We start from the raw sequence: 288,358 nt of genomic DNA on the forward strand, positions 1-288,358 counted from the left end.
ACTGTTCTAAGTATGAGTGCCATCATAAATTAATTCTCATGATCTATTTTAAGTAGCCTACTAATGTAAAAATGTTTATGGTTATATTATTTCCTTAGTTCATCGATGAGCGTCAGTGTTGCAGTGGACAACTGTGAGGGTGATCACAGCCACATGCCCCAGACCTGTGATGCAGAAACACAATGGGAGGATCCATCTGTCTCTGACCACAACTACGCTTCAAAATCTCAACTCAACCTGATGTCACCTACATTTGAAATGGGAACACAATGCATTGAGCCAGTGCCATAGTACATAACTCTGCTGAGAAACAACCACCTTTGTCAGCTCTACACAGGGTCGACATTGGATGCATTCCATTCAGTTGCCAAGCACCTTACCAATTCATACACCAACAGCTTTCAGCTACCCACTTGGGATCAGCTCCTGATTACTCTGTTGAATCTGCATCTTAATTTATTGCAGGGTGATCTTGCTGAAAGGTTTGGTGTTTCTCAGTCCATTGTAAGCAAGGTGATTTCACGTTGGCTTGACATCATGGAGGAGAAGTGTTTCAGAGAGCAATTTCCAAACACAACATGTAGGGCTGCACAATATATCAAAATATCTCAAATGTATATATCGCAATATGCATAACTTTTTTAGCTTTAATAAGAATCAGTATATATATATTTAATTCATACAGTGAAAACTATGCAGTGTTTTATTTTTACATTTGATTATTCAGTTTCTGTTGTTAAATAGACCTGATAACCTGAACCCCTTAACCCTGTGTTTACACTGATGTTAAAATAACACTTCTTATGCTACAGTAAAACACTGCTGTTCACTTTCACAAGTTGAAGGGATGTTTTCTTGTCACAAAAAGAATGTGAAACAAGTATGTAGGTTATATAATTTTAAATCTAATTTAAGTTAATTTTATACACTTTAAGCATTATCGTATCGCATATCGAATATCGCATTGTTTAATGAGTTATCGCATATCGCATTTTTCTTCAATATCGTGCACTTAATAACTTTGTCCAGGCGATGAAGTAATGGCAGACAGAGGCTTCACCATTACCGATCTCCTCTATGAAAGGAAGGTGAAACTTGTCCTTCCTGTAAACCTTTACAATGTGACCAGATTTTACCTGTTATGAATAGTTATTTTTATAAACCTTTACAATGTGACCAGATTTTACCTGTTATGAAGATATTTTTATAAACCTTTACAGTGTGAGCAGATGTTACCTGTCAGTCATTTATTATTAAACCATATAATGTGAGCTCTGTAGATTCCCCTTAAAACTTAAATGAATTAAGTCTTCTAGTTAGAAGGAATAAGTCACGTCAAGTTTGCAAATGAATACCATCTTGGTTTATTACTTGTGAAATTTAAATGGTGAAATGTATCTACATGAAGGTCAGTAGAAGGTGTCTCTAGCTTCCTGAAAACATCAAACACTTCTTACAACTGATTTTATACAACTTATTTAATCATTTATATTTAACCAATTACCTAATCTCCTATCCTTAACCCTAAATGTTCTCATTCCTTCTTATTTACAAATAATTTTTCATTGCTGCTCCATCAACTCCTTCTGACAGGACGAAGTAGTTAAATATGTCCCCATAGGTTACCTCTGGCCACGTTAACAATGACGATGGATGAGACAATGTGAGACCAACTGATCATCGTATAAAGTTTTCTCTGTGCTCCCAATTTAAAATATTTACGGTATTAACGTTATTTGTCATTTTGCTAAAGTTTTGGCTAACTATAAACAATCTTCTAACTACTGAACTAGCTACCGGATGTGCCGTGCCAGTTTAGCGGAAGTCGGATGACAAAATGCGGAAGCGCGAAGTGGGTCATTCTACAGAAACGTCCACTTTTGGTATGGCAAGATGTCTTAAAATTGATTTCTTTTTCTAACATTTAAACTTAAACCACATTATTAGACTACCCTTTGACTTTATGAATACGCATAAATTACAGCTTAATGATTTTTTTATATTTTTTGTACATTTATTTAAAGACCGCATGTACCATTTTTTTGTCACTGGTGTTACTTCTTTGGCAATATTAAAGGTTTTTATGAAATATTATTTCAAATTTTTTTTCAGCACATGTAGACAGAGTTAGCGAAAAATAATAATAACGCAACAAATAAGGAGATTATGTTTTATTTATTTTAATCAGGTTTGTTAAAAGTGTGCTTGAATGAGGTTAGTTCATCTGCCCTACCATCTATTTGCTATAACAATGAAAATATTTGAAAACCAGTTAAAATCAAGTTAAAATCAAGTAATGATGCAATCCTTTAAATCTTAACTTTTGAGTGTAGCAGAATAAAATGGATGTAACATTATTACTATGTCACATGTGACATTGCATTTAATGTGACAGAAAAAAAGACAGTAACACCAGTGACACAATAAAGTTTATCTATAAATGGAAGTCACTGGTGTTACTGGTGTTACCCATAAGAAAGGTGACACCAGTGACAGTAACACCAGTGACAATTTTCATGAAAAATTAATTTTACAAAATGGCTGCTGCAAGGTAACAAACCACATGTTGTCAATCATGGTATACTAACTAAATTAAGTAGTTTAATCCATTTGTATTCTAGTTTTTTTTACAATTACCTAACAGTAAAGTAGGTCATACCAGTGACTTCAACTAAAAGCTTCATATGAAATCATGAGATAAATGAGAAGATTTCTGCTAACTGAAAAGAGACAGTGGATCTACCGTGGGCTTTTCTTCATAGATATACAGGAATTGGAAGAAGGAAGTCAAGTGATGTCTCATCAGTGTGATTTCTATTTCAAAATAAGAGATTTTTGTTTAACGGTAACACCAGTGACACAACTCCAGGGGACCACTACTTTCATTATAAATTTTATAATATTTATTCTGCATTTTTTTTATATATATCATTTACATAATATATTTGATAGTTATGTATACATTATTGTATTTTAAATGGTGTAAAAATCTGTTATTGACCTCAAAATAAAGCATTTTCCCTCTGTACATGACTGTGGGGACGAGCACTTCTGTGGTGCTTGAAATTCTATATAATTAATAAAAATCAAATATTGCCACATTGATGGCTCAAGAGGGTGTAATTGTTCAAATAACATATTGTTTTATTTTAAAATGTAAAGAAATTGTAACCCGAAAGTGTTTTTTAAGTGTAATATTTCTGTAAAGGCTAGGGACAGAAAAATTTCATAGAATGACCCAAGTATTAAAAGTGGGCGGGGCGGAATAAGGTGAATATAGCTCAACATAATGAAATGTTAGAATATTATCAGCAGTATGTTATTCTAATGTTGATCTAGCTTACTGCTAGTCACATACAGACAAACTGACACATAGAATAACATTATAACACTCTCAAATGCAGTTTAGTGTGATAGTGTGAAAAATGTGTATTTTTTTAGTGTGAAAAAATTACACATTGTAGCTTTAATTAAGATTTTTTCCTGATGTACATTAAACTCACCTGTATGGAAGCCCTAAGGGGATATGGTGATTGAAAAATATGAGATGGGAGAGGGAAAAAAAAAATTATATATATATATATATATTTTTTTAATGCTTTCTCATTCACTTGCGAAACATTCGCACCCCTCTGGCAAATTTTGATTGTATTGCATTCCCCTGAGAGACTTCACTCACAAAAGGATTAAAATAGTTTCCCCTCTCATTTCATATTATTCCCATCCCATGCAATTTTATAACTCTCTTCTAGTCGAGACTTGAGTGCTTTTACATAAAAGATAACTTTTTCTCACTAATGGGTAAGTTAAATGCAACCTCAACATTTAACATCAGTTTACAGGAGCTACAAACATTCTTTGTGCAATTATAGGACTTCACAAAGTCTCTTCTTCTTGATGGCATACACCACAGGCATATACAATTTTTTTTTATTTTAATTTTTATTTACAGAGTAAAAAGGTACTACATTACAGGAATAAACCAGCTCCTAGTTGGAAATTGTAATAGTGTGGAATTTCAATGAAATGATGTTCAAGAACAACAGTGAGAAATGGAGAGAAACAGCTGAAGTGAGTGTCTTTGGATCTGACTGCAGTTGGAAAGGTTGAATCTGTGAAATGAAACTCGGAGGCTCTGCAGAGTGTGCAAATGTTTAATGCGTGTCAGTGCATAAAGCAATAAGAACACAGATCTGAGCAGCAGACTCATAGGATCATATGAATGCAGAATAAATGGCATGATTAAGAGCGGATAAGTGCTGAGATCTTCTGTGTGTGTTTGAGGTAAAAAAAATTCTCGTTGCATTTTATGTTGCATATATCACAGCCCTCTCTGTCCTACAAAAAGAGTGTTTCCTACAGACACGTCAAACAATCAATCCTAACCACAGGTACATGTACCCTTAAAGGACAAAACTGATTTTGATAATTGCTTGTACAAACCGGTAACACTTTACAATAAGGTTCCATTTGGAAACGTTAGTTAACTACATTAGTTAACATGAACTCACAATGAGAAATACTTCTAAAGAATTTATTAATCTCAGTTCATGTTGATTTGGTAACACTTTATAATAAGTATAGTGTAATAAAGTTCATTTGTAAAATCATTTCAGTAATCAGATCAGTAATTTATATTTATAGTTAATCAATAGTTTATAAACTTTAGTTAAAAGTTCAAAACATTAATAGACTATATAGAAATAGTGAGTTCTTCATTCATTGTTCCTGTAATTAATGCTTTGTTAACAACTTCTCACTTCAGATTAGATCAGGGAAAATTACATTAAGTGCTTTAAACCAACCTTATTAACCTTTATAAAGTTAACCTTTATTAATTGCATTCATATTCAGTGTTTCTTAAAATGTTTCCAAATACATAAAGCACACACACACACACACACACACACACACACACACACACACACACACACACACACACACACACACACACACACACACACACACACACACACACACACACACACACACACACACACACACACACACACCGGGTTTCCATGTTTTATAGGGACTTTCCATATAAATGTTTTATACTGTATATTCTTCCCCCTAAACCGACTCCTAATCCACATTGTTAGTTACAGTGACAATGAATGAAGAACTCAATATTTGTATATAGTCTATTAATGTATTCACTACAGTTTATTAACTATTAATTAACTATTTTCAAATGATTTGTAAATACTTTATTACACTATACTTAATATAAAGTGTTACCGTTAATTTAAACATTTACTAATACATTATTAAAATCAAAAGTTGTATCTGTTAATATTATTTAATGGACCAGCTAGCATGAACTAACAATGAACAGTTGTATTGTATTATTTTTAAACTAATGTTAAGATAACTAACACTTAAGATTGGGGTCCAATTATCACTATTAACTATGATTTTTGCCTCAATAAGCTCCAAATTACTAATTATACATTTTAGTGAGGTAGTTGTTAAGTTTAGGTATTGGGTAGGATTAAGATATGTAGAATATGGTCATGAAGAATAAGACATTAATATGTGCTTTATAAGTACTAATAAACAGCCAATATCCTAGTAATATCATGCTAATAAGCAATAGTTAAAATTGAGAATTGAACCCCTAAACTAAAGTGTTACCAGAAATACTTAAGCAAATGTGCTGCTTAATGCGTTAACTAATGGGACCTTATTGTAAAGTGTTACCTACAAATCTATAAAACAGAAAATATGACTCACAGTATAAAATAAATATACTTGAGCCTTATTGACGTGGTAGTATGGGTACATAAGACTGAAAAGGTTGGGAAATGCTGCTCTAAAGTGCATGACATTTTATCCTGAGATACAAAAGAAAAAATCAATGCATATGGTCTTTCAATAAGTACAACTGACAACTAGAAAATAAATTGACAATAAAGCTGAAATTTCTCTCTGCTCTTCCTCTAATAAACCCCAAAATCACCAAAAAACCCCCAAAACAAACAAAAAAACAGTGTGAATTATTAGTTCTTTAGTATATTGCAACAGTACACAATGCAATTTTACATATATAATCTCGTAGCATATGACAAAAATATAATTTCTGTGGAAATAAGTCATTCAATCTTATCAGTAAAAATATGGAGTATTTAATGTTACGTAGTGCAAATTAAGCAGATATTTCATCATAAATTCTTTGGATAAAAATATTGTATAAAAACGAACCCTGAGTTCTTCTGAAGGTTTTGTCTCTATTTTTGGTTGGATGTTTTAAACTAAATCATCAAATCTTGATGGCCTACACGATGTAAAATAAAATAAAAATAACTGTGATAAAGTGCCTGCAACTGCTGATTTCTGCTGATTGATGTTTGATTCATGTTGCTGATGTTTGCATTTCATCACTCAGATCCACAACGTTCTCAAACACACCGTCCTCTTCATCACGCTGCTGCCGTGCAAAATTCACAAAAACCTTAGAGAAACAGAGAGAAACGTATCAAATGAGTTGGAAAAAATGTATGGCTGCTTAGATTCAATATTTAAATGTCATGATCTCAGTGTCCTTATGGTAGGGTTATTATCGTAAACTAAAACAAACTATTAATACATTAAAACAACATTTCTGTAAATTGAAATAAAGCTGAAATAAAATAAAATATAAATATTATTGGAAAAATGAAAATTTGAAATGTTGCCAAGTTTAAGTTTAATCACCCAAATTATTAACTGGAAATAAATAAAAACTATAACTAAACTAAAATGGAAATAAAATAAAATTAGACCTTTCAGTCTTTTTCTGCTGTGACATTTCTACCCAATACAAATAGTGGCTTGATCTATCTGACATCATAGCATCATTTCTTTCAAATGCATTGCTTTTAATGTACTACAACGGAATCAGTTCTGTGCAGTGAAAGTCAATGAGAATTTTGTTTTTGTTTCATTTTATTTTTCATTTTATTTAGCAGCCATACTGGCTGGTGAGAGAAAAAGTTCATTTCAAACCCTGCTAGTAACCCATCAAGGGTCGTACTGCCATCGTCCTCAGCGTCAGTTCATTATGTCTCACAGTTGCCAGCAATATTGGCATGTGATTCATTCTCAAAAGACGTCGGATGGCAGTAAGGGACCTGCTGCATATGAAAACCACAGAAGAAATGCACTCGGATAGATGAGGAAGTGTTAGGGATCAGAGTTATAAAGATTGTGCTAATTTTATGAGTATGGCGTTAATGGATAGTCTGGACTTCCAGTGTCTAGAGTGTGTTTTCTGGATATACTAGCCGTTACTACCAGAAACAAACAGTATGAGCAGAAACTGCAGATAATATCTAAGATAAAGTGAAGCATTTCACACTGACAGGACGGCCAAATGATGATTTACTGGAGTCGACGAGCGTTTACTGTAAAGTGTGTGGTGAGTCTGAGGACGGCAGATCAAGGAGTTGAAGAGAAGCTGGAGGCCCGGGAAAAGAGATGTCAAGTGTGTCAGTCAAATACACACTTGCTTAGTACTTTCCCAAAAAAAAAAAAAAAAAAAAACCCCTGCAATTTCATATATATTTTTGATAACCAAACAGTTTTAATGATCAATGACTTCTATTGTGTGTTTTCAACAGAATAAATAAAGTTATACAGGACAGGTTTGGAATGACATAAGGCAGACCATCCAGTTTTTCCAAAATCCACAAAATTATAATAATTCGCAGTATACCACAAAAGAGAACTCAATTCGGTACTGACATACTGACTGATGTCAGACTGGCTGCAGATTTAGGCTTATTGCACTTGAACGGTCAAATACACGCATGATTATGTAAAGATGTCTATCTTGGCAGTTATATTTTGAGTGAACAAATGAAAAAAAAAAAACCTTTATAATTGCTGAATCTAAAGTAGAATCATTATGATATGATTCCCATCCTTACTTGCAGCTACTTTATATTATTAAAGAAGAATGTTTAATGACACGTGCATGCCTGTATTATTATTATTATTATTATTTTCATGTTTAAATCAGAGATCTAATCCTCATACGTCAGGTGTGTGTTTTACCTGGTCCAGTGTGGTCTGTGACACAGAGTAATCCTCCACCAGCAGCATCTGCTGGTGTTTGTTGAGCTGGCTGAAGATGTGCGCGAGGGTTCCCTCTCCCTGCGGTATCTGGTACTGCAGTGTGTTGTGATGTTTCTCTTTCAAAGTGCTGCCAGGAAACGTGTCCCGCACAAATGACTCCACCACGCACATGTCAGCCTGATCGGCACACACACGAACGATCAGTGTGTAACCTTCCCCGAACCTGCAACACACACGAGCATGGAGTCAAAGCATTAACTTTATTCACAACATGGAATCAAATAACAGTATCCATCACAAATCATTTCATGCAGGTTCAACAAAATTGCCACAAACTTCAAAGAAAAAAAAGTTCCTGGGATGTGCCTGCACAAGGTCTGATAAAACAGGACTATTTTTTTACACTTTTACTTTCTGTATGGATGCAATGTGTTCAGCGCTGAACTCCCAATGTATCTCCCAATTTTGTGTTAATATTTGTGGTAATAACAATTTTGTTACTGCAAGTTTATATCTCACAATTATGACTTTCATTCTTGGAATTCTAAGTTAACATCTCGCAGTTCCGACTATTATTTTCTGAATTCTGAGTTGGCATCTCACACTTCTGACTTTTGTTCTCGAAATTCTAAGTTACAATTATGACATTTATTCACAAAATTCAAAGTTTACATTTTGCAATTATGACTTTTTTCCTCTGAACTGCTAGTTGATACTTTAATCCATAAAACTAGGCTTCCTTTAAAAGAAAAATAAGTCAGAATTGTGAGATATCATCAGAATTGCAAGCTGATGGCTCAATATTGTGAGAAATAAATAATTGTAATAAACTCACAATTTTGCGACAATCAGTGAACATCTTCGCAAAAACAATTTTGCGAGATGTTAACTCAAAATGACAAAAAATAAAAATAATTGTGAGATAAGAAGTTTCAACTCTGAGAAAAAAATTCAGAATTACAAAATGCTAATTCAGAATTGTGAGAAATAGTCGCAATTACTCTTTTTTTTTCTTTTTTTTGTGGCCTAAACTGACTTCCATTTATGGCTTCAGAAGACATGTAGACAGCATCATTTGAGAATAATTTAAGAATATAACAAACTACAGTAGTTATACAGAAGTTGTAGTTCTTTAGTTCACATTTACTCAAAAAATGGCATCTTTTTTCAACATCCCTCCTTTTCCATTGCATAAAAGAAATAGTCATATGGGTTTGCACGCGTTACACATGCTCCTCTAACGCAGCAGAGAGAAACAGCGTCTACATTTTCATCCTTCAAAACAGTGAATCTGTGAAAAGTAGATGCAGATTTATAGTCTGTGTAAAGTGTGCAGCAGTAGATTGTTGCAAATTGTCGCTGGCCTTATAAAAACTTCCTCCACTCACTGATGTACATTAGAAGCACTCTAGTGCTTTCATCCTTCTTGTTAAAGAACAGACACACAAATGTGTAAGATCAATACACACAGACAGACTGTGAATTGTATGAAAAACTCACTCACTAAGCACGGTGACTCTAGTAATGGAGCGATTTGATTGGTGACTGACAGGCTTACAGGTGCTTTTATTGGACAGCTGTTTAATTGTGTTTGTTTTGGAGCTGATGAAGGTGTAGAGATGTGTTTGTGTGTGTGTGGGTTTACTCTAGGGTTTGCATTTATGAACACACTCAGCATCAATATGATTTTATCGGAGTAACCATTCGCTCCCAAAATAATAAAATAAAAGCACACCATGATAATGGCCAGTGTGTGTGTGTGTATGTGTGTGTTTGTGGGGAGCGTTTTTAGTGAGATTCCTTAATGCTCATTTGGCCGATTACAGGAATTGAACATCATATATCACCCCAAAAGAAGACATTTAGCCATCAGTCATTGCGCACATCAGTACTACATAACATCACGTAGGGAAAGACCTTTTTAGGACGAATACATATTGTATATTACGCTAATTTGTTTTAATAATAAACAAACAGTCATTTATCATTAAATATACCACTGAGTATGACAATCTGCATTACTAAAATATATAAGTTTAAAAAAAATCTAATTAATGTAATATATAGTTATTCTTCAATTATGGGCTCTTTCTAAATATATGAAATCTTGATATGAAATATATTAAATTTCTTAAAACAATGTTTAAAATATTTACCAGTATTGATGAATAAATATATAATTCATTGTCTCTGTCTCTGCCTTGATCAACATTCAAGTGAATTTTGATGAAATGTTCGATGTGTTTTGGTAATAAAATTAACTTTTTTTGGACAATTTAAAAAAAAAATCAAAATATTCTCAAAATCAGCTCTCAAAATCTTATCTTTAAACTATATTTACACATCCGTTCAAAGGTCTGGGGACAGTAAGATTTGAATATTCTTATTTTAAGCAAAGACACATTAAATTGATAAAAAGTGACAGTAAAGACATTTATAATGTTGCAAAAGACATTTATAATGTCCAGTTTGAAATAAATTCTGTTGTTTTAAACCTTTTATTCATCAAATAATCCTGAAATTTCAAAAAATCCAAAATCATGATTTCCACAAAAATATGAAGCAGCACTGTTTTCAACATTGATAATAAAGGAATGTTTCTTGAGCAGCAAATCAGCATATTAGAATGATTTATGGATCATGTGTCACTGAAGACTGGAGTAATGATGCTGAAAATTAAGCTTTACATCACAGGGAAAAATTACATTTTAAAATCTATTCAGGGTTATGTTTTTTTTTTTTCTGTTTGAGTTTTACTATGAATTTTGCTCTGTTCTCTGTTTTCTTTGGTTCCTTCCTGCTTCTGGTTAGTCTCCTTGGTTACTCATTGTAACCATTGGTTAGTTATGTCAGCTATGTCTCATTATGTTAATTAGTTTGATCTGTATATAAACCCAGTGTTTAATTCTTGGTCTGTTCTCATCTTATTATGTTTGGTTGTTCTGTTCCCATGGTTCAAACCAGTGATTATTTTGTTTTGATTAATAAAGAGAAGACTGCTGCAATTAAATCGTGCACTTTTATTTCATTTTGCTGCAACCAGATGTGACAGCAATAATATTTCACAATATTACTGGTTTTACTGCATTTTTGATCTCACAAATGGAGCCTTGGCGAGAACAAGAGACTTTACAAAAAGATATTACCGACCCCAAATTTTGAACTTTACACTATACCTGTGTGTAGTAGAATAACATTCACTTTTTCGACAAACTAATAGATACAATTTTGACTTGCTAACAAAACAAGTTTGTATTTTTTTCTTAATAAAATGAAACATTCTTGAAATCACCTCTGTCATCTCATCTTCAAACTGTCCCTGTATTTTTTTTTCTTTTTTTTTTTTAATGATGGTGGGAAGAGCAAGACGAGCATAACTCATCCACTTACAACACCTACAGCACACTCACTATAAAGAGGAATCAACATTAAAATGTCAGTGGAGACAAAGACAAAGTTGCCCTCACTTTGCTGTATCAATCATGTGAAGAGTGGAGACAATAAAGATCAGCACTTAAAGCAGCACTGACACCAACAACACGGATTGCTTTAGGAAAATACACGTAGCAAATATTCTAGTGGTCGAGTGATATGATTTTTTTATGGTTGATGTTTTAAGACTGATGCCGAACTGTCTGGACCAAGAGAGGACTACTCTCTGAGAAAACAATGGAAATTAACATTTGAACTCTCTCTTGCAAAATTAGCATCCCCATCCAAGACACAATCACATTGGGCACTATCTTGCATCCAGCGCAATTGACTTTGTACACCGACGCATGTATCATTCCTATTTTGCACCCGCGCACAGCGGACTTTTCCCTCCACAGACGCACGTCGGTAAATTAGGAAATTAACTTGTGCTCCCGGGGGCGGTTCAGCGCAAAGAGGAGGCGTGTTCCGGCGCAAATGTTCCCTGGTGCTATTTTGCAGGTTTAGAAAACGTCTCGGTTACGCATGTAACCCTCGTTCCCTTTCGTCCTGGGAACTCCTGACGTGTCGTCGGGGGAGTTCCCAGACGAATTGGGATCCCTAATAAAACGCCATAGTGCTGGCCCATTCCAGCGCCCGGCTAAGCTACCCTGCAGCAGTTTCTTGTAATAAGTTGCGGGAGCTAGCTAGGGAATCACACTGCTGTTCCGCAAGACCCGCTCAGTGGATATTGGATAACACTGGGAAAGCGTGCCCTAACCCATTAAAAAAGGGGGGGGGGGACGCTGTGGAAGCCCCAGCCTGCCTGAGGAAGGCCTGGAATACACATATGTACTAGCCCAGTGGGATAGTGAAACATATGGCAGTCCCTGAGGTGGTCCCAATCCGAGGGAAGTGGGAGCGTACTCAACAGGGATGACAGAACGAGTCTGTCAAGGGGAAGACACGGCTGAACTGCACGTGGCATCATGGGTAACCATGGGTCTACAGATGTCTGTCAGCGAGGCGCCTTGAGCCAAAGTCCAGGAAGCGGCAACACCTCTAGTAGAGTGAGCCCGCAACCTGGGAGGACAAGGCTCACCCAGAGACTCATACGCTCGGGTGATAGCATCCACTAGCCAGTGGGCTAACCTCTGCTTGGAGACAGCCTTCCCCTTCTGCTGGCCTCCGTAACAGACAAAGAGCTGATCTGAGGTCCTGAAGCTTTGCGTTCTGTCAGTATAAACCTGCACAGCGAAGGGAGTGGTAGGAACCATGGGCACATATCCGAGCTGGGGTCTCAATACAACATGAGAAAGGCCCGGCCCGAACTCCAGGCACGATTCGTCGACCGAAAATGCTTGCAGATCCCCGACCCTCTTGAAAGAGGCCAATGCTAACAGGAGCGCTGTCTTAATGTACAGGATATTAAGCTCTACTGTCGACAAAGGCTCAAAGGTAGGACTTTGAAGAGCTCTAAGTACCAGAGCTAGGTCCCAAGAGGGTACAGAGTGCAAAACACGAGGTGGGTTTAACCTCCTAGCACCCTTAAGGAATCTGATGACCAGGTCGTGCTTTCCCAAAGACTTACCTTCTACTGCATCGTGATGTGCGGCTATTGCAGCGACATACACTTTGAGGGTGGAGGGAGACAGCCTTCGCTCCAACCCATCTTGCAGGAAGGAAAGCACGACTCTGATCGGGCAAGTTCGGGGGTCCTCCTGACGGGAGGAACACCATTCGACGAACAGGTTCCACTTCAACGTGTAGAGGCGCCTCGTAGAGGGGGCTCTAGCGGAAGAGATGGTGTCTACCACTGCCGAGGCTGCGTCACTGCTATCCGCGAGCTGGGGAGAGGGGAGCGGGAGTGGCACCGTTCGGGGGCGGCGCACACTGCCATTCTGACCCTCTCAGACGGAGGAGACTGGTCTTATTTTACTGCCAGTCTTGACCGTGAGGGGAAACGAGGAGCGAGGCCCGGGGGCATCGAGTCCTGGTTTCCGCCTCCTCGCCCAGTGAGAGACGAGAGTGACAAGGCTGTAGCCCTCACTGTCATCTGAGCGCTGGGGCCCGTGAGTGACTCAGAGGAAGTGGACTGCTCAAACTTTGGGTACCGCTGACTGGATGACCAGCGGCGGAACAGAAACGAAATTCTCCACCCGGCCCTCCTCCGGGGGAAGGAGTGGTGATGACACACCCTCCCGAAGAGCAGACGTCACATACTCTGGGTTGCTCCTCTCAGGGTCATTTCCCTTCCTTTTGCTGGGGGGAAACGAACTCCGAGCGGGCTGGTTTTGAGGCGCTTCTGGACCACCAGTGTGGACATCATCTGACCGAGGGCCAGCGCTGTGACTAATCACGGTCAGTCACTAAGAGCAGCTCCACCTTGAGTCAGAACTACCCACGTGCACTGAATGTGCAGGGGTAGTGAGAGAGGAAAAAACTTCTGCAGATTTAGGTATGTTTGGCTTGCCATATTGGCACCAAAATGCTTCCATGCTGCCAAAATTTTTCACACCCATCCAGGCACTTTAGAATAGCCCAGGAAAGTGTGGCTGTCAAGTCTGAATCTTCAGCATGAGAGCACACCATTATAGTAGGAACTCAGCATCATTTTCAGAGTATAACAGCCCCCTCTCCGATGTAGCGATCGACATCTGTCCTCCCCTGGAGCCCCGAATGAAATGCTTGGTCCCTCATGAGAAGGACCAGAATCCCATCCGAAAGCCTCGACGGCACACGGCATGCTGAGCGGCTCAAGCCTTTACGAGAAAGGGGAGACGAACAACGTGCCGACGTGGTCATGCACTCATGAGAGAACATGAACCACCCACAAACGCAGTCTCAACACACTGATTAGGCATGTGAAACAGTGATCGTGGCCGTCAACCAGGCATGCAAGACAGTGAACGTGGCCGTCGCCTCTATGACACACGGCACGCTGGGCGCTCAAGCCTTTAGGCAAGGCGAACAACGTGCCAACGTGGTCATGCTCTCATAAGAAAGCATAAACCACCCACGAACACAGTCTCAGCATGTTTGCGATGCGCTAGAGGAGTGGGAAGCTCGTGAGGGTCTTTCAACTGGCGAGACGTTCCGCACTGTAACCCCCAGATCACCAAATGCTCATTAGCCAAAGTAGTCCTCCCCTTTTTAGAAAAGGAACTAGATTGGGGAATAAGCAAAGGGACTCAACCTCGTAGAGGTACACGAGTCTCGACCGCGCATCTAGAGCGCCGAATGACACATGCTGGGTTGCTGTGTCAACCCGCGCTGTCAGCCGGCGCTCGACGGCACACGGCACGCTGAGCGGCTCGAGCCTTTAAAAAGGGGAGACGAACAACGTGCCAACGTGGTCATGCACTCCTGAGAGAACATGAACCACCCACGAACGTAGTCTCACACACTGATTAGGCATGTGAAACAATGAACGTGGCCGTCAAATGAGGACAGGAAACGATCGCATCCAGAAACACACGAGTGAAACGTCATCCTGAAAAGGACGTGATCTTCACTCGTGTTGCTCTTTCAGGAAGAAAGTACTCTCTCTATTGTGCTGAAGCACACAGGGACCCAACGCGGCAACACAGCGGGGAAACTGCAAGCCCGCTGTGCGCACTCAACCTTTTACCAGCTGTGAAAACAGCTTTTGAATTAACAGCGTTGTAGACGCAGCCGGCAGACAGGAAATCGCGCGGTCGCTGAAACGCCGTCTCACCAACACAGAGAGATCCCCTCCCGAAACAGCAGACTCGTAGAGCGTAAGATAGATTCAATCTTAAAGCTCATTCACTCAGAGAGGACACAACCGGTCGGCTCCGAAGCTAAAAGCACTATGCATGCATTGCTTCCGTCGTTTTATACCCGCGCTGGTAGGCGGGCTGCGGAATGCAAATCCTGCATGCCAATTTTCATTGGCTCGTTTTAATTCACTCGTAGGCAATTGGTCTCCCTAGCGTGATCCCAATTCGTCAGGGAACTCCCCCGACGACATGTCGGTGTCCCAGGACGAAAGGGAACAATTCCGCCACTGACCAGGAAAAACCTAGTCTAAAGTCAGTGGCGCGTTGCGCATGTTATTCATATGCTATTTTAAGGGCGCATGCTTGGCCATAATCAATATAACGTGTGCACAATTATACTATTTAGAAAGCATGCACTTTGCTTATCTCATCTATGCAGCAGTTCTCATTTTTAGAAAACCATACATTATTACAAGGAAAAAAATTAACACACAAGGGAAATCATTGTTGTGTCCATGAAGATGTGAAAAAATAGGCATAAATCTAGCTTACACATTTACCCAAATTATCATACGCCTGTTTAACTGAAGCTAATTTGGGTGGGTTTCTCCCATCCCCATACAATGTCACTTCTCTGTGTTTTATGGCCCTGACGAGAACGTCGGTCTCCTCGGCTGTGAACCGCTCCTGGCGTGCGCCTGGCAAATCCGCTGTTATAATAGTAATCCGCCATGGAACAAGCGCGCCTGCTTTTAAAGGGAATGTGAGATGTCGCTCTGATTGGTTTATTTCACGTTACGCCCAAACCACACCTATGAGTAATGAAGCTACTTCAGACCAACCCATTTTAGATTTGGGTCGGGCGCAAGAGTAATTTATCCCGCCGGTATAATAGCAACAGTGCCTGAGATCCGCCCACAAAGTTACTTGCGTTTCGCGCTTGATACTTGCGTTTCAGATCGTTAAAATAGGGCCCATTGTGTCAATCACATCAGTATTGTCTTACATTCTACATCTACTTTCCTTCCCTTCGCCCCCTCTTCCCCCATCTCTTCTCTCCACATGCTGAGATCACCTGAAATTCACCCACAAATCTATATCTCAGTGCGACTGGTACAATGGTCTCATCCCCACAGAAGTAAAGCAAAAAGAGTAAGAGGTTAAGAGATTCTAAAAGTTTAGAGATATCTTGCTTACAGAGGAGGGTGGATTCTCTGCCAAGGTTTTCATGCAAATTACCTTTTGTCCCCAAAAGGTGTAAACTACCCAGCAATTAATGGAAATTGTAAGTTCCCGTCTCACTTGGATGTTTTGTCTTGGTCTTGAAGTATTTAAAGAAATGTTGCAAGAGGCTCAAGGTGATTTGTCGGCAGATCCGCCCATAATGCTGAGTGTCCTTCAGACACTGGTTTCGCCACTGGTTCAAGTGTACTTAGACTATAAAGTCTAATAAAGGGAATTCCCATTCAGGACAACAGAATGTTACTCGACTAACCTAACTAAGTGTACATGGGAAACCATGGCATGACCAAAGCTAAATTCAGAGAAAGAAATGTTTGTCGGCTTACATCTGTAGTAGTGGCCATGACCTCTGACTAGAGAGAGTGTTACTTTCATTCAAGTGTATACAGGTCTATGGGAACTAAACAAAATACTTTTAGAGAGAGCAAGCATGAGTGCGCTTCTCTAAATAGTATAGTCAATTACCCCTGCCTAGTGACCAAGACTGGTGAATTTGTGATCGTGGGATCTGTGGTAAATGGCCGGCGCGAGAAGCAACATTGGTTTCCAAAATAACAAGTTTAATTTCAACCAAGTTAAATAGAATAATGAAGTGTCTAGATAAATTATCATCTAAATTACCAATTACCAATAACTAAGGTTGCAATAAAATGGAGTCAGATAGAAGTAAATTGGAATTAAACTACTTTGCCACACTGAAAAGAAAGAACAGTACTCCTTTACCTGCTTATCGGAAACTGTTGTTGGCCTTACAACCAATATCTTGGCTAATATAAAATTACACTTACATGAACTAACAATAGAAAATACTTCTAAGGCATTTATTGATCTTAGTTAGTGTTAATTTCAACATTTACTAATACATCATTAAAACCAAAAGTATTTAATGAACCTGAGCTAACATAAACTAAAAATGTAAAGTAGCAGTTGCTTTTTTTATTAACTAATGTTAACAAAGATTAACAAACACTGTAACAAATGTATTGTCCATTGTTAGTTAATGAGTTAACTAACGTTTACTAATGGGACCTTATTGTAAATGTAAGTGTAAGTTGTAAGTTTATGATTAATTAGAAGTTAATATATTGTAGTCTATACATTGTCAGTATAAACACCATTACGCCTGTGGAAAGTCATATGTTGCACAACATATGGCAACATATAATGTGTGTGTTTATTGTATTTGTAAACATTTTAAGGAACACTGAATATGAATTCAATTAATGTCTAATAAAGGTTGGTTTAAAGCACTTAATTAATGACATTTTCCCATTTTCAAGTGAGAACTATTTACTCATAATAACCAATTAAAATTTCATTTTCTATGAGCTAATTAAACAATATCAATTGTGTTAATTACAGTGACAAATAATAAAGAACTCACTATTTGTATATAGCCTATTAATGTATTAATGTAGAGAATACATTAACTTTGAATTAACTATAAACTAATACATTGTTAATGATTTGTAAGTAATTTATAACTGTATACTTGTCATAAAGTTGTTACCAATTTAAAAAAATAAAAAAAATAAAAAAATAATAATAATTTGAACTTAGATTTAAAAAATATCAGTCAATGCATAATATAAAAATGCCAAATATCATGATATTATCGCCCATGGCAATAATATATTCAGAGAAATTTATTCCTAAATGCTGTTCATGTCAAATTCATCCAGTTTTATTTATTTACTAAAGCACATAATGCACTGAAAACCTTCAATGTGTGCAACTCAAGCGTTGTCTGTGTTTGACAACATGAAGTGAAGTGTGTTTCCTGCTGAGTGTGTAGAGAGAAGTGAACACTGTGACCCGTGAACGCAGCGTGAGTGACAGCGTCCTACAGATGGCAGCAGAAACACGCCACAGGAGGAAGAACACGATGAAGAAAGGGGAAGCGACAGAACAGGGGAAGGACTAAATAAAGAATGGCTGCAGACAGAGTGAGAATCGTTGGCTGATGGAGAGGTGTAGATCTTGTCCCACTGCTTTGCTCCATTAGACGGCACGGAAAGAAAAGATAAAGGAGAGAGAGGGAGGAGGTCGATCAAGGGAGCAGCTCTTAATTGCCTTTTCACTCATTAATGCCCACACCTCCACAATCATTAATTACAACAAAGAGAGTGAGAGAACAGCTAAATTCAGACACATAATAAATGTAAGGCCTGAATTATGTTGGTATTTTAACTTTTGAATGATTAATTTAATAAGTATGAAAATGTATTATGAATATTAATATTATCAGGACAGTTTGTGCTGCATACTCTGCCATTCGAATGTTTGTGGTCAGTAAGATTTGCAATGTTTTTGAAAGAAGTCTCTTCTGTTTACCAAGGCTGCATTTATTTCAGTGGTTCTCAAACTTTTCCAGCGTAAGGCCCCCTTTGTGTAGGGTGCCTCGCTTTGGGGACCCCAAATACATGACACAGAACAGCCTCAAACTTACAATTTTAATTAAAGTAAAAGCATATTAAATTATAAAATGCTGAAACATCAATTATGTTAGTTGGTAGCCTTATTTCTCTAATGTTTGATTACACAATTCATGATAAATGGAATAAAATGGAATAAATGGTCATGAAACTGTTTTGACAGTTAGAAATGGTATTGCATTGAAACTGACAGTGACAGTGAAGGTGGTATTTTTTTATTTTTTTTACCACCGCTGTGGTAAAGGGCCAACCACCGACGGTTATGCATAAAAGTGCATTAAAAAAGAACAATAGGCAAAGTCCTTGAACATGGAAAGAAATAGAAGTAACATGAAATTTTGGAAATTTCCCCACAAAGATAAATGTTTCGTCATATCCTGCTCTGCGCTTTGAGAAGACTTTTTACTGTGTAAAAATGTAATTTGACGTGAGATAAAGATCGAAACTAACGAGATATTGTTTTTCTCTTTTGCCATAGTAAAGGATGCAAATACAGGTATTAAAAGTAAACAAAAGAAAGTAACGTTTATAATCCCTTCCAAAAGGAGACGTGATTTAGGATTTGGGAAAAGAAACAAGAGATTCCATGTCCAGAGGAACAGAATAGGTTATTGTTAGTTTGTGGAATATCGCAAAACAGAATACTGAATACCTGTCACAGTGTCTGGTTTGTGTTCCCTGGGTCACCACTAGATGTCCTCCTTCCCCACGGTGTCTGTCACATTCTGAACTACATTCCCCACGATCCTTGTTTCTTCATTGCACTCAGCTGTCCCTTGTCACTATCATTGCACTCAGCCAATTCCCCATTAGCATTGTCATTTCCCTGTGTATATAACCCTGTCTGTTTTAGTATGTGTCACGGAGTCCTTGTAATTATCACACCACTTCCGAGTTCTGTTCTTGCCTGTTTGTCTTGTGCCTGTTTGTCTTGTGCCTGTTTGTCTTGTGCCTGTTTATCTTGTGCCTGTTTATCTTGTGCCTGTTTATGTTGTGCCTGTTTATGTTGGATTGCTACTTTGGTTTTGACCCCTGCCTGGACTGGATTTGAGTAACGGATTTCCCTTAATAAATATACATACTGCACTTGGATCTTCTCTCTATTTCCTACGTGTGGATTGTGACAGAAGGACTCCGTCACACACAGATCCAGCGGTATGTATTCAAACCTCTCTTCCCCAGCCACCGAACAGGCGAGGAGAGAATTATTTGAGGGAACCCGACTGGTCATTTTTCGTGGGACCCGGGGAGGTCGCAGAGGAGGAGATGGTCGAGTGGAAGTCCAACACCACTCTTCACCCTGGCCCCCCTTCGATCCTGAGCGGGTGAGAGACAGATCTGAGCCACCATCTCGCCGTCACGGACGGAGAAGGGGGAAGAAACACACGTCTGCCAATCCAGAGACTGACCACACCCCGGAGGTCGTGCCCGAGCAGCCCGCTGTTTTCCAAGAGGCCGTCCCCGTGCAGCACGCTGTCATCCCAGAGGTCGTGCCCGTGAAGCACGCTGTTGTCCCAGAGGCAGGGACCGAGCAGCCCGCTGTCGTCCCGGAGGCAGTACCCGAGCAGCTCGCTGTTTTCCCGGAGGCCGTGCCCGAGCAGCCCGCTGTTGCCATAGCAGCTGAAACCCTGTTGAATTATTTTTCGACGCTATTCAAGATCCTGGAAATTCCAAGGAGTGTTCATGTCACATCTGCCCAGCCAGAGACTGTTCCTGAGCTGGTGTCTTCGGACAGGATGGCCGCCGCCGAGCCTGTGTCTTCGGACAAGATGGCCGCCGCCGAGAGTGTTCACGTCACGTCTGCCGAGTCTGTGTCTTCGGACAAGATGGCCGCCGCCGAGCCTGTTCACGTCACGCCTGCCGAGCCTGGGTCTTCGGACAAGATGGCTGCCGCTGATAGTGTTCACGTCACGTCTGCCGAGCCTGTGTCTTCCGAATAGATGGCCGCCACCGAGCCTGTTCACTTCACGCCTGCCGAGCCTGTGTCTTCGGACAAGATGGCCGCCGCCGAGACTGTTCACGTCACGTCTGCCGAGCCTGTGTCTTCGGACAAGATGGCCGCCGCCGAGCCTGTTCACGTCACGTCTGCCGAGCCTGTGTCTTCGGAGAAGATGACCGCCGCCGAACCTGTGTCTTCAGACAAGATGGCTGCTGCCGAGCCGGTGGTGTCTGTTCCTGAGCCGGTGGTGCCGGTTCCAGTTCCTGAGCCGGTGTCTGTTCCAGTTCCTGAGCTGGTGGTGCCGGTTCCAGTTCCTGAGCCGGTGTCTGTTCCAGTTCCTGAGCCGGTGGTGCCGGTTCCAGTTCCTGAGCCGGTGTCTGTTCCAGTTCCTGAGCCAGTTCCTGAGCCGGTGTCTGTTCCAGTTCCTGAGCCGGTGTCTGTTCCTGTGCCATGGCCACCCGAAAGGTCGTCTCCGCCGTGGCCGCCCGAGGGGTCGTCTCCGCCCTGGCCGCCCGAGGGGTCGTCTCCGCCCTGGCCGCCCGAGGGAGAGTCTCCGCCCTGGCCGCCCGATGGACTGTCGTTTCAGCCCTGGCCACCTGCACGACCTGCTCCGCCCTGGCCACTCGAGGGAAAGTCTGCTTCGCCCTGGCCACCCGATGAGTCGTCTGCTTCACCCTGGGCGCCCGATGGACTGTTGTCTCCGCCCTGGCCGCCAGATGAACTGTCACTCCCTGTCCCCGTTTCCCTCCATGGACCTGGCCCCCCATCCCTCCCCCTGATCCTCCACCAGTCCACCTCCCGCCTGGACTCTTGTTTTGTCTGTCACGTCTTGGAGCGTCTGGTAGCCGCTCCGTAGAGGGGGGGTTATGTCACAGTGTCTGGTTTGTGTTCCCTGGGTCACCACTAGATGTCCTCCTTCCCCACGGTGTCTGTCACATTCTGAACTACATTCCCCACGATCCTTGTTTCTTCATTGCACTCAGCTGTCCCTTGTCACTATCATTGCACTCCCCACTCCCCAAATTGCCAATTCTCCATTAGCATTGTCATTTCCCTGTGTATATAACCCTGTCTGTTTTAGTATGTGTCACGGAGTCCTTGTAATTATCACACCACTTCCGAGTTCTGTTCTTGCCCGTTTGTCTTGTGCCTGTTTATGTTGGATTGCTACTTTGGTTTTGACCCCTGCCTGGACTGGATTTGAGTAACGGATTTCCCTTAATAAATATACATACTGCACTTGGATCTCTCTATTTCCTACGTGTGGATCGTGACAATACCAATCCACAAATGTTTCCTTGGTCGAGACGTAACATTTGGTTACTAACCTAACATTTTCAAAGCTTTGAACTTCACTTGTGTCCTGAAATCAACGTAAAGCAACATTCACGTGCACAAAATGTGTTTTGGCTTACTGCTGTGGGCCAGTTATCACGCTGACTGACACAAAAGTAATTAATATTTAACATTAATTTACTATTCACAGTAAATGCAGATGAACATTTAATTTACTTTTAATTAAATTCTTAATTTTTTTTTCTATAACTTTGTCTAGAACTCCCTTCCCCTCTCTCTCTCTCTCTCTCTCTCTCTCTCTCTCTCTCACACACACATTTTGTAAGTCCAGATGTATTTACCTTAAATTATTTTTCATTTTTTTATTAACCTAAATATTAAACTAATTATTTAAAACTATGTTTTAAGTGCACTATAAATGAACTGGTTCTACGCCATTATTTTGTCATTCAAAAAGAGAAACAGACTAAGAGATATCTTATCCTGTAATGCAGACAAAACTACACAGCAATGAAAGGGTCAAACTACAAACCATCAAGAGTGTAAAACAGACTCTCACAAACACACAGAGGCAGAGTGAGATCTAAGGATCCACTGTAAACTGTTTACCAGTCAGTTAAGCCAGAAAATTTGACATTTTAAATAAATTCTAAATTGTGAAAAAGTTGTTTTGGATCATTTCTAAATATATAAATGCAATACATAATAAAAGGATTATGTTTATACAATTTTATTATCAGTCTCAACATTATGTTTTCAGCAATAAGAGTTTGCTCAACCCTGTTTAAAAATAGGCCAATGCTATAATCTAGTGGTTATATTACATAATAAATGTAATTTCTTTCAACCATATAGCACTTATCTGCTTTTAACGTACACATACTGCTTTAATTGAAAAAATTAAATAAAATGTTTATTTCTAATATTTGTATTATAGAAATAAATTGTGTATAATATATTGTTTAGAAGATATGAGACTCTTCCTGTTTTCCTTTTTGTCATTACTTTAATCACTCGCCATGGCAACACCGTTTGAGATATCCAATATCCGTTTATCCAATTTAGCATCTTCAACATATTGGCATCATGTTGAGAAAGTTTGGTGTGAATCGTATGACAGCCTTTGGAGCAGTAGTTAAAAATTCAGAGGTTGATTAAAAAAAATCCACATTCAAACAAAAATAGCTGACTTCCTGTTGGCCGGAGCTAATGACTGTAAATTAGAAGATTGTCCGGCTCGATGAGAACAATATACGTACTGAGTTTGATGACTGTAGGTAAAACTAACCCCCAACTTTTTTTTTGTCAAAAAAAGGGAAACAGGAAGTGTGTTATAACTTCTACATACATTGACTGATTTTGATGAAACTTCTGCTGTGTTCGTTGTAGGAGGCTGATCACATGGATATGACTATTGTGAGTCACAGTGAAGTGTCACTTTCAAAATGCTTTAAAATCGCCCTCTTGTTTTCATCCGATTTGATTTAACTTCATCAGAATAATGTCAAGGCTACAGAGCCCCTCAAATACAACCATATAAAAGGGTGTGCCACAGAGCCCCCCACGACCCCCCAGAAAATTGTACTTGAGAAGGAAAACTGCAAAATAATAAGAATTGTGTTTATTTGTTAATATGTGTTTAAAAGTTTATTTTTGCAGGAATAAAAATACTATGACTTATTTGAATTCAATTTAGTAAATTTTATCAATCCATTTCTGATTCAACATGTTTGTCAATTCAATTCAAATTCGCACTCATGAATAGAAAAATCAAAGGGGAGCCATAATTTCTCAAATTCAGAATTTTGGCCAACCTGACACGCGCACACACAAACACACAAACACACAAACACACACACACACACACACACACACACACACACACACACACACACACACACACACACACACACACACACACTGGGTTTCCATGTTTTATGGGGACATTCCATAGGCATAATGATTTTGTATAATCTATCCCCCTACACTACCCCATACCCATAAACCTATCACAAATTATTTTAGATTTTCAAAAAAGATAATTCTGTATGATTTATAAACTGTTTTCTCATGGGGACCAAAAAAATTTGCCCACAAGGTCAACATTTACTGGTATTAGTATTACTATACTTGTTGGTCCCCATAACGCAGGGAATACCAGGACCACACACAGACACACACACCATCCCCCTCACCTGCTCTTAAGGTGCTGGATGCTGCCCAGGCATTTGAACTGTCCGTTCACCATGATGGCCATACGCGTGCAGAGTGCTTCACACTCCTCCATACTGAAAGCAGACAGACACACACATATTTCAACACATGGCAGCATTAGGAAAGGTTTCCACTGACTGTTTTCATCTAAATCTGGCCATTCCTCAGCATGAATCTCTGGAGAAACACCATCAAAGCATCAGAAACCCCAGAGCTCAGGATCCGCTTCCAACCAGATTCAAATGAGACTCATTATGAAGCACATGAAAGCCTTTCACCTGCACAGCCAGCCAATGAGACCGAGTCAGAAAAACAAACTGATTTGCTGCCAAATCGTGGGACAAACGTACATTAGCTCAATCTCTAAACTGTCATATTGCCAGGGAGCGACACATTGCATCAATTAGCGAAAGATGTGACCTTCCCTTTACATACAAACATATCAGTAACTAACATAATAAAGGTTCACATATGAGACGGAAGTCATACATGCTCTGTACATTAGACATGAAGATCTGAACTTTATGAAATACACTCATAAGTCATGTTTATTAAAAAGTTAGACCAGGAACAAGCTAGAGCAGAGGTGAAATGCACAGAAGAGGATTTTAATTAGTTTTGTGTTATAAAATATTGTGTGTGATTTACATGTATGTATTAATATGTATATGTAATTTACAATAACGTTTGATTATATGATTTATCTGTTTTTAATTCATGTTGGCTAACTGAGAACTAAATTGAGATTTAATGTCATATCCAAATAACTAGGTAAGAGATTTGACATATTTAAAAAAGGGAATTAATATTACATAATAATGAAAATATACAGTGTTTTGTTATCCCATAGCAAACCGTTGGTAGTAGTAAACTCTTTTTATATAATAAATATGACACAAGTAGGAGTGTGATATGGCTCAGCCGTAGGTAATCACAGCCGTGCTGATATAGAGCCATATTGCACGACTACAAGAGTGATATTGCATTTATACAACAGTTTGAAAGTGAAGTGTGGAAGTGTGGAAATAAATAAGAAACAACAGGATGTATTAAAAACCACTCGTGTGTGGAGCTACTTCCTTTTGCTACTGTCTCCAGTTGACAGTTTAACAGTTGAGCCCAAGACTCCGTAACTAATTCGAAAATGTCACTTTAGAACTTGGAACAAAGGAACACTGAGTTGCTTTATTGAAGTTATTATATTATTTCTTATTCCATGGTTTATCTGAATACTTGATTCTGATTGGCTGGAAGTTGTGCAATAAAACAGACGCCTGCATTGACGGGCACTTGTGTGAGGGGGTTATGAGACATTAGTTTAAAAGAATACAAAGACATTTTATCAGTCATAACTTCAGGAGACACTAGACACATTTGAAACTTTCCAGAGCACATGTATCTACCACATGGGGTTCGTGCAAGCTATCAAATGAAGTATACTTTGATAGGCTACACTGTAGGCATACACTAGCACACATATATATATATATAAAAAAGTATACTTTGGGCTTAAAGGTGTGTTCTGTACCTACTTAACCACATTCCGACAATTGTATACCTAGTAAGCTTAAAAAAAAAAAAAAAAAAAAACTTTTGGGGACATCCTCATTTGTACAAAATTGCTAAAAATATAAAGTTTTTCAAACTATAAAAATGTAGGAAGATTTCATGTTATAGTTGCTGCATTTAAAACCAACAGAAGTCTATGGAACAGCCCATTTAGACAGCTGAGTAAAGGTGTATGCTAGTTACCTGTGTGAGGTGAGAATTACAGATCTCCCCTCCTTGATCACACTGAGGATACAGTCCCACAAAAAACGGCGAGCCTTGGGGTCCATACCTGTGGTGGGTTCATCCTGCACACACACACACATGACAATGTAGTCTGTGAAACAGTATGCATTATGCAGTGAGAAAGATTTCAAACAGCAGTTTACTACAGTGCTGTCACATGACCTTATTATGTTGCATATTTAAAGTCAAGTCACATTGATGGGTAACACTTTACAATAAGGTTTCATTTGTTAACATTAGTTAACTACATTAGTTAACATGAACTAACAATGAACAATACTATACAGCAGTTATTACTCTTAGTTAATGCAAATTTTTAATTGCAATAACAACATGTACTTACTATATAATCCAGGGTTAGGGTTTGGTTTTGGGTTAGTTTCATGTAATTATGCACAATTTATGGTTATTACTACAGTAAGTACATATAACGTGTAACAAAGACACTGTAAAATAAAGTGTTACCAAAATGTGCATATTATACACAGAACATGTGCTATATATTGCACTAATAATAAGATAAGCGTGTTAGTATGCAATTCCAAACAAGATGTACATTGGATGTAGAAATGGATAACGTGATCTTAGACCCTGAATCAGAGAATCATTACATGACGACATCCCTCCGTCCTTTGCAGTGATTCAGAGCGGGACGGACACGCTGCGAGCACCTGCCTCGTAATTCCGCCTTTAATTAGCATCCGCAGAGAGTGAATCAGGAGTTATTCTGCAGGTTATGAACGTGGATTACTTCATATGAGCCTCCGTCAGGCAGAATGAGATCTTAATGCCAGCAAACAGAGGCGCGAGTGCGGAATGTAAAATCTCGCTGGGAAATACATTAAAAATGTCCCATGAGTGACCTGGAGTGCTGTGTTCTTTTCTTCTTTAATCTTTTCTATCGTTATTCCGCTCTTCATTTTATCTTTAATCCTCAAGGACATTCTCTCCCGTCTGTGTGTGTGTGAGTATTTATTTTGTGGATAAAACGGTCCCTAGAAGTGAGCTATATTTGAAAGAAAGAAAAATGTCCTTTCAGAGACAAGGTAAAAATGAATAATAACGAAATTCATACAGCTCAAATCATAGTTTCATTAATGTTTTTGGTCACAATTTACAATAGGTTCCATTTGTTAACATTAGGTAACGCATTAGAAAAACATGAACGAACAATGAAAATACTTCTAAAGCATGTATTAATCTTGAAATTTTAGCAGACTTGATATTATTTAAGGTCAAGGTCAAAAGTTTATTTATATAGCACCTTTAGACAACACGAATGTTGACCAAAGTGCTTCACAAGTAGAGCAAAATACACACATAGTAAAACAGAACATATCAAAATTCCAACCAAAAACCAAATTTTTTTTAATTTATAATAAGCAAAAGATAGTACATCACAAACACTGCAACCCCATATGTTGCAGTTTAATGTTAATTTTAACATGTACCAGTTAATATTAATATTGCTGAGCTAGCATGAACAGTCGTATTTGTATTAACTGATGTTAACAAAGATTAATAAACACTGTAACAAATGTATTTCTCATTGTACATTTTAGTTACAGTAATACATCAACTAATATTAACTAATGGGACCTTATTGAAAAGTGTTACAAAGTTTTCTTCTAGGTGTAGGGTTATGGGTGAGAATAGTTTCAAATCCACAAAAAATGTATGATGCCTCAAGATCTCTGAATATATATGAATATATATGCCTCAAGCATATAATGAGGTTTACTTTTGTGGAACCACATGCACTTATTATTATTTATAGACCTTATGTACTGTAGCCCCGCTCCTTTTCAGCACCGCACTCATTGTGTTCTGTCTTCCAGTTAGTATTTCCACAGCATGAAGAAAAGATCTTACAGATTTATGAATAAACAGCTTGTTTTAAAATCTCCCCGGTCTACTGGCATTTGTTATGACATCCGCTTCAAACATTGCAATGTTTTCATTAATTCGTTAACTCTGCAATAAGTAAATCCACCAGTTAATTTATCTTCGACAGTGAAGCCATAGAAATATACAGAGAATATATAGAGGCACATAAGGTCTATAGATTCTGAAATGTTCCTGCACATTCATTCATAAACGGAAAAACTCCACTCACTTTCTCCTCCAGCCAATCAGAACAGAGCTTTGCGCTGATACCCACATGACTCTGACAATATAAAGCGACAGGAGAGTTTGGAACTTCAAATCAGACTGAATATCAAGGTTTGTTTTGTTAACAGTCTGCTGTTAGATGTGTTTGCACTGTTAGCACTTCCACAAGCCAGAATCTGTAAATTCTCTGGAGTCATATAATCATTTCTGTGGGTGTGAATAAACATTGATCAGTGTCAACAAACAAACTAGAGAACCTGAATAGGTATCATATCTTGATAATGGCTGAAGCTTTTATTATTGTACTATGTAGCATTAAAACAGGCTCAAAGATTTTTGTTTGGTTTTTAGTTTGTATTCTTTTTATATGTTAACAAGATGTCAGCGAAATTACATTTCTCAGGATGTTGGAAAAAGTCTATCGTAAATACACTGCAAACGGTTTTATTCTTTCTGTATGATTTCTGCTCTACTGTGCATCACATCACTAGAATATATAATCAGCCCATTAGAGAGAATGATCATTGTGCTGCTATATGTCATCTGTGTCTTTAATTCCTGTCTAATAATAGCTAAAGGTGAAAACTGAAATAGAAAGACATTTATGTCCTTTGTTGAAGACAGAACATATAATTATTTTAGAGTGGGAAAAATAAAAAGACTGACACTGGGTGTTAAACAGACCACTTGTGTAGTATCACTGTGCCATTTATTATGCTTTTATGCATTCATAGCATAAAATCCTGTATGACATACAGCCGTACTGAAAGCACAATGAGCTGCACATTAGCTGAAGCCCAGGCTATGTCTGAAATCGCCCCCTTAAATAGGACACTTTAGATCTAATATTGTCACATGGAATCAATGCTGATGCTGTTGAAATTCTGCAGCAGAGCGATGACGTCTCAGGTCATTATCTAGTTTTGTGTATACTCCATTTAGCCAAGGCAGCAAAGCCAACTATCTGTTACAAATATGGTAGAACTATCACTTCTACCACTAAAAATTGCTTTATAAATAATCTTCCTGATCGGTTTAATCTCCTCAGCATCCCAGATAGCTTAGAACTCAATTTTGCAACAGAAACTATTTACTCCAGCGCATTAGACACAGTTGCTCCTTTGCGCTTACATAAGATTAAATAAAATAGGCCAATGCCGTGGTAAAACGAGCACACTCTGGCCCTTAAGAATGCAGCCCCAAAAACTGAGTGCAATTGGAAGTAAACAAAAGGTTTTTCGCTTTTCGTGGAAAGAAAGCATTATTGCATACAGAAAGGCCTTAAAAACTGCAAGTTCTGCTTATTTTTTGACTTTCTTAGAAGAAAACAAACACAACCCTAGGTATTTATTTGATACAGTGGCTAAATTAACAAGAAATAAAGCTTCAACTTATGACGCTTCCAAACAGCACAGCAGTAATTACTTTATGAACTTCTTTACTTGCAAGATTGATAATATTAAAAATAAAATTATAACCATGCAACCGTCTACTACAGTATCACATCAGACAGTGCATTGTAGTGTCCATGAGGAAAAATTCCATTCATTCATTGCTATAGGAGAGGAATAATTATCTTAACTCATTGAATCATCTAAATCAACAACATGTACATGTATGTTAGACCCTATACTGACTAAGCTACTGAAAGAGATGCTTTTAGAGGTCATAGATCCTCTTCTTAAACTCATTAATTCATCTGTCATTAGGATATGTACCTAAAACTTTTAAGCTGGCTAGTATTAAACCTCTTATTAAAAAACGCAACTTGATCCTTGAGAATTAGTCAATTAAAGGCCTATCTCGAATCTACCCTTTCTGTCAAAAATACTAAAAAAGGTAGTATCCTCACAACTATGTTTTATTTTAGAAAAAATAAATGATATCAGTGAGAATTTCTAGTCAAGATTTAGACCATATAATTCTACTGAGACTGCTCTTATTAGAGTTACAAATTATTTGCTCTTATCATCCGATCTTGGTTGTTTCTCTCTATTAGTGTTATTGGATCTTAGTGCTGCATTTGAGTTCAGTATGGAGTACCTCAAGGCTCAGTACTAGGAGTGTTGCTTTTCACCCGGTACATGCTACAATAGGATATATCATTAGAAAGCATGATGTTAGTATTCACTGTTATGCTGATGAAACTCAGCTCTATATTTCTACACGCCCCAACGAAACATACCAATTCACAAAATTAACGGAATGCATAGCTGATATAAAAAAAATGGATGACTAGTATTTTCATATTACTTAATTGATGGCTGCTCTTTTTTGTCTTTTTTTGTCAGTTAGGAACTTGGGAATGCTCTTTGATACCAATCTTTCATTTGAAAGCCACATTTCTAGCATCTGTAAAACCGCATTCTTCCATCTTAAAAATATATCTAAACTACGACATATGCTCTCAATGACAAATGCGGAACAGTTAGTCCATGTGTTCATGACATCAAGGCTATTATAATGTAATGCTCTACTGGGTGGTTGCCCTGCACGCTTAATAAACAAACTCCAGCTGGTCCAAAATGCAGCAGTTAGAGTTCTTACTAGAACCAAGAAGTATAACCATATTAGCCCGGTTCTGTCAACACTGCATTGGCTCCCTTTTAAACATTGTATACATTTTTAAATCTAGCTAATTACTTACAAAGCACTAAATGGTTTAGCTCCGCAGTACTTGAGCGAGCTCTTAACACATTATAGTCCTTCACGTCTATTGCGATCTCAAAATTCTGGCCAGTGGATAATACCTAGAATATCAAATTCAACTGCAGGTGATAGATCCTTTTCCTATTTAGCACCTAAACTTTGGAACAGTCTTCCTAGCATTGTTCGAGAAGCAGACACACTCTGTCAGCTTAAATCTATACTAAAAAGACATCTCTTTAACCTGGAATACACATAGCACATTATCAATTTCTATTATTCAAATCAGTTACAGTAAGTGATTGTTAGGCTGCATAAACAGGTCAGCTGGAACCGGGAACACTTCCTATAACACCTGATATACTTGTTACATCATACGAAGAATGGCATCTTTGCTCTCTGTTTATTCCAAGGTAGTGTTGTCAAAAGTACCGACTTCGGTACCAAGTCGGTACTGAAATTTAAAAAATGTGATGCTTTGAGCGCTGTTGAGCGGAATCGTAAACACCTCTGATTGCCCATTGTACTCATGCGCTCATCGAATATGTCTGTGATTGGCTACAATGATCAGCGCTTCAAATACATGTTGTAAATATACATCAATGACGCTCTTCACCAAGCGCTTACACAGATACAGACGGGCACATTTGAAAACAGGCGTCTATCAGCGGACCAGTTCGCTGATAGACGTCTGCTTGTGCTTTCAAACGCTCCCGCTCCCATTTTTTATAACACTTTCAAACACTTCTGTGTGCTCTCAAATGCTCCCGTGCGTTGATCATTTGTAGCCAATCACAGACATATCCGATGAGCGCATTAACACATTGGCCAATCAGAGGTGTTTACAACAGCGCTCAAAGTGTCACATTTTAAAAATTTCAGTACCAAGTTGGTACAGAAGTCTGTTCTTTTGACAACACTATTCCAAGGTTTACTGTAGTCAGCCGGATCTGGGCCGTATCCAGATCAGATGGAGGACCTGCGCTTAGACACGACCACAACGCATCCCTGAAGTGTAGTGGTGTAATGTAACGAAGTAATAATACTTTGTTACAGTACTTAATTATTTTTTTTGGAGAATCTGTACTTTACTTGAGTTTTTATATTACTTTCAACTTTCACTTTTACTCCACTACAATTCCCCACATCATATTCGTTACTTACTGGAAGCAAGCATGTTCTGTGTGTGCGACTGCTTTCAAACGCCTGTGGCGTGCAAGGGTTTCTATTTCCAACATGTTTTTGTAGCGTTGAGGATTGTAGCCAATCACAGGCATCTCTGTTGAAAGCAATGGCCAATCAGAGGTGATTACTGTAGGTAAGTCAGAATCCACTCTGAACAAGTTTTTTTTTTAACGCAAGTTCACTGGCTGCTTTCTACACAATCTTAAATCCTCTCATTATAACTCCAAAGCGTAGGCACGATGTAAATAAGAGATTCGTTGTGCAGTGTGTAGCTAGATTCATTGATTATAACAAGGAATTTTCGCATGATTGAGTAAGCTCAGTCAGTCGCGCTAAAAAGGGAGGGCTCTTTGCTCGCTTTCTGTATATAAATAGGCTAATCATAATCCATTCACAATTTGAAGAAAAGTTTTGGTTGTCATGCTTTCAAGAGGACCAACATCCACGTATACTGAAAAGTCTCAGGAGTGAGTGACAAACACATTTAATTATGCGAGTGAATCCGCTAAATTGTTCCACGAGTTCCGCTCAACGGTTAGAAAATACCCAAAATGCACTGTGAGGGTCGTGTCGAATGAATTCCCACGTCTCGCCAGAAGATGGCGCCTGCAGCTGAATCATCCATCCACCCATTTTCCAAACCTCTGGTCCAATGTGAGTACAGCACAATATCATACATGTATAAATTCCTTTTTACTTGATCATTAAATTGTGTGATCAAGGTGTCTGTACTGTACATGCAAATTTCCATGACAGAGTTCAAGATAAATATTTTCATCTTACTGCTGGAGCTGCTGATTTGCTAAGTTTCAAATGATTATTAAACAGCAAGTACAAACTATAACTTTATACAAAGTAAATATTTTCCAAAAAATATCTTGATAAATTGCTTTGGCTTTAAAACTATTATTATTTTAGCAGTCTTTTTGCACACAGTATCATAAATCAGTCTTCATAAATCAAAAAAATATATATATATAAGTAGCTGCCACTTTGGTTAACCAGCCTCACTTGTTCATCAAAAGTTTTGTCTGTTTCCCTTGTATCTATACACAATCATTCAAAAGTTTGGGGTCAGCAAAAATATATTTTATTTAATTTTTTTATAAAGAAATGAATACTTTTATTAAGCAAGGATGAAAATCTTACCGACCCCAAATTTTTTGAATGGCAGCGTATCTACTTTGTTATACTCACATGCTAGTCTGTAAGTTCTGAGTCAGCCTGTTTTCTGACTGCGAGTCAGATTCTGATTCTGAAACTCTTACCTGCTTTATTGATTTGTGTTGGAAGCTTTACTCCTTTGAACCGATCTGTCTGAATACTTCTGTTTGATTTCAGTCTCTGCGGCTCAGACTGAGTTTTCTTTTTGAGATTTTCACTTTCAAATAAATTTCATCTCACTGTCTTCCCATATTTTTCTAGTCATACCAAGCTCCTAAATATATTTTTGGGTAGAAATTGTAAAAAAAATAAAATAAATCCTAAAATCATTTGAATATTATTGTAATAATAAGGGGACTTGGAGTCAAAAAGGATGAGAAGCAGAGTATTAAAGCCATATCCCCTAGTGGCCCAAGGCTGGTTGAGCCTGGTCAGTACCGGGATGGGAGACTTCCTGGAAAAACTAGGTTGCTGCTGGAAGAGTTCTTAGTGAGGTCAGCAGGGGTGCTCACCCTGTGGTCTGTGTGGGTCCTAATGCCCCAGTAAAGTGACGGGGACACTATACTGTAACAACCACTGTCCTTCAAATGAGACGTTAAACAGAGGTCTTGACTCTCTGTGGTCACTTCTCGTAAAGAGTAGTGGTGTAACCCTGGTGTCTTGGGTCAAATTCCTTGCATTTGCCCAGACCAATCATGGTCTCCAAATAAACCCCATCCACTGAATTGGCTTGATCACTCTCTCTCCTCTCCACCTAGCTGGTGTGTGGAGAGCGCACTGGTGCAATTGTGGCTGCCATCATCCAAGTGGATGTTACACACTGGTGGTGGTTTAGGAGTAGGGTACTAATGATATTCAAACCGAACCGTAAAACCGCCCAGCCCTAGGCCCAATGTTGAGGTTGACCTCACTTTACCTTATGTCCCAAAACAAATTTTTCTTCCCTGACATTTGATTAAATAGTAATTGGGGTGTAACAGTACACGTATTCGTCCAGCAAATTTTCATGTGTCTTTCAGTGTCCACAGCTTGGTAGTCAGCTAAATATATGCACTATATTAGCCTATATATTCATTTTATTTTACTTAACCTGTTAGTGATGTTTTGATTATTTAATGCATGTTTAAAATATCTGTCATGAAAATGACAGCCAGTGTGTAAATTATTTTATTTCAACAACGAATTGGAGAAAAAAACATATAATTAAATTTATAAGTTAGTTAATGCAAAAACTGCCTTATGTGTACTTAATTTAGGATAACAGTTTGGGCTCCCTATATATTTTACAGCATTGGCAGAGATAATATTTTTTATCATTAAGAAACTTTCAATTATAACTGAATTAATTTAAAGAAAGAGACACACTTTTTTCATTAAACCACTGTTTAATAAAAAAAAAAAAAAAAATTTTATGTTTAGTTTTCTCTCCCCCGCTGTACCAATCCATACTGAACCGTGACGTCAAAACCGAACCGGCAGTTTTGTATACCATTACCAGAGGTGGAAAGAGTACTGAAAATTTGTACTCAAGTACAAGTACCGTTACATTGCTGAAATAATACTCAATTACAAGTAAAAGTACTGGTGTCAAAAAAGTACTTAAGTAAAAGTACAAATTACTCTTCTCAAAAACTACTCAGAGTAGTTACTAGTTACTTTTTAGCTGGCGATAGTTAATGTATTACCAATAAATATTCAACCAAATCATAGATTTATGTAGAAAATAGCTACTTTTAATACGTTTTTACCTTATTGTCGAAGGACATTAATTAGTGGTCATGATACTGGAACTTCAATATAGAAATATGTCAGTATTCAGTAGGCCTAGCCTATCATTTTTAATACCATTCGGGAAAACTACCACATACTAAATATTTTAATATCTACATTTTTGTCCATCCATTTTGTCAAGGCAATCATTATTTTCAAGCATCGAAAAACACAACACTCATTGTAACAGTGATCTATTTGAATGGAAAAGTTTAATTCAAGTCTTCTGAAGAGACACGTCCACTTTATACAGTGATATTTTAATTTAGGCTTTTGTTTACATATTTAAACATTGATCAATAACCTTTACAATAATCTAACTTAAATATTTACTCACTGAGTGTATTTGTCTTTACAATAGGGTAATGTTAACTGTTGCAATAGCTCACACACAGCACAAGGAAGCTTGATTTCAAACTGAATTTAATTTGCAAAAAAGACTAGATTTTTCATAACTTTTGACAACGTTTAATTCAAGAGCAGACTTAAATCATTTGAGTCTGCAGTGAGAACCACTTGGAGAGATTCGCGAATATTGACAGATATTTCAGTATTGATATGTATCAAAATATAGATATTTTGACAATACTACTATGTAGATTGTTGTTTCTCCAAACTTTCAGTCCAGCCATTAATCACTCTGACCTCCTCGCCTCCTTCACTTATGATCAGCTCTTCAAAAAACCCTGCGACTGCGACTGCGGCGGCTTTAATTCAGTCCAAATATCAGGGGTTTTATTGGTCCGTTTACGATCTAATATTTTTATTGGCTACCGAAATGCCGGTCAAAGACTTGAATATCAATTCGAATTGTACTCAGTAACGAAATGTGATTTTACAAGTAGCGAAGTAGATTACTTAGTTTAATATGTACTTGAGTACAAGTAAAATTACAGATTTAAAAATATACTCAAAAAAGTACAAGTACCCCAAAAAACTACTTAATTACAGTAACGTGAGTAGTTGTAATTCGTTACTTCCACCTCTGACCATTACACCCCTATTAAGGAGAGACCCCCGATTTGATTGTGAAGCACTTTGGATGTACAGTAGTACATAAGAAAAGCGTTATATAAATGTATAAAAAATATAAAAAAGTATTGTGTATCCGTTGGCACTACGATACTCAATTCTGTAGATACTGTACATTTACACAGATTCACAATAAAAAAAAAATAGAAAGATTGAACACAAGAACACATCCCAGCTTCTATTGAGCTTCTATTGTAGCTTGTGCTGGATGTGTGTATTTGAGCGCAGACAGAAATAAAGACACGTTTATCGACTTGCTCAGATGAATCGGTGCTGATTGTCTGAATGTTGATGGGACGGTGAAGTGATCTGGAGTGCCAGGTGTGTGTGATGAGCGTGTCTTACCAGGAAGACCAGAGGAGGGCAGCCAATCAGAGCCATGGCAGTGGAGAGTTTGCGCTTGTTGCCGCCGCTGTACGTTCCTGCAGATTTCTCGGAGTATTTCACAAGGCCGAGCTTCTGAACACCCCACTCAGCCACCTTGAAAGACAGAAAGAGAGAGAATATCACTGCATATACATCCATTCAAATAAACATCCACCCATTCAACACAAAAACTAAGATGAAACTATTGATTTAAACCCAAAATAACATAAAATAAAATAAAACCAACATATGGCAATATGACATGTGACACGATACTGATACAATGTTAACGATGTACGAAACGAAAGAACCAATTGCTGAAACCAACTAAAACTATAATGAAATTAAAGGATAATTTTTTTGATATTATATATTTTTTCTCGCAACTGTGACTTGTGAGAATTGCAAGAAAAAGGTCAGAATTGCAAGCTATAAACTCTTAATTGTGAGATATAAACTTGCAATTCTTACTTTTTTTTTCTCGCATTTGCTACTCAATTTCTCTGTAACACTTTATAATAAGTATACAGTAATAAAGTACTTACAAATCATTTGGAAACTATTAGTTTATAGTTAATTCATGGTTTACATATTGTAGTTTCTACATATTAAAGGTGGGATCAGTAGTTTTTGAAAAACACTTTTGAAAACTGTGTTTGGACCAACTACCAAAACACACTTGTAACCAATCAGCAGTAAGGGGCGTGTCTACTAATGATGGGGAGGAGAGAGCGCTCAGTGCACACAGCACAGCCGAACGACTACAGAAAGAGAGATGGCCGATAAAAAATGTCTGCGGAACTTAAAATTAAAAAGAAGGCCTACAATCAGGCAAGAGGTAGAACTCGTGTTAATATTCGAGAAGCTTACCAGCGCTGGAGAGAACTCAAGGAGTGGAAAGGCCTAACATCGGACACCGAGTTTACTTTATTTCTTCTTGATAGGCGAGTAAGTTAACGTTGTTTAGTTTTGTTTCACAGAACTAATACATGCTGGCCATTGCTTGAATATGCTCGTTTTTTTTTCATTTGTGATATAATTGTTGTTCGATTCAGCTATGAAAAAGACACATATAAGCCTGCAGGGTCTAAACCACGTCCACTGTCTGTTTCAAGCGTCGGCTCCCAAAGTGTGTCTGAAAAGTAAGATAATATACTCCTGATGTTTATTTCCTTTGGTTCCTCACTTAGTGATCGATATGATATAACCCCATAATCTTGTTATAGTTGTAATATATTTGTTACTATGACTGTCGTACTCGTGCTATCGAGTTGATCATGATAACTTTGTTGAGCGTCGTCTTCCATGTGAAACGGAGCTGAACCATTGACGCGTTAAAACACACATTACTTCTAAAACACATAAGACATGGATTACACCAGAGTAACACATTGCTTTCACTTACCCTTGGCCTGATCCCACCTTTAATAGGCTATATACAAATAGTGAGTTTATCGTCACTGTAATTAATACAATTATTATTGTTTAATTAGCTCATATGTAAAGATTTAGAGTTAGATCATGTTTTTTTATGCTTTATTAACAATTTAAGGATAAATAGTTCTCCTGTTAGACTAGGAAAAATCTGAAAATATAATTAAGTGCTTTAAACCAATCTTTATTGGACTTTAATTGCATTAGTATTAAGTGTTCCTTAAGTATTTAGCCTGGTCTAAAACAGTTTCTGGCCAATTCAAATAATGAATGAATAGTCAAACTCTTCTCCCATTATTGTTTCAATTGCAACCGTTAATTCTTCGCCAAAAAGGTATTTTTCAGGCAGGCCCTAAAAACATGAAAATAATTAGCCATTGAGGTTCATTGCCTCCAAACAAAAGACTCTGTGTGCCTGTGTTAGGGTGCTGTTAATTTAGGAGTTATATAGAATCATACAAAATTCTTCCAGTTTGTATTATTTGTCTGTGTCACACATAAATATGTCCAATCTTCCTCTGTTATTTGAGATTCAGACTCCTTCCCCCATTTTTGTTTAATGTATTTTGACGGATGGTTCTTAGGCCTCGTTTACACTGCAGGTCTTGATGCCCAATTCTGATTTGTTGCCTATATCAGATTTTTTAGACCGTCCGTTTACACGTTCTTTACACAAGTGTTTACACTTGCCATACTATCTGAAACATCATGTATGCTTAAAGGGGGTTCTTGCACAGATGGACAAACGCGAAATATGCTTGATGCTAGCTTTGCGATATAGCCTATGCATAGTTCGCCAAACATCACCATGATTTTGAGGCGGAGGAGGACGAAAAGGGCCATCATCATTGCATCATTGTGCATATAGGCTACTTCAGTTAATGTGTGCGAGAGAGTTCTCAGGACTGGTGGGAGCATATTGTGGCGGGCTTTAACGAGGAGCAGCGGGTCCGAAATTTTAGGATGAGCAAGCCAACCTTTGATATGTTGTGTCAACGTTTGTCCACATCCCTCTCCTATGACGACACGACGTTTCGTTGGGCCATCCATCCCTTTGCAAATGCGCGTCGAGATTGCTCTCGTCATTAAACCGCAGAGATAGCCTAATGCCTCAGAAAATCCGATCTGCCTGTTTACATGACAGTTGCATTGGCACATATCTGATTTATTTCCACATATGAATGAGGCCTGAAACCGATCTCGAAATATCCGAATGCATGCGTTTTTTTCCTGTTTACACTGTCATAGAACACATCCGATCTGTGTCACATATGAGCAAAAAATCAGAATTGGGTCACATTTCACTGACAGTGTAAACAAGGCCTTAGTGGCTTGTATACATCCTTATAAACTTGAAACCAGCTTTGTGTTATCTTCTAATATATATACATTTGAAAATAATGCAACCAAATTATAATCTTCTGTCAATATACTTTTAACTTTTTTTTTGTTAAAATAATCTAATTTGCAGGAATCTATAGAAATCCTGCTTTTCTTGTCCACATGTCTCTAAAAAATTACCTGATGACTCTAGTTTTCCATTGGAGATGAATGAACAGTAAAATGTAATGCCTCTCCAAACCTACTGTTTAAATCTGTAGTCTAGCATAGCAGGTTCAAAACCTGGGTCAAAATCTATCCAACATAATACTCAAGTTTGGTATACACCAGTATACTAAATGTTTCAACTGTGCGGTATAATAATAATCCTAAAGACATGGTAGAGCTCTATCTTTCTTCTCTTTCACCAATGGCAATGTCTTAAACCGTATCCTAAGTCTTCTACTATTCCAGACAAACTTGATATATATAATTAAAGCTGCATATTTGTTTTTTAGGGTCTAAATATTTTGTATCATTTAGACGTATAATCTTCTGCACCCAGTGCCTTATTTGCTTTCAACTTTGATATAGCACTATTTAATTCTTCTATCATTATTTCAGCCACCAGTGCTTTATTCTGTTGTTCCCCTATTGATGGCAATAGCAATGAGAATAAGGTATATCCCTGGGTGGTCATTACAGTTTTTGATTCTATGCCTATCTGAATTATAATTCTTGATAGAATGGCATGCTGAATAAAAAGTAAATTGTTTTTCCCCTGGGGTGAAATTCTCTCCATATATCAATATACCCAATTATTTAAATGGTTCTTTGAACCATTTTGGCATTTGAATCCTTCTTTTTGGAAAGATTAGACTTATCCAGTCTTAAAGGTGCAATTGGTGATCTGGGAAATGTGAACTTTAGCCTGCTAGCATTGAAAGCATACGATCCCACCCTCCCTGCAAATCGCCGTCCAAAGCCATGCCTCCTCCAAAACACATGAACGTGCACAGAATCAGAAGCGAGACGACTAGAGACAACGCTATTGGATTACATCATGTGTTATTCACATGATGTTATACAGTGAGGGGAGAAACAGAAGCACTTGCTTGCATACACAAGTATGTGATTGTGAAATGACTACAGTTCAGAAGTTGACCTGTTGACATAAAGGACAGAATGTACTTCTTCTTCAGGTCTTTAGCATCATCTGCCACATTCTCGTAGATTTGGGTACCATTTTCGAAAAACATTCAATTCAATTTAGCTGGATTTGGTGTTTGTAACCGAATCACCTTGATTTTGAGCTCCTTACGTGATATTAAAGAAGAGAAAGACATACGTGGGGATTCTGGAGGATAGTCCAGATCAAAATAAATCCTCTTCTCTTCAAATCAAACTTATTTCTTTTTTCCATGCTGTGTGCAGCACCTGTGATCTGGGTGGTGCATCGTGGGGAGGCTTTTGAGCAAGTGTTTTATGGCAACGCTGTATTCCAAGCTCGGTGTCCTTAAGAGCCAAGCTCCGATTTTATAATCCTCGTCACAAAGTCCAGTAGGTTGCTTCTTTTGGATCCCTCCGGGACGTCCAGGTTGTTCCATCTTGAGCGAGCTTCTAGGTCAGTTGACTGTTTGCAAAGCCTTCAAGGAGTGCATCACTTGCCACTACGTTTCATTCCTCGATATAGGCTATGCGCTGTTCTGCTTTCATCATTTGGGCGTTAGTAGTTTGCATGTCGCTTGAAAAGTCTTTAAATTTCTGGTTGATTTCTTCTTTAAACTCATTCACTTCTGCTACTTCCGCTTATCATCATGAAGAGAGAGACAAAATTCACCCATATCACTTTTAAAATCCACTCTGAGCACTCGGATCTCGTCTCAAATGACCCGTATACCAGAGTTAGCATTGCTTGTGAATATGTTGTAGTCTTTGACAAAAAATATGATTTTCTCAGTGTTTTGTTCAAAATGTTAATTTTTTTTATGAGACTTACCCAAATTTAAGTATTGATAAAAAAGAATGCATGAAGCTAGAATTTATTTATTTATTTTATTTTTTTTGTGTCTTTGTTTTGTTTTGTTTTGTGTCTTTCAGAGGCTTTGTTCTTTCTTTTGATATATTGCACGTTCAGATATTCATACAATAATATGGGGGCCATGAAACTTTTGAAAAAACGATCAAAAATGCTGGTGGTGGCTGGCAACTTAAAAATAAATAAATAAATAAAGGGGAAAGAGTTAAATACGTTGCATACATACTATTTAAGTACTATTTGCAATAACACGAACATGAAGGAAATAATATTAGGCAATTTTAAATCTTTTTACAATTTATTATTATTTAATATTAGGCTTCTTTTCTTTCTTTTTTTAAGTTGGTAGACAGAGCCAGCTTTTTTGATTATTTTCACAAAATGTTCACGGCCCCAAGACTATTTTGTTGTATGAATATCTGAACATGCAATATATAAAACGTACGAACAGTCTCAGCATAAAAAAAAAAAAAAAAACTTCCTTCATGCATTCTTTTTTTTTATCAACACTTGTATGTGGGTGTTTCATAAAAAAAGCAACATTTTGAACAAAAAACTGCAGATCGGATTCAGTGATGATGATCAATGATGATCAAAACATAGATGGAACAAATTGCTTATCAACACCCCCAAAGCTTGTACAGTCCTATACCTCTTCATGGGTTCAACAGTTCATTCAGTTACGTTAGGTTGATTTATATGCTCTTTAATGTTTGATGATCATGTTATTTTACATGTGCAGAAGTAATGCTTGTTTCTGTTTCTTCTGAAGTTTGCGCAGAGATAACTTTTTTTTTCTCAAAATCTTTCAAGGCTTTTTACCTCGGAACCTATTTCATGGTTTGTGTTCTCGAGCCACCAGGCACTGTTTTGTGCAAATGAGCGGCCGGAGCGCATTAAGGGTTTTCTGTTAGAACAGTGTCGTGTAAGCGGCCCCTAAGTTAATAACTAATGATCATTGTGACAGAAGTGAATCAATCAAAACTAACCTTAGCTGGACAATAACTTTATTATAGAGCTGCTGTAAAGCCAAAACTATCTATGTTACTTTAATTTCCTATTATCACTGTAAAGTTGTTTTGAAACGATCTTGTTAACAGCGCTATATAAATGAAGGTGACTTGACTTGACTGAATGAGCTACACCAGCCACTTCCATCCTGTGTCTGCTGCTTCTGTTCTGAAACTTCTGGCGCTGTGATTCTGCAGCTGTTTACTGCCTGTCTAGAATGCGCAGAAACAAGTGGAATGATATAAACACTGATACGGGTGTAATATCGCACTCCTGGAAGGCCCCAATCAGATTCGATGACCAGAACTAACTTTTAGTTTTAGAAATATGTATAATCTAATAAAAATAGTATTGTATATTAATATTTTAATATTATGTTATATATATATCATCTAAAAATATATATTAATATAATTCAATATAATATATTGAAAATGAAAAACACAATAACCTTGGTGTGTGTGATGTTGCACAAGCTAACCAGTAATGGATCAAAGACCACAGACACACACACTTTGATGGTTTTGTTGCTGAAAGGTCTACAGAATGAACCAAACACACACACACAGAAGAGAGAGAGAGAGAGAGAGAGAGAGAGAGAGAGAGATTCCATGGACAGAGAGTGAATTTTAGATACAAGGATTAAGGGTCTACAAAACAAAGACTGCAGGCTCTGTTACCATGGAAACCTCCTTTTCCGGCACCCCTCGGAGTCGAGCGTAGAACTCCAGGTGTTCTCTTCCCGTCAAAAGGTCATCTATCGCATCAAACTGCGGACAGTAACCCATATTCTGCTGCACCAACTGCATTTCAGTGCGGATGCTGAAAAGTTAAACAAGAAATCACTCTTAACTCCTTAGCAACTGCATAACACCACTTTTTAGCAGGAACAAGCAGTGTTATTTTAGTATCATTGAGATACTATTACACTTTTTTTTTTTTGTATTTTCCATTTTAATTTTAGTTTTTGCAAATTGTGTTATTGTCATTTAATTTGTTTTTCTTTAAATGTATATAGTTTTTATACATTTTTATTTATGGTTATTTTAGTACATCAAGTTAAACTAAATAAGAAATGTCACTTTGGAAACTAACTAAAATAAGTTTTGAAATTTTATTTCAGTTAACATTGATTTTGTAAAAGAGGTCCTATTATGCTTTTTTACATGTTCAACTTTCTTTAGTCTGCAATGTTGCTGTTTGAGCATGATAAAGGTCTGCAAAGAGCACAAAGTCACTCCAAAGGTGTTATTCTCTATATCAGTAAGCACTGTTTCTGAACTCCCTTAAACGCCTCGATAGTAGTCTTGAGTTTTCTTCCAGGAACGCACACATCACAATATTCATCATTTAAATAATTCCCACCCAAGGTAGACGCAAAATAAAGGGGTGAGACCTGGTTGAATTGCGTTAATAGTGTGTTGAAACTTGCGGTCATGGTAAGGGACGTGGGGGTAGTTGGGGGGTAACGAATTACAAGTAACAATTACTTTTTTTTAAAGTAACGAGTAAAGTAACACATTATTTTTACGTTTTTAAAGTTTTTCTTTCTCCTATGTATTTACCTCTACTGTACAGGGGTTAATTTGCATTTCCTAATTCATCACTTCACTTTTGGCGTGAAAGGACCTTTGTCCTATGTATATACCTATGTATATAACCTTTACATTTGCCAAAATTAGACCCTTTTTATTTGTTACGCATTACTTTCCATCAAAAAAATAAGGCTTTTACTTTTTTAGGGAGTAACACAATATTTTAACATTTCCCAAACACGCTCGAAGCGGTTGAGCAATCACAACACACTGGTCCAGCCGATCAATTAGAACACATTGTGCTTTTCAGAAAGAGACATGAACTAAATAGAGTGGTGCAGGTATGACATCACTTTGTAGGCCAACCAGCAGTTAGCATCACGCTGGTTCCCTCGACAAAAATCCAATAGGATTTTCCCATAGGCTTTTGGATTATCGCTAAAAACAAGCTCTATGATCAACAAAAGTTTATGATACTTGCACGTTTTGTCCATCAAGATAATTATCACAGATGAACACAACTTTTATGAATTTTGAAGCCTAAATGCAGTCGCCAGAAGTAAAAAGCTAAAGGTAGGCTATAAATGAACATACTAATTTATGGGAAATATAATTGATCAAAACCAACATTTGGCAAACTAGATAGACTCAACTGAGTGAACTCAATTTGGGCTATATTTGCAACCCTGCTACCCATTCTGATGTATTTCCCATTCCCACCCATTCTGGTGGAGGGGTATTTACGACAGTGCAAGTATTCCACAGCGACTCTAGGGGTCGCTGTTTGACAAAAACACAATTTATCCACAGTGTGCCTTTAAGTACAGCTTTATACATAATTTCATAATTACAGCGGGGGAAATAAGTATTGAACACGTCATCATTTTTCTCAGTAAATATATTTCCAAAGGTGCTATTGACATGAAATTTTCACCAGATGTTGGTAACAACACAAGTAAGTCATACATACAAAGAAACAAACAAAAATAATTTCAGAAATTAAGTTATGTGTAATAATGTGTAATGACACAGGGAAAAAGTATTGAACACATGAAGAAAGGGACGCGCAAAAAGGCATGGAAAGCCAAGACAACTGCTGAAAACTTACAGTAATTAAAAAGCAATCCAGCCCCCTGTCAGTGGAAATTAATAACAGCTGGTTCAGTCCCAAATGATGGCCTACAAAAAGGTCTCATTGCCAAGGTGTCACACAAGACACATCTCATGATGGGTAAAAGCAAAGAGCTGTCTCAAGACCTTCGCAACCTAATTGTTGCAAAACATAATGATGGCATTGGTTATAGGCGCCATTCTAAGCTTCTGAATGGTCCAGTGAGCACTTTTGGGGCCATAATACGGAAGTGGAAAGACAATAATTTCACCATAAATTTGCCTCGACCAGTGCTCCTCGCAAGATTTCTGATAGAGGAGTGAAAAGAATAATCAGAAGAGTTGAAATTATTGGTGAAATTATTGTCTTTCCACTTCCGTATTATGGCCCCAAAAGTGCTCACTGGACCATTTGGGACTGAACCAGCTGTTATTAATTTCCACTGACAGGGGGCTGGATTGCTTTTTAATTACTGTAAGTTTTCAGCAGTTGTCTTGGCTTTCCATGCCTTTTTGCGCGTCCCTTTCTTCATGTGTTCAATACTTTTTCCCTGTGTCATTTCACATTATTACACATAACTTAATTTCTGAACTTATTTTTGTTTGTTTCTTTGTATGTATGGCTTACTTGTGTTGTTACCAACATCTGGTGAAAATTTCATGTCAATAGCACCTTTGGAAATATATTTACTGAGAAAAATGATGACGTGTTCAATACTTATTTCCCCCGCTGTACTTCTATTGCTTTTATACAGTGTACCTGTATCCGTTTACGAAGGCATCTCCTGCTGTCGGGCTGATGTCTCCAGTCAGCATTTTAAAAGTTGTAGTTTTACCTGCACCATTTATCCCCAACAAACCAAAACACTGCAAACCAAACACACACAATGATTTAGTGACAAATGCATTAACAGAAAAAAACAATACCTCAACGAACCAATGAGAAACACAATTTTCAAGCCAGTGTTGACATATTTAACAACAGCTAGTAGCTTTCAAAGAGTATCTCAGCAATGAGTCAATATTTGTTTCTTGCTAATAATAGAGGGTGGCAGGTGGTATCAGGGGAAAAAGACAGTTAAAAAATATTAAAAAATGTCATTATTTATTTTTTATTGCTGCCAAAAATTAAATGCATATCTCCAAAAAGTAATTCCATGGGGTCTTTAGAGGCTGAAGTTATTTAAAGACCTTTGGCATTATACTCTTATTAAAAAATAATTTACCTGTGCAGCAGGAACACCCACACAGATTTTATCCACGGCTGGAGTGAGCTTCACACGGTACATCTGAAGAAAATAATAATAATAGTAATAAATAGAAAAAAATTACCTGTTTAGAGCTTCTTCTTTTTTTTTTGTTAACACTTTATTTTGTTGTTCCACTTTAGACATTCTACTAACTAGAAGTAACTTTGCATCTACATGTCAACTTATTCTACTAACCCAAACCCAGACATCTAACCCTAACCTAACAGTCTACTAATATTCCAATGAGAGTTAGTTGACATATATTTGCAAAGTTGCATAGTTAGTACAATGTCTAAAGTGGACCGTCAAAATAAAGTGTAACACATTTTTCGTTTGTTTTGTAAATATATAACTGTTTTCTGTGTGGAAAAAACTAGTGCTGGGCAACGATTAATCACATTCAAAATAAAAGTTTGTTTTTACATAATATATGTGTGTGTACTGTGTATAATAAGTTTGTATATATAAATACATACACATGCATGTATATTTAAGAAATATTTGCATATATACTCTGTATATATTTATACATCATTTATATTATATATAAATATACATATTTTATATATATATATATATATATATATAAAAAAAAAAAATCTTAAATATATACATGCATGTGTGTGTATTTATATATACAAAATAATTATACACAGTACACACACATATATTATGTAAACACAAACTTTTATTTTGGATGTGATTAATCGTTGCCCAGCACTAATAACAACATATTAACCCTGTAAAGTCTGACATATGAAATAATAGATTAGTAGTAGATTATTATAGATTATCAAAGCTCTGTAGCTTTAAAACATATAATGCAATGCAATACAAAGATGATTGAGAGATTAACAAATAAACATTCCTCAAAAGCCTGATGGATCATATTTGACAAACATTTGAACATGATTTTTCTAAAAAATGATATATGGATAATCAAGTAAACCTAAACAGCTTCCAGTAAATGTTCATCTTGAAATATTACTAACAATATAAAAGTTATTCTGTGAATAGCATCTGTCCATCATCACAGAAAAGAATTTCAACTTAAAGTGCAGCAATGCAGACCATAAAAAGTCCATAAAAAGTGTTGTTTGAGCTGTAATTGAGCTGTGTGAATGTTGAGAACTGTACGTTCTCCTAGAATATTCTTTCAGTAATATTCAATATGAGGACTCAGTCGGTCTGAGATGTCTGGGAAAGAAGTGGTGAGGATCTCCTACATTAACACCTGTCCACACTCAGCCGCAGACTCATGAAGAACGGCGCGTGATTCATGTCACACAAACGGTGTTTCTTGAGTAGAGACAGCTGCTCTCTGCCAGTTTAGCTCAGCGCTGAGAGACATCTGATTACAGAACAGGACCAATCAAACTCTCACTCTTAATCACTGGACACTCCTGTGCACATCTGTACACTCGCACACCTGGAACCACGAGCCTCTGCCCTGAATATTCAAAGTCTATCCTTGTGAAACAAGTAGCATTACTTATTCCAGAAATAATATACTTTAAAAGAATATACTTAAGAGTAAACTGAATGTAATGTTTTCAGACACCTAACTGCATGTTAATTGTAATTAAACGAAAATATGCTATAGTTTAATTTGATATCAAATGCAATAATCAGAACTTTAGAGTGTTTTGACCCACTTAATTAGGACTAAAGTACATCTTTATATGTAATTTCATAATTGCTTCTATTTACAGGCTTTGAATTATGGTTAAAGTGTACTGCCGAATATGCTGACAAGCATTTATGGTAAACTAAACTTTACTTTAATGTCATTTCTAATGAAACTCATTTTTAAAAGAGTAAGCACAAAAAAAAATCTGGTGTTTCTTCTGAGCCTTTGTGATTATTAAATAATCAAGTGGGGAAAAAACGGTATTGATCAGAATAACCCTGCTGTGAAAAAAAAAAAAGCTGGTTTGCTGGTCTTAAATTGTTCAAAACTGTTTTAGCTCATTTAGCTGGTATCAACTGTTCACCCGACTTTTCACAACTGTCCACAACTATGGCACTTTTCAAGATTATGAAGCTGGTAATTCATCATCCCTGAATGAATGTAATGAAACACTGCACCTCACTGATGTCACAGGAACAGGAAATACCTTAGTAAGGTCACATATTTGGAGCAGGTCATTCTGAGCTCCACCCTGGTGCACACGTTCACGCTCCTGAGCCACATCTTCATCCTCTCCTCCTGATGATGTAGGCAGTGACTTTATCGACCTGTGTGTAAAGATTTCACCGCAGATCAGACAACATGATGATGTGTGTGTATATTTTAGAGCTACACAAATACTCGTTAAAAGGCCGCGATCTCGATTCAAACACCCACTCGATCTTAATCCTAAATGACAGCTATTCGCCTGTGTCTATTAAACCTTTGACAAAATTACTCCGGAACATTCAAATCTGTGTTCGCACTGCCGCTGACCTAGAGAGAGAGCAGTTGTCATGTATAGGTATAGGCTTCACAAACAGTCACAACCCACACAGAATCATTATTTCTGTGTTACAAATATTCAAATAATCACAGCAGTACTGGGATAAAAGCTTATAGTTCGTAAATAAACATTGATGTCTACGGTAGTGACCAAAGTACAGAAAAGCACCTTTTGAAAGTAACTTGGCGCTCCTAATAACAATTGTATCAATTACATCATCACGCCACTAGGTGGGTGAGTTACTGAATCATTCATTCAAACGTTTTTTTAATTTATTTTTTTATAACGAATTCAAATTAATGAAACATTTAAGACTGCAGTAATTAACAATTTGTCAGAACCTTTTGTCAGAACTGTTATTTTGTTTAGTTGTATGTACATATACATATATACACACACACATATACATACATATATATGTATATATATATATATATATATATATATATATATATATATATATATATATATATATGAAGAGTTCAGATGCAAAAGCCTGAAAGTGCCATCTGAAATTTTCTTCTAGAATGATCATTTTTATCAAGCTTGTATATTTAAGTTCAGTAATTTCACTTAAATGGCAATTCAAATTACCTATTAATTGTCATTTAAGAGAAATTACTTAACTTAAATATACAAGCTTTATAAAAATGATCATTCTAGAAGAAAATTTCATATATATATATATATATATATATATATATAGACATACATATTAATATATGTATATGTATATATATATATATATATATATATATATATATATATATATACGCATACATATTAATATATATATATATATATATATATATATATATATATATATATATATATATATATATATATATATATATATATATATATATATATATATATATATATATATATATATATACATAAATATATTACATATTGTAATATAATATATGTAATTTATTCCTTTGATGCAAATCAGCATCATTACTCCAGTCTTCAGTGTCAAATTATCATCCAGAAATCATTTGAATATATTGATTGGTTGCTCAAGTAACATTTCTTATAATTATCAATGTTGAAAACAGTTGTGCTGCTTCATATTTTTTATGGAAACTTCGGTAACTTTATTTTACAGTGTTCCTTTTACACATCTTACATTTACATACTGTAGTAATAAAAGTAAATTATTTTTTATTAGAAGCAACTAACCCTAAACCAAACACTAACACTAATTAGGCTATATAGTAAGTACATGCTGTTAATATATTTGTATAATGACACTGTAACAAGGGCAACATAAAAGGAGGTGTAATTGAGAAAATGTTCATTATTCCAAACTTTTGACTGGTACTGTAGGTGCCAACCGATTTTTCTTTAGGTGTGAGATTTTTAAACGTGTAAAGAAGTGTGTTTTTCTTACCTTGGTTTGCAGAAGAACTTGTACTGTATGAGAAGGGTCAGGCCGAACATAACTGCCCCCTGAATGGACATGGCAAACAGATTCTTGCCCACTAAGTTCCAGTTGAGAGGATTTTCAAAGCGGTCTTCACCTGAAAACAGAGAACTCACTTACTTTACCACAAATATCAGCTTTCAACACTGAACTACAAGCTTTCGCATGCGTCAATGTCTTACCCAGGTTTTTGTAGAGGGTGGCCATTGCCTGGTTTTTGGCCATGTCCATCAGGCCTCTTCCCAAACAGAAATGAGGAAACACCAGCAGAGCCTGTTTCACTATGTCATTGATGCGAGTTATATTCTGGACATAAAGACAGATGAGACAGAGAACGGCAATGTTAGATTGGAAACACATGATTCTTCAAAATGAGTGAATTTACATGCACATTGTTTCACTGATTGTGTCATATGGATGTTTATATAGTTATTTTCTGATCTTTTAATTGATGTGTCCTTTTAAGTGTTATTTTAGTATTTTTTTATATATATTTTAGAATATTTATTAACATTTTGAATTATCTTTTATTTTAGTATTAAGTTATTTTGTGCTTAGTCATTTTTAATATTTGTTTTTAGTTTTATATTTTATTTTATGGTTTAGTTTTTAGTCATTTTAGTACTTCAACCCAAACTTCAGCTCTAACTTTTTTAAGTCTAAGTTTTTCATGTAATATTTATATTTAATTTTATTTAAATTATTACTTTTTTTTTTTAAAGCCTTAGTGTTAGTTAACAATAACACTTTGTTAGGAAAAGAGCAACATGCGTGTTCTGTTGAACTTCTTTTGTTTTTCACATAAGAGCATACGGGTTTAGAAGTGATTAAATTATGACAGAATATTTATTTTGGGGAAACTATATTCCATTAAATGTTTTTTTTTTCTTTTTTTGTATAAGGTCATAACTATTTGAAGCAAACCCCGACACACCTAGATTTTGCTTTGCATTTTATATAATAAGTCTAAATGTGAAAAATATGTCAAAAGAACATTCATTTTATCATTCTATGTGGAGTCTATCATTATATATTATATACATTCGAACCGAATACAAATGTCTACCCACAATTTTTAAAACAAAACAAAAAATTACCCAATACCAACGAATAAGAAAATGATCAATACTTCCGGCTCGCACCTCTGAAATGTAATTTGTTTTGTATGATTTTGAAATCCATAATGTCAACAAGTAATGACAACATTGTTTTGTGGTGACAAAACGAGTGATTAGAAAAAGACCCAAAAAGTTTTGCTTTGTTTCAAAGTGAAGACATGGCTCAAAATAAAGTGTTTTGAGTGGCTCCGTCCACAGAAAACACTTTCCAGGTGCTCTGAGTTTGGATCACTTATAAAACTAACCACCTTCCTTTTATTTTCACATTTTAATCCACTTAGTGGATGGAAAGTTGTAGCATTTGACCAGCTATGTAATGATAAGCGTATTAAAACCTGTCTACTGGGCAGTTGGGTCCTTCTGTTTTCAGCAAAAATGAAAGCTTGCGGGTTTATAGGCGATCTATGCCACATACAATATTACTGCATTAAATAATTTAAATATTGTTCAAATATACATATATCCTTGTGTGAATGAAGTGAAACTGTATCCTCAATCTCAAGCTAAAATCTAAAGTTGATGAAACATCGTTCTGATGATAGTCAAGCCGTCTTCAGCAGCGAGCAATTCATCAAACACACTCTCACATAGTTGAAGAAATCATGCAACAGTTTTCTTGCCAACTACTGTACGAGCCTCATGCTCATTCATCATCACAAACACCAGAGATGGTGAAATCACACAGGATTTACACTGACCCATATTCTCCAAGACACATGTCCGCCATCATACACACACAAACGTGTTTAAAGTTCAGCTTTAAAAATATCTGAGTGCCTTAATTCTGCTCCATTCAACAACCTAACTGGGGCATCTAGTCAATGGATTCACCAATTTATGGCATAAAATCTTTGAAATACAGCAGTTTAGAGCAGCTAACAGGACTAAACAGCAAATCTTATTGTCGTCTTTACAAGGTTTCATGAAGATGGCTGCACTATTATTTTAACTAATTATTAGCACACTTATTTATTATTTAGTACAATTTAAAAGTTACATTTTAATTGGACTAAAACAGTACATCGACCTAAGCATTAGTCTGACTAAAATATTTGCTTATTTTGTTTTTGCAAACTCAGACTAACAGCCCTGGATAATTTGATTAATTCAATTCAATTTACATTTATGATTACAGCTTGAATTCATCCAGCATTTACCCAAGCAAACAAAGAACATTTTCACAATGTTATATTTTGGTTGAAATTAGGTTATGTTGCAGTTCAACATCTTAAAAATGTTTTAGAAACCACATCTAAAACGTTATAACCAAAATAATGTTTTAGAAACATTGTAAAAAACAAACAAAAAAACACACCTTTATGGTATGCTATTAAATAGTCCAAAAAAAAAAGTGTAAATATCAAGTGTGTTTATTACGAAACCAAAACCAGACCAAACGGTAACTTTTGTGAAATGTTAAAATACCGTAATCTGTACATTGGATAAACTGGTATAACAATATTAGCGTCCACACCAACAAATGTTATGTTTATTGTAATCACACGCTGCCGTTACTTTAAAGTCGAAAAGACATTAACACTGTTGTCTCACATCAAGAAAGTGATCCGTGACTCAATCTATAATAGGATCTGAACCAAAATTTGTGATCCGTTGCACCCCTAGTTATCAGTATAGTTATTGTTCTTGGTGTGAACAGATCCTAAGCATCAGGAAGGGCTGAAAGAAAGCTTTGTGCTTTGTAAGTCACAGATGATATGAATGACACACTCTTCAGAAGAAATAATATATACCTGAGTAAAGAAACTGTCAAATTGTCAGTAAATAAAATAAATAAATCAAAATAACAGACACAATGTCTGTTTTTCACTGCAGGCTTTAAGTAAATTGTGTGTGTGTGCTGGAGTCTCACCGGGTCGTCGAAGAGCTCCATGACGAATGTGGCTACGCTGCCGTTGATGCCGATGAAGAGGTTGATGCAGGTCAGAACCACATACGCTGTGCTGGGAACGCTGAACAGGAAGGAGGCGGGATACATCATCGGAGTGATGGACCACCTGTGAGACAAAAACACACAATGCAAACACTTACAAACACATTTAAACTCCAGGCGAAGATAAAACAAACAACCACCACACACACTCACCCGTAAAGCAACAGCAGCAGTATGAGTGCAGGCAGGTTGGGTGGAGAGACGTAAGATTTTTGTTGGAAACACAGGAAGATGACGATGACGATGATACACGGGACGACATAATTACACTGAAACACAACAGAATCAAACGTAATACTTAAAGACACCCGAGAACAATAACAACAAAAGAAATACAATAGATTAAATGTAATGTGAATAAATTAAGTAATATGAATTAATCTATTATCACAACACAATTTTGTTTGCTTAACAATTGATTTGAACAATTGTGCACTGCACATTTCAGAGTAAGCGCTACACCGTGTTCATTTACACACGAGCAGATCATGATTTGCAGTAAATGCTGCTTCACATGAACTCCATATCTACAAGTGCTGTGAGTTCATCACTTATAACGTGCATTTGAAAACGCAACATGCTAAATATTACACCAGATTTCAATGAGACAAGTTCATAAACCTGCTGCCACCAAAGGAGAAGTGTTAAACTTAAACTTTAATTTTTAATTTAGAAAAATTAAGAAATTAGGAAATATAAGTAATACAAATATAAGTATTGTAATTTTACATATGTACTGTAAAATAAAACTATTATAATTATTTTCCAAAATAATTTTTTGTATTCCATAGTGAAATACTCTTGTAGTAATATTTATTTTGTTTGATATTTTATTTTATAACAATAAAGATAATTATTATTTTATAGTGATATCAAAATACAATCTCAAAACTTAGGGTCAAATTGTGCATTCTTTCAAATAAGCACAGCAAACCTGGATTCTATTTTTTTTTTTTTTTTGTTATCTTTAAATTGTAATTTCAATATTTTCAGAAAATTTCAATTATTACCCCCCCCCCCCCCCAAAAAAAAAAAAAAAAAAATCATGTAGTCCTAATAGTCCCTTTTGTGTGCGTTATTTCAAAAACTTGCATCCTATTTACTAACCAGATATTATCAGTTTTTAGATACAGCTATTTCATATGATATCATGCAGCTAGATTATGCATGCAAATAAACAGTGTTGTCCACAGGTGCAACTAGTCATTCATGGGTTTAGTTTGCAACACAAATTTGGGGCAAAAAAAAATATGGCACATCATTATGTAGAATTTCTTTATTCATGTAGCAGTTTTTAAAATGGTATAGGGTAAGACATTTTTTTTTTTTTTTTGCTGCATAGGTTGCAAACCCTTTTTTATCTCCCTTGACACTAATTAATTTATTAGCAATTTATTAGTGAAGGTGAATTTATCTCTCTCCACTGAGAATGTAACATATGACATAGAACAATGGAGGCTGTGAACCGTATTCAGCGGTAAATTGATAGAGTTTTAATAGAGTTTTAATTAGCTATCTCAGCTCCTCTTTTTAGTTCTCGTGCACCCTTCCACTTTTCATCCATCTTTTAGAGCAGAAGGAACATTATAGGCACAGCAACGACAAAATGTGAAGTGTTTCAGATGTACCATGTCCCAGGCGAAGTTGGCCAGCCAGTAGATGGTAGGATTCACGCCGCTCACAAACTGCAGGTGTTTGGATTTACTGACACGCTCCTGGATGAGGAAGAGGACGAAGCTGGCGGGGATGAAGGACATGGCAAAGATCACACAAATCGACACCACCACATCCGTAGAGGTCGTGGCCCTGTAAGAAAGGAAAACATGATGTGAGATTATGACTATGGTTAATTTACACATGCACGTTTACAGCATATATATATATATATATATATATATATATATATATATATATATATATATATATATAAAATGGCCGATATTTGGCTTTTTTTTAAATCATCTGCATCGGCCAATAGATGAAGTGTCATAAGTAGGACTTTCATTTTGACAGAATCCGTCTTTGTTTAACAGTTCTGTCTAATAACAGAAAGGTAAATACTTTTTTCGTTGGCATTCATTTCAAGATATTTTTTTTTTCTCATTTCCTTGATACATTTTCAAATAATTTATTTCCAATTATTTTAGTAAATATGTAAATATAATAAATAAATATAATGCAGTAACTGTCATGCTTGTGTTATTTACTACTGTTAAATTAAACAGTGTGATGTCATATATAACAGCTTTACATTGGCCAAAACTGCTTGGTAACATGTTACAGTTCTGGGAAAATAACCAACAAATCCCAAACCAACACAATATTCAGAGAAACATGTTTAAAAACAGATGGTCTTGTAACATCGGATTAATAGGTAGTTATGTAGTTTTAAATCGAGATGCCATGTGGGTCTCTGAGAAAGATCACTTTCTTGGTCTTTTTCAAAAATTGGTCTTTAAGGTGTCAAAATTTACTTGGGAATAAACCTTTAACAAACTCTGACTTCACAACATCCACCTCACGCAGGGCATTCTGGGAAATCGTTTCATGTTTCCTCATTTTTTTTGACACCCTGCTGTTTATGCCTAATAGATTCAATCTCTTACTTTCTCTTCACTGACGTTCAGGTGAGACCTGATGCTGAACACACAATCTCTCACACGGTGAAGGTGATTGAGTTTCAGGAATGTATTATTCATGATTAGAGGGAACTGACGACCTCATTACAGACAAGAAGATGGTCATTTAACCTGCGCACGCGCACACGCACACGCGCACACGCACACACACACACACACACACACACACACACACACACACACACACACACACACACACACACACACACACACACAAATTGTGTGTCAGTGATCAGTATGATGCTTCAATGCTCTTACTGTGGTCCATTTTTGACCCCTTGTTTCAAACCAGTCATCTTCATACAAATGTTTTGCGATCATCATGCCTTCACAAGCTGAGTTTAATTATGCATGATGAACACACAAAAAACCCTACATACACACACAAACACAGGTGTGTGCACACACACAAACACGTTCAGACAGGGAATGCATCCCAGTTTTGCAAGGGAACTGCATTCATCATATTGAGCTGTAAGTGTTTTTGAATGTTTTTGAAATAAGTCTCTTCTGCTCACCAAGGATGCATCTATTTGATAAAAAAATACAGTAAGAACAGTGAAATATTAGTATAATTTAAAATACTGTTTTCTATTGTAATATATTGTAAAATGTAATTTATTCCTGTGATGCAAAGTTGAATTTGAATCTACATCAATGCTCCAGTCTGCAGTGTCACATGATCCTTCAGAAATCCTTCTAATCTGCAGATTTGCTGCTCAAGAAACATTTCTTATTATGATCAATGTTGAAAACAGTTGTGCTGCTTCACATTTTTCTGGAAACGGATACACTTTTTTTTTCAGGATTATTTGATGAAAAGAAAGTACAAAAGAACAGCATTTATTTCAAATAGAAATCTTCTGTAACGTCTTAACTGTCATTTTTAATGAACGCATCCTTGCTGAATAAAAAGGTTTATTTTTAATAACATTTATTACTAATAATAATAACAGTAATGTGATTTATTAATACAAAATACACTATATGGGCAACAATATTGGTACACCTAACCATTACACCAACAGGGACTGTTATGACATCGCAATATAAATACATAAACATTAATATTTGATCCCCCCTTTGCAAAACTGTCCCTACAAAGTTGGAAGCATTGTCCAAAAATGTCTTGGTATGCTGAAGCATTAAGATTTACCTTCACTGGAAGTAAGGGGTCAAGAACAACCCCTGAAAAAACAGCCCCAGCATACCATTATTCCTCCACCAAACTTTACAGTAGGCACAATCATGCAGGTAATGTTCTATTGGCATCCGCAAAACCCACACTTGCCAATCAAACTGCCAAACAGAGAAGCATGATTCATCACTCCAGACTAGAGAACATGTTTCCACTGATCCAGAGTCCAGAGGCGGTGTGCTTTACACCACTCCATCCGGTGCTTGGCACTGTACTTGTGGACGTGAGGCTTGCATGGAGCTGCTTGGCCATGGAAACCCAATCTATGAAGCTCCCGCCGCACAGTTTTTGTGCTGATATTAATGCCAATGGACGTTTGGAACTCTTCAGCCATAGAATTAGCAGAGAGTTGACAACTTTTACACACCATGCCCCTCAGCACTTGGTGACCCCGCTCTGTTTACGTGGTCTTCCACTTCCAGTTGCTGCTGTTCCAAAATGACCCCACTTTCCAATAATACCACTTACAGTTGACTGTTAAATATCTAGCAGGGATGGAATTTCACAAACTGACTTGTTGCAAAGGTGGCATCTTATCACAGTCCTATGCAGTAATTCATTAAGCTCTTCAGAAGTGTAGAATGCATGGTCAAGAAATCAAGAATGCTTGATTTTATACACCTGTGGCAATAGGTCTGATTGAAAAATCTGAATTCAATAATGTCCAATTCTTTTGTCCATATAGTTTACATGTGTTTTATTATTTAAATGCTCTAATTGTGTGTTGCAGTCATTGTGTATGTGTGTGTTGTGTGATACTTACAGTGATGCAAACGAGAGCTGTTCTTTAGTGAGATTAAGCGGGTGGTTGAATGTTGTGATGCCGTATTCATTTGCTCTGCGTCCCGCTGGCAGGTTTCCTCTCAGAATGCCATTACTGGCCACGTTCAGGAACGATACGAGTGAATGCCAACCCTGATTATAGAACCACACCTACACACACCACACATACACACACACACACACACACACACACTTGTTCAAATACATGTCCATCATGTTCCCATGTTCCCAGGCTGAAGTTGAAGTACTAACATTACTAAAACTAAAATAAAACAAAACAGAATTTATAAAAAAGAATTCAAAAAATAATAAATATACTATATAAATAATACTAAAACAATACTAGTTCTTCCAACTAACAATAAACTGTAATATCACACTAACAATAACAATAAACTGTAATATCCTCCTATATACAATGATTTACTCATTGTACAATGCGGATGCCTTTGTGTTTCACTCAATATGTGAATAACTTAATAAATAGTTAATGTCAAATGTTATGTGTTATTACAAGCATTTTTATACAAATAAATACAAACCTAGCAACTTATATTTTTAATTTACATATTCGTAAATAAGTATTTATTTGTATTTATAGTTTTTCTTTTTGTCCATATTACATTTTTGTTCTAGTAAAAACACATTTTTATTAAAAACATGCAAGTGTGTTTAGATGTTTATTTATTTTTTTAATTTTTAAAATTTATTTATAAATGTTACGCCTCAGGTTACGCTTCAACCCTGTTACCATCATAATGCCCCATTATCAAAATGACATCACTCTTTAAGGAAGCAAACTTTGAATGAATGAATAAATGTCTCTACATGATAAATTGATTAAAAAAGAAGATCATTAGACATAAGACAAAATACATTATTGTTAAAAGCAAATCAGTGATGAGACATCAAGACCTTTTGAAATCAATATTTATTTTGTTTTATTTCTATCTCATTGAGTCTATCACTGGCCTGCAGTGAACACAATCACAATTGCCAATCTGAGACCTTCATACGGTAGACGTTCTCACATTCCATCTGTGCTCTTTTTAAAGTGGCCATATTATGCCCTGTTACAAAGTCTTGATTTTATTTTTAGGGTCTACTAGAATAGGTTTTCATGCTTTAATGTTCAAAAAGCACCTTTGTTTCATATTTTACATTGTTGCAGCACCTCTCTTCCCTGTCTGTCAGTAACGCTCTGTTTAACTCTATGAAGCCCATCCTTCTGAAAAGGACAATGCGCTCTGTTTCAGAAATGTCACACCCCTTACCATAACTGCGAGTTTCAACACATTACTAACACAACTCTAACAGGCTTCACCCCTTTATTTTGTATATACAGTATGTCTTGGACGGGAATTATTTAAATGAGGAATATGTGATGTGTATGTTCCTGGAAGAAAACTCAAGACTACAATCGAGGCATTTCAGAGAGTTCAGAAACTTTAAAAATCTCCCTTTCAAAATGGTAAAGTCTGGTTCAAATGATGTACTTCTGATCTGTACTCTGATCTCTTCTGATATTGGATGCTGTAGATATTGTCTAAATACGGCCACTTCCCGCTGCTTACCTTCACATTGTCTCTGGTGCCCATCTCCAATAGAACCAACCGAATGGCCTGGAAGATTTGTTCGGTCTGGTTATTCTGCACACAGAGAGAGAGAGAGAGAGAGAGAGAGAGAGAGAGAGAGAGAGAGAGAGAGAGAGATTGTTCCATTGTTGTATATAGAAAGAAACATACTGTTCGAAAGTTTGGCGTCAGTAGTTTTTTTAAGGAAATTAATAGTTTTATTAAGCTAGGACATATTAAATTGATCAAAAGTGACAGTAAAGACATTTATAATGTTACAACGATTTATATTTCAAATAAATGCTTTTCTATTGAGCTTTCTATTAATCAAAGAATCCTGATATAAATGTATCATGTTTTTCACAAAATGATGAAGCAGCACAACTGTTTTCTTTTTTTGTGCAGCAAATCAGCTGCAAGGATCATGCGACACTGAAGACTGGAGCAATGATGCTGAAAACTCAGCTTTGAATCACAGGAATAAATTCAATTTTAAAATATATCCACATAGCAAACACTTTTTGAAATTGTAATAATATTTATAATATTTTATTTAATATTATATTTAATATTTTTACTGTATTTTTGATCAAATAAATGCAGCCCTGGTGAGCATAATGTAAACAATCTCACATACCCCAAACTTTGGAACGGTAGTGTATTTTACATATTTTTCACCGTTTCACTTCCCTTTTACATAATAAAACACCCAGTTTTTGAATCATAATTACTTGTTACTTCAGCATACAAATTAACTAATATAATGTCAATGTTACTCCCTCCAAACCATTACACCAACAAAGGGCCATAACAACTGGAAAGCACTTTCTCACTGTACTATATTCTAATTTGATTGACTGGATTTTACACAACTTCTGAAAATACGGCCATATAAGTGCTTTTATCAGTCCACCTAAAAGCAGTCATATTTATGAGGTATACAAATCAGGTAAATTCCACTTCAGACAAAACAATAGAGACTGACAGATATCAGACACAAATGATAATGTCCGCTGCTCCCCAGGCGACACTGTAAATACACGATGAACACTAATAACTCAAAGTGAAGGTGCCAAAAACTCTCCAGTGCCTGTAAGGGAGTCCTAACGTCCTTCTATTAGCATTACATCCGTCCATCACAGAGCTAAGCAGCATTAAAATCCCATTAGATGACACAGACACTGGCACGATGCCAGAGAGACTCGCTCGCGCTCTTAAGTACAAACTCTGCTCATCCTCAAGGATTCAACAGCATTACATTTTGTGTAATAATTAGGGTTGCTAGTCCTAATGCTAAATATAAATAATAATAAAACACAACTGCCCATAAAATTATGCATTGTTAGGAGAGCAAAAAAAAAAACATTCTGTGTGAGATGGCTTCCTCCCTAGCAGGAGTTATTCTACTGAGGCCACCACTCTGTCAGCTCCAGATAGAACTAGAGTGTCAAGCATTTGGCCCATGTCGGGCTACCTTGATTGCCACCTTATACGAGAGAAGCAGGTCCCCTCTCACTTTGAGAGTAGTTGTGAGATTATAGCTCTGAACTTCAGTCATATGCTATTCGTGTGTCGGCCGCCTCAATATCTGTATTAGGCTTAGTAACTAGGAAAATGGTGGCGGTCTGCTGAGCATTCTCGCCTTGAGCCTCTCAGTATCTGAGTGTAGGTTCCTTAGAGCTAGATCCCATCAGGAGATTTTTTTTCCTGTAAATCTAGTTTTACCTAGTACTGGCCTCCTCTTACTACAAGAGTTGTCTAGCCAAGGCCCGCCTTTTGCACTAGATGTAAAAATGCTAGTGGTGCTACAAGGTAGATAGTAGCATGGGTAGCAGGCTATCTTCAAAAAAGCCTCCCATGCAGATATCTCATGGGCGTTGTTAGGCCTTTCTCTCTAGAAAGTAAGAAGCAGTATGCTCAGGCATCCGTGCAGTAGAGTAGTTTATCCAGCTAGGCCTTAAAACTGAAAAATTATTTATTTCCGCTGAGCCCCTTGAATAAAATAATTCAAGTCATAAGGTTGAATGTGGCCTCCATTTCCTTGGGTTTAGTAGAGAATGTAAAATCTGTCTTGTAAAAAATACAAGATAATAGGCCTCGACTCTGTTACATTCCTCAGGGTCATACTGATAGTACTCCCCTTGTTAGGGTCATTATTTAGAGTACTTTGCTACCCATAGCTCGCATGTTATCACCCTTCACCACCCAGGCTCAGGTAGAGACAGATTAGTTACTCCCTCCCATTTGGGATGCTTGAGTATGCTCCCTTAGAGCCAAAGCACTGCCCGGACTGATACCCGTGACATTCGGAGCTGTAGGCCTTATAGTAGGCCTCCTCTATAGTCCGGTAGCGTAAGACTGTACTCCTCTTGCATTAAAGGGTCGATAGACCTTCTGCTGAGTACACTGCATGTTGGCAATGTAAACCTTAGATCTGGAGGTGCTGCCCTTATCAGGGTCCCTTCCAGAGTGCCCAGCCTCCACAGGGCCCTGAAGCACTGTGTAGATCCAGGATTGAGTAGAGTCAGAGGGTTAGAATGCGCTATGCTGAGTTCTACTCTCCAGGATGCCCGTCTCTATGATCCGGTCTGTGAGTGATTACTGCCACTATCTGCAGTCCTGCCTATCGGATGCCTCCACAAGTGAGGCAAGTAATGTTAGAGACTCTGTTTAGAAAGCCAAAGCACTGTCCAGGGTGACGTCCGTGAAAGTCGAAGCTGTAGGCCTTACAGTAGGCCTCCTCGATAATCCGGTAGCGCAAGATTGTACTCCCCTTGCTTTAAAGGGTCGGTTGCACTAGTAGTGATGTCATAGGCTGTCGCCGGCCAATAGGATTGCTGTGATTAGATAAGCGTTTCAGACACCAGTTCACGCAGAGGTGTTCCCCATAGCGTCATTGACACAGTGTGAGTTCCCTCTTCTCAGGGAACAGAGGTTACAGTCATAACCTACACGTTTTACAGGCCGTTTTGTAGTCAATTACAGGCCGATCTCGAATCTAACTTTTCTGTCAAAGATACTAGAAAAGGCGGTATCCTCACAACTATGTTCCTTTTTAGAAAGAAATGATATCTGCGAGGATTTTCAGTCAGAATTTAGGCCGTACCATAGTACTGAGACTGCTCTCATTAGGATTACAAATGATTTGCTCTTATCATCCGATCGTGTTTGTATCTTGCTATTAGTGTTACTCGATCTTAGTGCTGCATTTGATACTATTGACCACAACATTCTTTTAAATAGACTCGAAAATTATGTTGACATTAGTGGAATTGCATTAGCATGGTTTAAATCATACTTATCTGACCATTATCAGTTTGTAGCAGTAAATGAAGAGATGTCTCATCGATCACAAGTTCAGTATGGCGTACCAAAAGGCTCAGTACTAGGACCGTTACTGTTCACTCCATACATGCTACCCTTGGGAGATATCATTAGGAAGCATGGAATTCATTTTCACTGTTATGCTGATGATACTCAGCTCTATATTTCTTCACGCCCTGACGAAACTTACCAATTCACAAAATTAACGGAATGCATAGCTGATATAAAAAATTGGATGACTAGTATTTTCCTACTACTTAATTCTGAAAAAAACATATATTCTAATTATTGGACAAAAAACTTCCTCACGTAATAACCTAGAATACTGTCTAACACTTGTGTAGGATTTGAGGGTGAACCAAACACAAATGAATCTTCCAGGTGATTTGTTCAAACATAATTCCACACAGAACTCAACATTCCAGACCCCAAATCACCAATCCAGAGCCATAAAATCCAGGCTCCAGCCAGTCTACTACGCTAAGAACTTTATGGCCAACTAAAGCAACTCAAGGAAGAACGTTGTCAATGATTAGATGGTTTTGAAAAGACTGATTGGTTCAGAGATGGCACCGTTTAGAGCTCGATCAAGATAACAGCAGAAGTTGCTGGATCCCACGACAGATATACAAAACAGACCACCATCTCCTTAAGGAACTCTCAATGACCCCAAGGTTGAAATCTCTTAAAACCAAAGAGTTTTAGAGACTACTTTATTTTTGTAGACTTTAACTACAAAAATACATAAAATCATCCCAAAACAATTATTGATGGACTTATAATCAAACATCGTTCAACTACATAATTCTATATTGTGTCTACAACCTATATGTGTGTCTAATATGCTTAGATCCCATATATAAGTCATGATTTGTTATAACTATTAGATGTTTGAATGAAAGTGTGTCTTGTTTCCTATCAGTACGATCGTATGTTCTTAATTCAAAAGATGGCTTGATTGAAATCTGTGTAAAATGTTTTGTATTCTTATAATAGTAATGATGTCTAAACTGTGGCCTCTGTACTCTCTGCTAGAGCTTGGAGAGTAAGGGGATCACAGATAACGCATAATTTATGATGAGAAGTGAAGAAAATGCCACCTCTCAAATAAAGACAGTGTCTAATTGGTCAGAACTCATACAGGAGGCTGGACAAATATTTGAGTTTAAAATCTTAGGACCCGAACAAAGCTTTGGGCAGAAGAGAAAATGAAAAAGTAGATTCGAAAACCATCATGGAGAAGCCATGACGAAGTGACTAGACAGACTCAAAAGAACATGGGTTAAACAGCTTCATTCAAGCCATCCATCTACTCTCGTCTCAATTTTCTTTCTTTTCTTAGTTTTCTTTCCTTTTCCGTCGTGAGTTTCGGTTCTAAGTTAAGTTTTGCGGCAAAGTTTCGGTCCACGATTCGACTGCAAAGCCTGCTTTCCAGCAACAAAGACTTTCCATCCATCCGCCAGCACACCACGTGATTGGCCGCCCCAGACATCTCAGGCACGAGGAGACGCCAGCCAACGGACCGGGGAAACCCCTTTCATGCTGACGAAGGGAATCCCCAAAAGCAAAGACAAGAAAGTAGCCTCCAGACTCTTAAGCTGAACTGGTGCATTGATATAGATTTAATAACCCGCCTAAGAAACGATAGAAGGGTTAAATTAATGATTGATGGTTTGTTTAGGTCAGGTCTTATAAGTGCATAGAAACTTGGGATTTCATCATTTCACTCTTAAAACTCATTCTTTCCTCACTCTCTTTCTTTCTGCAACTCGTATGAATGTGTGTGCGTGTGTTTGTGTTAGATATTAGTTTTATGTGTTAGAATAATCAATAAAGTCTTGTTTGTATTTTAAAGAGAAGTGTTACTTGTGTTATGTGCTTACAAATTTAATGTCTTAAACTGCTGATCTAAGTTACCTTGTTAATAAATAGTGTTTCACTATAGTTTGGATATTTATATCCGCTGCAGAGCTGATAGTTACGGCCGGTTCAAATGAACCCTGGACGAGTCATTTGCTTGGCCGTAATAAGTGATTATTTCGAATTCCCTATAAATTAATTAATAATTCCTTTTGAGCTAAATTGACCTGTCAGAATCACTACATTATCTTACACTTGTTGGCTGCTCTGTCAAGTCTTCGTCGTCGGTTAGGAACCAGGATGTGCTCTTTGATACCAATCTTTCATTTGAAAGTCACGTGTCTAGTATCTGTAAAACCGCATTTTTCCATCTTAAAAATATATCTAAATTACGTCATATGCTCTCATTGACAAATGCGGAACAATTAGTTCATGCGTTCATGACATCAAGGCTAGATTATTGTAATGCTCTTATGGGTGGTTGCCCTGCACGCTTAATAAACAAATTACAGCTGGTCCAAAACGCAGCAGCTCGAGTTCTAACCAGAACCAGGAAGTATGATCATATTAGCCCCGTTCTGTCAACACTGCATTGGCTCCCTATTAAACATTGTATACATTTTTAAATATTGCTGATCACTTACAAAGCACTAAATGGTTTAGCTCCGCAGTACTTGAGCGAGCTCTTAACGCATTATAGTCCTTCACGTCTATTGCGATCTCAAAATTCTGGCCAGTTGATAATACCTAGAACGTCAAAATCGACTGCTGGCGGTAGATCCTTTTCCTATTTAGCACCAAAACTTTGGAACAGTCTTCCTAACATTGTCCGGGAAGCAGACACACTCAATGTTAGGCTGCAAAGATTAGGTAAGCCGGAACCGGGAACACTTCCCATAAATCCTGATGTACTCGTTACATCATAAGAAGAATGGAGTCTACGCTAATATTAGTCTCTCTGTTTATCCCGAGGTTTACCGCAGTCCGCCATATCCAGGCCATATCCAGATCTGATGAGGGACCTGCGTCTGGACGTGACGACAGCGCAGTCCTGAAGTGTCAACTAGTCTCTCCCCTGTGAAGGCCTCCCTCCCCTCCCTTTACCTCTCTACAGATAAAGCATTGTAGGGATAATTCCGGTTTGCGTGGCTACGCAGAAGCGATAAAATTCTATATTATAAATTTTAAGGCCAGACAAGTAGTTTGTTGAGGGTTGGTTTGTAGGGAAGGACTACACGCCTGCACACTACACGCCTGCACACATATATTCAAACGCGCATACCTATAGACTGAACTCATAATACGCATGTGCACGCCATCAGCATTCTCACAGGTTCGCGTTCTTAAAGTTTGCACAGAGAGAACTTAAGAGTTTTCTGTTAAAACGGTGTTGTGTTAGCGCCCCCTAAGTTAATAACTAATGATCGTTGCGACGGAAGTGAATCAATCAAAACTAACTTTAGCTGGACAATAACTTTATTTTAGAGCTGCTATAAAGCCAAAACAATCTCTGTTACTTTAATTTCTTATTATCACTGTAAAGCCGCTTTGGAACAATCTACATCGCTATATAAATGAAGATGACTTGACTTGACTTGACGTTTTCATTGCTAGTTCATGTTAACTAATGCAGTTAACTAATGTTAACAAATGGAAACTTATTGTAAAGTGTTACCAAAAAATCACAGACTGAGATAAATATTGCACATAGACAAACAAAATGCTACACAGTCTTAGTCTATGCATGCAGATATGCATGTTAATAAAAAGGATATTCACATTAAATGCTTAAAAGCATTTGAGGTGTAATCACTTTGATTCTGACATCTAAATATTTAAAAAAAAAAAAAAAAAATCCATACTAGGGTGGCATAGATCATTACACACATAATTTTAGCTTCTACCTGGGTAAATTATGATATGAGGGAATTGTGGAGATGAACAGACTAACTGTTTATTGTATTTTAGATATTTTAATTAACACCAAACCCATGGGAAGATGCGCACCAAATTATAATTTATTTTCTTTCAGCTTGTAAATTAATAATTATTTTGAAGTTATTGAACTTCAAGTTATTGATTATTATTATTTTCAGTATTGAACCAGTTTACAAACTGCAATGAGCAACTTGTATTCGATTGCAACAACTCACTTAATGAGTCAATACAATTATGAAACGCATGCACCGGAGATGTGACGACTTTTAGTATATTTTTATATAAACTAAAATCATATTTTAGTTACAATGACTATAAAATGTTAATTAACGAGCTGGTTATATAGTAAGATCAAAAACATTTTATACAGAATGCAATTCTCTATTATACAGGACGGTTGGCAGCCTTATTCAAACCAGTTTTTACTCACTATTTAAAAAGGACAAGAGTATATGAAGGAATATATTCATGGGAATAAACAGTTATCTGAATTTAAGGAGAACAACAGATTTCCTTTTCTAAGTATTAAAAAATTCAACACAATTGCACCGAGAGAAAAACATTATCTCCATATTTAATAAGCAAATGCTAAGTGAAGACCTGGTGGGAATTTTCACTTCATTTAAATAGTTTCAAAGGCCTGAAAAGCTTTGCATGCCATTTAAAAACAGAAAATAAAGCATACTTCATCACTGACACGTGCTCAAGCTTCTCATGCATTTAAATGGAGATTTTGATAAACATACTGTATATGCAAATGGAACAAATTATTTGATGCAGCAAATGTAAAAATGATAGCTGCAACTTGTTAATGAAAATTAATATGATGTTACCAACACCAGGATAAAATATAGCTGCAAGCAGTCATGATATTATGGCTGGGAGCGTCAGACCAACTGCTACAATGAGCAGTTAAATACATTTTATGATTATTTTAGGCACAGTAAATGAAAAATCATAAATACAGTCACAAGTAATATGATTTAATGGTTTATCAATTTTGACCAATAGGTCATGTGGTGTAGTCAGAGTATGGTGACAATGACACTTACAATGTTTGGTGTCAGTGGGCCCTATTTTAACGATCTGAAACGCAAGTATCAAACGCGAAATGCAAGTAACTTTGTGGGTGGATCTCGGGCGCTGTTGCTATTATAATAGCAGGATGGCGGGATAAATGACTCTTGCGGCCAACGCAAATCTAAAATGGGTTGGTCTGAGTTAGAGACTCCAAAATTGCTATGGTGACTATGGGCTGCCACAGACTCAAGAGAAGAAGAAGTCCCTAGTAAAGCTGTCTGCAATGAAACAAATACACACTGTTACGATAACTGCAATAAAGATTGATAATTTGATCATTTGATTTGATAATCTGCATTTGATAATTTGGCTTTAATCACCACTGTTATCAAAAACAAATTAAACTAATATTCTGAAGTATATTTAACTGATTCTGATCACTTATGTATGTAGTATGTAAGTGGTACACCTTTGTATTTTCAAACTACATAGACCAATGTTTTTGCTTTTTTTTATGAAAGCAACATACTTTAACTTCATTAATTCACCCTTACATTCTCAAACAAAACCAAAAAAAGCTAATTGTTCAGAGGTTGCTACCTAACTAACCTCAACTGCCGAATCATCAGAAATGTACTGTGACTTATATAATGATATTATTGTCAAGCACGCAAAATAGAATATGGATGGAAAAAACACACAAATACACAAAAAACTAATCAGTTCTAGCATTGTTAATCTGACATCCCAGCCTCCTCCTCATAACACTAAAATGCAGTCAACGGAAAACAGAAAAATTTGAAAATAGTTTAGAATTGACTAAATTATGCAAAAGAAAACTGCAATTGTGCCATTGTTTTGTAAATCTGTTTAGGTTTGGCATTTAATAAATATTGTTTGAATGAACGCCACTATAAATTATATTACGCACTGCTATTTTACATTATTTATGAAATAAATTAAATTTTATTAAATAAAATTTGACTTATCTGTTTTTTGTTTTGTCATTTACTGTTTGTTTGTTTTGTGATTGTTTTTCTTAACAATGCAAATTTGCTAAGGTGCAACTTATTTTCTGGAAAATATAGTAAATACAGCATGATTCAACATTACAACAAAGGGATTTTGCAATTTCTCTGTAAATAACACTGAAATCAGGCAACATGTAAGTGGTGCAACAGTGAATATAGTTAGGGCACCTAAAATACCAAACCATCATAATTGGAAAAAAAGTAAACATCTTGCCAGAAGCCAGATCCCTGTGGTTTGTAGAATGCAATGAGTTGTAAGGTGTTGGAATCACATCAATCAGAAACGTATCTCTTCAGACGGATGAAAAAACTAAGACTGTGATCAGTCAGAAATGCCCATAATGCCACTCTTGACCAGTCATTTCTGGAGGGCAGGATGTCAGTAATGTCCTAATGCGGCAGCGCTCTCACCTGTGAGATGTTGAAGAATGATTTGAGATTGCTGATCACTGCTGTAATGTCAGACTCATTCAGATTGACCTGCGAGTTCACACCACCTACAGAGATTCCTCCATACCTGCATGCATACACAAACACACCAAATTATGCTTGTTTGATCATATTTCATTCGGCACATGCTGTGAAATGAGTGTGTGCCATTACCGTATTTTGCCTGATTTCTGGTAGTTCTTGAGCAGGAAGTCGGTCATGTTTCGGGCCGTGACGTTCTGAAGGGTGTCTGTGGTGTTCTGAGTTCTCTACAAAAAACACACCAAATAAAACAATTATGAACCCACATACACTGTAAAATGTCTGGTTTCACTTTATTTCGATGGTCCCTTTAACTCATTCTGTTGACTATAAGTAATGTTGCACCTGCATGTCTACTAACTCTCATTAGAGTGTTAGTAGAGTATTAATAGACTGGTAGGGTTGTAGTTGCAAAGTTACTTATAGTCAGTATAATATCTGTTGGAGGACCATCACAATAAAGTGTTAGCAGATATTAAGCAGACAGTCTACTTATACTCTAATGAGAGTTAGTTGACATGTAGTTGCAAAGTTACTTATATTCAACAGAAAGTTCAAAAGGGACCATCAAAATAAAGTGTTACCAAATGTCTTGTCAGGTAACATAAAATGTGGATCATCTGTTGATCATCTTTTAATAGGCTGAAGCAAGCAGATCCCAGGTATGCAGGAAGTATGGCAACAGCATCTCGTTCCCCTCTCAGGGAACCATGGTTACATGCATAACCTGAGACGTTCCCTTTCGAAGGTACTCGCGCCGCATCCCAGCTGACACTTTGGAGAACGAAATGCCCACTTTGCCATGCAGACAGATGCCTGTCCTGGTGTGGAGTTGTCCCGGCACAACTCAGGACGAAAGAACTTGGGACCCCGGGGTGACCGGAAGGTCCAGGCTATAAAACTTTATAAATGTTTTCAATTGTTTTTCTACTTTTTTCTACTTGTTTTAGTTTAACTAGTAATATAGTAAAAATACAGCTATGTGGACCTTTATAGTACTTTTTGTCATTTTAGAGCTTGACAGTCCTAATTCATTTGGTATTTTCTCCAAAATGTCCACTTCCATGTTCATTTCATGTGTGGCTTTGGGATGAATAGTCTGATTTTAGATGAACTATCCCTTTAAATGCAACAACTGCACAATTTCATTCCTAACAGTGCATGAGACTGATACATGTACACACACACACAGATTCTTCCAGAATGACAAATCAAAACAATAAAACCACCCACATGCTGTGTTTCTTTGATTCACTATCAGTGTGACGCTAATGACGCTGACTCAGATCCACACAGAAACTGGCCTAAATGAAAGAGCTCTGACACACACACACACAGGCACAGGGTTACACTGTTGAAGCCTTGTGATATTGAACATCTATTATACGCTGATTCACAGAGAGGGAACAGAACAATTCTAATATTGCTTTTTCCTTGAAATCAAAACTGTGGTTTTGTGGCTTTTAGTCCATGTTTATCAAATCAAAAATTGTCCCCTTTTCCATGAACAAAAATAGTTGCAATAGAAGATGTTGAATGTGTATATATTTTATGTTTATTGCAAAATATGCTTTTATATACAAATATTTAAGTAGTTTGAGAGTGTAGAGAGACTATATTGCATCATTCGCATTGCTTCATGGTAGTGGAGCAGTGGAGCTAAATAATTATTCTGGCAGGATTTGCTTATTGCAATTCTCTGATTGGAGGAGATTTATTTGCAGAATCGTGGGTGTAGTTGATGAATGTAGTTTTCATCAGGAATTTGTTGAAATAAGCTGAAATAATGCATACTAATAGCTTTAACGAAATCATATACCATCAATTAATAACCTTGGGGCTCAGGGTAGTGCTGTCTTTAAAGGTTTTATAAGTTAAAGTTAAAAATCAATTCCCCTATGGAGGAAATGAAAGGGATGTTTGAGCTCTATTATCAGACTAGCATCAAGCAGTATATAGTAACATAAAAGCTACTGAATATTTAAAATAAAAGGACAATACATTTGATATGTCCTGAATCACATCTCAATAGGAAAAAGAGTGTCAACAAAGGGACAAAAATTACCATCAAATCATTTAATGGAGTCTTTGTTCTCACCAATTTGCGCTATTTCTCAGCCCTTGCAAATGACTGCAGCCTGCTAGATATCACATCAAATCTTCATCATCTGTCATTTACTACTGCTCTCCTCTCCGCAAAATTAAACTGGAGCTTTGCCAACAAATCTCCCAGCCAAATATTAGACAGAAGCTGGAATACCATAGCAATGTGGATGTTAATAAATGCAAATACATGCATGATATTGTCAGAAATTAACAAATTACATGTACATTATCCACAGTATGTAAAAGAATAATACAAAGTGGAGGGTTTGTTTATTTAGCTTACTGCACATCATCCTGCTTATTACATGGCAAAGTGCTGTATGTACGTATGACAAAAAAATACTAGCTAATTCTTCGTAGCACATGCATCATTTTTGCTCTGAAATCTTTACTGAATTTTAAGAATAACTTTTATATTGTTAGTAATATTTCAAGATGAACACTTACTAGACTGAATCCACTTAGGGTTACTTTATTATCCATTACTTAAACCATATTACTTCTATTTCACTGTTTTGGCAAATCTCCACTTGTTTTCTATGGGACGATGTGTAAAGCTGTGATAACTGAAACCAGTCTATATTCAAATTATTCAGGGGTTTGCTTTTGTGTTGGATCACAAACGCAGTTGTGTATACGAGTCAAGTTATATGGGTAAAAAAAAGCCTTTTTTGTGGGTTTCATACAAAAAAATCAAGTTAACTACACCAATGACCTGTCATTGCCATGGAAACCAGTGTTTCATTAAGAAACCAATGCAAAGCGTCAGCCTCCTCTCTTTCACTTATCAAGGACACAAATATAAAGAGATTAAACTGAAGAATCCTTCACTTTCCTGACTGTGGCTGAAAGCCGATCATAGAAACTGTTTGTGCTCGTGTCCTGTTAGAAACTGCTTGTGCTACAGCTGACGTCTCCAAGACCAGACGGTACATAATAATCAATCAAAATGCTTTAATGGTGGCCGTTTGCAGTGAAATACAGTTTACAACAACATCGTGTTTGAAAAGGTCAGTGGGCTAATTTGATGCCATTTAGCATTTTACTGTAGTGTAGGTACAGACGAACAAACAGACATAATTCACGGGCACAAACTGGACATTAATTACTGAAAGAAAAAGATTTCAGTAAAAAAAAAAAATTGCTTACATTTTTGTTCCACACAAAGCTATGGCTCCCGAAGACTTGCAATATAGTACACATCGACTAATTTTTGGGGAATTTCATGGGAGCTTCCATGAAGTAACAGATTGTCCTTGAATAGTATCTTAAAGTGCCCCTATTATGCTATTTTAAAGATTCCCAATTTTGTTTTAGATGTCTCCTACAATAGGTTTACATGCATCCAAGATAAAAATAAAATAAAAATAAAATAAAAACACTTACATTTTCGCATAATATACATTGCAGTTCAATCAAGGTTCGATCAGGGACTTGGTCTTTCTAAACCCCTCCTTTACAAGAGCTGACTCTGCTCTGATTGGTGAGATGGCCCAGTCCATTGTGATTAGTCTAGTGTGTTTCAGCTCCAGATCTTCCTCAGCCCTTGAAACAGCGATACAAACAGTAAAGATGGCATCGGTTTTACCGTATCAATTCCAAGCTGAGTCCTCATTCTATGGAATCCTTTGGTCTTGCTTTGACAGCGCAGAAAGCAGTCTCGACATGTCGACATCACATAACAAACTCTACAGTCATCAGCCACAACTTCAATGTTAAAGGGCAGGTCAAAGTAATGTTGTCCGTGGGCAGCCAGTGAAGACTATAGGCTAGCACTATGCAACTTTGTTACAAACATACAGTGCGTAGGTTCGTGGAGGAAGAACTTTAAGCAACTTTTAGGGTACCATCTAAAAGTTAATTACTGAAAGAAAAAGATTTTCACTAAACTTAAATGTCTGTTCCACATAAAGCAATAGTATGGCTTCAGAAGACTTGCAATATAGTGCACAAGTCACATGGACTATTTTTTGGGAATCTAATGGGAGCTTCCATGAAGTGCCACATTTTCATTTAATAATTACTTGAATTTCAGTCTTTTCCTCACTCAAAGCATCATATGACCCAAGAAGACAAACTGTATAAATCTTTCAATGACGTAACATTTATCCTTTTAAATTCCTCAAAAAGCACCATATGATCGTGGAACTACAAAAGTGAGTTAATAGTTCACACTTTTACAAACCAGTGTTGTGAAAAATGTTGGAGGAACTGTATGATTACTATCAACAACCAAGAATGAAACCTAAAAAAGCATGTCTAAAAATTTGATTTTGGGGTAAAGTTTGGAATGCATTCAGTCCAGGCCCTATGAAACTTGCAGACGCAGTTTAATGAATATTTATCACTGTGATGAATAGTTGATACAACAACAACATCTATTTATAGATGGTCCTTCTTGTCTAACAGAAGATTCTCTGTAAATATAGGGAAGCATTCTTCTACTGTAGCACATGTTTTATATGGTGTCCCTCAGGGTTCAACTTTAGCACCGTTGCTGTTTTCTTTGTACATGTTACCCATAGGTTCTATATTTAGAAGATTTGGAGTTTCTTATCATTGCTATGCCGACGACACACAGCTTTATATACCATTTAAGTGCAATGACAAGTCTGCCATAAATCAATTGATGGAATGCCTTCAAGAATTGAAAGCATGGCTCAATAATAACTTTCTCCATTTGAATGATGACAAAACTCAAATAGTCCTGTTCGGGCCAACCGAGAACAGTGATTTGAGCAATGTTGACTTGGGTTCTCTCACTTCATATCGTTCGTTTGCTGCAAAGAATCTGGGTTTTATATTGGATAGTGGACTAAAATTGAACAAACAAATTAATACAGTTGTCAGTTCCAGTTTTTACCACCTCCGGAGACTAGCGAAAGTTAAACCATTCCTAAGCAGGAACAGTTTTGAGATTGTAATTCATGCTTTTATTTCATCACGGCTTGATTACTGTAATTCGCTATATCAAGGGCTACCTGCTTCCTCTATCCATCGGCTTCAACTGGTCCAAAATGCAGCTGCCCGTCTGCTTACAGGCATTCGCAAACGGGATCACATCACGCCTACACTACGTTCACTGCACTGGCTACCTGTTCAGTATCGTATTGAATTTAGTCTTGTTGTTTGTGTATAAAGCATTAAACAATCTCGCTCCTCAATACCTTACTGAGTTGGTTATTGAACACAAACCAGTCAGATTGCTCAGATCACAGACCAATTATCTGTTACGAGTACCCAGATCCAGATTGAAATGCAGGGGTGACGGAGCCTTTGCGATAGCTGGTCCCAGGTTATGGAACAAATTGCCATTACACATCAAAACAGCGTCCACAGTGTTTGAGTTTAGAAGTCTTTTAAAAACCTATTTGTACTCTTGTGCGTTTAATGTCTTGTGAAAGTGATTTTAGTGATATCTTGTGATTTTAATTTTTTGGGATGGATCTAGATATAATTTGTACAGCTGTCAGGGTTCTGCCCTGGCAGCTTTGTCTGTGTCTTTGTTTCATGTATCTATGTTTGTGTTGTACTTCAACATAATATGGCTCTGTCTTTGTTTGTGTTGGCCATGGCCATGTGCTCCTCTGTTCCTGCCTCCTTGTTTCCCTGTATAATGCCCTCTTGTCTAGCTGAGTCCTCGTTTGTCTGAGTGTTGTCACCTGTTCCTCATGTTCTCTGCTCCCTTGTTTGAGTCCTCGTTTACCTGAGTATGTTCACCTGTTCCTCTTGTTCTTAGCTCCCTTTATATGTGTACTCTTTCCCTCTTGTGTTGTCAGTTTGTTTGTTTGTTTCTTGTTACTAAGTTCCTGTCCTGCTAGCAGAGCGTCCCTGGCTGCTTACACTCTTTGCTTTGGAGCAAGCCTGGTGCTAAGCCTGAGATCCCTGAGTTCTTTGCCTGGTGTACTTGAAGTTCCTGTCTGGCTATTGCTGGTATTCTCAGGTGTCATTCTGCTCTGCCATTATTACTCTCCAGCCTACAGTCCTCTTGTGCTAGTTACAACTGCTGCTCGGCTAGTTACAACGGCTGTCATTGTGTCTCATCCCTGCCTATGGTCTGGACTGTTCACCTCTCCCACCACATCTTGTCATCTGTCTACTGTTTGTCAATAAACCACTCATTCTGCATTTGAGTCCTCCTTCATAGACCCGTGACAACAGCACTTTGGTCAACCAAGGTTGTTTTAAATGTGCTTTATAAATAAAGTAAACTTGAAACTTGAAATTATAATAAATAAATACATTTATGTTGTTGTTGATAGAGCAGCATTCATCTGGATCTCTACATATGTTTCTGTTTTCGTTCAGATCATATGAAAAGTGCCTATGAAAGTCTGGCATGTTTTTTTTTTATTTTTATTTTTTTGTCTTGTCTATTTTTTTTTTCATAAAAGTCTATTTGTTTATAATTTCCCTGCTTTATCAAAATAGAACATCATATTGCTTTGACCAAATATTTATATTATTTTATATGTATTAAATCTACTGTAAAGCTACCGTATCTTACCTTATGTAATACATTTTGTAAGGTCTCTAAATTGAGAACATTATCAAAACTTTGCTTAACAACCTGTTGCACACAATCTACTACATCATCCGATTGATAGTTTATGGCAGTGGTCGGGAACCCATGGCTCTTCTTTGGCAAAAATCTTTGACCATGGTTCGCCAGGTCTCTCACCCTTTACCAACTAATGATCAATACAATTTAGACACATCACTAGATATCAGCTTTCTGCAGAAAAAAGCAGCCAATTAAAAATACTTTTTTTGTACAGCATACCGAATTTTATGAGAAGTGTATAATAATAATATATTTCAAGTTGTACCGGCCAAAGTGCGTGTTCAGTGCTGTTCGCAAGTGTCACAACAGCAATCAACGGCAAACCACTTATGTTTCTAAGGTAACCTAGAGCTCCTACACTCCGATTCAAGCAGATATATAGCTTGCATGTGGTAACGGCAAAAATATGTTTAGAACAGCAGCAAAAATGTAAAAGTATATAAAAAAGCGACTAGACTGAAACTGGTGCAACTACCTAAATACAACAACAACAACAACAACAAATAAATAAATAAATAAATAAATAAATCAACTGCATTTTCTACTAAACATAAAATGTAAATTATAAGAACATAATTTGTTATTTTTTTCCACACCTATTTAAAATATTTAATGACAAAAGTTGTTCCCTTTCGAAGGGAACCTCGACAATACGTCATCGACGTTATGGGGAATCGCCTCAGCATGACCATTGACTGAAGTACCTGTGGAAACCCGCCAATCGCATTGGCCCGCGTCAGCCATGACGTGACGCTCTGGGGTGCCCAGGAAGTATAAATAGAGCGCCCAGAGAACATGTCATCCTCTTTTCGTCTTCAGGGACTGATTTACTGAGTGCTGTAAGTTGGTATGGAGAAATCTGCGAAGAAAACATTTAGGAAGTGTGTTTACCCGTGCGAGAGGTGTCTCGCACCTGGTGATTCACACGACCTGTGTGTTTGGTGTCTGGGTGAAGAGCACGCGCGCTCTGCTCTCGAGGGGGCGGAGTGCGTTCACTGCGAGCATCTTCCCTTGAGGACGCTTCGTTCTCGTCTGTCCCTCTTCTCGAGGGGAGAGGGACAGTCTTCTTTGCCCCGCGGATCGGGTCCCTCTCGCGCCGAGGCCGAGAGAAGACTCAGATCGTGGGGATCACAAAGAGACCTCGCTGACGAGTTTGAGAGAGATTCACCCCTCTCTCAAACTCAGCGCGGGACGAGGACGAGCTGCTGGCCGATGATGATGCATCTTCGGCATCTTCTAGGCCAGCAGGCAGTGCTCTTCTGGCGTCAAGCCGGGGCGAGCAGGAGGAGCGAGAGGCAGGCGAGGATGCTGAGATGCTTGAGCCTGCCCAGCCCTCCTGCCCTGCGTATGAGGAATTGATGGAGGTGATGGAGCGTGCCACTGCCAGGCTCGAGTTGCCCTGGCAGCGCGTAAGAGAGGAAGCTGCTCGTGGGAGGCTCGACGAGCGCTTCCTCTCTGGCCACACCCCATCGATTCCTGGGAGCCTTCCATTCCTTCCCGACCTCCATTCTCAGGTCGTGAAGGCATGGAAGAAACCATACTCCTCGCGCATTCATCGCTTCCAGCGTTTGAGTTATGCAAACGTGGAGGCGATGCAGGAGCATGGTTACGCGTCGATGCCTCCCATTGAAGATTCCTTCGCCAACTATTTGGCGGGGGAGGGGGCATCGACGCTGAGGACTCCCACCCTGCCATCCAAACCCCTTCAGACCACATCTCGGTTGAATGGCAGGGCGTACGCGGCGGCAGGTCAGGCTTGTGGTGCACTGCACACGATGGCTGTGTTGCAGGCGTACCAGGCTGACCTGCTGAAGGACCTGGACCAGGGTCAGGGCTTATCCCCTGATGCGGTGGCCGAGCTGCGCCGCACCACAGACCTGGCTCTCCGGGCCACTAAGCAGACAGCGGCGGCCATCGGTCGTTCGATGGCTGCCATGGTGGTCACAGAGAGGCACCTGTGGGTGAACCTGGCTGGCATTGGGGAGAAAGAGAGGACTTTTCTCCTCTATGCCCCGGTTTCGACCTCTGAACTTTTTGGAACCTCCGTCGAGGCGGTGATCGGAAAGTTTAGAGAGGCGAAGGCGCGCTCAGCAGCATACAGGTCCTGTATACCGCTCCGGTCCAGGTCCGCACCCAGACGGCCCTGGGGTCCTGGTCCGCCTCGCTTCGAGGAGCGTAGGCAGGACCAGCGGGACTCGGTCGCCGCTCGTGCCCCTCCTCTTGTACGGAGCAAGGCCATGAGACGGCACGAGTCCAGGAGGAGAAGGCGGGGGGTAAGGAGAGAGGACTTCCAGACTAGGCGTGAGGAGGATCGCCCTGGAAGGAGCAGATAGGCTTTTTTCCTCCTCTTTTAAGCCCGCCTTCCCTCTTTCCCCATTTTAAAGTAACATCAGGCCCAGCGGACCTATGATGATGGAGAAAGATTAATTTGACGGTCTGCATCGGGCTTGGTGTATAGCTGAACAGAGTAGATATGTTTCTTTATCTAATAAGCTAGCATGTAAACAGTATATGTAGTAGTTTTCCTCTCAATATAGGAGTCACTTCCATATACTTATTGTGTGTTTCAGGCTTCCTCTACTCTTAGAGTCATCCTGCAGAGGCCTTTTATGCAAATAGAAAGCTAGTTTTGTGTCGGTATATGTAGTAGGCTTCCTCTCCATTTGAGGGTCGTATTGTTGAGGCCTTCATATACCTATAGAGCCTAGGCGGACTAGTTATTGTCGGTATATGTGTTAGGCTTCCCGTCCATATGAGGGTCGTACTGCTGAGGCCTCCATATACTTATTGCATGTCTCAGGCTTCCTCTACTTTAGAGTCATCCTGCTGAGGCCTTCATGCAAATAGCAAGCTAGTTTTTCTGTTAGTATATGTAGTAGGCTTCCTCTCCATATGAGGGTCGTATTGCTGAGGCCTCCATATATACTTTTTTGTATTGCTGATATGTGTGCTAGGCTTCCTCTCTATATGAGAGTCGTACTGTTGAGGCCTCCATTCATATTGCATGTTTCAGGCTTCCTCTACTTTCAGAGTCATCCTGCAGAAGCCTTCATGCAAATAGCGGGCTAGTTTCGTGTCAGTATACATAGTAGGCTTCCTCTCCATATAAGGGTTGTATTGTTGAGGCCTCCATGTACTTATAGAGCCTAGGCGGGCTAGTTATTGCTGGTTTATATGTTAGGCTTCCTCTCCATATGAGAGTCGTACTGCTGAGGCCTCCATATACATATTGCAGGTTTCAGGCTCTCTCTGTTTTTTAGTCATCCTGCTGAGACCTTCATGGAAATAGCTAGCTAGCTTTTGTCTGTATATGTAGTAGGCTTCCTCTCCATATAAGGGTTGTATTGTTGAGGCCTCCATATTTTTTATTGAGCGGGATAGTTATTGCTGATATATGTGTTAGGCTTCCTCTCCATAGGAGACTCGTACTGCTGAGGCCTCCATATATATATTGCATGTTTCAGGCTTCCTCTACTTTTAGAGTCATTCTGCTGAGGCCTTCATGCAAATAGCAAGCTAGTTTGGTGTCAAGCATATGTTGTAGGCTTCCTCTCCATATGAGAGTCGTACTGCTGAGGCCTCCATATACTTATTGTATTGCTGATATATGTGCTAGGCTTCCTCGCCATATGAGAGTCGTACTGCTGAGGCCTCCATATACATATTGCATGTTTCAGGCTTCCTCTACTTTTAGAGTCATTCTGCTGAGGCCTTCATGCAAATAGCAAGCTAGTTTGGTGTCAAGTATTTGTTGTAGGCTTCCTCTCCATATGAGAGTCGTACTGCTGAGGCCTCCATATACTTATTGTATTGCTGATATATGTGCTAGGCTTCTGCTCTTTATGAGAGTTATACCGCTGAGGCCTCCATATACATGTTGCATGTTCAGGCTTCCTCTACTTTTAGAGTTATCCTGCTGAGGCCTTCATGCAAATAGCAAGCTTAGTATCCAGACCTTGAGCTAAGCTCGGTGTTGGCCCTAGGGAAGTGCTACTGTTAGTCTGACGTGTAAGCAGTAGGGGCTGTTACCTGGGTTATTGTGGTGGCCAGGCATCCCCTTAGCATGGCGGCGTGGGTACAGCGTTCCCCATAACGTCGATGACGTATTGTCGAGGTTCCCTTCGAAAGGGAACGTCTCAGGTTACAAATGTAACCTTTGTTCCCTGAGAACAGGGAACGAGACAATACGTCTCCCTGCCATGCTCTCCGTTCTGCTTGCTCAGTCCCTTCAGACGAAGAGGATGACATGTTCTCTGGGCGCTCTATTTATACTTCCTGGGCACCCCAGAGCGTCACGTCACGGCTGATGCGGGCCAATGCGATTGGCGGGTTTCCACAGGTACTTCAGTCATTGGTCATGCTGAGGCGATTCCCCATAACGTCGATGACGTATTGTCTCGTTCCCTGTTCTCAGGGAACAAAGGTTACATTTGTAACCTGAGACGGTTTTTTTTCATACTGTTTTTTCATTGATCTTCGAAACACTTTGATTACATGAAATGAAAACAATAAGCATATATATATATATATATATATATATATATATCAGGGTATTCTTGTGTGTGTGTGTGTGTGTGTGTGTGTGTGTGTGTGTGTTTGCTGCTGGTCTAATTAAGCAGCATTTAATGCACAGTATCTGAAACCCTGAGGCAGTATATAAGATTCATCCAGCCTCCATTATCTGAACACATCCATGATTATGTTTCAAGACAAAAAATCTCCTGTGTGTATAGGACTTTTCTTATGAAGCTTAAAAATCAAGAGTTCAGTAAAATGTAAATGTTTGCAAACTGGGTCAGCTCAGTGTGTGTGTGTTTGTGTGTTTTCAGCAGTATACTCCGAGAAAACGTGTTTACCGAGAGAGAGAGAACCAGAATAAATTCTAAGTTTAAACTCAGCGTTGTGGAGGAGTGATTTGCATATCTGCTGATATGACACAGTCGCACAGAGAACTGTGTAGTCTGTGAGATGTTACAAACTAAATGTATACATATGATAATGAATGCATGTGTCATGAGATCACCAGGATGTTTAATGCTGTAAAACTGTTGGAAATGATCATGTACTTTTGGGTCATTATCTTCTGTTTGGAGTGGTTGGACAAACCATTTCTCTATGACAATCCACACCTAATAAATGTACAGCTAACACCATATAATACGGTTGTATATGTCAATATTAGAAAAAAATGCACTTCCATTTGATTGGTTAGAATGATAGTGAAAATAAAAATAAAAGATCTAAAAAATGAAAATTCAAAACAACATTAGACCCCATTCCAGTAAATGTTTATCTTGAAATATTACTATCAATATAATGTTATTCTTACATAGACAACAGAAGGCATGTAGTAGATTGCGTGCAACTGTTTTTTTTTTTCAGCAAAGTTTTGATCATGTTGATAATTTTGAGGTCTTGTACACATAATGTATACACATTGCCATTGCCTCTCGCATTCGAGCAAGGGTCCCCGTGGGACCTCCTCACCCGAATGTGAGCTCTCTGGGTCTTCACGTTGCCAAGATACGAGCGATTTTCTTCTGAGATCGTGACGTCACCGGCGGCCCGCTGGCGGCCGCCATTTTTAAGCGCGCCCGGTGGTTTTCGGCTAATATCTCCGCTAAAACACCACCAAAAATTCAGAAATTCTGGTGCCTCCTTTGGAGGGTGTGGTTGTCAGGTAGGGGAGGGGGGCCCATGAGCTTCAGTGCCCAGGGGCCCCTGGGGGTACTAATCCAGCCTTGTTTAGCAGACGCCTTTATCCAAAGTTTTAGAGACCGAATCCTTGATCCAATCGTTTCAGACACTGTGAGAAAAAAGCTGATACTGCAGTGTATATGATGAGAAAATTAAAGTGCTTTTTGATCTTGGATGCATGTTAAACTATTGTAAAAGTTGCAAAACAAATTCAAAAACTTTAAATCCAGGCCGATACGTTTAATAATGTGTGGCTGACCTGTGGTGGTGGTAAACCCCCGGCTCCGAGCGGGCAGTCTGGCAGCATGATGCTCCGTTGCGGTGTGCTGCACTGGCATTCAGGCGACGGGTTCTCTAAGCTCCAGTTACCCTTCTCAAATATCTCACTGACGGATGGATCCACCGCAGGAGTGAACCAATCAGTGCCTCCCGCAGGGTTACAGGGTAATTTACTGAAGGAGGAACAGAAAGCACATGGTCAGCTGCTACACCACACCACCCGTGTGTCTAATAACCGTGTGTGTGTGTTGCTCACGGTATGGGGTTGGAGCTCATGCAGCGCGTTCCAAATCCTGGTGAACTGAGCAGAGCTTTCGTCACTTTCTCCACCTGATCTACACCAGGACCATCAAAACTACAACATACAGACACAAGATTTGTTATCGACCAAGAAAAAATTAGTGTGTCGAATGTAGTCACTATAATTAGCTCTAAAAGTTTGTGGCCGGTAAGATTAGGTTTCTTATGTTCACCAAGGCTGCATATTTTTTATCAAAAATAGAGTAAAAACAGTACTATTGGGTCAATGTCATTACAATTTAAAATAACAGAATTTATTTGAAAATGTAATTTATTCCTGTGATCAAAGCTGAATATGCATAATTACTCTAGTCTTCAGTCACAAGATTCTTCAGAAATCTAATATGCTGATTTGCTGCTTAAGAAACATTTATTATTAACGTTAAAAACAGTATTTGCTGCTTTATATTTTTGTGGAAACAGTGATTTTTTTTTTTCAAGACTCTGATGAACAGAAACTTTAGAAGAACTACAGTACATTTATTTAAAATAGAAATTGTTTGTAACATTATAAATGTCTTTACTGTCACTTGAGATTAAGCCAAGTTAACATGTGCACACCTGTAGAAGGTATTCTGTGGAGCTCCATACATCCAGGGCTGAAGCTCCAGATTGGGATATTCCACAAACGGAGGAACAATCAGAGAGAAGATGAGAGCCAGACACACAAAGAATGCCGGCATCACGACCTGATACACACACACACATATGCACTTAAAGGTGAAGTATATACAATTTTTTTATGTTAAAACTTGAGTTTGGGTACTCGAGCTCGGACTTGAGTCTGGACTCAAGCCCAACATTTAACTGACTTGCACTTGTCACAAACTCTTGACTCGGACTCAAGCCTTTAGGAAATGTTTCCGAGTGTAAAAGAGTCCAGCACTGTCTGTGAGATTCGCTCGGCACAGTTGATGGGAATGTCAACTGCACTGTGACAAAAATCTATCATTTGCATGTGTTTTGAATCTTGGCGGTTTAAACGCACAAGCGATTTGTAATTGTCTGAGCACAATGAGATGCAAAAGAGAATTAAATTCGGTACTTGCATGTTGTCTGGGATGGCGCATACACCCAAAGTGTGCGCTCCTTTCTTGTCTAAAAATGAATAGTTCGCCCAAAAAAGAAAATGATCCCATAATTTACTCACCCTCAAGCCATGTATATGGCGTTCTTCTTTCATCCAAACACAATCATTATATGAAATAGTACCGTGGCTCTTCCCAGCTTTGTAATGGCATTGAATAGAGAAAAATATCCATATTTAAAACTTTATAAACTATAATCACTGGCTTCAGACAACAGCCGTAATCACGTTCACGAGAGTACAGTAGTAGTATTTATTTGGACTCGGACTCAGCTCAGACTCTACCATTTTGGACTCTGACTCCGACTCTGCCCCTTTTGGACTTAAATAAGGTGGTCTCTAACCCAACACTAGTTAAAATACATTATTTTAGCCCAGTTTATTGTTCATTGAAAACTATCACCAAAAAAACCCTCTCAAAACATTGAGAGTAGTCCACTCAGATCTCTCAATAACTTTCCAGCTCAACCAATAGAGTGAGTTTGGGGTAGGGATGTCCCGATCCAATCACGTGATCGGAAATCGGGCCCGATCACGTGGTTTCAGACTCGATCGGAATCGGACGTTACCTCCCGATCAGGACTCGGATATATATATATATTCTCATTATTATTTAACACATCTATAGTTATGCGGTGGCACAGAGTTACGCCGGTTTCACACTGCATGCGTTAGCAGAGCGTAAGCAGCGCAGGAGCAGTGCGTGGTGAGCAGGAGCAGGACGCGCGTTTTGCTTTCACACTGGCAGCGTTTGTCACGCGCGGCTGAACCGCGGGTTGTGTACAGACAGAGTAGCCTACTCTATAATGGATAAGTTGGCATTGCTTTATTTCATTTTCAAATACATTTAAGAGAAAATACTTGTCAAGAAGCTTATTTTATTAATAATTTCATAAATATAACTTTTGGTTCATCTTTGTTTTTATTGTTCTGGCAACAAGTTTGTTTTTGGACATTTGTTTTCTTTTTAAATTGATGTTGGTCATTTGATCGACTGTTTAAAACACAATAGATATCATCAATGCACTTTTTGGATAAAACTGCGGTGTATTTTGGCCATGATCAATGCATATCACTTTAATTCAGCATAAGCGGCGCAGCAAAAATAGACTCTGCGCCGAAACGATCGCGGCACTGCTGCTTCTGCTCCTGCTACGCGCTGCCGCGCCGCCTCTGCGTGCGTTGTGAATGCTCTAATCTGTTAACATGGGCGCCGAAAAAAATACGCGCTGCACGCTCTGCTAACGCATGCAGTGTGAAACCGGCGAGTGCAGTTCCTAAAAGCACATTACTGGCTTTGCAAACACTGTGGCACTTTATTTTTTTATTTGTTTACATGCCTGCTGGGTATTTTAAGTTGAGGTGCTATATTTATATTTACTGTTGCACAAGTCCAAAAGTGAAGAATTTATGTTATTTATTACTTGATTGTTCAAGCTACCTCACAGAAGTGCTCTGTTTGTTAACAGAGTTGTTGAATGTTAAAATAAGGTGAATTAAATAAAAAATAAGGAACATCCTGGATCTGTTTTTTGCTCTTCTTTATTCTTTTTTTATGTATTATAGAAGTATCGGATCGGGACTCGGTATCGGTAGATGCTCTAAATCAAATGACTCGGACTCGGACTCGAGGGCAAAAAAACCTGATCGGGACATCCCTATCTCTAACCCAACACTAGTTAAAATACATTATTTTAGCCCAGTTTATTGTTCATTGAAAACTATCACCAAAAAAACCCTCTCAAAACATTGAGAGTAGTCCACTCAGATCTCTCAATAACTTTCCAGCTCAACCAATAGAGTGAGTTTGGGGCGTGGCTACTTTAGCAGGTAGAGCCAGACTGGTGTTTAGTTGGTGTGAGACCATCGCTGAAGTGTTACATGAGAAAAGACATTCTATGGAAGCTTAAGCACGCAATTCTAAGAAAAAAGGTCAGAATTGCGAGATGTAAACTCACAATTGCAAGAAAAAAAGTCAAAATTGTGAGATAAAAAGTCGCAATTACCTTTTTTTTATTCAGTGGCGGAAACAAGCTTCCATAACATTCAACTTCGTGTACAGGAATGCAAGCCAAATTTCACTGCTTAGACCTTTAAAGATTAACATGTCATGAACACGTCAAAGTGATTGGTACAATATAATATCATCATGCGCCCGTTTATAAAGACAAACGTACCAGTTTATAATGTCTACTTTGATGTGTCCAGTGTTAAAAACCTTGAGGCATGTCATTTCAAAAACTGCGGCCAGTGCAGATACGCCGGATGGGTTTATTGTAAGCGAGACGCTTGTGTTTGCAGACAAAGTGTTAGCCTACTCAATTGCTTTCATGACACATAGCAACACAGTTAAAGGAACTCCTAATATGTTGGACCTTTTATTTACCTGTTGAGACATGCCTTCACAACCCGTAAGAGCTGTGTTTGTGATGTTTGAGTTGTGGGAGGCACGCAAGGTGTGAAAGGCGCGTTTCAAGGTTGTTTGAAAGTATACTTTTAATTTGAAAGTATACATTTTTTTATTCCACTAGGTGCCACTAGTGCCGCAGAAAGCTGCAGGTTTGCGTGCGGAAGTGGCGCAAGTTTTTAGTGAATTGTCCCTCTCCCCGATCTCTCTTTGTCAGACGAGTGTCATGTGCTTGTGTTGGCTTAGTTAAATGTGTAAAAGGGTTCAATTAAACACTTTCAAAAACTGGCACTGTCACCCTTCATTCCCAGCATAATTAATTTCTCTCTATTCTTCCACTCTGCTATCTCTCCAAATGTTCTCCTTTCATTCCATTTCTCCGCTGACAGACGGAGCGTAACCAGTGCACACAAAATCTCAGCGAGAGAGAGAGAGAGAGACAGGCTGCATAGGAGTCGACGACACAGCTTCACTCCAGCTGATTAATTACAATCCATGATTGTCAAATTAATTCAAACACCCAATTCAAACACTCTCTGTTTACACTGAGGAGAATGTAAATGTGCCGGAGACGGAGAACGCACCGGGAATAATGAAGGAGAAAACAATGGAACATCTTTCCCCTGAGAGAACCAGGGTGACGAGCATCAGCCAATACAGAAAAATGGAAAATGTGCACAATGGTAGTTACTTGACCAAGAGCTGAGAACATGGCCTGTATTTACATACTGTACAGCCTTCATAAAATCCTGTGGTAACAGATATAAATTTGTAATTTTTGTCTTAGTCATGGAAAGTATTTAGTTGTGTCCATTTAATGCATGCAATTAATTGCATATACCTCTTTACTCTCTAACCAAAAATGACAGTCTCATGCTAAAGAACATATTCATGAGCGCAGAGACATATTTTCAACTATATTTTTTTGTATTTTGATTTTCAATGCATTTGGTGCTAAACAATTTAGCTTGGATTCACGCTGCAGCTCAGAACTTCCTAAACCTATAAAACCTATTAAATTCACACACCTGCAGAATGTAAAATATAGTGAGATTGACTTGGAAGAGGGTATTTACAGTGTATTTGTTTTGACGTGTCTGTTGGCATTACCTGAGCGATGATTCCTCTCCTGCTTCTACGGGCATGGTGAAATCGTTTGATAAAAAGAGCTAAAAACTGCTGTTTGATCAGTGACCAACCCATGATGACGTATGACCCTTTGCCATTCGCACACATGGGGCGCTGGATGTCTGTAACGTAAACAATAAATTCACATGGGTTACTACAACTATTACAACTACTTCACTGTTACAATTGTGTCAACTATTATAGCTACCTCAGTGATACACCTTCCTTATTGTAACAACTGCCTCATTGGTGCTTTACCTAATAGTTACAGCTGCCTCACTGTTTCAGTCACTTCACTATTACATCCACCTCACTGTTACATCCTTCTCACTGTTACAGCTACCTTAACTATTAGATCCACCTCACTGTTACAGCCTTCTCACTGTTACAGCTACCTTAACTATTAGATCCACCTCACTGTTACAGCCTTCTCACTATTACAGCAGCTTTACTGTTACAGCTACCCTAACTATTACTGCTGCCTCACAATAGGGGCTTTCGCACCTGAGGAACCTTTTCATAGTTTCTAGAACTATTGGAGGAAGTAAACCGGATTTTGGCGTGTTTGCACTGCAGGAACTAGGAATGATTTTAGTTATAGGAACTCCTTTTGGAGGAACTAATTTAGCTCCTACTTAAGAGTAGGGTCTAAACCAGCACTATAGGAACTATCCGTGACGTTAGTGTATGCTGATTGCCCGAACGCACGCAAAACACCAGCTCCCGCCATTTTTAAAAAGCTGTGTAAACACAGATTATAGCCTATATATTTACTCCATAAACTAACTCTACGAACATGGAAAACAGTGATAGATGAGCCTCTTAACCTTCTTCGCGAAGGAGAAAATCCAACGCAACTTTGAGGGGACCAAGCCAAACATGATTATGTATTTCTGCTCAGCTAGCGACACTGGATATCAACCACACGGCATACGTGAGCACTCCAAATGAACCCAGGCCCCACTAAAATCCACTGAACCATCACAGCATGCGCTCGTGTGCCCATTAAGGGGCAGTTTGCTTCTTATATTCCATATGTGTTATTTTGTTATTATTGGTCTTATGTACACATGCATCAGACAAACATTATGGCCGCTGTCACATCTTATTGTTTTTACAATGTATAGCACCATGCAGTTTACATTTTAAGATGCAGCCAAGCTAGAAAGAGTTCATCTTTAGAAAAGTTGTCTCAACATTTACATGTTCTGTTCCATTCCATTGTGCTCTATCTAGTGTCCTATGATAATGGCTCCAGATTCAGCACTGGCCTCAAAAAAATATGCCAATGCCGCAAAAAAACATTAGTTTGAAGCTAGAGTACCATGATATTACCGTAGCACCACTAAACTGCGCAGTTACAGTTAACTCACTTTTAAGCCCACCTCACTATTACAGCTTACAGCAACCTTAATTATTAAAGCTGCCTCACTACTACAGCTAGCTCACTACTACAGCTGCCAGACGCCGATCATGTTTACAGATGGAAAAATGGAAGAACTTTTACTTACCCTCTACACGACTAGTGTGTCTAACTTTCACCTCTGTTTCAAAACAAGGGGAAAACAATAGAGCAGAGATATTAAAAAAAGTCATTATTTTCTTAGTATCACTTACATTTTTCAAAAGATTGGTTTGTAAATGAATGGGTCGGTATGTTTTTTTTTTTTGTTTTTTTTTTTTGAACACATACAGTATAAGTGTTTATGTTTTAGCGTACCATTTTTCACAGTGTTTTCATCTTTGGATTCCAATACTGAGCTGATAGTCTGTATTGCTGATATCCTTGAGCTGCTTCTGGGCTTTTGTTCAAAATTTCCTTTCTTATCTGTGAGACATTAACAGACACACACAGCAAAGGTTATTCTGGAGGAGTGGGGGTGCGATACTTCCAGTTTATTCATCTGGCCTGTTCTTATCTGAGGGAGCATTAACACACGTTTACACACAATCACACACACTCCAAGGTGAGACAGGAGAGTACAATTGCAACACTTCATCCCAGCTCTTATTCGAGTGGACCGTTCTTATCTGAGAAGAACCGTAAGGCTCTTAAATAGAAAGAATATCACTCTGAAGGATCCCACTGTCAGAAACGAGAGGTTTACAATTATTTTTAACGAGATCCCAGATAATTTCAGTCTGATCTTATCAGTTTGAGTGGCACATTTTGTTTGATGTGCAGTTGTTTGATGTAACTGCCACCATGTTGTACAGTTTTGCAAAGAGGCTGTTTTAGAAGGATAAGACAGCTAAAAACTATATCGAACTGAACAGCAAACTTATAGATTGTGTGTGAGCGCAGCTAAGAGGGAAGAGGGTATGCACTCAAAATTATTTAGTCCTAAATTTAAGAAAATTAAAGCAATTGATTTGAATTACATAAAAAAAATTCAATTCATTTGGATTACACAGTTTTAACAAACTAATACAATTAATGTGGGCATATTTTGTCAGTCATACATCTAAGAAAGGAAAAAGAATACATCTAAAAATTTTGCATGCAAAAAAAAACAAAAACAAAAAACACTATTTTAAATGTCTATATAAATGAGAGTTTATTATTAACTATTTGCATCTATTTATTTTTATATAAATAATCATTTTCAAAAAGCATTACTCAAATTCAATAAAGCATGAACATGGTTAAAATATGTCTGGTTGAGGAACAAGATATATTAATTTAGTTAAAATACATGTGATTGAAACAAATTTGACTTATTGATGATACAAATATAAACCTGGAAATTGTGTATTTAAAACAAATCAGTTATTAGTATGATCAGAAATCGTACCCGTTTCCTATGCATGACTGACAAATATGCATAACAATAAGTTTATTAGATTGTTTATGTTTAAACTGTGTAATCCAAATTGATGGAAATTTTTATATGAATTTTTATTTTTATATTACAATTCAAATACAAAAATCTTAAATTAGGCCTAAATATCAGACATGTTGGTTATGTCTGGACACGCACTTCTTATTTGATCACTTGCAATTAGTAGAGCGAACAGTCTGCCTGAAAATATCTGATTTGAGAAAAAATCCAATTTGTCTGCAGTCTGAACATAGCCAAAGAAAGGCTGGAAAATGGTCTACGCCTCGTTCAGACTATCATTCCAAATCCGATTTTTGTACATATCCGATTGGAATCCGATCGTATTTAGCAAGTGTAAACTGCAAAAAATCATTACATTCATAAGTGGTTTGAAATCCTATTAAAATCGAATTCCTGGAAATCTGTTTCAGTCTGACCGCTCTAATCGGATTTTGCGTGATTTGTGTCATTTTCTCAGGCCACGTAAACCGTAAACATGTCAGACAGTGTTATAGGAAACGTGCTGAAAATTGCTGCAGAAACTTGCTGCAAAGTGCCGGTCGAGCAAAAAATTACAATATAAATGGAGACATGTTGAATTATGAGACCGGTGGAGAGGCGACAGCACAGAATAAAACCACGCATGCGTTTCTGCCGCTGCCTCATAAGACACAGTAGTTCAGCGCGCCGGCTACACATTGTCATGTTGTAAATAAGACAACATCTGTATTGTATACCTCTCCATGTTGCGTTTGTTGTTGTTTTTTGCATATTCCTACCCATGCAACATCATTGCCATCGAAACAAATGCAGATATTCCGGAAAACGAAAGAGAACCACGGGACACACAAATCAGATCTGAACAGTTGCAATACACAGTGTGGACAGTCAATAATTTAGATCAGATTCCAATCGGGGACACAAATAATCGGATTTGGACTGACAGTGTGAACAATCAACATAGCCTAAAATATGTCTTAGATAAACTTACTGGAGATGGTGAAACTGTATGTTAAAGTATAAAATGGAGTGAATATTCAGAAAGGATGTTACCATTAGATTCCACGTCAACACCTGTGTCTTTAGCCACCTTCAGAAAGATCTGTCAAATTAAACACGTTTCGTTATTTCACAGTTTCATCTGGACAATTTCACAACTGTTTACAAGTTGTCAGTAATATTTTTTAATTAATTTTAAGAAATTAGTCATTTTATTAAAACAAGAATGCAATAAATTGATCAAAAGAGACAGTAAAGACATTTATGATGCTACAAAAGATATCTATTTATATATATATATATATATATATATATATATATATATTTTTTTTTTTTTTTTTTTTTTTTAACTTTCTATTCATCAAAGAATCCTAAAAATTAGAGAAAATAATAATAATAATAATAATAATATATATATATATATATATATATATTAGGGATGTCCCGATCAGGTTTTTTTGCCCTGGAGTCCGAGTCCGAGTCATTTGATTTAGAGTATCTACCGATACCGAGTCCCGATCCGATACTTCTATAATACATAAAAAAAGAATAAAGAAGAGCAAAAAACAGATCCAGGATGTTCCTTATTTTTTATTTAATTCACCTTATTTTAACATTCAACAACTCTGTTAACAAACAGAGCACTTCTGTGAGGTAGCTTGAACAATCAAGTAATAAATAACATAAATTCTTCACTTTTGGACTTGTGCAACAGTAAATATAAATATAGCACCTCAACTTAAAATACCCAGCAGGCATGTAAACAAATAAAAAAATAAAGTGCCACAGTGTTTGCAAAGCCAGTAATGTGCTTTTAGGAACTGCACTCGCCGGTTTCACACTGCATGCGTTAGCAGAGCGTGCAGCGCGTATTTTTTTCGGCGCCCATGTTAACAGATTAGAGCATTCACAACGCACGCAGAGGCGGCGCGGCAGCGCGTAGCAGGAGCAGAAGCAGCAGTGCCGCGATCGTTTCGGCGCAGAGTCTATTTTTGCTGCGCCGCTTATGCTGAATTAAAGTGATATGCATTGATCATGGCCAAAATACACCGCAGTTTTATCCAAAAAGTGCATTGATGATATCTATTGTGTTTTAAACAGTCGATCAAATGACCAACATCAATTTAAAAAGAAAACAAATGTCCAAAAACAAACTTGTTGCCAGAACAATAAAAACAAAGATGAACCAAAAGTTATATTTATGAAATTATTAATAAAATAAGCTTCTTGACAAGTATTTTCTCTTAAATGTATTTGAAAATGAAATAAAGCAATGCCAACTTATCCATTATAGAGTAGGCTACTCTGTCTGTACACAACCCGCGGTTCAGCCGCGCGTGACAAACGCTGCCAGTGTGAAAGCAAAACGCGCGTCCTGCTCCTGCTCACCACGCACTGCTCCTGCGCTGCTTACGCTCTGCTAACGCATGCAGTGTGAAACCGGCGTAACTCTGTGCCACCGCATAACTATAGATGTGTTAAATAATAATGAGAATATATATATATATCCGAGTCCTGATCGGGAGGTAACGTCCGATTCCGATCGAGTCTGAAACCACGTGATCGGGCCCGATTTCCGATCACGTGATTGGATCGGGACATCCCTAATATATATATATATATATATATATATATATATATATATATATATATATATATATATGTATATATATATATATATGTATATATATATATATATGTATATATATATGTATATATATATATATATGTATATATATGTATATATGTATATATATGTATATATATATGTATATATGTATATATATATATATATATATATATATATATATATATATATATATATATATATATATATGTATATGTATATATATATATATATATATATATATATATATATATATATATATATATATATATATATAAGTTTAGACACCCATGCTTAAAGTCTTTTGGAAATTGAACTTAATGCCTTAATTAAAAAAAAATGGTGGTTTTATTTCAGTTAGCCTAATAGCTGGTTTGATTTGCATTGAGAGATGATCTTATGGAAAGTACTCCATGCCAATCTCTAGGTTTGGTGAAGGCTATGTGATGATGTGGGGCTATTTTAATTCCAAAGGCCAAGGGAACTTTATCAGGATGCATAGTATCCTGGATCCATGAAGTAACGGGCCTTTAAAAATAAAATCTGCCTGCCTCTATGGGAATTTAACATAGTATTTTAAGGAAGAACATTTATTTATTTACGATACATTATTCATTCACAAAGAAAATTGGTGTCCTTAAAGGTTGGATTTTTCCTAATTTTTTTAATTAAGGCATTAAGTTCAATTTCCAAAAGATGATTTTTTATTCCTCTTTTTAGTCAACTTTAGCATGGGTGTCTAAACTTATGCATAGCACTGTATATATATATCACATAAAGATCTGTTATTTTACATTTTAATAATATTTCCCAATATTACTGTTTTTACCAGCGCTATGATTTTTGAAATCATAATAACAATCACAATAAATCTGGGATATTTCTTTAAATATCCTAAATAAGTGCAACTTAACAGACTGGTTTGCTGGTCTCTTGTTAAAAACCCTTTTGATAAAGTGAACTGAAAATATCACATAACTTATGTGTTTACAGTAACACAAAACAGAGGGACAGAAGAGAGGAATGGGAAACTGAAGGCATGAATTGGGTAATGATCTTTGATATATATCATAATAAAATAGTCTGTGATACATTGATCCGGAGCCAAGTATCTGTAGCTAAAGTAAGCATTTGCTCATCAAAGTCAAATGTGAAATTTAAACAGAAACATATCAGATGCATTGGTTAAACTTCCTCTGTATTAGATGTATCCCTATTGCATAAAGTGTTGGCCACAAGAGTAAATGTGACCCCTATATGTACCTCCTCCAGGCTTGTGTCTGATATCCCATAGCTGGTGACGCCCAGAGTGCTTTTCTCCAGGTCCAGCTCTTTAAACAGGGAAGCAAAGCTCCCGTCTCTGGCGCCCGTGTAGGGCAGCACATACACCAGCTCTTGACCTACGACCTCCAGAAACTCAGCCTCCGGCACGTGCCGTCGCACCAGTCGACTCAGATCCGCCACATCTGATCAGGAGCAACATAAAAATACATTTATACAGAAACATAATGACACTGTGTGTGTGTTTATTAGAGTGTATGTGTGTGAGCTGTGAACCTGGTGGGTCCAGACTGCTGATGCTGTCACTGCAAATTCCCTCATCCACACTGAATTTATCACACTACAAAATATGAAATGCAAAATTAAAAACTTACATTTTTGACCAAGCAAAACTCTACTCTACTAAAATGCTAGAGTCGTGTGGTTGGTTGCTAGTAGGGATGGGATATGACCCGTCAACTAGTTCATCTAGATTTTATTTAATTTTTTTGTTATTTTTATGTTATTTCACGGGGAAACCTACCATTGAAGCATATCTTCATTTCTACTTAATCTTTTTGTTTTAATGTTTTTTGTTGTTGTTTCCACATTGAAATACAGAGAAAATAAGTGATTTTTTCAACCATTTTAATACAATATAGTTTGATATAATGTGAAACGTTTGCCCAAATCGCTCAATAAAGTTTGATTTGAGTTGAATACAACTGAAATAAAATCAAATATAACATTAACATTTCTAGTTTCTAACATTTAAAATATTACAATTACTAAAACTGAAATGAAATAAACCTAAACAGAAAAGCACATAAAATATGTTGAGTTTTAATACATAAAATATATTTATGTATTACATGATGTATTGTTATTTTAATAAATAAACTAACAAATACTAAATAATACTGATTGTTTTCTTTTTCTTGTTGGACCGTATGGAGTTCTTCGTACATAGAAACTCAGTGTTCAGACAAAACAAAACCTAAGAAAAGAATGCACCTAAGGAATTTTATACTTTAAATTAAATGTGTGAAATAGCACTAATAAGGAATATGTAGGCGTGTCCAAACATTTGACTGGTGGTGTGAATTGTGAGTGTTGCCTTGGCCAGTTTACCTCTTTAATTGATGGGAACCGTGGCGTGGTGACTTGATCCTGATTGGCCCGTGCGAGCGTGAGGTAATAACCTCTACCGTATTTTTTCTTGAGGAAGAGTGAAGAACCACAGCAGCAGACGTGCCCATGCGAGATGATGGCAATACGATCGCCCAGAATATCCGCTTCATCCATGTGATGGGTAGACAGAATTATAGTACGACCTAGAAGACGGAAACACACATTCAGTGCGAAAACCATCAAAGTTCAGCTGCAAACGTGGATTTCTGAAGGGCTCTTTCACATTTGAATGGGATAGGATGTGTTTGAAGTGCAGGTGCACTGGAAAACAGGGTGCTCTATATATAGGCGCTTTTATATGTGTGTGCCACTCAGATCTCACTCTTTCGCTCCCTGTATAGAAAAGTTTCCTCTCTTTTGTATTTGCTGGAGCTCGCAGTGAAGCTAGACACCCGTGGGGTTCTGCACCGGCATTATTTTTGCTCTGTCTGTATGACGAGAAAGTGGGAGTTCAAGGCATCTGTCCTTTGACTTGCCGAGAGCAGAAATATCATGAAATATCATGCGTCTGTGCTTCTCAAAGGCAGGGAAGGCAAGAATCTGGCAAATAAACTTGTATTTATATTGAGAGATGCTGATGTTGGACCTTGTAAAGCAACGATCTGGACACTATGAGTGACTTGACTATAAAACCTGACTGGTTTGAAATGTAAAACATGTTTTACTCTTTTTTAGAGAGTTGTATTTACAGTAGTGGCCAAAAGTGATGTCTGGCCTAGGAAAATTGACATCTTCACCCTTATTAAAGATTTGGTAAGCATTTTACATCGTTGTGCTTTAAATCAATAGTTTTATTTGTAATAATGCAATGAAACATGCCAAATTGATTATACGGTAGTCAATGTATTCTTTTTCCTGTGAGATTTTTGTTTTTCTATGCATTTGTTTTTGATAGTAATATCAAAAATATTGCTGTAGTCTGCCTTTTTTGCCAAATAATTTGATCAGATTAATACTTTGACCAAGTTTAGTGTTTTGTTCTTCCCTCATATTTAAAATATTGAAAAAATATATCATATTTTCCTCATATTTTGATGGTTTAATTGAACTTTTAGAGTTAAATATAAAACAAAAATCCCCTCCGGACATCACTTTTGGCGACTACTGTGTGTGAAGAATCTGAAAGGCTCAAAGAAATGCACACCTTTTTGGTTTTACAGGCACAAATACACACAAATCACACTGTATAGTCAGATGGATCTGTGTCAGCGCACCCATTCAGTGTGACATTCAGCTCCAGATAATAAACAGCACTAGAGAGCGATAGATATAGATACATAGATAGAAAGAGAGAAGTAGAAATATAAAGATAAATGACTGGTTTGATTTGTGTTGCTTTGTATTAGGGAACAGTGATCCATCAAAGAAGGCAAAATGGCTCAACAAACTATGAAACAGAAAATAACAAAGTTCTGTGGAACTAAAGCAATAACTAGCCTTTTTAAAATGTCACGTAAATTCTTTTGCTCTCTGTACCAAACTATTACACCCACTGTAAACGTTTCTATTTGTTAGCTTTGGTTATAGGTGGCTGAAATGCAACTTTACGCACAACTGCCAGCCTGCATGGAGAGGTCCTTGAGACTCCAGTGACACCAGCAGCTTCAAATACATGTTTGCTGTTCAACAGTGGCTTTTAATGCATTTTCCTGAAGGGGAGACACGGCAGGCAAAAACATTTACATTTAACTCTAAAAGTGAAATCTCATTGGCTGATGTCAATTTCCAATTACTGTACATGGGACCGTTTGTGTGTGTTTTTGACTGTTTTTTACTTGGGGTCTGTTCAGTTGAAGGCCATAAATGCTGTGTTATAAGTTTTGATGTGGTTTGTATTGTTGTTGCTAATGATTTGATACGATATTGTGTCAGTAAATAAATAAAGTATAAAACTAAAAAAGTATGAATTTTTACAATACACATCTTTAAAGGCAGTTTTCTCAAAATGTTTTTTTTTCTCATATACTCTGAGCCAGAAATCTCCACTTCAGCAGCACTTACATACACCAAACTTTGCAGTTGTATTCCTATCTATATTCTTAAGGTTTTTAAAGAGGGGTTTGTTCATATATCATTCAGATTCTGAATTATACAACATTTTATACCTAAAAATGGGGCGAAAATGATAAAAAGAAATATCCCAAATCCCCTCTGTAAAAACCTTTGACTCTAATATGTCAACAAAATGAAACAAGAATTTTGAATCTGGCTTTATCCAATGTTCAGATTTCGCTTCAGGAAATATATGCAAATGAATGCATTATTTTATGAGATAATACCTAATTTGCATATTTAAACATAAATATTCTAAAAACTTGTAATACAAAAGATATTTGTCTTAATGTCAGTAATCAACTGGGGAAGTTTCATGCTGATATCTATTATCATCGTTTTTTTCCTATTCACCTGGAGTATCTCCCCTTAATAAGCCTTTATCTGACCAAGTTCTCTTGTGCTGCAAATTACTCACAAATCTTATGATAGTTTGATGATCTCCATTCAATTTTAGCAAAATATTAGTTGTTTTCATGCCTTTTGCATAAAATTGCACCATTTGTATTGAAATCCTACTGATATGTCACTAGCATAATAATTTGGAACACAATGTTATCGGTACAACTCATATACAACAAATATCCGTATTATTTCAGTTAGATTACACTGTATTCCAAATGATTATGTACTCTAATGGACTGTATTGTACACTCGCTTCCCAAAGAGAAATGTATTTGATTACACTAAAACGTTTAGGGTCCCTAAAGAAATTAATACTTTTATTCAGCAAGGATGTATTCAATTGATCAAAAATGACAGTAAAGATATTTATAATGTAAAAAAAAAAAAAAAAAAAATCCATTTCAAATAAATGCTGTTCTTTTGAACTTTCTATTCATCAAAGAATCCTGAAAAACAAAAAAAAACAAAAAAAAACACATCACGGTTTCCACAAAAAATAAAAACGTTAAAAAATGTTTTCAACATTGATAAGAAATGTTTCTTGAGCAGCAAATCAGCATATTAGAATGATTTTAGAAGGATCACGTGACACTGAATAATGATGAAAATTCAGCTTTGCATCACAGGATTAAAGTATATTTTAAAATATATTACAATAGCAGCTATTTCACAATTTTACTATTTTTACACTATTTTTGTCACAGTTATGTTCTAGTTTCACTTTAATGGATTTTTAGTTTGTTTCTCTTCAGTTACCCATTTCCTTTGTTCTAGTTTCCCGCCAGTCATTGGTTGTCATGGACATTCATTGACGACCACAGCTGTCTGTAGTTAGTTAATCACCTTGTCTATTTAAGTTCAACATTTCCTTTCTTTCCTTGTTTGGTATTGTGTGCCCCATGCACTCTGTCTTGTGTTGTTTGCTCTTGTTAAATAAACTTTGTTGTTATTTTGAACTGCTTAATCTGCCTTCCTCATCATCATTGGACTTGATTTGTGACAGAATACCAGAACCTAAAATAATATGGATATTGCATCCATCAACGTTGTGCCAAGGAAGGGTAGCAAGGAATGTAAGGGAGGAAAGATTGTTTTTATTTTCCAGGCTGGCCATAGTTTAGAGGACTTTGTGGAGGAATATCTAAACATCTGCCACCATGTGACATGCGATGACGTCACCCTCATGAATGGTTTTTGGAGTGGGCCTGATGACAACATCTGCTTCCTGATGCCCAAGGGGGACACCTGCTGGAGTTTAGAGGATTACATCAACTTCGCTCTGTGACGGATCCTCCTTCACTGTAGGCAAAGCAGAAGAAAAGAACATCGGCATCATCCAGCCCCACCCAATATCCATCGTCATGTTGCTTAATCCAGAGCCCAGCCAGCCATTACCCCTTTGTATGGAGACCAAGTCAGAGCCCACCTAGACAGGGAGCCTACACCTGCCGCGATGGATGAGCCAGAGCCTGAGAGGAGGACAGCGTCGACCATCGCCCCGAAGCCTGAGCCCCAAAGTGAGTCTGACCTGGTGTGTGAGCCGGCAACAACTGTGACAGGGGGCATTAGTTGAGCTGGAAACTGACGAGTGCTCGATTGACTGGGAAATGGCTTCCAACTCTGCCCTGCCCTGTATCTTCTGTACCTTCACCATCGCCGCTGGACCTTCCCAACATAATGCCCATTTCGTCGTCCTGTACAGAGGTTGTGTTGTCACTGACCCCATCCAGCCTCCCTCTCCCGCCTCCTCTTCCTCATTCAGCTAGTCTGTCAGCTCTGCCTTCGCTGGATCCCATCAGCCCCTTGCCTTCTCCCCCATCGCAATGCTATGTTGATGAGCATCAGGTCTTGCGGTCTTCAGCTTTGCCCAAATGAGTGGATTCCCTGGCTCCGCCTCCAGAGGCTGATCCCGTCATTCAATCTTGGCTCGTCACCCTGACTCCTCCAACTTGGCTCCTCCCTCCCTCAGCTCCACTAGAGATCTTCTGCCTTACGGCTCCACCAGGCACCCTCATTCCACCGGCTCTACCTTGGTCAGAGGTTGCCCCTCCTATGCCATGGACTTACAATCCGTCCGCTGTGATCGGTCTCTCCACCCCTGCGTCTTCATCTTCCGGCCCTCCTTTCAACTTCACTTCGGCCCTCAGTCTGTGCTTTAGCCCTCCGGTACCATGGTTCCACCTCGGGGGGTTGTCGCTGCGGCTCCATCACAGCCTTCGAGGCCATTGGTCTCGCTAGGTCCCATCTGCTATCCATCTACGCCTAGGGCTCCACTGTCAGTGGCTTCTTCTCCTTCGGTCATCCCCGGATGTCGTCAGCCAAAACTTCACCATGACTCCTCCCTCCGTCGACTCCATCATGGGCTTTCACCCTGGCTGTGCTCTGGATCACCACCTGACTCCTCCTTCTGTCCTCACCTCCCTGGCTCCTCCCACCATCATCGCCACCCTGGTTCCTTCCACAGGAGCCTCCTCCTTCACCATCCTCTCGTCCGCCTCCAGAACCACCTCCTCAGTCACTTTACAGAACGAGCACGTGCCTTGCCGGAGGCGGGCATTATGTTATGTTTTGTTCTGTTTAGTTTCACTTTCATGGATTTTTAGTTAGTTTCTCTTCAGTTTCCGGTTTCCTTTGTTCTAGTTTCCCGCCAGTTATTTGTTGGCATGGACGTTCATTAACAAGCACACCTGTCTGTATTTAGTTCATCACCTTGTCTATTTAAGTTCCATATTTCCTTTTTTTTTCCTTGTCCGTTACTCTCGTGTTGTTTGCTCTTGTTAAATAAACCTTGTTGTTATTTTGAACTGCTTAATCTACCTGACTCATCATCATTGGCCTTGATTTGTGACAATTTTTACATAAGCAAATGTAAAAGACTTTTCAAAAAATATCCACCACCTGTGAATGTGGTCAGTACAGCAGCAACCAGCTGAACTCAAACACTACAGCACTGTACAATCCACATGTCAACACTACACTCTTTACATTACACAGCAAAAGCCAAAAACTCCTTTTTCGATTTGTGTGTGTGTGTGAGACAAAGGGCCACTCTCAGCCCAATTAACTGCACTAGTACACATCATTTAATTTGACTAAATTATTAATCAGACAATAATCGCCTTCACTAATCAAATAATCATCAGCTGCTCTAATTACACATGCAATCCAGCTGAAATGGTCTGAATATGCTATTTCAGTCCCCTGAGGACTGCAGGACTTATTAGTATTGACAATAATTATAAATTGAATGTTTCACATTTTTATCACTGATTAAACAAGCTTCTGCTATGCAGAATTTTTTTACAATGACTTATGATCTATAACCACCTAAATAAGGGAAATACGACACTATCTGAAAACAATAGGACAAATGAACAACAGAACAATGACACAAATTAAATAAACTGTAATTTAAACTATCTAACAAAAGTAAGTCGTCCACACTAGCGTTTTAAAATAAAATTCAAAAGTCTCTCATCTACACTGAAACATCATACATAGCAGGCACATGTTAGTAAAAACATATATACAGTATGTACTATAGGTGCAATATGTGTCACATGATTAATGTGCATTATTCTTTTTGAATACCTTCGTTTTCACACTACAATGCGAAAACTGCTTTTTAAAAATGTTCCACTTTGGAGAGTGTCTGCAAAAAGCTCTGGTGAAAAATGCTGTCTCGGTGTGGGTGGAAGGCCAAAACACAGAGAAAAATAAAAATATCTGTTTTTAAATGTATCCATATTAATGTAGATGGAGACCCAGGTGAGTTTGTTGGAGCAAAACTCTGCAGGACATTTGCACTCCAGCAGCAGGATTGGACTCCAATTTAAGAACAAAAAGACATTTTCATAGCCTCACCAGTAAAGTATGTGGGGACCAAATCATTCCTCAAACTGGAACGAACACTGTCACAATTTATAAGAGAAAGTGTTACAGGCCAAAACAGCTGTGGCATCTCAGACAAGGTACTGACGAAAGTCATGATGTTCTGCTCCGGTGGTCTAACCCCATATATCCTGAAAGCATCTTCAGAATAGATTGTTCTACCTCTGACAGACGCAGGGAATGAATGTAGACCGGCTCATTGCTTTTATTGACCTAGCAAAACCTTTGACACCATTGATCACCATGTTCTCTGGACTGTGATGGAAAGTGTTGCCAAAGTTCTTCACATCCTGCAGCAGATCCATGATTGCATTCAAGCTTGTACAGTTGAAAGTGAGATTCAACATCTCTCTTTCACATGTGTAACAGCTCCCACGGTCTTTGATCTCTTTCTGACAGCTGTAACAATGTTAATCACCTCTTAATACCTCTTAAGGCTGGAATACACACAACATTTGTACAGATTTTTGCCTGATTTGCAGTCTGGACTACGTCTGAAAGTCAGAGCAAGTGTGCAGATTTCAGTTGACAGATTTCAATTTGTAAAAAAAGAAAAGAAAAAAGTTGTGTATAAAAAAAAGTGTATTTTTGTGTTTGGAATGACGTGAAAGTGACGGCATTAAAAAAATAGGGGCATAATGAAAATGTTTTAAATAATGTGTTTTTCCTTAATAAAGGGGTAAAAGAAGACATTTACAAGCAAAATTATTTAAATTAATTATAATAAAAAAAGTACACCAAATCAACATTTCTGCTTCAAACTGTATTTGATACAGTAATAATTGATGATATTATTCATAGGCCTAATTTTAACTGTATAAACTATACACTCATGAGCCACTACTATTGGATACATCTACTGATGCTATCTAACTCAGTCACCGACTGTAGTGCATGACTGTAGCTTTCAGCCAGGAGAAGATGTCGTCAGGTGGCGTCCAACTTTCACGGGGTGTTTGACCCTGAACTACAACACCCTCCAGTTGGCGGGTCGGCAGTGGTGGCCAGTCACTGCCCACCTCCTCCGGGCCCCCAGCTCAACTCCTCCCTCCTACTCCAGAGCCAACAAGACGCTCTTTCTGCTGCCTCACCCAACCTACGGACAGCTGCCTTCCTCTCCCTTCCTGCCATCCCCAGAGCTGTGAGTGTCTTCCACACAGACTGCGCCGGGAAACCCCTACACCCGACCTCAACCGGGAATAGCCAGGTCTGCCACCCTTTGGCCCTGCACTGCTCAACGAGGTCCTGATACTTGGTGGCTTTCCGCTCATAGGCCTCCTCGCACCCGTCTTCCCACGGGACCGTCAGTTCAATCAAGATTATCTTCCTTGCCTCCTCAGACCACAAGACCATGTCCGGCCTCAGCGGTGTTTGCACAACCTGGGGGAAGACTAGTTTCCTTCCCAGGTCCACCCTCATCTCCCAGGATTGTGCTGCTTGCAAGAGGCTCTTTTTTTTTCTTCTTGGGGGCTGGTGGTTTCTCCCCTTCTCTGATGAACTGAATGGATATCGCCTGCCTTCTACTGGTCTGGCGCTTTTTCTGCCTCTCCCGCTCCAAGATGTCAGCCAGTGCACTGAGAACCTTGTCATGGCGCCACCTGTATCTTCCTTGGCTAAGAGCTGTTTTGCATCCTGCCAGTATGTGCGCCATTGTTCCCCTCCCTCCGCATAGCCTACACAAAGGGTCCTCCCTCATTCCCCATCTGTGGAGGTTTGTTGGTGATGGAAGGGTGTCGTACACTGAACGGAGCAGGAAGGAGATGCGAAAGGGCTCCAGTCTCCAGATCTCAGGCCACGTGATCTTCCGCTTTGGCAGGTCCCACTTTGTCCAGGCACCTTGTGCTCCAAGTTCGACGGCCCTAGACCTGCGCCTTTCTTCCTCCAGGTGTCGGACCTCGGCTTGAATCATGTCCCTCCTCTGCCTTGGGTCTGCTTTTCCCCACTGCTGGAAGTGGGTGGATCCGAGTCCTTGCCTCCCTACGCATGGGTTCCCGATGATGTCCTTCAGCTTCAATGCGCTTTCAGCTTGCGCCACTGATGTGTCAGCCGCCCATTTGCGTCCTGATCTCGTAGTGACACCTGCTCTTCTGACTTTTTCATCAGTGGAGTCTTGGTACATCATCACAACCCAGCACTTTGCCACCTTGAACTCTTCCACCACTGATGATAGGGGTAGTTGTACCTGGCCAGACCTGGTATATAGCCCTACTGACGTGAAGCTTGGTGGGATTCCGAGCCACTTGCGAAGGTGTTTGTTCACTCGCCTCTCGACTCCTTCCACTGCTGTCATAGATACTTCATAGATTGTCAGTAGCCACATGAGTCGTGGTAGCAGACCGTGCTGGAAGAGCCAGGCCTTGAACTTTCCTGGCAGTCCTGACCCCTCGATCTTACTCAGCCATGCATCTGCCTGTTTCTCTGTCCTGGAAACGTTGCATCTGTCGGTCAGGGATGCGTCGTACCATTTCCCTAGGCACTTAATTGGGTTTTCCTCAATTGATGGTATCGTCTCCCCCTGTACTCGCAACTGGAACTTGCTGGTCACTTTCCCACTTCTGATCACCATACTTCTTGATTTCCTTGATTTGAACTTCATCCGAGCCCATGTTGCCACGTCATCAAGCGCCTTCAGGATCCATCTTGCTTGCACATGGGTTGAAGTTGTTATGGTAAGGTCATCCATAAAGCCTCTTATTGGAGGTTGGCGGGTGCCAGACTCCATTGATGGCCCTCTGGATTCCTTTCCTGCAGCTGTTATGAGCAGGTTCATTCCCATGACAAACAGGATGGGGGAGATGGTGCAGCCTGTCACAATTCCCTTTTCAAGGTCCTGCCACTGGGTTGTGAAGTGGGCAGTTTTGAACCGTAGTTTGAATCCTCCGAAGTAGCTGGTAATTATACCCCTGGTGTGATGGGGGACATGGTAGTGTTCCATAGCCATGTTGATGAGGCCATGCGGGATTGAACCGTATGCGTTAGCCAAGTCGAGCCAGACAACTGTTAGGTTTCCTTTGCTTTCCTTGGCCTCCCGGATCAGCTGGTTGAGGATGCCCGTATGTTCCAAGCACCCGGAAAAACCTGGAATGCCACCCTTCTGGACTGATGTGTCGACATATTTGTTCTTCATGTAGGTGGTCATCCTTTTTGCCAGGACAGAAAAGAATACCTTGCATTCGACACTTACTGTAGGAGAGAAATGGTTCGGAACTGACTGATGTTAGAGGAGTCCATTTCTTTGGGTACAAAACACCCCTCTGCTCTTTTCCAGAATGCTGGAATGATACCTTTTGTCCATATCCTTCGCAACAGTTTCCATAACCTGCGGAGGAGCATCGGGCATCTCTTGTATACTTTATAAGGTATACCACTTGGTCCTGGGGCAGACGCTGAACGGGCTTTTTGTACAATGTCCTGGACTTCTCTCCATGTTGGTTCACTGGTATCAAGCTCTTCCTCAGGAGTTTCAGCAGTTATGCTGATCTTTGGATGTGCACCACAGGCTTGGTTCCTGAGGGCGTCACTGTGGCTTTCCTTAAGGAACTCCTCTACAACTTCCTTAGGGCTGGTCAATCTTCCAGATCTTGCTTCCCCCAGCAAGGTTTTGGTAAACCTGTATGGGTCCTTAACCCTCTGGGGACCACAAACGCGCCCGCGCGTTTTGCTCGTTTTTTTTTTTAAGCAATGAAAATAAACACTAAATGCTCTGTTAATTTTGATCTTTCATTTTCGTGTAATACATCAATCGATCCTGTTCAGTTTCTATTTTTTTTCTGTATACTCACAATAAAAATAAAGTGTTTTGCTTTTTGACAAATAAAGAAAAATTAACATGATGCGATTTCTGCCTTCTCTCTGTCAGTAAACTCCCATTTGAAACGCGTTCGAAAATGATCTATAACTCCGCGAAAATTCAGTCAAACAGGCAAACAGACCCACGGGCATAAAGCTTGAGATCGCATCTTTTAAATGAAGTCATTTATATAAAAAACAAATATTCTCAGCTTCTGTAATCTGTATAAAAAGAGAGCGACTCCTGTCGAGCTCATTACGAGCTAATTCACAGTAATGTGACCACTCCCCGGAGAGCGCGTGCTATTCAAACGCAAATTCTGAGAACTATTTCAGAGCTGTGAAACGCCCACATCAGCTGTAAACAAAGCGCGTCGCGACTCCTCGCGAGTGAGACATTATAGCCTACCTTATGGAGAAAAGATTCCTCAGAACAGTGCTGATGAGGAGCAATATCTCCTGAAATGAGGAGCAGATTCCACTGAGGAGTGAGGTAGGGTGTTTTCTTTTCTCACGTGTGGAATAACGTTATGGAATAACGTTAGTGTAGGCCTATGTAAACCGCAAAAAGATGAATCGCATTTCTATAATATGACTCGCCTTTCTGTGAGATGAATGAAGGGGACATATTTGTAAAGACTGTTTAGCCTAAATATGAATCGCGCGTCTGTGTGTGAAAGAATAAACTGCTTTGCTATAGCCTACTGAGATGAGTAAAAATCGACTGGAATATGTTGAAATAAAATGTATTTGTATAAGCAACGTATTAAACTGCAAAAAAAATACTATTTTTGTCAAAAATAAATTCATAGACTAAGATGTTAGATGTTCCAATGTTGGCTATATTCAAACTAATGAATACATATGATAAAATGTAGGCCTATAATCTTTTTTTTTTTTTTTTTTTTACAAAGAAAGAGTACACTTGAAATATTGTTGAAATTGTAATTATTGTTGTAATTGTAACATTTTTAATAAAATAGCAAAACATATTTACAAGAGAGATGTAAGCGAAATCTTAAATGGTCAATATAAGTCTTCTTCTAAATACATCTTTTGTCCTTGCATTGTGGCTCAGTCAGTTTCACACCTGAGTGAATGGCTCATTATGCAGAGTGGGTGGGACATTCATAATCTAAGGTGTAAACTACTCCTCCCCCTCGCATATTGGCTTTCCAAGCAAAACCTGTTTTACACCATTTAAATCAATGTATTTTTTTTTGTGAACGATAAAGCAAGACTATTTTTACATCATTTTGAAGCTAGAACTCAAAGGGACAACATCCATTAGTCAAAAGTCTTGTGGACACATTTTTAATATGTGTTTTGTGGTCTTAATTCAGCAACTTTCATTTTAATTTTTTTCAATAACCACGCATAAACATTATTCTCTTAAAAATACAAACATCTACATACACGTTGCTCGCATATTATGGTAGCCCTGTTTGTGCTATATAGAGTGAATTTACACCTTTGCCATTAACATGTTTATAAATAACTGAAAAAAGCACAAATGTCAAGGCATGTCAGAACATCTCAAGGACCCCAAAAACAGCTTGGTCCCCAGAGGGTTAATGAACTGAGCCCGCTTGGCCTCCTTCTCCTTCCTCAGTTTCAGAGACCTTTCTGCCCTTCTCAGTCTGGAGAGTTGCCCTCGAAGTCCACTGGTTAGATCTTTTATGCCCTTCCTTTCTTCAGCACTTGCTGTTCTGAACTGCTTGTTGAGGGTCTTGATCTCCCTCCTCAATTGCACGATCTCTCTTGCCCTCCTGTTGGGCTGATTTACCTGAGTTCCGCTGCTACCCTTTCTCTCTTCTGTCAGCCAAAACATTATGACCACCTGCCTACCAAAACAGCGCTGACCTAAAATAATAAAATAAAATAAAAATACCCCTGAAGGTGTCCTGTGGTCTCTGGCACCAATACATTAGCAGCAGATCCTTTAAGTCCTGTAGGTTGCGGTGTGGAGCCACCATGGACTGAACTTGCTGGTCCAGCACATCCCACAGACACTCAGTTGGATTGAGATTTGGAGAATTTGGAGGCCAGGGCAACACTTTGAACTCTTCATCATGTTCCTCAAACCATTTCTGTGTGTGCAGTGTGGCAGTGTGCATTATCCTGCTGAAAGAGGTCACTTTCACTAGGGTACACTATTGTCACTGAGGAGTGTACCTGGTCTGCAACAATGTTTAGGTAGGTGGCACGTGTCAAATGTATGTCCACATGAATGGCCGGACTCAGGGTTTTCTCAGCAGAACATTGCCCAGAGCAAAACACTCCCTCCACTGACTTGTCATTGTCCCACAGCGCATCCTGGTACCATCACTTCCCCAGGTAAACGGTACACATACACGGCCATCCACATGATGTAAAAGAAAATGGGACTCATTGGACCAGATGACCTTCTTCCACTACACCAAAGGTCCATTTCCAACACATTGTAGCTGCTTTCAACAGTGGACAGGGTTCATCATAGGCACTCTGATTGGTCTGCGGCAACGCAGCCCCATATGCAGCATAGTGTGATGCACTGTGTCTTATGACACATTCCTCCCTTAACCATCATTAAAATTTTGTGTGAGTGACACACTGTTGGCTCAGACCAGCATCAGGTTGCATAAACCTCAAAGACTAGTCTTACAAGTTAGACATTAATTTATTTTCTTTAAGACTGTTCATAGCTTTTTTGAATCAGTTACATAAAAACGAAGATTTGCCTAATTTGATACCGAAAACTAAGACTGACTGCCCCTGACTAACTGCGAGTGGGTCATACTTGAACTTAAGACACTGTCTTAACATAATGGCTATGTTTATGCAAGTAAAGTATAGTATAATAAATATTAGTAGCCTATTATACATAAAATGCAAGTAAAATATCATTAGAATAAATAAGTATAATACAAATATAGTTATTATTTGAACAAATAAGTTGAAATAGCTAATGCAAATTGATGACTTTAACAAACGCATAGACTATGATTAACAGCCTCGGATAGTTACAGGTTTTTAGGTCTGTCTTTAACAGTTTATACATTTTCGTTAAAATTAAATGTCCCTATGGAGAAAATAAAATATTATAAAAATTATTTCAGTTATGACTTTTTTTTCACTTGATTTAGTGCAGTTAGTCTTGTATCAGACTATGCAGCCCAGACATAAGCTACAAACATTTAAGTTGAATTAAATGACGGACACAGTTTATTATGTAACCAAAATACCAATTATAACAATATAGTTATTCATATTCATAACTGCAGTTTTCATTATAAACAAGCCTGAAATACACCAGTCCTTTTAATTTGGACATTTCTATGCTTTACTACTGCTGCTCATCCAAAAGGATGAGGGAGATCAAATATGCACTCTTTAAGGAGCTACGGGGCCTTTTTCTCCTACTGTACATGCACACTGCTAAATACATTTAACAGTTAGCACAAATCTATTTTTTAGTTGCAAATGTGAGTGAAATACTTGCACTGTTGAGCCCTGTGTTTACATTTGTTCATTTCTGTTACCTTTCTTGTATTTGAGCAGCAACTCCCAGATGCCTCTGCGTGCATAGGGATCAACTCCTGCTGTTGGCTCATCCAAAATCACAACATTCGACCCGCCCACAAATGCGATAGCAACAGACAGCTTCCTCTGCATCCCACCTGAATGCACACAACAGAAATTTGCCAAATATCCAGTGTCTGTAAGCATTATAAGCGTAGTATGAATGCTGCTGATGCACACACACACACACACACCTGAGAGGTTCTTGGCGAGGTCTTTGCGTTTGTGAGGCAGACCCACGTCGTTAATCATTTGATCAATTTCCTTCTTCACCTCTTTAGAGCTCCGTCCCTTCAGACGGGCATAGAAATAAATGTGTTCTTCCACTGTCATGCTGAAGCAAACAAACAGAACATGAATATACACATTCAAGCATAACACACATGACAAATACTCACTTATATAAACACAGACAAGCACGCGAACATACACAAGAGACAAATATCACACATACAAAGTTATAAACGAGTATAAATAAGCTTAGAATTTCTGTAATTATTTATATATTATTATAGCATTTATTAATATTTTGAATAAGCCATTATTTTAATATTTTAAGTTTAATTTTAGTACTTCAAATAATTTAGGTTAGTTGTCAAGACAACATTTCTAATTTCCATTTCAGTTTTACATGTAATATTTATATTTTATTTTAGCTTTATTTAAATTAAAACAAATAACTACTGTTAATTTTTAGTTAACAATAACAACAGGTTAATGTATCACTATTTGGGTAATAATGAAGCTGTTGGGTTAATAACTACAAATATTCAAATTCACAGGTTATTCACATGAAGAAAGCCTTTGTCATGCATGATGTATATCTTTTGTTTCCTATGCATGTGCATGCTGCATCATGCCAGATCAATGTCACAGTTTTAGAATAAAAACTCAACTGAATCTGTGATCATTTCATCATTGAAATACAAATGCAGAGAAAAGAAAGGAGCTCTAAAATCAAGGGCAACGCCATTGGCGGTTCAAGTGAGTCCTAATTTCAGTAGCATGACAGTGTTGAAAAAGAGCTTGAATTTCACTCTTAAAAGCCTGTACGTACCTGTCTTCTATCAGAATGAAATGAATTGGACTGTGATTGCCTGCAGCTTTGAAATCTTTTGTATGTCAAACATTTTTTAATTGAACTGTGATTACCTCTAGTTTTTGAATATTTGTTTTGATGTGTTTGAGTTGAACTCAGCTGTTTTCCTGTTTTTTATTTATTTATTTATTTATTTTTATTCTTGATTGAGAACTGAACAGCTCTCATCAGCTGTTTTTGTAGAATTGTTACTTATCTTGTTAGACTTTCATTAGTTGTCAAACCTTTTTGTTAAGGGTATAGGCCGCTGTCGGTAGCCTAAAAGAGGCCTAGAAAAAGGGTTTCGTTCTGATAGCGGCGATCAAGCTCGATTAACACCCGTAAAGTGTATTCTTCATGTCGGAAAAGATGGTGGGAAAGGTCCGCAGCCCTTTACTGAAGTCTGATGGAAAAAAAAAAAATCAAGCAATGTGCGTAGGAATGGCTCAAAACGTCGGACACTACGGAGCTAACGTTAGCTATTGCTAATAAACATGTTGCCCTCCTGGACAAACTGGTCTCTGATGTCCCAACAACTACGGGTTTCACCCGGCCAGTTTTATATGTCTCAATCTATTTTTTACAGTCTATGGTCTCAATACGCAGTAAATATAGTGCGCCAATAAATACACTTTTCTCATTAACTGCAGGATAATGCGTGGATAACTTTTTGCTTGGATATCTTTTATTAACGTTGAACATATTGAGCAAAAGAAAAATTAGTGCCCCGTTTGTCGGAACGAAACTGAACGATACAGCTCACGTACAGCGGCCTAGTACTCAGATCAGGATTTTGAGGGGATCACAGGAAGCAGTATTGGCAAATACCGATAACCGACATCGATCATGGGGTCTATTTAAAGCGTTAATTTTATGTAGCATTATTTATAGGGATGCTCTGATCAGGATTTTACAGGCATTACTTCAGTGCTTGAATTTTGTTTTGGAAAATGGTGGAAATTTCCACCTTATGTGACCCTTTTGTAACTTGTCATATATATATATATATATATATATATATATATATATATGTATATATAACATTTTTCAGAAGAAATAATACTGAAATTGAATAAGGAATGAAATGTAAAATAACACTGGATAGTCTTCCCTGAAATCAAATAGAAATTAATCCTTACATTTAAAGTTACAAAAGTTATTCAGTCAAGAGCAGTGAGTGCTTTTCTCTTTGTCTTTTGTTGTTCCATTGTCTAATGACACAGACAGCAACAGATATTTAGAGGCTGCTGTCACTTTAAGAGCTGATGCACGGATCCAATACACTTTCATATGCGTTTGCGTTCAGTTAGGTCACAAATGCCTGTGTTTACGTGAACATTCGCCAAAACGATAGTTTTGTACATATACTGATTTATGTGCATTTGACCATTTAAGAGCAATTAGCCGTGAAAAGAACTATTTTTGGTACTCGCGAGCTGTTTGTGAGGTGGCTTTATGTGTACGATCTTTGAGTGTGCATGAGCGCACCGTCTCTCAGAGAATGCACCAGTGCTGAATGGTTTAAAAACGCTTGAATGTTTAAACTGGCAAGACTTAAAGGGTTAGTTCACCCAAAAATGAAAATTCTGTCAGTAATTACTCACCCTCATGTTGTTCCAACCGCGTAAGACCTTCGTTCATCTTCGGAACACAAATTAAGATATTTTTGATGAAATCTGAGTGCTGGATCACTTCTCCATAGGCTGCTAGGTGACCGAAACTTGCTGGCCCAGAAAAGTTATTAAAGAGATCGTTAATATAGTCCAAGTGACTACAGTGGCTCAATCTTAAGTATATCAAGCGCCGAAAATACTTTTTGTGCGCAAAAACAAACAAAAATAACGACTTTATTCCACTATTCATTTCCTTCTCTCTGGGCCTCTAGTTGGTTCACGTAGTGTTTTTGCGCTGCGCGTTTGTGTTGCACGTCACCACGTAGGCTCACAATTGGCCAACGCTGGTCATGTGTGTGATGCGTGTTGACGTGCAACACAGACGCGCAGCGCAAAAACACTACGAGGCCCAGAGAGAAGGAAATGAATAGTGGAATAAAGTCGTTATTTTTGTTTGTTTTTGCGCACAAAAAGTATTCTCGTCACTTGATATACTTAAGAATGAGCCACTGTAGTCACTTGGACTATATTAACGATCTCTTTAATAACTTTTCTGGGCCAGCAAGTTTCGGTCACCTAGCAGCCTATGGAGAAGTGATCCAGCACTCAGATTTCATCAAAAATATCTTAATTTATGTTCCGAAGATGAACGAAGGGCTTACGCGGTTGGAACAACATGAGGGTGAGTAATTACTGACAGAATTTTCATTTTTGGGTGAACTAACCCTTTAAAAAGATGTGTAAATTATAAACTTTAGCGATGATACAACAACACTGTCCCGCAAGTGACAATTCCCTCATCTGTGCAGTGCGCAGCTCGCTTATAGTGCAGACGCGATGTGGTGATGTGAAGCCAGAGAGAGTGCGCGCTGATTCACTCATGCTCTTTGTGGAATCACTTCTCATAGAAAGTTTTCAAATTACTGATTTCTAAATAGATGTATGAAGTGTAGGCCTACTTCACCTCCAGCATTATCATTTTTTTCCCTGTGCCGGACAGAGATTGAGACGCTGCCGCTGCAAGCATGTCATGCAATATCTCTCAAGGCAGGCGTGAGACCGGCAAATTGAGAGATCGCCGATCGAGTAGTGATTATCGGCCAATAGTGATCGATAGCCAATCAATCGGAGCACCCCTACTTTTTGTCTGATGTTTCAGAGTTCAGATGTGCCAGTATTCAGGGATAGTGAACAAATACACTAAATTTGATCTGTGTTTGTGGACCCTGTGAAAGATAGAAAGGAGATGAAATGAGGTTTTACTCATTGAAGAGGACGTTGTGTTGTGGACACATTCCCAGGTGTGTCCTGATGGTGTCCATGTCAGTGCGGATGTCGTAGCCATTAATATAAGCGGTACCAGAGGTGGGAGCAAAAAGACCCGTCAGTATTGACCTGATGAAACAACAAGAAAAACATTAGAAAAATACTTGAAAATAAACCACCTCATGAACTCAATAGTGTCATACATGTCTCTTTTTACTCTGCATTATTTAGATATGAACTGTAGAATGATTGTGTATTATAGAGTATAGAGTATACAGTGGCCCTAATAACATATTTGCACACTTGAGCTACAATTTGCATTGCACAATTAAGCATGTCTTTGCATTGTAAATATAACAATACAAAAACAAACAGGATTTAAAGGGGACATAGCACACACAGTTTCTGCCAATCTCATGTTAATCTTGAGTAACAATAGAGTAGTATTGCATCCTTCATATCTCCGAAGAGTCTTTAGTTTGATTTATAAAAAACAGATACAGCTGTACCGCTTCTTTCCAAAAACGTTAGAGCTCCTGGAGGCGTGCCGTGCAGCGCTGCCGACGACTTCCGCATCCGAACGAAGCACGTTGATGGGCGTGCTCTTGCTTTTGCTCTGGCAGAAGTGCCCATACAAGGAATTCCGCCCTTTATGACATCATACATAGCAATACTCAAAACTTATGGCGCTTTTCCATTACCAGTACCAGCTCAACTCGACTCGACTCGACTCGGCTCGGCTCAGCTCACTTTTCGCTCCGTTTTCCATTGCAGATAGTACCTCCACAATAGTACCTGGTCGTCATAGCGACGCCGCAGGAAACTGCCGTGACTTAATCTTTTACGCGAGACGCGCGAGACACACCCGCTACCCACACACACAGGACAATGGAGGAAATCGAGTGTATGCTGGTTTTGGATGTTTTTATTTTTGTTCTTGCTGTTTTTTTATTCAGGATACTCCGTCTGGCGCGTGCAATGATGACGCAGTGAATAGTGACGATTCTCTCTGACCAATCAGGAATCTGTCGTGTTTTCACGTCACATTTTAGTATCGCCTCAGCTCGTCTCAGCCCGCTTAGAACCTCGCCGGAGGTGGTACGAAAAAAAGTACCTGGAAGCAGGTACAGGTACAACTTTTACACAGTGGAAAACCAAACAGAGCCGAGTCGAGTCGAGCCGAGGCGAGCTGGTACTGTGTAGTGGAAAAGCGCCATTATAAAACCCTGAAGGGGTGTATTTGGCACAGAAATACTCTGTCATACGTCCAACTCGTTTTTGAAACTTTGGCCATGTTTAGCATGAGAATCCAACTCTTTAACAGTGTAAATGGGTCAGAATGCATGAAATAGCATTAGACATCCCCTTTAAGTTTTAAGAAATAAAGCACAAGCATATTTTCAATGAAAACATTTCAAACAATGAAGTTTGTTAGATTTCAAAATGTGTAAAAATAAATATATTATTCAAAATGAAAATGAGTCTTGGACATTGTTTTTAAACAATTCCATAGGTTAAAAAGTTTTTTTTTTTAGTTTTTTTTTTTTAATGTTTGATTTTAGATTTATTTATTTTTTACATTGAAAATGGATATTTGTTAAATTCTTGTTTTAAGAAGGATCTTGTACTTCCCTTCTGAGGGAACTTGTGCTGCATCATCGCTGCAGTCCAGTGGCATAATGGAACGTCACAGGCTGGGTGACGTCAGGACCAGGAAGCTATAAAGCGCACCCAGACCAAACATTGTCAGCTTCCGTGCCTCAGCAAGCACTCTGTGTGAACTGTCCGTCTTATTTAGTGTTGTTTGTCCAAGTCACAAAATCACAAGACAATAATGGCAAGCAAACAAGCATTAAATTGTGTGTTCCTTCCTGTCTTCGCTACATCACGGACAAGGATACACACGATTTGTGTGGGGTTTGTTTGTTTTGCATGGTCAGCTCTCGAGGGGGCTGGCTGTGTTCATTCATAAAAGTTCAAGTTCACTTCAAGTTGAAGTTCAAGTTCACTTTATTTGTATAGCACATTTACAACAGCCACTATAGGCTGACCAAAGTGCTTTACAGAACCACCAGATTAAAATATAGTAAGACCTGCATAACAACACATAAAACACAATAAGAGCAGCAAAGCTAAGCGAAACCTTAAAACCGGAGTGACAAAACAGTATCAGTCTCAAATATAAAATAGTAAAACAGGAGTAGCAAAGCAGTGTCAGACTCAAAAAAAGAAAAGAAAAAAAAAAAGCAGTAGCAAAGCAGTATCAGACTCAAATATAGAATGTAAAAACAGGGGTGGCAAACCAGTATAAGATTCAAATATAAAGTAGTTAAACAGGAGTAGCAAAGTAGTATCAGACTCAAATATAGAATGGAAATACAGGAGTGGCAAAACAGTATCAAACTCAAATATAAAATAAAAGAACCAACCATTAGAGAAGAGATCTATCGCTAAAGAAAACAGGTAGGTTTTTAACAGAGACTTGAAGACAGACAGAGTAGGGGCCGTTCTAATCTCTAGAGGCAGGGTTTTCCAGAGTCGCAGCCCTGCCACCGCAAATGCACGATCACCTCTACGCTTGAGTCTAACGCGAGGGACTACCAGCAGAGCCTGGTCATAGGATCTTAGGCTTCTGGATGGAGTGTAAGGATGAACAAGTTCAGATAGATGCAGGAGCTAGGTTATGAAGGTTTAGGTTTAAACCTAGGTTTAAAATCTATTCTCTGTCGAACTGGCAGCCAGTGTAGAGATTTGAGAATTGGAGAGATGTGGTCATATTTGCGACACTTATGCATAAGTCTGGCCGCAGCATTTTGGACTAACTGAAGACGAGCATTTTGAAAACGTGATGTACTGCAATATAAGGAATTGCAGTAATTTAGCCGACACGTAATAAATGCATGAACAGCCATTTCCAGAGTTTTCGGGGTGAGAAAGCCTTTGATATTAGCCAACAGATGAAGTTGGTAGAAACTGGAAATAAAAACTTCCCGAAGTGTACAAGAATGCACTATCGGGAGTTTTAGCTCCACCTCTGTTGACATTTGTTCTCGAGGGAAGAAAGTTTTATGCAATAAAGAATCTAGTGGCTCAGATCTCGCGCTTGCCGAGGCAACACATAGATAAAGAGAATAGAGAATATAATGGAGGGAACTGAGCAGACGGGAGACTCCTTTCTTTTGTTCCTATTTTAGCATGCTAATGAATTATGTGAATGTCTATGAAATTATGATTTTTTTTTATTGTATATTAAAACTATTCAGCCTTTCATTAAGTCTGTGTTTATTTGTCTGGTTAATTTTGAGGAATTAAGTGATAAATACTTATCTGACTTTTGGAAGTTGGATCTATGTATTAGTTCAGCTTTTCATCCAGACGGTGTTAACTTGTCTGGTTGATTTTTGGCTGCTTTTAATTTTGAGGAATTAAATTATAAATACTTATCTGACTTTGAGGAGTTAGATTCATGTATTAGTTCAGCCTTTCATCCAGACCATGTTATCTTGTCTGGTTGTTCTTTGGCTGCATTTAATTTTGAGGAATTAAATGGTATAATACGGTGCTGCAGCTGTCCAGCTCCATGGAGGTGGATGTGCTGAGCATCGAGTGGGGGGAATTTTAAGATTCGCCATCTCAATCCCCTACGTATGAGGAGCATGTGGAGGTTTTAACCTGTGCTGTTAAACATCGATTGGCCGAGAGACAGGGCGCTCTGTGTCCCTGTGATCGACTTGCTTCAGCCAATTAAAAGCTGACAATGTTTGGTTCTCACGTCACCCCGCCTATGATGTTCCGTCATGCCACTGGACTGATTTCACACACATGCCTCAGACGCAATCACACAGAGGCGTTCCAAAAGAGTCAATGACGATGACGCAGCGACCCGTTCTCTTCTCAGGGAACAAGGGTTACAGTCGTAACCAAAGACGTTTCACAATCTCAAGGCTTGTAATGTCTGTAAACTGTAACTGTAAAACTTGAAACCCTATATTATTATTGCAAGTGATGTGAAAAATGCTTGCCACTGCTGAGTAGAAAAGAAATAAGAAATGCATAATGCTATAATATGCAAATTATACATTATAGTATCTAACTTCAAGTTTAGTCATGCTGCATTCAAAGCAACTGTGATTGCATTTCAAGAAAACAGTTTGCACAGTGAACTTTCAACCAAATAAACTGAACTTTGATTATGTCCACACCAAAAGAATTTTGTTGCTAAAGATGTATGAATTATGTATGTGCATGTTAATATGTTAAGAGTATATGAATTCATAGATGAGAATTATACACATGCATACACTTGTGAAAACTCACATGGTGGTGGTTTTTCCGGCTCCGTTATGTCCTAAAAACGAGGTGATGTGATCTTGATAGAAGTCCAGGCTGAGTCCGTCCACAGCCAGTTTATTTCCCGTCTTATAGATCTTTACCAGGTTGCGGATACACACACCAGCCTTCATTCCAGACGGAGACTTTTCCAAGTAACCTGCAGCACACACATTCGTTTAGAAGTTTTGATAAAGAATCATTATACATATCTGTATGTGGTGTGTGTGTATTTGTACCGTTCTGGTCCTCGATCTCATTAAGCAGGTCGGGTTCAGCATCAGATCCCACCAGAGTTCCACACCAGTACGAGGAAGTAAAGGGGAAATACCAGGGCTTTGGGATACCATACTGACCTAAAGAAAGACGCAAACAACTGTTCACACGCTGATAAATCAAAGTAAAAGCAGGCTACATTCTGGATATATAAATATGTCTAATTTTATCAGCATACATACAGTAAGTTTGGAATAATTAAGATTTTTTTAATGTTTTTGAAGGAAGTCTCTTATGCTCACCAAGGTTGCATTTATTTGATCAAAAATACAGTAAAAAAAAAGGAATATTGTGAAATATTATAAAAAAAAATGCTGTTTTCTATTGTAATATATTGTAAAATGTAATTTATTCCTGATGCAAAGCTGAATTTTTGAAGCAGCACAACTCGTTTCAACATTGATAATAATAAGAAATGTTTCTTGAGCAGCAAATCAGCATATTATAATGATTTCAGAAGGATCATGTGACATTGAAGATTGGTGCAATGATGCTGAAAATTCAGCTTTGCATCACGGAAATAAATGACATTTTACAACATATTCAAATATAAAAGTTTTATTTAACTGTTTTTACTGTATTTTTGACTAAACAAATGCAGCCTCAGTCAGCAGAAGAGACTTGTTTCAGAAACATTAAAGAATCTTACCGACCTCAAACTTTTGATCAGAACTGTATGTCACATAATATATTAAACTTTTTTTTAAATCTCAAAACAGCAATAACTTTTTTCTTTCTTTTTTTATCTCAAAACAGCAAGAAAAACAAAATGATGAAAACGCGTAATATTTTCTAGGTGTATCTATGCTGTCAGACTGTCGTACCTGGAAAAACGTTCTCGATGTACCAGGTCATTATCCAGTAAATGAGAGCGTCAAACAGCATCATGAAGATGGAAACGATGAAGGAGTAGCGGTCGTTCTCCTGTGGACTGACCCGGATGTTGCTCCACTGAATCCCGATGCCTTGCTCTTCATAACGGGCAAAATTCTCACAGCCGTATCCAAACGCCACACATGATAGCAGGCTCTATTGGGACAGAGACGGAGAGGTCAGAGACTGGCTGGGCCCTCCTGCCTGCTCCATGCCATTAATGCAAATGCTTCCCTCCTGTGTGCATTTTTACTCAGGTATGAATATGAGATCAAAACAGCAGCAATGCCACGATCCACAATTTCAAAGTAAACAGTACTGCTCACATTAATGGGCCTGTAGGCTCATTCATCTAGCCTAGACAGCGGCGCCTGAATGTCAAGACGCTCACACACACACATACACACACACACACACACACACACACACACACACACACACACACACACACACTTCAGATAAGAGGAAGACATCCACACACTGCTGAATAGAGCGAATATCTTTGCGTGAGATAAAGGTCACTCTGATTGGTCACAATGACGGAAATGCAGCTGTAAGTCATTAAGTTGGTCTTTCTCTTTCTCAAAGGGCAAAAGTGCTCTCTCATTGCTCTTCTCTTCAGGTGTGGGGTCACTGCTATAACTCTCTCACTAATGCACATCCTCACTGGAGATGAATGGAGCTCCAGGATGAGCTTCTCCAGAGATCGGAATCTGCTTCTGTGGATTTGTACCTTAAGAGGACTTGAGTGTTTCATTCACTGTGTGAATTAAATGAATGTACAGTTCAAATTACATATCATTTCTCATTCTTTTCTTTCCTCTCGTCATGTTTATAACTGTCTCATCCTCTCCTTCTGCTTGTTCTTATGAAAAAGAGGCACACTTTGACATACTTTTAAAAAAGTACTAATAATGCAAATAATATACTTCAAAATAATATACTTAAGTGGGAACTGAATGTAAAGTTTTTGGACTCGTAGCTTAACAACAATTAAATGAAAATGTATTTTAATCTGAATATATCTTTATATGTAATTCCATTAATACTACTGTCTTTGAAATAGGTTAATGTGTGCTTAATGTACTGACAAGCATTTATGGTAAACAAAAAAAATAATTTCATGTCATTTTTGTTGAAACTAGAACTGTATGTCATGCACTTAAATATATTTGTAATTACGCATTTGTAATGATGAAGCTGCTTTTTTTTTCCTCTTGTTTTTTGGCATATAAAAAAAAATGTATAATAAAAAAGTAGTACAGCATAATTAAAAAAACTTATTACAGAAATAATATAGGCTACTTTAAAGGAGTATACTTAAGTGTAAACTGAAAGTAATGTTTCAAGACACTTAATTGCATGTGAAATGCAATTAATTGAAAATGTATTATATTTATTAAATTATTATTAATTGTAATTAGCTGAAATTTAGTGTTTTTTTATTCCCTTATTTAACACTTAAAGGGTTAGTTTATCATTTCATCATTTACCCCCCCCCCCTCAAGCCGCAACAAACTAGTAAGGCTCATCTTCAGAACACAAATTAAGAATTTAAATTTAACTTCAATCCCTCCATTGACAGTCTACCACTTCAATGCTTCAAAAAGTTAAAAAAGTCAAAAATATGGTTAAAGTGTACTTATAAAATACTTTTTCAATAAAACATTTGCAAAGAAGTAACACACTGCAGGTACAATTATAATCAAGTACATGTGCCTTAGTATGTTAGTCAACATCAAAACAAGTGTACTTCTTTAGAGCATGACAAAATATTACTAAAACACAGATTTAAAAAATGCACTTTTCCTTTGAAATTGACATTGTACTTGAGTGTGTTAAGAATAAAAGTGTACTCTCTTCAAGTGCACTTAAGTGACCTTTTATTTAATTGATATTACATTATCTGCAAGTAGTTATTTTTAAAATATCCTTTTAAGATTTGAAGTACACTACAACAAAAGTACACTACTTTTTTGACAAGTCTAAACTCTACTGTGGATCTACGTTCAGCATTTGATGATGTGATGTATTAAGACATTCTCCAGGCTGGTGTAGAGGTGTGTTGAATGTCTCACCGTGGCAATCTTGGCGCCAAAGCCCAGGACGTCCCTCCAGGCATAGCAAAGCACATGAGGGAGGTAGAGCAGGAAGTAGATGAGACCCCCACAGGCGGCTGCCAGATTCGCCCGAGAGAAAAACACACTGATGAAAAAGCACTGCATGACAGTTGCCACGCAGAAGACCAGGAGGAAGACAAAGATCACAGAGGGGTCACTGTATCGCAGAATCTTTCCATACTAAAAGAAAGAAAGAGAGATAGAAGAGAAAAGAAAAGAAATATGATGGAGCCACATTCTCGTAGTTATGTCTTGTCACACAGTTGTTGAGACACATTCAGCCATAACCGTGTGAAAGCTTTACGGAGCCTTTAATGAATGCTGTGTTTGAGCTTCCATGGGTGCGTCAATAATGCAACCTGATAATTACAAAGCAGAACAACACACATTGAAAACCCACTCGTCTAAAAGAAGGGATTAGATCTGTCAAGAGCAGAGATAGAGAGAGAGAGAGAGAGAGAGAGAGAGAGAGAGAGAGAGAGAGAGAGAGAGCTGATTAAAAGGCAGGTCTGTGATTGAATAAGCGATAAGCTTCATGGCTCTGGTGGGTTGAGGTAAACAAATCATGTATGATTTTGAATATACAACAAAGAGACATAACAGAAGCTCATCTGCCATGTGCTCAAACCTGCTGAACCCACACAGAGTCACGCTGCCCACTGCAAAACCGTCCATTCGCAAACACTGCACCATCTGATCCTACACCAGCTTTTACTCTGAGAGCAGTGGTTCTCCGCAAGTTGATTGGATAATTAATGAATAAAATGATCGTTGTTATTAATTTCATGGTAAGTGCTTCAGTTGTCTCACTTTTTTTCACAGTAATATTTTATAACTGCTGTGAATTATCCTAAACTGAAAAAATTTCACATCTAAATGAACTGGTTTTATTCAAGTTAAATAGATTATTTAGTATCACTGAATCAACCTAAATACAATAATTTATACAAACAAAACTAATTTTTATTAAGTTTATGAACCACTAATAGAGCAAAGCTGATCAAGCTCACTGATCCAGTTTATTTCAGATCAGATCTTGGATCCAGTGTTCCGCAGTGTTTGTAAATGGCAGTTAATCAGCATTAATCACCTTGAGAATGATAGTGAGGAGCGCAGCGCTGACAGCCAGAGGCAATGTGCTGCTGATGGCCCAGCTCAGCCAGTAGGTTGAACTCTTCAATCCCATCATCATCACAGTCTCCTTCAGACGTGCCTCCTTCTCTTGAACCACACCCTTTACTATCAACGCAACCGAGAAGATCCACGCTAATGTCATATATAGAGGCAGGGAGCGCGTCAAAGATCGCAGAAACCTACATATACACACACAAAACAAGCATTAAAACTTAATCCCACACTTCATTAAAAGAGTTATACAACAAGAGTAATACACACACACAAACAACTTCCCAAAACGAAAGCATTGTGTTCTCGAAGGCATTTAAACATGTTTTCTTAAAAGCATTTAACATGGACACTACATAGAATGTGCTATCTGTCACTCAAGCCCTGCGGCAGGCAAGAGTTACCCCCAGATCATCTGTCCTCATTTGACTAGGTCTATCTGCAGTCTAAACCACTAGGACATTTTGTCCATAGGGCATCACAGGAACTTCACCCCACTAGCTTGAGATCTACTTCACTGCTAGATCCTTCAGGGTATTTTGTAAAGAAAGGGAGTCTCAGTCGCATCAGCCGATAACTGATGTACCCCAGGGTTCGGTCCTTGGCCTGCTTCTCTTCACGATTTGCACAACATTGCTGGAAACAATCATCCTTTCTCATGGATTTCTTACCACTGCTATTTCTTGTATCGGCCTGACAACCAGTCAGCAGGTGTACAGAACAAAAAGAGTACAAACACAAAGAGGCACAAGAACTTTCCTGAACCTTCAAAATGATGTGAAAATCATCCTGCCTAATCATTCACATAAAACGATACATTGATTTAAGTTTTGTGAAACACTTTTAGTTTGGAAAGCCAATATGCGGATGGGGCGTAAACGCTCCAACAGCATCATGCATATTTAGTAGTTCACACCTGAGACAATGCCCCAGCATACTTAATGAGCCATTCATTCAGGTGTGTCACCTATAGCCACAAGAAAGAATACAAGAGCAATATATATATATATATATAAATTATTGAACTTAAAAATATACTCAGTATAGCAATAGAGTTTGCTAAAAGCTGTTCATTCAATACAGCAGTATTTGAAAATCGATAATATTTTGTAAAATTACATTTATATTTGCATTTATGTCAAAACCTAGACATAAAACATTTGATGTTTTAAACATCAAAATGACATTTATTAATATGTATTCATGTCAAAATGACATATAAACAGATTTTCCTATTCAATTCAATTCCTATTCAATGCAAAGACGCGCGTCTCACGTAGGCAGTGTGCAAACTCTAAACTGTTAACATGGGAGCCGAAATAAAAACGGACACGCCACGCAGCTGAGACGCTTACGCCACGCATCCAGTGTGTCACCGGCCTTATCCAGCTGATGTGGGCGTTTCACAGGTTTGTATGGATCGCCTCACATTTGCGTTTGTATAGCGCGCTCTCCGTGGGCGGAGTCACATTAAAAATAATTAGCTGATATGAGAACGACTGACATCTCTCTCTTTACATACATATTACATAAACTGTGAATATTTGTTTTTTATAAAAAATTACTTAATTTAAAAGAAGAGAATTCAAGCTTCATGCCTGTGTGTCTGTATGCCTGTTTGACTGAGTATTCACTGAGTTACAGTTCATTTTCGGACGCGTTTCAGAATTGACTTCACTGACGGAGAGAAAGCAGAACTCGCTTCGTGTTTATTTTTCTTTATTTGGCAAAAAGCACAACACTTTGTTTTTATTGTGAGTATACACAAAAATAATACACACTTAACAGGAAAGCCTGTTATCGATTGATGTACAACACAAGCATGTAATATCAAAATCAATAGAGTATTTTGAATCTCTTTCGCACTGATAAGGAAAAAAAACGAGCAGATCACGCCGGCGTGATTGCCGACCTCAGAGGGTTAAACACACAAGCCATCTTACAAATTTAATTTGGTGTTATCTTTCTAGATGCATGATGCCTGCTAGAGTTTGGGTCCCCCCCAACAGGGCTTTCGAAATTTCACTAGTTTTATTTTCATTTTGTTTTGTAGTTTGATTTAAAAATTAAGTTAAGTTAAAGTTACATATAAAATGTAAAAAAAAAGAAAAAATGATGTGGAACAGTGCTGCATGATGTAATACAGGGGTGCAAAACTGGAGGGCCACAATCCTGCAGAGATTAGTTCTAACCCTGCTTCAACACACATACAGTGTATGCAGTTTTCAAATACTATAAGTCCTTGATGTAGTACTTACAACGCGTGATTTCCCCCCCCCAAACCAGTTCAGCAGAAATCCCGCCCTGCAGCCAATTTTAAAGATTTTATTGGTCATGTCAATCACTGTACTGACTGCCTATACACCAAACACTGATCCCTAATCCTACCCGTCACTGTAACCTTAACCAATGAAATTAGCTGCAGGGCGGTATTTCCGCTGAACTGGTTTGCGGGGGGAAATCAAGTACTTGCGACATATAGTAAATATCCTATTTCTGTTACATTACATTAAATTTATATGTAAATTGGAACTACCTTTACTTTGACCATGTATGATTCAGCAGTATGGACTGAATCAGATCAGGATTTTTAGCCCTTACAACTTTTCAATGATGGACAAAGCATAACTCCATCAGCTTATCTATTCGTGGTAAAAATGTCAGTTTTTTTCAAAGGTCATTTCAATTTTGTCAATTTGGGGAAGCACTAAGTAATGCATTTAGACAACGTGTTTAATTAACACATTACTGCAATTAACAAAGTCTCAAATCACTTTACACCATGCAGCTAAATTGTAAATTCCACACTATTCTGCTGATTCCCTGCACATTATATTCGTTTTTACCATGGAAACGAAGGAACAATGAAATAGGTTTAGAGTGTAAAAGGCTGAGAAAGTTGAATAATCACACCACTGATTATAAAGACGACTCTTATAATGGGTCTATAACAGGCCAGCTGTCACTCTTCTCTTCTTGTGCTCAGAGAGGCACAGAATTGATCCGTTTCACAGGAATCAGAAATGCACTACTGCAGGGTAAAGTGGCTTCATTATATAATGCACATAAAAATGAATTTACATTGGTAAATTCACATTTACAAACATTTACAAATTCGATGTTTTTTTATTGAAGACAAAAAAGTGCAATGTTCTGTACTGTGTGTACTAAATCATTTAAGGTTATATATTTACAGATTTTAAGATGATGATGATGATGAGTTTTATAATGCTGTTAAGAGCATGTAAATGAAAGTGTGAAAATGCAGAGCGAACCGAACAGACAGAGAATAAATTAAATGAACTGACAAAGAGAACGACATGACTGAGCAGTTTAGTTTTATCATGAGACCAAAATCGCCTGTGGCAGTCTGAAGCTTCCTTATAGCAAAAGTGCTGTTGTGTGAGTGTGATGTTGCTTTTAAAAAAGTTCAAATATTCACACACAATTTATTTCATAAAGAGAAAAAGATTTCAGATCTTGGCCTCTATTGGAACTCATTGGAAATAAGTTTACCCTGTGACAACCAATGTGGAAGCGAAAAACATACAAGTGTAAAACAGGCTAATCCTCAAAGAAGAGAATAATCACTATATCACTGCAGATGAACACAAAATGCTCTGGAAACAGAAAAAACCTCTTTAAAAAGACGATGGAGGGAGGCAGCGAGCGATACGTAGGAGGCCGGCTCTAAATCATCAACAATTTGATACTGTGCATAACAAATTAGCATAATAACCCAATTTAGAGGAATCAAAGTTCAATCCGTTTCTGCTTGATTTGCTTCAATTTTGGAATAATCATTTCCCTGTAATTATTTCCACTGTAATCATGAGCATTAAAACCACAAAGCACTTTGACTTTATGAATGTGCAACCTCTCAACACAAGCACCTTAATTCCTTCTATGTTAAATAGATCATTGTGCCTTTTAACATTACATTTGAGCTTTTCTAACAATTTTTCTTAATGACTTTAAATCTATTGTAGCTTAGCTTGGTTTGCATTCTAAAGGGGTTATGAAACATATAGCAAATCTGTTGAATTTAAAGCTCAAACTTAAGTAATCTGTCAATAAACATATTTGTATGGTTAGGCGACTATACAGTTCACACTCTTTCCCATGAGCTGACGGCTTACAGGACATAAATATTGATTTCATGTTGACTTTAAAGAGAATGCGACTTGTGTGTTCTCAAAATGCTTTGTGATGATGTTGAGTGATTTCTGTTTAGTATAATCTTTCAGTCTGATTGTGGTTTTGATTATTCGGTTTGATTTCTCAAGGATGCATACTTATCTGTGCGAAAAAGTTGCAAAGGTAAAAATGTAACAAATTAATAAAGAAGTATATCATTTTAGTAATAATAATACTGTACTGTAAAATAATGTTTATTTTACAGAAAAACAGTAAAATTACAATACTAATATTTATGGCTCTCTTATTTTCTTTGCTTTTAAATGTTAAACTGCAGGAAAACCTTAAAGTTTCTTTTTTATTGACAGAATATTTAATATACGAAATACACATTAATATGCAACACAAACTCACATCACATGCAGAGATGGAGTTTGTGTGGAGCTGCAGCAGCATTTATTGTGAACCGAGACACTCTGAGACACTGAAAACACAGGATCATGAGCTTTTTGTGTGTAAATTAACACAGTGCTGTGCTTTATTTCCTGTGACTCCTTGCAGAACCATGAAAATGGTGGTTTTCACCAAAAGGTGACAAGTTTGCATCCTTGACTTTTTTTGTCTGTTCATTCGGTCAGATTTCGGTTTCTGATTTTTCAGTGTTTCGGCGACACTAACCTTCACCATCAAAGAGATCAAAGCACAGGGAATGGTCATCAGAACCATGTTCTCTATAAACCAGCAGAACCATATTGAACCGTTCCGAACACCGACAACCCGCAGAACCTCTTTCAGACGGAGCTCCTTCTCGAGAACCAGGCCTTTGATGGTCTGGCAGGCCGTGTAGATGAACGCTAGCACCAGGAACATGGGCAACATGGTGCCAATGGATGAAACAAAGCTGTAGGAATGACCAGAACTGATCTCAGAACACCCAAAAATCAACATGACTTCATTCACTCACATATGTTTACAGAAAAAAAGAAAGAAGAAGAAAACAAAATCCAGGTTTGGATTGAATAGCTGAATAAATGAAAGAATGTACATGTGTGCGTGCCGTGAACTAGTGTTATGAACATATTTTATGTTTTCATTTTAATTTTAGTTATTTTGTTGTGTTTATTTCAAAGCAGCTTTACTGAAAATCATGATGTCGATGTTTATAATACCATAATTTATTCATGCTTAATAGCCACATTTATCAGATTGGAGCAGTGCAATAATATAGTTTACACTTCGGGACAATACAAGCAGTTGAGTTTTGATATATAGTATTTATCGCCCTACACAAGGATACTGTATGTATGCAAATAAAGTCGGACATACGTACTCATATATCCAAATTTATATAAACAGTTAAGTGGGAATATAATAAAGTTATATTTTGGAACAAAATAAAAGTTAGGCAGCTGAGATTTGCTATATGATATATATACATACATATCAATTTATGTGAGTGTATTGTATGTGTGTGGATAAAGTTGGATGTATATTATTATAATATACATCCAAGTATATTATTATAATATACATCCAACTTTATAACTTTGCTATTTTTATTAGTTTCTTTTTGGTAACACTTTATTTAAATCCTTTATGTATAATGCATTATAGCTTTTCATAAATAGATGTTAGCAAGGTTAACATGCATTATAATATTTGCAGATTCATTGTTACATCTGAAATTGGTTGTTTGTCATGTTTTAATGCATTGTACTTTCTAAAGGTGCAACAATGAATAGATCAGTGTGTATTAAGGCATTACATTTTTATAATGCATTATATAAGCCTTTAAGTAAATTGTTACTTTTTTTCAATATGTCAATATAGTAACTTAGCTTGTTTAGTTTTAGTTATTTTTGAACTTAAACTAAACCAAAGCGAGAAATGTTGCCTTGGCAACTGGTTTCAGTTAAAGCTTATTTCATGGTTTTAGTGTTAGTTAACTATAATAACCCGGGGTGAACTAACAAGATTGGTACTGTAATAATGACCTCTGCTCATCAAGGTGCTGCTGATATGGTTCTGAATGAATCCTGCTGTGCTGGATGATCTTTACACCACACACAGAGCTCAGCATCAGTATGATTCATCATTCGGTGACGGTTTGATAATACAGTAAGCCTGTATTAAAGTACTCTCATAAGGCCAGTAAAATGTCATGTCAATATCGGAGCAGAAGGTTCCGGAAACAAAGTGCTGTCTGTGCTCAATTAGCAAGCAGCTCAAATATATCATGTGCTCTCAAAATATGACAAGCTATAGATTTCTCATATCAGTTCTGCTTACCTTTCATAAATACAGTCAAGGAGAGGCGCCGCAATACAATTAGAGCTGACACCAGAAACAGTCAGGGGACGGCGATAACACACTCTTTAAAACGAATTAATTTACCATCACATCTCACTCAACTCTCTTTGGTTTCATTCACACAGCAGCACAAACGGTTGCCCGTCCTGATGTAAACGGCTAAGTATGGTAACATTAACAAACGCTGGTTATAAATAAGAATGACGAGCGCATTCTTTAGCCATTAAGATTGATTAGCACCTGATGAAATTTGTTCAGACATTGTGTCTGTGTTGTTTTAGCATCCGATTCATTGATGGAATAAAATAAAATAAAATAAAATAACTATATAGCACTGAACATAACTTTAATTGCACAATTATTTTTACTAGCAACTTACCCTAGTTCCAATGTAAATTCGCACTTAAGTTACAACTTGAAAATGTAATTGTTATTAGTTTAGGTTTTTTTTTTTTTTTTTTACATTTTATGTCTATATATTTTTTATTACATTTTAGTATGTAGTTTTAGTTTATTTCGTTTTTAGTACTTCAATAATAATGTTATGTTTTTTGCATCAGTATTTATTTATTGCTCCTTATTAATTTCAAATACAGTTTCTAAATGTTACTTACATATCTTAAGCTTTTATTGTTTTTACGTAAAATTTGAAGGCTGCTATTGGATCATTAAAGGATTGATATTATAAATCCTTGAGATACAGAGATTCCATTCAAGAACATGCGGCTTTTCTTATGCATCTTTTAGATATAAAAGGTAAATTGTATGAATTTATGGCTTTAGATAAGCTGTTTTTATCCAGTCAGGCCAGAATGTTCTGGAAGACTTACCTAGGCATTTACAATGTGAAACTCTTTTGCCTCTCATATTTAAAATTCAGATTTAGGCTTTTGGTGTAGTGAAAAACAGCTCAACACAGACACATAGACTGGAAAGCAAATTAGCATTATCTCCATTCTCTGTCCCTCTAATGCTGAATAGAATTGGAGTTTTGGGAGTTTTCAAATAAAATAAATGACGATTTGAATGATTTTCTACCCACTTAGAAAAGCGCCACGTTTTATTTTGTGTCACCATACTTGGTCGTGTAACTCGTGTAACTGTATTTAAATAGGGAAAACGTGGAGGTGTTTGGTCGCTTCTAACTTCATCTCTGTTTGGATCCTAATGAATGAACTGGGCTAAGCTAAGTGCTATCAAAGTGTCGCCGCGCGCCAGAGCGATTGAGTGCACGCACTGAGACGAGAGAGGTATGTATCAACTCTCTCAAGTTAAGGGAATAACATAGTTTAATATGAAAAAACGGTGGAGTGTTCCTTTAAGAGATTTATGACCTTAGAACACACACACACACACACACAAAACGCCTAACACAAAAACACATTATTTGTTGCATGCATAAACAATTAGAAGCAATACAAAAAAATAGGATGTACAATTTCAACTGTTTCAAAAGTTTTGGATCGGTCAAATTATTTCATGTTCATGTTCAAGTCTCTTGTGCTAACAAAGTACAAAAGTACAATACAGTAAAAGCAGCGAAATATTATTATAATTTAAAATTATAATTATAATTTTTCAATTTGAATATATTTTCAAATGTAATTTATTCCTGTGATGCAAAGCTGAATTTTCAGCATCATTACTCTAGTCTTCAGTGTCACGTGATCCTTCAGAAATCATTCTAATATGCTGATTTGCTCCTCAAGAAACATTTCTTACTATTACTAATGTTGAAAACAGTTTTGCTGTTTCATATTTTTTTTGGAAACCATTATACATTTTAGTTTTCAGTGTTCTTTGAATCGAAAGTTCAAAAGATAAGCATTTATTTAAAATAGAAATATTTTGTAACATTATAAAAGTCTTTACTGTCACTTTTGATCAATTTAATGGATCCTTGCTGAATAAAAGTAATTTCTCTCTCAAAAAAAAAAAGCTGTTTTGTTCCTCCTGACCGCCAGAGATGTTGTTATAATAATGGATAATTGCAGCGCAAGTCAGATCACTGCAATGTTGACTAGTTTTTTTAGCATGTTTTGTGTTTTTTCCCCCGCTTTTTGCATTGTATTATCCGTTGTATTGCAAGCTTTGTCCTACTGAACTTCTTCCTGACAATGGGCATGATTTATTTATTTTAGACTTTTATTCACATATAAACATTCATCAATGCACACATGCTTGATGTGCGTGAACCAATGAGGTTTTTTTTTTCCTCATGTGTTACCCAGCACGTTTAAGCTTCTGTAAGAACCAATGAGGTTTGTTCTCGTGTGTCAAGCAGGTTCGGTTGAGCTTCTGCTTACGTTCGCTGACCAATGTTTATATGTGAATAAACGCCTAAATTAAATCTGTTCATCATATAAACCTATTGTATCTCTTCAGAAAATTTGGACTAAACCGCTCAATTCATATGGATTAGTTTTACAATGTCTTTGTGAACTTTTTAAAGCGTCAAAGTGGTAGACGCGTAGACTGTCAATGGAGAGACATAAATCTCTCAGATTTCATAAAATATGTCTTCATTTGTATTCCGAAGATGAACAAAAGTCTTATGGGTTTGGAATGACATAAAGGTGAGAGTAAATTACAGAATTTTCATTTTTGGGTGAACTAACCCAAACCCTCGTGAGTGCACAGGACAAAGTTTGAGTAAATACAGGCGATTTCTAAGATTCGCAGAAAGTCGTGTCTGAAAGCTATGGAAGAGGATTAGGGCCAGGCAATAATAAAAAAATAAAACCATCTCGAGATTAAAGTCATTATAATGCGAGATTAAACTCGTTAAATTTCGAGAAAAAAAGTCGAAATACAATCTTGAGAATAAACTCATTAAATATCGAGAATAAAGTCGTTGTGTTTCGAGAAAAAACTTGTTAAATTGCGAGAAAAAAGTCGAAATACAATCTTGAGAATAAACTCATTACATTTCGAGAATAAAGTCGTTGTGTTTTGAGAAAAAAAGTTGAAATGAAATGTAGAGAATAACGCATTTGATCAGTGTTCATTGCATAGCCTACTGATAGAGGACATGGCACAGTTGGATCACTTAGTCAAGCTATATTTTAGACTTTCTTTCAGTAACAAAGAATAGAGCATTCTTAGGTCTAGGTCGGCTAGGTCTTTTTTAGAAGAAAAAATCAGTCCAATTTGCGTGATGTACTCGCTTTTGTCCAACATGAAATTCATCGAGGTTTCGTGGTTTCCCAGGATACCATAAGACGCATTATTAAACTTGTTGATCCTCAAGGTGTGGAATTTCGACGAAGGAGACGCTTGAGAAGATGCCACTTGCGCTGGCCCAAATGCACTCTGGCATATGGACAGCTATGATAAATTAAAACCGTACGGCATTGCCATTAATGGCTGCATAGATGGTTACAGTCGTTACATTCTGTGGATGGAGGCGTACACAACCAACAACGATTAATAATGCGTCTTATGGTATCCAGGGAAACCACGAAACCTCGAAGAGGTTGATATCAGTAGGCTATGCAATGAACACTGATCGAATGCGTTATTCTCTACATTTCATTTCGACTTTTTTTCTCGAAACACAATGGGCCCTATCTTGCACCCAGCGCAATTGACTTTGTACACCGACGCATGTTTCATTCCTATTTTGCACCCGCGCTTTTCCCTCCACAGAAGCACGTCGCTAAACTAGGGAATGAACTTGCGCTCCCTGGGCGGTTCAGCGCAAAAAAGGAGGCGTGTTCCGGCGCAAACAATCCCTGGTGCTATTTTACTGTTCCATAAAACAATTGCGCCACTGGCCAGAAAAAACATAGTCTAAAGTCAGTGGCGCGTTGCGCGTTGTTCATTATGCTATTTTAAGGGCGCATGCTTGACCATAATGTATTGCGTGCACAACGCGCATACACTTTGATTCTCTAATCTACACAGAAGCAGCAGTTTTCATTTTTGCAAATCATATTATTACGATAGATAGATAGATAGATAGATAGATAGATAGATAGATAGATAGATAGATAGATAGATAGATAGATAGATAGATAGATAGATAGATAGATAGATAGATAGATAGATAGATAGATAGATAGATCTCCTCGGCTGTGAACCGCTCCTGGCGCGCGCCTGGCAAATCCGCCGTTATAATAGCAATACGCCAAGGAAAAAGCGCGTCTGCTCTTAAAGGGAATGTGAGATGATGCTCTGATTGGTTTATTTCACGTTACGCCCAAACCACACCTATGAATAATGAAGCTACTTCAGACCAACCCCTTTTAGATTTGCGCCAGGCGCAAGAGCCATTTATCCCGCCGGGAAAATAGCAACAGCGCCGAGACCCGCCCACAAAGTTACTTGCACTTTGCGCTTTGACACTTGCGTTTCAGATCGTTAAAATAGGGCCCAATGACTTTATTTTCGAAATTTAATGAGTTTATTCTGACGATTACTTCGACTTTTTTTCTCGAAATTTAACAAGTTTTTTCTCGAAACACAACGACTTTATTCTCGAAATTTAATGAGTTTATTCTCAAGATTGTATTTCGAGTTTTTTTTTTTTCTCGAAATTTAACTTGTTTTTTCTCGAAACACAACGACTTTATTCTCGAAATGTAATGAGTTTATTCTCAAGATTGTATTTCGACTTTTTTCTCGAAATTTAACGAGTTTAATCTCGCATTATAATGACTTTAATCTCGAGATGGTTTTATTTTTTTATTATTGCTTGGCCCTAATCCTCTTCCGTTGAAAGCTGTGTGCGATGATCTATAGTTGTTTTTTTTGGGGGGGGGGGGGGGGGGGGGGTTGGTTATTATTTTTTTTATCATTGTTTATGTGAATCTCTATTGCTTCCTTCTATCTGATCTTTCACAGTCCACTAATTTTGTTAAAGAAAGGATCTGCAATTATCATTGTATCTCTACTAACTAGAATAACTAACTAATTACGACCAATTAACTAATTATTGTGAAAGAAGCATCACTTAAATTTATACAATATGTAACAGGGGACATAAAAATGAAGTCCCCCCATCTTAATGCATATTCTATTATTATTATTATTATTAATATTATTATTATTTCCCCCCACAATGACTACTATTCACAATGTAGCCCAGTTACGACAACAAACAAGCCTGTATGCGCACATCCATCAAAAAAGTTTGGGTGTGCGCATGCTGTCTCAGGGTTCTGCCCTGGCAGCCTTGTCTGTGTTGTCGTGGTTTCATGTTTCAATGTTTGTCTTGTGTTTGAGCACATGGCTCTGTCTTGATCTGTGTTTGCCATGTGCTCCTTATGTCCCGCCTCCTTGTTTCCTGTTACCACGGCCCCTTGTTTAGTCCATGTCTTGTCCTCGTTTCACTAATTGTGCTCACCTGCTCTGGTCCCTTTATATTGTGCCCCTTTCCCTCATGTCTTTGCTGGTTCGTTTTGCGTATGTACTTTGTGGTGTTTTTCTGGTTTGTGCTCTTGAAATTATCCTAGTATCAGATTATCCTTGTTGCTATTTTGTTTTGCTTAGCTTTAGCTCTCTTTTGTTTTAGAATTTTCTTCTAAAACAGTTCTTATTTTCCCTGTCAAGTGGAAGTCTTGCTTCTCTTTATCAACTTTTTTATCTTAGATCTTAGTTTTTTACTTTTTTTTTATTAGTTTACTTTTTTTTTTATTTCTCTACCTTTTTGTTTCTCTAGTCTTTGATCTTATCAGTTTAGTTTTGATTCTTTGTTGCTTTTATCTTGTCTGTTTTGTCTTGAGTCTCGTCTTGTATGTTCTTCTGTGTGTTTCTGCCCTGTATCCCGAGTTCCCTGGACACTGACTCTTAACTTCCTGGCAGCCTGACTGGTGCAGCTATCTAATTCCTGTTTCAAGCCTCTGGTTCTGTGAGCCTCTACCTGGCGGCAAGACTGGTGCAACATCGGAGACCTACATTGAGCTACGAGTTCCTTGTGTTCCTGTCTGGTCTTTGGAGCTGCCTCTATTGCATTAAAGTCATTACCATCTGGCATCTCAGTGGTCACCCATTCTGCCTGTCATTGTGTCGTCTGCCCTGCCCTACTGTTTGAACTGTGGTTCACGCTTCACTCTCCCTGTTGTCTCAAGTCTTCAGCCTTGTTAAAGTCCCTGTAAAGGCAATTCTAAAAAAAAATTCTAAACACATTATAAATGTTAGAAATGTATTGCTAAATCATATTACAAAGACTGTGAACTGTGAAGTACTGAATTGTGGAGTTAGACCGTTAAACAGTTTTTCACCATTGCTGTGTTCCGGATTTTTTTGGCGGGGCTAAAACGGGGGCTCGATGACGCACTGAAGCCCCTGAGCTCCTGGACACGCCCCTACTTGATGACGCACTGGAGCCCCTGACGCTGGGCCCTCCCCTAACAATATAGCACATTCACATCAGTTTGCCGATCGCGAGTTACTGTCAGTACTATTAGTTACTACATCCTACAGTTTGCTAGCTAGCTATGCCTTCGTCACGGAAATGCGTATTACCTGGATGCGATCACGTACAAAACAGATCGGTGTCCTTATTTAAATTTCCGAAAAACTATCATATCAACAAGAGGTGGATTAATTTTGTGAAGAGCCACCTTGATGGAGAGTTGAGGATCACCGCCAAAACACGCCTCTGTAGTGAGAATTTTACACGGGATAGTTTTATAAACTTTCGTCGGAGACAACTGGGATTCACTGATAATCCGCTGTTACTGGTGAATGGGGCCGAACTGACTATCTCCCGCCTCGGCGATCATCCTCCCGTCGCGCCGACAACTGGTGCCATCATCGTCGGCAGTGCGTGCCCACCAATGAGTGTAAGTTGCCTTCTGTGCTTATGTTATAATTATAGTAGGTAGTCCAGGCTCGAACATGTATGGCTTTGTAAAACAAATTAAGCTGCTAGGAGCATCCATTCCGGCTGTAGCGGTGACAGACAGTTGAGTGTGGCGACGGTAGCTTTCCCGCGAGTGGGCGTGGTTTCAGCGCCGCCAGCGGACACGCCCCCAGCGTTTGAGAGCAGAGACTACTGCTCATTTTTTCAAGATTTTGATAGCTTATTTTATGTACTTGCCGGCTTTTTTTATCATTCAAATTTGGCTGGGTGGCTAATAACACATTTTTCTGTGGTGTGACAAACTCAGAACACATACTTAATTTTGACTTTACAGGGACTTTAATAAAAACCCTGGTCTGCTCATTTGCATCTGGGTCCTATCTCTTGCAGAACTTGACATGTTGTACATGGTACCAAATTAAGATACATGGTAGCAAAAACACTTATATTTGAGACTTATATTATATCACCTGGCTAGAGTTTGAGACCCCAGGCATGATGTCTGTTTCATGAAAGCAGCCTCATTCAAATCTATAAAACACAGCTTTTCACACGAATCAATAAACACATTAAAACAACACAGTGGCGCTCAGCAGTGGCTCTGACGTTCACGTCACCACGAATAAACAAATGCACACAATCCCCCGCTGATGGATTTTTCAGGCCGATGGAGAGAGAGAGAAAACCGATCAAGGCCAATATTAATTTGACATTTACTTCAACCATGAATCACAGCCGTTGATTATGCGGTAAGATCGACTGAAAAACATCCCTTTCCTCTCTGCATGGTCTACCATCCCACTCTCAACATCAAAATATCATTTAAATATGAAAACACCGACCATCAGTGTCTATATAATTTCTCATATTTAACAGTAACGGACAAAACGCCCGAACAAGGGCAGTTTTGCTGAAGTGATCACTCACACACACACACACACACACAGTTTTGCTTACACGTCGTCCATGTAACATGGGTACGGCATCTGTTGTGCGAATACTCCGAGCGGCTGACTGACTCCGGTCTGGACCTTAGTGATTCCTCGATCCACCATGTCCTGCAGGTACACAAACCCTCCTCTCACGTACCGCAGGTCATTAAATGGGTTGTCGCGGGCCGTTGGGGACCAGGACCTATAACACACATGAACACAAAACCACAAATCTCCAGTAAACCCGGTGCAGTAGCAGCACATGCTTACTGATCAGTTTTTATAGTATGTGTGGTATGGTACAACTGCACTGTAATGGGAAAATTACTTTTTATTTTAGTTTAAAGGTCCACTGAAGTGCCTTGGAACGCACAGCTTTGTATGATGCGTTGACGTCATTTCCACTGAATTGGCATATTAAAACATATTGAATGGCTCCTCCCCCTTTTCAAATAGCCAATAGTGTTTAGTTTACCTCACAGACTGCAAGTCCTACTTGACAGCACCATGGAAGTGAATCGGAGCGCTGGTGATACGTTGGATTCAATAGTAGAGGCGTGAATAAATTCTAGTCATTTCATTCCTAACCAATGTACAGTTGGGAATAAAAAAACGGAATAAAACTCGAGCAACCGAAATCCGAACACACATCTCCAACCAGTAGCGTAATTTTTTATTTAAAAAGTGGTGTGTGGGGGGAGGTTGCTATAGAATGCTAAGACATATGTACAATATATGTGTACAATAACAATTTTCAGAAAAAAATAACATTACGATGTCAAGAAATCAATTTCAATAGTATATTGGGTTTAATTTGCCATTTAATGAGATCTACTGTACTGATATATGTTAGTGCCGAGAATTTTCATGTGAATAAATCCATAGATCCGCCACTGTAACTTGTGTGCTTTTATGGGCAAGGGTTAATACTTTTGACAAGCCTGTCAGAGGTTCTAGGTTCTAATCTGCACTCATATATTTTTTTTTTTTTAGTTTTTTTTAGTTTTTTTATCAAAACCAAATATGTTTATCAGTGTTTGTATATCAAGCAGGGGCATGTTTGTGTGCATTTTGTTTTGTGATTTCACCGGAGTGAACAGAGAGTCTCACCAACGGCGATAGATTGAAGCGCGCGTCCGAGTGAAGACTGTGCGCGAGCCACAAAAGACAGTATCCATGCAACTGATAGCAGTGGCAACGAGCTCAGCAGCTTGATTAAAAAAAAAAAAAACAGACATTTCAGTGCTAGAACGACTCTTATTTGACAAACGAACGAAATGAAGAATATCATCGCTGATAGATAGGGAGAATATCGACCCTGGCAAAATCACATATTGCTCCACAACGTGTCAACGAACAGTCGCTTTGGTCAGGTGTTATTTATAGCATAAGGGGCGGGACACTTTATATTCTAGAGAGCATTTGATTGGACAGAAGATGTGATGAGAAGCTGAAGTCCGTGGTGACATCATAAAAATCCGTAATCCATTTTAGCGGAAGTGAGGGACTGTAAGTTTTGAATGTTTATATCTCCTAAATGTGAATTTTGTCATTGGTTTGGCTTTTGCACAAGCCCCTCCCACGACTATTGACTGACACTGCAGTTTTAGCGTAGGCCTGCCCTGAATGAGCTGGATACAGTCCGCCGTTGTTTCGACGCCGGAGCAGCTGTAGACAAGAATGTCTTCTAAAGCGATTGAGGTGTTTTGTTGTCGGGTGTACGAATGAACAGCAGTCTTCATTTACTCTCGTTGTTACTCGAGGATAGATCAGTACAACTGTTCGTGATCCAGCTTACATTCTCTGGATCGATAAGCCTAACGTTACTGATCGCGGCAGAAATTAAAGTTAGAGCGCGCACTTTATGAGTTAGAGCGCGCACATCGAGTCGTTTTACAGATATAAAGTTTACTAGTTTATTAAGCACCCACTGAAAAGGTGTCATATATTTGTTTACTTTTAGTTGTAACAAGTGTTTTGTGTTCTTCACTGTGTATGTTGATGACAATGAAAGGGAGAGAGAGAGTTTATGGATATGACTTTAATGCACACTTATACTGTGTTTATTCAGCTCTTACAGTGATTCTCTGGAGTAAAACTAACACTTCATCTTTTGTGTGATGTACAACATATTTTTGGCCATCATTCGGACACGGTCTGCTACAACAGGCTTGTACTAATAGTGGGTAAAAGCAAGATGAAAAATAAGTTATAACCGTAATTAAACTAGACTATACCTGTACAATTTCCGCATATATTCTCTGTCTCTGTGGGCATTATTGTCCGACTCCGGGTCGAAATAAAAACCGCTACTGAGAGTTTCTGTTCTGATATTATCATTCTGTGAGATGAAATTGTCCTGACAGAGCATGAGCTTGTGAAGCTCCGCCCTCTGTGCCGGCAGCAACAGCTCATTTGCATTTGTATTTTAAAGGGATACACACTAAAACAATGCGGTTATAATTATAAAAGTATAATTCAAGTTCATTTTATTAAGTATACTAAAGTAATGTTCAAGCATATTTTAAGTATACTTTATGCAGTAAGTATACTAATATCAATGTACTAGAAGTACTGTATACTTGTATTATTTCAATACTGCTTGGGACTAAATTGGCCCACTTTTTAGTTTATAAAAGTATACGTTTAAGGGCCCTTTCACACCTACATTGTTTGGTCTGGATTTTCAGACTTTTCAGTTTGATTCGCATCAAAATTACAGGTGTGAAACATAGATGAAGACGACAGGACGCAAGTATGTCATGTAAAGTTCTTTAGTGCGCTCGCATAATTGCAATGTGAAACCAAACCAAAACTTACCGAAAGTATAAAATGTATCAAAACATGAACTTTGCTTCGGACCTTGGTGCGGACTTTAAGGTGTGAAAACGCCCTTAGTATAAGTGTAACAGTAGTTCACAACTATGTTTCTCATTTGTACTGCATTTGTACTACAAGTGAACTTAAAAGTATACTAGTAGTTTACAATTTTAATACTTGAAGCATGTTTTTTTTGGTTTATGAAAGTAAGATCGTATCAGAATTTTATTTTCTGAGTTGTGTTGCGTTAAAAATAGCAACAGGTAGCGCCAGTAGCTCACCGAGTGCAACCATTTGACGTCATCAACGCAGAATGCACTGCGCACCTAAAATGTGCACCCCATTGTCCAAAATATGTATAAAACTAATCTTTCATGGGTTTTCTACTACATATAAAACTAATCTTTCATGGGTTTTCTACTACATATAAAACTAATCTTTCATGGGTTTTCTACTACATATTTCAGCAAGTCTTATGAACCCGGGGTTCCCTTTAAAGGGGTCATAGACTGGATTATTTTAATATTTTATAATGTTTAAAATAAACATTATTAAAGTTACAGTAATCTTATACAGTGATGGGGTGCCCTTATAATGTTGGTATGATTTTAACATAAAAAAAAATCATAATTTATAAATAAAAGGCATTTTTCCAAGCCTAATTTTAGCCTCTGATTTGAACGCTCTGTTTGAAGGGGCGTGTCTGCTATGAGACTTCAGTGTAAACGCCCACTGCTGTGATTGGCTGACATGTTTGCATATGAAATAGCTAGTATTACATGTGGAACTCTCTCTAAAACTTTTACTACGTTTTTACTATAACAGCTATCGAGATTAAGGAATCATGAAAAGTATTGATCATAATGATCTATTCCCATCACATGAAAGGTTGCAGTGATGAACATTGAGCAGATGACAGACAGGGCCCTATCTTGCACACAGCGCAATTGACTTTATACACCGACGCATGTATCATTCCTATTTTGCACCCGCGTACAGCGGACTTTTCCCTCCACAGACGCACGTCGGTTAACTAAGAAATACACTTGCGCTCCTGGGGGCGGTTCAGCGCAAAGAGGAGGCGTGTTCCGGCGCAAACGTTCCCTCATGCTATTTTGCAGGTTTAGAAAACAATTCCGCCACTGACCGAAAAAACCTAGTTTAAACTCAGTGGCGCGTTGCGCATGTTATTCATATGCTATTTTAAGGGTGCATGCTTGGTATAATAGCAACAGCGCCCAAGACCCGCCCATAAAGTTACTTGCGTTTCGCACTTGATACTTGCGTTTCAGACCATTAAAATAGGGCCCACAGTCTGTTGATCGCCTATGAAATTACACCTCTGGCTTTCACCAAATAACAATGCAAACACGATGTAAATACAGTAAAAGCTTCGTTGTACTGTACATTGTAACAGCGTCATGATTTTGTGATGACTGATTTCAACGAGTTTTGGCAAGTGTCCAGATAAACTCACGCTGTTTGATTGACAGCTTGGGCAATTGGAAAGGGAGCATTCTTTGGTCGCTTTCTTTATAATTTAATCACAGTTTAAATAAGATTATTTTCATCCTACTAAGAGAAACGACGTGAAGTTGATTGTTTAGTCACTGGCTTGATTTACTGATGCATAAAGAGTATTGAATGATATTTTGAGGGATAATCTGTCTGAACTTGAATAATTACATCAGAAATCACTGATCACAGATCAGGCATTCAAATAAACATGACTACTTACATGTTTGTGGCGTTGCTGGCAGATCCATATCGTAAAAGTCTGTTTGCAAAGCCTCTGCCGAAATTTAGCAAATAATCCAGTGAAATACACTGAATACAAACAAATAATGCACTGTTGAGACATTCACATTGTTGGGGGAAAAACCCACTATCCTAGCATTAGGATCGTTTGGAAGGGAATGGTATTATTGATCCTATATTGATCTTTTCTCGTTCTCATGTCACTGTTCACTAACGCTCCAGTGGGCGGGGCCAAAGCTGAAGTGTGACGTCACAAGTCTCCACTTTTTAGATCCTGTCGTTTGCTGGCCTTGGTTTCAATAAAAGCAGTTTTTGGAATAACAAGAAAGTTTTGAGTTTTGAAACTTACGGGGTAAACTTATTGTATAAGGAACTCTTAACTGTCAAAGGATCAAGGAACATTTGAATTCTCATTCTATGACCCCTTTAAACAATATTCTGTCACTTGTGTTGTTTCTTCTTCTTCGTCTGTGTTTTGATCCGAGGATTCTGTAATCTTTCAGAAGATAAGTAATAGCGTATATCTACTGTATATCAGTGAAAACATAGATAGACGGAAAATTTAGTCAGTGGTAGGGAAGGAGTAGAGTCAATTGCTATGTATGCTACCAGTGGACAAGCCTACATAAAAATTCAGATACTCAGAATTAAGAACATATCTGTTTACTTTATAAATCAATATTTTTTTCCGCATTATTTTGATGCGATAAAATACAGCAATTATGGACCATGAATGGAACGGATAGAACCAAGCTGGGGTCCGCCATCTGAATACCACTGCTATAAAGAAAGCATCAATGATCTTAAATGTCCTTTGCATCCATGAATTTGAAAAACTGCCATCAGGAAGGCGCTACATGGTACCGAGAGCAACTAAAAATGTTTTTAAGAGACATTTTGTCCCTTTGTCGATTGTTTTTTTTAAATAATTGTTTAGTTTTTCGACTGAATATATGTGAATATGTGTATAAGTTGTATTGTGTAAGTTATTCCACCAGTTTGGGCAAATTTCCATGCAAATGAACAATAAAAATTTCATTTCATATAAAATGTCTTCACTGCCCCTCAGCTTTTTTTTTTTTCATGGTTTTTCAGCTGCCGTATGGTGATAGTGTTATCGTATAGTTTTTTTTTTGTTCTAACCTCTCCTTGATTTTGTCTGTTCTTTCGGTCTCCTCGATCTCCATGCGGATCTTGTATCTGATGTGGGGTGGAGGCTGGAGGTCACTGGTGTCATAGAGATCCGTGAAGACCAGTCCGGCCCAGAACTTGTCCTGATTCAGGAGCTTAAAAGACTGCTCAACCAGCACAGTCTCACTGCTGACACCTTCAAACTTATCCAGATCAAAACACTGAAACACACACACACACACACACACACACACACACACACACACACACACACACACACACACAGTTTTTAGCACCTCTATTGCATGAATCTGACAGTGAAGAACGGGATTCATGTGGTGTACGATGAACAGAAGCAGCAGGCAGAACAGAGAAGCGCCTTCAAAGGAGAGTTTGGGATTGAGCTCAGCCGTGGAGAGATCAAATAAGAGTAAACGGAGTACAGAATAAATGAAAGAGAACAGAGGAAACATCAGCATCCAATCAAGCTGAACAATAAAGAACCATAAAACATGTCAAGACTGGACAACGTCAACTGACAAAATGCCATGACTTTGAATGGTAAAAGAGCCAAACATCTTATTAGAAAACACATCATCTGCTCTTCACAACAGTCTTTAATCTTGTGCACATGCATTCAGTGGAACAACCCAAATAATACATCATATGAGCTCAAAAAGAGCTTAAAACTACAAGATTTAATTTGTTAGCATTAGTTAATGAATTGGGTACAATGAACTAATATAAAACCGTATTTTTTTTAATCTACTTTTAACATTTTGGTTCATTCTAATTTATAAATGTAATTCATATTTTTTTTATAATTTATAATAGTTCATATATATAGTTCATATTTCACATTTTCATGTTGAAAACCATACTTTAGTAATTAAAATGTAAAATAGAAACTAAATAAGATTTTTTTTACATTTAAAGCTGTTTACAGATCGTTTCTGGTGAAATAGAGTCGGTTTCTGTAGTAGCACCAAAAGGATGCTACTACAGAAACCTTTTGCTTTCCAAAAGGTTTTATCGTAGTTTTTGTCCAACTCCATTGACTTTTATTGGATGTGCTGTGAGGTACGGTATTACTCCGCCACCGGAAACGGAAATGGGGTTGTTTGTGGGCTGGAGTGTCTATTATTCAAGCTCTCAACGGAAGAATGTATGGGTGTGAGGCGTTTGGAAAAATAGGTCCACAGTTTTACAACGAATGGTAAAACACCTGTTGGAAAGCATCTTTTGCAGCGATTTTTGTGTGAGCATATCAGTGAACACCCCTGACCACTCTGTGAGTTTCACGTCTTTGTAAATGAAAGTTTAATGCGTTTTAGGAAGGATTGTTCCAGTGCACCTATGCAGCCATTGTGGAGGTGTGGAGGTGTGGAGGTGTGGGGAGGGGGTGCTACTACAGAAACCGGGACAGCAGCATGTGTCCAAATTTCAATCTTAACCGTTCTATTTCATCAGAAACGATCTGTAAACAGGGCTTTAAGTGTAAAATACCGAACCTGTCCTTTAAGACACAAAAATTCTAACTAAACTAAATTTGGAGTAACTTGATCAAAAGCCTTTTTAAGGGTATAAACAGAATAAAACTATTTTCTCAGAGGAGTAGAAATATTACAAAACCAAAAAAATTATGTAATGATGGGTGGGTTTTCTACATTAAGATTAATAAATACTGTTAAAAGATGATATACACTGTAATGTTTAATCACTTTATGATATTGTTTACAGATTTACTGGTGATTTGATATTATTGATATAGTAGCCTACTAAAATGTGTTATTGAAACAATCGCTTTCGGTCATCCTAAAATTTACAAGAATACAAACTTCAAAAACAAGAAAACTTGCATGGTTTGTAGTGCTGCAGAAAACAGGAATAGATTTTATATTTTAATATTCTATATATTAATCTCCCGGTTTCACAGACCAGGCTTAGGCCTAGTCCTAGATTAAAATGCATGTTTGAGCTGTTTTTACTGAAAGCAACTTGCACTGGCATGTCTTCAAATATATGAGTGTCATTGTTTTGTCTCAAGATGCACATCAGTAATGTTTTTTTTTTTTTTTTTTAAGGCATGTTTATAAAAGCTACTTAAATGCCCTAATTGAACTTAAAGCCTAATCCTGGTTTATTTGAAGCCCTGTCTGTAAAAACCAGACCAATATAGTATATTTTAATATTCTAAATGTTTTGTTCTACCATGTTTATTGTTGGTGTAGCCAATTTAAATTTCTTAAAATCCAGTGTACCTATAGTCATTTATCAGATGATTTAAACAGACTTAAAGCAATTGTACCACATATTTAAGGCTCCATTGCTTGTATCAACACAAATGTAATGTGCTGCTTTGATTTCCACCACACAGTATGTATCTCTGAATGTCATGACAAGGATTCAGCGTTTTGTTGTACAACTCAATGCATCTAGATACGCACAGGATCAGTCTCTCTTCTTTTGTGCTTTGATTGGTTTTGATCACAAAATGATACATCATGCAAATTAATCACTGTGATCATTGGCTGCACTTTCAGTGTTACAATGCTTGACTAGTGTGCAACAATACAGCTTGACTCTTTGCTCTATAGAGTTGGATCATATGAAAGGGCCTTTAGAGCGCACCCATTACAGTTTCAGTGTGCTTGAATCAATCAGAGGTTCAGTGCCTTCATACTGGCTCACTGATCAACCTTTGTGAGACTCAAACCTGTAACTTTTTAGTTGCCAGCCCAGATTGTTCACGCCCTAGGCTACACCATCCTGATCCTGCCTGAATTTCAGACAAATTGAGAATAAAAGAGGGAAGACAATGGTGAAGAGAGTAAAAAGAGATCAGAACAAAGGAAGGCTGAAAAAAGCTAAGAGAAAAGCAGCGATTCTGAATGAAACAAAGTTAATTGTTGTGAGAAAATCAAAAGAGACATGCAAAACAGATGGATGGACGAACCAGCAATTCACTTGACTCGTTTTCGATTCATGAGATTGGCAACATGCTTCACAGGATGTTGAATTGGAATTTGAATTGTAAGAGGAATAAAGGTAATGGCATGCAGGGACATAAGGCCTATATAACATTCAAACTTAAATTTGTTTTTTTTTTTTTTTTAAGCCAACATTTAAAGTTTGTCTTTAAGAACTTAAGAAAGCCTAATAAGAAATTACACTTTTGGCCATTTCTTTAAATTTCAATTCATTCTTTTTCCTTAAATTCAAATTTGAATGACAAATTCTGCATCCTGTTTGCTACCTCAGTTCAAATTCAATTCAAATTCAGGAATTGAAAGGCAAAGAAATGACATTCTCCATCCAGATCTGGGAAATTTAAAAGCCTACATTACAGTACTTTTTTAAACAAACATTCAAAGTTTGTCCTGATTAACGTAAACTTTTAGTGGAAAAGTACATGTTTTGCCATTTCTTTGAATTTCAATTTGCAAATTTGAATTACAGTTCTGCATCCTGTTTGCTATACTTCAGTACAAAATCAACAGAAATTCAGGAAATGAATGGAAATGCATTCTCCATTCAATTCTGAACAGCCCTGCAACAAACTACAGTGTAGAAAACAGACCCGTAGAATCTGAGTGAGTTGTTGTGCTATCTGGCTGATGGCGATGAAGATGTTACGCCAGTCGAAGGCTGGCATTCCTGCTGGGCGCTTGGACTCGGGACCGTTAAACAGGAAGTTGCTGATAAGCGCTGTGGACAGACTAGTATCCTCCAACCTCTGGTCCAGAACTACTGCAAGAACAGGGTTCTTCAGAAGACCCTGTAAAACACAGAACACATTCACAGGGTTACACAACACAACCGATGTATGCTGCTCACTTCACACAACATGTAAAACTACGGTTGTGACAAACCAAGATTTCAGTAGTCGACACTTGATAACAATTACACAAGAGCAGTGAATGTTTCTCTTGTTCTTGCTATTATAGTTAATAATGTACATCAGATATCGGACAGATCTGTTAGGCTTTATACTTCAGGGTCTTATCCAGAAATCCTGTATTTATTTTTTTATCCCACCTTTATTCAACTGTGTTTACTTTAATATGTCGATATGTCTTTTTATGCATTTTGGCTGTTGGTTTACACGACAACGGCTCTTTGGGTGCCTGGAAACGCAAACTTTTGAAAACGGGTTTCAAAGTGCAAGTTTTTGAAAACGGTTTATGTGTAAACAACAAAAACGGGAATCTTTGAAGATGACGTCATGCACATGCATGTTACGTGTTCAATCTATAGTGTTTCATCGTCATCTAATGGCCTGGCAGAAGAATACAGCATTTTTAGTCTTTTTCGCGGATCCGTGTGAATGGGGATCGTTTAGACAATGGTGTCGTCTGTACGCGGAAAACTCAAAGTAAAAACTTCTCCGTTTTAAACATATCGTTGTCGTGTAAACGTACCCTAAAACTATTACCACTATATACTGGAGGATCTGGAGAAGGTCTGTATGGAGGAGTGGGCCAAAATCCCTGCTGCAGTGTGTGCAAACCTGGTCAAGAACTACAGGAAACGGTAACACTTTAGAATAATGTAAGATTTTGAATATCAATTCCTTCCAATGGATTTGGTAACACTTTAGTCATTACTAGTGTGTTCCCATGATCTTCACTTTAGAATGCTGATCCAAAGAATTAGTAGTTATAAAGATGTAGTAACACTTGATTCATTACTATCGAAAACCTTACAAAAGTGGTAGTTCACTATTAGCTAATCAATAACTACTATTTTTCATATCTCACTGAAGACTTTAAGAACTACTATATACAGGTTAATAAATATTTATAATGCACAATGTTTAATATAAGGTAATGGTAGCCCATTAGTAATGAATCAAGTGTTACATCCTTCTAAAGGAACTAATAATAATTTGGATCAGTATTCTAAAGTGAAAAACATGATAACAACCTAATATTGACTGAAGTCATCGTAAGCTTTTAAGGCTTTTGTAAGGTTTTGGATAGTAATGAATCAAGTGTTACTACATCTTTATAAAGGAACTACTAATTATTTGGATCAGTATTATAAAGTGAAGATCATGGGAACACACTAGTAATGACTAAAGTGTTACCAAATCCATTGGAAGGAATTGATATTCAAAATCTTACAAAAATCTCAAAAGCTTACAATGACTTCAGTCAATATTAGGTTGTTATCATGTTTTTCACTTTAGAATACTGATCCAAATAATTAGTAGTTCCTTTAAAATTATGTAGTAATACTTGAGTCATTACTAGTGGATTGCCATTTGTTTTACGTATTGGTTGAAGCAGAGCAGGGCCGTGCACAGGGGGGTGGCCCGGTGGCTAGAGCCACTGCCCCTCTGCCCTCATCGACTGAGGTGCCCCTCTTCCCCACCCCCACCGCTCCGCTCAAAGCATTCCGCTGATTCCGCTAATCCGTTACAGGTTTTCCCGCTCGCTCCGCAGCATCACTCACAGTATACGACAGTTCATTAACAGGTAGGCTATGCAAGACAGTGGTTGAATCTGCGAAATTAGTCATTTGTTTTTGTTGTATTTATGTCGGTAATGTTTTGCTCTTGGTCTTCTGGCTTCTGGCTCTTTCTACTAGTGCTAACAACTTGTAGGCCTACAACCAGGGCTGGACTGGCCATCGGGCATACCGCGCACTTTCCCGGTGGGCCGACGTGCTTTTTGGGCAGATACATCTCATATACTCATACATTATTTTTATTATTAGGCCTATTATTTTTATTATTAGGCCTATTATTTTTTCTTTTTCTTTTTAACGGCCCATAAAATTTGTACATCGGCGGCCCATTCGTTTTGTTTTGTTTTGCTTAATTGGCGGTGCTGGGTTTGTGCCGGTGTAATGCACTGGTCAGAAAAAGTCAGCGTTAGGGTTTTTTTTTTCTTCTTCTGACAGACCAGTCCATGAAACACGTAGATCAGCGGCCCATTGGTTCTTTTCTTGATTGACACTGGGCTGGGCCAATCACAACTTTAAACGAGTGAGTGAGCGAGCGTGCAGCAGTGTCAGTGTGTATCTGTCAAAATAGTCAGCAAGATGGAGAAGAAACGCAAGGAATGTGCAGAAAAACAGTGTGAAAAAATAGAAACAGGCCCTTGAAGCAGACACTGTAAAATGTGTCTAAATATACACTACCGTTCAAAAGTTTGGGGTCAGTAAGATTTTTTAATGTTTTTAAAAGAAGTAGCCTATCTTCTGCTCACCAAGGCTGCATTATTTGATAAAAAACCAAACAGTAATATTGTGAAATATTATGACAATTTAAAATGACTGTTTTCTATTTTAATATATTTTAAATTGTAATTTATTCCTGTGATCAAGGCTGAATGTTCAGCATCATTACTCCAGTCTTCAGTGTCACATGATCCTTCAGAAATCATTCTAATATGATGATTTGATGCTCAAGAAACAGTCATTATTATTATCAATGTTGAAAACAGTTGTGTAATTTTTTTTTTTCAAAATTCTTTGATGAATAGAAAGTTAAAAAGAACAGCATTACTCTATATTCACATAGAAAACAGCTGTTTTAAATTGGAATAATATTTCAGAATATTACTGTTTTTGTTTGCATTTTTAATCAAATAAATGCAGCCTTGGTGAGCAGAAGATTCTTCTTTTAAAAACATTAAAAATCTTACTGACCCCAAACTTTTGAACGGTAGTGTATGTTTTCTGACCTTCATCAGCTCCTGTGGCAGATGATGATAGTGAGGAGGATCAGGAGAAAGATGAGAAAGCGTAGAGCCTGCGGTAAGCAGAACTAACAGTTACTTTCAAAACAGTTAGGCTATGTCATGAGTGTAGGAACCCATAACCGAGTTACAGATCATTTCCACATTGGCATAGTTGACGATTACCGCAATTCACTAGAAATTTAATGAGAGGCGTTTGTAAACCATGTTTTCCGCCAAAATAAAAGCTTGATGCAGTTTCCGTCAAAATAAAATAAGATCATGTGCTTATCTCTTTCAAGTACAGAAATTGGTACAAAACTAATTATGAAAGTTTCCTTTATTGTTTTACAAAATATGGCTATTACTGTCATTTGATTAATATTATAACTATTATTATGTAGTAGGTGTAATGTAAATAGACACTGTAACTAAAAGGTTTGAATATTTCTTTGTTTAATTTGCACACTGAATATGGGTTGGAGCTTTTAATTTTGAACTCTCAAAGTGCACCAGATTGATGAATTTAACATTAAAATGCACAACATTTTCTGGAGGCATGCCCCCAATGATTGTTGACCAATGATATTATGATCATATAGTGGGCCAGTCTGGACCAAAATGCCAGGGCCGATTTTTTTTTTTGTTGCCCCAGTCCAGCCCTGTGTACAACATATCCACGTTCTTAGAATTAGCTGCTTGTCTAATCAAATTATTGTACTCTCGATCAGATCTAATACAAATAACTACATTTTCTGTTGTTGGCACACTTTATAGTGCCCCTTTTTTGGTTTAGGCCACTGCCCCTTAAAATGTCTGTGCACGGCCCTGAAGCAGAGGAGGAAGCAGGATCCACGTGCAGTAGTCTTTTATTAAATAAACTCAAAACTTCACATATACAAGCACAAACTCAGGACTGAGACTCAGGGAACAGAACAACCAACATGGTGCAACCATATACAAGAACTGACAAAGACTGAACTAACACAGGGCTTAAATACACAGACAGACAAGCTAAACAAGATAACAAGGGGGCGTGGCTAAACAGAAACACCTGGGAAGACTAATCAACATAACGGGAGACAGCTAAACATGAAAAGACAGGGGAACACATGACAGACAATAACAAAACACAAAACCCACACCGTGACACCATTACCTTTTATTATAAATTATGCATTATTCATGTTAATTATGAACCTGTAGATAGTAGTTCTCTGGGAGGTATGAAAAAAATAGTAGTTATTGATTAGCTAATAATGAACAACTACATTCATCTGAGCGCGATTACTTACTAATTCGTTAATCAGAGTTTCTTGTTAGTTAATAGTAGTTACTAGAATGTTAATAATACGTTACTCGTTTGTTCCTGTGTAATTATTCATTAATGAAGGAACAGTATTCTAAAGTGTTACCCAGGAAACGTATGATCTCTGTAATTGCAAACAAAGGTTTCTGTACCAAATATTAAGTTCTGCTTTTCTGATGTATCAACTTATGTCATGCAATAAAATGCAAATTAATTATTTAAAAATCATACAATGTGATTTTCTGGATTTTTGTTTTAGATTCCGTCACTCACAGTTGAAGTGTACCTATGATACAAATTACAGACTTCTACATGCTTTGTAAGTGGGAAAACCTGCAAAATCGGCAGTGTATCAAATACTTGTTCTCCTCACTGTAACTATTAGGTTATTGAACTAAAGCTGAAATAAAATCTAATATAAATAATAGATAAATATATATATATATATTTATAGAAAATATTTAGAAATAAAATGAGAGAGTAACTAACTGAAATTTAAAAAAAAGTTATATGTAAACTAAAATGCAATAGAATAGAATTTAAAGGGTCATGAAACCCTAAACCAAAATTTCTGAGATTTTAACAGAGGTATGTGTGTTGAACACCATTGAAGACAATGTTAGCATCTGTTAGATTTAATAGTAGGGGGAAAATGGTTAAATTTTAGTTTTTATATGCTATTTTCGTCTTCCGGGTTTAAAATCTTCATTGTGTCCACGTCACAGGCTGTGACGTGGCAGAGCACTATAGTACTTTGATGACTCATCGGTGTCTCATAATTATTAATGAGACTGAGTTTTTTATTCAATGAGAAGACACTTTCTCTTAATTATTCATGACACCACGTGGAACTTTCCAATGACAGACATGTCAAACTATGATATCGCGTAGTAGATGAGAGAGGTAATGATGGGACGCGCGTTTGTTTTCGTGGTGCAAAAGTTCCAGTGCATCTTTCCCCGCGATGCTGCCCGGGATGGACTCTGACTGCGGGCGGCTGGTTGGCCATCAACCACGGACACATCTAAACTATGTGTGTGTGTAGCAACCATTCAACGGGAGAATGGTGGACTTCGGCCTTGTACACCAATGCAGGTTTCGTCTTGCAAGTGATGCGGTCCCGAGGACTTTTCTATCGCTTCAGAGCTGTGTGTGTGTGTGTGTGTCTAAAATGTAACCCTGACCGTTTTACTTGCCTTCTGTTAAATCACTCGTTATTAAAATTTAGATATTTCGATAATACCTCAATTGTATGGAACGTATGCTTAATTTGTGCAAATTTCTATGTCACTGTACATCTTTATTATGTGGGTTTAGGGGGCGCGTAGATCTAGGATATGGCTACTGAACGTTTTTTTTTTAAAGCGATTTTTTTATTTATTTTCAAATATATGCATTTATAGTGTGTATATAAACAAATATATATTTTATAATGACATAATTATACATATACATGTGCATTTATATGTTTTAAATACAATTATAAGGTGTCAGTGTATTTCATTAGACTATAACTTTGCCAGCTATAAAAAAATCTAGCATTTCCTCACGTTTTACCACTGATTTTTAGTGACAGTCGATGACAGTTTCCCCCCTCTCCCCTGCCGTGCCATACCACACCCTCTCCCCTCCCTTCTTCTCACAGCCACCACGCCCAATTAAGTTGCATTTTTCAAAACGATTGTGAGCTAGACTTGAGCTAGTCTCGCGTAGCCAGACCTTCAGACTGACGGCTGAAGGTCTGGAATTCATAGCAGCTTTCTTTGGCCAAGGCCCGCCCATAAGGCCGTTTGACCGACATGTCAAACAACCAATTACAGTTCGTTTCGTTCAGCGTCACGTTTCGGGGCGTGGAAATGTCCCCACAACAACAGACCGGCGTGCAACAAGTCAGTCAGCATAGAAAATCAAAGAAGGAGAAGAAAACACTAAGTGCCTCAAAAAAAACTCCTGGACATCTCTTAAAGAGTCTATGCCGTGAACCTCGCATACTTTTGAGAATCCTACGTTTAGCTGATCTTGATAAATGCTCATTGTCACTCATGTAAACACAACAGTTTTTCTTCCGCAATCACACGTCTGCGCTTTGTTTCCCGGCGGACCGAAAATAAACGCGACACTCGCGCCCCCCGGAAATCCGATAAAATTCAACCAATCAGATGACGACTTCGACATTCCTGAAGTGTTTCCAGTTAAGTGTACCATATGCATCAGACGTTTAGCCAACGTTCCGTGGGCGTGACGTCTGAGGCTGAGACTAGACTTGAGCTGAAAGAGGGGGGTGTCGTGACCCTTTAAGTCAAATAGAAATATTTAAAACTTAAAGACAAAATCACTTAAATTTAAACAAATTAAAATAAAAAACATATATAACAAAACATGAATAAATACTATAATAGTATATAATTCACTGTTATTATCGTTAACTAAAACTTTTTAAAAATGAAACAATTAAAAACACTTCTGTTACTGTAATTGAAATAAAGCTGAAATAAAATCTATATAGTTGAAAAACTAAACAAAAATGAGAAATGTTGCCTTTGCAATAAACTAAAATGAGTTTAAGTTGAAGCGCTAAAATTATTAACTGGAAATAAATTAAAAATGAAATAAATCAAACCTAAATGGCAGTATAAAAATAATACAATAAATGACAAAAGTACATTCTGATATGACTAAAAATTAAACTAAAATTAAGATGACAACTAAAAGTATAAAAATAAAAGCTATTCAAAATATTAATAAAACTACAATAAAACCTAAAATAACACTGATATAAATCATTCTAAAATAACACTACACCAAGACAGCCATTTTGACAAGGAAGTGCATTCGAACATTCTTGCGCACAACCGCATTATCACACATGCCATGAGAAGCAAATAGCCTACGCATTCAAGTCTTCCAAAGCAGCTGCCTGTCAGTCAGACAGCCATCGGTACTGAACTGACTAACTGCTCAGCACTAACAGGAACACCCATACTGTTGCAGTTTTTGTACAGAAAAGTATTTCTCACATCCCTGTGCTAAACGTATGACAATTGCATCCTCCAGACTTTCAGAGAGCATGTCATTCTCTGTACAGCCAGGCAATTAGTGTGTGCACTATCCTCTCTCGCTCTCTCTCTTCAAGCTAGGTGGCACTGTTGCTCTTCAGAGTTGTCTGGAATCAAGCTTAGCACTGCAAAAGCCTCTTTGTCTCTCTGCGTTTCTCTCACACGCAGACACACTCACACGTTTTTGTCATAAATTGCAGTTCCACCCCTCTCCTTTATCATTCCTTGTCCTAACCTGCAAGGATAAAATCGTGTCACTCTACACAGGGGTGCACAACAAACACATACACAAATATACAAACACACAAACAGCATACATGTGCATGGACATGCGAATTTTCATTTTTATTCAATTTCACATGTATATTTAAACATCCATACACACACACACACACACACACATCTAACATGCTAACATAAACATACTAGCGCGCTGCGCACATAAATACACATGAATGCATCACGCGCGCACACACACACACACCTATAAACGCACATATGACGTATTCAAACAAACACATACAAACACACACATTTGTTGAAAGTCACAATTCATATGTAAATCATTATGTTGCCTTGAGTGTGGTTGTGGATTCTTTTGAAAGTGAGTGTGTGTGTGTGTGTGTGTGTGTGTGTGTGTGTGTGTGTGTGTGTGTGTGTGTGTGTGTGTGTGTGTGTGTGTGTGTGTGTGTGTGTGTGTGTGTGTCCATAGTAACATTCACACCAGCATCTCAATTGGCTGAAACTCCTAATAAAAGAAGGACATCATTATTATTAAAGTCTTATTATAAATCATTCTAAAAGTGCCCAAATCTGTTTAGCACATCACTGCAAAAAGGCTGGAGGAACCACTGCAGAAAATGAAGAAATTGGTTCTCGTTCTTTTCTGGAGTCAAATGTGTAGACAAATGTATGATAGATAGATAGATAGATATAAAAGAAAGACAGGCAGACAGACAAACATATAATGTAGACATGCCATGTGAGTGCCACATTAATACACTCTTCTTTGGATCAATATTTCAAAACCATTGGCACCCTATTTTCCAATAAAACACAAAGCTCTGCTAGTTAAAATGTTAAAATGTTTTCAAATTAAGCAGTATTATATGAACACATTATGGCACTGCAGCTAATGGAGGCCACCATTAAATATTTTAGCCATTAAACATAAATCATTGTGCCAAAACACCTGACTATAAAAATGTAATTTACTCAGATATCAGACAAGAGACTCTGACAGCCAACCAAACAGTTTAAATGGAAACAGACAGAGACACTGGCTCTGTTTAATAACCCTAGTGGACTGCTGCACCATCTTCTCAGGAATCATTGTAACTGAAATTTAGGATGCATGACTGATTTGGAACCCCTTTACATTGAGTGAAGTCATCTTCATGTGAAGTACATATGCGACTCGACTCAAAACTGATTAAGGAGTGATTATAAAGGATCTTTACAATCGAACTGAATCAACTGACTGTTCACTTGCCTTTAATGATGTAACTTTATCAGTTAGGCTAGTAGTTTTTGCTGTGGTATCAAAGTACTTAAAGTGTGCTTGGAAAGCAAAGTAACATTTGTTTTCTTGCTGATACGAAAAATGATCCGAACTGTGACTCAAAACTGTAATATGATCCAAAGTGTGAGCTTTGTGATCTGTTGAACCACTATAGTTTACATAATATATAATAGTTTTGCATCCAAATAATGCGAATTTGGAAACATTTGGATTTGTGCCATATGAGAGAGGTATGCTATATACGTGAGACCAACGCCGGTTTCTGTTTCAGTTTCACTTTAATTAATTTTGGCTTGACGTTTATAAAGCTACTCTAATTTTTCATTCTTGTTCTGTTCTGAATACAGTTAAAAGTGTAGTATGGTTTTTCTTAAAGTCATTGCTGAAGATTGTTGATATTTGAAATCAACCCAAACAAACACACCCCTCTCTTCATTGCTCCGTCTCCAAAGCTCACCCTCCAATCCTGACAGCGCTGCTCCGAGTCGGCTTCGAACCCCGATCGATGCACTAACAGGGAAGCTAAACAGTAAACAGTGCATTCTCTAGCAGCCATCAGCCTGCACAACTCTCACTAGCTGAACTCCGTTACACACGCAATGCAAGAGTGAAATGTCTATTTATCGTAGCAGAAGCGCAACAAAATAATGTTTCACGAAAAATAAAGCGAAGATGATGAACGAACTACAAGGAAGCACAAAAAATGAACCAATTTACAAGAGTAAATACAAACAAGAGTTTTTTGTTACTTGCCAACAGACAAACAATGACACTCAAAACCAGTGTTACTCGCGTATGGAGCGGAATCAAAGCAACATCCGCGTCTGTTTTCAGGCCTTCCCGCTTAGCTCTCTCCAGCACTGGAAAGCTTTTCCAATATTAACGCGGGTCCTAAAGCTCTTTCCTGATCATAACCCTTCGTTTTCCAGTGACAGTCTTATGAGCTTTTCTCTTTTGTAATGTCTCTCAGCCATCTCTCTTTCTACAGTATTTCTTCAAATCTCTCTCTTGCTCTTACGCTCTCCTCCACCGTCATACGCCCCCTAATGCTGATTGGCTACACGTTTGTTGTTGTGTCTGGCTGTGTCGGTCCAACCAACTTTCAAACAGCGTTTTTCAAATATCGCTTACCCCACCTTTAAATTGACAGGATTGGTTGTGGAGTGAGGGGAACTAAAAAGCATATAGCTAAGTTTATAGTGTTTATGTTGATAGTGTTTATAGTGTATATTTCCACTGTCGGTTGATGGTTAAGCAGTTAATTATGAGCATCCCTACAACATAATTGTTTATTCAGCATCACACTATAAGTACTTTTAGATGCAGTGAAATGTTAGAATTCAACATATGGGGGCAAAAAAAGTCCCTGTATGAGCTACTGTATGTTTTATATATATCATATGATATAGTTATGGAATATCACACAAGAACGAGTGGCATTTTTTATCAAATATCACCACAATTGCAAATGTGATACTGATTTTATACAACATTTCAAAAACAAGAAGTTAATTTAGTGAGTTCTATTTTATACACAAAGTATTGACTGTTTTTGCTCTATTTCGCCAATGGAAATAGTTCCAAACAAAACCATCGCAGAACTGCTGCACATCTTAGAGCAACACACAGCAGTGTTTCATTACGGAATAAATCTGCATTTTTGAACAAATCGGTTGAGTAAATAATAAAATGACCCATTCATTAAAGATGATCACTTTCTTGAATCGGTTGAATGGATTCAATGACTTAGTCATTATGAGACTGACTTGCTTCCACCTACTGGCTGCTTTAGTTTCATATTTAAAGTATAATTTATTTTATTTATATTTTTTATTCATATTTCAACAACAATTAAAAACAATTTCATATGCAATTATGCAATTGTAACTGCAGTGCAAATGCATTCATGTCACCTCAGATCTGCATTATAGAGTCAGATTAAATGCACTAAATGTAACTTCAGATGCAACTTTTTATTGTTTTGTTAATGTCACACAACCCTAGTTGTGAGTGAATCTATGCTGCCTACATAGGTAGCTTGCAATATATTGGACAGACATAATGGCCTGTGCATCTGTGTAAAGGTCCTGCACAAGGTTATGAGAGAGTAAAAACAAAGTTCACCATTCCTCAATCCACAATCATCTTCTCATCCTCCTCTACTCAATAACCTCATTCAAAGTGACACTGATGCAATGCGGGAATGGGGGAAATGGAGTGATAGTGGGTTTGTCTGAAGGTGTGCCGTTGGTTAATCCCTTTCCTGCTGCTGGTGAAAATGATCCTGCACTTATCCATAATTACCTTCTCCTTTTATGCACCCTATCACAGAGGAGGGGCAATAAACTCTCTCTCTAAAATCTCTCTCTCTCTCTCTCTCTCTCTCTCTCTCTCTCTCTCTCTCTCTCTCTCACACACACACACACAAACACACACACACACACACACACACACTGCAAGTGAGATGGAAGGTTTAAGAGCTTTCGTCTCTGTCTTCATTCGTGAGGGGTGTGTGTGACTCTCTTTCATTTTCTCAGCTGAGGTGAGTCATCCATAACAATAATGGACACTGAACTACATTCAAAATAGAAGATAAGTCCTCTGTATCTGTCAACTCACTAATAAAGCACTTCCTGATAAAATACTTCATATTAACTAGGGCTAAACGCTTAATTGCATTTGCAATAATATCGCAGTATGATAAAACAAGATTTGGCTGTGATTACACTCTGGTCACGTGACACGCGAGAGCGTGTTGTAAAGTAGTCTGCAGAGGAAGCATCAACTTGGCATGCTACGCATAGCCCTGGCCTACAGGAAATAACATTTTATGTTTAATAAATCTAATATTGTGTTGGTCACACTATTCAATAGGAGTGGGAGAAAAGATTTTCTCTCCAACGATTCTGAGCTTAGTTTTTAACCACAGATGCGCGATCACACTGTGTATGTTTTAGAAACACCCTATTCTGCTTGCTTCCAATTCCTCACACACACACACACCACTCAAACATTCAGCAAAATAATCTTTCATGAAGTTCGGAAAGGTTGAAGCGAATTGCAATGACATTTGCGCGTGTTGCTCAATGTTACGCTTGCAGTGCACAGTCTCGCCCGCCGGTATTTTCCTTACAAATGCTCTACGAAGGCATAATTTATGTCGTTTGGAATGCTGTGGGCTTATTTGTATTAAAAATATGAAACTCACTGACAGAAGGCTGCTTTCAATTTCAAATACTGACACGCGCTTTGAGTGCTCGTGCATGCGGCCATGCTGGACTCGCACGATGTAGCCTACTTGCATCTCAAAATAGTTTTACGTGAAATTAATGTAGACACAGTCTGTGTTCCCATACACAAAAGAAATATATTTGAAATATATTTTCAGAATATATTTTGGAATATATGCAAATATTTGAAATTGGCCCAATAAATATATTTCATACTTATATTTCATATATTTTTGTTATATTTCAGAATATATTTCAATGTATTTGGAATATATGCCACATATATTTTTGACACTTTTGGGGACCCATACAGAAAAAAATACATTGAAATATATTCTGAAATATAACAAAAATATATGAAATATAAGTATGAAATATATTTATTGGGCCAATTTCAAATATTTGCATATATTCCAAAATATATCCTGAAAATATATTTCAAATATATTTATTTTGTGTATGGGTTGTCTTAAGGGATTAAACAGCAGGACAAACCACATCTTATTTCAAAAGAGATCTGTGCATTAGTGTAAATTAAGCTTATTAGATCTCTCGCTGTCTATGATGTCATCATTAATAATCAAACGACATAAAGCTGAGACAGAGAAAAATCAAGGTGCAGCCATTTTATTTTTTTGTTAAATGTTATAAGCATGCATTTGTTAGAAGTCACAAGATATAGATGATTTATCCACAGGTGTGATTTACTTTTGAAGACCCTCCAGAGTGTCCAGAATGGTGTAAGAAATTGTAGTCTGCCTCGACCCAGATTCCACTCCTAAATATATTTTAGAATGAGCTCATCCCCAAAATGGCTTAATTATCATAGAGATTAAGGCAGTCAAGTTATATTGTTTCTTGACCATTTGGGTTGATCACATCCTGAGCAAATGGTAGTCAATTGTAGAATGGGACTGGGTGTGGGACACAGAGAACCTTCTCAGACAATGGGGTGTCTCAACTTCATTAACATACAGACCACAGCTGTTACAACAAGGGCAACTTAATTTACATTTGTAAACTGTAACAGGATAAAAGGTTTAAGATTTGAATATTCTGGGTTCATTCTGACACCGGTGAACCCAAGGTGCTTTGTGTACCTTGCCACTGCTAAGCTGTAATAAACATCATTTTTCTTACAATGGTAAGGATAAGGATAAATATGGTCTCATATTGGCAAAGTTTGAGCAAGTACTTCATATCAAGCACAACCAGATACATGATATGTATGTTTCCTTGTTTTGTGAACTGCTAATTGTGAACTTGGTGACAAGACAGACAAGCACATTCACCACCATTTAGAGGTCAGAATAAGAGCCACAAGACTTTCAAACGAGGGCTTTAATATTGCCTGGGACACATTTAGAGGAAACAAGAAATGCATGCTAGTTTGCAAACTCTGGAAATGCCAAGTGAGCTCATCCAGCAAGTCACGAATAGAACTCCCAAAAGACATGCACACATAAGAAGGGGCAATGCAGTCAGCAATGCAAACTCAAGAATCACTAAAAACCAGCAATATAAATGTGATAAAAGAGGACACTGACAGCACTGAAAGTGGGAGAAATCACAGGACAAGTTCTTATGTGCAGTTAACAAGGAAACAAGGCAAGTGCACTGGACTGACTGCACAATTGAAAATAGGTCAGACACCACTTTCAGAGTGATACAGGAGCTGAAGCATGTGTGACAAGTGAGGAGACATTCAAACAGATGTCACCAAAGAAAGAACAGCTCCAGCTGAGGCTTCATATTCAGAGGCCTGAGGTTGTGAAAGTACTTTTGTTGTAGTTGAGATCAGCTCATTCGAGTCCGAGTCCAGGCCAAGAGACGGCGTTCTGACTTTTATTCTCATAATTGCATGATATAAAGTCACGATTGCAAGTTATAAAGTCAGAATTGCTGGATATAAATTATGACTTTATAACAAGCAATTGGGAGATATAAAGTTAGAATTGCATGATATAAAGCCGCAATTGCGTGTTATAAAGTCAGAGGAGAAAAGTCCATCTTGTTTACCTTAGAATTGGACTTTATAACTCGCAATTGCGAGTTTATATCTCACAATTCTGAGAAAAGATGTCTTTAAAAAAAAGGCAGAATTGCGAGTTTATTTTTCTAAATTGTGCTTATATCTCGCAATTCTGACTTTATAACACGCAATTGCATCTTTATATCTCGCAGTTCTGAGAAATAAAGTCAGAATTGTGAGATGTAAAGTCCTAATTGTGAGATAAAAAGTCGCAATTATCTTTCAAAATGTTTTATTCTGTGGCGGAAACAAGCTTCCAATACTGAGCAGATCATATGAGTCGATATATACCACAAAACATGTTTGTGTCTCACTGTCATATTCAAATGCTCCAGAGTGCATGAAAATATGGTCTTGGTCTCAGACTGTAGACGGACTTGAGACAGAGACAGGTTTAGAGAACTACAACACAAGAATGTACTTTCAGGGAACGGAGCCTTCCGAGTCAGGCAGCAGCTACAGAGATGGCACTAGTTGAAATGAATTAAACGATGCGTATCAGCAGGGTGGAAAGATGATAGCGGTTAAAAGAGGAGGTGAGCTCTATGCTCTAATGCAGCACATCAAGTAGCCCTCTTTCTGCTACCCAAAGTGAAAGCTGAACTAAACGGTATGGAGCAAGAATACCCCCTTGATGAAGTAACAAGTCATGGTGGTGTGCAGCCATGGTGTCGGTAATCAAGTCCCGCAGAGATGCCCCCATCCGTGTCAATTTAGGCAGCAAAGAGGGTGAAATTCATTCTTCCTACTGCAGAGGATTTAATCGTTAAACTCTCCAGCGCTTGTGTATTTAGCTCCTTACACAATCAAGTGGGTTTCATCAGATTCCTCTCGATGAAGTAACAAGCTGACCACTTAATGATCACTTCTAATGTTTCCCATTTTGAATTATCACCAGTCCAGAAAATTGTCAAAGAAAAACAACAGAGCTGGCATGTGATCAGCTAAGGACAAAAAAAAAAAAAAAAGGAAAACCTGACCCACCCATTTAATATCATTACATAATAATAATAATTATTATTATTATTACGTACTCATTTTTATTTTACAAATAAAAAAAGAAAATATTTTGAATAATGTTCAATATTGATTCTTAAATCCCAAGAATCCCATCTCTTCCGATTTACAACTATTACAGCACAAAATAAACATGAAGATAAGTTGAAAAATGCAGCAGAACTTACCGAAATCGGTATCATGTCACAATGTAATTGCTCAGTGTTTTAACCATGGAAAGTAATTCAAAATGTATTATTATAACTTTATTGTTAAAATTCCCGTAGGTGTAATTTAAATATAAGTAGCCTACAAATCAGTAAATTTTAACCTTTAATATTGTAGTAATATACAAACATGGCTTCCTGTATAGTTTACAGCATTAGTTATTTATAGTTATATTGTTTCCTTGAGGAAATTTGCCATGTACTGTACCTGATAGGCCCCAATTAATCAATATTGAATAAAACTGAATCGGAAACTAATCGCAAGCTTGTGAATCGATATCAAATTGAATCGTGAAATTTGTGTCAATGCCCATCCCTACTTTACAAGGATAAAGTTATTGTCTTTACTGAAAGAGAGAAAGACCTCCTGAATAATAAAGACCTTGATAACACGCTCCTGATCAAGTTCATGCAGTTCAGTTGCAATGCAGGGCTGAGTTTCCCGATAACGCTGTCTCTTAGCGAGCTACGAAGACTCTTAAGGTATAACTTAACTGAAGGTATACCATTTATAGGTGTGTTCCCCGAACCATACCTTAGGAAGCCGCTTAAGATATACCTTCTTACGTGCGACGTTACCCGGCGCTGTCCGTGGCGATGGTGCTGAATTGGTTGATATCGATGGCTCGAGAATCAAGTATTCTCTCGTGCAGGGGCTGTTTATGTGAGAAAGCGGTGTTCTTTATAAAAAAAGCACTTAAGAAATAGTTGAAATTGCATTTACTAGGACTCATGGGATATTATAAAAAATGATCCAAACTATAATAGCCTATAATAGCATTGCCTACATATTTTAAAATTGTATCACATATTGCTGCCATAATAACCATTTAAATTTTTTATGTGCTTTCTTCTCTTTCCCATTTTTGTTCGCTGAGGTGGAGCTGCTATGAAATATTGTTCTTGTAAATACTTTCAAGCATTTCAGTAATAAAAGTGTACGTCACGTACGGTGCTCGACAGTGATCAAAAAGGATTTAAACAGTGAATTTTGAATCTCTTCTTGAAAACGCAGAGATGTGGATTCAGACGGCAGTTAAATCACCACACGACCTGTTTGTCAAAAAAAAGTAGGTACTAATTTGGCCAGGGATTTTTACGTGGGTTGGGTGAGAAAAAACACTGATATGGATTCGGACGGCACTAAAATAACCGACTTACCCCTGTAAATGTTTTAAATACTGTACAAGCCCATGATAAACAATATAGCGTCCAAATAGGACTTAACTGACAGTAGCCTATTTCACTGGCCTTTAAAAGCGCTCTTTAATTAAAATAAATTTATAAAATTGTATTATATATAGTAATATAATTAAAATTCTAACAACAATCAGTGTAATGACAATTTTATTCTTTGCATGAAAACACTTGAATTAGCCTAACTGAACACTGTCTGGGTGTATTAAAACTTCAGAATTATATTAATATAGACCTGCAACAGTGATAAGGTAAAGCTAAGAGTGGTCCAGACCAACCTTCCGAAAGTATGACTTACAGAAGGTATACTTAACTAAGAACGTTTCGGGAAACACGTATTAATGATAAGGTACAGCTTAAGGTGTAACTTAAGAACGACGTAGCGTTAAGAAGGTTTCGGGAAACCCAGCCCAGAGCTTGATCCTGAGAAGAGACTGGCTGTAGCTGAGGAACTCTCATGGGGCCCAGATCACAGCGCAAAGCACTGCAAGCCACAGTGAGATAACTACACAGGCTGCTTCTGTGGTCAATAAGTCCTCCGAAAATGAAGCTCACCAGGGTGAACAGTCAATTAGATGCCACGCTGCAGCCAGGATTCAGATTCATCAGAAACGGGTGGCCAGAATATACATTCAAGGTCGGGAACATTGTCAGAACTTTGGCAAACGTTCTGACAAGGTTCTCTTAAAGTTATAAACAAACACCTTTGCCGTAACATTAATTGAATGTGTTCAAAGTTATCTGGTCTTTAATTACTTTAGCACAAAAACATTATTATTATTTTTTTTTTAATGCTACTATTACAGAGAACAGTCGAAAGGAATGTTCCCATAATGTTTGCAGAATGATAAAATATAATGTTTCCTTAACATCTGCATAACAAGAACATATTTAAACATTTTTAAAACATTAAAAATACTGGCTGTTCTGAACGTTCAGGGAACATTCAGAAATACAATTTTCTTAACGTAATGGGAATGTTAGCAAAAAGTTCTTAGAACATATTTTTGTTAGCTGGGGTAGTCCTTGACAAAATTCACTATAGACATCAAGGCTTACGCAGGTGTCATGAAAGAGCTCGGTGGCCGTTATTTCACAGGACATTAAATTTTGTGTGCAGACGCGTTCATGCTGCAGTGAGACAAGGGCAGCACCACTGATCTCAAGAGAATTACCCTGTGGAACGGGGGAGAAAATAGTGATAGATCTGTGTGAACTAGTAAGATTAGATTACAATTCCAGATACACTGATATCCTGACACTCACTACTCTCTCCAGAATCCAGGTCACTGAAAACACATTTGCTCTTTTGGCATTGTATGCACGTTTTCTACTTACCCCACAGAACCCACATGCACTATAAAACATTACTTTTCGAAGCTGTAAATAAAACAAAGGTTAATGGAGAATGTTTTAGAAGAAAATACTTTTTCAGTCTTCTATTTCAAAATTTCACATTTAATTTAATGTTAAAATATTTGTGAAATGTACTAGCAATTTCTAAATAAAAATGTTTCAAAGAAAATACAACACAGATCCAGATCACACTATACACGTTAGAAACATTTGAAACCAGTCTGGCCAGAAGAGCAATAGTCATAATTAAAAAAAAAAAAAACAATTCAGCCGTTTTGGCCTGCAAAAACTCAGAAAAAAAATATATATATCATGGGAATAATAAGTGAATATTGTGCTTTATTAGCCTGTGTTATAAAACTTAATTCATGTTGACTCATGTTAAAGAGCCCCTGTGGTGAAAATCAAGTTTTTAATGTTGTTTATATGTCTATGTGGTGTTTTAAATATGCTTCCAGGCAAACCATGTGCAAATTCATAAGTCAACACAATTGCTGAGTATTTTCTCCTTAAAACTGCAGTGAAAAAAAGACAGTCTCTCTCAAAAATGCAGTTTGAAATCACCGGTGTTGACCAATCCCGTCAACGTGCGGGCAGTCTTTAACATATCATTCACTGCTGCGAAGCAGTGGAATCTCAAGTAAAGTCAGGTTATCCAAGTATATTTTTTTCTGTTGATATGAAAAATTGTTTACACTTAGCTATATAGCGGATGAATTGTGTATATATATTACGATGTTATGATGAAATATATGCCTTTCTCCACTGACGTTCTGAGTTGTTCAAAAGCGTCTAAGGATGCTGAATTTTTAGAAGGCAGCTGTCTGACTCTGAGATGGCAAGTCCCATCCAGACCTGGCTTCCTTGTTAGATAAATAATATTCATTCATATACTTCAGTAGCTGTCTAACATTTCATAAAAAAGTTAACATCACTTTTGTTCACGGGGTCAAGAGCCGTGAGAGGGCGTGATTACTGATGAGCGCCACCTGCGCGACGCACCGGTCTCGTATTTCTCACGGAGGAGCTACGGAAGCATAAAAGGAGGAGCAACGACAGTGAAGGACGAGAGAGGACCAGGCCTGGACTATTTATGTTATGTTTTGTGTTTGTTTTATTTTTGGATTATTAAAGTCTTTAAATGTTCGCCAGTTCCCGCCTCCTTCCCATAACAACTAACCTCATTACAACGTTAAAGGGATAGTTCGCCCAAAAATGAAAATCCTGTCATCATTTACTAAATAATTTTTAGGTGAACTATCCCTTTGAGCCACAGTGCCACAGGCAAACAGGTGAACAGGTGACACAGGCAAATTGCATAATTTGTCTGCCCGGTTCACCCCTCTTCTGCCTGATGCATTTGCCCTCTTTACAGTTCAGACTGTGAATAAAAAGGCCAAAAAGAGAAATGTTCTCACCCGTAGTGTGTTGATCTGTGTGCTGCTGTTGAAAAAATTCCAGATCAAATCTTTATTCTGCAGCCATGCCTCTGCCAGTTCGCCAACTTTAGCCACAGCGTCAAAGGTGCGGTTGGCCTGGTGACAAACAGATTGCATTGTGGAACACTGTTCAGAACACTTAGTTTAGGCACTTCATCTCATTGAAATACTTGGATTTGGTTGGCCAATTACTGCATTGAATGGTCAAATATGTTATATACCATTATATACCGTTATACCACTGTATATATTTTAGCATTGCTCATGGCAAAATACAGGTGCTATTTTAATATCTCTTGTATCAGTATCCAGTCACGCATCAAAAAAGAAAACAAAACAAAAAACACTAGATTACATCATCACAGGGTTATAGTCTCTTCAGGTGTGTAGTTCTCTTTAAAGGTCTCCTTCCATGGGCCAGATTCATGAAACATTCTTAAAAAGTAAGTTCTCCTTAACAGCTATAAACTAATTTCTATCTTAGGAATAATAATGTTAAAAATAATTTGTATTCACAAAAACATTTCTTAAAGTGGCACTATGCAGAACTTTCAGTTAATGCTTGTAAACACAACATTCAAATTTGGCCCCTCCTTGCCGGCGGATCTGTAATAACCTTCTGTCGATCTGACTGTCCGTGGGCAGGTTTACAAAAATGCAGAAGTATAATCTGTAGTTTTCACGAAAGCCCTTGCTGACAAATAAATTGAATTTAAAGTGAATTTCTCAATCCAGGTAACACATAGAATGAGTAAACATTGTAACATATACTACTGACATCGTAACAAAGCAGCATGAAAATCGGCGAAGTTACACTTTCATGAATCCAGCAGCAGCTCATCCCTGTACGCGTTAGGGATGGGACGATTACAGGTTTCACTATAAACCACGATAAAATGTACTGACGGTTAGTATTATCGTTTAAAATTTAATTATCATTAAAACCGTGGTTGATTATCACGATTTTAATAACTCACTGTAAATCCTGTCCAGCCAGCAACAGGCTGACGCAGGCGCAGCGCGCAATGTTGTTGTTTTTTTATTCGAGAAGGAATGGCGGAATGCAGATTAATGTTTTAAATCTTACATGATCACAAAAATATTATCAAACTCAGTAAACAATAAATCAACTCTGGTTTAATTTTCAATACAATCGAAAACGGAGACGCAAGACGGCAAGTTGTATTTGAATGAAATGAGAGAGCGTGTGCGCGTCCGTTGTGATACATGTGCGCTGTGTTATAATGCGTTGTTATTGACGACGGTCATTATAAGGAAGGAAATTCCACAGAATATAATCTTGCTTAAAAAAGTGCATAGAGCTGCTTGTTTTATTTGTTGTTTGTTGATTTTCAAATATAAAACTTGTTGAAGTGTTTTCAGTGTGAGCATCAGTTATTTTTGAACACTTTCATCTCGTTTTAACAAAACTGTGATAATATTGATAATCACGATAATTTTGGTCACTATTAGCGTGATATGAAATTGTTATACCGTCCCATCCCTTGAAAGCGTGCTAAAACATGACCCGGGCCCAATGATAAGTTAGGTACTCCGTTTCAATCATACATAATCCAATGGATTTTCTTTCAATATTGCTGCATCCCATGAACAGGAAACAGATTAAATTATGTTTTATAAACAAAGTTCGGGAGGAGCACATAGTCAATCAATCAACTCGTCATCAAACAATTACCATGTCTACCCTATCAGCATGAGAGGAAGCATATATATATATTCACTGTCAACTCACCTAACATTCCTTGACAGTTTTCAGCATCCCTCCCTTGTTCTTTCACAGCCAGGAATACAGGGGGAGTACTCTGGGTTCGGGCCGAATACCGAGCCCGGAGCCCTCTCCTCGGACAGCACGCCAAATACGCATTTATTCTATCTGACTTATTTGTAAGTGTGAACTCGTGAATACAGAAAAAAAATATGTACAATCACTGATTCAGTTCTCTGTGGATTTCTCTTTTCTCTTCTGGGGTGTCAAAGCGCACAAACAAGCATAAACACATTTGCGATTCTGAGCTTGTTTAGTGCACATTCATCCTCCTTACACCAATTTACATCTCACGCAATATGAGTCTATGTTCTCTTTATTCAGGCTAAACCATGGCCATGTTTTTAAAAGATTCAGTGCATTAACTTTCCACTTCTCTTCTGTGCGTATGTGTGGCGAGCAGGACGAGGCCGAGGGCTGTGAGAGAACCGCGTGAGGCCGGTGGCATGATTAATGATGACCGATACCTGCGCGAGGCACCGGTCTCGTATCTCTCACGGAGGAGCGGAAGCATGAAAGGAGGAGCGACGACAGTGAAGGACGAGAAAGGACAGGCCTGGACTATTTTTGTTATGTTTCTGTTTTATTATATGTGCTTTACTTTCATTTGTTGTTTGTTTATTTTACGTTATTAAAGCCTCCCCTTAAAGGGTCATGAAACCCTTAAACCAAATTTTCTGCGATTTTAACAGAGGTATGTGTGTTGAACACCACTGAAGACAATGTTAGCATCTGTTAGATTTAATAGTTGGGGGAAAATGGTTAAATTTTAAGACGCTATTTTCATCTACCGGGTTTAAAATCTTCATCATGTCCACGTCACAGGCTTTGAGGTGGCAGAGCACTGTAGCCACTGATCTATATATAGATCGGCTATTTTTGACTGTCAAAATGCCGGCGGACACAGCTACAGTGAGTTGTTCAAAATCTTTATTTTTAGTAAACTCAGTGTACACAAACAATGTTCTCAATGCTCGAGTTCATGTGTAGAGCCCCGGTGATACTTCCAGCAAAGTTTCATGTTGTGTCGAGCCTTCTTAGTGTTTTAAAAATCATGCTATCATAGAAGTGCCCCAGCACTCCCATTCAAAAGGCAATTTAACCGAAAATGAAAATACAGTCAAACTTAAAAGTGGCGTTTCCTTTCTAATTATGCTTTTAAACGAAAGTTTGCCTCAGGTAGATTAACAAAAAGACCTTAGGTAGATTAACAAAAAGACCTTAGGTAGATTAACAAAAAGACCTTAGGTAGTTCCCACCTCCTTCTTCCCATAACAACGAACTTTGCTACAATATGTTTTTGTTTGTGTGCGTACCTCTGTAACAATGCTCCGCGTAACATTTGTGTCAGGTGTGTAGAGGATTTTTCCTTGCAGAAAGGGCCTGAAGGTTCTCCAGAACAGACGCAGGTTGAACGAGCTCTCCAGCGTGTCCGTCAAGTTTTTACAGAACTCACCTGCAAAGAAAGAAGAGTGGATATACATTAAAAAAACATTACTGAAGAAGCAGATTCAGATGCACGCAAGCTCAGACTCGAGCTTTGACTCCAATAATGTTCTTCTCGCGCATCAAGCAAGCACGGTTTCTATTTATCATATTCGATGAGGTCTCTGTATGTTTGTTGATCAGTGTGATCATAATGGAATAAAAGCCTAAATTAAATCTGAGCATTGCATTAAGCGACTGTGTCTCTTTAGGAGACTTGGATTGAATAGCTTGATTCATATGGATTCGTTTTACGATGCATTCAACATTTTACATTTTTCAATGGATGGGAAAATGATAAGAGAATAACCATAAAAATTACTTTTATTTGTTGAAATTAAATAAACTTTAACTGAAATAAAATAAAATATTAAAAAAAACTTTTAGCTGGTTGCCAAGGCAACATTTCTCATTTTCATGTAACTTAACTTGAAGTACTAAAATAACTAAAACTAAAACAAAAATGTATAAAAACTATATAAACACATAAAAAATAATAAAAATTACAAAAACACAATAACAAAAAAAAAGATTTTATAAATTAAAAAAAATATATATATATTCATCAGTTCTTCAGAAGCTCATTGTTCACTACCTCAAATGCTTACCGACAACCAGCAACAATTTCGCGAACAAATAATAAATAGATTCATACTGAAAGTCAAGATTAGACTCAGATTTAACCCTCAAACCTCTGCACTTCAGCGCCTTCATGTATAGAGAAAGCAGAACAGGCATATAAAGGCATTTCTGCCCAGTCAGATACACTCTTCCATGTTTTCCCAATAGAAAAGCAATAAACACACTGTGCTCTAGCTGTGCCACAAAATCACTGCTTTAATTTGATTGAGCGAATGTGCAGCCCTTAGGTGAGACCTCATTCCAGGTAGGACATTTCAGTGTAAAATTCTTCTTTTTTCGCTAGTGCTGAAAATCTGCAGTGATGTAATGATCAGGGAAAGGATTTATAAAACCAACAAGAGTACAATTTTCACATAAAATATGCCAACATAAAAGTAACTCTTATTCTCACAATTAAGTATGAGTGTTATGCATAAATGCTTGTAAGTGTGACCTGGTCTCAGTTCATAAATTATTTAGCGCTAACACTAATAACCAAGTTAGGAGTTGCAAAATGGCTGTTTAGCATGGATGTGTTGAATGCAGTTGAATTTGATTTGAAATATTTATTTCATAGTTGAGTCAATACAATGGCTTATTTTTATTTTATTTTATTTTTTTGCATAACATTTTTCATTTGATAGCGTATTTTGCAGTTGTAAAATGAGATTGTTAATCTATAAAAATCACTAATGACCAGAGTTGGGGGGGGCAATGCATTACGAAAAACTTGTTTTTTGGGGCAGTCAAAGTCTCAGCCTCAGACTTGTGACGCCCACGGACCGTTGGCTGAACGTCTGATGCATATGGCATACTTTTCTGGAAACACTTCAGGAGTTTCGAAGTCGTGATCTGATTGGTTGAATTCTACAGGCTGTCCAGGAGACTTGTGTGTCGCGTTCTTTAACAGTCCGCCTGGAAACAAATGCTGTGATGCCAAAACCCTTAGTGGAAGAGGAACACCGTCGTGTTTATAATTGTGACAATGAGCGCTTACCAGGATCAACTAAATGCTGGATTTTCAAAAGTATGTGAAGTTCACGGCTCCATTGTTGCAGTAAACATGCACAACCTTCTTGAATGGATAATTAATTAGATGCACGCCGGTCTGTTATTGCAGGGACATCGACATTATATTGTCACGCCCCTAAACATGACGCAGAACTAAACGACTGTCACACTGTGTCCTAACTACACGCGAGGCGTGACAAAAGGTATCTTTTTAGTAAAATATCTAAAATATCATTTAGTGCTATATCATTTGTAGCTGTAAAAGCAACAATGGATATTTCACCTCAGATCTTGAAATTAAACAATTGGAAACAAGAATGTTCAAACTGTGAACAAACAAGTGTATTCTTTGACAAAGATTGTTTTAGTAACTCAGTAGCCTATGTATTTTTAATAATGTTTAAATGGTGTAATATTTGTGAATTTGATTATATAGCCTACTTATCCATTCTTGCGATTGCCGTCAAGATTACTCTCTGGTGCTGTGCTCTTGCTGCGAGACTCCGCCCACACGTTGTTCTGATTGGCTGTGGGTTTTGATTGATTTTGACGCATCTCGCAGTCGCGTCTAGTGTGGACAGACAAATTATTTGTTGCTGGAATCTTATGGCATCACTGGTTTTGCTCCTTTATTTAACGTCCCAAAAAGGCAGTTCTTAAACCAGACGTTAATTTGCGCTGCTCTTGTGTTGGTCACAATGGAAATGATCCAGCTGCGTCTGTGTTCTTTAATTTGCACATCGTCAGTAGATTACGCGCAAAACTTTCCACTCCCATCGGCTCTTTTTTGGAATTGCGCTTACGCTAATTTGCCCTGTTTAGTAAATCTGGCCCTTGGCCATCACATCGTCACTTTCACTTTAAAGGGTTAGTTAACCCAAAAATGAAAATTCTGTCAGTAATTACTCACCCTCATGTTGTTCCAACCCCGTAAGACCTTCGTTCATCTTCGGAACACAAATTAAGATATTTTTGATTAAATCTGAGAGCTGGCTCACTCCTCTAGGCTTCTAAAGACGTTATAACTTGCTGGCCCAGAAAATGCATTAAAGACATCGTTAATATAGTCCAAGTGACTACAGTGGCTCAATCTTAAGTTTATAAAGCGACGAGAATACTTTTTGTGCGCAAAAAAAAACAAAAATAATGACTTTATTCCACTATTCAATTCCTTCTCTCTGGGCCTCGAGTTTTTTCACGTAGTGTTTTAGAGCAGCGCGTCTGTGTTGCACGTCACCACGTAGGCTCACTATTGGCCGACGCTGGTCATGTGTGTGATGCGTGTGACGTACGAAACAGAAGCGCTGCGCTATTACACTACGTGAAAAAACTCGAGGCCCAGAGAGAAGGAAATGAATAGTGGAATAAAGTCGTTATTTATTTTTATTTTTTTCGCACAAAAAGTATTCTCGTCGCTTTATAAACTTAAGATTGAGCCACTGTAGTCACTTGGACTATATTAACGATGTCTTTAATGCATTTTCTGGGCCAGCAAGTTATAACGTCTTTAGAAGCCTATGGAGGAGTGAGCCAGCTCTCAGATTTAATAAAAAATATCTTAATTTTTGTTCCGAAGATGAACGAAGGTCTTACGGGGTTGGAACAACATGAGGGTGAGTAATTACTGACAGAATTTTCATTTTTGGGTGAACTAACCCTTTAACAATCAGATTACCTTTTGATGTAGCAAGTAAAGTTTCTAATTTATAAATTTACAAATTAATATTGACGTTACAAAAAAAAAAAAAAAAAAAAAAAAAAAGCATGTTACTTTTTAGTTTAATTACTTAAATCCTGGAGACAGAGAGCTGCTGACACATTCACTTGGATCATAAAGGTGGAAACACCTTAAAATACTCTGTCATTCATGGTCAATAATGCCCTAATCCGTCATTAACCCCCCATCACCTCGATAAAAACAAAGCATATCAGGTTCATCTACTTATCATTATTTTTGAAAGACAAGCTGTGAGGAATAAGCCTTGAATTAACTAAGAAGAAGAACTTTATCCAGCGGAGGATATAATTTCTGATAAGAATTGTTAATGCGTTATTTTTACAAAAACTGAAAAAAAAAAATAAAATATTGGGCTTTTCCCAAACTATATGCCAGACCGAAATGTGTGAAATCGAGTGATCTTGAAATATGAAATACACAGGCAGATAGGAAACCTTTCAGTGCATGTAAATGTCGTATAAAACGAGGATGTTTCTATGCTCTATTATATATTATAAATCATAATACAATATAAAAGTAATAACAGTTGTCAACAAAATGACAAATAGAGTGTAAACACTGTACCATGCTGAATGTTTTTTTGTGAAATACTGTGTTCTCAAATCTCCTTAAACGTAGATATTTATAATGTGCTAAACAATAATAATTTAGTTTCAAAAATATAAAATGTTATGTACTGTGTGACAGTACATACAAAGCATGTGCATCTATGACTACAAAAACCATGTTGTTAATTTATTAACTAACATGAACTAACCATGAGCAATACATTTTGTTTCTGTATTTGTTCATCTTTGTTAACGTTAGATAAAAAATAAAAAATACAGCTGTTCGTTGTTTGTTCATGTTAGTTCACAGTACATTAATGTTACCAAATACAACTTTTCATTTTAAAAATGTATTAAATGTTGAAATTAACATTGACAAAGATTAATAAATGCTGAAGAATTGCAGTTCATTATTAGTTCATGTTAACTAATGTTTTTGTTAACGTAATTAGTTACTTTTTTAAGGAGTAACTCAATACTGTAACGCATTACTTTTAAAGGTAATTTTCCCCAACAATAGTCAACAACAAATTTCATTATCGATTACTTTGCACAACTCAACTCATATTGCAACTACGAACTAGGTTAAAGGTCCCATGGCATGAAAATTTCACTTTATGAGGTTTTTTAACATTAATATGAGTTCCCCTAGCCTGCCTATGGTCCCCCAGTGGCTAGAAATGGTGATAGGTGTAAACCAAGCCCTGGGTATCCTGCTCCGCCTTTGAGAAAATGAAAGCTCAGATGGGCCAATCTGGAATCTTCCCTAAATGTCCTCATACGGGGAAAGGTTACCTCCCCTTTCTCTGCTTTGCCCGCCCATGAGAAAATGAGCTACGACCGTGCGAGCGCGATATTGGTTTTTCCTCGAGAGACATGATGGCTTGCAAAGCGAAGCATGGCAGTTGCTCAGTGTTTGGATGTACAAATGAACACAAAAGTATTTTTTTAGTTCCTTCATCCGAGCCTCTGAAGAACCAGTGGGTTAATTTTATTTTCTCTGAAAATACGCCAGAGTACAGTCTTCTCTAAACTACAAAGATTACTGATATAGATGCTAATACAGCTTTAGAACGATAGCATATCAGAGCAACATGAAAAGCCAACAGCTAGTGTTAGCTACATGATAATAACTGTAACAGCATACATAAACAAACCAACTAAAGAACCGTATCCAGACACAATATTTTAAACTAACCATTTGGAGACGTCCTGCTGTAAAAAGTGAATATGGGTGTAAGTTGGATTAGAACTATTTGAGTCCATTTACTTCGTATTTCTGCTTTCCTAATTGTAATTGATTATTGTACACTCATTCAACTTGAACGCATAGAAATTCACAGATACTCAAATATCTCACTTTCAGCCAACGTATAATTTCCCTTTAAGGACCCCCGCGTCAGACGTTTTTTTCTGACGAAATGATGATGAAAGTCTGTGATGAAAGTCATTGGTTGCGTCTCAATCAGCTCCCTAGTTCAGTAATCAGGGCACTGATCAGGGAGTCAGCCCATTGACTGATTCCCTGATCAGTGCCCTGACTACTGAACTAGGGAGCTGATTGAGACGCACCCATTGTGCTTAACGCTAGCTTCATTTGCTTAGCTCGAGGCGTTTCATCCAGGAAAAAATTTCAGGGTTTTCTTTAGTAGAAAATTTTTACATTTACTTTTTTTTTTTTTTGGAAATAGTAGTATTTTCACAACTAATTAATCACTTGACCTGTAGCAAACCATTTTCTACCACTTAAATACTACAACATTTTTCTCCCCTTACGACCGAAAGCTTTTTTAATGTTTGATGACTGAGGACACTTTGCTATAACATTACATGGTAAGTAATTTTTATTAATTTAAGTAATTTCTAATTTCTTCTATAATTGATAATAGAGACAGAAAGTTGACGGTACCCATTGACTTCCAGTATTTTTTTTTTCCTGCTATGGAAGTCAATGGGTACCGTCAACTGTCTGGTTACCAACATTCTTCAACACATCTTCTTTTGTGTTCAGCAGAAGAAAGAAACTCATACAGGTTTGGAACAACTTGAACCATTTTTGTGTGAACTATTCCTTTAATTGTTTTTAGGTGGCTCATTTAAGGGCATAACCACTATGTTTTTATATTTATTTTTATAAATATATTAGTGCCTCAGTTTTGAGCATAATGCAGTGCAAAGACAACTTTGCAAAAAGACTGTTAATGGAATGGATGTTAAGTGTGTCAGTAAATTAAATTTCATTGGCACAACAAATTACAAACAGTTTGTAATGATCTCTCAAAGTTTGTAATGTGGAAAATACTTTAGCGTATAAAATGAATTAATGTTAATAAATATTTCTAAAACAATTTGAGTCTTGTGTGATTGACTTAGTGAAATTAAGTTGATAAAATATAATAATTGCTAAGTTGAGAAAACGTATTTTTTTTAGGTGTTACCAATTGAAGTATTTTTTTAAGTTGATCCAACTGTAGGGAAAATTAATACATTTAAGTTGGAATGCAGTGAAATTAAGTTAGACTAAAGTAAATAATAGGATTGAATGAACTCAAATAATATAGGTGTGACTGACCTAGTGAAATGAAGTTGATAAAATGTTATAATTTAAGTTGAGAAAACTTATTTTTTTTAGGTGTTACCAATTGAAGTAATTTTTTTAAGTTGATCCAACTGTTCACTTTTTACAGTGATAGCCGCTGAGTTGCAACTTCTTCAGGTGCTTCTCCATCCGGATCAGATTCTGGGTCAAACTGGAAAGCTTGAACGACTGCGTGTCTACGAGCCATTGCGATACATCCACTCACTGTAAACATTAGCGCATGGTGCCGTGGCCGCAAGCTGGTCAAGGCCACACCCCCACCTCCACCTTGCCCCACCTCTCTCCTCATTAGCATTTAAAGCTGACACAGAACTGGCACGTCCTAAGGAAAGCTCATTGTGGGACTGGCTCGTAGTGGTTGTAATTCAGCACCAAGGCTTCAGATACAGTATTAGGGGACCACTAAGGCCTATATAAAAGCATCCAAAAAGCAGCATGTCATAGGACCTTTAAGATCCCTGCTGAACTGCTTAACTAATTTATGAGCTGAGGCAGAGTCTCACTTTTATTTATGCATTTTATTCATGCATAATATTTATGCATGAATCTTGTTCTTAACTGTAAAAAGAGCGAAAAGTTCATTCTTTGAATTTTGAGAAACTTGAGGATAAAATGTAAGTGTCTCAAAGTGGCTTTATAAATGTCAAATTTGCTTGTTTTGTATTTTATTGAGTTCTACACTATTTTACCTTTTCAAATGCTTTTCTTTTGTCTGTTCATTGCACATTGCTGAACTCGCTCACAGAAAAGCCTTGATCTCAGTGGGCCTAAACCTCTTGAAATAAATGCAAAACAAATGAAATGCATCACAGGATGACAAATCACCACCTTCACTCTCATGCACAGCCTACATCATGACATTCCCAAACCACTGAGAGTGATGTGAGCACAGACTCAATCCCTGGGCTACTAACTATAATGAAATCAGTTCTCCTCAAAACTATATGATGTAACATTAGCCTGAGCATCAGCACAAACAAAATAACAAAACCACCCAGCAGACACAAACACCTAAGGAATATCAAGGCCACATTTTTTTTTTTTTCAGATTTACGTATATACTACTATAGTATTTATTAACATTTTGAGCTTTTATTTATACATTTTCAGTTTTCATTTGATTTTAAGTTTTAATAATTTAGTTTATGTTTATTAAGTGTTTAAATATTTAGCTTTAATTTATTATTTCAGGTTTAATTTGAGTAAATTTAATACTTTAACTTAAAAGTATTTCTGTTTAATTTAAGTTTTTCATCTAATATTTATTGCAGCTTTATTTCACTGAATAACCTTTTTTTTACTGTTTTACAACACTGCAAACACTAAAACAAACATCACTAAACAAATAATGGCTCAAAATGTGCAAGCTAGACTCAAAAGTGTGAAAAAAGTGCAGAAGTTGGTAACATTAATCTCATACTGCCACCACAGTAGAGGAAAATAGTTTGTTTTATACAATAAGGGATTCTCTTAATATCTCTAAACTACACACCAATTGAAATGTAAATAAAACACTGGCGGCACAGATCAAATATTTCACAGTCCCAGTGTATGCCTGCAGGTATATGTATCTGAATGAAAAAGATAATTACTACTTGACTGAAATAAGTGCATTTGAGAATTAAACAGCATCTGAGATGCAATCACTTTGATTCCAGACAATATGACTTCCATGGCACTTACAGGTTCTTTTTTTTTTTCTTTTCATAGTGTAAGAGCATCCAACGACACACCAGAGGAACGTTCTGCAGATTTACTGAAAGATCAACTGTGTAACTGAATCTCATAACGGAGTTAAATTCCCCATTATGTACAGCAGATGCACAAACGCACAATCTGTGTTTCATAATGCATCTGTTTGCACTCCCACTAGAGAGACGCCAACGTGCCTCATCAACTGACACATTCACTGTCTGGATTCCCACCGACGCTCGTGTACAATCCCAGCACACCAAATTCAGAGAGAAAGTACAATCCCATTAGCATGCAAACAGGGCCGGAAAGCCATCAAAACAGAATACAGCACAATGCAACACGGTTTTTGTGATTTGTGGTGTCAGAACAACAGAAAGCCACAGCAGGCCGAGGCAGAGCTCGGGGAGAAACAGCCAATCCTATTTACTGGAGTTTCAAAGAGAAGGTAATTAACGGAACAACCCTACAGTGTCACTAATTAACTCAGTCCTCCTGATATTCAGCCGCACAGAAGTGCTCTGTACAAACACACCAGCACTGCGAGAACCGAGGCATTGTAAACAAACAAACAGCATCACGGAAGAAACATCTACAGCCTCTGCGTTGATGCGACTCTCGCCTTCTGCTGAGTCAGAAACTACTGCGGATCCAGTTGGTCCGGTTCTCAAATTGAACTCAAATGATCTGCCGGGAATGGTTAGCAGCTCAGTGGAGTGGAAAATGATCCCTGAATAATGACTTAAATTTTGGTTCTTACATAAAACTTCACAATCACGTATGTTTAAAGTAAAGAAGTACACTTTAGCATACTTTTAAAAAAGTACTTATTAGGGATCTAATATAGACTGTAAAAAAAATCTATAGAAATTACAGTATTACTGGCAGCTGCTTGCCAGTAACTTACTGTAGATTTAAATTGATGTTATTTACTGGCAACAGTTTGTTCAAAGTTAAAGGAACATTAAACATTAACAAGTCGTTATCTGTACAGAATAAAACTAAAATAACAACCTCATGCAAAGCATTCTGGGAACCAAAATCTGAAGGGGAAAAAAAACAGAAAAAGGTTGATGAAGATTTCTGGTTCCCAGAATGCTTTGCATTAGGTTGTTATTTTATAGTTTTATTCTGTAAAGACAAAGACTTGTTAATGTTTAATGTTCATTTAACTTTGAACAAACTGTTGCCAGTAAATAACATCAATTTAAATCTACAGTAAGTTACTGGCAAGCAGCTGCATAATTACAGCAAATTTTTTACAGTGTACTTAAGTGTGAACTGGATGATGTTTTCAGGCACATGATTGCATGTTAATTGCAATTTAATGGAAATGTTTTATAGTTCAAATTTAAATTAAATGGAATTAGCTGAAGTTAAGAGTGCTTAAGTGCATCTTAATATGTCATTTCAAAATAACTTCAATTGTCTTTGAATTATGATTAAAGTGTACTGCTGAATGTACTGACAAGCATTTATGGTACACTAAAATATACTTTAATGCCATTTCTATTTCTATTTAACTGTATTTTAAAGTTTTGGATTTTGATGTTGCAATTTAGTTTTCTTTTTAAATATATTCATTTTAAATGTAATATTGAATAAGTAGATGTGCTTTAGTATGTTAGTCAACACATCAAAATAAATGTACTTCTTCAAAGCACAAGAAAATATTTTTGAACCAAAATGATGTGAAATGTACTTTAAAGTAAAACCTTTAGTTTGACATGATTACAAATTGCACGTTTTATGTGCGTGTAAAGAAACAGCCGTGAAAGGGGACTCTCTTTAAGTACATTTTATTTAATTTATATTATATTATCTGCAAGTACAGTTTTTAAAAAATTTACTTTTAAGATTTGAAGATCACTACACGTGCACATTAAATACAATTAAGTCCAATTATTTTTCGCAAGGGATTAAATAATAATATTGTAATAGCCCACTTGAATAATATCAAGTCCCATTATTTTCCTTTGAATATTCCATTTCACAAAGAAGTATGTCACACAATGATCGTTACTGGTAAATGCGTTATCGGATTTAAACTGTCCTATTAGATTCAAAAATCAGCTCTTACTGGTGTTAGTGCTGGTTGCATTGGTGTTGTCGGCTGTTGCAGCCCGTGTGTTCTGTTGGTCCGACTCTGTTGACACGGTCCTCACAACAGGTCTGCTGGTGTTATTGGACGTGGTGTTAACGTCTGTTCCACACATCAGCTGACTGAGGCTTCCAAATGGATCGGACCTGAAGTCCAAAGTGTCTACCGCACTTAGCAGCGCTGAAGACCCAAACTTAGACATCTGAGTGGAGAAAAAAAAAAACATATCACAGGAAAATCTCCACATATACACATTCAGAAATGACTCTTATGTTCACCAAGTAATGTATTCCTGTGATGCAAAGCTGAATTTTCAGCATCATTACTAAATTCTTCAGTCACATGATCCTTCAGAAATCATTCCAATATGCTGATTTTCTGCTCAAGAAAGCAGTTGTGCGGCTGCATATTTTTGTGGAAACCGTGATACATTTCTTTCAGGATTCTTTGATGAATGTAAAGTTCAAAAGAACAGCATTTATTTAAAATACATATCATAAAGGTCTTTACTGTCACTTTTGATCAATTTAATGTGCCCTTACTGAATAAAAGAAAAGGAATCACACACACACACACACACACACACACTTTTGAACAGTAGTGTACTTAGTTTGCTTTATTATCTGCATGAAGCATTTGCATTACACTATCTGTGACCCATAAGCAGAACAGACCTGTGAACCATTGTTTCTTTGGAACACTGTTTTTGTCTTTTTGTCTGGACAGAAAGATGCAATAAAAACTAGAAAACATACTGCATTCACACTTCTGGTGAACATTCGTCCATCCCATAACTGAATATTATGGTGTAATGTCATTAATTAATGCCATGAATGTCTAGTTCACGGCATGTCTGCGTAATACAAGTCCATCTGTGCTTTGCATCTGTTGGCCTGGCGGCTAAGCTGGCTAATGCCAAACCATGAAAAGGTGAAATGGTTTTTGGTGCGTGATCAAGACACCACCTTCATAATCGAAACAAAAAGTGTAAACTGTGTTTCAGTCTCACTCAACGAGCATAACAGACATAAAGCCTGTTCACTCAGAACGAAGGTGACAGCTGTTGTGTTAATACCAAATGACACGGTATATTACTTTCCAGCAAACTTCCAGCTGATTTTATTTATATAGCCATGCAAACAGTAATGGACTGCACAGAAGCATGGGTAATAGAGCACAACAGTGACAGCCCACTTTTTCACTGCCCTTGGTTCCTGAATTATTTTCCCATTTATTTTCTCCACATTCAGAAACATATTCACTATACAGAGCTCTAATCCTTGGACCAAACCAACCAGCTCTCAGATGAATAGCACAATATATTACTATTAAAAAGTATTCAGTATAACGTTATATACTAATACGCTAAGTTTATTGCAAACAAAAAAAGTAGTTGAGAGTGTACAGAGATCCAATTACATCATTTGCAATGCTATATGCAAATGGCAGTCACATTGATTTGCAGCAAAGAAAGTAAAGTATGGTACCATACAAGACTACTTCAGTTCTTTTGCGAGGAAATGAACAACTCTTCCTATGAAGCCTTGCAAAGGACGCAACTGATTCCGAAACAGAGAGTACAATACCAAACCCTTAACATTGATTATAAAATGCATTTAGTTTTGGTCCTCACATTTGATTGTCTGTTCACAATGTTCTAGAACAGGGGTACTCAAGTTCGGAGGCCAAGAGGGCTGCATTTAAACCACATTGAAAGTCGCCTACAACGAACGGCTCGTTTGGACTACATCCCTCTACTTCCTTCTTTAATGACGTCACTAGAACCGTTTTTTGACTAACCTCCACCCACAGGAATGCTCCCTCAACTCTACCGAAATACGTTTATGTACTTGCGCACTTATAACTTACTGTGTTTACTCAGCTCTTATGGTGATTTTCTGAAGTAAAACTGACACTTCATCTTTTGTGTGATGTACAATAAACTTTATTAAACTCATCAGTATATGTTTGATCATCATTCAGACAGCAGACTTGTAGGCTATTAATAAATAATGGATACATACAAGCAGATGACAAATACGTTATAATAACCGTAATTAAACTACTAAACTATACCTGTTTCATCTCTATACAGCACTCTGACTCTGTAGGCATTATTGTCCGACTCGAAATGAACACCGTTACTAAGAGTTTCTGATATTATCATCATTCCGTGAGATGAAATTGTCCTGAGAGACTGAGCGCGAGCTCATGAAGCTCCGCCCCCTGGGCCGTCCAGCAGCAGCTTATTTGCATTTAAAGGGCACACACTAAAACAGCGCGTTTTTCTGTGCCCCAAAAAATTACAATTTAAACATGCTGTAAAAAATGATCTGTTGGGTATTTTGAGCTGAAACTTCACATACACACTCTGGGGACATCAGAGACTTATTTTACATCTTGTGAAAAGGGGCATAATACGGGACCTTTAACAAGAACTGATGAAAAGAAGTGAAAAGTCCTAGTGAAAAGTCTGCATTGTTTTCACAAGTAATTTCAGGTCTGGCCGTTGATCACTGGCTGATCTGAGACAGTCTGTCAGCAAGACGAAAACGTTGCACCTTTTTACAGTCTTTTTTTACAGTTTTTTTATGCTCCATTGCACATTGACATTGAGAATAAAAGTTTTGTTTTTCATGTTGCTAAGAGGACCATCGGCCACTTACACACTGCAAAGTTTCAGGAGTGTCAAACGCATTAAATGACACAAAAATAAAGTTACTTTGTTTTTTTAAAGCTGCAGTCCGTAACTTTTGGCGCTCTAGAAGTTAATAAACAGAACTGCATGCAACCTTTTTACAACTGTAAAGAACCTTTAGAACAATGAAAAGGTTCTATGGATGTTAAAGGTTCTTCATGGAACCATAGATGCCAATTAGGGATGGCGAAAACTAAAAAATTTCTTGACCGACCACCGAGCCTCATTAGCCGGTTGAAACCGGTTAACCGATTAGTTTAAAATATGCTACACTATTTGAAATAACAGCCATTTCGAGCCGCGCCTGCAATTTCGCAACTCTGTCGCATCTCTCTGCCGCTCACACACACACTGCCGCCCTTCCACTCACGTCACTTTTTTTAAATCCCCTACAGCGCGAAACATGAGTCCCACAAACGCGGTGCCGAGGAGCTTGTATGTAATCGGAGGACAAATGGCTCCTTAGTTTCAAAATGGTTTGGGTACAAGGTGATCGCATTGAAAATAAAGGCGTTTGTCTCGCGTTAGAAGCTCATTTGAAACATTGCCGCGGCTCATTTAAGAAAAGTTTGAACCGCTTTAGTTTGAGGTAGTGCTAACAATAATAAAGAAAGATGATGATCATCATCACCTTATCTGTTACCACTGAAATGTAGATGTAATGTATTTCCAAATCTAAGCCCATCTTATGCGGATAGATGATGTGCTACTACTGTATTTAAAGGGTTAGTTCACCCAAAAATGAAATATTTCCTTCTCTCTGGGCCTCGAGTTAGTTCACATAGTATATCTGTATAGCGCTTCTGGGTTGTACGTCAGACGCATCACACACATGACCAGCGTCGGCCAATAGTGAGCCTACGTGTGACGTACAACCCAGAAGCGCTACGCAGTTATACTACGTGAAAAAACTCGAGGCCCAGAGAGAAGGAAATTAATAGTGGAATAAAGTCTTTATTTTTGTTGTTTTTTGCGCACAAAAAGTATTCTCGTCACTTTATAAACTTAAGATTGAGCCACTGGACTACTTTGATGATGTCTGTATTACCTTTTCTGGACATGGACAGTATACCGTACATACATTTTCAATGGAGGGACAGAAAGCTCTCGGACTAAATCTAAAATATCTTAAACTGTGTTCCGAAGATGAACAGAGGTCTTACGGACTTGGAACGACATGAGGGTGAGTCATTAATGACATAATTTTCATTTTTGGGTGAACTAACCCTTTAAGCACTGTATCACACAAGTTGCAACTTACATCTGTGTCATTCTTTTTGGTGAAATGGTCCCACACACTACTTTTCTTTGCACGCTTCATCCTGTCGTCTGCCCTGGCTCTAACCTCGAGTGTTTTAGCCTGTAGCCTTTACTTTTCGCAAACCTTGTGAGCGTGCGAACCCAAACGCTGTGACCTCGCGCCAAATTATTGGTTTATTAAGTACAAACAGGCGAGTTATGAAAAACAGAGTGTGAGGGATTTGTTCACTTCACACAAAAAGATCTTGGAATGAGATGGCTAACTGTAGTAGCGTTTAGTCCACTGTCTATAATAGCCTAATTTAGAGATCACTTTTTTTTTTTTTTTTACTGACTACCGACAACTTTGATCGGTTAATGTTGATACGGTCAACCATCGGTCAAACGGTCATCGGTTAACATCCCTGATGCCAATAAAGAACCTTTATTTTTTTAAAGTGCAGTTTATAAGACGTAAAACATATGTAAACATAAACAAATTGTGCATGTGTGCAAGTTTTGTTCGAATCCGATACATGCTTATTTATTTCAGGACTACACCACCCCTTCCAATCCAATTGAAACGATATTCGCTTCAAGCTCAAGATGTGTTTAGATGATGTTTTCCCAGTTTGACTGAGCCATCAATCTGATAATAAACAGATTATTTGGGTGCATGTAAACGTAGCTAGACGACCTCATGGGCAGATCACATTTTGTGAGACAGCACGGTTTAGCAAAACTTGAAATACAGGTCATCTGCAGAAACTATCGGACAGCTCTGCGCTTTAAGACTGTAAGATGCTTCAAATGTTGTAGCAGTCTTTCGCTGCATGCGAGTTGTTCTCTTGTAGATGCCAACAGATGAACGAGCTCTTCAGGAAAATTGGAGCACACACTGGCAATCATCTGAACCCAATGGAGGTTGTGCTATTCCATTAAGTCATTTGCAATGGATTATGGGAGTGCACAATTTGCTGAGCTCTTCATGCACAATTCCTGTATTCACGGTAACCGCAAATAGTGGATTTCTCTTCAGAATTATTTTCATTAGAAATATAACAATATATATTGACTTCTACAGGAGAATGTGCTATTGATTAACAGCCTCAGAGCTCATGATAGGTCTGTTTTAAACAATTTATGCAAACTTTATTTCTGTATGGAGAAAATAAATGGGATAATTCCATAACCTCAATGTTGTGCTCTATAGCAATGGAAATAACATAATACATAGTTTATATAAATGGAACCAAAAAAAAAAAAAAAGAGATAATCAAAGAATCCACTTTTTTTTTAAATCAGTTTCCACTAAAATATGATAGGGCACAATTGTTTTTATAATAAGAAGAAATGTTTCTTGAGCATCAAATCAGCATATTAGAATGATTTCTGAAGGATCATGTGACACTGAAGACTGGAGTAATGATGCTGAAAATTCAGCTTTGCATCACAGAAATAAATTATATTTAAAAAAAAATATTCACATAGAAAACACGTATTTTGGATTACAATAATATTTCACAATATTACTGTTTTTGTATCTAATATATGCAGCCAAGAGATTTAAAAACATTCGAAACTTTTGAAAGGTAGTGTTTTTCAGAAAATCCTCAGGATGTCAAACTACAAGGAGTATATAAGCTGTTTTATTTTCTATTAATTATTTATGAGCTTTACAATTTTAGCAAATCCTGTTAGCAAACTTTAGGATGTCTAAATAGGTGTAATTTTGTTTTTTTTTATTATATATTTTTTTATTAATCAAACAATAAAAGTATTAATTATTCTTAAAATAAATAAATATTCTTATAATAAATACAAAAATACGTATGATAACATTGATAACAGTGGAAATGGAAAGTGATTACAGTATCTACTTATCTTCCAGAGAAGGTTTAGTTGGTGTGAAGATATGTTTGTTTACCCAACATATCTAATAGGTTTTGCAAGACAAAACATGGGATTTGGGCCTCTAATTTGAAACCTCATGGGACACACTATTGTATCCTATTCCTGGATAACATTTTACATTTGTAAAAGATGGAAAGAATAGTCCATTCATCCAAAACTGAAAACTCACCGCTGTCATTAATGGAGCGATATGAACACTGGTTTTTGCCATCAGTACGCCTGTCTCTTGCCGGTTCAGACCCAATGCTAATGGAAGCTGAATCAGAAGGGAAAAAAAGAAGAAGAAAAAAACTCATTTTAGTATTACTGATTTTTTCTGAGCTTAATTGTGTATTACATGGGTTCTGCCTCACAGAGCCAAAGATTAAGACAGTATTACTGAACTGAAGCGAAGTACAGTTCAATCTATAAAGATCATTAGATTTTCAGAGTTTATTCTCAGAGCCTGGGATGTCAGGCAGTTAAAACAACCTTAATAAACTCCCGTTCACTGGCCTCTTAGCCAGCACTATCTCTGTGTCTATCTCTTTGACCTTCACACATTCAATAGCGATTACTTTAGAAGGAAAGGGAGGTTCAGAAAAAGGCAAAAGGGAAGGGGGAGAGAGAGAGAGAGAGAGAGAGAGAGAGAGAGAGAGAGAGAGAGAGAGAGAGAATGTGTGTGTGTGTGCGTGTGTGTGTGTGTGTGTGTGTTTTGAAGTATTTATCTGCACAGGGGATTACGTGGCAAATGGCTTTTTCTTCATTCAGTCTGGAGAACATTTATGCTCTCAACCTCTCATCCGCAAAACCAAACCCGAAGCCCTTCAGGATGAGAGTGGATTATAAATGTCTTAAATGTGAATTTAAGAACAAATGGTTGAACATATATGAAAGGCCAAGGGCAGTTGTAACCTTCCCATATTTTCCTTCATAACTCACAAACTGCTACATCTGACATATTTTGGTAAACACGTAACATAGCACCACTAAAAATATTTGAGAGATCATAATGTTGAATTTAACAGCCCTGTTATATGTGATAATTATATGAATTTATGTTATCCCAAATAAGAGCACACCTCAGTTGCTTTAATACTTATAAATATTTTTAGTTGCCATAATGTGTTTAGGCAAAAGTCTAAGCTAGATATTCCCCTTTGGTTTCTGGGTTGTCAGCAAAATATGTCTGCCTTGATTTGATTATCTCTGTTTTAGATAATAAATTTGTATCAAATCATAAATCCAGAAAAATGTAAATGGACAACACGGAACTCGCAAAATGTCATATGGCCCTATTACTGAAATAAATAAATAAATAAATAAATAAATAAATAAATAAATAAATAAATAAATAAATAAATAAATAAATAAATAGTTAAAGTTTTATGAATTCAATTGATTAGATGTGCTTTTTAATTATTAAAAGGTAAATAAATCATTAAAACGGAATACAAAGAATTTGGGAAAAATTTGATAGAATTTTAAAACATAAAATAAAATTCATAGGGCTCTAAAAATTAAATTAACACCCATATAACAAAACCAATTTACTTAACTAGATATTAAGAAAAGAGCTGCCCTGGATATGACCTTGTTTCATCGTTCGACCTAAAGCACATGTTCAAGCACAAGTGTTCATACTGTATACTTCTGTAGAAGTAAGTGGCTGCCCTTCATTGAGCTCAGAGTATATCGGACGCCTATTGTGTCCATGCGCTCCTTTCAGTGCCGCATCCCATTTAGTCCCATTTCTAGCTGCAGAGCTTCACTTCTGTTAATAGTTTTATTCTGTAAGAGCTGCTGAGAGCTTTGTGTACTATATGTGTGTACAAAGGTTAGGAGGAGAGATTTCTGAATGTTCAAAAAACATTCTGCACTGCTGAAAACACAGACACACTCGTGGATGCTGTAGAAATGTTTTACTTAAGCTGAATTTAGTGATGCATCGAAAAAGTTTATATAATACACAATTAATCACATGTTTAATAATCAACACTAATAAATAAAAACTTATAAACATTTAAATTACATGTAAGTCTGTTTTATATCAACTTTTAAATTATTTAATTATGTTTATACAACAATTTGTAGCTGAAACACATAAATAGGGACTGTCATAAAAACTTGTTTCATGACAGATTTAAACGTTAAATAACGAAGACAACAGATTAAGTATATGTATATAAAATATAATGAATATGTAATAGCAAAATGCTCCTCTCTAGTTATTTATCTAGCTAAATAACAAGTTTATGAACACTGACTTGCTTATAGGTAAATGTAACTTTACGTGACATTCTTTACAAGCTGTTTTAATGACGTCTTTCCGCGGTTGAAACACTGATTGTTTACAAGAGACGTCATATGGATTTTGGTATCGTATTTTTCAACTTATGATGTTCAAAAAGTTTATTTTGTGCTGTAACTTGTAGTAAAGAACTTAGGCGATACAGCGCCTGATCTGTCACTCCACATTAAAGAGCGGCAAAATTTATTTGTTATAACATTTTGCTTCAAGTAAATATATGGGTCATTCTATGGAAATGTAAATTTTTCTGTCCCTAGCCTTTACAGAAATATTACATTTAAAAAACCCTTTAGGATTACAATTTCTTTACATTTTAAAATAAAAATCCACTGTCTCTTTTCAGTTATCAGAAATTTTCTCATTTATCTCATGATTTCATATGAAGCTTTTAGTTGAACTCACTGGTATGACCTACTTTATTGTTAGGGAATTGTAAAAAAAAAAAAAAAAAAAAACTAGAATACAAATGGATTAAACTACTTAATTTAGTTAGTATACCATGATTGACAACATGTGGTTTGATACCTTGCAGCAGCCATTTTGTAAAATAAATTTTTCATGAAAATTGTCAATGGTTCCTATTTATAGATAAACTTTATTCAAAGCTATTCATTTAGATTGTATGCCAAATGTAACAATTTAGTCTCATATACTTAATTATAGTTGAAGAATAATGATCTTTGGTCTAATGCATATCATTGGTGATTCATTGTGTCACTGGTGTTACTGTCTTTTTTTTCTGTCACATTTAATACAATGTCACATGTGACATGATAATAATTGTACATCCATTTAATTCTGCTACACTCAAAAGTTAAGATTTAAAGGATTGCATCATTACTTGATTTGAACTGGTTTTCAAATATTTTCATTGTTATAGCAAATACATAGTTGCGCAAACAAACTAACCTCATTCAAGCACACTTTTAACAAACCTGATTAAAATAAATAAAACATAATCTCCTTATTTGTTGCATTATTATTATTTTTCCGGTAATTCTGACTACATGTGCTGAAAAAAAAAATAGAAATAATATTTCATAAAAACCTTAAATATTGCCAAAGAAGTAAGGTAACACCAGTGACAAAAAAATGGTACATGCAGTCTTTAAAGGAACAAGCCGACTTTTTGGGACTTTAGCTTATTCACCATATCCCCCAGAGTTAGATAAGTCCATACATTCCCTTTTCATCTCCGTGCGTGCCGTAACTCTGTCTGACGCACCCACCGCTAGCCTAGCTTAGCACAAATACTGGAGGTAAACGGCTCCAGCTAGCATACTGCTCCCAATAAGTGACAAAATAACGCCAACATTTTCCTATTTACAGGTTGTGATTTGTATAGTCACAGCGTGTACAAATAACAAGGTCACATGCAGTGATGGGAATAACGGCGTTATAAATAACGGTGTTACTAACGGCGTTACTTTTTTCAGTAACGAGTAATCGAATTGATTACTCTTCCCATCTTAATAACACCGTTACCGTTACTGCCAAAAAATGCGGCGGATGCAGCGCAGTAGCAGTGCGTATGGTGAGCGGGAGCAGCACACGCCCGTTTTGCTTTCACACTGGCAGCGTTTGTTGCGCGCAGCTGAACCGCGGCTTTCTGATGCAGAAAAGTTAGTTCATGCATTCATGACCTCGAGACTAGATTACTGTAATGCTTTATTAACTGGTTGTCCTGCATCCTCAATAAACAAGCTACAGTTAGTCCAAAATGCAGCCGCTAGAGTTCTTACTAGATCAAGAAAATATGATCATATAACACCGATTTTATCATCACTACATTGGTTACCTATAAAGTTCCGTATTAATTACAAGGTATTGCTACTGACCTATAAAGCCCTAAACGGCTTAGCTCCAGTCTATTTAACGGATCTTCTATCGCCCTATAATCCATCGCGCTCTTTAAGATCAATAAATTCGAGGCTTTTGGTCATACCTAGGATATCCAGATCAATTGGCTCCGAAACTCTGGAATAGTCTTCCTGATACTGTTCGTTGCTCGGACTCGCTCTCCCAGTTTAAAACTAGATTAAAGACGCATCTTTTCGGCCAGGCATTCATATAATATTTTTAATCTTACAGTTCAAACTACAATCCGGCCTCTAGTTCATAAATGCCAGAGGAGAACTGGCCCCTGACTGAGCCTGGGTTCTCCCAAGGTTTTTTTTTTTTCTCCATTAGGTCACCTGATGGAGTTTTAGGACACCATTAGGTCACTTGATGGAGTTTTTTCGGTTCCTTGCCACTGTTGCCTTTGGCTTGCTCAGTTGGGGATATTTTATTTTATTTTATCAATCAATAAATTCCACTAGAAACAAACCTTGTTGTATTATTTTATTTTAATTTAATACTGTGAAGCTGCTTTGATACAATCTGTATTGTGAAAAGCGCTATACAAATATACTTGATTTGATTTGATTTGTGTAGGCTACAGGCTTTTGTGGACGTTTCTGTAGAATGACCCATATCATGGTTTAATGATAATTATTTTTACTAGAAAATACAAAAACACTGATTTAATTTTTTTTAAATGTAGTCATAAAATGTTTAAAAGTCCCACTCACAGAAATAAAGGAGGTTTACTCACTGCATTTAGAAGTTTCATGTTGTCAACATTCTGCATGAATGCTTGTCTGGCTTGAAGAAGCTTATTGGCTGTCAAGGAGCATGTGATGTTCTGAAACTCCGCCTTCTGATTGGATGAATTAAACTCCAGGACGCGATCGACTGATTCACTGCAGAGCACAGAGCGCAGATCTCCCTCACCTGAGAGCGCAGGCAACTACACAACAGAGCAGCAAACAGTTAGGATATCAAAACAAAACTCAGAGACACACCTGGAGGGTATTCCAGAAAGCAAGATTAATTTACCATTAGCATATACCCTTTTTTTACAGTATATGGCTAAGAAGAAGCTCGCCATAGGGGGTTGTTCACACAAAACACGTTTTGCAAAGCAAAAATGCATTCTATGGCTGCGTTCCAGTCCAAAATTGTCATGCCCTTCACTCGCTAACTTCCCTCCGTCTCGTTCACTCAGATGTACGTCATTGCTTACGATGCACGAGTGCCCACTACTGATGGAAACTGCAATGGGTTGAATTGGAACGTCCCAACCCTTGATCACTTGGAATCAGCTATAGAGTTGATTTATTATTTACATTTTTTTCCCTTTAAGAATTTGTTTAATGCAGCATCCAAATGTATATAGGTGTGTGTGGGTTGTTTTAAATTAAAAATATATATAATTAATATATCATAGAGTTGTTTGTTGTGGTGGTGATTAGACAAGATTTGTGGTGACATCACAATCATACTGCATTGTGGGACATATAGGTGCCTGAAGTGTACATAAGAAGTAGACTCACTCCCTCGGTCAAAATCGAGGGAACGAGGGTCTGTCCATAAACTTCCCTTGTCCACTTCACGAAGTGGAACGCACTTCAAAATGGCGGCAGGGATTTCCCCGAGGGGAAGTGCTTAGGGAAGTTCGCAAGTGCATGTCTAAAAGTGGACTGGAACGCAGCATATATATTGTGCAAAATCTTTCACGCCCACTAGGGTGTGCATGCGCTGAATAAACTTACCCAGGTAAGTCCCATAACCTACTTTCTAGAATACCGCCTGGCATCATCTTTGAGTTTATATAAAATTTTGAAAGATCAATATAAAGGCAACATTTTTGTCAAGAAGTACTTTTTTGTTTTGTACTCACAAATTAATATATTTCACAATTGAAACCTGATGATCTATGTTATCTCAGATAAGGGATTGCAAACTTCAACTGAAGGGGGTTCATGAATTGATGAAAAGCTACTAATTAATCAAATGTTGATTAAATAAAAATAAAATAAAAAATGTTGCTGCACAACTAATCCAAATAAAAGTGAAATCGCGATATAGCTTAATGCCATATGGAAAAAAGAGAAGCAATTGCAACTTATCTCATTTCTGACATTCTTTTACCAATTGCGAGTTATAAACTCGCAGTTGCATGTTATAATGTCAGAACTGTGAGATATAAACACACAATTCTGACTTTTTTCTCGCAATTGTGAGTTTATATCACGCAAATCTGAGAAAATTAAGTCAGAATTCTGAAACCTGCAATTCCGAGAAAAAAAAGTCTGAATTGTGAGACAAAAAGTTAAGTTGCAATTACCTTTTTTATTTTTTATTCTGTGGCAAAAACAAGTACTTATATAATTAAATCGGTTATTTAATTAAAAATGAGAGCATCAATAATTAAATAAGTGATTTAATTAAATGAGTATGTCTACGTTTTCAGCACTATTATCAGTATTATGTCAAAATAAAAGCCTGAGGATTTGAATGTTTGAAAGTGAGAAATTTAAGACTAATATAATATTAGTATTGTAACTTGCAGTGTGAAATAAATCATATTTTTAGGCCTTCATAAGATTCTTTTGTCATTTTACATGACAATTGTAATTTACAACAGCAATATTTGTATTTCTTAATTTTTATAATTAGAGTTAAAACATTGTCCTCTAAATATTTATGTGCCTATTGAGTTTTGCTTTTGAAGTTCAAATGACATGTGTTTGACATTTTACCACCATGTGAATCTAGCTTTAACAACAAGCTTTGGTGATGTGATTGAGTTCCTGTAGAAGCGTCTGGACTCTCGGCTGATTTTTCATTAAGGGATATTGGATCTCCTCCAGTCTGCACTAAAATATACAGCGTCTCTTTATCTTTCTGGCTCTCCATCTGTCTTTGTAGATGACGTACCTGGCCAAGCCGAACTTTCACCTTCATCAGGCTCGTGGCTGTTGTGCTTGGCACAGAAAGGCTGTTCGTCAGATATTCTGAAAACGTCTCGTTGGTTCTCAGCAAATTGCGAAGCGGAATGGACTGACCTAACAGAGAAATTGAACAGGGAATATTAACATATTGCTCTTACTGTAGCTTACATAGGTTTCGTTCAGACAGACAGAAAATATACCATTTTTAAAATCTTATATATTTTTTGTAGTCTAAACAGCAAAAAATAAAGAAAGTATTCATTCTTTTTACATTTATCTTAGAAAATGTAACATGTTTTGAAGTGGAGGTCGAGGTGTATTGCGGTGGCGGCTATGCAAACGCTTCGGGTAAATTGAGGCCGTGATTGAAGGAGAGGATGTGGCTTATTAAACACGTGTTAGCCCGTTAAAGACTCATTTAGCTATAAGGCAACACGCTGTTTTGTCATCATGTAACTGCAAATTCCTCCCACACGCTCGCACAAAGACCATGAAAGCCAATTAGGCATATGAAAGCTTGTTGTGTTTAGACATCAAGGGTGGATGGAGGTCTGACTGCGCCCTAGAGAGAGCTGTTGTAATTCTCATGAATGGGCGGTTGTGTTTGGGAACGTAAAAAAAAAACCTGACCCGGCTAATATGTATAGAGCCGTGCTAATTAGCGGCCCAGCGCTCGAAGAGTATCAGACAGCAGCGCTGATTACAGAGGGCACGTCATTACACTCTGAATCTTATCTGCGTCTTTGTTGTCATCTCGACAATCCTCTTCAACACCAATCAGGTAGGTCGCAGACAGACCGGCTTACGCACAAACACGTGTGTGCGGATAAGCTCTATTCGAGAGAGATTGGAGTCGTCACCCCGCACCTTAATCATCTCCGGCTGCCATGGCGTCACCCTGCGCTCCCATTGGGCGCTTTATTCCACGCTCGCTCTGATTGGTTGCTTTTATCGGCGAGTCTCTGGCAGCGCTGTGAGTTAATTACTCTCTCTTAGATCTGCTGATGAATTTAATCTTGTATAATAGAAGTTCATGGCCCCAGAATGCAAATAGGCTTGCAGCGGTGACCACGTCCTGACAACACGGCCTATTTGCAAATGAGCTTCCTCAGAAATCTGAATATCATTAGACTAAACGGTATGAACAAACAACAGCAGAGCGGCAAGATATACGACCTGCACCTAACAACCAACAACTGCAGCTGTAAATTGCACAGTGCCTCTGTAGTCAATTCAAGTGTACGTCCATTCTAGTTGTGCACGTCATTGTGTAAGAACAGCAAGGGCAATAGTAGTTATAGTATAGATTTGAATGCCATTGCATTTGAGGATATCTTCATGCCTACAGAGACGCGGTTTTTTTGACGACCTGCTTATGGGGCGGGCAGCTAGCGGATCGTTAGGAAAGATTAGATGAATGCGATCATTTATGTTTGGGCCTGAAATCGCTGATACAACCTTTAAGACTAGGCGATTTCCTAGGCAGATATTGACTTGGGACTATATTGGGGTGAAGCACAGGCGAAGCACTGCTACTTGGGCGCTACTCTACTTGCATTAAAAGTCTAATTTTATTAAAAATAAACTAAAATAGATTTTGTTGCCAGGAGGCAACACCGTACCATAGAGGGTTAATGGCATATTTGAACCAGAAACGTATCTCATGCACAAATTTTGCACTCTAAACTCAAGTCAACAGCTGATTCTATTTTTACTTATATTTGAAAGATGATAATGGTAATGATGATCTAATAATGATGCTCAAAAGCCCACGTTTGATTACTCACAATGCATGAGTGTCATACTGTGGAAATGCTGCCGATTATTTCACATTTATGAGATTGGTGGAAAAAAAACACACAGCTGAACTGGGATGTCTGAAGTGTTCATAACAGCAGTTCTACCTAGACAAAACTGTGAATCAATTTGATCTTGAAGCAAGATGATCTTGTTTAGAAAAATTGCCAGCAGGCAAATCTATGGAAGCTTGTTTACGCCACAGAATAAAACATTTTAAGATAATTGTGACTTTTTATCTCACAATTGCGAGTTTACATCAAAAAGTCTGATTTCACAATTGCGTGCTATAAAGTCGGAATTGCAAGATATAAACTTGCAATTGCGAGAAATAAATTAATAATTGTGAGAGAAAAAGTTTTTTATTTTTTATTCTATGGTGGAAACAGGTTTCCATTCAAATCCACTGAGATTTTATTTAAAATAATATCAGCTTTAGAAAAGGAAACATAGACACTTACCCCCAGCTGGGTTGGCATTCTGCAGGACGGACGCCCATTGGCCGATATCATCAGAGATCAGTTGAACGTTGCTGAAGAGGGCAGGATCTGCCAGGAGCGACTGAACTTCAATCAAAATCTTTGTTACTCTAAATAAAAGTAAGAAAGAAGCATAAGATACACACAGAGCCAAACAAAGTTGTGTGTGTATATATATATATATATATGGGTCAATGACGTGACGCCTACATTTTCTGTCCGATTGCATTTTCTCAGGCAAAAACAGGTTTAAATGCATAAAAAGATACTGTATATTTGTAGTACCTCTCCCATGTATGTACTCACTTTAACTTTTCAAAAACCTTTACTTATTTTATTTATTTTTTTGTTATTTAAAGTGTCAAAACATCATGTGGTGCGACCGTCCGCCCATAACTTCTGTTTTGAAAACGTCTTTGAAATTACTCTAAATTTATTCAAATTTATTTTCTGGACTATATATATGCTTGAATAAATGAAGACTGAATGAAATTTTTTAAAGCAATTTAAAGAATTATTTTTTTTAACACTTGTTAACATTAGCTAATGCATTAACTTACATAAAGCTTATCTAATATATTAACTATGTATTTAACTAATGATAACAAATGAAACCTTATTGTAAAGTGTTTTCCAATATTATTATGGTTTATTATTTATTACACTGCATTCATTCATCATTGTGTAAATCTATTCATGTTAAGAAAACAGAACACACTGCATTTGCATGAATAGTCCTTTTGTTGATCTGGCACTCACGTGGAGTCGTTGAAGTTGTTCACCTGTCCGGGTGCTTCACCAGGTGTAGGATAACTGACACACGGGTTCTGTATGTTACACAACATGCCCTGTAGCCATGGCAACACACCTGCTGATGGGAGGGGCTTATTGGGGTAGTGGCCTGAGAAGAAGAAATTATTCACAATTCAGTTAGCGTTTTCAGCTTTATGCATCCGACTTGTGGTTTAAGTAATTTTGGTCTTTTCAAAAAAAAATAATTTTCACTCAAGAAGCTTACAGTATTTAGCTCTAATGTAACAAAATGAAAAGAAAATAATGTGCATTAGGTCTTTAACGGATCAAATTATTTTAACACTTAATGCATGAAAACATGGCTGTAATGATTCCTGTCTGGTGTTTCCCTTGTCTTGTGTGGACTTTAGTTATTTCCTGTTCTGTGTCATGTTTTGTAGTCCTTTGTAGTTTTTCTAGTTTATTAGTATCCCCAGGTGTTTCTGATTAACCACGCCCTCTTGTTATCTTGTTTAGCTTGTTAGTCTCTGTATTTAAACCATGTGTCTTGTTACAGTGTTTGTGGGTTCATGATGTTGTTAGATGTTGGTTGTGCCGTTCTGTTTCCTGTGCCTGAGATTTTGAGTCTGTCTAGTCTTTAGTTTATTTAATAAAAGTACTACTACTGCTGCATTTGGATCCTGCTTCCTTCTATGTTCCAGCCTGCCACGTTACAGATGAACCCACCACTAACATGGATCCAGCAGCAATGACCTCCAGGAATCCAGTAGCACGGATTATGTGTCTCCGTCAGGGAGAGCGGCCCATTGAGGAGTATGTAAAGGATTTTATCGATCTGGCAAATGTTACTCCTATTGACCCCTGTGCCTCATGATATTTTTTAGAGGGGGATTATCAGAGCCACTTTGGTCAACCATGCCACTGCACCCTCCCCATGGCACTTTAGGATTTTATATTGGCTTGGCCCTGCAACTGAGTGATTCGGGATATGCTGTGGGGATCACGGAAGAGAAACGTGGTACTGCCACATTAGCCCTCATTCCGCAGACTTGTCACGTCACGTCTGCCGATCCAGAGACTGTTCACGTCACGTCTGCCGATCCAGAGACTGTTCACGTCACGTCTGCCGATCCAGAGACTGTTCACGTCACGTCTGCCGATCCAGAGACTGTTCACGTCACGTCTGCCGATCCAGAGACTGTTCACGTCACTTCTGCCGATCCAGAGACTGTTCACGTCACTTCTGCCGATCCAGAGACTGTTCAGGTCACGCACGCCGAGCCAGTGTCTCCGAACAAGATGGCCGCAGTCGAGCCAGTGTCTCCGAACAAGATGGCCGCAGTTGAGCCAGTGTCTCCGGACAAGATGGCCGCCGCCGAACCAGTGTCTCAGGACAAGATGGTCTCCGCCAAGCCAGTGTCTTCGGACAAGAGGGCCGCCGCCCAGCCAGTGTCTCCGGACAAGATGGCTGTTCCTGAGCCGGAGTCTGTTCCTGAGCCGGAGTCTGTTCCTGAGCCGGAGTCTTAAGGCCCTGCCATGGTCGGCCGAAGGGTCGCCTCCGCCCTGGCCGTCTGAAGGGTCGTCTCCTCCGCCCTGGCCGCCTGAAGGGTCGTCTGCTCCACCCTGGCCGCCTGAAGGGTCGTCTCCACCCTGGCCGCCTGCACAGCCTGCTCCGCCCTGGCCTCTCGTCCTGTCGCAGTCTCCAGGCCCTCTTCCTTTCCACGGGCCTGGCCCTCCATCCCACCCCCAGATCCGCCTCCAACCCACCACCCTCCTGGACTATTGTTTTCTGAGGAGCGTCTGGAATCCGCTCCTTAAGTGGGGGGCTATGTAATGATTCCTGTCTGGTGTTTCCCTTGTCTTGTGTGGACTTTAGTTATTTCCTGTTCTGTGTCATGTTTTGTAGTCCTTTGTAGTTTTTCTAGTTTATTAGTATCCCCAGGTGTTTCTGATTAACCACGCCTTGTTATCTTGTTTAGCTTGTTAGTCTCTGTATTTAAACCATGTGTCTTGTTACAGTGTTTGTGGGTTCATTGTTGTTAGATGTTGGTTGTGCTGTTCTGTTTCCTATGCCTGAGATTTTGAGTCTGTCTAGTCTTTAGTTTATTTAATAAAAGTACTACTACTGCTGCATTTGGATCCTGCTTCCTTCTATGTTCCAGCCTGCCATGTTACAATGGCATTTGCTCGCTGTTCTTTAAAACAATTTTACAAACTACAGCTGTCAATTTGACTGCAATAAATGAGCATATCACGTAGTTCATTCAATTATAAAATGCAAACGTATTATGATTAATACCAATTTGCTTTCAACGTGATTCTCAGTAACTCCCACACATAAATACATTTATCTTATTAGAACATTTAGAAAATGTTTGGCATAAAAAAACATGCACATACTGTTTGAGAGTGAGGATTCTGGGAATAACTGAAGTTGAGCAATACTTACACTGGCTTTTATAAACAGGCTGATTGGTGGATCTGACCGACACAAGAATGAAGAACAGAAACAGAGGCCAAATCAGCTCCACCACCAACCGCACCTGAGTGAGAGAGAGAGAGAGAGACTCTTCACAACATTGATCTCAATAGCAACACAATTCATCTCACATCGTCTGCCCTCCATTAGCTTCAGCTCGCTTGCCCTGAGCAGAGGTTGTGCTTTTATGCATCTTTGATTCTGTTATTGCACCTCTAAAACATCAAACTGTGTGATGTATAACTTTCTCAATATGGAAAGCTCCAAACAATGGAATAAAAAGATTTTTTTTAAAAATGTCTATCTATTTGCTTTGCTCTATTGTATTTGTGCTATTGCTTGGAGTTTGATTATTTGTTTTTATTTTTATTTTATTTTATTTTAATTTGACAGTACAGTCCTTTTTTTCCTGAACATAGCACATACCGAACTGTATCAAAACCGTGACCCTAAAATTGTGATACAAACTGCACCATGAGTCATTTGAACCGTTACACCCCTAAACCTTGCTGTGTTTACACTTGGCATTAACATGAGATCAACGTGATCTAACCAAACCGATCAGATCATCAGTGTGTTTACACTTGTCAACAACAAGTGGCTTCTGAATCGAGTTAACTTATTGGATCTGTTTCCCACGCAATATTTAAAATAAGTCTGTAATGGAAAAATGCTGTTGCAAAGTTGACCTGAAGTGGCACGGTTTCTTTTAAAAAGTGTTTTCAGTCACTAAGCTACACATTTCAAACCTTGCAAAATGAGGTAGAAGATGCTGCAAATAATAGCCTACATTGCATAGATGTCATGATCAAAATGGTAAAAAGAGAAATATGGGCCCAAATCATTGGCAGATGTGATAATTGTGAATTCTTTACAGACAATGATTGGCTGAGCAACTTTTGGGTGCAAAAGCAAACGTACTGCATTCTGCTCTTCCTGCTCATGATTGTCTCACAAAAAAATACAGCTAAATGACGGTGTGGTGTGGGGTTTTGTGTGACGTTGACCTGTGACTTCACATACGATGACTAGATTGTCTTTACATTGCACTTTTTGAATGGTGACATAAATCACACAAGTAAATACAAATGAACAACAACAACAACAGTAACAGTAAATTGTCAGTAAATTAATAAATAATAATACAAATAAATAAAAGAACACACATAAAAAAGATCACTACATTACACTGAGATCTGCTCATAATGCGTCTTCGAGTACCTCTGTACCAGGACACACAAGTCATAACATTGCGATCACAAACACACTTGTTTTTTTAGTGTGTATGTGGACAACCTCCGGATACAGGTCGCATGTTAACGGCAGGTGTAAAACGAGCCCTATGACCCACACAATCTGAGTTTCAGCTCACAGCATCCAACTGGTACCATTACATTTCTGTGATAGTGGTTTTATAGCTATATATGTTGACAGAGCTACTTGTGGTCCCGGCCAACCCAACACTTCATCACAACTTCACCATTCAGCTAGGCTCGTCATCCATAACTCCATCAAGGTCAGCCAGGAACCTTGGAGTTGTAGTTGATGATCAATTGAACTTCACACAGACCACTTTGCTAGCACTGCCCGGTCATGTAGATTTGCCTTGCACAACATTAGGAGGATCAGGCCCTTCCTATCAGAGCATGCTACACAACTCCTTGTCCAAGCGCTTGTTTTATCCAGACTGGACTATTGTAATGCTCTCCTGGCTGGTCTCCCAGCTTGCTCTGTAAAAACCTCTGCAACTGATCCAGAATGCTGCAGCCAGAGTGGTCTTTACCAAGCCAAAGAGAGCACGTCACTCCTCTCCTCACAAAATTGCACTGGTTGCCAGTTGCTGCTCGCATCAAATTCAAGTCTTGTGGTGCCATCTCAAAGAGGCACAAAATCTCTTTCTCTGACCTTTACCTTGACTGTTCCCTGCTGGTGGAATGATCTGCCTAACTCAACCAGAGCTGCTGAGTCCGTGGCCATTTTCAAGAAACAGCAGAATACGCATCTTTTTCGGCAACACTTGATCCATTAATACTAACACTTTATCTTCTATTTTATATCTATTATCATTATAAAAAAATAATAAAAAAGTACACATACTGCGTTAGATTAAACTGGGAAGGGTCATAGCACTTGCATATTGTTGTCCTATTGTTAGTTTAACTGCTTCTGTTGTTCTCATTTGTAAGTCGCTTTGGATAAATCGTCTGCTAAATGAATAAATGTAAATGTAAATGTAATATATCCCTCTATGGTACGGTGTTGCCTCCAGGCCACATAGTCTATTTTAGTTTATTTTTAATAAAATGAGACACCCATTTATTGCTCAAAACTATCTGAGGAAAGAACTCAAATACTAATCAATGAAAGCGCAAAAAAAAAAAGTGGTCACATGACCCACAGGGGTCCATTTTGTGTCTTGTTTCATGTGCACTGGTCACATGGCTCCATATTTTCCCCAATGAAAAGGAGAATTTTGCACTAATTTGCATCCAGTTAATCACCCACAAAAAATAAGAGCCACCTACCACAATGGAATCACATAAGGCCATACCAGGCAATACTTGGAATACAAATTAGAGATGCACCGATTGATCGGCTGGTGACCGGAATTGGCCGATTTTCACGTGATCGGCCGTGACCGGCGACCGGCCGGTCAGTCTGACAAATGCCGATTTTATGCCGGTCAAATGCACTCGGGCGCCGCATGATTAACATCGCGCAACATCAGCATCACAAGTGCACACGGTACACACATGTAGAAAACCTCGTGAATTACGTCCGTTCAGACCGCAAACGCGTATTTTTTTTCGGCGTGCATGTTCATTAATGAGTGCATTCACAACGGGAGCAGGAGCAGCGCGTGAGCGTCAAGCAGGAGCGTCGCAAGCAGTGAAGCGCGTGTTTCGGCGCCGAGTCCATTTGCTGCACTGCTCACGCTCAATTAAAGGGAAAGCACACTTTTGATGGACAAAATAGCCTAAATAGGGTTTCACCAAAAAAGTGCCCAAAATGCACAGACTTTGCGTGTTTTAACAAGAACTAGAGTAGGCTATGTCAGAAAAGAAAACGAAGACTAATATTTATAGAAAATGTACCCATTTAAACTTGTTTTATTATTCAGTTTGTACAAGTGATTGCAATAGGCCTGTGTGTGTGTGCTTTGAGAAATATCTTTATACTGCAAGGCTATATTATTTTATTTTTTATTTATATATTATTTTATTGCCATTCCCTGTTTTCATACAGACGTTTAGTTTGTTAAATACATATATAAATAAATATTGGATATTGAATGTGAAAAGGAAATGGTTCTTCCATAACACTGCACTTTAGATGTGTGTGAACTATGCAAATTGTAAAATGTTCTATTACAGAAAAGATATAAAATAAATATTTGTGTGTGCTGTAAAGTGGTTAGAAAAAATGAAATCGGAATCGGCTAAAATCGGTATCGGCAGGTCAAACTTAATGAAAACTCGGAAATCGGAATCGGCCCAGAAAATTGTAATCAGTGCATCTCTAATACAAATATATCATATTTGTAAGGAAAAGAGTTAGAATTATCTAAATATATTTGCATTTTTGCATGATTTTGTAATGCACTTATAAGAATAGTTATTCACATACTATATATCTGCATAATATGATCTGCACATTTTCTATAGCACCTAAAAAAGGTATAAAACACAACTGCCAGTTGATGAGGGTGAGGATGAGGTGTCATACTGTGATGAGGAAGATGAGGTCATAGTGACATAGTGAGGGTGAGAGCGAAGATGGAGATGAGGATGAAGATGGATATGTTAACTTGATATGATAACTTGATGAAATGATGGTTTGGTAATACCTGTGTTCCACTATGGTACAATGTTGCCTGAGAGCAACAGCTGGATATGAAATGTTACTTTTTATTAAATATGAAATTTGTAATTCATTAAAAACTGGACAAATGTGTTTGTTCAAGTGTCTGGTTAAAGACATTGATGTTTTCAATTATTTTTTTATTTTTTTCTACGTGAAAATGTCAAATGTTTCAATTTGTCTGTTGTGGTACAAAAACTTAAAAAAATTAAATAAATTAGAAAATTAATGAAAATGTTTATTGATATTGTTATAGTGTCCAATTTTATATAAAAAAATTCCATTTATATCACATTGCGCGTACCATAGAGGGATATATATATATATATATACATATATACTCAAAAGAAAGAATTCTTACATGTTTCAAATCAGCCTCTTTTAATTTCCCAAATGCTAAAACAGTGCAGCTGCATGTGTGTGAGAGTGTGTTGTGAAAGGACTTTGCAGAGTTCTGAATAGGAAAGTGTGTTCTGTGACTGTCCGCTACATTATTTATACTGTAGAAGTCTGCAGGCGGAATGAGAAAGAATACTAGATCACATCAGATAGTGTGTGTCCGTGTGTATTGGTTCAAGAGAAAGAATTACAAATAAGGGCTCAAACTCTCTCTCTCTCTCTCTCTCTCTCTCTCTCTCTCTCTCTCTGTGTGTGTGTGTGTGTGTGTGTGTTTATTAGGCTTATTTACCTCAAATTTAAAAAAAATACCCTTGAGAATTCTGAATTTTTTTAGCAAAATGGTCTGGGCTGTGTTTCCATAAAGCATTGTAAGCATAAGTTGATCGTAGAGACCACTGGTGGCAATTGTTATACGATCAACTTAGGCTTACAATGTTTTTGGAAAACGCTGCCTAGAACCTTTTATTCTGATGAATGGCAAAGCCGCGGATCAGTTGCGCACTGCAAACGCAGCATTATGTGAAAGCACATGAGCGCGTGGTGCTACTGCAACATGCATCGCATACACACTGCAAACGGAGAATGTGTGAACCTGGCGTAACACTAATGCAAGCATGATACAACAGTTTAATAGGCTATATGATAAGTTAATATTGAGTTAATATGTAAGTTAATATGATAACCTTCATATAGCCAGTTGTTTTTAGTCACTTATTTTGTCTGCTCCTCCAAAGCAAATAGTCCAGCCATTGCAACACAGATCAACATATTCAGTTTCCTGAATCAATCAGGTGAATAATGCTGGGTACACACTAAAATATTTTTATAATCTTATAAGATTTTAGAATCTTAACTGTTAAATCTTAACAGATTTTCAACCAGAGTCATATCTTCTCAAAAAAAAAAAATTGTATTTCTTTGGTTATACAAATCTTCAATATGCCTATAATAAAACCATGGTTAATTTTCGGTCTCTCTCTCTCGTTAAGTCCGTGAGACCATAGGGTGCTCGTGAGCGCCCCCTATGCGGTCGATTTGCACCCTCGATGCGCACTTTTGCCGAGCCCGCACTGGTGCGAGCTCCGCAGCAGACTTCTTCCCGACAGTCAAAGCGACATAACGTCACGAAAGTGCGGACTCAGAGGAAGACCGCGTGTGCTTAGGGTGCCATTTGGGACAGGGCCATACACATGCATATTGATACACCTTATGTGGATGTCCCATATTAGGCGTAATGGTTTTTATACTGAGCTAATTACATTTTCTAGCTCCTTTCCCTAACCTGCCCAACACAGAAAACTTTCTGCATTTTTACATTTGAATAAATATGTGTCATCATCATGTAGGTCAAACCAGACAGACACACACACACAAACAAATCTATTCTGTTGCTATTTGTTTAGCTACCTGGTACATCCATTGCAGAAGCTATTTCTGACCAACTCTTCTCCTTGTAAAGTCTATTGTGGTATGTTTTACATGACAAGTTGTATAAACACTCGTGCTGTTGCCACAAATCGACAAGCTTTTCCTCCATCTCTGCTGTCCAGATCCATTTAACTTTGTCTGCGTTCCAGTCCAAAATTGTCATGCCCTTCACTCGCTAACTTCTCGTTCACTCGGATGTACATCATTGCTTACGTTGCATGAGTGCCCACTACTGGTGGAACCTTTGTGGTATATGGAGCTGCCTGAAGTGTACATATGAAGTAGACTTTGGGTAGGGTTTGTCCATCGCTTGCTGTTTATCTAGCACCGGCTTTGGAATCAACAATGGCCACAGACAAGGTAGAGTATGATGCATGATTTTATGAAAGTATGATGTATTGCGACATCACAAAGAAAAACTAAATAATGATATTATAACGCTTGCCGTAAAAGCAAGTCAAATTTGTAGTTTTCTTATGTCTCATTAGAACTACAGAAATGCGACCCGATCTGGCAATCTTACATAGCGTGGATATACCAGATAAAGGACCGCAAAGCGGTGGCATAAGTGCCTTTCACCCTGTCACGACTTGATGAACCACTGAAACGATTTTGGAAACATTATTTGAAGGTAAAAAATCCTACTTAGTGTTGCTTTAACACACAAGGTGACAGTCTTTAGACACAAGGAAGATACACAATACAAACAGATTGATCAGAATTCTAAATGGAAATATTCTTAACGGCTAGTCCGGGGGTCGGCAACCCGCGGCTCTAGAGCCGCATGCGGCTCTTAAGCGCCGCCCTAGTGGCTCCCTAGAGCTTTTTCAAAAATATGAAAATGGAACAAATATTTTTTGTTTTAATACAATTTCTGTAGGAGGAAAAACATGACAAACATTCTTAAAACCCTTTCGCGCGTCCGATCACATCGGTGTGATTAGAACGGTCAGTGCATGACGTGATCAACTGCTAAATTCAAATGTGCTCTCGCGCGTTGGCTGGCGCTGAGCCAGAGACAGGCGCGCTCAGAGCTGTCATATAGCACAACTTTTCAGTGTTTTCAACCACATAATGTTTATTTTAGGTTTCAGACATATAAGTACTAAAAAAACAATACATTTAGAGTTTGTAAAATACACACTGATGTTAAAGGAAGAGGCAATAATAATCCTTTCCATTATAATTAGACACGTTTTATTCATATCAGATACACATTGTGTAAGTAACTTTAAAGTTTACTCTATTCTTCTCCCAGTTCACCAGCCACTTACTTTTATGTATTTCGGGAGAAGTGGATGAATTCACGTGTTGTAAATCCAACAGATCCGATTCTCTGAACTGCGTCTGCGGCACAAACTAAGATGGCGCCGCCCATCGCACATACAGCTCAACTAACGCGATCGTTATAATGGTGTTTAAACAACAAAACACTTCCACTTGCATATATTTGACAATCGGAATATCAGATATTTCATGCCATATCTAACAAATTTGTGAATATTTTGAATAAAAAAGGAAAAATGACATAAAAGCAGATCATCATTCATTCAGCTCTGTTGTTGCTGCGGTGTGTCACGTGACACGCAATGACGCGTCACCATGGAAACCATAAAGTGACACACGGTCGCCTTGAAAAACTCACGCTGGGGGGGGCAGTCAGAATATTTTAAACTTACGTGTGAAAGGGTTAAAGTTTTTCAACGTTGTAAAAATAATACACGAATAAATAAAACGAAACATAATACATTAAAATTATAATGGAAGTTAAACTTAAAGCACCGTAGTCACGTGGTGCGTCATTCTCTCCAGGATGCTGCAGGGAAAATAAACATTTAATCATGAATGCTCATTATGTAACGTTATTTGTAGCCTTCTTAATAAAGCTAATATAGACACTTACAGCATGTGTTGCCTTCATTATAAGGCTTATATAAGGCTTTTAATTTTTTGCGGCTCCAGACAGATTTTTTTTTTTTTTTTTTTTGGTCCAATATGGCTCTTTCAACATTTTGGGTTGCCGACCCCTACAGCATAATGTCATACAGGTAGCCTATAAATTCCTTTTTGATTGATTATTAAATTGTTTCATAAGATTTATGCATGCTAGTTTCAATGACAGAGTTCAAGATAAATCTGTGGAACTGCTAGTTTGGTAAGTTTCAAATGATTATTAAACAGCAAGCACAAATTGTGCAAAAGTGGCTACCCTTCCGGTAGTTCCTTCTCGTTTTCATTTACTCCTTCAATTGGACTATAAGTAATGTAGAAAATGAGTATGGGTATAGGGGGCGATTTCAAACACAGCTAAGTAGTAATGAAGATCTAAATTTTCTGGTTCAGTTGTGTTAGATCAGGATTGGAGCTGAACTTTGCAGGAATCTTCAAGAACAGGATTGGGCACCCCTGGCTTACATCATCCAGTTACATTTGGAATGCTGAACATTTCATTACAGTTTTTTTCAGCTTACACACAATTTCTGAAACCATCGCTCCATTTCTCAAAACTCTTCACACAAAACCACGAAACATGAACACAAGATGCAAAACGTCACACATCTCTTACAAAAGCAAACACTTCATTCAAAAATATTTTAACTGTTCTAAAAATGTGTTTTTGCATAGCCACATGCACTCCAAACTCCACACGGATGTGAAAAAGTTTAAACACTACTACAGTATCTTGTGTCTTTTGCTTGTTCAGAGTGCAATTGGAGTTTACAGAAGTTTTTCATATAGTACTCACACATACATGTGTGTGCACAAATACACTGTACATACAATATTGTATGCACATTGAACTGAACTGAATCAACACTGAACTGACATGAGCTGAATGACACTATTGGCTTGTTAGAGCTGCTTTACAGCAGAATTTGAGACAAGCTTTGAAACAATCTGGGCCCGGTTCCCCGATTACGCTCACTCTTAGCGCGCTAAGAAGACTCGAAAGATATATCTTACCAAAGTTGTTTATGTTCCTAAGTGTGTTCCCCGAACCATACCTTAGGAAGCTGCTTAAGATATACCTTCTTACGTGCGACGTTACCGGGTGCTGTCTGTGGCGATGGTGCTGAATTGGTTGATATCGATGGCTCGAGAATCAAATATTCTCTCGTGCAGGGGCTGTTTATGTGAGAAAGCGGTGTTCTTTATAAAAAAAGCACTTCAGAAATAGTTGAAATTGCATTTATTAGGACTCATGGGATATTATAAAAAATAATCCAAACTATAATAGCCTATAATAGCCTAGCCTACATATTTTTAAATTGTATCATATATTGCTGCCATGATAACCATTTCAAATTTGTACGTGCTTTCTTCTCTTTCCCATTTTTGTTCGCTGAGGTGGAGCTGCGATGAAATATTGTTATTGTAAATACTTTCAAGCATTTGAGTAATAAAAGTGTAGGCCTACATCTCGGTGCTCGGCAGTGATCAAAAAGGGTTTAAACAGTGGATTTTGAATCTCTTCTTGTAAACTCAGAGATGTGGATTCAGACGGCAATTAAATTACCACACGACCTGTTTGTCAAAAAAAAGTAGGTACTAATTTGGCCAGGGATTTTTACGCGGGTTGGGTGAGAAAAAACACTGATATTATGGATTCGGACGGCACTAAAATCACCGACTCACCCCTATAAATGTTTAAAATACCATACAAGCCCATGAGAAACAATATTAGCGTCCAAATAGGACTTAACTGACAGTAGCCTATGCTTTCACTGGCCTTTAAAAGCGCTTTTTAATTAAATGAATAATATTGTATAATAATATAATTAAAAATCTAACAACAATCAGTGTAATGACAATTTTATTATTTGCATGAAAACACTTGAATTAGCCTAATTGAATACTGTCTGGGTGTATTAAAACTTCAGAATTATATTCGTATATACCTGCAACAGTGATAAGGTAAAGCTAAGAGTGGTCCAGACCAACCTTACGAAAGTGTGACTTACTTAGCGTACGAACGTGTCGGGAATCGTGCCATAACGTTAAGAGAGAGGTTAAGGAATAGGTTAAGAACTACTTAGCGATAAGAACGTTTTGGGGAACCGGGCCCTGTATTGTAAGTACTGTACTGTACGTGCTACAGAAATAGAGGTGACTTGACTATGCATATTCAGTATATATTTACAAAATAAACAAAAAATGCAAGGGTCAAAAATGTATTTGTTTCTCAAAACATTGAGTTTTGATTTCTAAGTTATCTATTTATGTGTTTTCACTCATGATTGTTGGGTGTAGGTTATTGGGAAATGACTGTGGTGTTTAAATGGCAGTGTTTTCTAAATTAAACACAAGAGCTTTTAGTTTTGAATGATGTGTCTAATGTAGATAACTGTGTTTAGCATTTTGTAAAAAGTTTGTTTTACAAATGCAAAGTACCATTTGCAGTGTAAGCATTTTTAAAAAACTGTAATGTGAGTTTGAAAGTTTGAATGTCTGCAAATGAAGTGGTTCAAGTTGAAGTTGAACGAATTACTTACTGTAAGTAAATGATGTTTAATATTTAGGGGGTTGGATCCAACTCGACCCAGACTGTCTGAGGAATAACAATACAGTGCTGCATTGAAATTAACTGGTTTGCAAACTCTGTGTCAATCAATTTGGCCAAATAAATAGAATAAATTAAAAAGAATCACTGTGTGAATCACTGAATCACAATCCAGTGCAGGGGTTGGTTGTGTGTGTGTTATTTTCACATCCTTCTCTAGGAGGAAAAATAATATATATATAATCCTTTCACATTTTTCCCGCCCTCCTCTTTTGTCCTAGGACTTAGGAGCAAAAATAGAGGAGAGGAATACAAAGATGGATAGAGAGATACTCCTCTACTTTATCTGAGATATAGTCACTCAATGACTGTCTGCTGGAGGATTTACCTCAGTTATCAAAGGGAAAATCCAGCTGAAGATGACAAGCTCTCCCCCTCTGGTAAGATGACCTGCTCATGACTCAGTATATACTGTAAGGGCTCAGTGATTCTATTAAAGGGTTAGTTTAACTTGCCGGCCCAGAAAGTTAGTAAAGACAATGTTTAAAATAGTCCAAGTGACTACAGTGGCTCAACCATAAGTTTATCAAGTGACGAGAATAGTTTTTGTGTGCAAAACCCCCCCAAAATAACAACTTTATTCAACTATTCGTTTTCTTCTGCGTGGGCCTCTGAGTGAGTTCACGTAGTGTAACAGCGCAGCCAGCATCACACGCATCACACACATGACCAGCGTCGGCCAATAGTGAGCCTACGTTCTGACGTACAACCCAGAAGCGCTGCACTGTTACACTACGTGAACTCGTTATTTTTGTTTGTTTTTTTCCCACAAAAATTATTCTCGTCGCTTGATAAACTTATGGTGGAGCCACTGTAGTTGTTATGAAACGGCTCCGAGACTCGAAGGTGAAGATCCAAATGCAGTTTATTTACAGAGTAGTCGTACAGGCAGGGTCATCAACAGCAAACAGATCAAAGGAGGAAACACAGAGAATATCCAAATAACAGGCAGAGGTCAGGGCAGGCAGCAATAATCAGAGTCCAATAAACAATCCGAGTCAGGCCAGGCAGAGAAACAATCAGGAAATGGTGAAACAGTCCAAGGTCAGCAAAACAAGAATCAAACACAGGTAAATAACGCTCAGAAATGTAGTAACAGTAAAACAAGACTTTGCTCTGAGTGAATGTGAAAACCAGGTATTTATGGTGTGAGTGAAACAAGATGATAAGACACAGGTGAATGAGATGAGTGCTGATGAGTCCGGGCAGTGAGTTATGGGAAATGTAGTTTGTGAGGAAGTGATCATAGTCTATTGTGGAGCGCCCTCTGGTGGCTCTCGAGGGCACTCCAGCTGGTTATCGTTACATAGCCCCTCCCCAAAGAGCGGCTTCCAGACGCTCCAAAACTGTCCAGGTGGGAGGTGGCCTGGAGGCGGACCCGGGGGCGGGATGGAGGGCCAGGTCCGTGGAGCGGAAGATGACCTTGAGACTGCGGTAGGGCAGAAGGCCAGGGCGGAGCAGGCTGTGCAGGCGACCAGGGCGGAGACGACCCTTCAGGCGGCCAGGGAGGAGGCGACCATGGCACAGGAACAGACACCGGCTCAGGGACAGGAACAGACACAGAGACAGGAACAGACACCGGCTCAGCGGCAGCCATCTTGTCTGAAGACACTGGCTCGGCGGAGATCATCTTATACTGAGACACTGGCTCGGCGGAGACCATCTTATCCTGAGACACTGGCTCGGCGGTGACCATCTTGTCCTGAGACACTGGCTCGGCGGAGACCATCTTGTCCTGAGACAATGGCTCGGCGGAGACCATCTTGTCCTGAGACACTGGCTCGGCGGATACCATCTTGTCCTGAGACACTGGCTCGGCGGAGACCATCTTGTCCTGAGACACTGACTCGGCGGAGACCATCTTGTCCTGAGACACTGGCTCGGCGGAGACCATCTTGTCCTGAGACACTGGCTCGGCGGAGACCATCTTGTCCTGAGACACTGGCTCGGCGGTGGCCATCTTGTCCAAAGACACAGGCGTGGAGTCGGCCATCTTGTCCGAAGACACAGGCGTAGAAAGAGGAACGGATTCAGGCTCAGTATCAGGATCAGATTCAGGCTCAGGAACAGATTCAGTCTCGGCGGGACGAGACTCTTGGCGAGCGGACGTGACGTGAAGCTCAGTCTCTGGATCGGCTGACGTGACGTGAAGCTCAGTCTCTGGGTCGGCAGAAGTGACGTGAAGCTCAGTCTCTGGGTCGGCAGAAGTGACGTGAAGCTCAGTCTCTGGGTCGGCAGAAGTGACGTGAAGCTCAGTCTCTGGGTCGGCAGAAGTGACGTGAAGCTCAGTCTCTGGGTCGGCAGAAGAGACGTGAAGCTCAGTCTCTGGGTCGGCAGAAGAGACGTGAAGCTCAGTCTCTGGGTCAGGATCAGCGCACTCTGAGCTTGACGGGACCAGGTTCAACGAGGGCTTTGAGCTGGGTAGGACCAGCGGCGAAGAGGGCTCTGAACTGGACGGAACCAGCGGCGAAGAGGGCTCTGAGCTGGGCAGGACCAGCGGCGAAGAGGGCTCTGAGCTGGGCAGGACCAGCGGCGAAGAGGGCTCTGAGCTGGACAGGACCAGCGGTGAAGATGGCTCTGTGCTGGACGAGACCAGCGGTGAAGGCTCTAGCTTGGCAGGCATGTCGCTTGCTGTCTCAGGCGCGGCGGGCATGACGCTATCAGTCTCAGGGGCGGCGGGCATGACGCATACTGCCTTGGCTTCGGCAGATTTGGCGTGAAGTGCGGGCTCGGCTGGACTGGCGTGAACGGACTCAGACTTGGTAGGTACTGTGGGGTCGCGGGGCTCCTTGTCCGCCAAACCCACAGTAAAAGCTGAATCGCTTAATTGCAGGGCCAAGTTCATATACTGTCCAAGAGTCCAATGAGGATTGTGCAGAGGCATGCTTGAACTGAGCAGCTCAGATAATCCTCCTCGAAAAAATATCATTAAGCATACCTCTTCCATGCAGGTCAAGTGAGCCAGCTCCAAAAAGTCAATTACATAATCCTCCATTGATCGATCTCCTTGACGGAGACGCATAAGTCTCACTGCTGGATCCATGTTGGTGAAGTCTTCTGTTATGAAACGGCTCCGAGACTCGAAGGTGAAGATCCAAATGCAGTTTATTTACAGAGTAGTCGTACAGGCAGGGTCATCAACAGCAAACAGATCAAAGGAGGAAACACAGAGAATATCCAAATAACAGGCAGAGGTCAGGGCAGGCAGCAATAATCAGAGTCCAATAAACAATCCGAGTCAGGCCAGGCAGAGAAACAATCAGGAAATGGTGAAACAGTCCAAGGTCAGCAAAACAAGAATCAAACACAGGTAAATAACGCTCAGAAATGTAGTAACAGTAAAACAAGACTTTGCTCTGAGTGAATGTGAAAACCAGGTATTTATGGTGTGAGTGAAACAAGATGATAAGACACAGGTGAATGAGATGAGTGCTGATGAGTCCGGGCAGTGAGTTATGGGAAATGTAGTTTGTGAGGAAGTGATCATAGTCTATTGTGGAGCGCCCTCTGGTGGCTCTCGAGGGCACTCCAGCTGGTTATCGTTACAGTAGTCACTTGGACTATTTTAAACACTGTCTTTACTAACTTTCTGGGCAGGCAAGTTTCAACAAAGAAGCCTATGGAGGAGTGATCCAGCTCTCAGATTTAATCAAAAATATCTTAATTTTTGTTCCGAAGATGAACGAAAGTCTTACGGGGTTGGAACAACATGAGGGTGAGTAATTACTGACAGAATTTTCATTTTTGGGTGAACTAACCCTTTAACCCCTCTTGTGTTCAATAATCCACTTGAACTGTAAGGGCTCAGTGATTCAATTAAACCTTCTTGTGTTCAAGATCCCACTTGATTGCCCCTTTTTCATCATCAAGATGCTTTCTGTGCATTTTGGGGGGACAAACTGGCTCCACACTGACCTGTTTTTCTTGTAGGAACCACCAACGTTAGAGCAGGGGAATAATATCCTCATCACATGAGGGGATTAGACCAACAAAAACTTGGTATGGAAAGACTAAGTTTAACTTTATGCAAACAAGCACATGCGATGTGGCAACTACCAGTGCGGGTAGAGATTAGTGTAGCACGTGATTTCTACAAAATTATTGTAAATTGTCAGTTTTATTAATGCATTGATAATCATTTATCTTGTTCATGAATAATATGCTATGATTTATATTCAAACAATTCCACAGAATATTTTTTTTTGCCAGGACATTGTCTAAGTTTAGACACTGATAACTATGGAAGCTTGTTTCCGCCACAGAATAAAAAAATAAAAAAGGTATTTGTGACTTTTTATCTCACAATCCTGACTTTTTTTCTCACGATTGCGAGTTTACATCAGAAATGCATGATATAAAGTCACAATTGCGAGTTATAAAGTCAGAATTGCGTGATATAAAGTCACAATTGTGTTTTATAAAGTCAGAATTGTAATGATATAAACTGGCAATTGTGAGATTAAAAGTCAGAATTGTGAGATAAAAAGTCACAAACACCTTTTAAAATGTTTTATTCTTTGGCGAAAATAAGCTTTCATAGATAACACACAATGCAATGCGTTATTCAAAATATGGGTAAAACATCTGTGAAAAATCAATACAGAACATTTATTTACTTCAGTGAAATGTACTATATTTTAGTTCGATAATGTTTTTTATTTAATATTTTGTATTATTAGGGGATTTTATGGTACAAAATTATATTTATGGAATAGTTATGTTCCATTTATTACCTTTGAAATTTCCAACTTAAACTGTTATAAATCTTGAATGCTTTGAAGCAAAGACTTAAGTTTGGAAACAAACTTCCCATTTTTGACTGTGAACAGTACAAGTGTCACTGTTTTTTTTTAAGGACCATTTAATCTTTTTGAATCATGTCCATGATTTTGTGAAAATGTTTTCAGTTAAAAATGACCAAACAGCACCAGAGGGTTACAAATATTTTCTAAAGAGCATCACATTAAAATATTATTTGTTGTTTTAAATATACTGTATTTTATCACAGAGGATATAATTTCAATGCTGCTTTCTTATTGTTTGTAAAATAGTAAAATAAGAGAATAGTTCAGTCTCATATTTAAGCAATGCATCTTATAATGATTTTCAAGCAAGTAACAAGAGAATGAATGAATCACCAGTTGGCTCCCCAAATGATGTATTCGTGTATTAAAATTTGCATACCTTTTATTGTAGGTTTAATGCATTTTTATGCCAATTATGTTGCATTTAGTTTGGATTTATATAACAAAATTGGAGAGCGATATCACAGCTCTGATTAAAGTGCTCTCTACCGCTGAACTGACATCATGTGCTCGGAAATGCAAATTCTGAACATTTATTTTCCATCAAGACTTTGATGTTGTGAAGTTTGGCTCAGGATCAGATGAAGTCTGAAGTTACTGTACGCAGCGAGTTGCTCTGTCTGCCAGTCAACTGCGTGAGTCAATTTGAACGAGACCCAGAAACAGAGTTTGGCAACATGACAAGATTCTCAACTAAATAATCTGTAAGATCTCTGTTTTTGCTAGAAACTGCACAATGGAAGACTGTTTGAACAACAGCATGATGTGTTCACTGCTGTAAACAGTAGCACAACACAGACATACAGATGTAATCTCTGTTCCTAAACCGAGTGAACTGCACTGCTGTCTACTATACAGTTGCCTTCTAAAGCAGCATCCAACTGCCACTGAAGCCTCATAGTGTAAATGACTGATTTGAAAGGTTCTACATCGCCAGTGGCTCTTTAAATGACAGCTTTGTTTTTGTCACTGAAAAGTATTGAGGTTGCAAAAAGTGGTGATTACTTTCTTTAAAAGTGAGAAGTGCAACAACAAAGCTATTGAGCATGAACAAGAAGTCTCACTGCATTTGATCAATAATAGAGTAAAATAATGATATTGTTTTTATATTATTACAATGTAATTCTGTTAATATTATTACAATTCAAAATATGAATTGTTTTCTATGTAAATATAGAAAACTTATATTGTAAAATGTCATTTATTCCTGTGATGAAAAGCTGAATTTTCAGCATCATTACTCCAATCTTCAGTGTCACATGATCCTTCAGAAATCATTCTAATATGCTGATTTACTGCTCAAGAAACATTTATTATTATTGTCAATGTTTTCCAGGATTATTTGATGAATAGAAAGTTCAAAAGAATCTTTTGCAACATTATACATGCCTTTCATGTCACTTATGATTCATTTAATGTGTCCTTGCTGAATAAAAGTGTTAATATATAAAAAAATAAATAAAAAAAAGTATCCTGACTGACCCTCCAATTTTTTTTTGGTACGCATGTTTCTTTGTTTTATTATTAAATTTCAAATAAATTTATTACAGCCTCTTTGACAGATTCAGTAAGTCGTTCCATGAAATATTCATCAGATTGATTCAAACTGGTTAAGTCTATTTGAATGATTCATTAAAAGCACCAGTCATTTGTTTGCATTTGTGTTGGTGTTGTTTGCATGCAGCCCATAACTGAACAGAAAGACTTGACTGAATAGCTATCCGATTATGAAAAGGCTAAATGTCAATGCCATCCAAAACACAATGAAAATGCAATCAAAGCAGCTGCACTTACAGGGTTATTTACACAGAAACTGTGACTGTGCTTCTTAGAAAATTCACCTGTTATGTTTCATGCAATCATTTATATTGGTTTGTTTAATGGCATGAGGGTGAAAAATTAATGACTGAATTTTCAGTTTTGAGTGAACTATCCAGATTTACATGGCTATTGTCTCTGTTTTCCTGTTCACCTGCAGTCATCAGGCTCCATTAGTTTAAGCATGTCTCATTAGAAACGCATTAGACAGGTGAGCATATAATGACAGGTGAAGAGTTAATGACACGGGTCTGGGGAATTGGTTAAAGGGATAGTTGCCCCAAAAATGAAAATTACAGTTTATAAAATATGAAGAGATTTCTCGTCGAGGTGAAAAGCGGTCTCGTGATTTGGTGTGAGGGTGAAGTTAGGATAGAATATGCCACCGCTACGTTTACATTACACCTCCACTGTCATTTTGCTTTTTATAGATATAAAAACCATTTAATTCAGTTGGATAACGGTCACTTCAATTCCATCGAGGTCATCCAACACAAGCTGCAGTCAGAGTTTGCTGATCAAGTGACGAGATGACTGACAACCATGGCAGATGATTTTTTGCACAACAGAGCCGCGTCGGACAAATGTCTTATCTTGTAGAATGCGTGCTCAGCAACATTACGCGCGATCACGAAAGCGAAAGTAAAACGCAAGCGCGCATTCAAACGCAATTTTAATACCATTTTGAAAGCGGCTCACTGGTGCATGTGAATAGACTATCTCCCAATATGAAATCTATCTTAGGCTGAGCTGTGTAGTTGTAACCATCTCTTAGCTCTGTATCATGCTTGAAGAAAAATTTGGTCTCTATTTGCACTTTGAATATTGAGAGGGTACTTTGATTATGGTTGCATTTATTTATCGCTTTAACAGCACTAAGAGGAAACTGTGTTCAATTGTATTTAAACTGTTTTTATTTCCATAATCAATTTGTGGAAAGGAGTTCAGTTAGGAGGTCAAAGGTTGTAGAAGCTCATAAATCATGTACAGTTCTAAGGTCTGAAGAGACTCATGAAATCATGCAGGAGAGAAGCCAGTCAGTTGAGTTTGCGGCAAAAACTTTTACAGTGCTTGAGTATTGTTGTCTTTTACTGCATATGATAATTCATACTCAATAAGTAAAATTGAAATGACATTAAATTACAAGATGATTAGTTAAAACATTTCAAATGCACCTGCAGACTATTTTTCTATAGTCATATATTTCGTCATTGAGGATTTCTTAAGAATACTGTGTAAAAATCTTATCTCGTGTCTCGTACCGTCTTGTGAGCTAACTGTCTCTTCACACCCCATTTCCTTTAGAAGTCAGTTGGGGCCAGAAACTGTTTGGTTACTAACATTCTTCAAAGTATCTTCTTTTGTGTTCAACATAAGAAAGAAACTCATGCAGATTTAGAACAACTTGAGGGTGAGTAATTGATGACAGATTTTTTTTCTTTCTTTTTTTTTTCTGGGTGAACTATACCTGTAAGCTCACTAGTTTACATGCTAAACTTCCTAATAAGACATAAACCTCAGTGATCTCTTTTATCTAACTCATTCATATTTCTGCTTTTTCGACACATTAATTGCTTTGTTTACGACAGGCTGCTCTTTGATGCACATAGATGTCTCTCTATATTTCTGTCTCTCTCTTGTAATTGCAGATCATCAGAGAGACCATTAGAGCAGCACAAGTGTTCCAACGGAGGCCGTTTTCAAATCAAGTCTCTGCCCACCCGGAGCAGCTCACTGAGCGCCGGCTCTTGACATGAGTGAGGCCACTTAAGTAACCAACGTTCTGCACAGAGTCAGTCAGTCTAAGTATACTCTGCTCAGAAATCAGCGATTCCAATCACATGCTCTCTCAAAATGGCCAATCCAGTGATGCACACTCTCCCAATGTCTGTCCTATCTATACCATATTTCAAAGACAACAGAAGTATTGGCAGATAAGGACTTAAGTGTATCAAGAAACAGTTATGAAAGTGTGCTCTATTTAAAGGATTAGTTCACTTCAGAATGAAATTTTCTGATAATTTACTCACCCCCCACATCATCCAAGATGTCCATGTCTCTCTTTCTTAAGTCGAAGAGAAATTAAGGTTTTTGAGGAAAACATTCCAGGATTTGTCTCCATATAGTGGACTTCAATGTGGTACAACGGTTTGAAGGTCCAAATTGCAGTTTCAATGCAGCTTCAAAAAGGGCTCTACACAATCCCAGCCGAGGAATAAGGGTCTTATCTAGCAAAACGATCTGTCATTTAAAAAAAAAAAAAAAAAATGTATATGCTTTTTAACCACAAATGCTCATCTTGCACTAGATGTGATGTGCCACGCATTACGTAATCACGTTGAAAGGTCACGCGTGACATAGGCGCAAGTACCGACCCAGTGTTTACAAAGTGAACGTGCAAAGTCAAATCAAGCATTGCGTTAGTTCAGGCAGGCCACGTCAGCCAAGCTCGCATCAGCTGATAGCCAGCTGTTCATAATGTATTCCAATCCAGTGTCGACATCTATCACAGCGGCACATATTCTTTCAGCATTTCCTCCATAGCATCGCTGCTCACATTTAAACTCCCTCCTCCAACCCCAACTCCACCCAACCGAACCTTTAATCATTCTGACTATTTTGTTTTTCTGTACAGTTTAATACATTGCAAGCTTTTCTATCATGTATTTGTATTTTCTCAACTCATGTAATTGAGAATTGTAATTATATATGCATATACTTGCTGCTGTCCCTGCTCTGTCCAGGCATAGCTGCATGGACAGGCGTAGGAGTTTTGCCCATACCGCCAACACTAACTGTATGCTATAATTGTAATAAATTTATATACTTGGCAAAGTGGTCCTGACTGAAATGCAATTTACGAAAAAAAAAAAAAAAAGAGTAAAGCAATAATATCAGACGTTGAAGGAGAAAATGAGATGGAGTTTTTCGCCCTACCCTACCTTTTTGAACCGGAACACATGTGACCTTTCAAAGTGATTACGTAATGCGGTGCGCATCACAGAGCTAGTGCAAGATGAGCATTTGTGGTTAAAACGTATATAAATGTTTGGCCTATACCTCGCAATTCTGACTTTATAACTCGCAATTGCGAGTTTATATCTCAAAATTCAGACTTTAAGACATGCAGTTGTGAGTTTGTATCTCGCAATTATGACTTTATCTGACGAGTATCCAAAGATTTTAATATCTGATCGATCATGTAATTGTAACATTATTTTGTGCATTATATGCTCTGCTTGACCACCACTATCTAATAAATAACTTCACTATACACCACTAGTTTTATGCTGCCCACCCCAGGCATGTTTAGTGCTGGCATTACCATGGCAGATGAACTGAACACACCCGATAATCATCAGTGTGTGTTCTCACTCTCTCTCATCTTGTGAGTTTCCTGTCTTTGAGAAAGTGACATTCCTCATCAATCATTTTCTCCAGAGGAGTTCTGATATGGTCCAGGTGATGAATAATCCCAAGCGTGTGTCTAGCAGCCGTTGTGAAGGTGAGACTGTTTTTCACTCTCTAAAGACCAATGAAATCTGCTCGTTCTTACGCACACCTGTTCCAGGTCAGGAAGAGCCCCCTCTTTCTCCAAAAACAACAGATCACACTGTGTATTTGGGTGTTTCTTTAATGGGGACTTTGATGTCCCTGGGCTTGATTGAACAGATTTCAACTTTCTTTTTTTTTTCATCAGGCTTTTTTTGTTGTTGATGCTGTCGTTGTCATATGAAGGTCACATTAAAACTGCGTTGGAAACTTTTACCAGGCCTTCATCATTTTATTTTGGTTACTTTTCATATACCTTTTGGAGATGTATTTGTTTAACCCTTCTCCTACACCATTTCAATCTTAGGAAAATTCATCATAAAAATATTAATTACTTTTTTTAAAACATGTGATAATTAAAAACAGCGATGTAAACATAACCCATTTCAAGCATTATTTTCTAAAAAGTGTTTGAATTATACCAAAGCTTCGAAGGGCCCAAAATTTGGAAGAAAGTATGTAAAATTTTATTTTATTTTATTTTATTTTATTTTATTTTATTTTATTTTATTGTTTTTACTGGGAAACCATCCCATTAGACTGAATGTACTTTTAAATTGAATTTAATTTAAGTTTATCTGTATTATATTATATATTAATAAAACCAGCAAATGAAAGTTCATATAAATATGTATATATGTGTATATATTTATCTATGACTGACATTGAAGCATAGAAAAGTAAATGTCATAATGGCCGTTGTGTCCAAACCGGTTTTATGCGGCTGTACTCCCAAAATATAGTGTTTATGTGTGTATACCTTCTGTCTTCTCCGTAGAGTAAAGTTCTTCCACAGTAACAATCTGAGTTGTGTCAGGAGACTCATTATCAGCAGTTGACACGTTGCTATGGGAATATGAACTCTGTTACCCTTCTGTTACCCCTGTAGAGAGGGAAAAAAGGAAATTTATTATCGACAGACAGTTAATTAACTAAACACAAAACAGATCTTGGTCTTTGGTGTATATAAACTTCAGTTCCTACACAGGATCCAATATAGTAAAACTAGTATTGCAACATCATCTTTCTTTCTTTTTTTTTTTGTATCGGAAGTGAAACTGTATCAGCTTCAGGTCCAATCTTATTTTAGCTTGTCAAGACAAATGTCTAACAACCACCAACAGCCATTCTGATGGGAAAACCATAATCATATCATGCAGTTTGAGTGGGTGTGTGATCAATAAGTGGAGTTTCTCATTACACTGAGCCACTCTGATATCAGGTTCACATCAACATTGTTGAATTCAGATGTGTCCAGTAGCAGCTATCAGACCACACATTCCGATTTCCATTAGCACCCACAAATAAATGATGTGTGATGCAACAGTTTTTGTTTTCTCAGTGGGACTTGATAAAGACGTCCAACTCCCTCCTCATGTCCACATAAAATACTTTTGTGGCTTTCAGTAAATGTCTGTCAGCTCTGTTAGTTAGTGTTCTCCTAAATGTAAACTTTATGACGAAACAGTACATATTTAAAATGTACAGTCTTTCTCTTCCGAGAAAATAAATCATAAACAGACCATTGTCGTCAATAAAAAAAAATATTTTCATTAACTCTTTCCCCACCAGTGTTTTATTATTATTATTTATATATATATATAGGCCATGAAGGTCTAACAACCATATACATATACATATACATATATATATATATATATAAAGTTTTCAACTTTAATATATAAAGTTTTCAGCCACTCAAACTGCATGATGTGATTATGGCATTTTTCGATCAATTTCACAAAACCTTCATGGCCTCCAGAATATATATATATATATATATATATATACAGTGAGGAAAATAAGTATTTGAACACCCTGCTATTTTGCAAGTTCTCCCACTTGGAAATCATGGAGGGGTCTGAAATTGTCATCGTAGGTGCATGTCCACTGTGAGAGACATAATCTAAAAAAAAAAAATCCAGAAATCACAATGTATGATTTTTTAACTATTTATTTGTATGATACAGCTGCAAATAAGTATTTGAACACTTGTCTATCAGCTAGAATTCTGACCCTCAAAGACCTGTTAGTCTGCCTTTAAAATATCCACCTCCACTCCATTTATTATCCTAAATTAGATGCACCTGTTTGAGGTCGTTAGCTGCATAAAGACACCTGTCCACCCCATACAATCAGTAAGAATCCAACTACTAACATGGCCAAGACCAAAGAGCTGTCCAAAGACACTAAAGACAAAATTGTACACCTCCACAAGGCTGGAAAGGGCTACGGGGAAATTGCCAAGCAGCTTGGTCCACTGTTGGAGCAATCATTAGAAAATGTAAGAAGCTAAACATGACTGTCAATCTCCCTCGGACTGGGGCTCCATGCAAGATCTCACCTCGTGGGGTCACAATGATCCTAAGAAAGGTGAGAAATCAGCCCAGAACTACACGGGAGGAGCTGGTCAATGACCTGAAAAGAGCTGGGACCACCGTTTCCAAGGTTACTGTTGGTAATACACTAAGACGTCATGGTTTGAAATCATGCATGGCACAGAAGGTTCCCCTGCTTAAACCAGCACATGTCAAGGCCCGTCTTAAGTTTGCCAATGACCATTTGGATGATCCAGAGGAGTCATGGGAGAAAGTCATGTGGTCAGATGAGACCAAAATAGAACTTTTTGGTCATAATTCCACTAAACGTGTTTGGAGGAAGAAGAATGATGAGTACCATCCCAAGAACACCATCCCTAACTGTGAAGCATGGGGGTGGTAGCATCATGCTTTGGGGGTGTTTTTCTGCACATGGGACAGGGCGACTGCACTGTATTAAGGAGAGGATGACCGGGGCCATGTATTGCGAGATTTTGGGGAACAACCTCCTTCCCTCAGTTAGAGCATTGAAGATGGGTCGAGGCTGGGTCTTCCAACATGACAATGACCCGAAGCACACAGCCAGGATAACCAAGGAGTGGCTCTGTAAGAAGCATATCAAGGTTCTGGCGTGGCCTAGCCAGTCTCCAGACCTAAACCCAATAGAGAATCTTTGGAGGGAGCTCAAACTCCGTGTTTCTCAGCGACAGCCCAGAAACCTGACTGATCTAGAGAAGATCTGTGTGGAGGAGTGGGCCAAAATCCCTCCTGCAGTGTGTGCAAACCTGGTGAAAAACTACAGGAAACGTTTGACCTCTGTAATTGCAAACAAAGGCTACTGTACCAAATATTAACATTGATTTTCTCAGGTGTTCAAATACTTATTTGCAGCTGTATCATACAAATAAATAGTTAAAAAATCATACATTGTGATTTCTGGATTTTTTTTTTAGATTATGTCTCTCACAGTGGACATGCACCTACGATGACAATTTCAGACCCCTCCATGATTTCTAAGTGGGAGAACTTGCAAAATAGCAGGGTGTTCAAATACTTATTTTCCTCACTGTATATATATATATATATATTATTATGTTTTTTTTTTTTTTTTTTTTTTTTTGGTATGAATATCTGAGCATACAATATGCCAAAAGAAAGAACAGAGCCTCTGCTTAAATTTTTTTTTTTTTTAAATAAATAAAAAACTCTAGCTTGATGCATTCTTTTTTTCTTTTTTTAAGTTTCATTAAAAAAAAACAACATTAAAAAAAAAAAGTCAAATACTGGCTGAACTGGACTCAGAATGATGATAAAAATATAGGCAGAGTAGATAAAGTCCACTGATGCCCCCAAAGCTTGCAGTCATAAACCTCTCCATGCATTTGACATTTCATTAGGTAACTTTAGGCAGATTTGATTTATATGCTGTTTAATGTTTGATGATCACGTAAGATTACATGTGTGTAAGCACTGCTTCTATCGTTTGTTTTTGCTTCTTCTTTTCTTTTTCGTTTTTGGATCCAGAGATTCTGCACTATATTTCAGAAGATGCATTATAGCACCCCCTACTGTATAACAGTGAAAACATGTGTAATGGGACATGGTTGGGGGCACTGCAAGTCCCATCAGCCCCAGCGCTGTATAAGGAAGTTGTGAGGCTTGTTTGCTCTCTCGCTTCCTTGATTTTGATTCATGGATGAATGCATGGTTCAAAGGTAGAGAGATTAGTTTTCTCTCTCGCTTCATCTACTTCGATTGATTGTGAGCAAGCACTGAGGCTTTCCCCCATAGACTGTAAAAAAATATGGACATGGTGTCCGTGACGTCACCCGCAGGTTTCTGAAGAGCATTTTTGAAGCCTAAAGTGGGCGGAGCCGGCCATCTCCATCTTGGCAGCATGTCACCGTGCATCACTCCCGGAAACAGAAAATGGGCAAAGAGGTGGGATGTGGGTGGAGCTGAGGTGCCTGGATGCTGAAACCATGCCCGCCTAGCTCGACGTGATCAAGTTTGCTCAGGCTAGACTGCGCGCGCACCTCCCCAAATGGACGAGGCGTTTATACTCGACACGCTCGCCGTTGTACTATTCTGTGAAACGACAGGGGGCGACTCAAGTAATTGTCCTCTTAACCATTAGGAATCAACTGTGAGAAGAAGAAAGGTCCACACATGACAATGTTTATTTTAGTACATCACCACCAATACTACACTACAAAAAGAATCGTGTAAAATCCAGTAAACCCTGATATTATTACTTGTGACATTAGAAAAAAATATGTAGATATAAAACATCTATGTAGGCTGTACAACTAAATTAACGATCTCTTAAATATTTTCTATTAAATATAGAAAACATTTCATTAAGTTTTGTGAACATTTTATAAAACATGGACCTTTATTTTTATTAAAATGGCTTATGTCTGCTATAGGCTCCTTTTGTAAATGTAAGCAACTAATTTAAGGCGCACAAACTGGGTGCCGGTGCGATGAGACGTACTGTACATGCTCAGCCAGATTTGGCTCGAAGTCATGTATCTTGATGCGGAGCCGTGTGCGCTGTTACAAAAAAAGTTAATGTTTTTGCCCTTTGAAATGCTATAATAGTTAAAAGACATAGCTAAAAGTGAGACTATGTGTGTTGTGATGCTGTATTATCCTGCTAGTTAAAAATGTATTATGCACTAACTTAAAATATTTCTCTGACCATGTGTGTGTGACAATGATTCATGTGCATACTTGTCAGTCAGCGTGGCATCGCTTGTCAAGTTCGTAGAGAACTTTATTCAGTCCATTTTAAATTCTGATTTTGGCCACCTCTCAAATGGGTCAAACCATAGATATTACCCAAGAAGTTCAAGTAAATGCACTAGAAATCCGCGCTCATTCAAGGATGTGCATTACACGAGTTCACACTTACATCATATGAAACAGAGTAAAGATTATGCATATTTGGCGTGCTGTCCGGGGGAGGGCTCTGGGCTCGAAATTTGGCCCGAATCCAGAGTACCACCCCGTATTCCTGGCTGTGAAAGAATAAGCCAAGAGTGAGGAGTCGGGGTGGTGGAGGGATGCTGAAAACTGTCAAGGAATGTTAGGTGAGTTGACAGAGTGAATATATACTGTATATGCTTCCTCCCATGCTGATAGGGTAGACATGGTAATTGTTTGATGACAAGTTGATTGGATTGATTATTTCCTTCCCTCCCGAACTTTGTTTATGAAACATCATTTAATTATCTGAACGTGCTCCTCCTGAAGTTTGTTAATAAAACATAATTTATTGCATGACAGAGAAAGCACTGACACCTGCAGGATTTCATCTGACGGTAAGCAAGCAAGCATATAGTCTATCTGTTACGTGAGAGCAATGGTACCGTAGAACGAGTGTAGCCTCTATATCTATAGACGTTTTTAAATCTGAAAACTCCAAAAAGCAACGAAATTGTCTGACATCCATTAGTGCATGTTCACAGAAGAAAACAACTGAAAAACAGCGCTGGTTGTTCTCTCAATACTCGACAACAACAGAATCCAATGGCGTGCGCAAAGGTATGTGTGTATTAAATTGTATTAAATAATCCCGAAAAAAAGCACAAACACGGCAGAGATGGCAAGTTCAGCAGCTGGAATTAGCTGAGGTGACATGTTCCCCCCCTCACAATTGTCATGAAATTAGCTATATAGATCAAAACCAGTTTTTTTTACCAGGCTGTAAACATATTTTTTTCTGCTGTAATGTTGGGCATTTTAACATGGGGGATATATGGAATTGACTACCTTTTGGAGCCTGTCTCTAGTGGCCAGTCGATGAACTGCAGTTTAAGTCACTTCGTTGTAGGCTTTAAGGCCAATTTATACTTCTGCGTCGAGTGTACGCCGTAGTGTACGCCGTAGGCTACGCACGTAGGTGACGCTGTCGTGAGCATTTATACTTCTGCGTTATGTCTGTGTTGCTCTGCAGTTACACCGCCGAAACGCTGGTTGGCGGGGCGGGTTTTAATGTTCCACTGTGTTTCTAAAGATTCCTTGTGGTTGTTTTGAGTTTAGGCTACTACAAGCAATGGCGACTGAAAGAGAGTGGATCATGTTGGAGTTGGAACTTATCGAGGTGGAAAAACAGTTAATTTTAGTGAAATTACTAAAACTAAAAGACAGAAACGAGAGAAGGTGTCGGAGGAGATGGTACGTGTGACCCGTGAACTGGTTCGTTGTGTGCAGCCATTTATCGTACATCAGTGTACGCACAGTATGCCTGTAGACATTACGCAGAGACTGGCAATCACCCTTCGAATTTTAGCTTCATGTGGAAGCCAACAGGCTGTAGCAGCTAGCTACAAACTGTCGTCAAGCACAGTGTCTTCCATTGTGTCCGAGGTCTGTAAATCTTTGTGGAAAGCACTGCAGCCAGAGTTTCTTCCCTGCCCTTCAGTCGCCCAATGGGAAAATATTGCTGCTGATTTTTGGCGACTGTGGAACTTTCCGAACTGTGTTGGCAGCGTAGACGGAAAGTATGTCAACATAAAAGCACCACCGCATACCGGGAGCGACTACTACAACTACAAGTGTGCACACTCCATTGTTCTGATGGCTACCTGCGACGCCAGATATCGCTTCACCATGGTGGATGTGGGGGGATATGGACGGGAAAGTGACGGTGGTGTCTTCAAGGAGAGCCGATTTGGTTCTAGGCTTCTTGAACACAAACTGAACCTGCCCCCACCAGCCAATCTTCCTGGAACAGGAGTCAAAATCCCACATGTGATAATTGGGGATGCTGCATTCCTCCTACACAACAATCTCATGCATCCCTTTCCAGGTATGTCACAGACAAAATTTATTTAATGTAATAGTACTTTGTGTATAATATTATGTGTATATATAGGGTTGAGTGGGACACTTTTTGCCATTGACATAACTTGGCACACAATGATTGCCTATCAATTAATACTGTTTTATTTTGCTTCATAGGGATGAACCTGCCAATGGATAAGCAGACCTACAATTACCGTCACTCCAGAGCCAGACGGGTGATTGAGAATGCATTTGGCATTTTGGTTGCAAGGTGGCGAATCCTTGGACGACCTCTAGAATGTCTGCCAGACAAAGCAGTTGATATTGTGAAAGCTTGTTCTGTTTTACACAACTTCCTGGCCTACACAGATGAGGTCAGCACACCTGTTAGCAGATACATCCCTGCTAATTTCACAGCCGCTGAAACTACAGGGTCACCTCAGCTCGGGGAGTGGCGCAGAGTGGTGTCAGGGGACACAAATCTTTTGGAACCACTAGATCCACGTCACCTTTCAAGGGCCCACTCCACCAGAGCTGCAGTTGGTGTGCGGAATGACCTGATGGCCTTCTTTCAGTCACCCCACGGAATTGTGCCATGGCAGAACAACATAGTGTTTCGTGGTCAACTTGGTCAGTAAATTGTACTAGTGTAAAGTATATGCACCAATAAATGACATGCAACCATGTAAATAAAGACCAGTTTTAAAGTTTTTTTGTTTTTTTTTGCAAACTATACACACACACATGGTCAAACTAGATAGTGCAACATGTAATGGTGCAATGGTCTATAATTGTTTATATTAAATATAGATGCAAAAGAGAAAACTGTACACAAATGGGTAAACTGTTATTGATCTTAATTTGCTGTAACTTGCACCATACAATATGCAAACAGCAGGAACTGACAGAATTGTCTCGAGAGTTCTTCCATCTCTTCATACAATCCGCTACATCCAAACCGACGTTGGAGGAAATCTCTCTCCACAAATTCGCTGCCATCTGGCAGTCTTTTTATTCTGCTGAAGACGAGTCACACAGATGGCTGTATTTCCGCACCTCTTCAACCAACCAGTCACTTGGTCCATTTCCATGTTCTTCACTGAACTTTCACTGAACTTCTGAATTTAAAAATGGCGGGCGGTGCAGAAGAACACGCCGGAAATGCGTAGGAGGAAACGAGATGCTACCAAGCCGACCAATCACAGATCTTGTGGTCCGCATCGTCGCGACATGTAGTTAAATTTTTAAGGAGGTGCGAGTCAGGGTACGGCGAAGGGTACGGCGTATGGTACACGCCTATGCGTATGCAACATAGCACCTACTGCGCGCACCCGACGCAGAAGTATAAATTGGCCTTCTGGAGAGAGACTGGAAGGTTGCTGCTCCACTTTCCCCTGATTGTTTCGGGAATAACAAAGCTTTGACAGTGTTGAAAACAGCGCCATCTGGTGTTTAGCAAAAAAATAAAGCAGCCCAAACCCTGTGAAAGAAGCTTCTTCGGATGAAGCAGCCACCACGCATTCCCTAGATAGTTTCATGTTACGTGCACAAATAAAAGCCTAACAGTGCCTGTGTGTTGAATTTCTCTCTGTGATAAATTCAATTAACCATTAAGCTGTGGCATTTAATGCCAGTAAGAATATCAGTATGATGTAATAGAAGGATATTGTACATGAATTGCACGTGGCATTTTTTATTTGTATTTTTTTATTTGTATATTTATATTAATTTATGACTGGGTGTTTAAAAATGTAATTGAATAAGTCTGAACAAAAACGAATGCCTTGTCCAAATACCCACACTTGCGGTCTTTGCACTTGACCATTTATCTACTTGCATGACATATATTTGGCCCAAGTGTTCAAGTAGGCGTAAAGACTGCAAGTGTATGTAGAACTTTTTATTACTCGATGGGACACTTATAGTCTTGCAAAAATTCAATATTATATAAAATATTATAAATATTATAAAATAATATATATTTTCAATACTTTGCATTTTAAAATAAACTTCTACCTGTCTGTTCGGTAGTCGATATTTAACTAACAGAAGACACAAATGTAAAATTGTGGTGCTTCTAAATAAGTGATAAAAACAGTTGCAAATATTGTACAAAATAGGCCTACACATAACATACTCATCTTTGCACCAATAAAATGTGCAACACTTCATGTTTTTACTACCAAATTATATGTATCTAATTCATTTAAATTACAGTGGAATGTTGACATCTCGCAATTTCGGGGCACATGAGTTCCATAACCTAATGAATGCATGATGGGATACGCTTAGCTTTGAATACCGCTCTGAAGCAGTATTGGAGATAGTGTGGGTTTAGTGTGAATTAAAGACACTACACTTTTTAAGACATGGGACAGTCTTGCACACTTACTTCCTGTCGTGTGCACATGCTCTCAAGTGACCAAGATGGCAAGTGTGGGTATCTGGACAAGGCATTACTCGTAAATCTGGGGGTTCGAAAATTCTGACCATAGACTGTAAAAAAAGCAGTGTGATTGCTGTGAGCTTTATTGTAGTGAGAGCATTTTTGTATGCCACTCTGTCTTCACGGTATAGGTAACCCGTGGCTATCTGTGGGTTGTTTTTTTGTTTTCTTATTTTATTTTTTTATTTATCTTTTTTTTCTCCTTTGTGGGTATTTGCATTGAAGGTCTGTTACATCTTTTTAATATGTTGAATTATTTGAATAAAAAATGTGCCTGTTGATTGAAGCTGCACTACTGCCTTGTGCCTGATTATTTACCCATTGTGGGTAAATAATGGGTAAATGCAGTCAATGGCAGGGAAAGAGTTTTTTTTTTTTTTTTTGACTAAAGCATAATACCATATGTTTGCAGAGATTTAGTAAACATGTTAAGTTCAAATAGTTGTTTCTCCGAAAAACAATGCTACAGCCAATTATTCTACTTTGAAATGTGAGTTCCACATCGGAATCTGGTTTTGTTTCTGTCTGTGATCCCACCTACTGCCTGTAATGATAGCTTGATACTCTGTTAGGTATACGGTAATATAACAAGCAACTTTTACCTGTTTGTTGTATGTGTAGCTAATGGGGAATATATGGTAGACAGAGTAGACACAGTATTTTGTGCAGTTGTAAATAAAGAATAGAAATGGAGCAACGCTTGTATCGCCTTATCTATACATGCCATCCTAACATCACACTGCCAATTTACCCAATATTTTGGCACACTTGGTTGCCAGTTGATGGACAACACAGGGCATTACAGCAATAGATGCCAGTAAACGCCTTGTCGCTTTCCATGGTCAATTGCGTTCATTCCTGTTGCATGTCCTAAATCTGGCAACCCAAGTGAGCATTGAGTCTGAGGAGGAGGGGCCGATTGAACTCTTTCCAATATTTTTTATTTTGACTGCAGTACCCATGCATTTCAACCGTTAGCTGTCAATAGTACATAGTGCACATTTAACTAATGATGCCATGCCATTTCAGTTAAAATAAAAATTGACTAAATGAATGGACTAATGGACTAATGAATGCAGTGACAAAATATTGAGTGTCTAAAGGACATTTTAGTCGAAAGACAAAATATATGGCTAAAACACACTGTGCTCAGTTCCCACAGGACAGTAACCTGTACAGTATGTGCTGGTTATGACATCCTTTCAAAAAGCAAATATGTGCAGATGTACAGGAAACCCTCTGGGGTTAGTGTTCACATAATAACTCTCCCCCTACCTAAACAACAATCAGTTACACATTCACACTCTACAGTGTCCACATCTTCACACCACATGGAGTCACGTTCCTCAGTCACCCTAACAAGCCTTCACCGCTTCACATTGGAAACAGTTGTTAAAAGCAACAGAGAAGTGGCTATCTACCTTCTAATGTACTGAAGAGCTCTTTACAGAACAGGTGTGTGTGTGTGTCTCTCTCTATGTGTGTGTGTATGTGTGTGTACCAGGGGACCTGAGTGTCTTTAGCAAAGCAGTAGAATAAACCTGACTCTGAGGGAGTTTTAATTGGTACTATTGGGAAAGGTGGGTGACAAGGTCACCTATCCTTCTCTGGAAATGAGCATACAATCATCCTCAAACATGCTCTTCCAGAAGACAATTTTCTAGATAAGAGAGAGTTCAGTAGAGTTCATGACTTTAGTTAGGAGGAGCTTTTATTTTCATTGTTACATAAAATAGTACATTATAAACTGCATACTGTATCCTAATGTAATCATAATTTTGGTCTAGTCTTACTTATCTGATCTCAATGGTTTGGTCTTAATGGTCTGATTTCAAATTAAAATGTATTATAAAGCACATTTAAGCACACTTGTGTTTACCAAAGTGCTGTACAATACAGTAAAACAAATAAACACATATGATTAAAAAAACATATGACAGCTCTCATACCGAGTTAAACGTCGTAGAATAAAAATAAGATATAAGTCTAGATTTTAAAGCAGATGTGTTTGGGCCTGCCTAACATTTAGAGGCAAATTATTCCAAAGTTTCAGGGCTGCAAATGCAAAAGCACAGTCTCCTCTGCTCTTCATCTTTGCTCTTGTAACAAGCAAAAGCAAAAGTAGGCCTACTCTTGATGGGGCAGGTGGTTGTATTAAATCAGAAGTATTTTGGAGCTAGCCCACTTAAATATTTAAACACAAGCAGTAAAATCTTAAATTCAATGCGACCTTGTTATTTGTACACGCTGTGACTACCTCCGTTTACCTCCAGTATTTGTGCTAAGCTAGGCTAACGGTGAGTGCGTCAGACAGAGTTACGGCACGCACGGAGATGAAAAGGGTATGTATGGACTTATCTAACTCTGGGGGATACGGTGAATAAGCTAAAGTCTCCAAAAGTCAGCGTGTCCCTTTAAAGTCAGATTTTGCGTATGCACAAACGTTTTCAGATTTGTTATAAACACATACTCCAGAACCTGTGCCAAGTTCCCTTTAGAAATCCTAGTCAGCGGAAGATTGTGCGTACATGCATCCCCACTCTGTCTCCACCCCAAAATAACCATATATGGAGCTTACAACCCCTACACTGTAAACACGAACAGTGAAATTAACCAAATGAAATTAGTTTATTTCACTCATATATTACTGAACGTTTATTGTACTTAATATAAAAAAAGTTGAGTTAACTCAAAAACTGATTATATTAAGCTGAACTTGTCCACAGCATGTTTTGCATCAAACTGCATAAGCAGAATAAATGTTGAAATTAAGTGTTTTTGCACAAGATTAATATAGTAGAGATGTGTTAATGTTTAATCTTCTGTTATGTTGGGATTTATAGGGATTTCTGTTATGTTGCAATTTTGAAGGTTATTGTGGTTAGAGCCTGTATGTGTTTAGGTCGAGGATGGAATATTTCAAGACTAAATGTAATCAGCTAGTAAGAACTGTGTGAGTAAAACCTTATCCTCTGGCCTCAAGAAGCACACTAGCGACAGACACTAGTGGCTGCAGTTGTTATTGTCCTTGTTAGCGCACCCACGTCCCATGCTGGAGACATCGGTTCGAATCCCGCTTGAAGTGGGTTGAGCTGAACCGGAGGGGTTACATTGGTGCCATGACCCGGATGAGAGTGCTGTTTAGGGGGTGCGTGTAACAGTGACCAGGTAGTAAGAGCTGTGTGAGTAAGACTTCACTCCCCTGCCCTCAAGAGGTGCACTAGCGACAGACGCTAGTGGCTTGCTAGTGCGCCCACCACCCATGCCGGAGCCGCCAGTTTGAATAACGCTTGGAGCGGGTGGAGTAGAACCAGAGGGGTTACATATACATGGCATGTTGTCTAAATGAAAATGTATAGTTATAGTCTCTTTGATAATTATATTAGCATATATAAGTGTGATATTGTTAACTAGCAGCTAATTTTAAAATATTTGAATTAATATGGTGAGCAAATAACATGCCTGTGTAATATAAAATTGTAATATAAAAGTACAGTTTTACTTACTTAATAGTTGTTAGTTGATTTTTTTTTTTTTTTTTAACTTATTAGGGTTTAATCATCTGTATATTATTTCCATATGCATATTCCCATCCATGTGACCATGTTTAAGGGTACAAACTCTAGAAAAATATGAGATACAGTACAGACTGTAAATGCTGTTTGTGCCATCACATTACATTTATAGGTCTTGTTTGCCCATACAGTAAAATTTTTAGGATGTTCATATTTTTTTCATTGGTTATTTTATAGGCCTTACTTGTCTAATCTCACTGTCCATACTATATCTGCAGTTAAAATGCAAAACATTTATAATATATGAAGAAAATTGATATAATAAAATTACATAGATTATCTTTTGAATGTAATATTTTTAACATTCATTGTAGTCGGGTGAGAAAAAGTTGGTCGGGTGAGAAAATGTTAAATGACACAGAGATTGTTATTGTGGGCAGGTTAAGAGAAGTTATTCGAGATCTGTCTGCCCTTACAGAATACATCTAAGTTAATTAGCTATTTGTCTTTTCCAAAGTGACTTGCTGTACAATTATTATGGGGACAGTCCCACTGGAGCAACCTGAGGTTAAGTGCCTTGATCAAGGACACAATGGCGGCAAGGGAACTCAGTTACTCTCCAGGTCATGAATCATCGCTTCCAGGATTTGAACCCACAACCTTTTGGGTTACTAGCCTAGATCTTTAACCATTAGACAGATAACTTACTCTTGCTCTTCAAAGGTCATACTCCTTCTGTTAGGGTGCATATTCAGTTGTCAGAACAATTACTCCTCTTCATGTGACACATTGTCCTTTGGCGAAGGACATTTCCATTTCTAGAGTGCGTCTCCTATTATGGGAATATATAATATTATATATTTCTTTTCAGAGGACGTATCATTTTCTCTACGGAACAAATTCTTCAGGGGACATGTTCTGCTTTAAAGTACCCAGACGGGAAATAGTTTCATGTTTAATTTCACACTACACTTTCATTTAACAAGTCTTCAAATTTGTTCATTGAAACTCCAGGCTGCCTGGAAGAACACCATCTTCTCCCCACCTGTCTCCCCACCATCTTCAATTTTTAAACAATTCTCCTTGAACATCTCCTTCAACTCCTTGAAAAATGGCAACATCTGTGAAAACAAACTATATTATGTCATTCTAGAATATGGATTGCCTACTAAAGTGAGGGCACCCATTTTCTGTTTGTGACCCAGAAGGAGGTTACAGTGTTTCCATGGGCGCACTGGCTCTGTCTTTCTCTAGTAATTGTCTCTAGTTACAGTAAATATTTCATCAGGCATCAGCCAGAACATCGTGCAGGAAAAATGACCAACACAGGAACCTTGTATGAAATATGCAGGGAGTAATTTCCTATTTATGAATCACTGTCTGTCATTGCTTTTCCATTCCATCTGAACCACAGAATTTATTTCTGTGGGAAATGGGGATTTACACACACACACACACACACACACACACACACACACACACACACACACACACACACACACCTCTAATTTTAGAGGCCAATTACCGAAAAATGCACAAGTGGAAGTGTGTGAACGAGTCGTAGTAAAAAGGTCAGAGAGCAAATTGAGGCTGTTATGGGATCGGCAGCATTTGCATACAATGAAAGGCCAGGAATATATTTTTCAGAGATTAAAATGTGAATGGGATCTTAAAGTGTCTCACCAGGAAAGTTCTCTTCAAATTTATACATCGTGGACATTGAAGACCATAGAAAAATACATTTTTATGATGATTTTGCTGAACAGAAAAGAGTGCAAATGGAAATAATTCTAAACAACTCCATAAATACACTGTAAAAAATTATTGTAATTTGTACAGAAAAATGCTACAGTAAAATCCTGTTAATTGTTCAACTAAGTTATCATACCATATACAATGAAAACATCACATTATACTGTATGTAATTTTATAGTAAAATACTATGGGTTTTGCACGTAAAAACTTTCCATATAATTAAAGCTACAATATGTTTTGTTTTGTTTTTTCGCCGCTAGAGGTCTCTAACCTCTTACAATAACAAAGGCGTAGGTTGATGAAGCATAAGCGGAATTATGGAACTTGTCGTCATGCCGATGGATCTAATAATGTTTATGGGTGAGTGAATAAATTTATGTTTTTTAACATGAATGTGGTATGAAGCAGGTCGCGATTGCTAATGAGAGACAGATATCAGCGCCACACGCGAGTCCGGCGGATATAAAGGAATAAAGACATTTTATTCTACCGAACTACATGCAAGTGCTGAATTAATACTCACATAGGTCAGTTTATTTGACAAGTTAAACTTGTGAGGTAACGCAGCGCTGTTTCATTTGGTCTACACTATCACACTAAACTGCATTTGAGTGTGTTGAAAGTTATAATGTTATTCTATGTGTTAGTTTGTTGGCTGTGTGAGACTAGCAGTAAGCTAGATCAACATTAGAATAACATACTGATCATATTCTAACATTTCATCATGTTGAGCTATATAACATTGATTAGTTTATGTACATTTGCTCACCTGTCTAATAAAGTACATGCAAGAGTGGCGTCTCTGTCAAGTCCAAGTTAGTCGCGGACGTGGAGCTCTCGCCATCTCGAAAATGCCATGCCGATATTGATCCTCGTTTTATTTCTCCTTTTGTCCCAAAGTCTGCTTGCCATGGTCCATAATGTTTGAACGAAACAACAACAACAGTGTGAGCGTGCGCTAGACGTTATGCAGTTGTCCACGTCTGTCGCCATGGTTACTATGGCAGTATGAGCGGAAACCAGGGATAACGCGGATATTACGGCATTGACAGGCGACAATGACCAGGGACAAGCCATTATTTTAAATTGGAATTTCTCTGAAATTAAAAATCTTTGGGAACTTTTGGGATATTGTAAGTACACAACTGCAGGAAATATATCACACTGTGCAAGTGATTTTTGGATATTTTATTACAAAAATCTTGCATATTGTACCTTTAAGTGAAAAACAGTAAAATGACATTTCCAGAAGTCCCTGTGTGACACATATTTTATATAAATAGTTTTTTATTTTAATTTTTTATGATCATTAATGTGTATTTAGGTGTTTTGTGTTACAAAAACAGGAAAATGACATTCCCAGAAGTCCCTGTGTGACACATATTTTATTTAAATAGTTTATTTTAATTTTTTATGATCACTAATGTATATTTAGGTGTTTGTGTTACATTTTCTGTTATTTAGATAATGTTTATTGCATTATTGTAGTGTCATGTGAGACCCTGATGGTGTTTTTCTTTGTGTGAATGACACTGTACACCAGGGGTCGGCAAGTAACTTTGGCCGCGGGCCAATATTTTTTTAGCCAGTAGATGGCGGGCCAGCTACACAGAGTAGGCCTATGGATACAAATTAAATACTCTTATATACTGTAGGCCTATAATCGCGGAATATGATGGGTCCGTCACCGTCCGTGGATCATTCGTTCAATCGTTTTTTCAAATTAAAACCAAAAATAAAAAGGTGAAAAACGACTTGTTTTTCCATTATTTCCTGAACTAAAATGAAAAAACGAATAACGATGGGTTTTCTGATTTTCTGATTGTGCTCAGATCAAAAATAGAAAAAATTAATTACTGGATTAGACAAATTTTAATTTTGATTTTTAATTTAACACCTTAGGCATATCAAGGAAATCATTTTAAACAGATCAAGTACTATTGTGGTAACAGATTACAGCCATTTTAATAAAGGTGTGAATAGCAATCATGCCTCATTCGCTTACAGTCCGTACACACATACACACCTAAGGTTTAAGGAGGTCTGCGCGGGACTGTTTTTTTCCCGTCCCGTTCCCACAAGGTTCTATTCAGCAACCGCTTAAAACACACTCTGTGTTCACCCGCTTTATTTCCCGACCTGATGGGTATGCAAAATTTAGATCTCGTTTCCATAATCTCACATTCAAATGTCTCTAACGGAAAGAAGGAGATTAAGTAGCCTATAATAATTATAAATGCTATACAAAAATTGTGTTCGTGTAAATATAAATATTAGGCTATTTTAACATTGTACTGTCAGCAGAGAAAAAAAATGCCACAGAAAAAAATTATGAAATATAAATAACATAAATAGGACAAAGCCTATCACTCAAATTTCTAAGAAACATAAACGAAAATCATATTGCCCTACTGACAAATGAAGTAGGCTATTTTCTGCCGAACTATTTCAAACATCCTTGCAAAAAAAGAATGTTGTTGACTGACACTGGTTTCAGTACCAAACAGCTCCTCAGAGCTAGGTGTACAGGTGGTCAGAATTAAGTGCGGATACGCTGTCAAAAGATGTCGGGAGTGGGCTATTGTCAGTCAGACCGCCCGCTCCGTCCAAAGTACACAAGAGTTCTGATCGCTACCGTCTTTTCACGCGCGAATGGACACAAAGTGGTCAAGCGTATAACTAGACGCGGCAGGCGCGAATTTGACGCGCTATTCGTGTCCGGTGTGAACGCAGAGTTATACTTAAATGTAATCCCGTGCCGCATGATTCCCTATGGGCGTTTCACACAGTATGTGGCGGTGAAATCGCCGCGCGACTACGGCTTTTCTCAAGTAGTGGAAGAATTTTGTGCAGCATTTAGGACTTCCAAAATAATCCGGCGGGCCAGAAAATATTGCTGGCGGGCCAGTTTTGGCCCGCGGGCCGCCAGTTGTCGTTCCCTGCTGTACACCATCTATACAAGTGTTGGCCATATTTTATGAACAGGCCACTTACAATGAAGTCTGATTCAGATAAAAAAAGAAAGAAAGGATTTTAGTACACTGTAAAAAAGTAAATAAAAGTTAATTGGAGAATGTTTTACAAGAAAAATCTATTTCAATCTTTCTACCCAAAATTTCACATTTTTCCAGTGTAGTTCATGTAGATAAGTATATTATTATTAGATCACTTAATGAAATATATGGTTATTGTCACGTTTTGCTGCAGTGAAGCTCACGATTCAGGAGAATATGACAAAAGCAGCCTTTAATCCAATGATCCAGAACCAGAATACACAGAAGAACTAGCAACAAAGTAAAATTTGGACGACACACAAAACCCCGCCCACTGTCATTATTCCCCCTTCTCTCTCCAGGAATGGACCACTTGCACTAAGCTTTGTGATGCACTTCCTTTTGGAAATAGTACGCCTCACTTATTTCTGGTTATGTTTACTTTCAATGTACTGTGGTCAATGAGTTGAACAAGCGCCACCCGCGGGAATGCGAGATCCGATCTGTTAATCCAGATTCAGAAGCCACTTGATGAGGACAGGTGTAAACACACCGTGTCCTGATTGGCTTATGATCCGATCTGCTTGCTTCATGTTAATGCCATACGTCAGGCACAAATATCCCATCCCTAAATAGCAGAAACATTGACACAGTATATTTTACCATGCATATCTGGCAACCACAGCTGTTTTTTTTTTTTTCCTACTGTCAATTTAATGGAATATTTTTTGCAATGTATAGGTGTACTAGAACAGTTCATTCAGGTATAAAATGTATATTAATTAATGTTATTTGCCATTTCTTTGTAAATTTACTAGCCATTTATGTGTGAAATAGTTTCTACACCCATTTTCTTTTTTCAGTGTGTGACAATGCTCAATGTGGACTACAACATTCACGCCAACAATGCCCTCAAGCTTGGTATGAAGCACCAGAGACTCCTGTCACCCAATCCAATCCTTCTCTCACTGCTATAATCAGAAAAACGATACCGGAGCATCAGGTTTCACACCAGTGGGATGCTTTTTCCTTTAAGCCATCAAGACCACCTGAACTCTAATACCAAACAACTGGCACACATCGAAACCTTCAGCACTGGACTTTATCACTCTCACACTGGACTCTTTTTGTGCTTTTATTAGTCTGCACTTGAATCTCTCAAATACACTCTGGGCTCTGACTGACAGTGGCAGCATGTAAATGCTAATGTTTTGTTTTTCCCTCCGGTACTACAAACCTGCACCAATCACTGCCCATGTGGCTGATTAACCACTGACAATAACAAGATTTTATAAGATTTAATCCTGTCTGTGCATATTAAACAGTTTTTTGACATTGAGAAAGTTAAATACTTGAGCTTTACTCTTTTGATAATTTTTATTTTTATTTTTTTATAAACTGCACATAATGACATTAATGAAATAAAAGGCCACTCGGAGTGTACACTTTCATGAGTGTTCAACACACTTAAGTACACTTTCAAAAAGTGTACTTTGTAATAATGTCGAATTAATAGTTTTAATTTAAAGTTCATTTTAAATCCTTATGTTTTAATAAACTTTTGTCTTGTTTTATAGTAGTACACTTATTTCCATGTGTTGACTAACATACTAAAAAATATATTTAAAGTATTTGATTATAATTTTTAACTGTAGTATTCAAAATCCGTAAACTAATATTTTATTTTTATTTTAGTTGACCATATGCTTGTCAGTACATTCAGACCATATTTCAAAGAAAATAGAAGTGATTATGAAATTACATATAAAGATGTACTTAATTCATCTTTAAGGTTGGATAATTGTATTATTGCTTAAATTTATATTAAATGCATTTTCATTTAGTTGCAATTAACATGCAAATAAGTGTCCAAAAACATTACATTCAGTTTGATCTTGAGTACGTTCACTTAGAGTATATTATTACTCTTTTTAAAAGTATGCTAAAGTGTACTTCTTTTTCACTAGGTTGATTAAGCCTGACTTTATGTTAATATTTGGCTTCAGACAGCTTATTAAAGCTAAAGTTATCCAACCAAAAACCTGTTAGCATTGTTGATTGATTAATATTCCATGATCACCCATTTGGTATGCAAGCTACAGTATATTTAGTCAATTGTTTCCCATTTTACTCCAAAATTGTTTTTAATGGAGCATGACATTTAGTGAAAGCTTCTGAAGAGAATGTGTTGTAGATGTAATGCCTGCATACATCAAGGTTTAATACTGTGAATAAAATAAAATAAAAAGTCAGTAGGTGACATTTAATTGACATTCTTGCACTATACCCTGTATGAAACCATCACTGGTCACCAGATCTTTTTAGGTTTTGGCAGTGAAATCATCAGAAAAATAAACTACAGTCATTACCTGCATACATAAATACAGTCTCACTCATTGTCCTGCAGTAGCCGCAAAATATGAAAATATACTTTCACTTTTTACCTCTTGAAAAATAAAAAGAGACCCAAGGCAGAACGTTCAGGCTTCTGTTTTGCATACAAGAAAAGTAGACATTGATTTATACTGCCAAGCTCCAAAAAGCTGCATTAAAGTAGTCTGCATGCGTTGCATGTCTTCTGAAGTCATATGGTGGCTTTGTGCGAGGAACGCTTCTAAAGGCTCCATTTATTGAAAACAAGTGTGAAAAGGGAAGCATTGTGCCTGACATCTCATTTTGAAGTTTGTAAAAGAAATAAAATAATACTGTTGAAACGACATGAAAGTGAGAGAATATTTCTGGCTGAACTATTTCTTTAAGCCACATTTAAATGTTTGAAGGTCATCACCTAGGCTATATATCACTCTTTGAAGCAGTGCTTTCAGTCAGACGATCTCCTGTTATGAGTTGAACACTTTTCATATTTTTGCATAATCTCTCGATGTATTGCTGAATGCAAAGCAAGCAAACATCAAAGCGTCCACTGAGGAAACACTTTTATAATGGGAAAATGCAGATGCTTTTTCTTCAACTTTCAACTATTTATTTTGGTCAGAGAGAACCGAGTTTGTACATGACCTCAGATTTTAGGATAAGAATATGTATAAGGTCACTCATTGGTTATGTGGTGAATTAATTTTTAAAAGTACTTATATTTCATGTAGTCTCTCAATGAATATGATCTCATTAAAACTGCATACATAAAAACTAGTAAGATTACAGAAATGCTGTTTAAAGTTGTTTTAGAGGAGTTTGACAAGTCACATTGCAGGACATTTCAAGCTATTTTGACACATTGCTTCCAACATTTCGACTCCCATATGCCTCATCCACACAGATAGATATAGCTTTCACTTATTTCATGCATATTAATCATGTCCCATTATGGTATCACAACACAGGACTGAATAAATGAAGATGGAAGCAGTTCCCCATAAACATTAAGTTTAATTAACTGTAGGAGGAAAAACTCTCGCTCTTCTTCACTTCAAAGCTTGAAAATGTCTTAATTACTTCCTGTTGTGGTCCTGATTAGCAACATTAACAACGAGGATTCCCATGAGATTAGCATCAGATATTGTGACTCAATAATTAATGACAAAGTAGAATTGCCCTTTTAAATTTTACATGACTTGTAAAATCATGCCTAGTCATTTGAGTTAATGTCAGTATTTAAAAAGTAATTCTATCCACATTCGTCAGTTCGATGTGCTTCTTTATTTCACACTTCATGTTGGGGAGGATCACACCACATGAAAATGTCTTCAATTTTTCTTGTTTGTAATGAATGCTAAATAACAGAAGGTGCATAATCTGAATCAACATATTATGTTGTTTAGTTTGACACATAATATGTAACTTTGGAAAACCGCTAGCCATAGTGGCTAGTGAGCAAAAACGTTAATGTCAAGTCCTGGTTGTCATGTTGCAAAGTTACTTATAATTAGTAGAATGTCTAAAGTGGACTATCGAAATAAAGTGTAACCCAATTTCTCTGTACTTTTTACACTCCATGACTAAAATCCATGATTTATTTTAGTGTATGACAAAATTATTGTCCGTTTTCTGTGAGTTCAATAAAATGACATGTCATTTCAATTGTGTTGCCCATAATACAGCCGAATCATGCTCAAAAACATTAGCAAACACTCACCTGTGTTTTAACTGGAGTAGATGTTCCCGTCAGCTCGTCATCATTTGTGTCCAGTACGATCCAAGCACCTGCACTTATTCTACACTGCTAACAATTCAACCAGCCACACACACGAACAACCAAATCAACCAGCTGACCTGATACAGACGGTCTGTTTCTTACACTCTTTCTCTAATATACCTGTCTCTCTCTCTCTCTCTCTCTCTCTCTCTCTCTCTCTCTCTCTCTGTCTCTTGGCCTACGTAACTCCCCAAGCAATAAACTGCAAATGAGCTCTGTGTCTATGGATACAGGTGAGATGGTGTGTGTTACACAAGACAGAACACACCCACGTAAACAGCTGCACTTCTGTAATCAAATGGTTTGTGTTTGTGATATAATTTTGCTTGACATTTTCGAAGTTCAGAATGAATCAGATTCAAGTGTGGCAAGTTAATAATCAGCTAAGACCGAGAACAGAAAATAGAGAGCGTGTATCAGCTGATGAGTTTTACAGCAGCAGTAAAACGAACCTGAGGGTGAAAGGCCTGTGACTGTGAAAGAGAAATTAATCTGCACAACTCTTAATTAAGGCTGTCAATCAGTTATATGTATATATTTTTAATCTTTACATGAAATACCTTCTATATCAAATGAATCACATTAATCAATATTTGCTGAGAAATTTCCCCAAATGAAGATTATTTTAAATACATTACATTATTGTGGCAGACAAGTAAATAATTTAAAAGACATTATAAAAAGTGACATTTAAGATTTGTTTTATTTCCATATAACTAAACATAAGTCACTGACCTTCAGTCCATTTTTTAACTATTTTTTAACATATATGGTTTTCCAGTGAACATCTGATCACACTTAAACTATTTAAAATAATCTCAATTAAATAGCCTCAATTATTTTGAGAGGTATTTCAACTTTTAGCATATTCTACCCCTTTTTTTCAAACTTTTTATTTTTTAAGTGTTAACATAATTATGGTTAAGTGAACTTTAACTTCAAGATAAACAATTTTGTTTCAAGAATATTGGAAGTTTGTACAGATGGGCCATTTTATTTAAAAATAAAAATTCAATAATAAATTAAAAATAATAATTCAATATTATATTTATTGACAATGAGTTAATGTATGTTATAGTCATGAAAGTTTTATATATTGATTTTGCAAACACATATATTATTTAAGAAAAAAGCTAAAGCATGTTGGAATGAATAGTTGACACAACAAATGAGCATTCAGTAGTTACATGGAATGATTTCTTAAATTGGCAGTGGGCGGGATCACATAAACCAAAACAAAAAACATTCCAACACAGAAACGCACATTTCAAAGTAGAATAACTAAGAATAATGGAGAAACCAGTTTGTGAACTTAGCATGTTTTCAAAATCTCTGCAAACACACGATGGTATTTTAATGCTATAGTACAATAAAAAAAAAAAACTTTATATTTACTGAATAGAATGCATCAGGCAAGATACAATTTTATTGAAAATGGTATGCTCCAAGGAAGCGGGCGCTACTTGGACACTGACTACATTTCCATTTTTTTTCCATCTCAGAGTGAATTTCCTTGTGACCACCCGGGTTCCTAGCCTGGATGCCAGCCGAACTTAGCCCCGCCCAAAACATTTGAGGTCGGGAAGTTCGGTCTGGACTTGATCCGTTGTGGAGCAACTATGCTCGAACTAGAGCTGTTCGGACCAATCAAATTGTCAGGGCGGGCTTTATACGATAATGGACAGATGATCAACAGTAACGTAATCATCCATGTCACCAAAGAGCGCTTGGGTTGAATTCGTTTACAACAAAGATGACTGCCGCTGGAGAATTGAGATTTGTGTAGATTCCACCACTGCTTCTGTTATAGAAGATATCGACAGCACATTAAGAGTACCGCGATTAAGGCATTTGTCGATCGGAAAGATGATTGAAGAATATACGTCACTTACTCCGTTGCTCTGATTGGTTGTAGGTCTATCCAATTGAGTGCAGAGGCATTTTCTTTCCTGGTTCGGTTGGAACACGCCCCTTAATCACAGCCCAGTGGAGCAGTATCAGACTCATATTCTGACTAGAATCTGAGTATGACGACGTCAGGCAACCGGGTTCCTATGGCTCATAATTTTTTTGCCAAATTCCGTGACATTCCGTTTTATGCAGTCTGTGTTTTCATAGGGTCCTAATAAAGTACAGCAGCACTGCAAAAATGAAAGATTTTCATTCGTATATTTGTCTTTACCTCCCCAATTGAAGATACTAGGCCAGGCTTGAAAGAAAGACTCGTGAGGAAAGCTCAAACCCCTGAAATGCAAATTCAATAAGCACCGAAAGTGTCAGGGGATCAAGTTGTGAAAATGCCGTCTCGCATCACTTTCCCCAGACACGACACAGCTCTGGTGTGAATATATTTAATCGAGTGTATATTTGTTTCATCATGTGCATGATTGCGCTCTGTATTATGTTGCATTGTTGTACAGAATCTTGAGAGGTAAAAGTGTAAGCTGGTTGTTGCGTGTTAAGTAAGAGACATTTAAGTGATGCACAGGACACGTACTACACACTAGCCAAAGTTTGTCCTTATATTTTATGAGAATACATAACCTGTGTCCTACATTATAAAACATCACAGTTCCTGTTATGAAGACAGTCATAATGGTTACTGAACACACAGGTGATAAACCTGGAAAACGAAGTTGTGTCATAAATGCTGTAGATGTATTGTGTATACAAGAGTGTTTCAGGGACAAAAGTCAAGGGCATCATGGGAAGAGCCTGAAACTGCTATGTAATGTCAATCACCTGCTAGCACAGTGACAGCATGCTGTAGTGTGATGCAGCAAAAAAATCATTGCGTCTACTTATACATATAGGCCTGGAAATTTATTTTGAATATATTTACATTGCACTATATTTTTCATTGAGGTATTTTGGTAACACTTTACAATAAAGTTCCATTTGTGAATTTCAACATTTACTAATACATTATTAAAACCAAAAGTTGTATCTTTTAATATTATTTAATGGACCTGTGCTAACATAAACTGACAATGAACAGTTGTATTTTAATGAAATTAATAACAAAGTTTAATAAACACTGTAACGTATATATATCTAGATCTAATAAGCTCGTTGCTTATTAGATCTATTATGCACCTGTTATCAGCCGCAGTTATATTTTATGATGACATTTGTCAAAATAATTCCCCAGAAATACCTGAAAGGGGTCCTACTATACTTTTTCAAATTTAGTTAGTGTGTAATGTTGCTGTTTGAGCATGAAAAAGTTGTGCAAGTTTACAAAACTCAAGGGATTCCCAACCATTTCCTCCCCCATAATCTTTTTTTCTTTTTCTCCTTTTTACTGCAAATCCGTGCGCAGACAATTTGGATTGCAGGCTATCATTTTAATAACAATTCCAGTCTCGGTTGTGAAACGTATAGTTTGCAGACCAGACAGAGTTCTTCCTATTAATTCTTCCTATTCTAAAGTCATGTAATGTGTAGCCCTCTGTCACCGATCCATCGTGAAATGTTTACACATTTGAATGCTACCCCAGATAGTTGTGCAGTGAGAAAAGAACAGTGATCGGACGTCTTTCAAAATCATGCAATGTGAACTCGGCATAAGGCATCATAGTCACACTCCTGCAAAAGGCTCTCAGAGAGTAGCAAGCAAAATTATGCATTGTTAATCCAAAATATATTGTTTTGGCCAAATTGTAATAGACCATCACATGTATCCTTTGTTGCCATAATGCATTGTGATTGGTTCACTGAAAAAAATAATATCCGATGGCAGACAGAGTTGAGGAAAATGTCCATTATAACCAGGGTTTATGGATGGTCCTATAGTAAAATACAAACCCAGACACTGTATGATCCTGTATGATCTGCCTGATAGAGTCATTTCTATGTAAATCTGCATCACTACTTTGTCACCTTTCCCAGAAAAAGTGCAATTTCACATGCTGGCACGATGCAGATGGCATACAGAGATCTGAATGTATTATTATTTCTAGTAGTTTCTGTGTGTAAAAGGGTGAATATCACAAATCCTGTCAAGAAATCAAAGGAAAGAAATGAGAAATGCTATTTCATATAATAAATAAGGAAAAGATTTTAAACACTTCCTATCGCCACTTTTTTAGCAGCTTATAAGAAAGAATCCAACAATGCTGTACATTAACAGCTGATTAAGAGTCATACCAAAACAGAAAATCACGTCAGGGCTATAATCTCATTATTAGAATTTCTTTCATGCATATCAACACAGATGTATACACAATATACAGATGATACACACAGTTTTATATTTCACATCACAAAGCAAACATATAATGAATATGCAAAACTAAACATTTCAAAACTGATTAGATGTTATATAGAAACCCTGCATAATTGGTAGTGGCTATGGGTTCACTTTACCTGATTATATGAAGATCCCTTAAGAATCATGTCTTTTTGTGTTAAAAAAACAGCTGAACGCCCTCGCCATCTTATACACTGCAAAAAAAAATAATATATATATATATATATATATATTTTTTTTTTTTTTTTTTTTTTTTTTTTTCTGGTTTTCCAATACAAATATCTAAACAATCAAGATAAATTTAAAGGAGCCGTATGTAAGATTGTGGCCAAAACTGGTACTGCAATCACTTCAAATTACTGTAGAGCGGTGTATCCCCTCCCCCTCCCCCTCCCCCCTGACTCGAGGTTGCCAGATAGGCTGCAGGATCCAGCAGGAACGTAGGCTGCTACAAGGAGCTTCCAATGGCAAGTGACGAGTCTTACACAGTAAGTTTTTTTTTTTGTTAATTATGTTTATGCTTCATGAGAGATGTTTCGACGTATTTCTGATTCATAATGAGGTCTTTTAGGTTTCGTAACATTAGACATTTTTTATCCGACATGTTTGTATCTGCAGCTGTGGTAACTAGAGCAGAGCTGGCAACCCGGTTGCCGAAACACTACTGACTTTGTGATTGGTAGATAGGTGGAGGGTGGGGCATCAGGCCAAAACACAACATGACAACATCAACATCAGTTGAGGGCTGCAACTTCACTTTTTAAATGACAATATCCTGGCCGAACTACTGTTGTCAGTGATATAAGTATTTGAAATGAACATGATTTCTTAAAGGGACAATGTGTAGGTTTTTAGGTATTTTATTATCTAAAATCAATATTTTTATTCATAAATATGTCCTCAATGGTATACAAATATCTCTGCTAATTATCTGACTTATCCTCGTAAATGAAGAATTTATTATCTTTATATACATGGGACGGGTAGGTCCACGGAGGCTTCCATGTAGTTCCGCCATCTTGAAAAACTATAATAGCAGAGAGGGACAAAAAGTACTAAGCCAACGCGTTTCCACAACGCGTTTTTGTTCAGAGCCAGCGTCACGTGACTGAAGCCAGCAGAAGCGGAGGAGCAGAGCAGTGAGAGGCGCTTGTCACTGCACCGGCAAGTTTAAAAGGCTGCACTGCACGGTTATTTATAATGGAGGACCATACATATGCTGAGTCACAGGATAAGGAGTCCTCGTCGTCGAAAAAGTCCAAAATAGACCGTAAAAGGAAACGTGACCGGAGATTACAAAAAACAAGGGTTAATGTCGGGATAGCTAATGCAGGAGAAAGCTTTCAAAAGAGATGCTGAAGTTGCCTGCTTTCTTCTCGACAGGTAAGTCAATGTTACGGTCTTAACACTAGAAGTGCCAGAATTCCATAACTACTAGAACTGCCGCAAGCGGTCACATAGATTCCAAACTCTATATCTTTAATGATAAATACCCAATTGAGAGATTAATGTATTTATTGTATTAGGATATCTTTTAAAAACAAAACAACACCAAACTGTACATTTAAACAAGTTTAATTATACATTTATAAATAAATTATATCCGTAGATGTCCTGAACAAAATGACAGAGTAGCCTATGTTTTCATGTTTCCACTGTTCGATCGCGCCCGCGCCCGCCTACACACACACACACACACACACCATATAGCATTGCAATCTTGACATTGCAGCCTGTTCATTATAGCCATAATAAAATAGTCAACCTAACATATAAAAATTCCACTGCTCTGTTTATATAGTCAGTAGCCTAGTACAATTCATACCATTTTTGCGCGTGTGAAGAGGATGATTTTTTCCGTCGATATTGGAACGTGAGTAAAGTACAAAGCCTATAATAAAGAATAGTTTACCATCCAAATACATCGCAAAGTTGAAACATTTTGATTCTAATTAGAGAGTTAAGTGAGCCTAACGCCGCTTAGGCTACTTTCACTTTCGCTTATAAAGTATTTCATTTTGGCTTGTTTATAGTTACTTTTTCATTCTTGTTCTGTTCTGAATATCATTACATTTAAATGATTTGTTGTTGAATATGTTTTGTGTATTTCTTACCACATTTTATTGTTGTGTATATTGGTATAGCCTATAATAATACCGCGAAATTCAGTGTGGTCAATATGACCGTCTATGGCCGAAATAGGTAAATATGTTCATTTGTTTTTTTGCCTTATGTGTAATTTATATGAAAAACATTTTAAATGAAAATACAGACACTTTTAGGAAAAGTCAGGTACCGGCAGGATTTTATTTATTTTTTCAACAAAGTTATTGCAGATATAAAATTCAAAACGGTCAAAATGACCGCCATGGCACTTCCAGTGTTAATTACAAGCTTTTTTCATTGCTTGGTTGTGAACTTTATTATATAGACAGTAGAACATTTATAGACCATTTCAACGGCCTTTCATCTGTTTAAGGAAGTGACGTATTTGGCCCTAGGACGTTTCCGGTTAGTTGTCGAGCGCATTCAAAACAATGGCGGGATGCGCTTGATGTACAGTGGGATTGCGATAATTTATTTAATCCTGCTATTTAGAATATCTAAATTAAAATTAGGTCCTTGTTGCTCGTTAGTTGGGTCCTCCTTCTGGCCCGAAACAAACTTTTTTTTGGAAATTAAAATGTTTAAATTCCTGAAAAACGCGCCTGGATTGCATCAGTGAAGCGAGAAGGCTGAATACGCAACTAGCAATATACAGCACACATTTCGATTCTGGTAAGTAAAATACTCCCCCCCACCCCCATTGGATTATTTGTATTTCTTTACGTTAACTGTTTATGTATGCTGCAGCATAATTTAAGATAGCTCAGTTCGTTATTGTTTACATATAAACCTAGCATTTTGACGCGTGTAATTTAGTGAAAATAGGCCAAGCTTTTATTTCTGTCTTTTCCCCTAAATGTTCTGTGGGCTGTAATTAAGTAGGAGTTAACATGTGTTGGCTAGCTGTCTAGTTAGTTGACAAAGTGCAGTAAGTAACACATTACAGAATGTATACTGTATAACAGTTACCTGAATGGTGTGCTGCAGTAGTTTACAAAAGGTAACGGTAAACATTTTTCATCACTTAAGCTTGGCTTCTTCATGTATTTTACTACACTTCAGCTTGTGATTCTTAAGTGTGGGGCATTTTTTAGTATTCTTTACCTCTCTTTTTTGGCTTATTTTAACTGTAAAAGAAAACGTGCCTAATAATTATGCACATCTGAATATAAGGTTTTTTTAATTTCCAGCCTTGATGAACAATTCTATATCACTTATACATTATTAAATACAAAATGAATTGTAGTTAAGATTAATGTGGTTCGGAATTGGTAAAAATGTTTCTGGAAAAAAAATATATGATCAGAAAATCAACGTGCAAAATCAATAATTCTGCACACATATGAACCCCCAGATGTGTTCGAGACCTAAAAAGTGTATTCTGTATGTTTTATTCTTAATTTTACAATTATTAATCTTCACGTATGCATTTCTCTTAAATGACTAAAACAGGTTTATGCATTAGAAGAAAAAAAGACAGCCAGCATTACATTGCTTTCACCTTCTATTTATTTGTGACCACATGAGGGGCTCAGATAGGACATTTAAACCCTCTCGCACACCGTTCCACAGCAACACACTTCACCCAACTAAGCACACACATTTGGAAACGAATGAAATGAGTACTGGCATAACTTAAAGCGATTTTTACTGAAGTCCGTTTACTAGCGTACATTTATCATTGTAATATACATGCATGTTCTGTAAAGCTGCTCTGAAACGATATGTATTTTGAATAGCGCTGTACAAATATGAATATTTGCGTAGATATGCCAACAAATGCAAGTGAAATGCCCACTCGTAACCTCCCCGGATAAACCATGATAAGTACGTTTTTGACGCTGTTTGACTTGCTTCATCTTCACCAAACACAAGACAGATGTCATCAACATTTTACGAACGAATGTTCCCAACCTTTCTGATAAGAAATTAATTGTAAGTATCCAGACTGCGATAGGCTTTTATCGCAATCCTTCGTGTACACGCAAGCAGCCGCAACACCCAATCGGACTACTCAGGCAAACGTTGTTCTGTGTAAAAAGTATACGCATCAAAGTCTTATTTAAAGGGTCCGGTAATTCCAATCATCGTTTATTTTCAGTTTTTGGAAATACTTTAACTGTTGCCTTTTCGCTAGACGTAAAAGTTACGCGCTTGTTTTCACAGACCTGAGATTTAAAAACGCCGCCACCGGAAATGCTTCAGGGCCAGACATGCGCAGTAGCATTCCAACGGAATGTTATTGTTTACGTCCTTGAAATGGTCTATAGTTAAAAGTTAAACAGGCTCTTTGATGAATAGCAGCTATTGAGTAAAGTAGAGAAGGCCCTAAAAACAAGGTTGTAAGTTTTGTTTGTTCAAACCTGTAACATTCGTTTGTTCGTTGTGTCAAGTTGCAGTTTGTTTGAAATAACAAACCAGTTCACCCAAAGGAAAACTCGATGAAGTGCTATTATAAGACATCCTGTCATAGCTTTTTGGTACATAACGGCTACCGTAGATGCAACACGCATTTGAAAATGCGAGGCGCTGGAGAGCACTATTTGTTTGAATGCAAAATACAATTTCACCGCTAGATGGGAGAAATTCCTACACAATGTCCCTTTAATGTCTAGTGACATATCAGGGCCATTGTATGATTAATTGAAATACATTTCTTACATACAGCTCCTTTAATTGAGAAGGATATTAAGTCTTGTCTGAGTTCATGCTTAAAACAAGATACATTTCATGCTAATGACATAAGAAAAATAAACTTAATTTGAATTGAAAACAACATTATTTTTTTTCCACTCTTAGAAATAAAAGTTTCATATTGACATAAATGGTTCCATAAAGAGCCTTTAACATCCATGGAATCTTTATATTGCACAAAAGATTCTTTATAGTGAAAAAAAGAGAACCAGAAATGGTTCTTCTATGGCATCACTGCAAAAACGTCTAGGTTACGACTGTGACCTCTGTTCCCTGAAAACAGGGAACGAGACACTGCGTCGATTGACGCTAAGGGGAACGCCTCAGGCGTGACAGGTGTCTGAAATCACAATCAAATCACAGTAATCCTATTGACCGGCAACAGCCCATGAATCAAGGGCGCCTTGCAAACATGATAATCACCTTTTCGTCAGAAGGGGCTGTTTGGTAGGCAGGCCCCGAGGCATGGCGAAAAGACGCAGTGTCTCGTTCCCTGTTCTCAGGGAACAGAGGTTACAGTCGTGGAGAGAAATCCTCCACCTGCAGCTCAGCCTCGTCAGCCGCCGAGCCGTCTGAGAGGGTAATCTCCCTCTCATGGCTATTGGTGAGCTCCATCTGGGAACCCCATGATGCGTGTCGCCGCTCTGCCTCAGCACGAGTGGGACCCGAACCACGAGGTCCCAACCCTGAACCCTCTTCGCTCGAGAAGAGGGCCAGACGAGTGCGGAACGCTCTCAAGAGAAAACGCTCACAGTTTGCACAGGCAGCTCCCTCGAGAACTGCCTGTGCGTGCTTTTCTCACAAACAAAAAACGCATAGCTCGTGTGTGTCACCTGGCGCCAGATATCTTGGGCACGGGTCCACACACTTCTGGAAGCTTTGCTTCTTCTCAGTGCTTTTCATTCTCACCTTAATTCTTAAGCGTTTTACAGACAGAACAGTCCCTGAAAATGAAAAGATGATTATCATGTTTGTAAGGCGCCCTTATATACTTCCAGGTCGCACGCTAATGATTGCCAGTCAATAGGATTGTCGCCAGTCAATAGGATTACCGTGATTTCATTGTGATTTCAGACACTTGTCACGTCTGAGGCGTTGCCTTTTACGTCAATTGACCCAGTGCGAGTTCCCTTTCGAAAGGGAACTTCCTTTTGGAAACTTGAATATTTTCAGAAAACAAGACTTAATGCTTATGGTGCAAGATGATCAAAAAACAGCATTAGTTACAATGCAACAGTATGAGGCGTGATAAACCAAAGGGGAGTGTACACACCAGGTTTTGTGTCAGATGAGGGTGTAGGTATAGGGGCAAGCACAGATTTGCAATAGGCAAACAATCACAGCCATGTGCTCTCACAAGACACAAGATACAAGACAGAGGAGCACATGGCAAGTCAACACCAAAACAGGCCATGTGTGCTCCAACAGAAACTACAACACACAAGATAGACAGAACATGTACATGGATCAGGAACTCAACACGAAACTGAACCTGAACTAGACTAGCGTGTCAGAATCCAGACACCAAGCCCCGAATGCCGAAAACACAACACAGACAGGATAGCCTGGAAAAACCTTGTTCTCACACAAAGATGAGAACAAGACAGTATAAAGGGGTGTCAGAACATGACCAAAGGATCCTGACATTTTATGTGTGCTTGAATAGATTCCAAAACTTGTATCACATTGACAGCATCTAAAGCATTAACGTTTTGGCATGTTCGGCATGTTGTTCATTGATACTCTGTGCTCTCTTTCTTTCTCATAATAAAATAATTAAAATTAACATTATTATGTCATGTTGGTTTATTTATTTGGTATGTAGCTGTGCAATACACATGTCCATACTTATAGCATACATATAACATATGAACTAAGGTCTTAATGATTTTAAGTTTTGTTCAAGGTAATTAAAGCAACAGTTTCAATAACATAAGAATATGTAAAAGTATGGTATTTGGGGGCAAAGGTGCCACTGCTGTTGGGACTAAAGGTGTATGCAATTACTTTTGTGCCAATAATAAAGACTGTAACTTTTCAAGAAACTAATGAAAATATAAATTGAAACTGACAAAAATGTCTTTGAAACTGAAAAAATATATATTTTTGTTCAAAAAATATACTGTCATTAAAATGTTAATAAAATAAAATATATTAAAAAATACAGAAACAAAATTATTTTAAAAAACAAACATAGAAGTAGATCCCATACTAAATTTAATATAGATTTACAGTAGTAACAATACATTATAATTTATTATATGAAATGATTAACTCTTTCCCCGCTAGGTTTTTTTTTTTTTTTAAAGGTGTCTATGATTTTAGCTAAAGTATTTGTATACACTGTCAAAAAAAGGGGTACAGTAGGAGTCCATTTCTGTCCCCCAAGGTACAATCTACACTAACGTACCCCATGTCATATGTACCCTTTTGAGGGTCAAAAAGCATTAAAAGGTACATAATATGTACCATTTCTTTTAAAGGTTAAGGTACAATATTGTACCCTTGTATAGGTACAATTATGTACTTTATTTTCTGAGAGTGTAAATAATGTGTGCCTTTTTGCCCCATGCTGGTGAGCCAACCTTGCCACCTCAAACATTTATAAGATAAAAATAATACAATTAATTATTTTTATAATTATAATTCATTTTTTACACAAAATCTGTTGCTCCATCAGTGTTCAATACAAACATATTTTGTCTGCAATCATACATTGAGAGTAGTGAAAAGCAAATTTTTTCTTGCTAGTGTATTCATAATTGTTTATATTCTTAATTTGCGTTGGCATTTTAGATGTTGGCATTGAGTTGATATTTGGTGTTCAGTGTGTAAAAGTGCTAGAACCACTTGTATACTATTAAGATCCTGTTGGGCTACAAATATTTACAGCCCATCTCAGGTGCACAAGGTGCTGGATTTCAGAACATCTCTTTGTAAGGGTCTCTAGCAAAGCGCTCAGAGAGTAAAACTGTATAATTTGGTTCAATGGAATATATTTGAAGCCCGAACCCCAGGCCTCAAACACAAATGCTTTATGAAATGCAATAATAAAGCTTAAAGTTGCTCTGTTTTGAGTGAGAAAAGGTCTAGCAGAACAACCCATCAAAACAATGATGCTTGAGTGAGGCTGAATGAGAGTGAGAGAGCTGCCAGTTCTCCTGCCATCTCCAACTTAAAACGTACTGAAATTGGTTAGATGTCTGTGGAGAGTGGCGGAGTGCCACTCCACTTTTTCATCTTTCTCTCTTTCATCTGAGGAGCAGATGGCAGAAGACTTAGGCGCTTTGAAAATCGAAGATTGCAAGCCAGCGTGAGGTTGCACTTGGGGAAACGATTTGGATTTAAAGTTTGTGGGGAGTCTGAAGTGATGGCTGCATAGGCATCATTCTGTTTGTGCTAATTTGCTCTTTAGTGGAGGAGAACATTCAGAGGGAGGAGTACTGAAAAAGAAAGGCCTTCCTCAAGATGCTTCTGTAACAGGGACTCTGAAATAAACGATGCATGAGCCATTTTAGAGATCTTTCAAGACTTGAGAGAATGTCCTGGACTGCATCTTTACGAAGTTCCAGATCCGAGCACACTTTAGATAAATCAGCTTTCAGTGTCAGTGTTGCTTTCAATTACAATTACAACTTCAGTTTCTACTATACAGCAGCTCTTCAGTCTGTTCATGTTTTTACTCGCTGACCTCGACAGACTGAACAAAAGAAGTTACCCACATCAAAGAAGGCAGAGCCTCAGAGCCAGACCTACCAATTGCATAATTGCCATGGACCAATGGTAGTTCAAAGGGGTTTACCGCCACGCCAGCAGAGGGAGCCCTTGCCTGAATTCTGACTGTGTGCCGCTCCTTCTGCTCACTCTACAGTTACTTCCTGTTTGGCAGCCATTAAAGGCATGGCATGACCAAACAGGCTATGCGAAGTATTGCCAGTTCTACTGCCTTACCAAGCTGTCTCTATCTGATTACTTTGTGTATGACCATTGCCTGCTTTCTTCGATTACTGTCTGTAGGATTTCCCTTTGGACTTGACTGCCTGTTTGGATTGTTTATGGTGTTTGAACTTCTTGCCTGCCTTCTTCACTCCTGCCTTTGGATATCCCTTAGTGTGTTTGACATTTGGATCTATAGCAGTGATTTTGGCCCTTTGCCTGTTCTCTATTCTGTCTGTGGACTGTCCTTAAAGTCCCACTCCGATCATATTTTGAGCTATTTTTAAACATTCTCAGTGGTCTTTAAATGATGATTATGCCGTTTTTAGCCAAAATCACAAAACCTGTGCCGTTTTCTGGGACTTTGCTTCAGCAGAGCGGCAGTAGCTCATTAGCAATTCGCCTCTGCGTTGTGGGGGGAGCCGTTGGCACGGAGACGACCCTCCCCCTCGTTCACACCGCCGCCGACTTGAGCTTCCGAGAAAACGGAGGAGAAGCTGATCATCGCCGTTGCTGGGTTTCCTATCATTATCGGATTAATTGCAGTTTAACCATCAGAGTGAAAGTTTATCATTTGCATGTGTTTTTAAGTCCTGCCAGTTTAACAGGGCGCGCTTGACAGGGCATATAAGAACGCAGAGAGATAGCAGAGAGAGAGAGAGAGAGCCTCGGCCGCGCGCGCGCACTCACTATTAATAATAATAAATAATAATGTGACCAAAACGGTTATACAAATGCTGTCATTATAAAAGGTTTCTAGTGTCAATGTATTGCTTGTTTATTTTGTTTACTTTTCATGGTGTGACACTTCTCTTCTCCCATGATCGAACATAGAATGCTGCTACGTCAGAGCGGCCAAAGCGTCAACAAGCTTCCTCGTACTTTTTGACAAGCGTCCTTGACAGGGCGGCCAGAGCTTCTTTGCCGCTCAAGTCGGCGGCGGTGTGAACGTACAGTTAGCATTGCAACCCGCTACCGCACATAGGTGTTGATCCGCCATCGTCTTCTCTACTCCTCAGAACCTGAGCCGCGGGGGCGGGGGCGGAGGGGAGTATGAGCTTGTGGCACCGCCCAGTGGAGTTACTACGTCACAACTCCAGTCTATTTTAGCTGGCATTTTAGCGTCTGCTACTGATTCACAGCCATTTGAATACAGAAATACTCAGAAATACAACTTTGAACTTATTTTTCTCAAGATATGTCCTCTAACATCAGAAAAATGCCACAAGAACATGTTAACACCTAGAAAAACATGATTTTCATCGGAGTGGGTCTTTAATGAACGTCAGCACATGGATTCTAATACGGCTTCCGCCTCCTCATTACAGCTGTTTCAAACTTCTGAAACAAACTCCAAACAAACTTTGTTTTGGGCTGATTTTGACCATTACAACAACCATTGGCCCACAATTCTGAATGTGTTCAAACTTTCTACCAGTGAGAACTTAATATCAACTTGTGAAGTTCTTCAGATTTTTTATAGTATTTACCTCAGTTCTGTGTGGTAAATCTCTTGAGATTGAGAAGAGGTTCAGAATGCCCCTCGACTAACTGCAAGTGGGTCATACTAGAACTTAAGACACTGTCTTAACATAATGGCTATGCAATTGGCAGCAGATCAGATCTCTCACAGAACTATTTCAAATGTCTAATTGTAAGGCTGGTGGACAAGTAAAGATGTTAAATGTTTCTGGTGAAAGAGTTTGAGGTACAGTGTTGCTCAGCGGGTTCCAATCCTGTCCCTGAAGGCCACAGTCCTGCAGAATTTAGCTTGAATCTTAAAAGGGGTCCTATCACAACACACTGGTACAGCTGACCAATACGAGCACATTGTGCTTTTTGAACTAAATAGGGGTGTAGACCCAAAAGCCAACTATGGTCGCAAGTTCTGTCGTTACCAATAGAGTCGATGCTTTTGGGAAACACACCCCAGAGCGTTACTGAAAGACAGGGAAGAGAGGTGAGGAGAGGTTCTGCAACAATGCAAATATGTGAAAAATAATTATTTTGAGTGTAGAAATGTAAAATATATTTACTTAGATTGCTGCTGCATAATTTGAAATGGTGTGATTGCATTTGTTGTGGTATGGATCTAATGCATTCTTTAAGTTAAAGTATTTATGACACTAAATGTATAGTTCTAGCAAAAATCATTTCCATAGAGAGTGTTCAATTTAAAAAGTTATATCTCAGCAGTTTTTTTAATCAAATATTGCTCAACCTTATAGCTTTGTCTAAAATTGCATACTGTTAGAGTATGTACTACAATTGATAAAGAACTTCTTGGGCCCTATTTTAACGATCTGAAATGCAAGTATCAAGCGCAAAACGCAAGTAACTTTGTGGGCGGGTCTTGGGCGCTGTTGCTATTATACCGGCGGGATAAATGACTCTTGCGCCTGACGCAAATCTAAAATGGGTTGGTCTGGAGTAGCTTCATTATTCATAGGTGTGGTTTGGGCGTAATGTGAAATAAACCAATCAGAGCGTCATCTCACATTCCCTTTAAGAGCAGGTGCGTTTGTTCTATAGCGGATTCCTATTATAACGGCGGATTTGCCAGGCGCACGCCAGGAGCGGTTCACAGCCGAGGAGACCGACGTTCTCGTCAGGGCCGTAAAACACAGAGAAGTGACATTGGGGATGGAGAAACACACCCAAATTAACTTCGGTTAAACAGGTGTATGATAATTTCGGTAAATGTGTAAGCTAGATGTATGCTTTTATAATAAATTGTCTATCTATCTATCTATATCTACATTATTACGATAGATAGATAGATAGATAGATAGATAGCTATCTATCTATCTATCTATCTATCTATCGTAATAATGTATGATTTGCAAAAATGAAAACTGCTGCTTCTGTGTAGATGAGAGAATCAAAGTGTATGCGCGTTGTGCACACGCTACATTGGTTATGGCCAAGCATGCGCCCTTAAAATAGCATATGAATAACATGCGCAACGCGCCACTGACTTTAAACTAGATTTTTTCGGTCAATGGCGGAATTGTTTTCTAAACCTGCAAAATAGCATGAGGGAACGTTTGCGCCGGAACACACCGCCTCTTTGCACTGAACCGCCCCCGGGAGCGCAAGTATATTTCTTAGTTAACCGACGTGCGTCTCTGGAGGGAAAAGTCCGCTGTGCGCGGGTGCAAAATAGGAATGATACATGCGTCGGTGTACAAAGTCAATTGCGCTGGGTGCAAGATAGGGCCCCTTGACTATTGTGCACTTTACGAAAATTACTTCACGCAAACTGTCCTACTTTCAGCTTTAGAAAGTTTCAGACCATTAACCTCAGACATGCATTGAATGATGCTAAATGTGAACATATTCCTAAAGGTTCCTATAGATAATGTATAAATCATCTGTATGCACAAAGTGTCATGTCCCTGGGCTGATCTGTCAGTTTTTTCCCTGTCTCTGTTTTGTGTTTGTTTAGAGCACATGGGTTCGATAGTTCACCATGTACTTCTTTGTCATTGTGGCATCTTATCCCACCCCCTTGTTATTCCATTCATTACCTCGTTTATGTTTCACTCCTTCCACAGGTTCTAGATCAATTAAATACTTTAGTCTCCTATTTAGTACCCTCTTCTGTGCTGTCTTGTGCCAGAACGTTGTTTGTGCTCTGTGCAAGCCTCATTGTGTCGTGTTCTGCCGTGTCGTGTTGGATACTTTGCCAGTTTTATTTTTATCTTTTAGTTTTAATTTTCTCTACTTCCCCTCCTTATTGCAATCAGCCCTGGTCTCGCTCTCGCTCTCTGATCATGGATCGCCTTGGTATCTGCCCTGCTTCATGTGCCACCTGAGCACCGCCAGCCCCCCGCCTCAACAGCGCCCCCGCTGCGCTACACCGCCTTGTTCTGCCTCTTCAGCTGTTGCGTGCATCTCCGGAAAATGCAACCCCGGAAGTTCCACTGAAATTGTTCCTGTCTGGATAATCGAGTTCCTGTCTGGATTTTTGACAGCCATTTGTGTTGCCTTTTTTGGTGCCTGCAGACTGAGTCCGTTTCCTGATCTGACAGAACGATCTGGCCAATTATGGACTCAGTGGGTGCAGATCCCCTAAGATCAGCAGTCACTCAGTAGGGCATTCTCTTGGGCCAGCATGCCTTCCAGCTAACGGCAACATATCAGGAGGTTGAGTTCCTAAGTTCTCAGTTGTCTGATCTCAGTGCCCAGCTACAGGAACTCCGCAGGGAGACTTCAGCTAGCAGAACAGATGCCACTGCCAGCCTTCTCTCCGTCAAGAGCAAGAGCCTCATGCTAACAACCCGCCGCCCTTTGAGGGTAACCCTAACTCCTGTCAAGTGTATTTGTCTCAGTGCTCTCTGGGGTTTGCCCTGCAGCCTCGTCTGTATGCCATGGAACAGACCAAGGTTGTGTATGTCCTAACCCTGCTGACAGGAAGGGCCCATGGAGGCTCAAGCCCCTTTTTGCGCATCCTTTGTGGAGTTCCGTCAGGAGATGGTCAAGCTATTCGACTGGTCTGCTCGGGTTGAGGAGGCGGCGGCTCAGCTGGCATGGCTGTGTCAAGGAGGCAGTTCAGTGACAGAGTTTACAATTAAATTCAAGATGTTAGTGGTCTTCTGTGACTCGAACGAGGGGTTGTGCAGAGCTATATTCTGTGCAGGACTGAATGAGGAGATCCAAGTTGAGATTGCCACCCACAAGCTCCCATACGGCTTCGATGACCTTGTTGACTTGCCTCTCCATGTGGAGAGTTGCCTTAGCCTCCGGCGCCAGTGTATGGCTGTTCGCTCCCCCTGGAGGGTGGGAGAGCTTACCAGTGACCCCACTCCTGTTTTGCCCTCGCCTTCTCTAGCTGACCCCAAACCCATGCAGTTGGGACGACTGTGTCTCACTCTTCAGCAAAAACAAGAACAATTTACTCGAGGCCTATGCTTCTACTGTGGAAGGGCCGGGCACTTCGTCAACAAGTGTCTGTTAAAAGCCAGGGCCCATCGGTATTCAGGGGGATCCTGGTGGGCGCTTCTCCCCTTGTTTCCTCCACCTCATCCCACACCCTTCTTCCTGTTACGGTCCAGTTCGGAGGATCTATTTACTCCTGCTCTGCGCTGGTGGACTCTGGGGCTGGTGGTAACTTAATGGACAGTGGTATGACGGAGAACTGGGGTATTCCTGCTAACCCCCTTCCCAGTCCCATCTCTGTTCGGTCCCTCGACGATTCCCCTATCACCATCATCACTCACGTCACCCATGTCATATACTGTATATACAGTGGGGAGAACAAGTATTTGATACACTGCAGGTTTTCCCACTGACAAAGCATGTAGAAGTCTGTAATTTTTATCATAGGTACTCTTCAACTGTGAGTGACGGAATCTAAAACAAAAATCCAGAAAATCACATTGTATGATTTTTAAGTAATTAATTAGCATTTTATTGCATGACATAAGTATTTGATACATCAGAAAAGCAGAACTTAATATTTGGTACAGAAACCTTTGTTTGCACACACTGCAGCAGGGATTTTGGCCCACTCCTCCATACAGACCTTCTCCAGATCCTTCAGGTTTCGGGGCTGTCGCTGGGCAATACAGACTTTCAGCTCCCTCCAAAGATTTTCTATTGGGTTCAGGTCTGGAGACTGGCTAGGCTTCTTACTATGCTTCTTACGGAGCCACTCCTTAGTTGCCCAGCTCTCTTCAGGTCATTGACCAGGTCCTGCCGTGTAGTTCTGGGCTGATCCCTCACCTTCCTCATGATCATTGATGCCCCACGAGGTGAGATCTTGCATGGTGCCCCAGACCGAGGGAGATTGACCGTCATCTTGAACTTCTTCCATATTCTAATAATTGCGCCAACAGTTGTTGCCTTCTCACCAAGCTGCTTGACTAATTGTCCTGTAGCCCATCCCAGCCTTGTGCAGGTCTACAATTTTATCCCTGATGTCCTTACACAGCTCTCTGGTCTTGGCCATTGTGGAGAGGTTGGAGTCTGTTTGATTGAGTGTGTGGACAGGTGTCTTTTATACAGGTAACGAGTTCAAACAGGTGCAGTTAATACAGGTAATGAGTGGAGAACAGGAGGGCTTCTTAAAGAAAAAACTAACAGGTCTGTGAGAGCCGGAATTCTTACTGGTTGGTAGGTGATCAAATACTTATGTCATGCAATAAAATGCAAATTAATTATTTAAAAATCATACAATGTGATTTTCTGGATTTTTGTTTTAGATTCCGTCTCTCACAGTTGAAGTTTTCCTATGATAAAAAATTACAGACTTCTACATGCTTTGTAAGTAGGAAAACCTGCAAAATCGGCAGTGTATCAAATACTTGTTCTCCCCACTGTATATATATATGTATATATATATATATATATATGTATGTATGTATGGATATATGTATGTATGTATGGATGTATGGATGTATGTATGTATGGATGTATGTATGGATGGATGTATGTATGTATGTATGGATGTATGTATGTATGGATGTATGTATGTATGGATGTATGTATGTATGGATGTATGTATGTATGGATATATATATATATATATATATATATATATATATACACACTCACCTAAAGGATTATTAGGAACACCTGTTCAATTTCTCATTAATGCAATTATCTAATCAACCAATCACATGGCAGTTGCTTCAATGCATTTAGGGGTGTGGTCCTGGTCAAGACAATCTCCTGAAATCCAAACTGAATGTCAGAATGGGAAAGAAAGGTGATTTAAGCAATTTTGAGCGTGGCATGGTTGTTGGTGCCAGACGGGCCAGTCTGAGTATTTCACAATCTGCTCAGTGACTGGGATTTTCACGCACAACCATTTCTAGGGTTTACAAAGAATGGTGTGAAAAGGGAAAAACATCCAGTATGCGGCAGTCCTGTGGGTGAAAATGCCTTGTTGATGCTAGACGTCAGAGGAGAATGGGCCGACTGATTCAAGCTGATAGAAGAGCAACTTTGACTGAAATAACCACTCGTTACAACCGAGGTATGCAGCAAAACATTTGTGAAGCCACAACACGCACAACCTTGAGGCGGATGGGCTACAACAGCAGAAGACCCCACCGGATACCACTCATCTCCACTACAAATAGGAAAAAGAGGCTACAATTTGCACGAGCTCACCAAAATTGGACAGTTGAAGACTGGAAAAATGTTGCCTGGTCTGATGAGTCTCGATTTCTGTTGAGACATTCAGATGGTAGAGTCAGAATTTGGCGTAAACAGAATGAGAACATGGATCCATCATGCCTTGTTACCACTGTGCAGGCTGCTGGTGGTGGTGTAATGGTGTGGGGGATGTTTTCTTGGCACACTTTAGGCCCCTTAGTGCCAATTGGGCATCGTTTAAATGCCACGGCCTACCTGAGCATTGTTTCTGACCATGTCCATCCCTTTATGACCACCATATACCCATCCTCTGATGGCTACTTCCAGCAGGATAATGCACCATGTCACAAAGCTTGAATCATTTCAAATTGGTTTCTTGAACATGACAATGAGTTCACTGTACTAAAATGGCCCCCACAGTCACCAGATCTCAACCCAATAGAGCATCTTTGGGATGTGGTGGAACGGGAGCTTCGTGCCCTGGATGTGCATCCCACAAATCTCCATCAACTGCAAGATGCTATCCTATCAATATGGGCCAACATTTCTAAAGAATGCTTTCAGCACCATGTTGAATCAATGCCACGTAGAATTAAGGCAGTTCTGAAGGCGAAAGGGGGTCAAACACAGTATTAGTATGGTGTTCCTAATAATCCTTTAGGTGAGTGTATATATATATAGTCAGATGAAACAAAAATAATGAGCTTTTTTGGCAGCAAACACTTAAGACGGATTTGGTGCACACAGGGATAAAAAAGTATCCCATGTGTAAAATGAAATACTCTGCTGTATCTTTAATGCTGTGGGCCTAATTTTCTGCCAGAGGTCCTGGACATCTTGTTCAGATACATGGCATCATGCATGGATTTGATCAAATACCAACAGATAAAAAATCAAAACCTGACAACCTCTGCTCGAAATCTTATAACGGTCTATGTTTGGATCTTCCAACAGGACAGTGATCCAAAAACAAACATCAAAATCAAAACAAAAATGGGTTACTGAGCACAAAACCAAGCATCTGCAATGGCCATCCCAGTCCCCAGACCTGAACCCTAAAGAAAATGAGTGGGCTGAACTGAACAGAAGAAGCACCAACATGGATCTGTGAATCTCTGTATGGAGGAATGGTCTCTGATCTCTTTTCAGGTGTTCTCCAAACTCATCAGGCATTATAGGAGAAGACTCAGAGCTGTTATCTTGGAAAAAGGAGGTTGCAAAAAGTATTTAATAAAAGGGGGCAAATAATTGTTCCCAACGTGTTTTGGAAAAAAACATTTATTACATAATGTTTTTTCCCTCCCACTTTCAATTCTTTTACTTCAATGAAAGGTTAGATTTTTCAAAAACATTTAATAAAATATCAAAATGATTAACAATGCAGATTTATTTTATTTTATTTTATAATAATTCTGACCAGCAAGTACACATAAAGTATACTGCCACAGGCAGTCAAATTGTTGAACAAAGGTAATGCAGCTGCGTACTGAGCGGGTCTCAGTGATGATTTTGTGTATCTTATTATTATTGTCTTTCATTCTCTTTTTTCGTATTATGTGACGTGTATTGCTGGTGCTGTATGTGTATGCAAGTATGTGAAACGCAAGCAACAAAATTTCCCTAAGGGGATAATAAAAAGTACTCAACTCAACTCAAATCAAATAAAGGGGAGAGAGAAAGAAAAAAGAACAATAACAAACAGAGAGAAACAAAATGCAAAATAAATAGAGGTATATAGTAGTGTATACAGGTACAGTAAAAAGTTTAAGCAATATGTTAATCCAGTGTGACATACTAGTGATTGATTACTGATTACATTTTTCTGGTGATGTTGTGAGAAGAGAGAAAAAAAGATGTGCCATGTGTTAGTAGACGGTCTTCTTTGCCTCCTCCTCCTCCCTCTATGTACCAACTCCTCGACCACAGTTAACTACTGATTTGAGTGCTCCGCAAGTGAATCAAAGCCCCATTGATGTGAATCCTGTTAATCATTCAGTCTAAATCTTTGGGTTGATATGCATCAGCAGTTATCAGGACAATCCCATGCGACTAGATCTGTAGTGAAATCACCAATACCTCCTTGGACTTTGAATCCACCATTCTTTGGCCCAGTAAATCCTGGATTCTGGCAACCAGTATCAAGCCAACTTTATCCAAGCCATTTGTCAATTCCAATGAATGCTCATGTTTATCACGACCACAAGATTCCTAGGGTGTTCCGGCATCAGTGTCCACCACTTTCTCAGCATGCTTTGCATAATCCAGTAGCTGAAAACAAACATCCTAAAAGTCAGTTTCCTGTTCCATCTACACAATTGGAACGATTAATCAATCATCGGTACCCCTTACAGTTCAAACTGAAAATCTGACAAATCGTGTTCAGCAGCGAAGTCAAGTTGGAATGTCAGGAAGTGTTTTGACTTCTCTAATGGTAGCCCAATCTACTGTTCAAGATGTTCAGTCTTCATTTCATTCCATTATGCCCAGCTCACACTGTCCTTTGTCTGTGAGACCTACTTTGCAACAACAGAATAACCAAATGCTACAAAATGATGCAATACCTTGTGTTTCTCAGTCTTCAGTTCAACTACCTGTTTCAAGCTCTCAAGCAGGATTGGTGCCAAGAGTCCAAGTGAGCTATCCTCCAAGATCTTCCCAAATTGAAGGTCCTCCCTTTCCATATTTTTGTAAAGAAGATCCTAAACAATTCATAATGTTAAAGGTGGCTCTAGAGAATTTACTACCACAAGATGAGACTGTATAAGTTCCATATTCTCTTAGACCATTCAAAATTGGATTCAGCACACAATTTAGCTTTGGTTTATTCTAACCACTCTCTGCCATTGAGTACAACATGGGCAGCTTTCCAGCAGAAATATGGTCAGCCACATCAACCTGTCCTGAGGGAAATTGCTGATATCAGCCAGGTGAACAGGTGTTGCTGAGTCTTCCAACCATTGACCCTAGGGGTCTAAGGTGTTTTTGGGGTCCTTGAGATGTTTTGACATGCCCTGACATTTGTGCTTTTTTCAGTTGCTTATAAACATATTAATGGCAAAGGTGTCATTACACTCTATTCAGAACAAACAGGTCTACCATAATATGTGAGCAACATGTATGTACGTGTTTGTATTTTTGAGAGAATAATGTTTATGCGTGGTTATTGAAAAAACAAAAAATTAAAGTTTCTGAAATAAGGCCACAAAACACATACTAAATATGTGGTCACAAGACTTTTGACTAATGGATGTTTTCGCCTAGAGTTTTTGCTTCAAAGTGATGTGAAAATCATCCTGCCTACTCATTCACATAATGAGTCGGGCGCTTTTTCCGCTCTGAGTTTGCTTTTTTTCCAACTGCAAAAATGCAAGGCGCAGCAGGTGCATAAACAGCACGCAGAACACTCACTGCCATAGGAAACCAATTGAAAAAAGACGCCTCTCACTGCAAAAAATTTGTTAAGCCCCGATCACACCTACCGCGTTTTTCAGGTTCGAAAATGCGAGGTGTAGAGAACTGCCCCGTCACACAGAACGAGCAGTGCACTGCGTTTTTCATGTCGCTCACTGCCATAGGAAAACAATTGAAAAAAGGCGCCTCTCACTGCAGAAAACATGTCAGGTGTGATCAGGGCCTTAGGGGTGATTGGGGCCTTACTCTGTCATTTATGGTCATATAGAAAAAATAAATATGAAAAAACAATCTGTGAGATGTCTACTTTTGTATGTGTCCACTTACAATCAAAACAAACCATTGTGCTTTTGTAAAATAAAGAAAATAAACAGGGTGTGCTTTCTGCCTCTCCAACTCTGTGAACTTTTTTTTCTTGAGCATGTCTATAAACTGAAATAAAACTCAGCGAATACTTGTCACACATTTATGAGCAAACATTTAAGTGTGTACTTTTAAATTATCTGATACAAAATGAAAACAAATATTCTCTGTTTAAGTATTTTGTATAAAACCAACAAGATGTCCAGTTTCTCAAACGCTTGCTCATTAGTTTTAATGTGACCACACCCACACGGGCAAAAGAGATAGACATGCAAATTGTCCACGTGCTCATTACCTCAAAAACAAAGCACCAAACTTCATCCGTCCTCTGCTTTCCGTCGAGTTTGGAAGACAGCTGTGAGCTTACATTGGATTTACCTCAGAAGAAAAACGCGATTTGAAGACGAAAGATTTTAAGGTAAGAAATGTATTCTGAATTATATTAATTAGTGTTATTGTTGCATAAACTTCACATTGCAGTTGAACTGTCGCTAGACTAAAATGTATGAAATCGACGGAAACGTTGAAATATGAACTATAGACAGGCTTTCAATGCGAAATTTGTATTCATGTACGACACGAGGATGTTTTTATGTTCGATAATAAAACACAGCATGATATAAAAGTAGGCTAGTATCAGTGTGAATATTATAATATTTAGAACCGTGTTTACTGTTAAATACTGTGTGTGTAATGAATGGAAACATTTGAAGTAACATATCCATATATTTTTTTCTAGTGTAGTGTACTGAAAGTGTTCCTTTTAACGATTTATAGGCCACATGCTATAGGCTATTGTTATTATTATTTTATTCAGCCCTACACATATATGCCTACAAGGCACAACAAATCTGGTGTTCATATATATATATATATATATATATATATATATATATATATATATATACATATATACAGGGTGCGATTTGTGAAAAAAACAGAGGGGGGGATGTTTTCACAGGCGTCGATTTCGGTGACGGTGCGGTACGCTTACCCACCACATTTCGTCATGAGTTATTTTGTACCCACCACTTTTAACTTCCGTCCATAATAATTTGACTTTTGGTTCGATTTTTTGACTGTTTTCAATATGAGAGAGAAATTTGGTAATCATTGTCTGACCTAACAAAAATCCATTATAATATTAATTTTATTTTATTTTTTGTGTTCGCATTTATGAGGGAAAAAACAACGTGTTAGCATCAGGTAACCAACGTTCTTGGTTACGGATGTGAGCGCTCTGAAAGTGGCACTAAATGACTGCTTTAAAACTTTCACAGATACCTCAAACAGAACAGCTGCCTTTCTTTAAAGTGAATTTCGATTTGTATTAATTGTATCTTAATTTAAATAAGCTACAGCAGGCACGGCGCCAGGATTCCAGTTTTGGATGGGCCAGACCAATGTGGGTGGGCCTGTGCGTATACATAATATAGGTTTTAATAGCTTGATGCTCTTTAAATATTTTGTTGCATTGTAAAAATGTTCGGTGCATAGGACGGACCTATCCGCGATCGCTCTCCATGGTTCTGACCAAAGAAGAGCGCTTTGGAATCTCCATTACGCATCATGCGCATCATACCTGGGCTGTGTTTCCCGATAACGTTGTCTCTTAGCGCGCTACGAAGACTCTTAAGCTATAACTTAATTAAAGGTATACTACCACTAAAGGTATATCATTGCTAGGCGTCTTCAGGGCTATCATCCACTCAATGGCGCCACCAGGGGGTGGCCAGGGGTGGCGGTGGCGCCATTGGGCTTTCACCCCACTGGCCAGTATAAATTTTAGTAGCATCAGTTATGCATTTCATCCCTAATGCACAACCAGGCAGGCAAGCCGCTCTAGACCTTCGTTCGCACACAGTAGCCCTGTACTCCCCCGCCCCTCCGTCCATGCCGCTGTTGCGCACCGGTCAACAATTTCAAAAGAAGTTAAGAAAGAAGACTACCGGTAAGTAAATAAGTCAAAAATATTCTTTAGTAAAAGAAGACGGGGAATTATGTGTCGTGACGTGCTTTTTAAGTGCCAAATGGTTACAGTATACTGTTACAGCAGCTTTTTGATGTGTCTTTGACACGTTTTGACAAGCAGGGATGCAAACAGCGCGCTTTTCGGTGCCTCCTGCTTTTTTTACGTCAGTTCGGGTGACAAAGTCATCTGAAGTCATTCCATAGCTTAATGTGAGGGACATAAGTCTATTTGCATCATTAAAGTATACGGAAACTAGTTTTCCCTCCTTTGCGGCTGTCAATCATTCTCCATTCAGTATTCAAACAGCGCGCGCGCCTCTTCCGGCTGGATGCACGGTAAAACTCTCTCCAATATGATATATTCACATTATAATGCATGATCTGTAGATAAAAGGCTGTGGATTTGCATAAAATTACTTTATTTTGTTGGAGTTTGTTGCTGTTTTTAAACGACTCACTACCGTGTGCTTGTTAGATCACAAACATCACAAGGACTATGAATCGGCATCAAACGCACAATAACTGGAATTTAAAACTGTGAAACAAATGATCAATACACTGTTAGACAGATATACACTAGGATTTGTGCGCTCAACATTTCTTCGCTTTGTGAACTTTATGCGCTGGCGCCCTCCCAGCAACGGAGCTGGGATTCCTATTCTGCGAGCGTGCATGCCCAGATCGGAAGCTGCAGACTCAAACTCTCTCATATGTTTTGGGCTTTGAGAGAAAAATGAATACAGAGAGTCAATGAACATCTGAATATGGCTTGCCTCTGTAATGTGTTTCACAGCATCATGGACCGCAAGTTCTAACTTGTGGTTCATACAGTGAATGATGGTCAGGTTAGGGTTGATCTTCTCACGTAGGAGTGTGGCTGCTCCTCTGTATCGGCCCATCATAGCAGCGGCCCCATCTGTTGCAAAGCCAATAAGCCGGGTGCGCAACATGTCTTCAGAGATGCCCCGTGTATAAAGGCTTTGGAGCAGGATGTCACAGATGGCCGATCCAGTGCACAACTGCAGCTCAACAAGTTGAAAGAAGAAGTTGCAGACCTCACCTTCATAAGGAATCCTAATGTAGATGATTAGGCATGTTTTGTTTGACACCGTTGTGCTCTCATCAATGAGAATACTGAACTTATCAGATGAGTTTTTGATAAAGTCCACTAGCTGAGTTCTCATTTTTTCTCCAATAAACATGAGCATATTACGACAAGCCTTGTCAGAATGCTGGGAACACCAGTCCTAGCACCAATTGTGCTGGACCACGGCCGACGGAGCTTCGTCAGAAATGCAGTGTGACACAAACAAATCTTTGCAGTGAGTGAATGAGTGAACATGGTATAAATAGGCTGAGACTAACAGGTTAATGAGACACAGGTGAATGCAATCAGTGATGATGAGTCTGGGCAGTGAGTTATGGGAAATGTAGTTTGTAAGGGAGTGATAATAGTCTGGTGTGGAGTGCCCTCTGGTGGCTCTCAAGGGCACTCCAGCTGTGACCGTTACAGTACTATGTTTCAGGAATGTCTCTGTCTTTAGATCAGTGTGTTCAATAATGTGCTTTTTTGTCCTATGTTGTGTATCTTTGGATTATATTGTGTTGTAAATAAATCCAAACAATCAAAAAGCCATTCTTTTTTAAATCTCTCCTCATTCTTTGTGCACACTGTAAAGAGGTTGCTGTAAATTTTACAGTAACTTACTGGCAGCTGGATGCCAGTAATTTACTGTAAAATGTTTACAGTATTATTACTGTATTTTCACTTACAGTATACTGTACCATTTACTGTATTTGCATTTACAGTATTATTACCATATTTTCATTTACAGTATTAGTATTGAGTTTATTTTAATTTTTTTAATTTTCATCATTTTTTTTTTAATTTTTTTTTTTATGTTTATCCAACCCCCCAAAAATCACAATAACTCATGAACATTTGTCCTTATATTTTCTTTTTAAACGTTGAACATTTTGTTTTTAGAAGTACAAATTACAAATCTTGACCTTTTTATGAGCCACTAGCTGAAGAAACAAAAGGCAACATCACCAAATGCGCATGCGCAGCGGACGGTGATGGCTGCTTAATATCGACGCTCTACCTCAGTTGTCTTTTTTTTCGGATTTATCTATCCCTACTTAGTTTTTGGCCGAATTTTATGTAAATTCCTTGTTTTAGTGACACTCTAGATGGCATCTAAACGAGATTTAATCCACTCCCCGGCGAAGAAAAAGTATAAAGACGACGAGCACCTTCACAACGCCATTGCCGAAATGCTTGATAAGCAACTGAGCGCCATAAAACTAAGCATGTCGACGATCGTTTGCGAGGAAATCTCGACGATTACAGCCTGATTGGACTCGCTGGAAAAGGATGTCAAATCGTTCGGCAATAGATGTGACAACATCCAGGCTACGGTGCGGGATGTGAAAAGGGACTCGATTGCTAACAAGTCCTGCCTAGAGGAGCTCCAGGAGAAACTATTTCTTCATGAAGATAAATCCAGACAAAATAACCTAAGGTTGGTGGGCCTGCGGGAAGGAGCTGAAGGAGGGAACGCAATTCAGTTCTTGCAGACCCATATTCCCAAGTGGATTCCTGCTCTGCAAGGGAAGACTATCGAGATTGAACGGGCGCACCGTCTTTACGCGAACGAGGATCCCTCCAGGAATAGAGCGCGCACTTTGATTTTCAAACTCCTTCGTTACAATGACCGACAGGCGATCCTACAGGGAGCCAGAAGCGCATCACCTCTGAGTTATGAAGGGGGTAATTTACGGTTCTTTCCTGACTTCAGCCAGGGAACGTCCAAAAAAAGGAAAGCTATGGCCGAAGGGAGGAAACGCCTCCAACTACTAGGCATCGAGTCATTCCTGCTTTACCCTGCATCAGTCAAAGTACTCAATGGCCAGGAGCATTTGTTCTTCAAAACCCCCGGAGACCTGGAGCGTTTCATCGCGTCTCTGAGCGCCACTACGGAAATGGACACCACTGCGCCGACTGGGATGTCTGATGAGTAAATTCGGCCTTCTCTGTTTTGTATTATAGCACTTTGAGTAGGGATATAGGTTTAATCTTCGCTATGATGGACACTCAGGTGAGAGATGCTGATGTTTGAGTAACTGCTGCCACTCATAGTCCGAGTGCATGGCCTCGAATAAATTTACTTTCCAGGCAGATAAGAGAGTGTGTTCTTCCTCTCTGCAAGCTGCCGATAGTTGCCGATTGTTTTTTGGATTTTTTATTGTTTTAACCATTACAATGTTAGAACTACCAGGGTTTGCTGTTTTTGTTGTACTATTTATGTGTTTCATGGGGGTGAAATTCTTATCGATGCGTTCGGTTGCTATGGCTACTTTTGTCTCATGTATAATTATATTGTGACAGAATGAGGGACGTTAATGTGATATCGTGGAATGTCAACGGTCTAAATTCTCCCATAAAAAGATCCAAATGCCTAGATTATCTGCATCGCAAACGAGCTGACATTGCCCTAATACAAGAATCCCATCTCAAGGCTTATGATGTTACCCGCTTTCAGAATAGACATTTTAAAGTATTAGCTTTCTCATCGTATAATAGTGCCTCAAGAGGAGTTATTATTCTTCAGAACAGAAAATTCCCGTTTCTAATTGAGACAACGGGAGGGGATGAAAACGGGCGGTTTACATATGCGCCAGGTTCATGGAATAATTTGAAAATGGTTCTCTTCTCAGTATACTCCCCTAATAATTATGATGTAGATTTTTTTCCATCTCTTACCAAATCCCTCCTTAATTTTGTCGACTACAACCTGGTCGTAGGAATAGATGCTAATGCAGTTTGTAACCCCTTAATCGATAGATCCCTTGTCTCTGCTCATGGCGATCAGGCTTCGCAGTCGTTAAACGAGCTCATTGTTGATAATGACTTATGTGATATCTGGAGAGTGAAGAATGAGAGCTGTAGAGATTATACTTTTTATTCTGCACGCCACAAATCATTTTCGAGGCTAGATTACATTCTGATTTCTAAATCTCTTACTCAAGGTGTAAACCATATTGATATTTTACCCATACTGATTTCAGATCACTCCGCTGTGATTTGTAATCTGTCTCCTCCGATAATTCCCCTAAGCTCCAAAAGGTGGCGTATGAATACAACTCTTTTGCAAAATGAAGATTTTGTAAAACAGTTACGTTCTAAATTATCTCTGTTTCTCAAAGAAAATTCGAGCTCAGCTACTAATCCACAAATCCTATGGGAAACAACCAAGTGTTTTTTGAGAGGAAACTGTATTTCTTTTGCCTCCTATGTAAATAAATCCAGAGTAAAACAATTAACCCGTCTGGAGGCTCAGATTAAATGTGTAGATAAGGATCTTAAAAAAACTTTTACAGAACAGAAAAGCAGAATCCTGGGGAATTTAAAAACTGACTACAAGGCGATCTTATTAAAAAGGGTAGAATTTTTGATGCACCGTACCAAACAAAACTACTATTTTAATGGAGAACGGCCAGGCAAACTAATGGCGTTAAGGTTGAAACGCAATGAGGCCTTGGCCTCAATAACTGCCATTAAGGACAATGCAGATGTTCTTCACACAGCTCCGGGTGATGTAAATAGGATATTCAAGGAATTTTATGAGCATCTATAGGTGGGAGTGAATGAACAACCTGCCATTGATTTTCTGTTAAATTTAGATCTACCCCAATTAAGCGAGCAGCAATGTGCTTTTCTTGATTCTTCAATAGAATTAAAAGAATTGAAGGAGGCTTTAGAAGTTATGAATAAGGGTAAGGCCCCTGGTCTGGATGGTTTACCCCCGGAGCTGTATCTGGCGATATGGGATTTGATTGGACCACTCCTCCTTGACTCCATAAATTTTGCTATTGATACGGGTTGCTTCCATAGAGATCAGAACACCGCTCTTATTTCTCTGCTACTGAAAAAAGGGAAAGAACCCTTATGCTGTTCCAGCAGGTAAACTGTGACTCATAGAAATGAAATACATTGCACTATTAGAACTTACTACAGCGAGATTTAACAAAGCCAAACCAAAAACACTTAAGGCCTGGACTGAATTTGTTACAAAGCTATCTCATATAATAACTCAATAGGCCACCCGTACTGATTACTTCTGAGAGTTATCAAGGAGGAGCAGTGGTAATCCTGGAGCTGTGCTGGTGTTGTTAATCCACCCCATAATTTATTCATATTTTTTATTTTCTTTGTACAAGCAAACCCTGGTCTTGTACATAGTTATTGTGGTCGCACTTGTGGACCATGTTCAATCTTGAAAAATAAAATAAAATAATCATAAAAAAAGGCAACATCACCAAAGTCCATAGAATTAATCTCCTGGGGACCATTTGTATCTGTAGCATGGAAAAAAAACATACACACACTGAAAAGCAAAACAGGCCTTAAAATAATAAAATACAGTCAAAGTCAGTTTGGGTTGTTACATTTCAGTAATTTTGCCAGTCAAAGTTGACAAGCTCTCTGATGAGAAACACTGAGGGTTTCAGGCTGATGCTTGTCTTTGGACCTTTCCAGATTTCCATCTGATCTGATCTGATCTGTGCCTTTGGTGTTTGGTGCCATCAGGGTTGATTCTCAGAATGAACCTGCAAGCACAAGCGGGGAAAAAAATATTATTTTTTTCAGACCGGTGTTGGCAGAATTTGCCCTAACTCTCAAACTTGATGCTGCATGTACTTTGATGGTAATAAAAGCACTACATCTGATTCTGAATGCACCTACAGGGATGGTATTACCTCATAATCCATTACATTCAAATCATTAAAGCTTCATTCTTTTTCAAAACATTCCTGTAGCTTAGATTTCCAGGGAATGGATAACTTAAATTAAACTTAAATACAATGTAAGTTGCTTTGGATAAAAGTGTCTTCCAAATGCATGCATGTAAATGTAATGTAAAAAAAAAATATATATATATATATATATATATATATATATATATATATATATATATATATATATATATATATATATAGGTTTACCTAATTCTGCATTTGACAAAATGGACAGGTAATGCTGAAGAAGAGTCTGTTAGCTGTTGTAACTGGATGATGATTCTGCCCTTCATAGTCAGCATCCATGTTTTTGCTTAGAGAACAGACTCTCCTGAAACAGACAAAGTCACAGCAGCCTTTTAGTGTTATAGTTTACAGAAAAAAAAACTAAAATACAATAACAGATCTTATTACTAACAACAATGACATGAGGGGTGAAGATGAGGTAAGATATGATGTTGTATGGTGTTTATATGTGTGTTTATATTGTTTCTTTCTGGAGCTCCTATCTCAGATCAGCTCCAACAGGATGTAGAATGGTTGTGGCAAGGGGATGTTTTTCCATACAGGATTGAAAAGGCCATTATACGGTCTAAACAAGATCAATATGCCCTTGACTGTCTTGACCAGTTGACTACAAGAGAGACTGTGAAGGGTGTCTCTAGATATGTTACTCCTCTAATTTGGTCTTAGAATGCGCCCTTGTTTCATGCTCTTAAGGGGGCTGTTATACCATCCCTTCAACGAGCAGAGCACCAACTGACTCATAATCCTGGGCAGGCCATTATTTATGAAGAAGAGATCCAGAAACTAGTTGATGCTGGTTATTTAAGAAAGTTGAGCCCTAAAGAACTCTCTCAAAGCCGTGAGTCCTGGTTTGTACCTCACCATCTAGTCGAACACAATGAAAAGTATTGGTTGGTATTCATTTGTTCCTATAGCTTTCAAGGAGACTCACTGAATGCTCATTTGTTACCTGGCCCTATCCTGTGGCCATTAATGGTGATATCAAATCCATGTTTCACCAAGTTCTCCTGTTGCCTTCAGATAAACCCCTCCTATGTTTTTTTGTGGCGCAATATGAAAAAAGATTAGCCTGTTGATGTGTATGAATGGCAGGTTTTACCATTCGGAACTACCTGTAGTCCTTACTGTGCAATTTATACTCTGCAAAAACTTGTAAGCGATCTGCCAGAGGATTGTGAGGCTTTTTATGTTGATAACTGTAAAGTCATAAGTTGATAAGTCAATCATACAAGTCACCTTTATTTATATAGCGCCTTTTACAGATTGTATCAAAGCAGCTTCACAGTGATAACATGAAAATAATACAACAAAGTTTGTTTCTAGAAGAAAATTGCGTCATCGTCCACCTGAAGTAAGGCAGATCAATAATATTGCTGAATATTAAATGTCCCCAACTAAGCAAGCCAAAAGCCAAGGCAACAGTGGCAAGAAACCAAAACTCCCATCAGGTGACTGTCAGGATACGATGGACTCAGAGATCGAGGTGATGTTAAATAACACAACTTTATTGAATTTTAGGATAGCAGGTGTAAGGGATTCGGGGAAAAAACCCGGAGCAACAAAACATAGGCATTCGGGATCCACAGCGGGTAATTTTCACTCAACAGGTTAGGAACTCAAATTATCTTTCAGAATTGTTCAATAAAGGGGATCAGGATCCACCACGGGTGAGTATTCCTCTTCAGATCTGTGAATGTGAATGGCCTTTTCCAGACGAGAGGATTTAAGTGAACATAAGATGCGGGATCCACAACAGGTTAGTGCACACTCTTGAAATTATGTATTCCGTGAATCCAATCCCAGAATGATAACACTGGCCTGATTTCTTACAGGATAAGGTGAGGGTTCAGCGGGAGAAACCGAGGTTTCAATGAGCCTTGGATGAGTGCTGGAAGCTAGGACATCGGTGATCAACAGCAGCTCTTCTGAGGATTACAGACAGAGTCAGAGGTTAGTGATACACAGGTGAGTATTTTCAGTGAACAGAGTATTCAAAGGTTTTCTCTAATAGACAGAGACAGAGGAAATACGGTCAGTTCCTGTTGGAGGCTTGACGCTAGACTGCAGTGAGTGTGAGTGTTTTATGGAGCTGGTTGATGAGGTTACTGATTGTGAACAGGTGTGGGTGATTAGAATTCTGGGGAGATTGAACGTTGTGTGGATCGTGATGCAGAGTCTGCTGATTGGTTTCTGACATTACCCCCCCCTCTAGAGTCCGCGCCAGCGGACCTTAGACCTCGACGTCTTGGAGGTCTGCCTCTGGGTCGTGGTGCCGGTTTGTCAGGATGCTGAGCATGGAATTTGAGGAGCAAAGTAGGATCGAGGATATCCTTTCGAGGTATCCAACATCTCTCTTCCGGTCCATATCCCTCCCAGTCGATCAAATACTCCAATTGACCATTTCGACGTCGAGAGTCCATCACTTCTTTAACCGTATAGATGGGATCCGGTTCTATAGGTGGAATAGGAGGATCGTCTCCGGGAGCCAGTTCTGCTGGGGAGCCAGGTACAGGTGGGTAATGAGGTTTGAGAAGGGAAACATGGAAGGTAGGGTGGATCCGATACTGAGCGGGGAGCTGAAGCTGATATGTGACCGGATTGATCTGCTTGACAATGGGGAACGGTCCGATGTATTTTGGGCTAAGTTTACGGCAGGGTTGCCGGAGTCGCATATCTTTGGTAGAAAGCCATACCAATTGTCCAGGTTGGTAAACGGGAGTTTGGCGTCGATGAGCATCTGCAAAATGTTGTTGACGATTAACTGCTTGTTGTAGGTGCTGATGGGCTTGATTCCAGACATTTTCACTCTCCCTAAACCATTCATTGACTGCAGGTACTTCAGATGGTTCCCCAGACCATGGGAACAAAGGAGGTTGATAGCCCAGGACGCATTGGAAAGGTGTGAGTTGAGTGGATGACTGTCTGAGAGAGTTTTGTGCGTACTCTGCCCAAATCAAGTAGTGACTCCAGATGTGTTGATTGGAGTGGCAGAATGTACGCAAAAACCGGCTTACATCCTGGATCTTCCTTTCAGTTTGTCCATTAGTTTGTGGATGATAACCAGATGAGAGGCTTACCGTCACATTCATTAGGTTGAAGAATGCTCTCCAAACCCGAGAGATAAATTGGGGACCTCTATCGGACACAATGTCTTCTGGTATTCCAAAGTTTCGGAAGACGTGTTCCATTAATAACTGTGCCGTGACAAAGGCCGTAGGAAGACTCTTGAGTGGGATTAATTTGCAAGCCTTTGAGAACCGGTCGATGGCAACGAGGATACAGGTATTCCCGGCTGAGTTTGGGAGATCGGTGACAAAGTCAACCCCGATATGGGACCAGGGTCGATTTGGAACAGGGAGTGGGACCAGTTTACCGGCTGGAAGGTTTCTTGGGACCTTGGACATGGCACATGGAATACATCCCTGGATAAAGGTTGTGATATCTTGCTGCATGTTTGGCCACCAATACCGGAGTTGGAGCGTGGAGCATGTCTTGTGTACCCCTGGATGCCCTGTGCCAACTGATGAATGGGCCGAAGAAATTAAGGAATTGCGGAATTCTTGAGGCACATAAATCTTTCCTGGAGGGCATTCTGGAGGTCCAGGATGCTGTTGAGATAGCTCAAGTAACTGTTCATTGATGTCCCATTGGATGGGGTTGACGAATATCTGTTCTGGTAGAATGGTCTCTGGTTCTTCGATCGGAACTTCAGGGGCATGGATACGAGAAAGAGCATCTGCTCTGATATTCTTGGAGCCCGGACGATAAGAAATTCTAAAATGGAAGCGAGTGAAGAATAATGCCCATCTGGCTTGCCGTGGATTAAGTCGTTTTGCTTCTTTTAGGTACTGGAGGTTCTTATGGTCAGTGAAGACTATGAACGGGTGCTTAGCTCCCTCCAACCAGTGCCTCCACTCTTCCAAGGCAAGTTTCACTGCCAAGAGTTCGCGATTACCTATGTCGTAATTGCTTTCAGCAGTGGACAACTTCTTTGAAAAGAAGGCACAAGGTAAGGGCTTGGAGGAGCTCTCAGAGTATTGAGATAAGACAGCTCCTACACCTGAGGTAGAGGCATCGACTTCAACGATAAACACCTTTTCAGGGTCTGGGTGCTTAAGCAGGGGAGCAGTGGTGAATGCAGTCTTGAGTGAGTGAAAGGTACGGTCAGCCTCTGGGGTCCATAGAAGGGTCTTGGGTTTGCCTTTCAGCAAAGAGGTTAAAGGAGCTGTTAACATGCTGTAACCGTGAATGAATCTTCGGTAGAAATTAGCGAAGCCGAGAAATCTCTGGAGCTCTTTGATCGAAGTAGGAGTGGGCCAGGACATGATGGCGTCAGTCTTCCTATTATCCATTTCCACACCTCTTTCACTAATTTGGTAGCCCAAGAATTCAACCTGAGATTGATGGAAAGTGCACTTTTCAGCCTTTAAAAACAGATTGAATTCACGGAGTCTTTGGAGTATTGAGGAGACATGATGTTGATGTTCTACTGGATTTTTGGAGAAAATTAAGATATCATCAATATACACCAACATGAAGTGCCCCAGGAAGTCTCGGAATACCTCGTCCATGAAGCTCTGGAAGACCGAAGGAGCGTTTACAAGGCCATAAGGCATGGCGAGGTATTTATAGTGTCCTGCAGGAGTGATGAATGCCGTCTTCCACTCATCCCCTTCTCGAATCCTAACTTGATTATAGGCACTTCGGAGATCCAGCTTGGTGAAAATTTTGGCTTCTCTGAGTTGCTCCAGGGCTGAGGGAATGAGTGGTAATGGATAACTGAACTTTGTGGTGATCTTATTTAAAGCTCTGTAATCAATACAGGGTCTTAGACCTCCATCCTTCTTGGATACGAAGAAGAAGCTAGCAGCTGCGGAAGAAGTGGAAGGACGGATGTAACCTTGTTGTAAGGCTTCTTCAATGTACGCTCGCATGGCTTCTTGCTCAGGAATTGACAGGGAATAGATGCGACCCTTTGGAACAGATTCTCCGGGAATCAGATTAATTGCGCAATCCCAGGGTCGATGTGGGGGTAACTTGGAGGCCGCAACTGGATTGAAAACGTCGGAGAACGAGGAGTAACAGTGGGGAAAAGTGACAGATACATTTTCTGTGGGACTTTCAATGGAAGTGGAACTCAAACTAATGATTCTTGGTGATTGGGAGTTGGCCTGAACAGAGTGAGGTTCTTCTGAAAGGAGACACTGACAGCCCCATCTATTGATTTTGCCAGTCTGCCAGTTGATATCAGGTTGATGACGGATTAACCATGGACGTCCTAAGATAACCTCAATCTGACTGTTTTCCAGGATAAATGGTTCGAAACTTTCTTGGTGAGTATCATCAGTGTACAAAGTGATAGGTGGTGTCTGAGTGGTAACGTACCTCTTGTTGATAAATTCGCCAGTTACAGCGTGGATGGAGTATGGTTTTGGAGTGTTGATCCTCTGGAGTTTGAGTCTCTTACAGAGCTTCCCTGATACGAAGTTCCCCGCTGACCCGGAATCAATGATGGCAGCTGCGGAGACTTGGAGATTGTGGGATTTCAGAATTACTGGAATAGTGAGAGGAGTTGAAACTAGAATTAGAGTTTGCACTGAACTCACCATCAGTCGAGGTGGACGAGTTGGACATGCTTTGAGAAAGTGACCTGCTGTCCCGCAGTATAGACATAACCTCAGTTCTCTTCTTCGGGTACGTTCAGCCAGGGAGATTCTATGAGCATCGACCTGCATCTTTTCTGGTGAACTCTCAGAAGTGGAGTCAGATGGAGGTCGATTGAAATGTGTATTGGATAATCGGGAATCGTGATAACAACTCTGTGATCTTTGATGAATGCGCAGGGTTTGTTGTATGAATTTTTCTAGCCCTAGATTATCATCATAAATGGCGAGTTGTAGGCGGAGAGCAGGATTTAAAACTCGACGAAACACAGAGATGAGGGCCTTTTCATTCCAACCACTTGCAGAGGCTAGTGTCCGGAATTCGATGGAATATTCTGAAACAGATTTGTTATCCTGGCGGAGCTGCAACAATTTGTCACTAATGGAGGAATCACTGATGGGTTGTCCAAACACCTCCTTGAAATGATTGACAAAACTCTGCAATGATGTAGTAACTTCTGTTTGTTGCATCCACAGTGACTCTGCCCATCTTAATGCTGATCCAGATAGATGTTGAATTATGAACGAGATCTTTGATCGATCAGTGGGGTACGTCTGAGCTTGTATTTCAAGAGCTAGTGAACACTGCAAAAGGAATCCATTGCAGTCCTCCGCCCGGCCGGAGAATGGCGCTAGTCGGGAGGCGGAGTTAGCCAAGCACACCAGCGTGGGAGCAGTGTTTGCGGAAGTACCGGGAGCTGATGTTGCTGAAGCGGTAGCATTGCTTGTAGATTGTATGGGAATAGCGGCGGGTGTTGGCTGTGTTATATCCATACCATCGATTTGGAGTTTAGTAGGTCAAGCCTTCTGTCAGGATACGATGGACTCAGAGATCGAGGTGATGTTAAATAACACAACTTTATTGAATTTTAGGATAGCAGGTGTAAGGGATTCGGGGAAAAAACGAGGCAACAAAACATAGGCATTCGGGATCCACAGCGGGTAATTTTCACTCAACAGGTTAGGAACTCAAATTATCTTTCAGAATTGTTCAATAAAGGGGATCAGGATCCACCACGGGTGAGTATTCCTCTTCAGATCTGTGAATGTGAATTGCCTTTTCCAGACGAGAGGATTTAAGTGAACATAAGATGCGGGATCCACAACAGGTTAGTGCACACTCTTGAAATTATGTATTCCGTGAATCCAATCCCAGAATGATAACACTGGCCTGATTTCTTACAGGATAAGGTGAGGGTTCAGCGGGAGAAACCGAGGTTTCAATGAGCCTTGGATGAGTGCTGGAAGCTAGGACATCGGTGATCAACAGCAGCTCTTCTGAGGATTACAGACAGAGTCAGAGGTTAGTGATACACAGGTGAGTATTTTCAGTGAACAGAGTATTCAAAGGTTTTCTCTAATAGACAGAGACAGAGGAAATACGGTCAGTTCCTGTTGGAGGCTTGACGCTAGACTGCAGTGAGTGTGAGTGTTTTATGGAGCTGGTTGATGAGGTTACTGATTGTGAACAGGTGTGGGTGATTAGAATTCTGGGGAGATTGAACGTTGTGTGGATCGTGATGCAGAGTCTGCTGATTGGTTTCTGACAGTGACAGAATGGAGAAAAAAAACCTTGTGAGAAATCAGGCTCAGTCAGGGGCCAGTTCTCCTCTGGCCAACGAACGAACAGTGTATGATTATGATTCAGGCAACATTACAGGTCAGAAGTTAGATTGGATCAGAACATTCAAAATATTTATCCACTTCCATCTGGTTGGAGGTCGGAGTCATCACACCGGTATGGAGACGGGTTTGTTGAGGTGTCCATGAGGCCTTTACAGGGCTGATGAGGCTGGCACTTCAGGGATGCATTGTGGTCGTGTCCAGGCACAGGTTTACCATCTGATCTGGATCCGGCTGACTTCAGTAAACCTCAGAATAAACGGAAAGACTAACATTAGCATAGATGCCATTCTTCTTATGATGTAACAAGTACATTGAGTGTCCCTGGTTCTGGCTGACCTAATCTATGCAGCCTAATAATCATTTAACTGATTTGAATAATAGAAATGTATAATGTTCTATGTGAATGCCAGGTAAAAGAGATGCGTTTTTAGTCTAGATTTAAATTGACAGAGTGTGTCTGCTTCCCGGACAATGTTAGGAAGACTGTTCCAAAGTTTAGGTGCTAAATAGGAAAATGATCTATCACCAGCAGTTGATTTTGATATTCTAGGTATTATCAACTGGCAAGAATTTTGAGATCGCAATAGACATGAAGGACTATAATGGGTTAAGAGCTCAATCAAGTACTGGGAGCTAAACCATTTAGTGCTTTGTAAGTAATCAACAATATTTTAAAATGTATACAGTGTTTATTAGGGAGCCAATGCAGTGTTGACAGAACTGGGCTAATATGGTCATACTTCCTGGTTCTAGTGAGAACTGTAGCTGCAGCACTTTGTTTATTAAGCATGCAGGGCAACCACCCAGTAGAGCATTACAATAATCTAGCCTTGAGGTCATGAACTAACTGTTCCGCATTATTCATTGAAAGCATATGTCGTAATTTAGATATATTTTTAAGATGGAAGAATGCGGTTTTACAGATGCTAGAAACGTGACTTTCAAATGAAAGATTGGTATTGTTGAATGACGAGCGGCAAGGCAAAAGTTCGTTTAACAACATATAACTTTACTAGAGGAGACACAGAAGTTCAACCTGTCAGCATATAACTTCATCACCGTAACACATACTCGCGCATGCGTAGAAGCCAGCTTTTACAACTTGATCTGTTGGATTTAAAGCTACAGAGCACTATGTTCTACATCCTCCTTCTTTAATTGTGACAGATATTCCTTAATGAAAAGTTCCCTACGAAGTTCCTTAAATTGTAAGTTAACTCAAAGCCTTTATCTTTATAAACAACACATTTAACAGATTAGTTAAGAATCTTTTCACATTTAACCCTTTTTTTTTTTTTTTTTTTTTACAAAGTAACCTCAACATTTACAAATTGAACATTTTGTTACTAAACTGAACTGTTTCCTCTGTCTTTTTTTTTTCTTCATTCCATGTATTTAGGGTTTGGTTTGCAAAGGCGACCTGCTCTGGTCACATATGGAACTGTGGAAGGAATTCTTGTTGAATGTTCATTCAGCGGCTTCTTCTTGGCTCCTTGTGGGGTGCATTGTTCTTTGACTTCACTTGGAGTGGAGTATTTGTGCTTAGATTCAACAGAGGGGGTCTGGACAAAGGGAAATGACATATCGCTGTGCTCGAACCGTTGTGGTTGTGGCTCTGCGACAGGAAGGATATGTTTTCGGTTTCGTCTGTATTCTTTTCCTTCAGTCTCCACAAGATATGACCTTGGTTCATCACAGAGTTGTTTGACGAGTCCGATTCTGTTATGGCCTTTAGAAGTTGCAAGTCTCACTACCTCACCTTGTATGAGTGGCCGGAGAGCTCTGCTGGACTTGTCATAGGATCTCTTTTGACAGTGTCTCTTTTTTGAGAGTTGAGTCAAGACAGCAACGTTGTCCTTTGAGGCTGGCACCAGAATGGACTTGCTGATTGGCAGAGTTGTGCGCGTCTGCCTCGACATTAATCTCTCCGCTGGCGAACCCAGTGTCTTGTCGCGTGGAATATTTCTGAGGTTGAGCAAGTTTTGAAACACATCCAAGCCATCCCTTTTGGATTTCTCCATTAGATGTTTTGCACTCCGCACTGCCCTCTCGGCTAGCCCATTAGCTTGTGGATACTCAGGGCTACTGGTAGTGTGTTTAACCCTCTGGGGACCACAAATGCGCCCGCGCGTTTTGCTAGTTTTTTTTTTTTTAGCAATGAAAATAAACACTAAATGCTCTGTTAATTTTGATCTTTCATTTTCGTGTAATACATCAATCGATCCTGTTCAGTTTCTATTTTTTTTCTGTATACTCACAATAAAAATAAAGTGTTTTGCTTTTTGACAAATAAAGAAAAATGAACATGATGCGATTTCTGCCTTCTCTCTGTCAGTAAACTCCCATTTGAAACGCGTTCGAAAATGATCTATAACTCCGCGAAAATTCAGTCAAACAGGCAAACAGACCCACGGGCATAAAGCTTGAGATCGCATCTTTTAAAAGAAGTCATTTATATAAAAAACAAATATTCTCAGCTTCTGTAATCTGTATAAAAAGAGAGCGACTCCTGTCGAGCTCATTACGAGCTAATTCACAGTAATGTGACCACTCCCCGGAGAGCGCGTGCTATTCAAACGCAAATTCTGAGAACTATTTCAGAGCTGTGAAATGCCCACATCAGCTGTAAACAAAGCGCGTCGCGACTCCTCGCGAGTGAGACATTATAGTCTACCTTATGGAGAAAAGATTCCTCAGAACAGTGCTGATGAGGAGCAATATCTCCTGAAATGAGGAGCAGATTCCGCTGAGGAGTGAGGTAGGCTGTTTTCTTTTCTCACGTGTGGAATAACGTTATGGAATAACGTTAGTGTAGGCCTATGTAAACCGCAAAAAGATGAATCGCATTTCTATAATATGACTCGCCTTTCTGTGAGATGAATGAAGGGGACATATTTGTAAAGACTGTTTAGCCTAAATATGAATCGCGCGTCTGTGTGTGAAAGAATAAACTGCTTTGCTATAGCCTACTGAGATGAGTAAAAATCGACTGGAATATGTTGAAATAAAATGTATTTGTATAAGCAACGTATTAAACTGCAAAAAAAATACTATTTTTGTCAAAAATAAATTCATAGACTAAGATGTTAGATGTTCCAATGTTGGCTATATTCAAACTAATGAATACATATGATAAAATGTAGGCCTATAATCTTTTTTTTTTTTTTTTTACAAAGAAAGAGTACACTTGAAATATTGTTGAAATTGTAATTATTGTTGTAATTGTAACATTTTTAATAAAATAGCAAAACATATTTACAAGAGAGATGTAAGCGAAATCTTAAATGGTCAATATAAGTCTTCTTCTAAATACATCTTTTGTCCTTGCATTGTGGCTCAGTCAGTGTCACACCTGAGTGAATGGCTCATTATGCAGAGTGGGTGGGACACTGTAATCTAAGGTGTAAACCACTCCTCCCCCTCGCATATTGGCTTTCCAAGCAAAACCTGTTTTACACCATTTAAATCAATGTATTTTTTTTTGTGAACGATAAAGCAAGACTATTTTTACATCATTTTGAAGCTAGAACTCAAAGGGACAACATCCATTAGTCAAAAGTCTTGTGGACACATATTTAATATGTGTTTTGTGGTCTTAATTCAGCAACTTTCATTTGAATTTTTTCCAATAACCACGCATAAACATTATTCTCTTAAAAATACAAACATCTACATACACGTTGCTCGCATATTATGGTAGCCCTGTTTGTGCTATATAGAGTGAATTTACACCTTTGCCATTAACATGTTTATAAATAACTGAAAAAAGCACAAATGTCAAGGCATGTCAGAACATCTCAAGGACCCCAAAAACAGCTTGGTCCCCAGAGGGTTAAAATCCCAGGCAGCAGCAAATTCTTTGAACTGTTGGCTTGAAAATTGGGTACCATTGTCTGAAAAGACTTTGTGCGGACTCCCATGAACTGCAAAGTGCCTTTTGAGTTTTGTAATCACTGTACTGGAGGACAGGTCATGAAGCAGATCAATTTCGAACCATCCTGAAAAGGAGTCAACTAGTACGAGATAGTGTTGACCATTCCACTCAAAGATATCTGTAGCCACACTTGACCACGGAAGTTCAGGGATGTCGTGTAAGTGAAGAGGCTCTTTTTGTTGATTGGGCTTCATACTGTTACAGACAGAGCACGACAGTACCTCCTTTTCAATGTCTTTGGTAAGAGAAGGCCAGAACACAATGCCTTGTGCCCTGCGTTTAGTTGCATCAAGGCTGGGGTGACCTCTGTGAATTATGGTGATATACTTGCTGCGCAATGATTCTGGAACAACTGTTCTCGACCCCTTCATGAGCACATCTTCATCAACTGTGAGCTCATCCCTGAACGGAAAATACTCACGAATTTCTGCTGGCAGCTTTGATTGGCTAGAGGGCCATCCTGACTTGATAATACTGCAGAGCCGTTGAAGGATCGGATCTTGTGCTGTGTGAGTTTTAAGCTCTTTCAGTCTGGAAGATGAGATGTGTTGAACTGACATGACCTCGAAGTCAGCTCTGTCATCAGTGTGTTCATCTGGTGAGTCTCTGGGGGAACGTGACAATGTGTCAGCAAGGAACATATGTTTTCCTTTCTTGTATGTGATTGTGAAGTTGTATTTCTGCAATCTTAGCATCATGCGTTGCAGCCTTGCTGGAGCTGTGTGGATAGGCTTGTTAAGGATGGTTACCAATGGCTGGTGGTCCGTTTCAATGTGAATATGTTTACCATATATGTAGTTATTGAATTTGGTGCACACGAATACCACAGCCAGAAGCTCTTTTTCAATCTGCGCGTAACGCACTTCTGTTTGCGTCAGAGTGCGAGAAGCATACGTGACAGGTGCATCTTCTTGAAGACACGCAGCTCCGAGTCCAAACTGGGAAGCATCACAGGTGAGTGTGACGGGTTTCTGGACGTCATAGTATTTCAAGGTAGGTGGACCGGAAATCCTGTGCTTCAGATCTTCGAAAGCATCCTGATGCTGTTTAAACCAGCACCACTCTGTGTTTTTACAGGTCAACTCACGCAGGGGTGCAGACAACTCGCTGAGGTTTGGTATGAATTTTCCTAAATAGTTGATCATACCCAGGAAGCGCTGCAGTGCAGTAACATTGTCTGGCGGCAGCATTTCTGTGATTGCTTTTGTTTTGGCAGGGTCAGGTTGTAGTCCCTTGCTTGTGAAAATATGTCCAACATAGCTCACCTCACTTAAGCGGAATTTGCACTTTTGAGGATTCAGTCTCAAGTTCACTTCACGAGCACGGTCTAACACTTTCTTCAAATTTGTGTCGTGTTCCTGCTCGCCATTGCCCCCCACAATGATGTCATCAACTATGACTGCGCACGGGTAGCCAGCAAAGATCTGTTCCATAGCACGCTGAAAGACCTCGCTGGCTGAATTAATGCCAAAGGGCATCCGAAGAAATCTAAATCTTCCAAATGGCGTACTGAAAGTAGTCAGTAGGGAAGACTTATGATCCAGTGAAATCTGCCAGAATGAGCTTTTGGCATCTAGTACTGAGAATACAGTGGAGTTCGGCATCTGCGCTGCCACTTCTTCCACTGTGCGCATAGGGTGATGTGGACGTTTTAGAAATTTGTTCAGGTCCCTAGGGTCTATACACAGTCTTATTTCATCTGAGTTTTACTTGTGAGTGGCCACCATAGATGACACCCAATCGGTTGGCTCAGATATAGGAGTGATAACGCCGATAGCGACCATTCTTTCCAGCTCTGCTTTTACCTTGTGTTGCATTGCTGCAGGAATTCTTCGTGCTGGACGGACGACAGGTTGAGCTTCTTTGTCAAGTTTCATGCAGTATGTTACAGGAAGCCTTCCTATTTCATCTAGAAAAAGATCTGCATATTCTGTGTTAATCTCCTGCGCAAAAACTTGAGCTCTCTTTTAGACTGACCTGGTGCACTGCTTTATTCAGAGAAATGAGGCCCATCCGAAGACAGTCATATAGCCCAAGCAATGGCTGTACATTTTTTTTCACCACGTAGAACTGTAGAGAATAGTTCTGGTCACTCAGGTTGCATGATAACACAGTTGAACCCGCAGTTTGGTCTCTTCTTGCTTTACCTGTGCAAATGTCTGCATGGACATGATGTTGCATGAGGCTCCTGTGTCGATCTTTAGTTCGAGTGGCTTTCCATTGGTTTGGACTGTGCAAGATATTGCGGTTTTCTTTGACTGTTTTGCGTCGATTTCTGCCACCTTCTGGTGATTTAAGGAAACTCCGTCTATAAAGAATGAGTCTTCACTGCTGTTTGAAGCTCTTGCAACATCAATTTGATTCACAGTCTTTTTTAGATTCCGTGTACGATGAACTTTTATAGATTTGCAGCATTTTTGGAAGTGGTTCCATTTGTTGCACCTGTGACACTGCTGGCCATATGCAGGACATTTCTCCCGTTTTGCCTCATGGTTGCTTCCACAATTGCTGCAATTATTAATTTGTTGTGGAGCAAACTTGTCTGATTTGTGTTTGGGAGTACAAAACGTTTTTCTTTTTACCGTTTGTTGAACACTGTCCACATTTGCCAAATTATGCTTTGGTCCAGCTAGTGTTTTAGTGTGCTGGTCTGTCAGTTCATGTATTTGACATGTTTCAATGGCTTTTGTCAATGTTAGCTCATTGTCACGCAGCAGGAGTTTTCTCATTCCATCATTGAGTATCCCACACACAAGTCGATCCCTTATCAGTTCCTCTTGTAAATCTCCAAACCTGCAACTCTGCGCCTTGTTTCGTAGGTCAGTTACATATGCTTCTATTGTCTCTCCTGGCCTTTGATTTCTTGAATTAAATTTGTGTCTTTCCATCGTTATGCTTGTTTGTGGACTACAAAGTTCGCGAAACTTGCGTTTTAGACATTCCGGGTCCTCACATGACTCAGCCGGAGCAATTATTCGTCGGTTTTCTCCCTCACCCGTGTAAACAGCTGGTGCATAGACAAACGTTCGTTCGCGCTCAATGGCCTCCGAGCCAGCCAGATTAAGCAGTATGAAAGCTTTTGTGCGAGGCTCTTTTTCTGAGTGTGCAGCAGCAATAAATATGTCAAATTCCTGCTCAAACACACGCCAATTTTCGGCGATATTGCCATCACAGACAAGTGGATCAGGTCTACGAAACCCTTCAGCCATGTTTTATTGTGCGATGAACGATGGTGGCTTACTGTGTTAAAGTTCGTTGGAAGAGTATCTTCTTTTCTTCACTGCATTCACGATCCTGTGAGGACCACTTCTGACACCATGTTGAATGACGAGCGGCAAGGCAAAAGTTCGTTTAACAACATATAACTTTACTAGAGGAGACACAGAAGTTCAACCTGTCAGCATATAACTTCATCACCGTAACACATACTCGCGCATGCGTAGAAGCCAGCTTTTACAACCTGATCTGTTGGATTTAAAGCTACAGAGCACTATGTTCTACAGGTATCAAAGAGCACACCCAGGTTCCTAACCGACGACAAAGACTTGACAGAGCAGCCATCAATTGTTAGACAGTATTCTAGGTTATTAAGTGGGGAAGTTTTTTGTCCAATAATTAGAATCTCTGTTTTTTTCCAGAGTTAAGTAGTAGGAAATTACTAATGCCAACATCATTTTCGAGTCTATTCAAAAGAATGTTGTGGTCGATGGTAACAAATGCAGCACTAAGATCCAGTAACACTAATAGATAGATACAACCACGGTCGGATGCTAAGACCAAATCATTTGTAACTCTAATGAGAGCGGTCTCAGTACAATGGTACTTTCTAAATCCTGACTGGAAATTCTCGCAGATACCATTTCTTTCTAAAAAGGAACATAGTTGTGAGGATACTGCCTTTTCTAGTAATTTTGACAGAAAAGGTAGATTCGAGATCGGCCTGTAATTGACTAATTCTCTAGGATCAAGTTGCGTTTTTTTAATATGAGGTTTAATAACAGCCAGCTTAAAAGTTTTCGGTACATATCCTAGTGACAAAGATGAATTAATGATATTATGAAGAGGATCTATGACCTCTGGAAGCAACTCTTTCAATAGCTTAGTCGGTATAGGGTCTAACATACATGTTGTTTTAGATGATTTAAAGGTGCTCTAAGTAACTTTTTAACCTTAACTGAACAGCTTCGGAGTCCGTGGAATGGTTATATTACTTATTTCGGGTTGAATGGTGGTGGTTTCGCACACCCCCTGGTGCCCGAGAGCGGAAAAAACTCACTTGCAACTTTGGGCCGGCGGGTCGCCAGTCTCACCGTCAGGAAGTATCGCGTGATATCAGGTCTCGCGATGTAACGAATTGCTTGACGGCACTGCACACTTACACGCCCCCATTCAAGCACCGGCTAGCTATAAGCAAAGGGCAACGATAGATTGAGTTATGGCTGAGCCTGTAAAAAAGAAGCAGAAAGCTAGGAAATCTTTGTCGGAGGACCAACGAAAGAGGAAACGGGAGACTGACCGAGCAAGAAGTCAGACTCGAGTAAATATCAGACCGGCTTTTTCAGAATGGGGAGAACTGAGAGAAACAGAAGCCTGCAAAACGGATGCTGACCTGGCCGTCTTGCTGTTGCACTTGTAAGTATCTTTGGAATAAACTGTGTTTAATATTTAAATTTCAAGTAATTGTGACCTCAGGATGTTTGCTATTGTCTGTAAAGGTTTTTATTATGATCGCTGTCTGTTACGGGCTTACTAGTACGCTAGATACTATAACTTTGATGTTAGCATTGTCATTAGCAAACACGTTTGATTTCTGCAGTTGTTTGGCCGTTCCTCTGTCGGTTTTATTTGTGTAACTTACACTTTTATTTTCTGTCACTAAGTCAACGCGTCTGATAATAGGCAATAAACATGTTGCACATATCATGATCGAGCTAGAAAAAACGTTCTGTTAGACAAGCAAAGGTAAACCGTCATTCTACCAGATGAACTTATAGACCTTGCTAATATAACTTTAGACAAATATTAGCCCGATATATATATATATATATTTATGCTCATGCCCATTCTCCCAAAAACAAACAAACACGAAAGCAGTAGTTCGCCTCGTTCATATCGTTCGTTCCCGGTAAAAATACTAGTATGCATGACAACACAATAAAAAAAAAAAATCGCCATCAGTTGGAAAGAAAATATTGCTTTACTTGCCTCGGTAGACATAACTGGTTTTGAAATAGCCGGTTCCTCTGCTCAGCTGGGTTGCTCGTGGCGAGGGACAACAGTTCGTTTTTACAACAGTGTGTTTGAAAGCATTTACTACCAGACACTTATGGAATTCCAAAGCTGCCAATATTAAAAATAAATAAATACATAAATAAATATACAAATAAATGTAAAAAATAAAAAATAAAAAAATAAATATATAAATAAATATACATAGAAAAGCAAAAAAACGAAAATAAATAATTATTTATACATTTATTTCCTTATTTATGTATATATTTATTTTTTTCCATATTTATTTATTATTTTATTTATTTATACATTTATTCATTTCTACATTTATTTATTTATACATTTATTTATTTTTACATTTATTTATTTATACATTTATGTATTTCTACATTTATTTATTTATTCATTTATTTCTTCCTACATTTCTTCCTGCGTAGGGTAATGAGGAGGGCGTGGTTTACCTCAGACATAGCAATCGAGCTCAGAGTAAAGGCGAAGGGTTGAGGCCACAGTGACACCCTGTGGCGAAATACAAGTATAGCTCACTGACGTTGATACGGTCTGTGACTGCGAGGTATATAGTCAAAATCCTATATCTTACTGTGTGACATGGATAGGCTATAGGCTACTCTTTATTCCAGGCATGGCCGTAGAACATCGTTTGGTCTGGATTTGTAAAATGTCCTGGGCTAACAAACATGAAACAGGGACTCTGAAACGGAAGCGCTTGATATTTTCCATTTTTCGGTCAGAACTCACGGAAAGGAAGCTGGGCACATATAGGCTACAGTGAAGTCGACGCAAGCATATTGACCAATGCTTTTGAAACGAGAACATTGCATTTTAATGTAGCCTAATTTCCAAAAACAATACTGACAGCAACAGAAACATTTTTTTTATTCTATTAAGCGGTGGTAGTCTTTAGCCTACCTCCATAAACTCATGTCCAGGGGCAACCTTATTAAATGTATGAACGTCACGTTAATCCACATTGATAAATTCAGTTAGAGGATAAGACTGTAGGGCAGTTAGCCTACCACTAAAATCCAACCAGAGCTTCATCAGAGCCACAATACAGAAGAGAACTTAATGCATTTACACAGCAATTAGCCTACAAGTGCATACAAATATTATGAAGTGTTTTACATTTTGAAGACATAAATATGTATGATGGAATCAATCACCTACGTTTAATATGAAACTAAAACAGACACCAGGTGGCAGAAAGTCACTGTCTTAATGAGTGAGTTGAATCCACTCCTTTGATTCCTTAAAATACACAGAATCAAAAACAACTTGACGTTGAAGCGGTTCAGCTGTGGATTTGTTTCTGATCATTTCTATTTAGGCCTATGCGTTATTTAAATAATAATAATAATAATAAATAAATAAATAAATGACCAAATGTTCAAAAAGTTGGCAGAGAGGGGTCATGTTCGGGGAAACAAAATAATTGTTGATAGGCTATTTTTCGGGGCCATGAGTTTAATGCGCAAACCTGCGTGACCATATAGCAACTATTCAGAAATGGAAATTACGAATGCATTAATATTTTGTTTTGAATTTAAGAAAAGTCGATTGAATATTTACAGGTTTGTATCTCGTTATTATTTTCGAAGCTATCTCTATCTAATAGGCTACTTCAAAGATCAAATCAAATTATTTATTGTTAAATTTTGTAAAAATTTCTGTAGCCCAAAAACATAACAAAAAATAGCTAGTAGCCTACATAACTTTTTAATTTGTATTATTATTACCATTATCTTTCTTTCTTTTTATTCTTCTTCTTCTTCTTATTATTATTATTATTATAGGCTATTGTTATCATCATCATCATCAGCTGGCAAACCATTATGGAGTCTATTTAAAGGGAATGATTGTGGCGAGGAGTTTGGTCAAACTATGGCAGTGATAGCCTACAGCGAATATAATGGGTTGAAATAAAAGACGGCGCCGTCCACAGAGACATTTCTATGTGCGCTATTTCATCCGTGAAAACCTTAGTCCCCTGGCTATCATGTCAGAATCTGCAATTCAAAATAAATTTTGCATGCCACGGCAGAAAATTCAGCAGCTTGTGGATTAACGTGACATTCATACATTTAATAAGGTTGCCCCTGGCCTGGACATGAGTTTATGGAGGTAG

General features: G+C 38.3%; 1 protein-coding gene across 1 annotated transcript; it reads right to left on the reverse strand.

Moving 5' to 3' along the window:
* Window positions 1-6,355: 6,355 nt before the first annotated feature.
* LOC311079931 (phospholipid-transporting ATPase ABCA1) lies at window positions 6,356-238,193 on the reverse strand (the record flags this gene model as incomplete). The annotated part of the gene is made up of 49 exons (XM_084109659.1): window positions 238,032-238,193; window positions 216,881-217,003; window positions 195,667-195,760; window positions 193,224-193,365; window positions 192,447-192,574; window positions 190,175-190,302; window positions 188,007-188,201; window positions 177,249-177,471; window positions 166,791-166,930; window positions 163,668-163,784; window positions 144,219-144,416; window positions 140,651-140,859; window positions 134,955-135,131; window positions 125,558-125,780; window positions 119,576-119,797; window positions 117,449-117,653; window positions 116,588-116,704; window positions 116,337-116,508; window positions 112,017-112,148; window positions 108,257-108,396; window positions 108,023-108,160; window positions 94,305-94,507; window positions 93,471-93,534; window positions 93,177-93,379; window positions 90,341-90,389; window positions 88,186-88,293; window positions 87,977-88,009; window positions 86,448-86,587; window positions 82,405-82,532; window positions 81,800-81,898; window positions 81,524-81,716; window positions 69,030-69,124; window positions 68,838-68,943; window positions 59,254-59,328; window positions 57,660-57,829; window positions 54,688-54,865; window positions 53,213-53,328; window positions 52,979-53,123; window positions 50,173-50,296; window positions 49,958-50,087; window positions 48,223-48,343; window positions 46,082-46,144; window positions 45,616-45,722; window positions 42,891-43,032; window positions 36,387-36,521; window positions 26,091-26,194; window positions 24,320-24,412; window positions 8,038-8,281; window positions 6,356-6,454 (listed from the first exon to the last, which is right to left on the reverse strand). Exons 2-49 carry the CDS (start codon window positions 216,944-216,946, stop codon window positions 6,356-6,358), a joined length of 6,633 nt encoding a protein of 2,210 aa, XP_083965785.1. The 5' UTR covers window positions 216,947-217,003; window positions 238,032-238,193.
* Between the last annotated feature and the right edge of the window lie 50,165 nt (window positions 238,194-288,358).

The sequence above is a fragment of the Abramis brama genome, assembly GCF_963993115.1.
Source record: "Abramis brama genome assembly, chromosome: 3".
Lineage (NCBI taxonomy): Eukaryota > Metazoa > Chordata > Actinopteri > Cypriniformes > Leuciscidae > Abramis > Abramis brama.